The sequence below is a fragment of the Hypanus sabinus genome, unplaced genomic scaffold (assembly GCF_030144855.1).
Source record: "Hypanus sabinus isolate sHypSab1 unplaced genomic scaffold, sHypSab1.hap1 scaffold_313, whole genome shotgun sequence".
In the NCBI taxonomy this organism is placed as follows: Eukaryota; Metazoa; Chordata; class Chondrichthyes; order Myliobatiformes; family Dasyatidae; genus Hypanus; species Hypanus sabinus.
Window position 1 is genome coordinate 292509 of NW_026781225.1, and position 240081 is coordinate 532589.

At 44.2% G+C, this 240081-nt stretch overlaps 1 protein-coding gene across 1 annotated transcript; it reads right to left on the reverse strand.

Moving 5' to 3' along the window:
* Positions 1-18489: 18489 nt before the first annotated feature.
* LOC132388387 (calcium-binding protein 2-like) lies at positions 18490-218792 on the reverse strand (the record flags this gene model as incomplete). The annotated part of the gene is made up of 4 exons (XM_059960732.1): positions 18490-18707; positions 18842-18989; positions 213162-213271; positions 218658-218792. Coding segments are annotated over 4 exons (419 nt in total), but the record flags the coding sequence as incomplete, so codon positions are not given.
* Between the last annotated feature and the right edge of the window lie 21289 nt (positions 218793-240081).

Here is a 240081-nt window from a genome sequence, read left to right on the forward strand (position 1 = left end):
CCTATGACGGGGCGACCAGAGCCCAGGGCTGGGAACGGTGCAATCGCACTGATGGGATTGGACTACAGACCCACAAATAGTCCCAGGGACTGTGCGGAGCAGATATTTAATGCGATTCAGGGAATATCGGGTTGTAGTCATGAGGAGTTTCACCCACCCGATTCTAAACTGGGACATTCTTAGCACAGGGGCTTTCGATGGGGCTGAATTTGTTAAGTGGGTGCTGGACAGTTTATTGAATCAATATGTGGGCGGTCCAACGAGAGAAGGGGCCGTGCTGGACCTGGTGCTGGGTAGCGAGCCTGGTCACGTGACTGGCCTCTCAGTCGGGGAGCAGTTAGGGAACAGTGATCGCATCTCACTAACTTTCTGACTAGTTGTAGATAAGGACTGGTTGTGTCCTTGCGGGGGAGCTTTAAATTGGAGCGGGACAAATCGGGCGTGAACTAAGAAGAGTTCTTTGGGAAGACCGTTTCTCGGGCACCTCCACCTCAGACAAGTCGGGGATCCTGGCGTTGAAATGGGCGGTGGTGGATAAGCTGGGCGACTGCCCCTGTGGGGCCAAGTTTTGGGGGTGCGGACGGACAACAACCCGCTCGCTTACATCCTGACCGCGGCGACACTGGGTGCCGCAGGCCAGCGGCGGTTGGCGGCCTGGTCGGTATATGATTTCAGGCTGAAGTACCGGCCGGGGAGCCGGAACGTCGACGCAGACGCTTTTTTCCTGCGGGAGCACGAGGGACTGGGCAGGGACGAGGAGTGGGAGAGCGTTCCTGCCCCTGGGGTGAAGTCTATGTGTCAGTTTGACCTCACCGTGAAGGCCGAGGGAAAGGAGAGGCCGGATCGAGCAGTGGATCAATAGGGGGGGCTTCTGATGACGTCTTACCCCCACCCCAGTTTACTGTGACCTGACTGCTCTGAAGAGCAATCAGCTGCCGAAGGTAACTCCTGGGGAAGCGGCAGCTGCCTCGGGGAGACGACCCGGGCCTTGGCACGGTTTGGTTCACGGTGGAAACGGGGGGGGGGGGGTGGGGGGGGGAGACAAGACACGTCCCGGTTCCTCCGTTGCTGAGGGAACGGCCTCGCATGAAGCTGAAGAGCCGGATTTTAAAACCGGGTGACGCCACCCCCCGGCGTTGGCGGCCGGTCCCGCCGGAGAAGCATCGGGAGACGGCGTTGCAGCCCCTGCACGGTGATTCCGGACATTTGGGGGGGGCTCTGCTGGCCCCCGGATGAGACACACGGCGGAAGACGCTGCCTACGCGAGTGCCCTTGTCCCACTCGCACCCTGAACCCGCTGAGTGTGGATTTCCTGGCCATGGAACCCGACGCCAGCAACACGGCGAATGTCTTAAGACATCGCGGACCACCACGCCAGATAAACTCAGACCTTCCCTACCAAGGGCCAGAGGGCGACTACGGTGGCAGAAGTGTGATGGGAGAAGTATTTCGTTCGTCATGGCCTTCCCGGGCGGGTACATGGTGACCCGGGGCAGGACTCCGAGAGCAGACTCATCCGTGAGTTACTGCGCATGCCTGGAGTCCAGGACCAGCCCCCTGTCACCCCCAGGGCGATCCCCAGCCCGAGAGGTTGAATCGGACCCTGCTAGACATGGACGGGACCCTGTGGACCAGCAAGCAGAGCAGGTGGAGTCAACGTCTTGGGCTTCCGGTTCACGGTCACAACTGTACGCGAAGTGAAGCTGCTGGGCACTCGCCATATTGCCTGATGCTTGGGTTTGAGGCGCGGTTGCCCACTGACGTTCGTTTCGGGGCAAACCGCGCGGGTGACTCACCAGCGAAGCCCTACCTGAAGTATCTGTCTGATATGAGGGACTGGCTGGAAAGCACAAGTTGGCCGGCCGCCGGGAGGGCCGCACCCGATATGGTTGGGGGGCGGGGGTTAGGGTCAGGTGGCGAACCTGCCGGTTATCCGGGTGAAACCAGAGGAGGGGAACGGGGCCTGTCCGGTAGACCCAGAGCCCGGCCTGGAACCAACGCTTAGTCAGAGGGCTCTGCGGAAACGCGGGGCGACCGCGGGGCCCACGGCGGGAGAGGCTGGGCCGGGCCCCCGCCCCTGAGAGGGATACTGATTCGGAGGAGGACATGTGGTACAAGCTTCCTCTCGCTAGCCTTACGCTGACTCCCCATTGATCGAGGAAGAGACTCCTGGCCCTCCTCCCACTTGAGTCGGGTGAAGTGCGGGAGGGCTCTCTGTGGGCACCCTGGGTTACAGCAGGACCCTGAAGGAGAGGAAGCGAGGCCTGGACACGGGACAGAGGGCTCCGACTTGCGGTGGGGGGCATGAGTGACAGATGGAGCAAGAACTCGCCAAGTGGACCCGAAGTGTCCCCAATAGCGTCTGTTGGGTTCTCAGATTATGTTAACTGCTAACTGCATATATAAGATGGCTTCTGTGCAGAGTGAGAATGAAATGGCTTCGGTGTGGGTCACTGATGAGGGAATGCTGGAATGTTTGGGCTATGATTATTGATAACGGAGCAACGAACCGATGGCAGCGACGTTGTTCGATCGGTCCGTGTGGGAACCTGGAGTGAGAGCGCGGGTTTTTCGGGGAGGAGAACCGGAGGGGAAGGAGGACGTGCGGGATTGCGCTTTGCTCGACCACCGAGGTTGGTCCCAGGCGGCGGGTCGAGCAGGTCGGAGAAGGTCGAATACTGGACCGATAATTGAGCTCCAACGGACGGGCACGAATTGGTTGAACTCTGATAAATCTTGGCGCCTCTTCTATTCTTTTTTTTATATATATCATGCCGCTGTTAATTACCGAGTTCCGGTAAGATTTATAAAGTGTACTCTGTCAACGTTCACGGTGTGCGGTCCGATATTGCGTGTGCGAGCTGGTACCAGCGGTCACTTCACAGCATCCACGCAGACGGGAGACACGGGATTTCCCCCTGGACGTGACTTCAGCCGATAGCGTGAGCGTTACGCGTCTGAGCCTGAAGATCTGGGTGAGGAGGTACGGAGGTCTCAGAGAACTAGGAGACTGCCGGTTAGGTTGATCTGTGCAGCGCCTGGGGAACGGGGCGTGATCTCTCCCGCATTGGGGGAGCTGTGGTCACCGACTTTTCTGCCCGCATGGGGCTTTGTGTTTGGCAGGAAGGGTTGGCGAATTATCTCGATGTCCTGAGGTCATGACTAAATTTGGTGGGGGGCAGAGTGCAGCACGCTGTAAGGATTCACCGCCAATGTCATGAATTCGATTCCATCGTCCGCAAGGTTGTTCTGGGTCCCTGTCTTACGCAAGAAGTCTGGCAGCCGCCTGCTGCCCACCGATGGGATGATTAAACACTCTCTCTTCGGGCGTCGATACAGGAGCATCCGGGATTCATTCATTCATTCACTCTCTCACTCTCTCTCTCTCTCTCTCTCTCTCTCTCTCTCTCTCTCGTCTCCCCCCTCTCTCCCTCCCTCCCTCTCTCTCCCCCCTCTCTCCCTCCCTCTCCCTCTCTCTCTCTCTCCCTCTCTCTCTCTCCCCCCTCTCTCCCTCTCTCTCTCTCTCCCCCCTCTCTCTCCCCCCTCTCTCCCTCTCCCTCTCTCTCCCCCCTCTCTCCCACCTCTCTGTCTCCCCCCTCTCTCCCTCCCTCTCCCTCTCTCTCTCTCCCCCTCTCTCTCTCCCCCCTCTCTCCCTCCCTCTCCCTCTCTCCCTCTCTCTCTCTCCCCCCTCTCTCCCTCTCCCTCTCTCTCTCCCCCCTCTCTCTCTCTCCCCCCTCTCTCCCTCTCCCTCTCTCTCTCTCTCTCCCCCCTCTCTCCCTCTCCCTCTCTCTCTCCCCCCCTCTCTCTCTCTCTCTATCTATCTCTCTCTCTCTCTCTCTCTCTCGCTCTCTCTCTCGCTCTCCTCCCCCTCTTTCCGCTGCCCCCCCCCCCCCGCTCCGGAGCTTTCCCGGGGACGGGGTCACCGCTTTGGAAACCTGCGCGGCCTCGGTCCCGACACTAGGTGGCACTGCGTGACCATCCCCACCTACCCCCACGCCACTCGTCAAAGCGAGTAGGCAGCAGACAGGTAGCGGCACCCCCTCCCACCCCGACTGCCGGAATTCAGCCGCTCCTCGCTGGCGGGTACAGACTTGCCCGCCTCCTGCAAGCTGCTGATGGCGCCTACAGACCGCGGCAGATCAGATCTGCTGTGGGTTGGGACGCACTTCAAAGGTGGCCAGCGAGGAGATTTCGGCGATTCAAATAGACCTAAAGATGGACTGCAGAAACAGCATTAACTGGGAAAACTGAACGGAGCTCGGCGGGCAAACACTGCTAAATCTTGACGAACAGGGTTCGCCGACCGCAGACCAGAACGACCCAAAAAAAGAGGGGTTGTCATGCAGCACCCCCCCCCCCTCCACCAAAAGAAAACACTCCCTGGAGCAAATAGGAATTCCGGACTTTGACGATACCGCGCTGATTAAATGAAACCAAATTGAATAAACGGGTTAACAATCGCCAGCGGCCCCAGGTGAGACACCTGCCAAAAAAAAAAGGTGATGAGAAACGACTGGACACAGAAGGTAAACGGGCTCCGCATATCCGCCAACTGACATTGGGCAAGCACGGACCAAAGGGCTGCTGGCAAGCTTCTCCTTTAAACAAAAAAATCACCCCTGGTCGTGACATCCTTTTCCGCTGCAGGCAGAGAGCCGACAACCGCTCCTCGCAAGGTGATTGTTTTTCTGTTTTCATTCCTAGAATACCGGAGCAGTGGCGTGATGCTGAGGGTCGATAAGGCGCTGGCGGGGGCTCAGCTTGCGTCTTGGGCCCCGCACCTGAGAAAAGATGCGCTGGCATTGGAGAGGGCCCAGACCGGAGGGGGGGGGGGTCGCAAGGGTGATTCCAGGAATGAAAGGGTTCACACGAGGAACGTTTGATAGCTCTGGGTCTGTATTCACTGGAGTTTAGAAGGGCGGGGGTCTCATTGAAACACTTCGAATGTCGAAGACGTGGAGAGGATGTTCCCCATGGTGCGGGGAGTCTCGGACAGGAGGGCGCAGCCTCAGGGTAGAGGGGCGTCCATTCAAAACGGAGGATGCGGCGAAATTTCTTTAGCCAAAGGGGGCGGCGAACTTGTCGACCTTGTTGCAGCTGCGCAGGTCAGGTCGTCGGGTGTACGGACGGCAGAGATTGATGGGTTCCTGATTGGACAGGGCATCAAAGATTACCGGGGGGAGGGGGGAGGAGGGCCGGGAACTGGGGTCGAGGAGGGGATTTTTTTTTTAAAGTGTCAGCCATGATAGAATGGCGGAGCAGACTCATATAGGCAATAGACAGTAGGTGCAGGAGTAGGCCATTCGGCCCTTCGAGCCAGCAACGCCATTCACTGTGATCATGGCTGATCATACACAATCAGTACCCCGTTCCTGCCCTCTCCCCATATCCCTTGACTCCGCTATCTACAAGAGCTCTATCTAACTCTCTCTTGAATGCGTCCAGAGACTTGGCCTCCACTGCCTTCTGGGGCAGAGCATTCCACATACCCACCACTCTCTGGGTGAAAAAGTTTTTCCTCAACTCCGTTCTGAATGGCCTATCCCTTATTCTTAAACTGTGGCCTCTGGTTCTGGACTCACCCATCAGCGGGAACATGTCTCCTGCCTCCAGCGTGTCCAATTACTTAATAATCTTATAAGTTTCAATCAGATCCCCTCTCATCCTTCTAAATTCCAGTGAATACAAGCACAGTCGCTCCAATCTTTCAACATATGACAGTCCCGCCATCCCGGGAATTAACCTCGTGAACCTACGCTGCACTGCCCCAATAGCAAGAATGTCCTTCCTCAAATTTGGAGACCAAAACTGCACACAATACTCCAGGTGGGGTCTCACCAGGGCCCTGTACAGCTGCAGAAGTACCTCTTTACTCCTATACTCAATTCCTCTTGTTATAAAAGCCAGCATGACATTAGCTTTCTTCACTGCCTGCTGTACCTGCCTGCTTGCTTTCATTGACTGATGAACAAGGACACGTAGATCTCGTTGTACTTCCCCTTTTCCTAACTTGACACCATTCAGATAGTAATCTGCCTTCCTGTTCTTGCCACCAAAGTGGATAACCTCACATTTATCCACATTAAACTGCATCTGCCATACATTCGCCCACTCACCCAACCTGTCCAAGTCACCCTGCATTCTCATAACATCCTCCTGACATTTCACACTGCCACCCAGCTTTGTGTCATCGGCAAATTTGCTAATGTTACTTTTAATCCCTTCATCTAAATCATTAATGTATATTGTAAACAGCTGTGGTCCCAGCACCAAACCGTGCGGTACCCCACTGGTCACAGCCTGCCATGCCGAAAGGGACCCGTTAATCGCTACTCTTTGTTTCCTGTTCAGACAGCCAATTTTCAACCCATGTCAGTACTCTGCCCCCAATACCATGTGCCCTAATTTTGCCCACTAATCTCTTATGTGGGACTTTATCAAAAGCTTTCTGGAAGTCCAGCTACAATACATCCACTGGCTCTCCCTTGTCCATTTTTATAGTTACATCCTCAAAAAACTCCAGAAGATTAGTCAAGCATGATTTTCCCTTCATAAATCCATGCTGACTTGGACTGATCCTTCCACTGCTATCCAAATGTGTCGTAATTTCCTCTTTTATAATTGACTCCAGCATCTTTCCCACCACTGACGTCAGGCTAACCGGTCTATAATTCCCTGTTTTCTCTCACCCTCCTTTCTTGAAAAGTGGGACAACATTAGCCACCCTCCAATCAGCAGCATCTGTTCCTGAATCTATAGAACATTGGAAAATGATTACCAATGCGTCCACAATTTCTAGAGCTACCTCTTTTAAGTACACTGCGATGCAGACCATCAGGTCCCTGGGACTTATCAGCCTTCAGACTCAACAGTCTATCCAACACCGTTTCTTGCCTAATATAAATTTCCTTCAGTTCATCCTTTACCCTAGTTCCTTTGGCGACTATTACATCTGGGAGATTGTTTGTGTCTTCCCTAGTGAAGACAGATCCAAAGTACCTGCTCGACTCATCTGCCATTTCCTTGTTCCCCATAATAAATACACCCGTTTCTGTCTTCAATTTTGGTCTTAACTATTTTTTTGCTATTCACATACCTAAAGAAGCTTTTACTATCCTCCTTTATATTCTTGGCTAGTTTACCTTCGTACCTCATTTTTTCTTAGCGTATTGCCTTTTTTTAATATCTTTTGTTGATCTTTAAACCAGTCCTCCGGTTTCCCGCTCATCTTTGCTATGTTATATTTCTTCTCTTTTATTTTTATACTGCCCTTTACTTCCCTCGTCAGCCACAGCCGCCCCATACTCCCCTTAGGATCTTTCTTCCTTTTTGGAATGAACCGATCCTGCACCTTCTGCATTATTCCCAGAAATACTTGCCAGTGTTGTTCCACTGTCTTCCCTGCTCGGGTATTGTTCCATTGAACTTTGGCCAGCTCCTCCCTCATAGCTCCATAGTTCTCTTTGTTCAACTGTAATACTGACACATCCGATTTTCCCTTCTCCTTCTCAAATTGTAGGTTAAAACATATCATATTATGGTCACTACCTCCTAATGGCTCCTTTACCTCGAGTTCCCTTATCAAATCCGGTTCATTACACAACACTGGATCCTGAATTGCCTTCTCCCTGGTAGGCTCCAGTACAAGCTGTTCTAAGAATCCATCTCGGAGGCACTACACAAACTCCCTTTCTTGGGGTCCAGTATCATTCTGATTCTCCCAGTCTACCTACATGTTGAAATCCCCCATGACAACTGTATCAATACCTTTGCGACATGCCAATTTTAACTCTTCATTCAACTTACACCCTACATCCAGACTGCTGTTTGGGGGCCTGTAGATAACTCCCATTAGGGTCTTTCTACCCTTAGAATTCCTCAGTTCTATCCATACTGACTCTACATCCCCTGATTCTATGTCCCCCCTCGCAAGGGACTGAATATCATTCCTCACCCCACCCCCTCTGCCAGTCAGTCTGTCCTTACGATAAGATGTATATCCTTGAATATTCATTTCTCAGGCCCTGTCCGCTTGAAGCCATGCCTCAGTTATTCCCACAACATCGTACCTGCCAATTTCCAGCTGAGCCTCAAGCTCATCTACTTTATTCCTTATACTTCGTGCATTCATATATAATACTTTTAATTCGGTACTCCCCTCTCCTTTCATATCAATTCCTATTTCACTTGGCCATACTGTATGATCTCCTCTTGAGCTTTCTACTCCATTGATTCTGTTGTGCTTTTTAACTTTTCTTATTTTCACTTCCCCTTTAACTCCATCCTTATATTTCCAGTTCATTCCCTACCCCCCCCCCCCAACTACTTAGTTTAAACACATCCGTGTTGCAGTGGCAAACCTGTCTGCCAGAATGCTGGTCCCCCGCTTATTAAGGTGCAACCCGTCCCTTTTGTACAATTCATCCCTACCCCCAAAACAGATCCCAGTGGTCCAAGAATGTAAATCCTTGCTTCCTGCTCCAGTTCCTCAGCTGCACGTTCAGATCCATTATCTCCCCGTTCCTGCCCTCTCCAGCACGGGGAACTGGAAGCAAACCGGAGATAACCACCCTCGGATGGGCCAAATGGCCTAATTCCGCTACTTTGTCTTATGCTCTTATTATTAAGTATCATTCCTGTGAACCTCCCCCCCCCCCCTCGGATCACTCTCCATTGCGAGCACATCTCTCCATCGGTCATTGCTGACAACACTCCAACTGCATTCCGGCCCCTCCCTGACAAAGCCTCGGCATTTCATCCTTGCTCTTTGTACTCCAGCCCTCTGGAAATGGATGTCACCCAACCTATTACCCCCCCCCCCCCACCCCCAACCCACTGCAAGCGAACCTTCAGGGCGTTCTGAACGAGGACAGCCAGGTCCCAGCCGCGCCTTTGGATTGTGAACGCTCACCCCGTTTTAGACAAGAATCGACTTTATTCTTTCCACCTCAGTGAACTTCGACGCGCTGCATCCCATCTGCCACTTGTTTTGCCGGCGCGCCAGTCCGTCTGCGCCCTGCCTCCTTCAGCTCTACCTGCCTCTCCAGCTGTCTTCACCTCGTCGGCGAACCTGCCCACGGATGCGCTCAATGCCTTCATCCAACCGATTGACACTTAACACGACCAGTAGCGGTCCAGGCACCAGCCCCTCCGGCACGCCAGGAGTCGTGGGCAGCCAACCAGAAAAGGCCCTCTTCACTTCCGCTGCCTGCCTCCTGCCAGCCAGCCAATCCCCTGTCCAGGATAATTCATTCCCGAGGGCCCTTGCGCGGCCGCATTCAGACGTTAAGGAAGAGGATGTGCCGGGACTTTGGTTACGTGGCGGGCGCCGGATGAGATGTGGCCCAGGCTGCCGTGAGGAGCGAGGGAGGAGGTTGCTGAGCCTCTGGCGATGATCTTGACATCATCAATGAGGACGGGAGATGTACCAGATGAGTGGAAGGTGGCAAATGTTGTTCCTTTGTTCAAAAGAGGGAGTAGAGATAATCCGGGAAATTATAGAGCAGTGGGTCTTACTTCAGTGGTGGGCAAGTTGTTGGAGAAGATCCTGAGAGGCAGGATTTATGAAGATCTGGAGAGGCATGATCTGATTAGGGATAGTCAGCATGGCTTTGTCGAGGGCAGGCCGTGCCTTACGAGCCCGATTTAATTCTTTGAGGATGTGACAAAACACATTGATGAAGGTAGAGCAGTGGATGTAGTGTATATGGATTTCAGTAAGGCATTTGACAATAGACAATAGGTTCAGAAGTAGACCATTCGGCCCCTCGAGTCTCCACCGCCATTCTGAGATCATGGCTGATCATTCACTATCATACCCAGTCCCTGCCTTGTCCCCATATCCCTTGATTCCCCTATCCATCAGATATCTATCTAGCTCCTTCTTGAAAGCATCCAGAGAATTGGCCTCCACCGTCTTCCGAGGCAGTGCATTCCACACCTCCACAACTCTCTGGGAGAAGATGCTTTTCCTCAACTCTGTTTTAAATAACTGACCTCTTACTCTCAATCCTTGCCCTCTGGTACTGGACTCTCCCAACATCTGGAACATATTTCCTGCCACAATCCTATCAAATCCTTTAATTATCTTAAACGTTTCAATCAGATCCCCTCTCAATCTCCTCAATTCCAGCGTGTACAAGCCCAATCTCTCCAATCTCTCTGCGTAAGACAGCCCTGTCATCCCAGGAATCAACCTAGTGAATCTACGCTGCACTTCCTCAATTGCCAGAATGTCCTTCCTTAAACCTGGAGACCAAAACTGTACACAATATTCCAGGTGTGGTCTCACCAGGGCCCTGTACAAATGCAAAAGGACATCCTTGTTCTTGTATTCAATTCCCCTTGTAACAAAGGCCAACATTCCATTTGCCCTCTTCACTGCCTGTTGCACTTGCTCATTCACCTTCATTGACTGGTGAACCAGGACTCCTAGGTCTCTTTGCATTTCTCCCTTACCTAACTCTACACCGTTCAGACAATACTCTGCCCTCTTGTTCCTGCTTCCAAAGTGGATAACTTCACATTTATTCACATTGAATGACATCTGCCAAGGTTCCCATGTGAAGCTCATTCAGAAAGTAAGGGGACATTGCTTCTTGGATGCAGAATTGCCCACAGAAGGCAAGAGGATGATTGCAGATGGTTCATTTTCTGCATAGGGGTCGGTGACCAGTGGAGTTCCTCAGAGACCTGTTCTGGGACCCCTCCTCTTCGTGATTTTTATAAACGACCTGGATGAGGAAGTGGAGGGATGGGTTAGTAAATTTTGCTGATGACACAAAGGTTGGGAGTGTTGTGGATAGTGTGGAGTGCTGTCAGAGGTCACAGCAGGACATTGGTAGGATGCAGAACTAGGTTGAGAAGTGGCAGATGGAGTTCAACCCAGATAAGTGTGAGGTGGTTCCTTTCCGATGGTCAAATTTCAGGACAGAATATAATGTGAATGGTAAGACTCATGGCAGCGTCAACTAAAACACACATACACACACACACACTATATATATGTGTGTGTGTGTGTGTGTGTGTGGGAGGGAGGGGGGAGAGAGAGAGAGAGAGAAAGAGAGAACGAACAAGTGGTTAAGGTGTTCATCTGGTGATCTGAAGGTCGCTAGTTCGAGCCTTGGCTGAAGCTGCGTGTGTGTCCTTGAGCAAGGCACTTAACCACACATTGCTCTGCGACGACACCGGTGCCAAACTGTATGGGTCCTAATGCCATTCCCTTGGGCAACATCGGTGGCGTGGAGAGGGGAGACTTGCAGCCTGGGGCAACTGCCGGTCTTCCATTTCAATGAAACCTCGCCCAGGCTTGCGCCCTGGAAACTACCACGCTATTTGCAGTTTCGGATTAAAATACTGTTGGTTGACATGACGCGTCCGGTGCAGTGCGTCGCGCTCCCACCGCTGGCCAGCAGTCTCACGGAAGGGGGAGCTGAGCGTGCGAGTCTCTCCAACAGCAACCCTCACGCAAGGCCCCCGCACTGGCGGCACACGAGGAACCGAACACCACCCGGACTCGGGCTGCACCCCAGAGGACGGGGAGGAGGAGGTCCGGAACCCGCGCAGCGTAGCGCGCAGGCCCACCCGCCGTTCCGGGCGCGCCCCGCATCCGATGAGCCAGATTTCCCGGCTCCGGGTGCATAACCCCCACGGTCTTGTGAACAGTATCGGGAGGGAAGAGGCTACGGGAGTTAAACCCGGGCAGCAGATCCGAAGCGGAGCCGCTAAGGCGGCTGGACACTATTGATTATCGTTCCGGCAGCTCCAGCAGCCAAGCCGGTACTTCATTAGCTTTCCTTTGGACTACACCGGTGAGGCCGGGAGGGGGATCTTGACGGCTGGGCACCTCAGGATCTCCACACCTGCCCCAATGACCATCACCCAATGTCCTCCGAGACAGACAACCACAGACAAAGAACATTGCAAACACGGAGACAGCCCCCCTCAGCCCGTCTAATGGTGCCGAACTATTAATCCCGTCGACCTGCGCCCAAACCCCCATTCCCATCCCATCCCCGTACCGAGCCACGTTCCTCTCAAATGTTAAAACTGATACCGCCGCCACCACTTGGGCTGGCAGCCCGTCCCCGCTGCGTGGAGAGGATCCCCCTCGCGTTCCCCTCGAACGATTCACCTTTCACCCTTAACCTTCCGACCTCCAGCTCGAGCCTCACCCAGCCTCCGCGGGGTGGGGGGGGAGGGGGGAGCCTGCTTCCATTCGCCCTGCCTGTGACACTCGCCTCCTTCTGTCAAATCTCGCCTGCGCTCCAGGGAATAACGTTCCCTCCTATCCGGCCTTTCCGCTTGGCTCGGATCCTCGTGACCTGCCGGCATCCTTGCACATCCTCTCTGCGCTCGTTCAGTTTTACTGGTAACATTTTCTCTCTCTCTCTCTCTCTCTCTCTCTCTCTCTAGAACGACCGAGCAGAAGCGCACGCAACACTCCCAGTCAGTCCCCCGCGAAATCGCCTGCAACTTCGCCAAAAGATCTCTTCCCCGCCCTATGATCTGGATGATGGGGTGGTAAATTGGATTAGTAAGCGTGCAGATGATACTAAGATAGGTGGCGTTGTGGATAATGAAGTAGATTTTCAAAGCTTGCAGAGAGATTTCGGCCAGTTAGAAGAGTGGGCTGATCGATGGCAGATGGAGTTTAATGCTGATAAGTGTGAGGTGCTACATTTTGGTCGGAATGATCCAAATAGGACATACACGGTGAATGGCAGGGCATTGTGGAATGCAGTAGAACAGAGAGATCTAGGAATAATGGTGCATAGTTCCCTGAAGGTGGAATCTCAAGTGGATAGGGTGGTGAAGAAAGCTTTTGGTATGCTGGCCTTTATAAATCAGAGTATTGAGTATAGGAGTTGGGATATAATGTTAAAATTGTACAAGGCATTGGTGAGGCCAAATTTGGAGTATTGTGTACAGTTTTGGTCACCGAATTATAGGAAAGATGTCAACAAAATAGAGAGAGTACAGAGGAGATTTACTAGGATGTTACCTGGGTTTCAGCACCTAAGTTTCAGAGAAAGGTTGAACAAGTTAGGTCTTTATTCTTTGTAGAGAGGGGATTTACTAGAATGTTACCTGGGTTTCAGCACCTGAGTTACAGAGAAAGGTTGAACAAGTTATGTCTTTATTCTTTGGACAGAGGAGATTTACTAGAATGTTACCTGGGTTTCAGCACCTGAGTTACAGGGAAAGGTTGAACAAGTTATGTCTTTATTCTTTGTACAGAGGAGATTTACTAGAATGTTACCTGGGTTTCAGCACCTAAGTTAACAGGGAAAGGTTGAACAAGTTAGGGCTTTATTCTTTGTACAGAGGAGATTTACTAGAATGTTACCTGGGTTTCAGCACCCAAGTTACAGGCAAAGGTTGAACAAGTTAGGTCTTTATTCTTTGGAGCGTAGAAGGTTGAGGGGGGGACTTGATAGAGGTGTTTAAAATTATGAGGGGGATAGATAGAGTTGACGTGAATAGGCTGTTTCCATTGAGAGTAGGGGAGATTCAAACGAGGACATGAGTTGAGAGTTACGGGGCAAAAGTTTAAGGGTAACACGAGGGGGAATTTCTTTACTCAGAGAGTGGTAGCTGTGTGGAACGAGCTTCCAGTAGAAGTGGTAGAGGCGGGTTCAGTATTGTCACTTAAAGTAAAATTGGATAAGAATATGGACGGGAAAGGAGTGGAGGGTTATGGGCTGAGTGCGGGTCAGTGGGACTAGGTGAGAGTAAGCATTCAGCACGGACTAGAAGGGCAGAGATGGCCTGTTTCCGTGCTGTAATTGTTTTATGGTTACCTACCTGCGGCGTCACTTGCAAGGAATTATGGACCTGTACTCCCACACTCCCACGTCCCTCCGTCCCTCCGCACTCCGCCGTGCCCTACCGCTCGCCGTGTAAGACCTGCCCCGGCTGGCCCTCCCAAAGTGCACTTGTCTGCATTGGGGTCAATCTGCCATTTTCAGCTCCCTCTATCTTTCTGAGCTCCATCCAGGAGTCTCTTAAAGGACCCTGTCGTATCCGCTTGCACCACTATCGCCGACAGTGTATTCCACACACACACACACACACACACACACACACACACACACACACACACACACACTCACACACACACACACCACACCCTGTGGAAAAAAAGACTTACCCCTGACATCCCCTCGGTACCTGTTTCCAAGCACTTTAAAACTATGCCCTCTCATGCTAGCCATTTCAGCCCTGGGGGAAAAGCCTCTGACTATCCACACGATGGTGCCTCTCACCACCTTGTACACCTCCATCAACCTCCGTCGCCCCAAGGAGACGTCAGGGCTCTCAAGCAGGGACCCAATCACAGACCCAGTACTCTGCCCACTGTGATATTTTACTGGGCAGCAAATCCGGAGGGGCAACAGAGTCGGCGTCGAAGTTCAGGCACAGATCAACCTCATCGAGAGAAATCCAAAATCCGGAATCGGGGAAACAGGCAGAGTCGATATTCGGACGGGCCGAGGACAGATACGAGTGCTGGAGAGGCTCGGGAAAACTCAACTGGCACCGTCCGGCCACAAACAGGTGAAAACACGGGACTGGAATACACCGAGCAATATACAGCGAGGCAGATGATAGGTGGAGCACATTGAGACACCGGGTGGCAGAAAAACGGGTAATAATGAGAAACGGGTGAGAGGCGGGGTACTTAGTAATACAGGAGCGCATGGCAATACAATAACACAGCCTGACGGCTGGGCTGGGGGGGGGGGGGGACACACAAAAAGATATTCAACTGGAGGTACTGACTGGAGAAATGGACAAGTTCACTCAACCCGCGGCTAAGACAACTGAAACCCGGCCGCCCCTGCCCCTCCTGCGGCCAGGCCTCGCGAGTGGCTGCTGCGTCATAATCCGACGTTGCTGGTCCGAGCCCTGGGCTCGTCCGCCTCGTCGACTCCGGGACCTCGCACTGGGACAGAAACACGGCACAGGGCTCGTCCCTTCCCGATTCCCGGCTGATAAGAATGCAGGCTGGTCAGCATCTTTTTTTTTTCCCCACAGCCAACGGCCCTGTCAGCTCGGGCGGAACGGTTCCCATCTCCACCCTCCCCCACTCCCCATACAACTAAGCTGTCCCGGGAGGTGATCCAGCTGACCAGTGTGCTCGAGGCTCTGGCCAACGAGACGGCAGTGGCACTGCAACACCCGGAGGATGCCCTCACTCGAACGGCGGTAGAACTGACAGTTGTCAGGATGGTCGCCCTGCAGAACCGAATGACCCTGGACTACCGACTCGCTGCTGATGGTGGAACGTGTGCGGTGGTTGGTGAGGAATGTTGTTCCTGATGAGTCCAACAACATCGCCCACTTGGCTGCTCACATTCGGGACTCGGTGGCTAAAATTCAAAAATCAAGGGGCCAGCTCCTCCAGCACAACACCTCATGGGGCAATTGGTGGGCGACTGTCATTCACTGGTCCATCGCACCCATTGTACCCATAGCCATTTCTATATCTATACGATGTTGCGCATGCCAGCTGATTAAGAGTGTCTCTGCATTTACTTGGCTGATCAAAATTGGTTATTTCTGGTATACGCGATTTTGTTTCACCCCCTTATGTGTGTTGGCTATGTGGTGTGTCTTCCGAGGGGTGGGGTGTATCCAGAGATACCGGCCACGTAACTGAAGCACTGCCACCTGGCTGCTCGGAGGACACACCACACGCCAATCAACACTTGGTCCCTGCCAACTAATCAATGCACACCTAAATTATCGGTCACCTTAATTGGATTATCTCGCCCAGCCCCATGCTATGAAAGGTGAGACTTGTGCCTGGCTCGGTCTCTCTTACAGACCATCTCATTGTAGGTAAGTGCACTGATTTATGTTTGGGAAGGTCTATCGTTCGTCCTGGTAAGGGAGCTGCAGCTATCCAAGGTCAAGGGGGATAGCTGTTGTAGTGCTTTTCCCTTGTTCTTTTGTTTGTGTAACCGTACCCTGTCCCCACACCGCTTCCTGTGTATTGCAGTTGCTTGTGTTGACCCGACCTCCCCTTGTAAATAAATTCCTTATTATTAAAACTGTGTGTGTCCAGGCCTCTACTGTTGAGACCCAATTTAACCAACCATGGTTCAAGCCGTTTTGGTCACTCCTTGACTCCCCTTCGCCCACTTTACCCACCCCGTCAGCAATTTTAAGCTGGGGGTGGGTGGGGAACAGCCGGCTGCCATTTCAAACCATTGCGCCGCTCCCTGCTTGGCATTCCCACCAGAAGCTGTCACTCCCTCCCCGGCAGACATTTTAGCCGCAGAGGAGGCCATTGTGAGCCCGTCCGCGAATGTCTCCCTCCCCGGCACGCCGGTTAAGCAAGGCGTTGCTCCCTTCCAGTCAGCTGCTTTCCAGCGGGTCACGGCCCAGCGTAAATCACGGTGCCGCTTCCTCCCTGGTGCCCAGAGCAAACAAGGCCTCAGCCCCTGTCGGCCCCGTCCCGCCTTCCTCCCTACTTCAGCCGGGGCGACGGCGGCCGCGAGCGTTATAACCTGGAACATGACTCTCTTCCCCCTCGTCAGTCCCGACCCAGGCATCGCTCCCAGCCCGCTGCCCACTTGAATGGGGGCACCCGCCATTTTAAGTCGGTGGGGCTTGACCCCCTTTCTTTAAACCACGCTGATTAACACTTCAAACCAGCCCGTCAATCGCTCTCCCGTTCGTCAGCGCACCACTCACTCCGAGTTGGCTATCTTAAGTCATTCCCGCCCGCCAGTCATTGTGACAGGGGCCATCTCAAATCAGGGCACCACTCTCAGCCCATTTGCCACCCCCGCCCCTCAGCCCTCCCCACCCCCACCCCTCCCCCCCCCCACACACACACACTCAAACACCGGTGACCGTTCACAATCCGTGAGCCGCTCTCTTGATGCAAATCATTTTAAATCACCCCGTCCGTGACCCGCGCATCACTACCGCCCTGTGAAAGGGCTCAATTAGTTGTCCTTCGAAAAACGGGCTGCCTCCCGCCCCCAACACACACACAGACAGACACACTGTGGTGAACTACACGTCCCTGTCTGGACAGGCCCCCTGCTGACTGCTCCTGTGGCTCCTCCCACAGACCCCGGTATAAAGGCGATCGAGGCCTGAGCCCAGCCTTTCAGTCTCCAGGATGTAGTATGGTGGTCACTCACTGCTTGTTCCTTCTTCCAGTCAATAAAAGCCGATATCCCGCCTTACGTCTCAGAGTGTCTCTCTCTCTCTCTCATATCACGCCGTGCTCCTCCCGGTGTTGGATAACGGAGACCGGGAACGGTGCGCGGCAAAGCTCCCGACGCCGGAGTCGGACCCCGGGAGTCGTGCACGGCATAACTCAGGTGACGGAGAGCGGGAGCTATGCACTGTAGGACTCCCGGTGTTGGGTGGCTGGACCGCAAACTGCGCGCGGTAGAATTCCCGGGTGTGCGCTACGGAGCCACCAATGCGGGATACGGAGACCGGGGTCCACAACGGGAATTGAATCCGGAAGAACTGGTGTCGAATGCGAAGATCTGGGATCTGGAGAGTGGGGACCAGGCGCGGTATAGCTTTCGGTGCAGGGTTACGGGAACGGTGCGCACTGAAGCTTCCAGTGTGGGAAGCGGAGACCCGGAACGGTGTGCGGTAAAGCTGCTGGGAATAAAGAGACAGATGGATTCTTTAAACGCAAACAGTTTTAATTCTTAGTGTCGGTCGAAAGAGGACAAAAATCAATGAGATAATTCAGAGACAGAAACAGCCTCTCCTCCAACAGGGATCCCCGACTGAGAGACAACATGGAAATTAGGGGATGAACGGTGAAATATCTCCGTCCGTGTACAGGTGTCCATATGTAATCAGATACTCTCCGAACCGGGTCCCAAATGGTACCGCACCGTCTCCGAACCGGTACCGCACCGTCTCAGAACCGGTACCGCACCCTCTCCGAACCGGGTGCCGGATGGTACCGCACCATCTCCGAACCGGGTCCTGGATGGTACCGCACCCTCCCCGAACCGGGTGCCGGATGGTACCGCACCCTCTCCGAACCGGGTCCTGGATGGTCGGGCACCCTCCCCGAACCGGGTGCCGGATGGTACCGCACCCTCTCCGAACCGGGTCCTGGATGGTCGGGCACCCTCCCCGAACCGGTACCGCACCCTCTCCGAACCGGGTCCCAAATGGTACCGCACCGTCTCCGAACCGGGTCCCCGATGGTACCGCACCGTCTCCGAACCGGGTCCCAAATGGTACCGCACCCTCTCCGAACCGGGTCCCGGATGGTACCGCACCCTCTCCGAACCGGGTCCCAGATGGTACCGCACCGTCTCCGAACCGGGTCCCAGATGGTACCGCACCGTCTCCGAACCGGGTCCCAGATGGTACCACACCCTCCCCGAACCGGTACCACACCCTCCCCGAACCGGTACCACACCCTCTCCGAACCGGGTCCCCGATGGTACCGCACCGTCTCCGAACCGGGTCCCGGATGGTAACTCACCTTCTCTGAGTGGGGTGGAGGGAATGGAGAGAGAGGCTATATATCGAGTGAGAGACAGAGTGAGAGAGAAATGGAGGGAGACCACTCTCTTCAAAGAGCGCTTCCCACGAAGGATGATTTCCCTCGTTCCTCCTGCCATTACGCGGGCTCCGATCCACTCTGACCGACTGGCCCAACCGCGCCAGCAAGCGGGTCTAGTTGGACATCATTTGGATGAACTCTGGAGAGGAATTAAAAGATCGCGTCGGCACTCGTTTCCAACTCCGTCCTTGCCACCGACCCCCTCCTCCCCGCACTGAAGGAGCGACCCTCCCCACCGTCCGCCGGGCGCTCCCGCCCCGCTTCGCCGCTCACCTTCGAAGTCCACCAGGCCGTCCCGGTTGAGGTCGACCTCCCGCAGCATCTCCTCCAGCTCCTTGGAGTGGGGCTGCTCCTCCATCAGCGTCCGGACTGCGTCCCGTAGCTCGGCGCGGCTGATGCGTCCGTCCCGGTCCGCGTCGAACTGCGGGAGGGAGGCGGAGGGGAAGAACGGCAAGGTGGTGTAGGTGCGCCTGCGTCCCGGCCCCTCCCTCAGCCTATCCCTCCTATCCACCCCTCCCCGGCCCCTCCCTCAGCCTATCCCTCACTCCCTCCCTCCCTCCCTCCTAACCACCCCTCCCCGGCCCCTCCCTCAGTCTATCCCTCACTCCCTCCCTCCCTCCTAACCACCCCTCCCCGGCCCCTCCCTCAGTCTATCCCTCACTCCCTCCCTCCCTCCTAACCACCCCTCCCCGGCCCCTCCCTCAGTCTATCCCTCACTCCCTCCTCCCTCCCCCCTATCCACCCCTCCCCGGCCACTCCCACAGTCTATCCCTCACTCCCTCCTCCCTCCCCCCTATCCACCCCTCCCCGGCCCCTCCCGCAGTCTATCCCCCACTCCCTCCTCCCTCCCCCCTATCCACCCCTCCCCGGCCACTCCCACAGTCTATCCCTCACTCCCTCCTCCCTCCCCCCTATCCACCCCTCCCCGGCCCCTCCCTCAGTCTATCCCTCACTCCCTCCTCCCTCCCCCCTATCCACCCCTCCCCGGCCCCTCCCTCAGCCTATCCCTCCTATCCACCCCTCCCCGGCCCCTCCCTCAGTCTATCCCTCACTCCCTCCCTCCCTCCTAACCACACCTCCCCGGCCCCTCCCGCAGTCTATCCCTCACTCCCTCCTCCCTCCCCCCTATCCACCCCTCCCCGGCCCCTCCCGCAGTCTATCCCTCACTCCCTCCCTCCCTCCTAACCACCCCTCCCCGGCCCCTCCCGCAGTCTATCCCTCACTCCCTCCTCCCTCCCCCCTATCCACCCCTCCCCGGCCACTCCCACAGTCTATCCCTCACTCCCTCCTCCCTCCCCCCTATCCACCCCTCCCCGGCCCCTCCCTCAGCCTATCCCTCCTATCCACCCCTCCCCGGCCCCTCCCTCAGTCTATCCCTCACTCCCTCCCTCCCTCCTAACCACCCCTCCCCGGCCCCTCCCGCAGTCTATCCCTCACTCCCTCCTCCCTCCCCCCTATCCACCCCTCCCCGGCCCCTCCCGCAGTCTATCCCTCACTCCCTCCTCACTCCCTCCTATCCACCCCTCCCCGGCACCCCCCCCCTCAGTCTATCCCTCACTCCCTCCTATCCACCCGTCCCCGGCCCCTCCCTCAGTCTATCCCTCCCATATCTACGTCCTCTGCTCCCTCCTCCCACCCTCCTATCCACCCCTCCCCGGCCCCTCCCTCAGTCTATCCCTCACTCCCTCCCTCCTATCCACCCCTCCCCTGCCCCTCCCTCAGTCTATCCCTCACTCCTCCCTCCCTCCTATCCACCCCTCCCCTGCCCCTCCCTCAGTCTATCCCTCACTCCCTCCTCCCTCCCCCCTATCCACCCCTCCCCGGCCCCTCCCTCAGTCTATCCCACACTCCCTCCTATCCACCACTCCCCGGCCCCTCCCTCAGTCTATCCCTCACTCCCTCCTCCCTCCCCCCTATCCACCCCTCCCCGGCCCCTCCCTCAGTCAATCCCTCCTATCCACCCCTCCCCGGCCCTTCCCTCAGTCTATCCCTCACTCCCTCCTCACTCCCTCCTATCCACCCCTCCCCGGCCCCCCCCCTCAGTCTATCCCTCACTTCCTCCTCCCTCCCTCCTATCCACCCCTCCCTCAGTCTATCCCTCACTCCCTCCTCCCTCCCTCCTATCCACCCCTCCCCGGCCCCTCCCTCAGTCTATCCCTCACTCCCTCCTCACTCCCTCCTATCCACCCCTCCCCGGCCCCCCCCCTCAGTCTATCCCTCACTTCCTCCTCCCTCCCTCCTATCCACCCCTCCCTCAGTCTATCCCTCACTCCCTCCTCCCTCCCTCCTATCCACCCCTCCCCGGCCCCTCCCTCAGTCTATCCCTCACTCCCTCCTCGCTCCCTCCTATCCACCCCTCCCCGGCCCCTCCCTCAGTCTATCCCTCACTCCCTCCTATCCACCCCTCCCCGGCCACACACTCAGTCTATCCCTCACTCCCTCCTATCCGCCCCTCCCCGGCTCCTCCCTGTCTATCCCTCACTCCCTCCTCCCTCCCCCCTATCCACCCCTCCCCGGCCCCTCGCTCAGTCTATCCCTCACTCCCTCCTATCCACCCCTCCCCGGCCCCCACCTCAGTCTATCCCTCACTCCCTCCTATCCACCCCTCCCCGGCCCCTCACTCAGTCTATCCCTCACTCCCTCCTCCCTCCCTCCTATCCACCCCTCCCCGGCCCCTCCCTCAGTCTATCCCTCACTCCCTCCTATCCGCCCCTCCCCGGCCCCTCCCTCAGTCTATCCCTCACTCCCCCCTATCCACCCCTCCCCGGCCCCTCGCTCAGTCTATCCCTCACTCCTATCCACCCCTCCCCGGCCCCTCCCTCAGTCTATCCCTCACTCCCTCCTATCCACCCCTCCCCGGCCCCTCGCAGTCTATCCCTCACTCCCTCCTCCCTCCCTCCTATCCACCCCACCCTGGCCCCTCCCTCAGTCTATCCCTCCCTCCCTCCTCCCTCCCTCCTATCCACCCCTCCCCGGCCCCTCCCTCAGTCTATCCCTCACTCCCTCCTCCCTCCCTCCTATCCACCCCACCCTGGCCCCTCCCTCAGTCTATCCCTCCCTCCCTCCTCCCTCCCTCCTATCCACCCCTCCCCGACCCCCCCCCTCAGTATATCCCTCACTCCCTCCCTCCTATCCACCCCTCCCCGGCCCCTCCCTCAGTCTATCCCTCACTCACTCCCTCCTATCCACCCCTCCCCGGCCCCCCCCCTCAGTCTATCCCTCACTTCCTCCTCACTCCCTCCTATCCACCCCTCCCCGGCCCCTCCCTCAGTCTATCCCTCACTCCCTCCTCCCTCCTATCCACCCCTCCCCGGCCCCTCCCTCAGTCTATCCACACTCCCTCCTCCCTCCTATCCACCCCTCCCCGGCCCCTCCCTCAGTCTATCCCTCACTCCCTCCTATCCACCCCTCCCCGGCCCCCCCCTCAGTCTATCCCTCACTCCCTCCTCACTCCCTCCTATCCACCCCTCCCCGGCCCCCCCCTCAGTCTATCCCTCACTTCCTCCTCACTCCCTCCTATCCACCCCTCCCCGGCCCCTCCCTCAGTCTATCCCTCACTCCCTCCTCCCTCCTATCCACCCCTCCCCGGCCCCTCCCTCAGTCTATCCCTCACTCCCTCCTATCCACCCCTCCCCGGCCCCCCCCCTCAGTCTATCCCTCACTCACTCCCTCCTATCCACCCCTCCCCGGCCCCCCCCCTCAGTCTATCCCTCACTTCCTCCTCACTCCCTCCTATCCACCCCTCCCCACCCCTCCCTCAGTCTATCCCTCACTCCCTCCTCACTCCCTCCTATCCACCCCTCCCCGGCCCCTCACTCAGTCTATCCCTCACTCCCTCCTCCCTCCCTCCTATCCACCCCTCCCCGGCCCCTCCCTCAGTCTATCCCTCACTCCCTCCTATCCGCCCCTCCCCGGCCCCTCCCTCAGTCTATCCCTCACTCCCCCCTATCCACCCCTCCCCGGCCCCTCGCTCAGTCTATCCCTCACTCCTATCCACCCCTCCCCGGCCCCTCCCTCAGTCTATCCCTCCCTCCTATCCGCCCCTCCCCGACCCCTCCCTCAGTCTATCCCTCACTCCCCCCTATCCACCCCTCCCCGGCCCCTCGCTCAGTCTATCCCTCACTCCCTCCTATCCACCCCTCCCCGGCCCCTCGCAGTCTATCCCTCACTCCCTCCTCCCTCCCTCCTATCCACCCCTCCCCGGCCCCTGCCTCAGTCTATCCCTCACTCCCTCCTATCCACCCCTCCCCGGCCCCTCGCAGTCTATCCCTCACTCCCTCCTCCCTCCCTCCTATCCACCCCTCCCCGGCCCCTCCCTCAGTCTATCCCTCACTCCCTCCTCCCTCCCTCCTATCCACCCCTCCCCGGCCCCTCCCTCAGTCTATCGCTCACTCCTCCCTCCCTCCTATCCACCCCACCCTGTCCCCTCCCTCAGTCTATCCCTCCCTCCCTCCTCCCTCCCTCCTATCCACCCCTCCCCGGCCCCTCCCTCAGTCTATCCCTCACTCCTCCCTCCCTCCTATCCACCCCACCCTGGCCCCTCCCTCAGTCTATCCCTCCCTCCTCCCTCCCTCCTATCCACCCCTCCCCGGCCCCTCGCAGTCTATCCCTCACTCCCTCCTCCCTCCCTCCTATCCACCCCTCCCCGGCCCCTCCCTCAGTCTATCCCTCACTCCCTCCTCCCTCCCTCCTATCCACCCCTCCCCGGCCCCTCCCTCAGTCTATCGCTCACTCCTCCCTCCCTCCTATCCACCCCACCCTGGCCCCTCCCTCAGTCTATCCCTCCCTCCCTCCTCCCTCCCTCCTATCCACCCCTCCCCGGCCCCTCCCTCAGTCTATCCCTCACTCCTCCCTCCCTCCTATCCACCCCACCCTGGCCCCTCCCTCAGTCTATCCCTCCCTCCTCCCTCCCTCCTATCCACCCCTCCCCGGCCCCTCCCTCAGTCTATCCCTCACTCCCTCCTCCCTCCCTCCTATCCACCCCACCCTGGCCCCTCCCTCAGTCTATCCCTCCCTCCCTCCTCCCTCTCTCCTATCCACCCCTCCCCGACCCCCCCCCTCAGTATATCCCTCACTCCCTCCCTCCTATCCACCCCTCCCCGGCCCCTCCCTCAGTCTATCCCTCACTCACTCCCTCCTATCCACCCCTCCCCGGCCCCCCCTCAGTCTATCCCTCACTTCCTCCTCACTCCCTCCTATCCACCCCTCCCCGGCCCCTCCCTCAGTCTATCCCTCACTCCCTCCTCCCTCCCTCCTATCCACCCCTCCCCAGCCCCTGCCTCAGTCTATCCCTCACTCCCTCCCTCCTATCCACCCCTCCCCGGCCCCTCCCTCAGTCTATCCCTCACTCCCTCCTATCCACCCCTCCCCGGCCCCCCCCCTCAGTCTATCCCTCACTCCCTCCTCACTCCCTCCTATCCACCCCTCCCCGGCCCCTCACAGTCTATCCCTCACTCCCTCCTCCCTCCCTCCTATCCACCCCTCCCCGGCCCCCCCCTCAGTCTATCCCTCACTTCCTCCTCCCTCCCTCCTATCCACCCCTCCCCGGCCCCTCCCTCAGTCTATCCCTCACTCCCTCCTCCCTCCCTCCTATCCACCCCTCCCCGTCCCCTCCCTCAGTCTATCCCTCACTCCCTCCTATCCACCCCTCCCCGGCCCCTCGGTCTATCCCTCACTCCCTCCTCCCTCCCTCCTATCCACCCCTCCCCGGCCCCTCCCTCAGTCTATCCCTCACTCCCTCCTCCCTCCCTCCTATCCACCCCTCCCCGGCCCCTCCCTCAGTCTATCCCTCACTCCCTCCCTCCCTCCTATCCACCCCACCCTGGCCCCTCCCTCAGTCTATCCCTCCCTCCCTCCTCCCTCCCTCCTATCCACCCCTCCCCGGCCCCTCCCTCAGTCTATCCCTCACTCCCTACTCCATCCCTCCTATCTACCCCTCCCTGGCCCCTCCCTCAATCCCTCCCATATCTACGTCCTCTGCTCCCTCCTCCCTCCCTCCTATCCACCCCTCCCGGCCCCTCCCTCAGTCTATCCCTCACTCCTCCCTCCCTCCTAACCACCCCTCCCCTGCCCCTCCCTCAGTCTATCCCTCATTCCCTCCTCCCTCCTATCCACCCCTCCCCTGCCATCCGAAGCAGCTTCCTTTTATCCCTCCATCCATCACCCCCCTTTCTTCCACCTGACTCCGCCGTACCCCTCCCTTCCTCTACCCATCCTCACTCTTTCCCCTCCTTCCCTCTCCCTCCCATCCGTAGCTCCTTCTTCCCCCATCCTCCCGTCTAACCCCACCCTTTTCTCACTCCTTTCATCCCATCCCTCTATCCCTCCCTACCAACATCCCTCCATCCTCACTCCCCCACCGTCGGCTTTCCTCCCCTCCTATGTCCCTAACGTCCCTCCCCCTCCCCATCACTCCCTCCTTCCATCTGCACCTCTGCCCTCTCTCCATGTGACTCTCCCTCCATCCCTTCCTCCCTCCTCTTCCTCTTCGCCCTCTCCCCCCTCCCTCCCCAGCCTCCCTCCTTTCTGCCCTCCCTCCCAGCTCTCTCGGCCATCCTCCCTCACTCTCCCCTATCTGCCCCTTCCTTTGCCCCCCCACTCCCTCTCCCCTCCTTCCTCCCTCTCAATACTGCTCTTCATATCCCACCCCCCTCACCCTGCCACCAAACTACCCCCCCCCGGCATCACTCACCGCCCCATCACCCTCCTGCCTCCCCCCACGGATACTATTTCCTCCTCTCACTTCCCTGGCAGAGCAAACCATGTCAAAAACTCCTCCCTCCCCACCGCACTGAAGGCGCAAAGACCAGGAACCGCGGGCCGCCAGGCTCCTACCCCGCTGGAACTGCTCGCTGGCGCGGTACAGCGCAGTCTGCCTCGCTGAGGCTTTCCATCTCGCCCGCCCACGCCGCACTCTCTCCCTCACTCTCGGTAGCTGCTACAATCTGTTCTGCATCCCGTTACTGTGTTCTACCTTGGCGCACAGCGGAATGATCTGGCCTCTGTGCCTGGGACAATGACAAAGCACCTTAAGAGTCCCCCAACCTCTTTCACCACGCCTCCAGGAAAGTGTGTTAACAGACCGGTGGAGAGCCGACAACCTGACTCTGAATGTCAACAAGTCAAATGAAATTGTTGTTGACTTCAGGCAGGCACGGAGCGACCACTCACCACTGACCAGTGACGGGTCCTCGGTAGAGATCGTAAAGAGCACCAAATTTCCTCGCATTCACCTGGCGGAGAAACTCACCTGGTCCCTCAACACCAGCTCCATAGCAAAGAAAGCCCAGCAGCGTCTCTACTTTCTGCGAAGGCTGAGGAAAGTCCATCTCCCACCCCTCACCCTCATCACATTCTACAGGGGTTGTACTGAGAGCATCCTGAGCAGCTGCATCACTGCCCGGTTCGGAAATTGCAGCGGACAGTGAGGTCAGCTGAGAAGATCATCGGGGTCTCTCTTCCCGCCATCACGGACATTTACACGACACGCTGCATCCGCAAAGCAAACAGCATTATGAAGGACCCCACGCACCCCTCATACAAACTCTTCTCCCCCCGCCATCTGGTAAAAGGCCCCGAAGCAATCGGGCTCTCACGACCAGACTGTGTAGCAGTTTCTTCCCCCAAGCTATCAGACTCCTCAATACCCAGACCCTGGTATGACATCGACATCATTTATTATTACATTTTAATTTCTCCTCTACTGTGCCTATTGTCTTGTTTAATAGTTACAGCACTCTGTTGTGCACTTCATGTAGTCCTGTGCAGGTCTGTAGTCTAGTGTAGTTTTTATGTTGTTTTACGTAGTCAGTGTAGCCTTGTGCTGTCTCACACAGTCTAGTGTAGTTTTTATATTGTATGACATAGTCAGTGTAGCCTTGTGCTGTCTCACACAGTCTCGTGTAGTTTTTATGTTGTTTTACGTAGTCAGTGTAGGCTTGTGCAGTCTCACACAGTCTTGTGTAGTTTTTATGTTGTATTACATAGTCAGTGTAGCCTTGTGCAGTCTCACACAGTCTAGAGTAGTTTTTATGTTGTTTTACGTAGTCAGTGTAGCCTTGTACTGTCTCATACAGACTACTGTAGTTTTTATGTTGATTTATGTAGTCTTTGCAGCCGAGTGCTGTCTCACACAGTCTAGTATAGTTTTTCTGTTCTATTACATAGTCAGTGTAGCCTTGTTCTGTCTCACACAGTCTAGGGTAGTTTTTATGTTCTTTGACGTAGTCAGTGTAGCCTTGTGCTGTCTCACACAGTCTAGTGTAGTTTTTATTTTGTATTACGTAGTCAGTGTACCTGGTGCTGTCTCACACAGTCTAGAGCAGTTTTTATGTTGTTCTACGTAGTCAGTGTACCTGGTGCTGTCTCACACAGTCTAGAGCAGTTTTTATGTTGTTCTACGTAGTCAGTGTAGCCTTGTGCTGTCTCACACAGTCTCGTGTAGTTTTTATGTTGTTTTACGTAGTCAGTGTAGGCTTGTGCTGTCTCACACAGTCTAGTGTAGTTTTTATGTTGTTTTACATAGTCAATGTAGCCTTGTGCTGTCTTACACAGTCTAGTGTAGTTTTTATGTTGTTTTACGTAGTCAGTGTGGCCTTGTGCTGTCTCACACAGTCTAGTGTAGTTTTTATGTTGTTTTACGTAGTCAGTGTGGCCTTGTGCTGTCTCACACAGTCTAGTGTAGTTTTTATGTTGATTTACGTAGTCAGTGTAGCCTTGTGCTGTCTCAAACAGTCTAGTATAGTTTTTATGTTGTTTTACGTAGTCAGTGTAGCCTAGTGCTATCTCACACAGCCCAGAGTAGTTTTTATGTTGTTTTACCTAGTCAGTGTAGCCTTGTGCTGTCTCACACAGTCCAGTGTAGTTTTTATGTTGATTTACGTAGTCAGTGTAGCCTTGTGCTGTCTAACACAGACTACTGTAGTTTTTATGTTGATTTATGTAGTCTTTGCAGCCGAGTGCTGTCTCACACTGTCAAGTGTAGTTTTTATGTTGTTCTACGTAGTCAGTGTAGCCTTGTGCTGTCTCACACAGTCTAGTGTAGTTTTTATTTTGTATTACGTAGTCAGTGTAGACAGGTGCTGTCTCACACAGTCTAGAGCAGTTTTTATGTTGTTTTACGTAGTCAGTGTAGCCTTGTGCTGTCTTACACAGTCTAGTGTAGTTTTTATGTTGTTTTACGTAGTCAGTGTAGCCTTGTGCTGTCTCACACAGTCTAGTGTAGTTTTTATGTTGATTTACGTAGTCAGTGTAGCCTTGTGCTGTCTAACACAGACTACTGTAGTTTTTATGTTGATTTATGTAGTCTTTGCAGCCGACTGCTGTCTCACACAGTCTAGTATAGTTTTTATGTTCTATTACATAATCAGTGTAGCCTTGTTCTGTCTCACACAGTCTAGTGTAGTTTTTATGTTCTTTGACGTAGTCAGTCTAGCCTTCTGCTGTCTCACACTGTCAAGTGTAGTTTTTATGTTCTCCTACGAAGTCAGTGTAGCCTTGTGCTGTCTCACACAGTCTAGAGCAGTTTTTATGTTGTTTTACGTAGTCAGTGTAGCCTTGTACTGTCTCACACAGACTACTGTAGTTTTTATGTTGATTTATGTAGTCTTTGCAGCCGAGTGCTGTCTCACACAGTCTAGTATAGTTTTTATGTTCTATTACATAGTCAGTGTAGCCTTGTTCTGTCTCACACAGTCTAGGGTAGTTTTTATGTTCTTTGACGTAGTCAGTGTAGCCTTGTGCTGTCTCACACAGTCTAGTGTAGTTTTTATTTTGTATTAAGTAGTCAGTGTACCTGGTGCTGTCTCACACAGTCTAGAGCAGTTTTTATGTTGTTCTACGTAGTCAGTGTACCTGGTGCTGTCTCACACAGTCTAGAGCAGTTTTTATGTTGTTCTACGTAGTCAGTGTAGCCTTGTGCTGTCTCACACAGTCTCGTGTAGTTTTTATGTTGTTTTACGTAGTCAGTGTAGGCTTGTGCTGTCTCACACAGTCCAGTGTAGTTTTTATGTTGTTTTACATAGTCAATGTAGACTTGTGCTGTCTTACACAGTCTCGTGTAGTTTTTATGTTGTTTTACGTAGTCAGTGTAGGCTTGTGCTGTCTCACACAGTCCAGTGTAGTTTTTATGTTGTTTTACATAGTCAATGTAGACTTGTGCTGTCTCACACAGTCTAGTGTAGTTTTTATGTTGTTTTACGTAGTCAGTGTGGCCTTGTGCTGTCTCACACAGTCTAGTGTAGTTTTTATGTTGATTTACGTAGTCAGTGTAGCCTTGTGCTGTCTCAAACAGTCTAGTATAGTTTTTATGTTGTTTTACGTAGTCAGTGTAGCCTAGTGCTATCTCACACAGCCCAGAGTAGTTTTTATGTTGTTTTACCTAGTCAGTGTAGCCTTGTGCTGTGTCACACAGTCTAGTGTAGTTTTTATATAGTATGACATAGTCAGTGTAGCCTTGTGCTGTCTCACACAGTCTCGTGTAGTTTTTATGTTGTTTTACGTAGTCAGTGTAGGCTTGTGCAGTCTCACACAGTCTTGTGTAGTTTTTATGTTGTATTACATAGTCAGTGTAGCCTTGTGCAGTCTCACACAGTCTAGAGTAGTTTTTATGTTGTTTTACGTAGTCAGTGTAGCCTTGTACTGTCTCATACAGACTACTGTAGTTTTTATGTTGATTTATGTAGTCTTTGCAGCCGAGTGCTGTCTCACACAGTCTAGTATAGTTTTTCTGTTCTATTACATAGTCAGTGTAGCCTTGTTCTGTCTCACACAGTCTAGGGTAGTTTTTATGTTCTTTGACGTAGTCAGTGTAGCCTTGTGCTGTCTCACACAGTCTAGTGTAGTTTTTATTTTGTATTACGTAGTCAGTGTACCTGGTGCTGTCTCACACAGTCTAGAGCAGTTTTTATGTTGTTCTACGTAGTCAGTGTACCTGGTGCTGTCTCACACAGTCTAGAGCAGTTTTTATGTTGTTCTACGTAGTCAGTGTAGCCTTGTGCTGTCTCACACAGTCTCGTGTAGTTTTTATGTTGTTTTACGTAGTCAGTGTAGGCTTGTGCTGTCTCACACAGTCTAGTGTAGTTTTTATGTTGTTTTACATAGTCAATGTAGCCTTGTGCTGTCTTACACAGTCTAGTGTAGTTTTTATGTTGTTTTACGTAGTCAGTGTGGCCTTGTGCTGTCTCACACAGTCAAGTGTAGTTTTAATGTTGTTTTACGTAGTCAGTGTAGCCTTGTGCTGTCTCACACAGTCTAGTGTAGTTTTTAAGTTGATTTACGTAGTCAGTGTAGCCTTGTGCTGTCTCAAACAGTCTAGTATAGTTTTTATGTTGTTTTACGTAGTCAGTGTAGCCTAGTGCTATCTCACACAGCCCAGAGTAGTTTTTATGTTGTTTTACCTAGTCAGTGTAGCCTTGTTCTGTCTCACACAGTCCAGTGTAGTTTTTATGTTGATTTACGTAGTCAGTGTAGCCTTGTGCTGTCTAACACAGACTACTGTAGTTTTTATGTTGATTTATGTAGTCTTTGCAGCCGAGTGCTGTCTCACACTGTCAAGTGTAGTTTTTATGTTGTTCTACGTAGTCAGTGTAGCCTTGTGCTGTCTCACACAGTCTAGTGTAGTTTTTATTTTGTATTACGTAGTCAGTGTAGACAGGTGCTGTCTCACACAGTCTAGAGCAGTTTTTATGTTGTTTTACGTAGTCAGTGTAGCCTTGTGCTGTCTTACACAGTCTAGTGTAGTTTTTATGTTGTTTTACGTAGTCAGTGTAGCCTTGTGCTGTCTCACACAGTCTAGTGTAGTTTTTATGTTGATTTACGTAGTCAGTGTAGCCTTGTGCTGTCTAACACAGACTACTGTAGTTTTTATGTTGATTTATGTAGTCTTTGCAGCCGACTGCTGTCTCACACAGTCTAGTATAGTTTTTATGTTCTATTACATAATCAGTGTAGCCTTGTTCTGTCTCACACAGTCTAGTGTAGTTTTTATGTTCTTTGACGTAGTCAGTCTAGCCTTCTGCTGTCTCACACTGTCAAGTGTAGTTTTTATGTTCTCCTACGAAGTCAGTGTAGCCTTGTGCTGTCTCACACAGTCTAGAGCAGTTTTTATGTTGTTTTACGTAGTCAGTGTAGCCTTGTACTGTCTCACACAGACTACTGTAGTTTTTATGTTGATTTATGTAGTCTTTGCAGCCGAGTGCTGTCTCACACAGTCTAGTATAGTTTTTATGTTCTATTACATAGTCAGTGTAGCCTTGTTCTGTCTCACACAGTCTAGGGTAGTTTTTATGTTCTTTGACGTAGTCAGTGTAGCCTTGTGCTGTCTCACACAGTCTAGTGTAGTTTTTATTTTGTATTACGTAGTCAGTGTACCTGGTGCTGTCTCACACAGTCTAGAGCAGTTTTTATGTTGTTCTACGTAGTCAGTGTACCTGGTGCTGTCTCACACAGTCTAGAGCAGTTTTTATGTTGTTCTACGTAGTCAGTGTAGCCTTGTGCTGTCTCACACAGTCTCGTGTAGTTTTTATGTTGTTTTACGTAGTCAGTGTAGGCTTGTGCTGTCTCACACAGTCCAGTGTAGTTTTTATGTTGTTTTACATAGTCAATGTAGACTTGTGCTGTCTTACACAGTCTCGTGTAGTTTTTATGTTGTTTTACGTAGTCAGTGTAGGCTTGTGCTGTCTCACACAGTCCAGTGTAGTTTTTATGTTGTTTTACATAGTCAATGTAGACTTGTGCTGTCTCACACAGTCTAGTGTAGTTTTTATGTTGTTTTACGTAGTCAGTGTGGCCTTGTGCTGTCTCACACAGTCTAGTGTAGTTTTTATGTTGATTTACGTAGTCAGTGTAGCCTTGTGCTGTCTCAAACAGTCTAGTATAGTTTTTATGTTGTTTTACGTAGTCAGTGTAGCCTAGTGCTATCTCACACAGCCCAGAGTAGTTTTTATGTTGTTTTACCTAGTCAGTGTAGCCTTGTGCTGTCTCACACAGTCCAGTGTAGTTTTTATGTTGATTTACGTAGTCAGTGTAGCCTTGTGCTGTCTAACACAGACTACTGTAGTTTTTATGTTGATTTATGTAGTCTTTGCAGCCGAGTGCTGTCTCACACTGTCAAGTGTAGTTTTTATGTTGTTCTACGTAGTCAGTGTAGCCTTGTGCTGTCTCACACAGTCTAGTGTAGTTTTTATTTTGTATTACGTAGTCAGTGTAGACAGGTGCTGTCTCACACAGTCTAGAGCAGTTTTTATGTTGTTTTACGTAGTCAGTGTAGGCTTGTGCAGTCTCACACAGTCTTGTGTAGTTTTAATGTTGTATTACATAGTCACTGTAGCCTTGTGCTGTCTTACACAGTCTAGTGTAGTTTTTATGTTGTTTTACGTAGTCAGTGTAGCCTTGTGCTGTCTCACACAGTCTAGTGTAGTTTTTATGTTGATTTACGTAGTCAGTGTAGCCTTGTGCTGTCTAACACAGACTACTGTAGTTTTTATGTTGATTTATGTAGTCTTTGCAGCCGACTGCTGTCTCACACAGTCTAGTATAGTTTTTATGTTCTATTACATAATCAGTGTAGCCTTGTTCTGTCTCACACAGTCTAGTGTAGTTTTTATGTTCTTTGACGTAGTCAGTCTAGCCTTCTGCTGTCTCACACTGTCAAGTGTAGTTTTTATGTTGTTCTACGAAGTCAGTGTAGCCTTGTGCTGTCTCACACAGTCTAGAGCAGTTTTTATGTTGTTTTACGTAGTCAGTGTAGCCTTGTACTGTCTCACACAGACTACTGTAGTTTTTATGTTGATTTATGTAGTCTTTGCAGCCGAGTGCTGTCTCACACAGTCTAGTATAGTTTTTATGTTCTATTACATTGTCAGTGTAGCCTTGTTCTGTCTCACACAGTCTAGTGTAGTTTTTATGTTCTTTGACATAGTCAGTGTAGCCTTGTGCTGTCTCACACTGTCAAGTGTAGTTTTTATGTTGTTCTACGTAGTCAGTGTGGCCTTGTGCTGTCTCACACAGTCTAGTGTAGTTTTTATGTTGTTTTACGTACTCAGTGTGGGCTTCTGCTGTCTCACAGAGCCTAGTGTAGTTTTTACTTTGTATTACGTAGTCAGTGTAGCTTTGTGCTGTCTCACACAGTCTAGTGTAGTTTTTATATTGTATCACATAGTCAGTGTAGCCTTGTGCTGTCTCACACAGTCTCGTGTAGTTTTTATGTTGTTTTACGTAGTCAGTGTAGGCTTGTGCAGTCTCACACAGTCTTGTGTAGTTTTTATGTTGTATTACATAGTCAGTGTAGCCTTGTGCAGTCTCACACAGCCTAGAGTAGTTTTTATGTTGTTTTACGTAGTCAGTGTAGCCTTGTACTGTCTCACACAGACTACTGTAGTTTTTATGTTGATTTATGTAGTCTTTGCAGCCTAGTGCTGTCTCACACAGTCTAGTATAGTTTTTATGTTCTATTACGTAGTCAGTGTGGCCTTGTGCTGTCTCATACAGTCTAGAGTAGTTTTTCTTTTGTATTACGTAGTCAGCGTAGCCTGGTGCTGTCTCACACTGTCAACTGTAGTTTTTATATTGTTCTACGTAGTCAGTGTAGCCTTGTGCTGTCTCACACAGTCTAGTGTAGTTTTTATGTTGATTTACGTAGTCAGTGTAGCCTTGTGCTGTCTAACACAGTCTAGTGTAGTTTTTATGTTGGATTACATAGTCTAGTGTAGTTTTTATGTTGTTTTACGTAGTCAGTGTAGTCTTGTGCCGTCTCACACAGTCCAGAGTAGTTTTTATGTTGTTTTACGTAGTCAGTGTAGCCTTGTGCTGTCTCACACAGAATAGTGTAGTTTTTATGTTGTATTCCATACTCAGTGTAGTCTTGTGCTATCTCACACAGTCTACTGTAGTTTTTATGTTGTTTTCCATAGTCAGTGTAGCCTTGTGCTTTCTCACACAGTCTCGTGTAGTTTTTATGTTGTTTTACGTAGTCAGTGTAGGCTTGTGCAGTCTCACACAGTCTTGTGTAGTTTTTATGTTGTATTACATAGTCAGTGTAGCCTTGTGCAGTCTCACACAGCCTAGAGTAGTTTTTATGTTGTTTAACGTAGTCAGTGTAGCCTTGTACTGTCTCACACAGACTACTGTAGTTTTTATGTTGATTTATGTAGTCTTTGCAGCCTAGTGCTGTCTCACACAGTCTAGTATAGTTTTTATGTTCTATTACGTAGTCAGTGTGGCCTTGTGCGGTCTCACACAGTCTAGAGTAGTTTTTCTTTTGTATTACGTAGTCAGCGTAGCCTGGTGCTGTCTCACACTGTCAACTGTAGTTTTTATATTGTTCTACGTAGTCAGTGTAGCCTTGTGCTGTCTCACACAGTCTAGTGTAGTTTTTATGTTGATTTACGTAGTCAGTGTAGCCTTGTGCTGTCTAACACAGTCTAGTGTAGTTTTTATGTTGGATTACATAGTCTAGTGTAGTTTTTATGTTGTTTTACGTAGTCAGTGTAGTCTTGTGCTGTCTCACACAGTCCAGAGTAGTTTTTATGTTGTTTTACGTAGTCAGTGTAGGCTTGTGCAGTCTCACACAGTCTTGTGTAGTTTTTATGTTGTATTACATAGTCAGTGTAGCCTTGTGCAGTCTCACACAGCCTAGAGTAGTTTTTATGTTGTTTTACGTAGTCAGTGTAGCCTTGTACTGTCTCACACAGACTACTGTAGTTTTTATGTTGATTTATGTAGTCTTTGCAGCCTAGTGCTGTCTCACACAGTCTAGTATAGTTTTTATGTTCTATTACGTAGTCAGTGTGGCCTTGTGCTGTCTCACACAGTCTAGAGTAGTTTTTCTTTTGTATTACGTAGTCAGCGTAGCCTGGTGCTGTCTCACACAGTCTGGAGCAGTTTTTATGTTGTTTTACGTAGTCAGTGTAGCCTTGTGTTGTCTCACACTGTCAACTGTAGTTTTTATATTGTTCTACGTAGTCAGTGTAGCCTTGTGCTGTCTCACACAGTCTAGTGTAGTTTTTATGTTGATTTACGTAGTCAGTGTAGCCTTGTGCTGTCTAACACAGTCTAGTGTAGTTTTTATGTTGGATTACATAGTCTAGTGTAGTTTTTATGTTGTTTTACGTAGTCAGTGTAGTCTTGTGCCGTCTCACACAGTCCAGAGTAGTTTTTATGTTGTTTTACGTAGTCAGTGTAGCCTTGTGCTGTCTCACACAGTCTAGTGTAGTTTTTATGTTGTATTCCATACTCAGTGTAGCCTTGTGCTGTCTCACACAGTCTAGTGTAGTTTTTATTTTGTATTACGTAGTCAGTGTAGCCTGGTGCTGTCTCACACAGTCTAGTGTAGTTTTTATGTTGTTTTACGTAGTCAGTGTAGCTTTGGCTGTCTCACACAGTCTAGAGCAGTTTTTATGTTGTTTTACGTAGTCAGTGTAGCCTTGTGCTGTCTCACACCGTCAAGTGTAGTTTTTAAGTAGTTTTACGTACTCCGTGTGGCCTTGTGCTGTCTCACACAGTCTAGAGTAGTTTTTATTTTGTATTACGTAGTCAGCGTAGCCTGGTGCTGTCTCACACAGTCTGGAGCAGTTTTTATGTTGTTTTGCGTAGTCAGTGTAGCCTTGTGCTGTCTCACACTGTCAAGTGTAGTTTTTATATTGTTCTACGTAGTCAGTGTAGCCTTGTGCTGTCTCACACAGTCTAGTGTAGTTTTTATGTTGATTTACGTAGTCAGTGTAGCCTTGTGCTGTCTAACACAGTCTAGTGTAGTTTTTATGTTGTATTACATAGTCTAGTGTAGTTTTTATGTTGTTTTACGTAGTCAGTGTAGTCTTGTGCCGTCTCACACAGTCCAGAGTAGTTTTTATGTTGTTTTACGTAGTCAGTGTAGCCATGTGCTCTCTCACACAGACTAGTGTAGTTTTTATGTTGTATTACATACTCAGTGTAGTCTTGTGCTGTCTCACACAGTCTAGTGTAGTTTTTATGTTGTTTTACGTAGTCAGTGTAGCCTTGTGCAGTCTCACACAGCCTAGAGTAGTTTTTATGTTGTTTTACGTAGTCAGTGTAACCTTGTGCTGTCTCACGCAGCCTAGTGTAGTTTTGATGTTGTTTTACGTACTCAGTGTGGCCTACTTCTGTCTCACACAGTCTAGTGTAGTTTTTATGCACTTTTACGTAGTCAGTGTAGCCTTCTGCTGTCTCACACAGTCTAGTATAGTTTTTATGTTGTTTTCTGTAGTCACTGTAGCCTTGTGCTGTCTTACACAGTCTAGTGTAGATTTTATGTTGTTTTACATAGTCAGTGTAGCCTTGTGCTGTCTCACACAGTCTAGTATAGTTTTTATGTTGTTTTATGTATTCAGTGTAGCCTTGTGCAATCACACAGCCTAGAGTAGTTTTTATGTTGTTTTACGGTCAGTGTAGCCTTGTACAGTCTCACACAAACTAGTGTAGTTTTTGTTTTGATTTACGTAGTCAGTGTAGCCTTGTGCTGTCTCACACAGCCTCGTGTAGTTTTTATGTTGTTTTACGTAGTCAGTGTAACCTTGTGCTGAATCACACAGCCTAGTGTAGTTTTGAAGTAGTTTTACCTAGTCAGTGTAGCCTTGTGCTGTCTCACACAGTCTCGTGTAGTTTTTATGTTGTTTTACGTAGTCTGTGTAGCCTTGTGCTGTCTCACACTGTCGAGTGTAGTTTTTATGTTGTTTTACGTAGTCAGTGCAGCCTTGTACATTCTCACACAATCTAGTGTAGTTTTTATGTTGTTTTACGTACTCAGTGTAGCCTTGTGCTGTCTCACACAGTCCAGTGTAGTTTTTATGTTGTTTTATGTAGTCAGTGTAGCCTTGTGCTGACTCACACAGTCTAGTGTAGTTTTTATATTGTATGACATAGTCAGTCTAGCCTTGTGCTGTCTCATACAGTCTAGTGTGGTTTTTATGTTGTTTTACGTAGTCAGTGTAGGCTTGTGCAGTCTCACACAGTCTTGTGTAGTTTTAATGTTGTATTACATAGTCACTGTAGCCTTGTGCAGTCTCACACAGCCTAGAGTGGTTTTTATGTTGTTTTACGTAGTCAGTGTAGCCTTGTACTGTCTCACACAGACTACTGTAGTTTTTATGTTGATTTATGTAGTCTTTGCAGCCGAGTGCTGTCTCACACAGTCTAGTATAGTTTTTATGTTCTATTACATAGTCAGTGTAGCCTTGTTCTGTCTCACACAGTCTAGTGTAGTTTTTATGTTCTTTGACGTAGTCAGTGTAGCCTTGTGCTGTCTCACACAGTCTAGTGTAGTTTGTATTTTGTATTACGTAGTCAGTGTAGCCTGGTGCTGTCTCACACAGTCTAGAGCAGTTTTAATGTTGTTTTACGTAGTCAGTGTAGCCTTGTGCAGTCTCACACAGTCTTGTGTAGTTTTAATGTTGTATTACATAGTCACTGTAGCCTTGTGCAGTCTCACACAGCCTAGAGTGGTTTTTATGTTGTTTTACATAGTCAGTGTAGCCTTGTACTGTCTCACACAGACTACTGTAGTTTTTATGTTGATTTATGTAGTCTTTGCAGCCTAGTGCTGTCTCACACAGTCTAGTATAGTTTTTATGTTCTATTACATAGTCAGTGTAGCCTTGTTCTGTCTCACACAGTCTAGTGTAGTTTTTATGTTCTTTGACGTAGTCAGTGTAGCCTTGTGCTGTCTCACACAGTCTAGTGTAGTTTTTATTTTGTATTACGTAGTCAGTGTAGCCTGGTGCTGTCTCACACAGTCTAGAGCAGTTTTTATGTTGTCCTACGTAGTCAGTGTAGCCTTGTGCTGTCTCACACAGTCTAGTGTAGTTTTTATTTTGTATTACGTAGTCAGTGTAGCCTGGTGCTGTCTCACACAGTCTAGTGTAGTTTTTATGTTGTTTTACGTAGTCAGTGTAGCTTTGGCTGTCTCACACAGTCTAGAGCAGTTTTTATGTTGTTTTACGTAGTCAGTGTGGCCTTGTGCTGTCTCACACAGTCTAGAGTAGTTTTTATTTTGTATTACGTAGTCAGCGTAGCCTGGTGCGGTCTCACACAGTCTAGTGTAGTTTTTATATTGTTTTACGAAGTCAGTGTAGCCTTGTGCTGTCTCACACTGTCAAGTGTAGTTTTTATATTGTTTTACGTAGTCAGTGTAGCCTTGTACTGTCTCACACAGACTACTGTAGTTTTTATGTTGATTTTTGTAGTCTTTGCAGCCGAGTGCTGTCTCACACAGTCTAGTATAGTTTTTATGTTCTATTACATAGTCAGTGTAGCCTTGTTCTGTCTCACACAGTCTAGTGTAGTTTTTATGTTCTTTGACGTAGTCAGTGTAGCCTTGTGCTGTCTCACACAGTCTAGTGTAGTTTTTATTTTGTATTACGTAGTCAGTGTAGCCTGGTGCTGTCTCACACAGTCTAGAGCAGTTTTTATGTTGTTTTACGTAGTCAGTGTAGCCTTGTGCTGTCTCACACAGTCTAGTATAGTTTTTATGTTCTATTACATAGTCAGTGTAGCCTTGTGCTGTCTCACACAGTCTAGTGTAGTTTTTATTTTGTATTACGTAGTCAGTGTAGCCTTGTGCTGTCTCACACTGTCAAGTGTAGTTTTTATGTTGTTCTACGTAGTCAGTGTAGCCTTGTGCCGTCTCACACAGTCTAGTGTAGTTTTTATGTTGTTTTACGTAGTCAGTGTGGCCTTGTGCTGTCTCACACAGTCTAGAGTAGTTTTTCTTTTGTATTACGTAGTCAGCGTAGCCTGGTGCTGTCTCACACTGTCAAGTGTAGTTTTTATGTTGTTCTACGTAGTCAGTGTAGCCTTGTGCTGTCTCACACAGTCTAGTGTAGTTTTTATTTTGTATTACGTAGTCAGTGTAGACAGGTGCTGTCTCACACAGTCTAGAGCAGTTTTTATGTTGTTTTACGTAGTCAGTGTAGGCTTGTGCAGTCTCACACAGTCTTGTGTAGTTTTAATGTTGTATTACGTAGTCAGTGTAGCCTTGTGCTGTCTTACACAGTCTAGTGTAGTTTTTATGTTGTTTTACGTAGTCAGTGTAGCCTTGTGCTGTCTCACACAGTCTACTGTAGTTTTTATGTTGATTTACGTAGTCAGTGTAGCCTTGTGCTGTCTAACACAGACTACTGTAGTTTTTATGTTGATTTATGTAGTCTTTGCAGCCGACTGCTGTCTCACACAGTCTAGTATAGTTTTTATGTTCTATTACATAGTCAGTGTAGCCTTGTTCTGTCTCACACAGTCTAGTGTAGTTTTTATGTTCTTTGACGTAGTCAGTCTAGCCTTCTGCTGTCTCACACTGTCAAGTGTAGTTTTTATGTTGTTCTACGAAGTCAGTGTAGCCTTGTGCTGTCTCACACAGTCTAGAGCAGTTTTTATGTTGTTTTACGTAGTCAGTGTAGCCTTGTACTGTCTCACACAGACTACTGTAGTTTTTATGTTGATTTATGTAGTCTTTGCAGCCGAGTGCTGTCTCACACAGTCTAGTAAAGTTTTTATGTTCTATTACATTGTCAGTGTAGCCTTGTTCTGTCTCACACAGTCTAGTGTAGTTTTTATGTTCTTTGACATAGTCAGTGTAGCCTTGTGCTGTCTCACACTGTCAAGTGTAGTTTTTATGTTGTTCTACGTAGTCAGTGTAGCCTTGTGCTGTCTCACACAGTCTAGTGTAGTTTTTATGTTGTTTTACGTACTCAGTCTGGGCTTGTGCTGTCTCACACAGTCTTGTGTAGTTTTTACTTTGTATTACGTAGTCAGTGTAGCTTTGTGCTGTCTCACACAGTCTACTGTAGTTTTTATATTGTATCACATAGTCAGTGTAGCCTTGTGCTGTCTCACACAGTCTCGTGTAGTTTTTATGTTGTTTTACGTAGTCATTGTAGGCTTGTGCAGTCTCACACAGTCTTGTGTAGTTTTTATGTTGTATTACATAGTCAGTGTAGCCTTGTGCAGTCTCACACAGTCTAGAGTAGTTTTTATTTTGTATTACGTAGTCAGCGTAGCCTGGTGCGGTCTCACACAGTCTAGTGTAGTTTTTATATTGTTTTACGAAGTCAGTGTAGCCTTGTGCTGTCTCACACTGTCAAGTGTAGTTTTTATATTGTTTTACGTAGTCAGTGTAGCCTTGTACTGTCTCACACAGACTACTGTAGTTTTTATGTTGATTTTTGTAGTCTTTGCAGCCGAGTGCTGTCTCACACAGTCTAGTATAGTTTTTATGTTCTATTACATAGTCAGTGTAGCCTTGTTCTGTCTCACACAGTCTAGTGTAGTTTTTATGTTCTTTGACGTAGTCAGTGTAGCCTTGTGCTGTCTCACACAGTCTAGTGTAGTTTTTATTTTGTATTACGTAGTCAGTGTAGCCTGGTGCTGTCTCACACAGTCTAGAGCAGTTTTTATGTTGTTTTACGTAGTCAGTGTAGCCTTGTGCTGTCTCACACAGTCTAGTATAGTTTTTATGTTCTATTACATAGTCAGTGTAGCCTTGTGCTGTCTCACACAGTCTAGTGTAGTTTTTATTTTGTATTACGTAGTCAGTGTAGCCTTGTGCTGTCTCACACTGTCAAGTGTAGTTTTTATGTTGTTCTACGTAGTCAGTGTAGCCTTGTGCCGTCTCACACAGTCTAGTGTAGTTTTTATGTTGTTTTACGTAGTCAGTGTGGCCTTGTGCTGTCTCACACAGTCTAGAGTAGTTTTTCTTTTGTATTACGTAGTCAGCGTAGCCTGGTGCTGTCTCACACTGTCAAGTGTAGTTTTTATGTTGTTCTACGTAGTCAGTGTAGCCTTGTGCTGTCTCACACAGTCTAGTGTAGTTTTTATTTTGTATTACGTAGTCAGTGTAGACAGGTGCTGTCTCACACAGTCTAGAGCAGTTTTTATGTTGTTTTACGTAGTCAGTGTAGGCTTGTGCAGTCTCACACAGTCTTGTGTAGTTTTAATGTTGTATTACGTAGTCAGTGTAGCCTTGTGCTGTCTTACACAGTCTAGTGTAGTTTTTATGTTGTTTTACGTAGTCAGTGTAGCCTTGTGCTGTCTCACACAGTCTAGTGTAGTTTTTATGTTGATTTACGTAGTCAGTGTAGCCTTGTGCTGTCTAACACAGACTACTGTAGTTTTTATGTTGATTTATGTAGTCTTTGCAGCCGACTGCTGTCTCACACAGTCTAGTATAGTTTTTATGTTCTATTACATAGTCAGTGTAGCCTTGTTCTGTCTCACACAGTCTAGTGTAGTTTTTATGTTCTTTGACGTAGTCAGTCTAGCCTTCTGCTGTCTCACACTGTCAAGTGTAGTTTTTATGTTGTTCTACGAAGTCAGTGTAGCCTTGTGCTGTCTCACACAGTCTAGAGCAGTTTTTATGTTGTTTTACGTAGTCAGTGTAGCCTTGTACTGTCTCACACAGACTACTGTAGTTTTTATGTTGATTTATGTAGTCTTTGCAGCCGAGTGCTGTCTCACACAGTCTAGTAAAGTTTTTATGTTCTATTACATTGTCAGTGTAGCCTTGTTCTGTCTCACACAGTCTAGTGTAGTTTTTATGTTCTTTGACATAGTCAGTGTAGCCTTGTGCTGTCTCACACTGTCAAGTGTAGTTTTTATGTTGTTCTACGTAGTCAGTGTGGCCTTGTGCTGTCTCACACAGTCTAGTGTAGTTTTTATGTTGTTTTACGTACTCAGTGTGGGCTTGTGCTGTCTCACAGAGCCTAGTGTAGTTTTTACTTTGTATTACGTAGTCAGTGTAGCTTTGTGCTGTCTCACACAGTCTACTGTAGTTTTTATATTGTATCACATAGTCAGTGTAGCCTTGTGCTGTCTCACACAGTCTCGTGTAGTTTTTATGTTGTTTTACGTAGTCATTGTAGGCTTGTGCAGTCTCACACAGTCTTGTGTAGTTTTTATGTTGTATTACATAGTCAGTGTAGCCTTGTGCAGTCTCACACAGCCGAGAGTAGTTTTTATGTTGTTTTACGTAGTCAGTGTAGCCTTGTACTGTCTCACACAGACTACTGTAGTTTTTATGTTGATTTATGTAGTCTTTGCAGCCTAGTGCTGTCTCACACAGTCTAGTATAGTTTTTATGTTCTATTACATAGTCAGTGTAGCCTTGTTCTGTCTCACACAGTCTAGTGTAGTTTTTATGTTCTTTGACGTAGTCAGTGTAGCCTTGTGCTGTCTCACACTGTCAAGTGTAGTTTTTATGTTGTTCTACGTAGTCAGTGTAGCCTTGTGCCGTCTCACACAGTCTAGTGTAGTTTTTATGTTGTTTTACGTAGTCAGTGTGGCCTTGTGCTGTCTCACACAGTCTACAGTAGTTTTTCTTTTGTATTACGTAGTCAGCGTAGCCTGGTGCTGTCTCACACAGTCTGGAGCAGTTTTTATGTTGTTTTACGTAGTCAGTGTAGCCTTGTGCTGTCTCACACTGTCAACTGTAGTTTTTATATTGTTCTAAGTAGTCAGTGTAGCCTTGTGCTGTCTCACACACTCTAGTGTAGTTTTTATGTTGATTTACGTAGTCAGTGTAGTCTTGTGCCGTCTCACACAGTCCAGAGTAGTTTTTATGTTGTTTTACGTAGTCAGTGTAGCCTTGTGCTGTCTAACACAGTCTAGTGTAGTTTTTATGTTGTATTACATAGTCTAGTGTAGTTTTTATGTTGTTTTACGTAGTCAGTGTAGCCTTGTGCTGTCTCACACAGTCTAGTGTAGTTTTTATGTTGTTTTACGTACTCAGTGTAGCCTTGTGCAGTCTCACGCAGCCTAGTGTAGTTTTGATGTTGTTTTACGTACTCAGTGTAGCCTTGTGCTGTCTAACACAGTCTAGTGTAGTTTTTATGTTGTATTACATAGTCTAGTGTAGTTTTTATGTTGTTTTACGTAGTCAGTATAGTCTTGTGCCGTCTCACACAGTCCAGAGTAGTTTTTATGTTGTTTTACGTAGTCAGTGTAGCCTTGTGCTGTCTCACACAGACTAGTGTAGTTTTTATGTTGTATTCCATACTCAGTGTAGTCTTGTGCTGTCTCACACAGTCTACTGTAGTTTTTATGTTGTTTTCCATAGTCAGTGTAGCCTTGTGCTGTCTCACACAGTCTAGTGTAGTTTTTATGTTGATTTACGTAGTCAGTGTAGCCTTGTGCTGTCTAACACAGACTACTGTAGTTTTTATGTTGATTTATGTAGTCTTTGCAGCCGACTGCTGTCTCACACAGTCTAGTATAGTTTTTATGTTCTATTACATAGTCAGTGTAGCCTTGTTCTGTCTCACACAGTCTAGTGTAGTTTTTATGTTCTTTGACGTAGTCAGTCTAGCCTTCTGCTGTCTCACACTGTCAAGTGTAGTTTTTATGTTGTTCTACGAAGTCAGTGTAGCCTTGTGCTGTCTCACACAGTCTAGAGCAGTTTTTATGTTGTTTTACGTAGTCAGTGTAGCCTTGTACTGTCTCACACAGACTACTGTAGTTTTTATGTTGATTTATGTAGTCTTTGCAGCCGAGTGCTGTCTCACACAGTCTAGTAAAGTTTTTATGTTCTATTACATTGTCAGTGTAGCCTTGTTCTGTCTCACACAGTCTAGTGTAGTTTTTATGTTCTTTGACATAGTCAGTGTAGCCTTGTGCTGTCTCACACTGTCAAGTGTAGTTTTTATGTTGTTCTACGTAGTAAGTGTGGCCTTGTGCTGTCTCACACAGTCTAGTGTAGTTTTTATGTTGTTTTACGTACTCAGTGTGGGCTTGTGCTGTCTCACAGAGCCTAGTGTAGTTTTTACTTTGTATTACGTAGTCAGTGTAGCTTTGTGCTGTCTCACACAGTCTACTGTAGTTTTTATATTGTATCACATAGTCAGTGTAGCCTTGTGCTGTCTCACACAGTCTCGTGTAGTTTTTATGTTGTTTTACGTAGTCATTGTAGGCTTGTGCAGTCTCACACAGTCTTGTGTAGTTTTTATGTTGTATTACATAGTCAGTGTAGCCTTGTGCAGTCTCACACAGCCTAGAGTAGTTTTTATGTTGTTTTACGTAGTCAGTGTAGCCTTGTACTGTCTCACACAGACTACTGTAGTTTTTATGTTGATTTATGTAGTCTTTGCAGCCTAGTGCTGTCTCACACAGTCTAGTATAGTTTTTATGTTCTATTACATAGTCAGTGTAGCCTTGTTCTGTCTCACACAGTCTAGTGTAGTTTTTATGTTCTTTGACGTAGTCAGTGTAGCCTTGTGCTGTCTCACACTGTCAAGTGTAGTTTTTATGTTGTTCTACGTAGTCAGTGTAGCCTTGTGCCGTCTCACACAGTCTAGTGTAGTTTTTATGTTGTTTTACGTAGTCAGTGTGGCCTTGTGCTGTCTCACACAGTCTAGAGTAGTTTTTCTTTTGTATTACGTAGTCAGCGTAGCCTGGTGCTGTCTCACACCGTCAGGAGCAGTTTTTATGTTGTTTTACGTAGTCAGTGTAGCCTTGTGCTGTCTCACACTGTCAACTGTAGTTTTTATATTGTTCTACGTAGTCAGTGTAGCCTTGTGCTGTCTCACACAGTCTAGTGTAGTTTTTATGTTGATTTACGTAGTCAGTGTAGCCTTGTGCTGTCTAACACAGTCTAGTGTAGTTTTTATGTTGTATTACATTGTCTAGTGTAGTTTTTATGTTGTTTTACGTAGTCAGTGTAGTCTTGTGCCATCTCACACAGTCCAGAGTAGTTTTTATGTTGTTTTACGTAGTCAGTGTAGCCTTGTGCTGTCTCACACTGACTAGTGTAGTTTTTATGTTGCATTCCATACTCAGTGTAGTCTTGTGCTGTCTCACACAGTCTACTGTAGTTTTTATGTTGTTTTCCATAGTCAGTGTAGCCTTGTGCTGTCTCACACAGTCTAGTGTAGTTTTTATGTTGTTTTACGTACTCAGTGTAGCCTTGTGCAGTCTCACGCAGCCTAGTGTAGTTTTGATGTTGTTTTACGTACTCAGTGTAGCCTTGTGCTGTCTAACACAGTCTAGTGTAGTTTTTATGTTGTATTACATAGTCTAGTGTAGTTTTTATGTTGTTTTACGTAGTCAGTATAGTCTTGTGCCGTCTCACACAGTCCAGAGTAGTTTTTATGTTGTTTTACGTAGTCAGTGTAGCCTTGTGCTGTCTCACACAGACTAGTGTAGTTTTTATGTTGTATTCCATACTCAGTGTAGTCTTGTGCTGTCTCACACAGTCTACTGTAGTTTTTATGTTGTTTTCCATAGTCAGTGTAGCCTTGTGCTGTCTCACACAGTCTAGTGTAGTTTTTATGTTGATTTACGTAGTCAGTGTAGCCTTGTGCTGTCTAACACAGACTACTGTAGTTTTTATGTTGATTTATGTAGTCTTTGCAGCCGACTGCTGTCTCACACAGTCTAGTATAGTTTTTATGTTCTATTACATAGTCAGTGTAGCCTTGTTCTGTCTCACACAGTCTAGTGTAGTTTTTATGTTCTTTGACGTAGTCAGTCTAGCCTTCTGCTGTCTCACACTGTCAAGTGTAGTTTTTATGTTGTTCTACGAAGTCAGTGTAGCCTTGTGCTGTCTCACACAGTCTAGAGCAGTTTTTATGTTGTTTTACGTAGTCAGTGTAGCCTTGTACTGTCTCACACAGACTACTGTAGTTTTTATGTTGATTTATGTAGTCTTTGCAGCCGAGTGCTGTCTCACACAGTCTAGTAAAGTTTTTATGTTCTGTTACATTGTCAGTGTAGCCTTGTTCTGTCTCACACAGTCTAGTGTAGTTTTTATGTTCTTTGACATAGTCAGTGTAGCCTTGTGCTGTCTCACACTGTCAAGTGTAGTTTTTATGTTGTTCTACGTAGTCAGTGTGGCCTTGTGCTGTCTCACACAGTCTAGTGTAGTTTTTATGTTGTTTTACGTACTCAGTGTGGGCTTGTGCTGTCTCACAGAGCCTAGTGTAGTTTTTACTTTGTATTACGTAGTCAGTGTAGCTTTGTGCTGTCTCACACAGTCTACTGTAGTTTTTATATTGTATCACATAGTCAGTGTAGCCTTGTGCTGTCTCACACAGTCTCGTGTAGTTTTTATGTTGTTTTACGTAGTCATTGTAGGCTTGTGCAGTCTCACACAGTCTTGTGTAGTTTTTATGTTGTATTACATAGTCAGTGTAGCCTTGTGCAGTCTCACACAGCCTAGAGTAGTTTTTATGTTGTTTTACGTAGTCAGTGTAGCCTTGTACTGTCTCACACAGACTACTGTAGTTTTTATGTTGATTTATGTAGTCTTTGCAGCCTAGTGCTGTCTCACACAGTCTAGTATAGTTTTTATGTTCTATTACATAGTCAGTGTAGCCTTGTTCTGTCTCACACAGTCTAGTGTAGTTTTTATGTTCTTTGACGTAGTCAGTGTAGCCTTGTGCTGTCTCACACTGTCAAGTGTAGTTTTTATGTTGTTCTACGTAGTCAGTGTAGCCTTGTGCCGTCTCACACAGTCTAGTGTAGTTTTTATGTTGTTTTACGTAGTCAGTGTGGCCTTGTGCTGTCTCACACAGTCTAGAGTAGTTTTTATTTTGTATTACGTAGTCAGCGTAGCCTGGTGCTGTCTCACACAGTCTGGAGCAGTTTTTATGTTGTTTTACGTAGTCAGTGTAGCCTTGTGCTGTCTCACACTGTCAACTGTAGTTTTTATATTGTTCTACGTAGTCAGTGTAGCCTTGTGCTGTCTCACACAGTCTAGTGTAGTTTTTATGTTGATTTACGTAGTCAGTGTAGCCTTGTGCTGTCTAACACAGTCTAGTGTAGTTTTTATGTTGTATTACATAGTCTAGTGTAGTTTTTATGTTGTTTTACGTAGTCAGTGTAGTCTTGTGCCGTCTCACACAGTCCAGAGTAGTTTTTATGTTGTTTTACGTAGTCAGTGTAGCCTTGTGCTGTCTCACACAGACTAGTGTAGTTTTTATGTTGTATTCCATACTCAGTGTAGTCTTGTGCTGTCTCACACAGTCTACTGTAGTTTTTATGTTGTTTTCCATAGTCAGTGTAGCCTTGTGCTGTCTCACACAGTCTAGTGTAGTTTTTATGTTGTTTTACGTACTCAGTGTAGCCTTGTGCAGTCTCACGCAGCCTAGTGTAGTTTTGATGTTGTTTTACGTACTCAGTGTAGCCTTGTGCTGTCTAACACAGTCTAGTGTAGTTTTTATGTTGTATTACATAGTCTAGTGTAGTTTTTATGTTGTTTTACGTAGTCAGTATAGTCTTGTGCCGTCTCACACAGTCCAGAGTAGTTTTTATGTTGTTTTACGTAGTCAGTGTAGCCTTGTGCTGTCTCACACAGACTAGTGTAGTTTTTATGTTGTATTCCATACTCAGTGTAGTCTTGTGCTGTCTCACACAGTCTACTGTAGTTTTTATGTTGTTTTCCATAGTCAGTGTAGCCTTGTGCTGTCTCACACAGTCTAGTGTAGTTTTTATGTTGTTTTCCATAGTCAGTGTAGCCTTGTGCTGTCTCACACAGACTAGTGTAGTTTTTATGTTGTTTTACGTAGTCAGTGTAACCTTGTGCAGTCTCACACAGTCTAGTGTAGTTTTTATGTTCTTTGACGTAGTCAGTGTCGCCTTCTGCTGTCTCACACAGTCTAGTGTAGTTTTTATGCACTTTTACGTAGTCAGTGTCGCCTTCTGCTGTCTCACACAGTCTAGTATAGTTTTTATGTTGTTTTCTGTAGTCACTGTAGCCTTGAGCTGTCTTACACAGTCTAGTGTAGTTTTTATTTTGTATTAAGTAGTCAGTGTAGCCTGGTGCTGTCTCACACAGTCTAGTGTAGTTTTTATGTTGTTTTACGTAGTCAGTGTAGCTTTGGCTGTCTCACACAGTCTCGAGCAGTTTTTATGTTGTTTTACGTAGTCAGTGTAGCCTTGTGCTGTCTCACACCGTCAAGTGTAGTTTTTAAGTAGTTTTACGTACTCTGTGTGGCCTTGTGCTGTCTCACACAGTCTAGAGTAGTTTTTATTTTGTATTACGTAGTCAGCGTAGCCTGGTGCTGTCTCACACAGTCTGGAGCAGTTTTTATGTTGTTTTACGAAGTCAGTGTAGCCTTGTGCTGTCTCACACTGTCAAGTGTAGTTTTTATATTGTTTTACGTAGTCAGTGTAGCCTTGTACTATCTCACACAGACTACTGTAGTTTTTATGTTGATTTATGTAGTCTTTGCAGCCGAGTGCTGTCTCACACAGTCGAGTATAGTTTTTATGTTCTATTACATAGTCAGTGTAGCCTTGTTCTGTCTCACACAGTCTAGTGTAGTTTTTATGTTCTTTGACGTAGTCAGTGTAGACTTGTGCTGTCTCACACAGTCTAGTGTAGTTTTTATTTTGTATTACGTAGTCAGTGTAGCCTGGTGCTGTCTCACACAGTCTAGAGCAGTTTTTATGTTGTTTTACGTAGTCAGTGTAGCCTTGTGCTGTCTAACACTGTCAAGTGTAGTTTTTATGTAGTTTTACGTACTCAGTGTGGCCTTGTGCTGTCTCACACAGTCTAGTGTAGTTTTTATTTTGTATTACGTAGTCAGTGTAGCCTGGTGCTGTCTCACACAGTCTAGAGCAGTTTTTATGTTGTTTTACGTAGTCAGTGTAGCCTTGTGCTGTCTCACACAGTCTAGAGCAGTTTTTATGTTGTTTTACGTAGTCAGTGCAGCCTTGTACTGTCTCACACAGACTACTGTAGTTTTTATGTTGATTTATGTAGTCTTTGCAGCCGAGTGCTGTCTAACACAGTCTAGAATAGTTTTTATGTTCTATTACATTGTCAGTGTAGCCTTGTTCTGTCTCACACAGTCTCGTGTAGTGTTTATGTTGTTTTACGTAGTCAGTGTAGGCTTGTGCAGTCTCACACAGTCTTCTGTAGTTTTTCTGTTGTATTACATAGTCAGTGTAGCCTTGTTCTGTCTCACACAGTCTAGTGTAGTTTTTATGTTGTTTTCCATAGTCAGTGTAGCCTTGTGCTGTCTCACACAGTCTAGTGTAGTTTTTATGTTGTTTTACGTAGTCAGTGTAGCCTTGTGCTGTCTCACACAGTCTACTGTAGTTTTTATGTTGTTTTACGTAGTCAGTGTAGCCTTGTGCAGTCTCACACAGCCTAGAGTAGTTTTTATGTTGTTTTACGTAGTCAGTGTAACCTTGTGCTGTCTCACGCAGCCTAGTGTAGTTTTGATGTTGTTTTACGTACTCAGTGTGGCCTTCTTCTTTCTCACACAGTCTAGTGTAGTTTTTATGTTGTTTTACATAGTCAGTGTAGCCTTGTGCTGTCTCACACAGTCTAGTGTAGTTTTTATATTGTATGACATAGTCAGTGTAGCCTTGTGCTGTCTCACACAGTCTAGTGTAGTTTTTATTTTGTATTACGTAGTCAGTGTAGCCTTGTGCTGTCTCACACCGTCAAGTGTAGTTTTTAAGTAGTTTTACGTACTCAGTGTGGCCTTGTGCTGTCTCACACAGTCTAGAGTAGTTTTTATTTTGTATTACGTAGTCAGCGTAGCCTGGTGCTGTCTCACACAGTCTGGAGCAATTTTTATGTTGTTTTACGTAGTCAGTGTAGCCTTGTGCTGTCTCACACAGTCTAGTGTAGTTTTTATGTTGATTTACGTAGTCAGTGTAGCCTTGTGCTGTCTCACACAGTCTAGTGTAGTTTTTATGTTGTTTTACGTAGTCAGTGTAGTCTTGTGCCGTCTCACACAGTCCAGAGTAGTTTTTATGTTGTTTTACGTAGTCAGTGTAGCCTTGTGCTGTCTCACACAGACTAGTGTAGTTTTTATGTTGTATTACATACTCAGTGTAGTCTTGTGCTGTCTCACACAGTCTACTGTAGTTTTTATGTTGTTTTCCATAGTCAGTGTAGCCTTGTGCTGTCTCACACAGACTAGTGTAGTTTTTATGTTGTTTTACGTAGTCAGTGTAGCCTTGTGCAGTCTCACACAGCCTAGAGTAGTTTTTATGTTGTTTTACGTAGTCAGTGTAACCTTGTGCGGTCTCACGCAGCCTAGTGTAGTTTTGATGTTGTTTTACGTACTCAGTGTAGCCTTCTGCTGTCTCACACAGTCTAGTATAGTTTTTACGTTGTTTTCTGTAGTCACTGTAGCCTTGTGCTGTCTTACACAGTCTAGTGTAGTTTTTATGTTGTTTTACATAGTCAGTGTAGCCTAGTGCTGTCTCACACAGTCTAGTATAGTTTTTATGTTGTTTTATGTATTCAGTGTAGCCTTGTGCACTCACACAGCCTAGAGTAGTTTTTATGTTGTTTTACGGTCAGTGTAGCCTTGTACAGTCTCACACAAACTAGTGTAGTTTTTGTTTTGATTTACGTAGTCAGTGTAGCCTTGTGCTGTCTCACACAGCCTCGTTTAGTTTTTATGTTGTTTTACGTAGTCAGTGTAACCTTGTGCTGAATCACACAGCCTAGTGTAGTTTTGAAGTAGTTTTACCTAGTCAGTGTAGCCTTGTGCTGTCTCACACAGTCTCGTGTAGTTTTTATGTTGTTTTACGTAGTCAGTGTAGCCTTGTGCTGTCTCACACTGTCGAGTGTAGTTTTTATGTTGTTTTACGTAGTCAGTGCAGCCTTGTACATTCTCACACAATCTAGTGTAGTTTTTATTTTGGTTTACGCACTCAGTGTGGCCTTGTCCTGTCTCACACAGTCTAGTGTAGTTTTTATGTTGTTTTACGTACTCAGTGTAGCCTTGTTCTGTCTCACAGAGTCTAGGGTAGTTTTTATGTTCTTTGACGTAGTCAGTGTAGCCTTGTGCTGTCTCACACAGTCTAGTGTAGTTTTTATGTTGTTTTACGTAGTCAGTGTAGGCTTGTGCAGTCTCACACAGTCTTGTGTAGTTTTAATGTTGTATTACATAGTCACTGTAGCCTTGTGCAGTCTCACACAGCCTAGAGTTGTTTTTATGTTGTTTTACGTAGTCAGTGTAGCCTTGTACTGTCTCACACAGACTACTGTAGTTTTTATGTTGATTTATGTAGTCTTTGCAGCCGAGTGCTGTCTCACACAGTCTAGTATAGTTTTTATGTTCTATTACATAGTCAGTGTAACCTTGTTCTGTCTCACACAGTCTAGTGTAGTTTTTATGTTCTTTGACGTAGTCAGTGTAGCCTTGTGCTGTCTCGCACAGTCTAGTGTAGTTTTTATTTTGTATTACGTAGTCAGTGTAGCCTGGTGCTGTCTCACACAGTCTAGAGCAGTTTTTATGTTGTTTTACGTAGTCAGTGTAGCCTTGTGCTGTCTGACACTGTCAAGTGTAGTTTTTATGTAGTTTTACGTACTCAGTGTGGCCTTGTGCTGTCTCACACAGTCTAGTGTAGTTTTTATTTTGTATTACGTAGTCAGTGTAGCCTGGTGCTGTCTCACACAGTCTAGAGCAGTTTTTATGTTGTTCTACGTAGTCAGTGTAGCCTTGTGCTGTCTCACACAGTCTAGAGCAGTTTTTATGTTGTTTTACGTAGTCAGTGTAGCCTTGTACTGTCTCACACAGACTACTGTAGTTTTTATGTTGATTTATGTAGTCTTTGCAGCCGAGTGCTGTCTAACACAGTCTAGTATAGTTTTTATGTTCTATTACATTGTCAGTGTAGCCTTGTTCTGTCTCACACAGTCTCGTGTAGTTTTTATGTTGTTTTACGTAGTCAGTGTAGGCTTGTGCAGTCTCACACAGTCTTCTGTAGTTTTTCTGTTGTATTACATAGTCAGTGTAGCCTTGTGCAGTCTCACACCGCCTAGAGTAGTTTTTATGTTGTTTTACGTAGTCAGTGTAGCGTTGTACTGTCTCATACAGACTACTGTAGTTTTTATGTTGATTTATGTAGTCTTTGCAGCCGAGTGCTGTCTCACACAGTCTAGTATAGTTTTTCTGTTCTATTACATAGTCAGTGTAGTCTTGTTCCGTCTCACACAGTCTAGGGTAGTTTTTATGTTCTTTGACGTAGTCAGTGTAGCCTTGTGCTGTCTCACACAGTCTAGTGTAGTTTTTATGTTGTTTTACGTAGTCAGTGTAGGCTTGTGCAGTCTCACACAGTCTTGTGTAGTTTTAATGTTGTATTACATACTCACTGTAGCCTTGTGCAGTCTCACACAGCCTGGAGTGGTTTTTATGTTGTTTTACGTAGTCAGTGTAGCCTTGTACTGTCTCACACAGACTACTGTAGTTTTTATGTTGATTTATGTAGTCTTTGCAGCCGAGTGCTGTCTCACACAGTCTAGTATAGTTTTTATGTTCTATTACATAGTCAGTGTAGCCTTGTTCTGTCTCACACAGTCTAGTGTAGTTTTTATGATCTTTGACGTAGTCAGTGTAGCCTTGTGCTGTCTCACACAGTCTAGAGTAGTTTTTATTTTGTATTAAGTAGTCAGTGTAGCCTGGTGCTGTCTCACACAGTCTAGTGTAGTTTTTATGTTGTATTACGTAGTCAGTGTAACCTTGTGCTGTCTCACACAGTCTAGGGTAGTTTTTATGTTCTTTGTCGTAGTCACTGTAGCCTTGTGCTGTCTCACACAGTCTTGTGTAGTTTTTATGTTGTTTTACGTAGTCAGTGTAGGCTTGTGCAGTCTCACACAGTCTTGTGTAGTTTTAATGTTGTATTACATAGTCAGTGTAGCCTTGTACTGTCTCACACAGACTACTGTAGTTTTTATGTTGATTTATGTAGTCTTTGCAGCCGAGTGCTGTCTCACACAGTCTAGTATAGTTTTTATGTTCTATTACATAGTCAGTGTAGCCTTGTTCTGTCTCACACAGTCTAGTGTAGTTTTTATGATCTTTGACGTAGTCAGTGTAGCCTTGTGCTGTCTCACACAGTCTAGAGTACTTTTTATTTTGTATTAAGTAGTCAGTGTAGCCTGGTGCTGTCTCACACAGTCTAGAGCAGTTTTTATGTTGTTTTACGTAGTCAGTGTAGCCTTGTGCTGTCTCACACTGTCAAGTGTAGTTTTTATGTAGTTTTACGTACTCAGTGTGGCCTTGTGCTGTCTCACACAGTCTAGTGTAGTTTTTATTTTGTATTACGTAGTCAGTGTAGCCTGGTGCTGTCTCACACAGTCTAGAGCAGTTTTTATGTTGTTCTACGTAGTCAGTGTAGCCTTGTGCTGTCTCACACAGTCTAGAGCAGTTTTTATGTTGTTTTACGTAGTCAGTGTAGCCTTGTACTGTCTCACACAGACTACTGTAGTTTTTATGTTGATTTATGTAGTCTTTGCAGCCGAGTGCTGTCTAACACAGTCTAGTATAGTTTTTATGTTCTACTACATTGTCAGTGTAGCCTTGTTCTGTCTCACACAGTCTCGTGTAGTTTTTATGTTGTTTTACGTAGTCAGTGTAGGCTTGTGCAGTCTCACACAGTCTTCTGTAGTTTTTCTGTTGTATTACATAGTCAGTGTAGCCTTGTGCAGTCTCACACCGCCTAGAGTAGTTTTTATGTTGTTTTACGTAGTCAGTGTAGCCTTGTACTGTCTCATACAGACTACTGTAGTTTTTATGTTGATTTATGTAGTCTTTGCAGCCGAGTGCTGTCTCACACAGTCTAGTATAGTTTTTCTGTTCTATTACATAGTCAGTGTAGCCTTGTTCTGTCTCACACAGTCTAGGGTAGTTTTTATGTTCTTTGACGTAGTCAGTGTAGCCTTGTGCTGTCTCACACAGTCTAGTGTAGTTTTTATGTTGTTTTACGTAGTCAGTGTAGGCTTGTGCAGTCTCACACAGTCTTGTGTAGTTTTAATGTTGTATTACATAGTCACTGTAGCCTTGTGCAGTCTCACACAGCCTAGAGTGGTTTTTATGTTGTTTTACGTAGTCAGTGTAGCCTTGTACTGTCTCACACAGACTACTGTAGTTTTTATGTTGATTTATGTAGTCTTTGCAGCCGAGTGCTGTCTCACACAGTCTAGTATAGTTTTTATGTTCTATTACATAGTCAGTGTAGCCTTGTTCTGTCTCACACAGTCTAGTGTAGTTTTTATGATCTTTGACGTAGTCAGTGTAGCCTTGTGCTGTCTCACACAGTCTAGAGTAGTTTTTATTTTGTATTACGTAGTCAGTGTAGCCTGGTGCTGTCTCACACAGTCTAGAGTAGTTTTTATGTTGTTTTACGTAGTCAGTGTAGCCTTGTACTGTCTCATACAGACTACTGTAGTGTTTATGTTGATTTATGTAGTCTTTGCAGCCGAGTGCTGTCTCACACAGTCTAGTATAGTTTTTCTGTTCTATTACATAGTCAGTGTAGCCTTGTTCTGTCTCACACAGTCTAGGGTAGTTTTTATGTTCTTTGACGTAGTCAGTGTAGCCTTGTGCTGTCTCACACAGTCTAGTGTAGTTTTTATGTTGTTTTACGTAGTCAGTGTAGGCTTGTGCAGTCTCACACAGTCTTGTGTAGTTTTAATGTTGTATTACATAGTCACTGTAGCCTTGTGCAGTCTCACACAGCCTAGAGTGGTTTTTATGTTGTTTTACGTAGTCAGTGTAGCCTTGTACTGTCTCACACAGACTACTGTAGTTTTTATGTTGATTTATGTAGTCTTTGCAGCCGAGTGCTGTCTCACACAGTCTAGTATAGTTTTTATGTTCTATTACATAGTCAGTGTAGCCTTGTACTGTCTCACACAGTCTAGTGTAGTTTTTATGATCTTTGACGTAGTCAGTGTAGCCTCGTGCTGTCTCACACAGTCTAGAGTAGTTTTTATTTTGTATTACGTAGTCAGTGTAGCCTGGTGCTGTCTCACACAGTCTAGAGCAGTTTTTATGTTGTTTTACGTAGTCAGTGTAGCCTTGTGCTGTCTCACACTGTCAAGTGTAGTTTTTATGTAGTTTTACATACTCAGTGTGGCCTTGTGCTGTCTCACACAGTCTAGTGTAGTTTTTATTTTGTATTACGTAGTCAGTGTAGCCTGGTGCTGTCTCACACAGTCTAGAGCAGTTTTTATGTTGTTCTACGTAGTCAGTGTAGCCTTGTGCTGTCTCACACAGTCTAGAGTAGTTTTTATGTTGTTTTACGTAGTCAGTGTAGCCTTGTACTGTCTCACACAGACTACTGTAGTTTTTATGATGATTTATGTAGTCTTTGCAGCCGAGTGCTGTCTAACACAGTCTAGTATAGTTTTTATGTTCGATTACATTGTCAGTGTAGCCTTGTTCTGTCTCACACAGTCTCGTGTAGTTTTTATGTTGTTTTACGTAGTCAGTGTAGGCTTGTGCAGTCTCACACAGTCTTCTGTAGTTTTTCTGTTGTATTACATAGTCAGTGTAGCCTTGTGCAGTCTCACACAGCCTAGAGTAGTTTTTATGTTGTTTTACGTAGTCAGTGTAGCCTTGTACTGTCTCACACAGACTACTGTAGTTTCTATGTTGATTTATGTAGTCTTTGCAGCCGAGTGCTGTCTAACACAGTCTAGTATAGTTTTTATGTTCGATTACATTGTCAGTGTAGCCTTGTTCTGTCTCACACAGTCTCGTGTAGTTTTTATGTTGTTTTACGTAGTCAGTGTAGGCTTGTGCAGTCTCACACAGTCTTCTGTAGTTTTTCTGTTGTATTACATAGTCAGTGTAGGCTTGTGCAGTCTCACACAGCCTAGAGTAGTTTTTATGTTGTTTTACGTAGTCAGTGTAGCCTTGTACTGTCTCATACAGACTACTGTAGTTTTTATGTTGATTTACGTATTCAGTGCAGCCTTGTGCTGTCTAACACAGTCTAGTGTAGTTTTTATGTTGTATTACGTAGTCAGTGTAACCTTGTGCTGTCTCACACAGTCTAGGGTAGTTTTTATGTTCTTTGTCGTAGTCAGTGTAGCCTTGTGCTGTCTCACACAGTCTAGTGTAGTTTTTATGTTGTTTTACGTAGTCAGTGTAGGCTTGTGCAGTCTCACACAGTCTTGTGTAGTTTTAATGTTGTATTACATAGTCAGTGTAGCCTTGTACTGTCTCACACAGACTACTGTAGTTTTTATGTTGATTTATGTAGTCTTTGCAGCCGAGTGCTGTCTCACACAGTCTAGTATAGTTTTTATGTTCTATTACATAGTCAGTGTAGCCTTGTTCTGTCTCACACAGTCTAGTGTAGTTTTTATGATCTTTGACGTAGTCAGTGTAGCCTTGTGCTGTCTCACACAGTCTAGAGTACTTTTTATTTTGTATTAAGTAGTCAGTGTAGCCTGGTGCTGTCTCACACAGTCTAGAGCAGTTTTTATGTTGTTTTACGTAGTCAGTGTAGCCTTGTGCTGTCTCACACTGTCAAGTGTAGTTTTTATGTAGTTTTACGTACTCAGTGTGGCCTTGTGCTGTCTCACACAGTCTAGTGTAGTTTTTATTTTGTATTACGTAGTCAGTGTAGCCTGGTGCTGTCTCACACAGTCTAGAGCAGTTTTTATGTTGTTCTACGTAGTCAGTGTAGCCTTGTGCTGTCTCACACAGTCTAGAGCAGTTTTTATGTTGTTTTACGTAGTCAGTGTAGCCTTGTACTGTCTCACACAGACTACTGTAGTTTTTATGTTGATTTATGTAGTCTTTGCAGCCGAGTGCTGTCTAACACAGTCTAGTATAGTTTTTATGTTCTACTACATTGTCAGTGTAGCCTTGTTCTGTCTCACACAGTCTCGTGTAGTTTTTATGTTGTTTTACGTAGTCAGTGTAGGCTTGTGCAGTCTCACACAGTCTTCTGTAGTTTTTCTGTTGTATTACATAGTCAGTGTAGCCTTGTGCAGTCTCACACCGCCTAGAGTAGTTTTTATGTTGTTTTACGTAGTCAGTGTAGCCTTGTACTGTCTCATACAGACTACTGTAGTTTTTATGTTGATTTATGTAGTCTTTGCAGCCGAGTGCTGTCTCACACAGTCTAGTATAGTTTTTATGTTCTATTACATAGTCAGTGTAGCCTTGTTCTGTCTCACACAGTCTAGTGTAGTTTTTATGATCTTTGACGTAGTCAGTGTAGCCTTGTGCTGTCTCACACAGTCTAGAGTAGTTTTTATTTTGTATTACGTAGTCAGTGTAGCCTGGTGCTGTCTCACACAGTCTAGAGTAGTTTTTATGTTGTTTTACGTAGTCAGTGTAGCCTTGTACTGTCTCATACAGACTACTGTAGTGTTTATGTTGATTTATGTAGTCTTTGCAGCCGAGTGCTGTCTCACACAGTCTAGTATAGTTTTTCTGTTCTATTACATAGTCAGTGTAGCCTTGTTCTGTCTCACACAGTCTAGGGTAGTTTTTATGTTCTTTGACGTAGTCAGTGTAGCCTTGTGCTGTCTCACACAGTCTAGTGTAGTTTTTATGTTGTTTTACGTAGTCAGTGTAGGCTTGTGCAGTCTCACACAGTCTTGTGTAGTTTTAATGTTGTATTACATAGTCACTGTAGCCTTGTGCAGTCTCACACAGCCTAGAGTGGTTTTTATGTTGTTTTACGTAGTCAGTGTAGCCTTGTACTGTCTCACACAGACTACTGTAGTTTTTATGTTGATTTATGTAGTCTTTGCAGCCGAGTGCTGTCTCACACAGTCTAGTATAGTTTTTATGTTCTATTACATAGTCAGTGTAGCCTTGTACTGTCTCACACAGTCTAGTGTAGTTTTTATGATCTTTGACGTAGTCAGTGTAGCCTTGTGCTGTCTCACACAGTCTAGAGTAGTTTTTATTTTGTATTACGTAGTCAGTGTAGCCTGGTGCTGTCTCACACAGTCTAGAGCAGTTTTTATGTTGTTTTACGTAGTCAGTGTAGCCTTGTGCTGTCTCACACTGTCAAGTGTAGTTTTTATGTAGTTTTACATACTCAGTGTGGCCTTGTGCTGTCTCACACAGTCTAGTGTAGTTTTTATTTTGTATTACGTAGTCAGTGTAGCCTGGTGCTGTCTCACACAGTCTAGAGCAGTTTTTATGTTGTTCTACGTAGTCAGTGTAGCCTTGTGCTGTCTCACACAGTCTAGAGTAGTTTTTATGTTGTTTTACGTAGTCAGTGTAGCCTTGTACTGTCTCACACAGACTACTGTAGTTTTTATGATGATTTATGTAGTCTTTGCAGCCGAGTGCTGTCTAACACAGTCTAGTATAGTTTTTATGTTCGATTACATTGTCAGTGTAGCCTTGTTCTGTCTCACACAGTCTCGTGTAGTTTTTATGTTGTTTTACGTAGTCAGTGTAGGCTTGTGCAGTCTCACACAGTCTTCTGTAGTTTTTCTGTTGTATTACATAGTCAGTGTAGCCTTGTGCAGTCTCACACAGCCTAGAGTAGTTTTTATGTTGTTTTACGTAGTCAGTGTAGCCTTGTACTGTCTCACACAGACTACTGTAGTTTCTATGTTGATTTATGTAGTCTTTGCAGCCGAGTGCTGTCTAACACAGTCTAGTATAGTTTTTATGTTCGATTACATTGTCAGTGTAGCCTTGTTCTGTCTCACACAGTCTCGTGTAGTTTTTATGTTGTTTTACGTAGTCAGTGTAGGCTTGTGCAGTCTCACACAGTCTTCTGTAGTTTTTCTGTTGTATTACATAGTCAGTGTAGGCTTGTGCAGTCTCACACAGCCTAGAGTAGTTTTTATGTTGTTTTACGTAGTCAGTGTAGCCTTGTACTGTCTCATACAGACTACTGTAGTTTTTATGTTGATTTACGTATTCAGTGCAGCCTTGTGCTGTCTAACACAGTCTAGTGTAGTTTTTATGTTGTATTACGTAGTCAGTGTAACCTTGTGCTGTCTCACACAGTCTAGGGTAGTTTTTATGTTCTTTGTCGTAGTCAGTGTAGCCTTGTGCTGTCTCACACAGTCTAGTGTAGTTTTTATGTTGTTTTACGTAGTCAGTGTAGGCTTGTGCAGTCTCACACAGTCTTGTGTAGTTTTAATGTTGTATTACATAGTCAGTGTAGCCTTGTACTGTCTCACACAGACTACTGTAGTTTTTATGTTGATTTATGTAGTCTTTGCAGCCGAGTGCTGTCTCACACAGTCTAGTATAGTTTTTATGTTCTATTACATAGTCGGTGTAGCCTTGTTCTGTCTCACACAGTCTAGTGTAGTTTTTATGTTCTTTGACGTAGTCAGTGTAGCCTTGTGCTGTCTCACACAGTCTAGTGTAGTTTTTATTTTGTATTACGTAGTCAGTGTAGCCTGGTGCTGTCTCACACAGTCTAGAGCAGTTTTTATGTTGTTTTACGTAGTCAGTGTAGCCTTGTGCTGTCTGACACTGTCAAGTGTAGTTTTTATGTAGTTTTACGTACTCAGTGTGGCCTTGTGCTGTCTCACACAGTCTAGTGTAGTTTTTATTTTGTATTACGTAATCAGTGTAGCCTGGTGCTGTCTCACACAGTCTCGTGTAGTTTTTATGTTGTTTTACGTAGTCAGTGTAGGCTTGTGCAGTCTCACACAGTCTTCTGTAGTTTTTATGTTGTTTTACGTAGTCAGTGTAGCCTTGTACTGTCTCATACAGACTACTGTAGTTTTTGTGTTGATTTATGTAGTCTTTGCAGCCGAGTGCTGTCTCACACAGTCTAGTATAGTTTTTCTGTTCTATTACATAGTCAGTGTAGCCTTGTTCTGTCTCACACAGTCTAGGGTAGTTTTTATGTTCTTTGACGTAGTCAGTGTAGCCTTGTGCTGTCTCACACAGTCTAGTGTAGTTTTTATGTTGTTTTACGTAGTCAGTGTAGGCTTGTGCAGTCTCACACAGTCTTGTGTAGTTTTAATGTTGTATTACATAGTCACTGTAGCCTTGTGCAGTCTCACACAGCCTAGAGTGGTTTTTATGTTGTTTTACGTAGTCAGTGTAGCCTTGTACTGTCTCACACAGACTACTGTAGTTTTTATGTTGATTTATGTAGTCTTTGCAGCCGAGTGCTGTCTCACACAGTCTAGTATAGTTTTTATGTTCTATTACATAGTCAGTGTAGCCTTGTTCTGTCTCACACAGTCTAGTGTAGTTTTTATGATCTTTGACGTAGTCAGTGTAGCCTTGTGCTGTCTCACACAGTCCAGAGTAGTTTTTATTTTGTATTACGTAGTCAGTGTAGCCTGGTGCTGTCTCACACAGTCTAGAGCAGTTTTTATGTTGTTTTACGTAGTCAGTGTAGCCTTGTGCTGTCTCACACTGTCAAGTGTAGTTTTTATGTAGTTTTACGTACTCAGTGTGGCCCTGTGCTGTCTCACACAGTCTAGTGTAGTTTTTATTTTGTATTACGTAGTCAGTGTAGCCTGGTGCTGTCTCACACAGTCTAGAGCAGTTTTTATGTTGTTCTACGTAGTCAGTGTAGCCTTGTGCTGTCTCACACAGTCTAGAGCAGTTTTTATGTTGTTTTACGTAGTCAGTGTAGCCTTGTACTGTCTCACACAGACTACTGTAGTTTTTATGTTGATTTACGTATTCAGTGCAGCCTTGTGCTGTCTAACACAGTCTAGTGTAGTTTTTATGTTGTATTACGTAGTCAGTGTAACCTTGTGCTGTCTCACACAGTCTAGGGTAGTTTTTATGTTCTTTGTCGTAGTCAGTGTAGCCTTGTGCTGTCTCACACAGTCTAGTGTAGTTTTTATGTTGTTTTACGTAGTCAGTGTAGGCTTGTGCAGTCTCACACAGTCTTGTGTAGTTTTAATGTTGTATTACATAGTCACTGTAGCCTTGTGCAGTCTCACACAGCCTAGAGTGGTTTTTATGTTGTTTTACGTAGTCAGTGTAGCCTTGTACTGTCTCACACAGACTACTGTAGTTTTTATGTTGATTTATGTAGTCTTTGCAGCCGAGTGCTGTCTCACACAGTCTAGTATAGTTTTTATGTTCTATTACATAGTCAGGGTAGCCTTGTTCTGTCTCACACAGTCTAGTGTAGTTTTTATGTTCTTTGACGTAGTCAGTGTAGCCTTGTGCTGTCTCACACAGTCTAGTGTAGTTTTTATTTTGTATTACGTAGTCAGTGTAGCCTGGTGCTGTCTCACACAGTCTAGAGCAGTTTTTATGTTGTTTTACGTAGTCAGTGTAGCCTTGTGCTGTCTCACACTGTCAAGTGTAGTTTTTATGTAGTTTTACGTACTCAGTGTGGCCTTGTGCTGTCTCACACAGTCTAGTGTAGTTTTTATTTTGTATTACGTAGTCAGTGTAGCCTGGTGCTGTCTCACACAGTCTAGAGCAGTTTTTATGTTGTTCTACGTAGTCAGTGTAGCCTTGTGCTGTCTCACACCGCCTAGAGTAGTTTTTATGTTGTTTTACGTAGTCAGTGTAGCCTTGTACTGTCTCATACAGACTACTGTAGTTTTTATGTTGATTTATGTAGTCTTTGCAGCCGAGTGCTGTCTCACACAGTCTAGTATAGTTTTTCTGTTCTATTACATAGTCAGTGTAGCCTTGTTCTGTCTCACACAGTCTAGGGTAGTTTTTATGTTCTTTGACGTAGTCAGTGTAGCCTTGTGCTGTCTCACACAGTCTAGTGTAGTTTTTATGTTGTTTTACGTAGTCAGTGTAGGCTTGTGCAGTCTCACACAGTCTTCTGTAGTTTTTCTGTTGTATTACATAGCCAGTGTAGCCTTGTGCAGTCTCACACCGCCTAGAGTAGTTTTTATGTTGTTTTACGTAGTCAGTGTAGCCTTGTACTGTCTCACACAGACTACTGTAGTTTTTATGTTGATTTATGTAGTCTTTGCAGCCGAGTGCTGTCTCACACTGTCTAGTATAGTTTTTATGTTCTATTACATAGTCAGTGTAGCCTTGTTCTGTCTCACACAGTCTAGTGTAGTTTTTATGTTCTTTGACGTAGTCAGTGTAGCCTTGTGCTGTCTCACACAGTGTAGTGTAGTTTTTATTTTGTATTACGTAGTCAGTGTAGCCTGGTGCTGTCTCACACAGTCTAGAGCAGTTTTTATGTTGTTTTACGTAGTCAGTGTAGCCTTGTGCTGTCTCACACTGTCAAGTGTAGTTTTTATGTAGTTTTACGTACTCAGTGTGGCCTTGTGCTGTCTCACACAGTCTAGTGTAGTTTTTATTTTGTATTACGTAGTCAGTGTAGCCTGGTGCTGTCTCACACAGTCTAGAGCAGATTTTATGTTGTTCTACGTAGTCAGTGTAGCCTTGTGCTGTCTCACACAGTCTAGTGCAGTTTTTATGTTGTTTTACGTAGTCAGTGTAGCCTTGTACAGTCTCACACAGACTACTGTAGTTTTTATGTTGATTTATGTAGTCTTTGCAGCCGAGTGCTGTCTAACACAGTCTAGTATAGTTTTTATGTTCGATTACATTGTCAGTGTAGCCTTGTTCTGTCTCACACAGTCTCGTGTAGTTTTTATGTTGTTTTACGTAGTCAGTGTAGGCTTGTGCAGTCTCACACAGTCTTCTGTAGTTTTTCTGTTGTATTACATAGTCAGTGTAGCCTTGTGCAGTCTCACACCGCCTAGAGTAGTTTTTATGTTGTTTTACGTAGTCAGTGTAGCCTTGTACTGTCTCACACAGACTACTGTAGTTTTTATGTTGATTTATGTAGTCTTTGCAGCCGAGTGCTGTCTCACACTGTCTAGTATAGTTTTTATGTTCTATTACATAGTCAGTGTAGCCTTGTTCTGTCTCACACAGTCTAGTGTAGTTTTTATGTTCTTTGACGTAGTCAGTGTAGCCTTGTGCTGTCTCACACAGTGTAGTGTAGTTTTTATTTTGTATTACGTAGTCAGTGTAGCCTGGTGCTGTCTCACACAGTCTAGAGCAGTTTTTATGTTGTTTTACGTAGTCAGTGTAGCCTTGTGCTGTCTCACACTGTCAAGTGTAGTTTTTATGTAGTTTTACGTACTCAGTGTGGCCTTGTGCTGTCTCACACAGTCTAGTGTAGTTTTTATTTTGTATTACGTAGTCAGTGTAGCCTGGTGCTGTCTCACACAGTCTAGAGCAGATTTTATGTTGTTCTACGTAGTCAGTGTAGCCTTGTGCTGTCTCACACAGTCTAGTGCAGTTTTTATGTTGTTTTACGTAGTCAGTGTAGCCTTGTACAGTCTCACACAGACTACTGTAGTTTTTATGTTGATTTATGTAGTCTTTGCAGCCGAGTGCTGTCTCACACAGTCTAGTATAGTTTTTATGTTCGATTACATTGTCAGTGTAGCCTTGTTCTGTCTCACACAGTCTCGTGTAGTTTTTATGTTGTTTTACGTAGTCAGTGTAGGCTTGTGCAGTCTCACACAGTCTTCTGTAGTTTTTCTGTTGTATTACATAGTCAGTGTAGCCTTGTGCAGTCTCACACCGCCTAGAGTAGTTTTTATGTTGTTTTACGTAGTCAGTGTAGCCTTGTACTGTCTCATACAGACTACTGTAGTTTTTATGTTGATTTACGTATTCAGTGCAGCCTTGTGCTGTCTAACACAGTCTAGTGTAGTTTTTATGTTGTATTACGTAGTCAGTGTAACCTTGTGCTGTCTCACACAGTCTAGGGTAGTTTTTATGTTCTTTGTCGTAGTCAGTGTAGCCTTGTGCTGTCTCACACAGTCTAGTGTAGTTTTTATGTTGTTTTACGTAGTCAGTGTAGGCTTGTGCAGTCTCACACAGTCTTGTGTAGTTTTAATGTTGTATTACATAGTCACTGTAGCCTTGTGCAGTCTCACACAGCCTAGAGTGGTTTTTATGTTGTTTTACGTAGTCAGTGTAGCCTTGTACTGTCTCACACAGACTACTGTAGTTTTTATGTTGATTTATGTAGTCTTTGCAGCCGAGTGCTGTCTCACACAGTCTAGTATAGTTTTTATGTTCTATTACATAGTCAGTGTAGCCTTGTTCTGTCTCACACAGTCCAGTGTAGTTTTTATGTTCTTTGACGTAGTCAGTGTAGCCTTGTGCTGTCTCACACAGTCTAGTGTAGTTTTTATTTTGTATTACGTAGTCAGTGTAGCCTGGTGCTGTCTCACACAGTCTAGAGCAGTTTTTATGTTATCCTGTGTAGTCAGTGTAGCCTTGTGCTGTCTCACACAGTCTAGTGTAGTTTTTATTTTGTATTACGTAGTCAGTGTAGCCTGGTGCAGTCTCACACAGTCTAGTGTAGTTTTTATGTTGTTTAACGTAGTCAGTGTAGCTTTGGCTGTCTCACACAGTCTAGAGCAGTTTTTCTGTTGTTTTACGTAGTCAGTGTAGCCTTGTGCTGTCTCACACAGTCTAGTGCAGTTTTTATGTTGTTTTACGTAGTCAGTGTAGCCTTGTACAGTCTCACACAGACTACTGTAGTTTTTATGTTGATTTATGTAGTCTTTGCAGCCGAGTGCTGTCTAACACAGTCTAGTATAGTTTTTATGTTCGATTACATTCTCAGTGTAGCCTTGTTCTGTCTCACACAGTCTCGTGTAGTTTTTATGTTGTTTTACGTAGTCAGTGTAGGCTTGTGCAGTCCCACACAGTCTTCTGTAGTTTTTCTGTTGTATTACATAGTCAGTGTAGCCTTGTGCAGTCTCACACCGCCTAGAGTAGTTTTTATGTTGTTTTACGTAGTCAGTGTAGCCTTGTACTGTCTCATACAGACTACTGTAGTTTTTATGTTGATTTACGTATTCAGTGCAGCCTTGTGCTGTCTAACACAGTCTAGTGTAGTTTTTATGTTGTATTACGTAGTCAGTGTAGCCTTGTGCTGTCTCACACAGTCTAGGGTAGTTTTTATGTTCTTTGTCGTAGTCAGTGTAGCCTTGTGCTGTCTCACACAGTCTAGTGTAGTTTTTATGTTGTTTTACGTAGTTAGTGTAGGCTTGTGCAGTCTCACACAGTCTAGTGTAGTTTTTATGTTCTTTGACGTAGTCAGTGTAGCCTTGTGCTGTCTCACACAGTCTAGTGTAGTTTTTATTTTGTATTACGTAGTCAGTGTAGCCTGGTGCTGTCTCACACAGTCTAGAGCAGTTTTTATGTTGTTTTACGTAGTCAGTGTAGCCTTGTGCTGTCTCACACTGTCAAGTGTAGTTTTTATGTAGTTTTACGTACTCAGTGTGGCCTTGTGCTGTCTCACACAGTCTAGTGTAGTTTTTATTTTGTATTACGTAGTCAGTGTAGCCTGGTGCTGTCTCACACAGTCTAGAGCAGTTTTTATGTTGTTCTACGTAGTCAGTGTAGCCTTGTGCTGTCTCACACAGTCTAGAGCAGTTTTTATGTTGTTTTACGTAGTCAGTGTAGCCTTGTACTGTCTCACACAGACTACTGTAGTTTTTATGTTGATTTATGTAGTCTTTGCAGCCGAGTGCTGTCTAACACAGTCTAGTATAGTTTTTATGTTCTATTACATTGTCAGTGTAGCCTTGTTCTGTCTCACACAGTCTTGTGTAGTTTTTATGTTGTTTTACGTAGTCAGTGTAGGCTTGTGCAGTCTCACACAGTCTTCTGTAGTTTTTCTGTTGTATTACATAGTCAGTGTAGCCTTGTTCTGTCTCACACAGTCTAGTGTAGTTTTTATGTTCTTTGACGTAGTCAGTGTAGCCTTGTGCTGTCTCACACAGTCTAGTGTAGTTTTTATTTTGTATTACGTAGTCAGTGTAGCCTGGTGCTGTCTCACACAGTCTAGAGCAGTTTTTATGTTGTTTTACGTAGTCAGTGTAGCCTTGTGCTGTCTCACACTGTCAAGTGTAGTTTTTATGTTGTATTACATAGTCTAGTGTAGTTTTTATGTTGTTTTACGTATTCAGTGTAGTCTTGTGCCGTCTCACACAGTCCATAGTGTTTATGTTGTTTTACGTAGTCAGTGTAGCCTTGTGCTGTCTCACACAGACTAGTGTAGTTTTTATGTTGTATTACATACTCAGTGTAGTCTTGTGCTGTCTCACACAGTCTAGTGTAGTTTTTATGTTGTTTTACGTAGTCAGTGTAGCCTTGTGCTGTCTCACACAGTCTAGTGTAGTTTTTATGTTGTTTTACGTAGTCAGTGTAGCCTTGTGCTGTCTCACACAGCCTAGAGTAGTTTTTATGTTGTTTTACGTAGTCTGTGTAGCCTTGTGCTGTCTCACACAGTCTAGTGTAGTTTTTATGTTGTTTTACGTACTCAGTGTGGCCTTCTTCTGTCTCACACAGTCTAGTGTAGTTTTTATGCACTTTTACGTAGTCAGTGTAGCCTTCTGCTGTCTCGCACAGTCTAGTATAGTTTTTATGTTGTTTTCTGTAGTCACTGTAGCCTTGTGCTGTCTTACACAGTCTAGTGTAGTTTTTATGTTGTTTTACATAGTCAGTGTGGCCTTGTGCTGTCTCACACAGTCTAGTGTAGTTTTTATTTTGTATTACGTAGTCAGTGTAGCCTGGTGCTGTCTCACACAGTCAAGTGTAGTTTTTATGTTGTTTTACGTAGTCAGTGTAGCTTTGGCTGTCTCACACAGTCTAGAGCAGTTTTTATGTTGTTTTACGTAGTCAGTGTAGCCTTGTGCTGTCTCACACCGTCAAGTGTAGTATTTAAGTAGTTTTATGTACTCAGTGTGGCCTTGTGCTGTCTCACACAGTCTAGTGTAGTTTTTATGTTGTTTTACGTAGTCAGTGTAGCTTTGTGCTGTCTCACACAGTCTAGTGTAGTTTTTATGTTGATTTACGTAGTCAGTGTAGCCTTGTGCTGTCTAACACAGACTACTGTAGTTTTTATGTTGATTTATGTAGTCTTTGCAGCCGACTGCTGTCTCACACAGTCTAGTATAGTTTTTATGTTCTATTACATAGTCAGTGTAGCCTTGTTCTGTCTCACACAGTCTAGTGTAGTTTTTATGTTCTTTGACGTAGTCAGTGTAGCCTTCTGCTGTCTCACACTGTCAAGTGTAGTTTTTATGTTGTTCTACGTAGTCAGTGTAGCCTTGTGCTGTCTCACACAGTCTAGTATAGTTTTTATGTTCTATTACATTGTCAGTGTAGCCTTGTTCTGTCTCACACAGTCTAGTGTAGTTTTTATGTTCTTTGACGTAGTCAGTGTAGCCTTGTGCTGTCTCACACTGTCAAGTGTAGTTTTTATGTTGTTCTACGTAGGCAGTGTGGCCTTGTGCAGTCTCACACAGTCTCGTGTAGTTTTTATATTGTATTACGTAGTCAGTGTAGCCTTGTGCTATCTCACACAGTCTAGTGTAATTTTTATATTGTATGACATAGTCAGTGTAGCCTTGTGCTGTCTCACACAGTCTCGTGTAGTTTTTATGTTGTTTTACGTAGTCAGTGTAGGCTTGTGCAGTCTCACACAGTCTTCTGTAGTTTTTATGTTGTATTACATAGTCAGTGTAGCCTTGTGCAGTCTCACACAGCCTAGAGTAGTTTTTATGTTGTTTTACGTAGTCAGTGTAGCCTTGTACTGTCTCACACAGACTACTGTAGTTTTTATGTTGATTCATGTAGTCTTTGCAGCCTAGTGCTGTCTCACACAGTCTAGTGTAGTTTTTATGTTGTTTTACGTAGTCAGTGTGGCCTTGTGCTGTCTCACACAGTCTAGTGTAGTTTTTATGTTGTTTTACGTAGTCAGTGTGGCCTTGTGCTGTCTCACACAGTCTGGAGTAGTTTTTATTTTGTATTACGTAGTCAGCGTAGCCTGGTGCTGTCTCACACAGTCTGGAGCAGTTTTTATGTTGTTTTACGTAGTCAGTGTAGCCTTGTGCTGTCTCACACAGTCTAGTGTAGTTTTTATGTTGTTTTACGTAGACAGTGTAGGCTTGTGCAGTCTCACACAGTGTTGTGTAGTTTTAATGTTGTTTTATATAGTCACTGTAGCCTTGTGCAGTCTCACACAGCCTAGAGTGGTTTTTATGTTGTTTTACGTAGTCAGTGTAGCCTTGTACTGTCTCACACAGACTACTGTAGTTTTTATGTTGATTTATGTAGTCTTTGCAGCCTAGTGCTGTCTCACACAGTCTAGTATAGTTTTTATGTTCTATTACATAGTCAGTGTAGCCTTGTTCTGTCTCACACAGTCTAGTGTAGTTTTTATGTTCTTTGACGTAGTCAGTGTAGCCTTGTGCTGTCTCACACTGTCAAGTGTAGTTTTTATGTTGTTCTACGTATTCAGTGTAGCCTTGTGCCGTCTCACACAATCTAGTGTAGTTTTTATTTTGGTTTACGTACTCAGTGTGGTCTTGTGCTGTCTCACACAGTCTAGAGTAGTTTTTATGTTGTTTTACGTACTCAGTGTAGCCTTGTGCTGTCTCACACAGTCCAGTGTAGTTTTTATGTTGTTTTACGTAGTCAGTGTAGCCTTGTGCTGTCTCACACAGTCTAGTGTAGTTTTTATATTGTATGACATAGTCAGTGTAGCCTTGTGCTGTCTCACACAGTCTAGTGTAGTTTTTATGTTGTTTTCCGTAGACAGTGTAGGCTTGTGCAGTCTCACACAGTCTTGTGTAGTTTTAATGTTCTATTACATAGTCACTGTAGCCTTGTGCAGTCTCACACAGCCTAGAGTGGTTTTTATGTTCTTTTACGTAGTCAGTGTAGCCTTGTACTGTCTCACACAGACTACTGTAGTTTTTATGTTGATTTATGTAGTCTTTGCAGCCGAGTGCTGTCTCACACAGTCTAGTATAGTTTTTATGTTCTTTGACGTAGTCAGTGTAGCCTTTTTCTGTCTCACACAGTCTAGTGTAGTTTTTATGTTCTTTGACGTAGTCAGTGTAGCCTTGTGCTGTCTCACACAGTCTAGTGTATTTTTTATTTTGTATTACGTAGTCAGTGTAGCCTGGTGCTGTCTCACACAGTCTAGAGCAGTTTTTATGTTGTTTTACGTAGTCAGTGTAGCCTTGTGCTGTCTCACACTGTCAAGTGTAGTTTTTATGTAGTTTTACGTACTCAGTGTGGCCTTGTGCTGTCTCACACAGTCTAGTGTAGTTTTTATTTTGTATTACGTAGTCAGTGTAGCCTGGTGCGGTCTCACACAGTCTAGAGCAGTTTTTATGTTGTTCTACGTAGTCAGTGTAGCCTTGTGCTGTCTCACACAGTCTAGAGCAGTTTTTATGTTGTTTTACGTAGTCAGTGTAGCCTTCTACTGTCTCACACAGACTACTGTAGTTTTTATGATGATTTATGTAGTCTTTGCAGCCGAGTGCTGTCTAACACAGTCTAGTATAGTTTTTATGTTCTATTACATTGTCAGTGTTGCCTTGTTCTGTCTCACACAGTCTCGTGTAGTTTTTATGTTGTTTTACGTAGTCAGTGTAGGCTTGTGCAGTCTCACACAGTCTTCTGTAATTTTTATGTTGTATTACATAGTCAGTGTAGCCTTGTTCTGTCTCACACAGTCTAGTGTAGTTTTTATGTTCTTTGACGTAGTCATTGTAGCCTTGTGCTGTCTCACACTGTCAAGTGTAGTTTTTATGTTGTTCTACGTAGTCAGTGTAGCCTTGTGCTATCTCACACAGTCTAGTGTAGTTTTTATGTTGTTTTACGTAGTCAGTGTGGCCTTGAGCTGTCTCACACAGTCTAGTGTAGTTTTTATGTTGTTTTACGTAGTCAGTGTGGCCTTGAGCTGTCTCACACAGTCTAGTGTAGTTTTTATTTTGTATTACGTAGTCAGTGTAGCCTGGTGCTGTCTCACACAGTCTGGAGCAGTTTTTATGTTGTTTTACATAGTCAGTGTAGCCTTGTGCTGTCTCACACTGTCAAGTGTAGTTTTTATATTGTTTTACGTAGTCAGTGTAGCTTTGTGCTGTCTCACACAGTCTAGTGTAGTTTTTATGTTGATTTACGTAGTCAGTGTAGCCTTGTGCTGTCTAACACAGTCTAGTGTAGTTTTTATGTTGTATTACATAGTCTAGTGTAGTTTTTATGTTGTTTTACGTAGTCAGTGTAGTCTTGTGCGGTCTCACACAGTCCAGAGTAGTTTTTATGTTGTTTTACGTAGTCAGTATAGCCTTGTGCTGTCTCACACAGACTAGTGTAGTTTTTATGTTGTATTACATAGTCAGTGTAGTCTTGTGCTGTCTCACACAGTCTACTGTAGTTTTTATGTTGTTTTCCATAGTCAGTGTAGCCTTGTGCTGTCTCACACAGTCTAGTGTAGTTTTTATGTTGTTTTACATAGTCAGTGTAGCCTTGTACAGTCTCACACAAACTAGTGTAGTTTTTATTTTGACTTACGTAGTCAGTGTAGCCTTGTGCTGTCTCACACAGCCTAGTGTAGTTTTTATGTTGTTTTACGTAGTCAGTGTAGCCTTGTGCCTTCTCACACAGTCTAGTATAGTTTTTATGTTGTTTTCTGTAGTCACTGTAGCCTTGTGCTGTCTCACACAGACTAGTGTAGTTTTTATGTTGTTTTACATAGTCAGTGTAGCCTTGTGCTGTCTCACACAGACTAGTGTAGTTTTTATGCTGTTTTACGTAGTCAGTGTAGCCTTGTGCTGTCTCACACAGTCTAGTGTAGTTTTTATGTTGTTTTACATAGTCAGTGTAGCCTTGTGCTGTCTCACACAGTCTAGTATAGTTTTTATGTTGTTTTATGTATTCAGTGTAGCCTTGTGCACTCACACAGCCTAGAGTAGTTTTTATGTTGTTTTACGGTCAGTGTAGCCTTGTACAGTCTCACACAAACTAGTGTAGTTTTTATTTTGATTTACGTAGTCAGTGTAGCCTTTTGCTGTCTCACACAGCCTCGTGTAGTTTTTATGTTGTTTTACGTAGTCAGTGTAACCTTGTGCTGTCTCACACAGCCTAGTGTAGTTTTTATTTTGTTTTACGTAGTCACTGTAGTCTTGTGCCGTCTCACACAGTCCAGAGTAGTTTTTATGTTGTTTTACGTAGTCAGTGTAGCCTTGTGCTGTCTCACACAGCCTAGTGTAGTTTTTATTTTGTTTTACGTAGTCAGTGTAGCCTTGTGCTGTCTCACACAGTCTGGAGCAGTTTTTATGATGTTTTACGTAGTCAGTGTAGCCTTGTGCTGTCTCACACTGTCAAGTGTAGTTTTTATATTGTTCTACGTAGTCAGTGTAGCCTTGTGCTGTCTCACACTGTCAAGTGTAGTTTTTATGATGTTTTACGTAGTCAGTGTAGGCTTGTGCTGTCGAACACAGTCTAGTGTAGTTTTTATGTTGTATTACATAGTCTAGTGTAGTTTTTATGTTGTTTTACGTAGTCAGTGTAGTCTTGTGCCGTCTCACAAAGTCCAGAGTAGTTTTTATGTTGTTTTACGTAGTCAGTGTAGCCTTGTGCTGTCTCACACAGACTAGTGTAGTTTTTATGTTTTATTACATAGTCAGTGTAGTCTTGTGCTATCTCACACAGTCTACTGTAGTTTTTATGTTGTTTTCCATAGTCAGTGTAGCCTTTTGCAGTCTCACACAGCCTAGAGTAGTTTTTATGTTGTTTTACGGTCAGTGTAGCCTTGTACAGTCTCACACAAACTAGTGTAGTTTTTATGTTGTTTTACGTAGTCAGTGTAGCCTTGTGCTCTCTCACACAGTATAGTGTAGTTTTTATATTGTATGACATAGTCAGTGTAGCCTTGTGCTGTCTCACACAGTCTAGTGTAGTTTTTATTTTGTATTACGTAGTCAGTGTAGCCTGGTGCTGTCTCACACAGTCTAGAGCAGTTTTTATGTTGTTTTACGTAGTCAGTGTAGGCTTGTGCAGTCTCACACAGTCTTGTGTAGTTTTAATGTTGTATTACATAGTCACTGTGGCCTTGTGCAGTCTCACACAGCCTAGAGTAGTTTTTATGTTGTTTTACGTAGTCAGTGTAGCCTTGTACTGTCTCACACAGTCAAGCCTAGTTTTTATATTTTACATCGTCAGTGCAGCCATGTGCTGTCTCACACAGTCTAGTGTAGTTTCTATGTTGATTTAAGTAGTCAGTGTAGCCTTGTGCTGTCTCACACAGTCTAGTATAGTTTTTCTGTTCTATTACATAGTCAGTGTAGCCTTGTTCTGTCTCACACAGTCTAGGGTAGTTTTTATGTTCTTTGACGTAGTCAGTGTAGCCTTGTGCTGTCTCACACAGTCTAGTGTAGTTTTTATTTTGTATTACGTAGTCAGTGTAGCCTGGTGCTGTCTCACACAGTCTAGAGCAGTTTTTATGTTGTTTTACGTAGTCAGTGTAGCCTTGTGCTGTCTCACACTGTCAAGTGTAGCTTTTAGGTAGTTTTACGTACTCAGTGTGGCCTTGTGCTGTCTCACACAGTCTAGTGTAGTTTTTATTTTGTATTACGTAGTCAGTGTAGCCTGGTGCTGTCTCACACAGTCTAGAGCAGTGTTTATGTTGTTTTACGTAGTCAGTGTAGCCTTGTGCTGTCTCACACAGTCAAGCCTAGTTTTTATATTTTACATAGTCAGTGCAGCCATGTGCTGTCTCACACAGTCTAGTGTAGTTTCTATGTTGATTTAAGTAGTCAGTGTAGCCTTGTGCTGTCTCACACAGTCTAGTGTAGTTTTTATGTTGTTTTACATAGTCAATGTAGACTTGTGCTGTCTTACACTGTCTAGTGCAGTTTTTATGTTGTTTTACGTAGTCAGTGTGGCCTTGTGCTGTCTCACACAGTCTAGTGTAGTTTTTATATTGATTTACGTAGTCAGTGTAGCCTTGTGCTGTCTCAAACAGTCTAGTATAGTTTTTATGTTGTTTTACGTAGTCAGTGTAGCCTAGTGCTATCTCACACAGCCTAGTGTAGTTTTTATGTTGTTTTACGTACTCAGTGTAGCCTTGTGCTGTCTCACACAGACCAGTGTAGTTTTTATGTTCTTTTACGTAGTCAGTGTAGCCTTGTGCTCTCTCACACAGTCTAGTGTAGTTTTTATATTGTATGACATAGTCAGTGTAGCCTTGTGCTGTCTCACACAGTCTAGTGTAGTTTTTATTTTGTATTACGTAGTCAGTGTAGCCTGGTGCTGTCTCACACAGTCTAGAGCAGTTTTTATGTTGTTTTACGTAGTCAGTGTAGGCTTGTGCAGTCTCACACAGTCTTGTGTAGTTTTAATGTTGTATTACATAGTCACTGTGGCCTTGTGCAGTCTCACACAGCCTAGAGTAGTTTTTATGTTGTTTTACGTAGTCAGTGTAGCCTTGTACTGTCTCACACAGTCAAGCCTAGTTTTTATATTTTACATAGTCAGTGCAGCCATGTGCTGTCTCACACAGTCTAGTGTAGTTTCTATGTTGATTTAATTAGTCAGTGTAGCCTTGTGCTGTCTCACACAGTCTAGTATAGTTTTTCTGTTCTATTACATAGTCAGTGTAGCCTTGTTCTGTCTCACACAGTCTAGGGTAGTTTTTATGTTCTTTGACGTAGTCAGTGTAGCCTTGTGCTGTCTCACACAGTCTAGTGTAGTTTTTATTTTGTATTACGTAGTCAGTGTAGCCTGGTGCTGTCTCACACAGTCTAGAGCAGTTTTTATGTTGTTTTACGTAGTCAGTGTAGCCTTGTGCTGTCTCACACTGTCAAGTGTAGCTTTTAGGTAGTTTTACGTACTCAGTGTGGCCTTGTGCTGTCTCACACAGTCTAGTGTAGTTTTTATTTTGTATTACGTAGTCAGTGTAGCCTGGTGCTGTCTCACACAGTCTAGAGCAGTGTTTATGTTGTTTTACGTAGTCAGTGTAGCCTTGTGCTGTCTCACACAGTCAAGCCTAGTTTTTATATTTTACATAGTCAGTGCAGCCATGTGCTGTCTCACACAGTCTAGTGTAGTTTCTATGTTGATTTAAGTAGTCAGTGTAGCCTTGTGCTGTCTCACACAGTCTAGTGTAGTTTTTATGTTGTTTTACATAGTCAATGTAGACTTGTGCTGTCTTACACTGTCTAGTGCAGTTTTTATGTTGTTTTACGTAGTCAGTGTGGCCTTGTGCTGTCTCACGTCTAGTGTAGTTTTTATATTGATTTACGTAGTCAGTGTAGCCTTGTGCTGTCTCAAACAGTCTAGTATAGTTTTTATGTTGTTTTACGTAGTCAGTGTAGCCTAGTGCTATCTCACACAGCCTAGAGTAGTTTTTATGTTGATTTACCTAGTCAGTGTAGCCTTGTGCTGTCTCACACAGTCTAGTGTAGTTTTTATGTTCTTTTACGTAGTCAGTGTAGCCTTGTGCTGTCTCACACTGTCGAGTGTAGTTTTTATGTTGTTTTACGTTGTCAGTGTAGCCTTGTACATTCTCACACAATCTAGTGTAGTTTTTATTTTGGTTTACGTACCCAGTGTGGCCTTGTGCTGTCTCACACAGTCTAGTGTAGTTTTTATTTTGTATTACGTAGTCAGTGTAGCCTGGTGCTGTCTCACACAGTCTAGAGCAGTTTTTATGTTGTTTTACGTAGTCAGTGTAGGCTTGTGCAGTCTCACACAGTCTTGTGTAGTTTTAATGTTGTATTACATAGTCACTGTGGCCTTGTGCAGTCTCACACAGCCTAGAGTAGTTTTTATGTTGTTTTACGTAGTCAGTGTAGCCTTGTACTGTCTCACACAGTCAAGCCTAGTTTTTATATTTTACATAGTCAGTGCAGCCATGTGCTGTCTCACACAGTCTAGTGTAGTTTCTATGTTGATTTAAGTAGTCAGTGTAGCCTTGTGCTGTCTCACACAGTCTAGTATAGTTTTTCTGTTCTATTACATAGTCAGTGTAGCCTTGTTCTGTCTCACACAGTCTAGGGTAGTTTTTATGTTCTTTGACGTAGTCAGTGTAGCCTTGTGCTGTCTCACACAGTCTAGTGTAGTTTTTATTTTGTATTACGTAGTCAGTGTAGCCTGGTGCTGTCTCACACAGTCTAGAGCAGTTTTTATGTTGTTTTACGTAGTCAGTGTAGCCTTGTGCTGTCTCACACAGCCGAGTGCAGTTTTTATGTTGTTTTACGTACTCAGTGTGGCCTTGTGCTGTCTCACACAGTCTAGTGTAGTTTTTATTTTGTATTACGTAGTCAGTGTAGCCTGGTGCTGTCTCACACAGTCTAGAGCAGTGTTTATGTTGTTTTACGTAGTCAGTGTAGCCTTGTGCTGTCTCACACAGTCAAGCCTAGTTTTTATATTTTACATAGTCAGTGCAGCCATGTGCTGTCTCACACAGTCTAGTGTAGTTTCTATGTTGATTTAAGTAGTCAGTGTAGCCTTGTGCTGTCTCACACAGTCTAGTGTAGTTTTTATGTTGTTTTACATAGTCAATGTAGACTTGTGCTGTCTTACACTGTCTAGTGCAGTTTTTATGTTGTTTTACGTAGTCAGTGTGGCCTTGTGCTGTCTCACGTCTAGTGTAGTTTTTATATTGATTTACGTAGTCAGTGTAGCCTTGTGCTGTCTCAAACAGTCTAGTATAGTTTTTATGTTGTTTTACGTAGTCAGTGTAGCCTAGTGCTATCTCACACAGCCTAGAGTAGTTTTTATGTTGATTTACCTAGTCAGTGTAGCCTTGTGCTGTCTCACACAGTCTAGTGTAGTTTTTATGTTCTTTTACGTAGTCAGTGTAGCCTTGTGCTGTCTCACACTGTCGAGTGTAGTTTTTATGTTGTTTTACGTTGTCAGTGTAGCCTTGTACATTCTCACACAATCTAGTGTAGTTTTTATTTTGGTTTACGTACCCAGTGTGGCCTTGTGCTGTCTCACACAGTCTAGTGTAGTTTTTATGTTGTTTTACGTACTCAGTGTAGCCTTGTGCTGTCTCACACAGACCAGTGTAGTTTTTATGTTGTTTTACGTAGTCAGTGTAGCCTTGTGCTCTCTCACACAGTCTAGTGTAGTTTTTATATTGTATGACATAGTCAGTGTAGCCTTGTGCTGTCTCACACAGTCTAGTGTAGTTTTTATGTTGTTTTACGTAGTCAGTGTAGGCTTGTGCAGTCTCACACAGTCTTGTGTAGTTTTAATGTTGTATTACATAGTCACTGTAGCCTTGGGCAGTCTCACACAGCCTAGAGTAGTTTTTAAGATGTTTTACGTCGTCAGTATAGCCTTGTACTGTCTCACACAGACTACTGTAGTTTTTATGTTGATTTATGTAGTCTTTGCAGCCGAGTGCTGTCTCACACAGTCTAGTATAGTTTTTATGTTCTATTACATAGTCAGTGTAGCCTTGTTCTGTCTCACACAGTCTAGGGTAGTTTTTATGTTGTTCTACGTAGTCAGTGTAGCCTTGTGCTGTCTCATACAGTCTAGAGTAGTTTTTATTTTGTATTACGTAGTCAGTGTAGCCTTGTGCTGTCTCACACAGTCGAGAGCAGTTTTTATGTTGTTTTACGTAGTCAGTGTAGCCTTGTGCTGTCTCACACTGTCAAGTGTAGTTTTTATGTAGTTTTACGTACTCAGTGTGGCCTTGTGCTGTCTCACACAGTCTAGTGTAGTTTTTATTTTGTATTACGTAGTCAGTGTAGCCTGGTGCTGTCTCACACAGTCTAGAGCAGTTTTTATGTTATCCTGTGTAGTCAGTGTAGCCTTGTGCTGTCTCACACAGTCTAGTGTAGTTTTTATTTTTTATTACGTAGTCAGTGTAGCCTGGTGCTGTCTCACACAGTCTAGTGTAGTTTTTATGTTGTTTTACGTAGTCAGTGTAGCTTTGTGCTGTCTCACACAGTCTAGTGTAGTTTTTATGTTGATTTACGTAGTCAGTGTAGCCTTGTGCTGTCTAACACAGACGACTGTAGTTTTTATGTTGATTTATGTAGTCTTTGCAGCCGACTGCTGTCTCACACAGTCTAGTATAGTTTTTATGTTCTATTACATAGTCAGTGTAGCCTTGTTCTGTCTCACACAGTCTAGTGTAGTTTTTATGTTCTTTGACGTAGTCAGTGTAGCCTTGTGCTGTCTCACACTGTCAAGTGTAGTTTTTATGTTTTATTACATAGTCAGTGTAGTCTTGTGCTGTCTCACACAGTCTACTGTAGTTTTTATGTTGTTTTCCATAGTCAGTGTAGCCTTTTGCAGTCTCACACAGCCTAGAGTAGTTTTTATGTTGTTTTACGGTCAGTGTAGCCTTGTACAGTCTCACACAGCCTCGTGTAGTTTTTATGTTGTTTTACGTAGTCAGTGTACCCTTGTGCCTTCTCACACAGTCTATTATAGTTTTTATGTTGTGTTCTGTAGTCACTGTAGCCTTGTGCTGTCTCATAGTCTAGTGTAGTTTTTATGTTGTTTTACATAGTCAGTGTAGCCTTGTGCTGTCTCACACAGTCTAGTATAGTTTTTATGTTGTTTTATGTATTCAGTGTAGCCTTGTGCTGTCTCACACAGTCTAGTATAGTTTTTATGTTGTTTTATGTATTCAGTGTAGCCTTGTGCTGTCTCACACAGTCTAGTATAGTTTTTATGTTGTTTTATGTATTCAGTGTAGCCTTGTGCACTCACACAGCCTAGAGTAGTTTTTATGTTGTTTTACGGTCAGTGTAGCCTTGTACAGTCTCACACAAACTAGTGTAGTTTTTATTTTGATTTACGTAGTCAGTAACCTTGTGCTGTCTCACACAGCCTATGTAGTTTTGATGTAGTTTTACCTAGTCAGTGTAGCCTTGTACTGTCTCACACAGTCAAGCCTAGTTTTTATATTTTACATAGTCAGTGCAGCCATGTACTGTCTCATACAGACTACTGTAGTTTTTATGTTGATTTATGTAGTCTTTGCAGCCGAGTGCTGTCTCACACAGTCTAGTATAATTTTTCTGTTCTATTACATAGTCAGTGTAGCCTTGTTCTGTCTCACACAGTCTAGTGTAGTTTTTATGTTCTTTGACGTAGTCAGTGTAGCCTTGTGCTGTCTCACACAGTCTAGTGTAGTTTTTATTTTGTATTACGTAGTCAGTGTAGCCTGGTGCTGTCTCACACAGTCTAGAGCAGTTTTTATGTTGTTTTACGTAGTCAGTGTAGGCTTGTGCAGTCTCACACAGTCTTGTGTAGTTTTAATGTTGTATTACATAGTCACTGTGGCCCTGTGCAGTCTCACACAGCCTAGAGTAGTTTTTATGTTGTTTTACGTAGTCAGTGTAGCCTTGTACTGTCTCACACAGTCAAGCCTAGTTTTTATATTTTACATAGTCAGTGCAGCCATGTGCTGTCTCACACAGTCTAGTGTAGTTTCTATGTTGATTTAAGTAGTCAGTGTAGCCTTGTGCTGTCTCACACAGTCTAGTGTAGTTTTTATTTTGTTTTACGTAGTCAGTGTAGCCTTGTGCTGTCTCACACTGTTGAGTGTAGTTTTTATGTTGTTTTACGTACTCAGTGTAGCCTTGTGATGTCTCACACAGAACAGTGTAGTTTTTATGTTGTTTTACGCAGTCAGTGTAGCCTTGTGCTGTGTCACACAGTCTAGTGTAGTTTTTATATAGTATGACATAGTCAGTGTAGCCTTGTGCTGTCTCACACACTCTAGTGTAGTTTTTATGTTGTTTTACGTAGTCAGTGTAGGCTTGTGCAGTCTCACACAGTCTTGTGTAGTTTTAATGTTGTATTACATAGTCACTGTAGCCTTGTGCAGTCTCACACAGCCTAGAGTAGTTTTTATGTTGTTTTACGTAGTCAGTGTAGCCTTGTGCTGTCTAACACAGACGACTGTAGTTTTTATGTTGATTTATGTAGTCTTTGCAGCCGACTGCTGTCTCACACAGTCTAGTATAGTTTTTCTGTTCTATTACATAGTCAGTGTAGCCTTGTTCTGTCTCACACAGTCTAGGGTAGTTTTTATGTTCTTTGACGTAGTCAGTGTAGCCTTGTGCTGTCTCACACTGTCAAGTGTAGTTTTTATGTTTTATTACATAGTCAGTGTAGTCTTGTGCTGTCTCACACAGTCTACTGTAGTTTTTATGTTGTTTTCCATAGTCAGTGTAGCCTTTTGCAGTCTCACACAGCCTAGAGTAGTTTTTATGTTGTTTTTACGGTTAGTGTAGCCTTGTACAGTCTCACACAGCCTCGTGTAGTTTTTATGTTGTTTTACGTAGTCAGTGTACCCTTGTGCCTTCTCACACAGTCTATTATAGTTTTTATGTTGTGTTCTGTAGTCACTGTAGCCTTGTGCTGTCTCACACAGACCAGTGTAGTTTTTATGTTCTTTTACGTAGTCAGTGTAGCCTTGTGCTCTCTCACACAGTCTAGTGTAGTTTTTATATTGTATGACATAGTCAGTGTAGCCTTGTGCTGTCTCACACAGTCTAGTGTAGTTTTTATTTTGTATTACGTAGTCAGTGTAGCCTGGTGCTGTCTCACACAGTCTAGAGCAGTTTTTATGTTGTTTTACGTAGTCAGTGTAGGCTTGTGCAGTCTCACACAGTCTTGTGTAGTTTTAATGTTGTATTACATAGTCACTGTGGCCTTGTGCAGTCTCACACAGCCTAGAGTAGTTTTTATGTTGTTTTACGTAGTCAGTGTAGCCTTGTACTGTCTCACACAGTCAAGCCTAGTTTTTATTTTTTATTACGTAGTCAGTGTAGCCTTGTGCTGTCTCACACAGTCTAGTGTAGTTTTTATTTTGTATTACGTAGTCAGTGTAGCCTGGTGCGGTCTCACACAGTCTAGAGCAGTTTTTATGTTGTTCTACGTAGTCAGTGTAGCCTTGTGCTGTCTCACACAGTCTAGAGCAGTTTTTATGTTGTTTTACGTAGTCAGTGTAGCCTTCTACTGTCTCACACAGACTACTGTAGTTTTTATGATGATTTATGTAGTCTTTGCAGCCGAGTGCTGTCTAACACAGTCTAGTATAGTTTTTATGTTCTATTACATTGTCAGTGTTGCCTTGTTCTGTCTCACACAGTCTCGTGTAGTTTTTATGTTGTTTTACGTAGTCAGTGTAGGCTTGTGCAGTCTCACACAGTCTTCTGTAGTTTTTATGTTGTATTACATAGTCAGTGTAGCCTTGTTCTGTCTCACACAGTCTAGTGTAGTTTTTATGTTCTTTGACGTAGTCATTGTAGCCTTGTGCTGTCTCACACTGTCAAGTGTAGTTTTTATGTTGTTCTACGTAGTCAGTGTAGCCTTGTGCTATCTCACACAGTCTAGTGTAGTTTTTATGTTGTTTTACGTAGTCAGTGTGGCCTTGAGCTGTCTCACACAGTCTAGTGTAGTTTTTATTTTGTATTATGTAGTCAGTGTAGCCTGGTGCTGTCTCACACAGTCTGGAGCAGTTTTTATGTTGTTTTACGTAGTCAGTGTAGCCTTGTGCTGTCTCACACTGTCAAGTGTAGTTTTTATATTGTTCTACGTAGTCAGTGTAGCCTTGTGCTGTCTCACACTGTCAAGTGTAGTTTTTATGTTGTTTTACGTAGTCAGTGTAGCTTTGTGCTGTCTCACACAGTCTAGTGTAGTTTTTATGTTGATTTACGTAGTCAGTGTAGCCTTGTGCTGTCTAACACAGTCTAGTGTAGTTTTTATGTTGTATTACATAGTCTAGTGTAGTTTTTATGTTGTTTTACGTAGTCAGTGTAGTCTTGTGCCGTCTCACACAGTCCAGAGTAGTTTTTATGTTGTTTTACGTAGTCAGTATAGCCTTGTGCTGTCTCACACAGACTAGTGTAGTTTTTATGTTGTATTACATAGTCAGTGTAGTCTTGTGCTGTCTCACACAGTCTACTGTAGTTTTTATGTTGTTTTCCATAGTCAGTGTAGCCTTGTGCTGTCTCACACAGTCTAGTGTAGTTTTTATGTTGTTTTACGTAGTCAGTGTAGCCTTGTACAGTCTCACACAAACTAGTGTAGTTTTTATTTTGATTTACGTAGTCAGTGTAGCCTTGTGCACTCACACAGCCTAGAGTAGTTTTTATGTTGTTTTACGGTCAGTGTAGCCTTGTACAGTCTCACACAAACTAGTGTAGTTTTTATTTTGATTTACGTAGTCAGTGTAGCCTTTTGCTGTCTCACACAGCCTCGTGTAGTTTTTATGTTGTTTTACGTAGTCAGTGTAACCTTGTGCTGTCTCACACAGCCTAGTGTAGTTTTTATTTTGTTTTACGTAGTCACTGTAGTCTTGTGCCGTCTCACACAGTCCAGAGTAGTTTTTATGTTGTTTTACGTAGTCAGTATAGCCTTGTGCTGTCCAACACAGTCTGGAGCAGTTTTTATGATGTTTTACGTAGTCAGTGTAGCCTTGTGCTATCTCACACTGTCAAGTGTAGTTTTTATATTGTTCTACGTAGTCAGTGTAGCCTTGTGCTGTCTCACACTGTCAAGTGTAGTTTTTATGATGTTTTACGTAGTCAGTGTAGGCTTGTGCAGTCTCACACAGTCTTCTGTAGTTTTTATGTTGTATTACATAGTCAGTGTAGCCTTGTTCTGTCTCACACAGTCTAGTGTAGTTTTTATGTTCTTTGACGTAGTCAGTGTAGCCTTGTGCTGTCTCACACTGTCAAGTGTAGTTTTTATGTTGTTCTACGTAGTCAGTGTAGCCTTGTGCTATCTCACACAGTCTAGTGTAGTTTTTATGTTGTTTTACGTAGTCAGTGTGGCCTTGAGCTGTCTCACACAGTCTAGTGTAGTTTTTATTTTGTATTACGTAGTCAGTGTAGCCTGGTGCTGTCTCACACAGTCTGGAGCAGTTTTTATGTTGTTTTACATAGTCAGTGTAGCCTTGTGCTGTCTCACACTGTCAAGTGTAGTTTTTATATTGTTTTACGTAGTCAGTGTAGCTTTGTGCTGTCTCACACAGTCTAGTGTAGTTTTTATGTTGATTTACGTAGTCAGTGTAGCCTTGTGCTGTCTAACACAGTCTAGTGTAGTTTTTATGTTGTATTACATAGTCTAGTGTAGTTTTTATGTTGTTTTACGTAGTCAGTGTAGTCTTGTGCCGTCTCACACAGTCCAGAGTAGTTTTTATGTTGTTTTACGTAGTCAGTATAGCCTTGTGCTGTCTCACACAGACTAGTGTAGTTTTTATGTTGTATTACATAGTCAGTGTAGTCTTGTGCTGTCTCACACAGTCTACTGTAGTTTTTATGTTGTTTTCCATAGTCAGTGTAGCCTTGTGCTGTCTCACACAGTCTAGTGTAGTTTTTATGTTGTTTTACATAGTCAGTGTAGCCTTGTACAGTCTCACACAAACTAGTGTAGTTTTTATTTTGACTTACGTAGTCAGTGTAGCCTTGTGCTGTCTCACACAGCCTAGTGTAGTTTTTATGTTGTTTTACGTAGTCAGTGTAGCCTTGTGCCTTCTCACACAGTCTAGTATAGTTTTTATGTTGTTTTCTGTAGTCACTGTAGCCTTGTGCTGTCTTACACAGTCTAGTGTAGTTTTTATGTTGTTTTACATAGTCAGTGTAGCCTTGTGCTGTCTCACACAGTCTAGTGTAGTTTTTATGTTGTTTTATGTATTCAGTGTAGCCTTGTGCACTCACACAGCCTAGTGTAGTTTTTATGTTGTATTACATAGTCAGTGTAGCCTTGTACAGTCTCACACAAACTAGTGTAGTTTTTATTTTGATTTACGTAGTCAGTGTAGCCTTTTGCAGTCTCACACAGCCTAGAGTAGTTTTTATGTTGTTTTACGTAGTCAGTGTACCCTTGTGCCTTCTCACACAGTCTATTATAGTTTTTATGTTGTGTTCTGTAGTCACTGTAGCCTTGTGCTGTCTCATAGTCTAGTGTAGTTTTTATGTTGTTTTACATAGTCAGTGTAGCCTTGTGCTGTCTCACACAGTCTAGTATAGTTTTTATGTTGTTTTATGTATTCAGTGTAGCCTTGTGCACTCACACAGTCTAGTGTAGTTTTTATGTTGTTTTACGGTCAGTGTAGCCTTGTACAGTCTCACACAAACTAGTGTAGTTTTTATTTTGATTTAAGTAGTCAGTGTAACCTTGTGCTGTCTCACACAGCCTATGTAGTTTTGATGTAGTTTTACCTAGTCAGTGTAGCCTTGTACTGTCTCACACAGTCAAGCCTAGTTTTTATATTTTACATAGTCAGTGCAGCCATGTACTGTCTCATACAGACTACTGTAGTTTTTATGTTGATTTATGTAGTCTTTGCAGCCGAGTGCTGTCTCACACAGTCTAGTATAATTTTTCTGTTCTATTACATAGTCAGTGTAGCCTTGTTCTGTCTCACACAGTCTAGTGTAGTTTTTATGTTGTTTTACGTAGTCAGTGTAGCCTTGTGCTGTCTCACACTGTTGAGTGTAGTTTTTATGTTGTTTTACCTACTCAGTGTAGCCTTGTGATGTCTCACACAGAACAGTGTAGTTTTTATGTTGTTTTACGCAGTCAGTGTAGCCTTGTGCTGTGTCACACAGTCTAGTGTAGTTTTTATATAGTATGACATAGTCAGTGTAGCCTTGTGCTGTCTCACACACTCTAGTGTAGTTTTTATGTTGTTTTACGTAGTCAGTGTAGGCTTGTGCAGTCTCACACAGTCTTGTGTAGTTTTAATGTTGTATTACATAGTCACTGTAGCCTTGTGCAGTCTCACACAGCCTAGAGTAGTTTTTATGTTGTTTTACGTAGTCAGTGTAGCCTTGTACTGTCTCATACAGACTACTGTAGTTTTTATGTTGATTTATGTAGTCTTTGCAACCGAGTGCTGTCTCACACAGTCTAGTATAGTTTTTCTGTTCTATTACATAGTCAGTGTAGCCTTGTTCTGTCTCACACAGTCTAGGGTAGTTTTTATGTTCTTTGACGTAGTCAGTGTAGCCTTGTGCTGTCTCACACAGTCTAGTGTAGTTTTTATTTTGTATTACGTAGTCAGTGTAGCCTGGTGCTGTCTCACACAGTCTAGAGCAGTTTTTATGTTGTTTTACGTAGTCAGTGTAGCCTTGTACAGTCTCATACTGTCAAGTGTAGCTTTTAGGTAGTTTTACGTACTCAGTGTGGCCTTGTGCTGTCTCACACAGTCTAGTGTAGTTTTTATTTTGTATTACGTAGTCAGTGTAGCCTGGTGCTGTCTCACACAGTCTAGAGCAGTGTTTATGTTGTTTTACGTAGTCAGTGTAGCCTTGTGCTGTCTCACACAGTCAAGCCTAGTTTTTATATTTTACATAGTCAGTGCAGCCATGTGCTGTCTCACACAGTCTAGTGTAGTTTCTATGTTGATTTAAGTAGTCAGTGTAGCCTTGTGCTGACTCACACAGTCTAGTGTAGTTTTTATGTTGTTTTACATAGTCAATGTAGACTTGTGCTGTCTTACACTGTCTAGTGCAGTTTTTATGTTGTTTTACGTAGTCAGTGTGGCCTTGTGCTGTCTCACACAGTCTAGTGTAGTTTTTATGTTGATTTACGTAGTCAGTGTAGCCTTGTGCTGTCTCAAACAGTCTAGTATAGTTTTTATGTTGTTTTACGTAGTCAGTGTGGCCTTGTGCTGTCTCACACAGTCTAGTGTAGTTTTTATGTTGTTTTACGTACTCAGTGTAGCCTTGTGCTGTCTCACACAGACCAGTGTAGTTTTTATGTTGTTTTACGTAGTCAGTGTAGCCTTGTGCTCTCTCACACAGTCTAGTGTAGTTTTTATATTGTATGACATAGTCAGTGTAGCCTTGTGCTGTCTCACACAGTCTAGTGTAGTTTTTATTTTGTATTACGTAGTCAGTGTAGCCTGGTGCTGTCTCACACAGTCTAGAGCAGTTTTTATGTTGTTTTACGTAGTCAGTGTAGGCTTGTGCAGTCTCACACAGTCTTGTGTAGTTTTAATGTTGTATTACATAGTCACTGTGGCCTTGTGCAGTCTCACACAGCCTAGAGTAGTTTTTATGTTGTTTTACGTAGTCAGTGTAGCCTTGTACTGTCTCACACAGTCAAGCCTAGTTTTTATATTTTACATCGTCAGTGCAGCCATGTGCTGTCTCACACAGTCTAGTGTAGTTTCTATGTTGATTTAAGTAGTCAGTGTAGCCTTGTGCTGTCTCACACAGTCTAGTATAGTTTTTCTGTTCTATTACATAGTCAGTGTAGCCTTGTTCTGTCTCACACAGTCTAGGGTAGTTTTTATGTTCTTTGACGTAGTCAGTGTAGCCTTGTGCTGTCTCACACAGTCTAGAGCAGTTTTTATGTTGTTTTACGTAGTCAGTGTAGCCTTGTGCTGTCTCACACTGTCAAGTGTAGCTTTTAGGTAGTTTTACGTACTCAGTGTGGCCTTGTGCTGTCTCACACAGTCTAGTGTAGTTTTTATTTTGTATTACGTAGTCAGTGTAGCCTGGTGCTGTCTCACACAGTCTAGAGCAGTGTTTATGTTGTTTTACGTAGTCAGTGTAGCCTTGTGCTGTCTCACACAGTCAAGCCTAGTTTTTATATTTTACATAGTCAGTGCAGCCATGTGCTGTCTCACACAGTCTAGTGTAGTTTCTATGTTGATTTAAGTAGTCAGTGTAGCCTTGTGCTGTCTCACACAGTCTAGTGTAGTTTTTATGTTGTTTTACATAGTCAATGTAGACTTGTGCTGTCTTACACTGTCTAGTGCAGTTTTTATGTTGTTTTACGTAGTCAGTGTGGCCTTGTGCTGTCTCACACAGTCTAGTGTAGTTTTTATATTGATTTACGTAGTCAGTGTAGCCTTGTGCTGTCTCAAACAGTCTAGTATAGTTTTTATGTTGTTTTACGTAGTCAGTGTAGCCTAGTGCTATCTCACACAGCCTAGTGTAGTTTTTATGTTGTTTTACGTACTCAGTGTAGCCTTGTGCTGTCTCACACAGACCAGTGTAGTTTTTATGTTCTTTTACGTAGTCAGTGTAGCCTTGTGCTCTCTCACACAGTCTAGTGTAGTTTTTATATTGTATGACATAGTCAGTGTAGCCTTGTGCTGTCTCACACAGTCTAGTGTAGTTTTTATTTTGTATTACGTAGTCAGTGTAGCCTGGTGCTGTCTCACACAGTCTAGAGCAGTTTTTATGTTGTTTTACGTAGTCAGTGTAGGCTTGTGCAGTCTCACACAGTCTTGTGTAGTTTTAATGTTGTATTACATAGTCACTGTGGCCTTGTGCAGTCTCACACAGCCTCGAGTAGTTTTTATGTTGTTTTACGTAGTCAGTGTAGCCTTGTACTGTCTCACACAGTCAAGCCTAGTTTTTATATTTTACATAGTCAGTGCAGCCATGTGCTGTCTCACACAGTCTAGTGTAGTTTCTATGTTGATTTAAGTAGTCAGTGTAGCCTTGTGCTGTCTCACACAGTCTAGTATAGTTTTTCTGTTCTATTACATAGTCAGTGTAGCCTTGTTCTGTCTCACACAGTCTAGGGTAGTTTTTATGTTCTTTGACGTAGTCAGTGTAGCCTTGTGCTGTCTCACACAGTCTAGTGTAGTTTTTATTTTGTATTACGTAGTCAGTGTAGCCTGGTGCTGTCTCACACAGTCTAGAGCAGTTTTTATGTTGTTTTACGTAGTCAGTGTAGCCTTGTGCTGTCTCACACTGTCAAGTGTAGCTTTTAGGTAGTTTTACGTACTCAGTGTGGCCTTGTGCTGTCTCACACAGTCTAGTGTAGTTTTTATTTTGTATTACGTAGTCAGTGTAGCCTGGTGCTGTCTCACACAGTCTAGAGCAGTGTTTATGTTGTTTTACGTAGTCAGTGTAGCCTTGTGCTGTCTCACACAGTCAAGCCTAGTTTTTATATTTTACATAGTCAGTGCAGCCATGTGCTGTCTCACACAGTCTAGTGTAGTTTCTATGTTGATTTAAGTAGTCAGTGTAGCCTTGTGCTGTCTCACACAGTCTAGTGTAGTTTTTATGTTGTTTTACATAGTCAATGTAGACTTGTGCTGTCTTACACTGTCTAGTGCAGTTTTTATGTTGTTTTACGTAGTCAATGTGGCCTTGTGCTGTCTCACGTCTAGTGTAGTTTTTATATTGATTTACGTAGTCAGTGTAGCCTTGTGCTGTCTCAAACAGTCTAGTATAGTTTTTATGTTGTTTTACGTAGTCAGTGTAGCCTAGTGCTATCTCACACAGCCTAGAGTAGTTTTTATGTTGATTTACCTAGTCAGTGTAGCCTTGTGCTGTCTCACACAGTCTAGTGTAGTTTTTATGTTCTTTTACGTAGTCAGTGTAGCCTTGTGCTGTCTCACACTGTCGAGTGTAGTTTTTATGTTGTTTTACGTTGTCAGTGTAGCCTTGTACATTCTCACACAATCTAGTGTAGTTTTTATTTTGGTTTACGTACCCAGTGTGGCCTTGTGCTGTCTCACACAGTCTAGTGTAGTTTTTATGTTGTTTTACGTACTCAGTGTAGCCTTGTGCTGTCTCACACAGACCAGTGTAGTTTTTATGTTGTTTTACGTAGTCAGTGTAGCCTTGTGCTCTCTCACACAGTCTAGTGTAGTTTTTATATTGTATGACATAGTCAGTGTAGCCTTGTGCTGTCTCACACAGTCTAGTGTAGTTTTTATGTTGTTTTACGTAGTCAGTGTAGGCTTGTGCAGTCTCACACAGTCTTGTGTAGTTTTAATGTTGTATTACATAGTCACTGTAGCCTTGGGCAGTCTCACACAGCCTAGAGTAGTTTTTAAGATGTTTTACGTAGTCAGTATAGCCTTGTACTGTCTCACACAGACTACTGTAGTTTTTATGTTGATTTATGTAGTCTTTGCAGCCGAGTGCTGTCTCACACAGTCTAGTATAGTTTTTATGTTCTATTACATAGTCAGTGTAGCCTTGTTCTGTCTCACACAGTCTAGGGTAGTTTTTATGTTGTTCTACGTAGTCAGTGTAGCCTTGTGCTGTCTCATACAGTCTAGTGTAGTTTTTATTTTGTATTACGTAGTCAGTGTAGCCTTGTGCTGTCTCACACAGTCGAGAGCAGTTTTTATGTTGTTTTACGTAGTCAGTGTAGCCTTGTGCTGTCTCACACTGTCAAGTGTAGTTTTTATGTAGTTTTACGTACTCAGTGTGGCCTTGTGCTGTCTCACACAGTCTAGTGTAGTTTTTATTTTGTATTACGTAGTCAGTGTAGCCTGGTGCTGTCTCACACAGTCTAGAGCAGTTTTTATGTTATCCTGTGTAGTCAGTGTAGCCTTGTGCTGTCTCACACAGTCTAGTGTAGTTTTTATTTTTTATTACGTAGTCAGTGTAGCCTGGTGCTGTCTCACACAGTCTAGTGTAGTTTTTATGTTGTTTTACGTAGTCAGTGTAGCTTTGTGCTGTCTCACACAGTCTAGTGTAGTTTTTATGTTGATTTACGTAGTCAGTGTAGCCTTGTGCTGTCTAACACAGACGACTGTAGTTTTTATGTTGATTTATGTAGTCTTTGCAGCCGACTGCTGTCTCACACAGTCTAGTATAGTTTTTATGTTCTATTACATAGTCAGTGTAGCCTTGTTCTGTCTCACACAGTCTAGTGTAGTTTTTATGTTCTTTGACGTAGTCAGTGTAGCCTTGTGCTGTCTCACACTGTCAAGTGTAGTTTTTATGTTTTATTACATAGTCAGTGTAGTCTTGTGCTGTCTCACACAGTCTACTGTAGTTTTTATGTTGTTTTCCATAGTCAGTGTAGCCTTTTGCAGTCTCACACAGCCTAGAGTAGTTTTTATGCTGTTTTACGGTCAGTGTAGCCTTGTACAGTCCTAGGATTCAGACCAATATTTATCACCAACTGAAAATTACTAACCATATGTGATCTGGTTATTATTGCATTATGGTTTGTGGGAGCTAACTGTGTTTAAGTAAGCTACAGTCCCCTTCTAACAAAACTTTCCTGAACTTCATTGGCTGTGAAGCCTCGTGTAGTTTTTATGTTGTTTTACGTAGTCAGTGTACCCTTGTGCCTTCTCACACAGTCTAGTGTAGTTTTTATGTTGTGTTCTGTAGTCACTGTAGCCTTGTGCTGTCTCATAGTCTAGTGTAGTTTTTATGTTGTTTTACATAGTCAGTGTAGCCTTGTGCTGTCTCACACAGTCTAGTATAGTTTTTATGTTGTTTTATGTATTCAGTGTAGCCTTGTGCTGTCTCACACAGCCTAGTGTAGTTTTTATGTTGTTTTACGGTCAGTGTAGCCTTGTACAGTCTCACACAAACTAGTGTAGTTTTTATTTTGATTTACGTAGTCAGTGTAACCTTGTGCTGTCTCACACAGCCTATGTAGTTTTGATGTAGTTTTACCTAGTCAGTGTAGCCTTGTACTGTCTCACACAGTCAAGCCTAGTTTTTATATTTTACATAGTCAGTGCAGCCATGTACTGTCTCATACAGACTACTGTAGTTTTTATGTTGATTTATGTAGTCTTTGCAGCCGAGTGCTGTCTCACACAGTCTAGTATAATTTTTCTGTTCTATTACATAGTCAGTGTAGCCTTGTTCTGTCTCACACAGTCTAGTGTAGTTTTTATGTTCTTTGACGTAGTCAGTGTAGCCTTGTGCTGTCTCACACAGTCTAGTATAGTTTTTATTTTGTATTACGTAGTCAGTGTAGCCTGGTGCTGTCTCACACAGTCTAGAGCAGTTTTTATGTTGTTTTACGTAGTCAGTGTAGGCTTGTGCAGTCTCACACAGTCTTGTGTAGTTTTAATGTTGTATTACATAGTCACTGTGGCCTTGTGCAGTCTCACACAGCCTAGAGTAGTTTTTATGTTGTTTTACGTAGTCAGTGTAGCCTTCTACTGTCTCACACAGTCAAGCCTAGTTTTTATATTTTACATAGTCAGTGCAGCCATGTGCTGTCTCACACAGTCTAGTGTAGTTTCTATGTTGATTTAAGTAGTCAGTGTAGCCTTGTGCTGTCTCACACAGTCTAGTGTAGTTTTTATGTTGTTTTACGTAGTCAGTGTAGCCTTGTGCTGTCTCACACTGTTGAGTGTAGTTTTTATGTTGTTTTACGTACTCAGTGTAGCCTTGTGATGTCTCACACAGAACAGTGTAGTTTTTATGTTGTTTTACGCAGTCAGTGTAGCCTTGTGCTGTGTCACACAGTCTAGTGTAGTTTTTATATAGTATGACATAGTCAGTGTAGCCTTGTGCTGTCTCACACACTCTAGTGTAGTTTTTATGTTGTTTTACGTAGTCAGTGTAGGCTTGTGCACTCTCACACAGTCTTGTGTAGTTTTAATGTTGTATTACATAGTCACTGTAGCCTTGTGCAGTCTCACACAGCCTAGAGTAGTTTTTATGTTGTTTTACGTAGTCAGTGTAGCCTTGTGCTGTCTAACACAGACGACTGTAGTTTTTATGTTGATTTATGTAGTCTTTGCAGCCGACTGCTGTCTCACACAGTCTAGTATAGTTTTTCTGTTCTATTACATAGTCAGTGTAGCCTTGTTCTGTCTCACACAGTCTAGGGTAGTTTTTATGTTCTTTGACGTAGTCAGTGTAGCCTTGTGCTGTCTCACACTGTCAAGTGTAGTTTTTATGTTTTATTACATAGTCAGTGTAGTCTTGTGCTGTCTCACACAGTCTACTGTAGTTTTTATGTTGTTTTCCATAGTCACTGTAGCCTTGTACAGTCTCACACAGCCTCGTGTAGTTTTTATGTTGTTTTACGTAGTCAGTGTACCCTTGTGCCTTCTCACACAGTCTATTATAGTTTTTATGTTGTGTTCTGTAGTCACTGTAGCCTTGTGCTGTCTCATAGTCTAGTGTAGTTTTTATGTTGTTTTACATAGTCAGTGTAGCCTTGTGCTGTCTCACACAGTCTAGTATAGTTTTTAAGTTGTTTTATGTATTCAGTGTAGCCTTGTGCACTCACACAGCCTAGAGTAGTTTTTATGTTGTTTAACGGTCAGTGTAGCCTTGTACAGTCTCACACAAACTAGTGTAGTTTTTATTTTGATTTACGTAGTCAGTGTAACCTTGTGCTGTCTCACACAGCCTATGTAGTTTTGATGTAGTTTTACCTAGTCAGTGTAGCCTTGTACTGTCTCACACAGTCAAGCCTAGTTTTTATATTTTACATAGTCAGTGCAGCCATGTACTGTCTCATACAGACTACTGTAGTTTTTATGTTGATTTATGTAGTCTTTGCAGCCGAGTGCTGTCTCACACAGTCTAGTATAATTTTTCTGTTCTATTACATAGTCAGTGTAGCCTTGTTCTGTCTCACACAGTCTAGTGTAGTTTTTATGTTCTTTGACGTAGTCAGTGTAGCCTTGTGCTGTCTCACACAGTCTAGTGTAGTTTTTATTTTGTATTACGTAGTCAGTGTAGCCTGGTGCTGTCTCACACAGTCTAGAGCAGTTTTTCTGTTGTTTTACGTAGTCAGTGTAGGCTTGTGCAGTCTCACACAGTCTTGTGTAGTTTTAATGTTGTATTACATAGTCACTGTGGCCTTGTGCAGTCTCACACAGCCTAGAGTAGTTTTTATGTTGTTTTACGTAGTCAGTGTAGCCTTGTACTGTCTCACACAGACTACTGTAGTTTTTATGTTGATTTATGTAGTCTTTGCAGCCGAGTGCTGTCTCACACAGTCTAGTATAGTTTTTATGTTCTTTGACGTAGTCAGTGTAGCCTTGTGCTGTCTCACACAGTCTAGTGTAGTTTTTATGTTGTTTTACGTAGTCAGTGTAGCCTTGTGCTGTCTCACACTGTTGAGTGTAGTTTTTATGTTGTTTTACGTACTCAGTGTAGCCTTGTGATGTCTCACACAGAACAGTGTAGTTTTTATGTTGTTTTACGCAGTCAGTGTAGCCTTGTGCTGTGTCACACAGTCTAGTGTAGTTTTTATATAGTATGACATAGTCAGTGTAGCCTTGTGCTGTCTCACACACTCTAGTGTAGTTTTTATGTTGTTTTACGTAGTCAGTGTAGGCTTGTGCAGTCTCACACAGTCTTGTGTAGTTTTAATGTTGTATTACATAGTCACTGTAGCCTTGTGCAGTCTCACACAGCCTAGAGTAGTTTTTATGTTGTTTTACGTAGTCAGTGTAGCCTTGTACTGTCTCATACAGACTACTGTAGTTTTTATGTTGATTTATGTAGTCTTTGCAGACGAGTGCTGTCTCACACAGTCTAGTATAGTTTTTCTGTTCTATTACATAGTCAGTGTAGCCTTGTTCTGTCTCACACAGTCTAGGGTAGTTTTTATGTTCTTTGACGTAGTCAGTGTAGCCTTGTCCAGTCTCACACAGTCTAGTGTAGTTTTTATTTTGTATTACGTAGTCAGTGTAGCCTGGTGCTGTCTCACACAGTCTAGAGCAGTTTTTATGTTGTTTTACGTAGTCAGTGTAGCCTTGTGCTGTCTCACACTGTCAAGTGTAGCTTTTAGGTAGTTTTACGTACTCAGTGTGGCCTTGTGCTGTCTCACACAGTCTAGTGTAGTTTCTATTTTGTATTACGTAGTCAGTGTAGCCTGGTGCTGTCTCACACAGTCTAGAGCAGTGTTTATGTTGTTTTACGTAGTCAGTGTAGCCTTGTGCTGTCTCACACAGTCAAGCCTAGTTTTTATATTTTACATAGTCAGCGCAGCCATGTGCTGTCTCACACAGTCTAGTGTAGTTTCTATGTTGATTTAAGTAGTCAGTGTAGCCTGGTGCTGTCTCACACAGTCTAGTGTCGTTTTTATGTTGTTTTACATAGTCAATGTAGCCTTGTGCTGTCTCACACAGTCTAGTGTAGTTTCTATGTTGATTTACGTAGTCAGTGTAGCCTTGTGCTGTCTCACACAGTCTAGTGTAGTTTTTATGTTGTATTACATAGTCAGTGTAGCCTTGTGCTGTCTCACACAGTCTAGTGCAGTTTTTATGTTGTTTTACGTAGTCAGTGTGGCCTTGTGCTGTCTCACACAGTCTAGTGTAGTTTTTATGTTGATTTACGTAGTCAGTGTAGCCTTGTGCTGTCTCAAACAGTCTAGTATAGTTTTTATGTAGTTTTACGTAGTCAGTGTAGCCTAGTGCTATCTCACACAGCCTAGAGTAGTTTTTATGTTGATGTACCTAGTCAGTGTAGCCTTGTGCTGTCTCACACAGTCTAGTGTAGTTTTTATGTTCTTTTACGTAGTCAGTGTAGCCTTGTGCTGTCTCACACTGTCGAGTGTAGTTTTTATGTTGTTTTACGTAGTCAGTGTAGCCTTGTACATTCTCACACAATCTAGTGTAGTTTTTATTTTGGTTTACGTACCCAGTGTGGCCTTGTGCTGTCTCACACAGTCTAGTGTAGTTTTTATGTTGTTTTACGTACTCAGTGTAGCCTTGTGCTGTCTCACACAGACCAGTGTAGTTTTTATGTTGTTTTACGTAGTCAGTGCAGCCTTGTGCTCTCTCACACAGTCTAGTGTAGTTTTTATATTGTATGACATAGTCAGTGTAGCCTTGTGCTGTCTCACACAGTCTAGTGTAGTTTTTATGTTGTTTTACGTAGTCAGTGTAGGCTTGTGCAGTCTCACACAGTCTTGTGTAGTTTTAATGTTGTATTACATAGTCACTGTAGCCTTGGGCAGTCTCACACAGCCTAGAGTAGTTTTTAAGATGTTTTACGTAGTCAGTATAGCCTTGTACTGTCTCACACAGACTACTGTAGTTTTTATGTTGATTTATGTAGTCTTTGAAGCCGAGTGCTGTCTCACACAGTCTAGTATAGTTTTTATGTTCTATTACATAGTCAGTGTAGCCTTGTTCTGTCTCACACAGTCTAGGGTAGTTTTTATGTTGTTCTACGTAGTCAGTGCAGCCTTGTGCTGTCTCACACAGTCGAGAGCAGTTTTTATGTTGTTTTACGTAGTCAGTGTAGCCTTGTGCTGTCTCACACTGTCAAGTGTAGTTTTTATGTAGTTTTACGTACTCAGTGTGGCCTTGTGCTGTCTCACACAGTCTAGTGTAGTTTTTATTTTGTATTACGTAGTCAGTGTAGCCTGGTGCTGTCTCACACAGTCTAGAGCAGTTTTTATGTTATCCTGTGTAGTCAGTGTAGCCTTGTGCTGTCTCACACAGTCTAGTGTAGTTTTTATTTTTTATTACGTAGTCAGTGTAGCCTGGTGCTGTCTCACACAGTCTAGTGTACTTTTTATGTTGTTTTACGTAGTCAGTGTAGCTTTGTGCTGTCTCACACAGTCTAGTGTAGTTTTTATGTTGATTTACGTAGTCAGTGTAGCCTTGTGCTGTCTAACACAGACGACTGTAGTTTTTATGTTGATTTATGTAGTCTTTGCAGCCGACTGCTGTCTCACACAGTCTAGTATAGTTTTTATGTTCTATTACATAGTCAGTGTAGCCTTGTGCTGTCTCACACAGTCTAGTGTAGTTTTTATGTTCTTTGACGTAGTCAGTGTAGCCTTGTGCTGTCTCACACTGTCAAGTGTAGTTTTTATGTTGTTCTACGAAGTCAGTGTAGCCTTGTGCTGTCTCACACAGTCTAGAGCAGTTTTTATGTTGTTCTACGTACCCAGTGTGGCCTTGTGCTGTCTCACACAGTCTAGTGTAGTTTTTATGTTGTTTTACGTACTCAGTGTAGCCTTGTGCTGTCTCACACAGACCAGTGTAGTTTTTATGTTGTTTTACGTAGTCAGTGTAGCCTTGTGCTCTCTCACACAGTCTAGTGTAGTTTTTATATTGTATGACATAGTCAGTGTAGCCTTGTGCTGTCTCACACAGTCTCGTGTAGTTTTTATGTTGCTTTACGTAGTCAGTGTAGGCTTGTGCAGTCTCACACAGTCTTGTGTAGTTTTTATGTTGTATTACATAGTCAGTGTAGCCTTGTGCAGTCTCACACAGCCTAGAGTAGTTTTTATGTTGTTTTACGTAGTCAGTGTAGCCTTGTGCTGTCTCACACAGTCTAGAGTAGTTTTTATTTTGTATTACGTAGTCAGCGTAGCCTGGTGCTGTCTCACACAGTCTGGAGCAGTTTTTCTGTTGTTTTACGTAGTCAGTGTAGCCTTGTGCTGTCTCACACTGTCAAGTGTAGTTTTTATATTGTTCTACCTAGTCAGTGTAGCCTTGTGCTGTCTCACACAGTCCAGTGTAGTTTTTATGTTGATTTACGTAGTCAGTGTAGCCTTGTGCTGTCTAACACAGTCTAGTGTAGTTTTTATGTTGTATTACATAGTCTAGTGTAGTTTTTATGTTGTTTTACGTAGTCAGTGTAGTCTTGTGCCGTCTCACACAGTCCAGAGTAGTTTTTATGTTGTTTTACGTAGTCAGTGTAGCCTTGTGCTGTCTCACACAGACTAGTATAGTTTTTATGTTGTATTCCATACTCAGTGTAGTCTTGTGCTGTCTCACACAGTCTACTGTAGTTTTTATGTTGTTTTCCAAAGTCAGTGTAGCCTTGTGCTGTCTCACACAGTCTAGTGTAGTTTTTATGTTGTTTTACGTAGTCAGTGTAGGCTTGTGCAGTCTCACACAGTCTTGTGTAGTTTTAATGTTGTATTACATAGTCACTGTAGCCTTGGGCAGTCTCACACAGCCTAGAGTAGTTTTTAAGATGTTTTACGTAGTCAGTATAGCCTTGTACTGTCTCACACAGACTACTGTAGTTTTTATGTTGATTTATGTAGTCTTTGAAGCCGAGTGCTGTCTCACACAGTCTAGTATAGTTTTTATGTTCTATTACATAGTCAGTGTAGCCTTGTTCTGTCTCACACAGTCTAGGGTAGTTTTTATGTTGTTCTACGTAGTCAGTGTAGCCTTGTGCTGTCTCATACAGTCTAGTGTAGTTTTTATTTTGTATTACGTAGTCAGTGTAGCCTTGTGCTGTCTCACACAGTCTAGAGCAGTTTTTATGTTTCACGTAGTCAGTGTAGCCTTGTGCTGTCTCACACTGTCAAGTGTAGTTTTTATGTAGTTTTACGTACTCAGTGTGGCCTTGTGCTGTCTCACACAGTCTAGTGTAGTTTTTATTTTGTATTACGTAGTCAGTGTAGCCTGGTGCTGTCTCACACAGTCTAGAGCAGTTTTTATGTTATCCTGTGTAGTCAGTGTAGCCTTGTGCTGTCTCACACAGTCTAGTGTAGTTTTTATTTTTTATTACGTAGTCAGTGTAGCCTGGTGCTGTCTCACACAGTCTAGTGTAGTTTTTATGTTGTTTTACGTAGTCAGTGTAGCTTTGTGCTGTCTCACACAGTCTAGTGTAGTTTTTATGTTGATTTACGTAGTCAGTGTAGCCTTGTGCTGTCTAACACAGACGACTGTAGTTTTTATGTTGATTTATGTAGTCTTTGCAGCCGACTGCTGTCTCACACAGTCTAGTATAGTTTTTATGTTCTATTACATAGTCAGTGTAGCCTTGTTCTGTCTCACACAGTCTAGTGTAGTTTTTATGTTCTTTGACGTAGTCAGTGTAGCCTTGTGCTGTCTCACACTGTCAAGTGTAGTTTTTATGTTGTTCTACGAAGTCAGTGTAGCCTTGTGCTGTCTCACACAGTCTAGAGCAGTTTTTATGTTGTTCTACGTAGTCAGTGTGGCCTTGTGCTGTCTCACACAGTCTAGAGTAGTTTTTATGTTGTTTTACGTAGTCAGTGTAGCCTTGTGCTGTCTCACACAGTCTAGTGTAGTTTTTATGTTGTTTTACCTACTCAGTGTAGCCTTGTGCTGTCTCACACAGACCAGTGTAGTTTTTATGTTGTTTTACGTAGTCAGTGTAGCCTTGTGCTCTCTCACACAGTCTAGTGTAGTTTTTATATTGTATGACATAGTCAGTGTAGCCTTGTGCTGTCTCACACAGTCTCGTGTAGTTTTTATGTTGCTTTACGTAGTCAGCGCAGCCATGTGCTGTCTCACACAGTCTAGTGTAGTTTCTATGTTGATTTAAGTAGTCAGTGTAGCCTTGTGCTGTCTCACACAGTCTAGTGTAGTTTTTATGTTGTTTTACATAGTCAATGTAGACTTGTGCTGTCTTACACTGTCTAGTGCAGTTTTTATGTTGTTTTACGTAGTCAGTGTGGCCTTGTGCTGTCTCACACAGTCTAGTGCAGTTTTTATGTTGATTTACGTAGTCAGTGTAGCCTTGTGCTGTCTCAAACAGTCTAGTATAGTTTTTATGTAGTTTTTCGTAGTCAGTGTAGCCTAGTGCTATCTCACACAGCCTAGAGTAGTTTTTATGTTGATGTACCTAGTCAGTGTAGCCTTGTGCTGTCTCACACAGTCTAGTGTAGTTTTTATGTTCTTTTACGTAGTCAGTGTAGCCTTGTGCTGTCTCACACTGTCGAGTGTAGTTTTTATGTTGTTTTACGTAGTCAGTGTAGCCTTGTACATTCTCACACAATCTAGTGTAGTTTTTATTTTGGTTTACGTACCCAGTGTGGCCTTGTGCTGTCTCACACAGTCTAGTGTAGTTTTTATGTTGTTTTACGTACTCAGTGTAGCCTTGTGCTGTCTCACACAGACCAGTGTAGTTTTTATGTTGTTTTACGTAGTCAGTGTAGCCTTGTGCTCTCTCACACAGTCTAGTGTAGTTTTTATATTGTATGACATAGTCAGTGTAGCCTTGTGCTGTCTCACACAGTCTAGTGTAGTTTTTATGTTGTTTTACGTAGTCAGTGTAGGCTTGTGCAGTCTCATACAGTCTTGTGTAGTTTTAATGTTGTATTACATAGTCACTGTAGCCTTGGGCAGTCTCACACAGCCTAGAGTAGTTTTTAAGATGTTTTACGTAGTCAGTATAGCCTTGTACTGTCTCACACAGACTACTGTAGTTTTTATGTTGATTTATGTAGTCTTTGAAGCCGAGTGCTGTCTCACACAGTCTAGTATAGTTTTTATGTTCTATTACATAGTCAGTGTAGCCTTGTTCTGTCTCACACAGTCTAGGGTAGTTTTTATGTTGTTCTACGTAGTCAGTGTAGCCTTGTGCTGTCTCACACAGTCGAGAGCAGTTTTTATGTTGTTTTACGTAGTCAGTGTAGCCTTGTGCTGTCTCACACTGTCAAGTGTAGTTTTTATGTAGTTTTACGTACTCAGTGTGGCCTTGTGCTGTCTCACACAGTCTAGTGTAGTTTTTATTTTGTATTACGTAGTCAGTGTAGCCTGGTGCTGTCTCACACAGTCTAGAGCAGTTTTTATGTTATCCTGTGTAGTCAGTGTAGCCTTGTGCTGTCTCACACAGTCTAGTGTAGTTTTTATTTTTTATTACGTAGTCAGTGTAGCCTGGTGCTGTCTCACACAGTCTAGTGTAGTTTTTATGTTGTTTTACGTAGTCAGTGTAGCTTTGTGCTGTCTCACACAGTCTAGTGTAGTTTTTATGTTGATTTACGTAGTCAGTGTAGCCTTGTGCTGTCTAACACAGACGACTGTAGTTTTTATGTTGATTTATGTAGTCTTTGCAGCCGACTGCTGTCTCACACAGTCTAGTATAGTTTTTATGTTCTATTACATAGTCAGTGTAGCCTTGTTCTGTCTCACACAGTCTAGTGTAGTTTTTATGTTCTTTGACGTAGTCAGTGTAGCCTTGTGCTGTCTCACACTGTCAAGTGTAGTTTTTATGTTGTTCTACGAAGTCAGTGTAGCCTTGTGCTGTCTCACACAGTCTAGAGCAGTTTTTATGTTGTTCTACGTAGTCAGTGTGGCCTTGTGCTGTCTCACACAGTCTAGAGTAGTTTTTATGTTGTTTTACGTAGTCAGTGTAGCCTTGTACATTCTCACACAATCTAGTGTAGTTTTTATTTTGGTTTACGTACCCAGTGTGGCCTTGTGCTGTCTCACACAGTCTAGTGTAGTTTTTATGTTGTTTTACGTACTCAGTGTAGCCTTGTGCTGTCTCACACAGACCAGTGTAGTTTTTATGTTGTTTTACGTAGTCAGTGTAGCCTTGTGCTCTCTCACACAGTCTAGTGTAGTTTTTATATTGTATGACATAGTCAGTGTAGACTTGTGCTGTCTCACACAGTCTCGTGTAGTTTTTATGTTGCTTTACGTAGTCAGTGTAGGCTTGTGCAGTCTCACACAGTCTTGTGTAGTTTTTATGTTGTATTACATAGTCAGTGTAGCCTTGTGCAGTCTCACACAGCCTAGAGTAGTTTTTATGTTGTTTTACGTAGTCAGTGTAGCCTTGTGCTGTCTCACACAGTCTAGAGTAGTTTTTATTTTGTATTACGTAGTCAGCGTAGCCTGGTGCTGTCTCACACAGTCTGGAGCAGTTTTTCTGTTGTTTTACGTAGTCAGTGTAGCCTTGTGCTGTCTCACACTGTCAAGTGTAGTTTTTATATTGTTCTACCTAGTCAGTGTAGCCTTGTGCTGTCTCACACAGTCCAGTGTAGTTTTTATGTTGATTTACGTAGTCAGTGTAGCCTTGTGCTGTCTAACACAGTCTAGTGTAGTTTTTATGTTGTATTACATAGTCTAGTGTAGTTTTTATGTTGTTTTACGTAGTCAGTGTAGTCTTGTGCCGTCTCACACAGTCCAGAGTAGTTTTTATGTTGTTTTACGTAGTCAGTGTAGCCTTGTGCTGTCTCACACAGACTAGTATAGTTTTTATGTTGTATTCCATACTCAGTGTAGTCTTGTGCTGTCTCACACAGTCTACTGTAGTTTTTATGTTGTTTTCCAAAGTCAGTGTAGCCTTGTGCTGTCTCACACAGTCTAGTGTAGTTTTTATGTTGTTTTACGTAGTCAGTGTAGCCATGTGCTGTCTCACACAGTCTAGTGTAGTTTTTATGTTGTTTTACGTAGTCAGTGTAGCCTTGTGCAGTCTCACACAGCCTAGAGAAGTTTTTATGTTGTTTTACGTAGTCAGTGTAACCTTGTGCTGTCTCACGCAGCCTAGTGTAGTTTTGATGTTGTTTTACGTACTCAGTGTGGCCTTCTTCTGTCTCACACAGTCTAGTGTAGTTTTTATGCACTTTTACGTAGTCAGTGTCGCCTTCTGCTTTCTCACACAGTCTAGTATAGTTTTTATGTTGTTTTCTGTAGTCACTGTAGCCTTGTGCTGTCTCACACAGTCTAGTGTAGTTTTTATGTTGTTTTACATAGTCAGTGTAGCCTTGTGCTCTCTCACACAGTCTAGTGTAGTTATTATTTTGTATTACGTAGTCAGTGTAGCCTGGTGCTGTTTCACACAGTCTAGTGTAGTTTTTATGTTGTTTTACATAGTCAGTGTAGCTTTGTGCTGTCTCACACAGTCTAGAGCAGTTCTTATGTTGTTTTACGTAGTCAGTGTAGCCTTGTGCTGTCTCACACAGTCTCGTGTAGTTTTTATGTTGTTTTACATAGTCAGTGTGGCCTTGTGCTGTCTCACAGAGTCTTGTGTAGTTTTTACGTTGTATTACGTAGTCAGTGTAGCCTTGTGCTGTCTCACACAGTCTCGTGTAGTTTTTATGTTGATTTACGTAGTCAGTGTGGCCTTGTGCTGTCTCACACAGTCCAGTGTAGTTTTTATGTTGATTTACGTGGTCAGTGTAGCCATGTGCTGTCTAACACAGTCTAGTGTAGTTTTTATGTTGTATTACATAGTCTAGTGTAGTTTTTATGTTGTTTTACGTAGTCAGTGTAGTCTTGTGCCGTCTCACACAGTCCAGAGTAGTTTTTATGTTGTTTTACGTAGTCAGTGTAGCCTTGTGCTGTCTCACACAGTCTAGTGTAGTTTTTATGTTGTTTTAGGTAGTCAGTGTAGCCTTGTGCTGTCTCACACAGTCTAGTGTAGTTTTTATTTTGTATTATGTAGTCAGTGTAGCCTGGTGCTGTTTCACACAGTCTAGTGTAGTTTTTATGTTGTTTTACGTAGTCAGTGTAGCTTTGGCTGTCTCACACAGACTAGAGCAGTTTTTATGTTGTTTTACGTAGTCAGTGTAGCCTTGTGCTGTCTCACACCGTCAAGTGTAGTTTTTAAGTAGTTTTACGTACTCAGTGTGGCGTTGTGCTGTCTCACACAGTCTAGTGTAGTTTTTATGTTGTTTTACATAGTCAGTGTAGCTTTGTACTGTCTGACACAGTCTAGAGCAGTTTTTATGTTGTTTTACGTAGTCAGTGTAGCCTTGTACTGTCTCACACAGACTACTGTAGTTTTTATGTTGATTTACGTAGTCTTTGCAGCCGAGTGCTGTCTCACACAGTCTAGTATAGTTTTTATGTTCTATTACATTGTCAGTGTAGCCTTGTTCTTTCTCACACAGTCTAGTGTAGTTTTTATGTTGTTTTACGTAGTCAGTGTGGCCTTGTGCAGTCTGACACAGTCTAGTGTAGTTTTTATGTTGTTTTACGTACTCAGTGTGGCCTTGTGCTGTCTCACACAGTCTAGTGTAGTTTTTACGTTGTATTACGTAGTCAGTGTAGCCTTGTGCTGTCTCACACAGTCTAGTGTAGTTTTTATATTGTATGACATAGTCAGTGTAGCCTTGTGCAGTCTCACACAGCCTAGAGTAGTTTTTATGTTGTTTTACGTAGTCAGTGTAGGCTTGTGCAGTCTCACACAGTCTTCTGTAGTTTTTATGTTGTATTACATAGTCAGTGTAGCCTTGTTCTGTCTCACACAGTCTAGTGTAGTTTTTATGTTGATTTATGTAGTCTTTGCAGCCTAGTGCTGTCTCACACAGTCTAGTATAGTTTTTATGTTCTATTACATAGTCAGTGTAGCCTTGTTCTGTCTCACACAGTCTAGTGTAGTTTTTATGTTCTTTGACGTAGTCAGTGTAGCCTTGTGCTGTCTCACACTGTCAAGTGTAGTTTTTATGTTGTTCTACGTAGTCAGTGTGGCCTTGTGCTGTCTCGCACAGTCTAGAGTAGTTTTTATTTTGTATTACGTAGTCAGCGTAGCCTGTTGCTGTCTCACACAGTCTGGAGCAGTTTTTATGTTGTTCTACGAAGTCAGTGTAGCCTTGTGCTGTCTCACACAGTCTAGAGCAGTTTTTATGTTGTTCTACGTAGTCAGTGTGGCCTTGTGCTGTCTCACACAGTCTAGAGTAGTTTTTATGTTGTTTTACGTAGTCAGTGTAGCCTTGTACATTCTCACACAATCTAGTGTAGTTTTTATTTTGGTTTACGTACCCAGTGTGGCCTTGTGCTGTCTCACACAGTCTAGTGTAGTTTTTATGTTGTTTTACGTACTCAGTGTAGCCTTGTGCTGTCTCACACAGACCAGTGTAGTTTTTATGTTGTTTTACGTAGTCAGTGTAGCCTTGTGCTCTCTCACACAGTCTAGTGTAGTTTTTATATTGTATGACATAGTCAGTGTAGCCTTGTGCTGTCTCACACAGTCTCGTGTAGTTTTTATGTTGCTTTACGTAGTCAGTGTAGGCTTGTGCAGTCTCACACAGTCTTGTGTAGTTTTTATGTTGTATTACATAGTCAGTGTAGCCTTGTGCAGTCTCACACAGCCTAGAGTAGTTTTTATGTTGTTTTACGTAGTCAGTGTAGCCTTGTGCTGTCTCACACAGTCTAGAGTAGTTTTTATTTTGTATTACGTAGTCAGCGTAGCCTGGTGCTGTCTCACACAGTCTGGAGCAGTTTTTCTGTTGTTTTACGTAGTCAGTGTAGCCTTGTGCTGTCTCACACTGTCAAGTGTAGTTTTTATATTGTTCTACCTAGTCAGTGTAGCCTTGTGCTGTCTCACACAGTCCAGTGTAGTTTTTATGTTGATTTACGTAGTCAGTGTAGCCTTGTGCTGTCTAACACAGTCTAGTGTAGTTTTTATGTTGTATTACATAGTCTAGTGTAGTTTTTATGTTGTTTTACGTAGTCAGTGTAGTCTTGTGCCGTCTCACACAGTCCAGAGTAGTTTTTATGTTGTTTTACGTAGTCAGTGTAGCCTTGTGCTGTCTCACACAGACTAGTATAGTTTTTATGTTGTATTCCATACTCAGTGTAGTCTTGTGCTGTCTCACACAGTCTACTGTAGTTTTTATGTTGTTTTCCAAAGTCAGTGTAGCCTTGTGCTGTCTCACACAGTCTAGTGTAGTTTTTATGTTGTTTTACGTAGTCAGTGTAGCCTTGTGCTGTCTCACACAGTCTAGTGTAGTTTTTATGTTGTTTTACGTAGTCAGTGTAGCCTTGTGCAGTCTCACACAGCCTAGAGAAGTTTTTATGTTGTTTTACGTAGTCAGTGTAACCTTGTGCTGTCTCACGCAGCCTAGTGTAGTTTTGATGTTGTTTTACGTACTCAGTGTGGCCTTCTTCTGTCTCACACAGTCTAGTGTAGTTTTTATGCACTTTTACGTAGTCAGTGTCGCCTTCTGCTTTCTCACACAGTCTAGTATAGTTTTTATGTTGTTTTCTGTAGTCACTGTAGCCTTGTGCTGTCTCACTCAGTCTAGTGTAGTTTTTATGTTGTTTTACATAGTCAGTGTAGCCTTGTGCTCTCTCACACAGTCTAGTGTAGTTATTATTTTGTATTACGTAGTCAGTGTAGCCTGGTGCTGTTTCACACAGTCTAGTGTAGTTTTTATGTTGTTTTACATAGTCAGTGTAGCTTTGTGCTGTCTCACACAGTCTAGAGCAGTTCTTATGTTGTTTTACGTAGTCAGTGTAGCCTTGTACTGTCTCACACAGACTAATGTAGTTTTTATGTTGATTTATGTAGTCTTTGCAGCCGAGTGCTGTCTCACACAGTCTAGTATAGTTTTTATGTTCTATTACATTGTCAGTGTAGCCTTGTTCTTTCTCACACAGTCTAGTGTAGTTTTTATGTTCTTTGACGTAGTCAGTGTAGCCTTGTGCTGTCTCACACTGTCAAGTGTAGTTTTTATGTTGTTCTACGTAGTCAGTGTGGCCTTGTGCTGTCTCACACAGTCTAGTGTAGTTTTTATGTTGTTTTACGTACTCAGTGTAGGCTTGTGCTGTCTCACAGAGTCTAGTGTAGTTTTTACGTTGTATTACGTAGTCAGTGTAGCCTTGTGCTGTCTCACACAGTCTCGTGTAGTTTTTATGTTGCTTTACGTAGTCAGTGTAGGCTTGTGCAGTCTCACACAGTCTTGTGTAGTTTTTATGTTGTATTACCTAGTCAGTGTAGCCTTGTGCAGTCTCACACAGCCTAGAGTAGTTTTTATGTTGTTTTACGTAGTCAGTGTAGCCTTGTACTGTCTCACACAGACTACTGTAGTTTTTATGTTGATTTATGTAGTCTTTGCAGCCTAGTGCTGTCTCACACAGTCTAGTATAGTTTTTATGTTCTATTACATAGTCAGTGTAGCCTTGTTCTGTCTCACACAGTCTAGGGTAGTTTTTATGTTCTTTGACGTAGTCAGTGTAGCCTTGTGCTGTCTCACACTGTCAAGTGTAGTTTTTATGTTGTTCTACGTAGTCAGTGTAGCCTTGTGCCGTCTCACACAGTCTAGTGTAGTTTTTATGTTGTTTTACGTAGTCAGTGGGGCCTTGTGCTGTCTCACACAGTCTAGAGTAGTTTTTATTTTGTATTACGTAGTCAGCGTAGCCTGGTGCTGTCTCACACAGTCTGGAGCAGTTTTTATGTTGTATTACATAGTCTAGAGTAGTTTTTATGTTGTTTTACGTAGTCAGTGTAGCCTTGTGCTGTCTCACACAGACTAGTGTAGTTTTTATGTTGTATTACATAGTCAGTGTAGCCTTGTGCTGTCTCACACAGTCTAGTGTAGTTTTTATGTTGTTTTACGTAGTCAGTGTAGCCTTGTGCTGTCTCACACAGTCTAGTGTAGTTTTTATGTTCTTTGACGTAGTCAGTGTAGCCTTGTGCTGTCTCACACTGTCAAGTGTAGTTTTTATGTTGTTTTACGTAGTCAGTGTGGCCTTGTGCTGTCTCACACAGTCTAATGTAGTTTTTATGTTGTTTTACGTAGTCAGTGTGGCCTTGTGCTGTCTCACAGAGTCTTGTGTAGTTTTTACGTTGTATTACGTAGTCAGTGTAGCCTTGTGCTGTCTCACACAGTCTAGTGTAGTTTTTATATTGTATGACATAGTCAGTGTAGCCTTGTGCTGTCTCACACAGTCTCGTGTAGTTTTTATGTTGTTTTACGTAGTCAGTGTACGCTTGTGCAGTCTCACACAGTCTTCTGTAGTTTTTATGTTGTATTACATAGTCAGTGTAGCCTTGTGCAGTCTCACACAGTCCAGGGTAGTTTTTATGTTCTTTGACATTGTCAGTGTAGCCTTGTGCTGTCTCACACTGTCAAGTGTAGTTTTTATGTTGTTCTACGTAGTCAGTGTAGCCTTGTGCCGTCTCACACAGTCTAGTGTAGTTTTTATGTTGTTTTACGTAGTCAGTGTGGCCTTGTGCTGTCTCACACAGTCCAGTGTAGTTTTTATGTTGATTTACGTGGTCAGTGTAGCCATGTGCTGTCTAACACAGTCTAGTGTAGTTTTTATGTTGTATTACATAGTCTAGTGTAGTTTTTATGTTGTTTTACGTAGTCAGTGTAGTCTTGTGCCGTCTCACATAGTCCAGAGTAGTTTTTATGTTGTTTTACGTAGTCAGTGTAGCCTTGTGCTGTCTCACACAGACTAGTGTAGTTTTTATGTTGTATTCCATACTCAGTGTAGCCTTGTGCTGTCTCACACAGTCTAGTGTAGTTTTTATGTTGTTTTACGTAGTCAGTGTAGCCTTGTGCTGTCTCACACAGTCTAGTGTAGTTTTTATTTTGTATTATGTAGTCAGTGTAGCCTGGTGCTGTTTCACACAGTCTAGTGTAGTTTTTATGTTGTTTTACGTAGTCAGTGTAGCCTTGTGCTGTCTCACACAGTCTAGTGTAGTTTTTATTTTGTATTATGTAGTCAGTGTAGCCTGGTGCTGTTTCACACAGTCTAGTGTAGTTTTTATGTTGTTTTACGTACTCAGTGTGGCGTTGTGCTGTCTCACACAGTCTAGTGTAGTTTTTATGTTGTTTTACATAGTCAGTGTAGCTTTGTACTGTCTGACACAGTCTAGAGCAGTTTTTATGTTGTTTTACGTAGTCAGTGTAGCCTTGTACTGTCTCACACAGACTACTGTAGTTTTTATGTTGATTTACGTAGTCTTTGCAGCCGAGTGCTGTCTCACACAGTCTAGTATAGTTTTTATGTTCTATTACATTGTCAGTGTAGCCTTGTTCTTTCTCACACAGTCTAGTGTAGTTTTTATGTTCTTTGACGTAGTCAGTGTAGCCTTGTGCTGTCTCACACTGTCAAGTGTAGTTTTTATGTTGTTCTACGTAGTCAGTGTGGCCTTGTGCAGTCTCACACAGTCTAATGTAGTTTTTATGTTGTTTTACGTACTCACTGTGGCCTTGTGCTGTCTCACAGAGTCTTGTGTAGTTTTTACGTTGTATTACGTAGTCAGTGTAGCCTTGTGCTGTCTCACACAGTCTAGTGTAGTTTTTATATTGTATGACATAGTCAGTGTAGCCTTGTGCTGTCTCACACAGTCTCGTGTAGTTTTTATGTTGTTTTACGTAGTCAGTGTAGGCTTGTGCAGTCTCACAGTCTTCTGTAGTTTTTATGTTATATTACATAGTCAGTGTAGCCTTGTTCTGTCTCACACAGTCTAGTGTAGTTTTTATGTTCTTTGACGTAGTCAGTGTAGCCTTGTGCTGTCTCACACTGTCAAGTGTAGTTTTTATGTTGTTCTACGTAGTCAGTGTGGCCTTGTGCTGTCTCGCACAGTCTAGAGTAGTTTTTATTTTGTATTACGTAGTCAGCGTAGCCTGTTGCTGTCTCACACAGTCTGGAGCAGTTTTTATGTTGTTTTACCTAGTCAGTGTAGCCTTGTACTGTCTCACACAGACTACTGTAGTTTTTATGTTGATTTATGTAGTCTTTGCAGCCTAGTGCTGTCTCACACAGTCTAGTGTAGTTTTTATGTTGTTTTACGTAGTCAGTGTGGCCTTGTGCTGTCTCACACAGTCTAGTGTAGTTTTTATGTTGTTTTACGTAGTCAGTGTGGCCTTGTGCTGTCTCACACAGTCTAGAGTAGTTTTTATTTTGTATTACGTAGTCAGCGTAGCCTGGTGCTGTCTCACACAGTCTGGAGCAGTTTTTATGTTGTTTTACGTAGTCAGTGTAGCCTTGTGCTGTCTCACACTGTCAAGTGTAGTTTTTATATTGTTCTACGTAGTCAGTGTAGCCTTGTGCTGTCTCACACAGTCTAGTGTATTTTTTATGTTGATTTACGTAGTCAGTGTAGCCTTGTGCTGTCTAACACAGTCTAGTGTAGTTTTTATGTTGTATTACATAGTCTAGTGTAGTTTTTATGTTGTTTTACGTAGTCAGTGTAGTCTTGTGCCGTCTCACACAGTCCAGAGTAGTTTTTATGTTGTTTTACGTAGTCAGTGTAGCCTTGTGCTGTCTCACACAGACTAGTGTAGTTTTTATGTTGTATTACATACTCAGTGTAGTCTTGTGCTGTCTCACACAGTCTACTGTAGTTTTTATGTTGTTTTCCATAGTCAGTGTAGCCTTGTGCTGTCTCACACAGTCTAGTGTAGTTTTTATGTTGTTTTACGTAGTCAGTGTAGCCTTGTACATTCTCACACAATCTAGTGTAGTTTTATGCACTTTTACGTAGTCAGTGTAGCCTTGTGCTGTCTCACACTGTCGAGTGTAGTTTTTATGTTGTTTTCTGTAGTCAGTGTAGCCTTGTACATTCTCACACAATCTAGTGTAGTTTTTATTTTGGTTTACGTACTCAGTGTGGCCTTGTGCTGTCTCACACAGTCTAGAGTAGTTTTTATGTTGTTTTACGTACTCAGTGTAGCCTTGGCTGTCTCACACAGTCCAGTGTAGTTTTTATGTTGTTTTACGTAGTCAGTGTAGCCTTGTGCTGTCTCACATAGTCTAGTGTAGATTTTTATGTTGTTTTACGTAGTCAGTGTAGGCTTGTGCAGTCTCACACAGTCTTGTGTAGTTTTAATTTTGTATTACATAGTCACTGTAGCCTTGTGCAGTCTCACACAGCCTAGAGTGGTTTTTATGTTGTTTTACGTAGTCAGTGTAGCCTTGTACTGTCTCACACAGACTACTGTAGTTTTTATGTTGATTTATGTAGTCTTTGCAGCCGAGTGCTGTCTCACACAGTCTAGTATAGTTTTTATGTTCTATTACATAGTCAGTGTAGCCTTGTTCTGTCTCACACAGTCTAGTGTAGTTTTTATGTTCTTTGACGTAGTCAGTGTAGCCTTGTGCTGTCTCACACAGTATAGTGTAGTTTTTATTTTGTATTACGTAGTCAGTGTAGCCTGGTGCTGTCTCACACAGTCTAGAGCAGTTTTTATGTTGTTTTACGTAGTCAGTGTAGCCTTGTGCTGTCTCACACAGTCTAGTGTAGTTTTTATGTTGTTTTACGTAGTCAGTGTAGCCTTGTGCTATCTCACACAGTCTAGTGTAGTTTTTATGTTGTTTTACATAGTCAGTGTAGCCTTGTGCAGTCTCACACAGCCTAGAGTAGTTTTTATGTTCTTTTACGGTCAGTGTAGCCTTGTTCAGTCTCACACAAACTAGTGTAGTTTTTATTTTGATTTACGTAGTCAGTGTAGCCTTGTGCTGTCTCACACAGTCTAGTGTAGTTTTTATGTTGTTTTCTGTAGTCACTGTAGACTTGTGCTGTCTCACACAGTCTAGTGTAGTTTTTATGTTGTGTTTCATAGTCAGTGTAGCCTTGTGCTGTCTCACACAGTCTAGTGTAGTTTTTATGTTCTTTTCTGTAGTCACTGTAGACTTGTGCTGTCTCACACAGTCTAGTGTAGTTTTTATGTTGTGTTTCATAGTCAGTGTAGCCTTGTGCTGTCTCACACAGACTAGTGTAGTTTTTATGTTGTTTTACATAGTCAGTGTAGCCTTGTGCTGTCTCACACTGTCTAGTATAGTTTTTATGTTGTTTTATGTATTCAGTGTCGCCTTGTGCACTCACACAGCCTAGAGTAGTTTTTATGTTGTTTTACGGTCAGTGTAGCCTTGTACACTCACACACAAACTAGTGTAGTTTTTATTTTGATTTACGTAGTCAGTGTAGCCTTGTGCTGTCTCACACAGCCTAGTGTAGTTTTGATGTAGTTTTACCTAGTCAGTGTAGCCTTGTGCTGTCTCACACAGTCTAGTGTAGTTTTTATGTTCTTTTTACGTAGTCAGTGTAGCCTTGTGCTGTCTCACACTGTCAAGTGTAGTTTTTATGTTGTTCTACGTAGTCAGTGTGGCCTTGTGCTGTCTCACACAGTCTAGAGTAGTTTTTATGTTGTTTTACGTACTCAGTGTGGCCTTGTGCTGTCTCACAGAGTCTAGTGTAGTTTTTATGTTGTATTACGTAGACAGTGTAGCCTTGTGCTGTCTCACACAGTCTAGTGTAGTTTTTATATTGTATGACATAGTCAGTGTAGCCTTGTGCTGTCTCACACAGTCTAGTGTACTTTTTATGTTGTTTTACGTAGTCAGTGTAGCCTTGTGCTGTCTCACACAGCCTAGTGTAGTTTTTATGTTGTATTACATAGTCAGTGTAGCCTTGTGCTGTCTCACACAGTCTACTGTAGTTTTTATGTTCTAATACATAGTCAGTGTAGCCTTCTGCTGTCTCACACAGCCAAGTGCAGTTTTTATGTTGTTTTACGTAGTCAGTGTAGCCTTGTGCCGTCTCACACAGTCTAGTGTAGTTTTTATGTTGATTTACGTAGTCAGTGTAGCCTTGTGCTGTCTAACACAGTCTAGTGTAGTTTTTATGTTGTATTACATAGTCTAGTGTAGTTTTTATGTTGTTTTACGTAGTCAGTGTCGCCTTGTGCACTCACACAGCCTAGAGTAGTTTTTATGTTGTTTTACGGTCAGTGTAGCCTTGTACACTCACACACAAACTAGTGTAGTTTTTATTTTGATTTACGTAGTCAGTGTAGCCTTGTGCTGTCTCACACAGCCTAGTGTAGTTTTGATGTAGTTTTACCTAGTCAGTGTAGCCTTGTGCTGTCTCACACAGTCTAGTGTAGTTTTTATGTTCTTTTTACGTAGTCAGTGTAGCCTTGTGCTGTCTCACACTGTCAAGTGTAGTTTTTATGTTGTTCTACGTAGGCAGTGTGGCCTTGTGCTGTCTCACACAGTCTAGTGTAGTTTTTATGTTGATTTACGTAGTCAGTGTGGCCTTGTGCTGTCTCACAGAGTCTAGTGTAGTTTTTATGTTGTATTACGTAGTCAGTGTAGCCTTGTGCTGTCTCACACAGTCTAGTGTAGTTTTTATATTGTATGACATAGTCAGTGTAGCCTTGTGCTGTCTCACACAGTCTAGTGTAGTTTTTATGTTGTTTTACGTAGTCAGTGTAGCCTTGTGCTGTCTCACACAGCCTAGTGTAGTTTTTATGTTGTGTTACATAGTCAGTGTAGCCTTGTGCTGTCTCACACAGTCTACTGTAGTTTTTATGTTCTAATACATAGTCAGTGTAGCCTTCTGCTGTCTCACACAGCCAAGTGCAGTTTTTATGTTGTTTTACGTAGTCAGTGTAGCCTTGTGCCGTCTCACACAGTCTAGTGTAGTTTTTATGTTGATTTACGTAGTCAGTGTAGCCTTGTGCTGTCTAACACAGTCTAGTGTAGTTTTTATGTTGTATTACATAGTCTAGTGTAGTTTTTATGTTGTTTTACGTAGTCAGTGTAGTCTTGTGCCTTCTCACACAGTCCAGAGTAGTTTTTATGTTGTTTTACGTAGTCAGTGTAGCCTTGTTCTGTCTCACACAGTCTAGTGTAGTTTTTATGTTCTTTGACGTAGTCAGTGTAGCCTTGTGCTGTCTCACACTGTCAAGTGTAGTTTTTATGTTGTTCTACGTAGTCAGTGTGGCCTTGTGCTGTCTCACACAGTCTGGAGCAGTTTTTATGTTGTATTACATAGTCAGTGTAGCCTTGTGCTGTCTCACACAGTCTACTGTAGTTTTTATGTTCTAATACATAGTCAGTGTAGCCTTCTGCTGTCTCACACAGCCAAGTGCAGTTTTTATGTTGTTTTACGTAGTCAGTGTAGCCTTGTGCCGTCTCACACAGTCTAGTGTAGTTTTTATGTTGATTTACGTAGTCAGTGTAGCCTTGTGCTGTCTAACACAGTCTAGTGTAGTTTTTATGTTGTATTACATAGTCTAGTGTAGTTTTTATGTTGTTTTACGTAGTCAGTGTCGCCTTGTGCACTCACACAGCCTAGAGTAGTTTTTATGTTGTTTTACGGTCAGTGTAGCCTTGTACACTCACACACAAACTAGTGTAGTTTTTATTTTGATTTACGTAGTCAGTGTAGCCTTGTGCTGTCTCACACAGCCTAGTGTAGTTTTGATGTAGTTTTACCTAGTCAGTGTAGCCTTGTGCTGTCTCACACAGTCTAGTGTAGTTTTTATGTTCTTTTTACGTAGTCAGTGTAGCCTTGTGCTGTCTCACACTGTCAAGTGTAGTTTTTATGTTGTTCTACGTAGGCAGTGTGGCCTTGTGCTGTCTCACACAGTCTAGTGTAGTTTTTATGTTGATTTACGTAGTCAGTGTGGCCTTGTGCTGTCTCACAGAGTCTAGTGTAGTTTTTATGTTGTATTACGTAGTCAGTGTAGCCTTGTGCTGTCTCACACAGTCTAGTGTAGTTTTTATATTGTATGACATAGTCAGTGTAGCCTTGTGCTGTCTCACACAGTCTAGTGTAGTTTTTATGTTGTTTTACGTAGTCAGTGTAGCCTTGTGCTGTCTCACACAGCCTAGTGTAGTTTTTATGTTGTGTTACATAGTCAGTGTAGCCTTGTGCTGTCTCACACAGTCTACTGTAGTTTTTATGTTCTAATACATAGTCAGTGTAGCCTTCTGCTGTCTCACACAGCCAAGTGCAGTTTTTATGTTGTTTTACGTAGTCAGTGTAGCCTTGTGCCGTCTCACACAGTCTAGTGTAGTTTTTATGTTGATTTACGTAGTCAGTGTAGCCTTGTGCTGTCTAACACAGTCTAGTGTAGTTTTTATGTTGTATTACATAGTCTAGTGTAGTTTTTATGTTGTTTTACGTAGTCAGTGTAGTCTTGTGCCTTCTCACACAGTCCAGAGTAGTTTTTATGTTGTTTTACGTAGTCAGTGTAGCCTTGTTCTGTCTCACACAGTCTAGTGTAGTTTTTATGTTCTTTGACGTAGTCAGTGTAGCCTTGTGCTGTCTCACACTGTCAAGTGTAGTTTTTATGTTGTTCTACGTAGTCAGTGTGGCCTTGTGCTGTCTCGCACAGTCTAGAGTAGTTTTTATTTTGTATTACGTAGTCAGCGTAGCCTGTTGCTGTCTCACACAGTCTGGAGCAGTTTTTATGTTGTTTTACCTAGTCAGTGTAGCCTTGTACTGTCTCACACAGACTACTGTAGTTTTTATGTTGATTTATGTAGTCTTTGCAGCCTAGTGCTGTCTCACACAGTCTAGTGTAGTTTTTATGTTGTTTTACGTAGTCAGTGTGGCCTTGTGCTGTCTCACACAGTCTAGTGTAGTTTTTATGTTGTTTTACGTAGTCAGTGTGGCCTTGTGCTGTCTCACACAGTCTAGAGTAGTTTTTATTTTGTATTACGTAGTCAGCGTAGCCTGGTGCTGTCTCACACAGTCTGGAGCAGTTTTTATGTTGTTTTACGTAGTCAGTGTAGCCTTGTGCTGTCTCACACTGTCAAGTGTAGTTTTTATATTGTTCTACGTAGTCAGTGTAGCCTTGTGCTGTCTCACACAGTCTAGTGTATTTTTTATGTTGATTTACGTAGTCAGTGTAGCCTTGTGCTGTCTAACACAGTCTAGTGTAGTTTTTATGTTGTATTACATAGTCTAGTGTAGTTTTTATGTTGTTTTACGTAGTCAGTGTAGTCTTGTGCCGTCTCACACAGTCCAGAGTAGTTTTTATGTTGTTTTACGTAGTCAGTGTAGCCTTGTGCTGTCTCACACAGACTAGTGTAGTTTTTATGTTGTATTACATACTCAGTGTAGTCTTGTGCTGTCTCACACAGTCTACTGTAGTTTTTATGTTGTTTTCCATAGTCAGTGTAGCCTTGTGCTGTCTCACACAGTCTAGTGTAGTTTTTATGTTGTTTTACGTAGTCAGTGTAGCCTTGTGCAGTCTCACACAGTCTAGTGTAGTTTTATGCACTTTTACGTAGTCAGTGTAGCCTTGTGCTGTCTCACACTGTCGAGTGTAGTTTTTATGTTGTTTTCTGTAGTCAGTGTAGCCTTGTACATTCTCACACAATCTAGTGTAGTTTTTATTTTGGTTTACGTACTCAGTGTGGCCTTGTGCTGTCTCACACAGTCTAGAGTAGTTTTTATGTTGTTTTACGTACTCAGTGTAGCCTTGGCTGTCTCACACAGTCCAGTGTAGTTTTTGTGTTGTTTTACGTAGTCAGTGTAGCCTTGTGCTGTCTCACATAGTCTAGTGTAGATTTTTATGTTGTTTTACGTAGTCAGTGTAGGCTTGTGCAGTCTCACACAGTCTTGTGTAGTTTTAATTTTGTATTACATAGTCACTGTAGCCTTGTGCAGTCTCACACAGCCTAGAGTGGTTTTTATGTTGTTTTACGTAGTCAGTGTAGCCTTGTACTGTCTCACACAGACTACTGTAGTTTTTATGTTGATTTATGTAGTCTTTGCAGCCGAGTGCTGTCTCACACAGTCTAGTATAGTTTTTATGTTCTATTACATAGTCAGTGTAGCCTTGTTCTGTCTCACACAGTCTAGTGTAGTTTTTATGTTCTTTGACGTAGTCAGTGTAGCCTTGTGCTGTCTCACACAGTATAGTGTAGTTTTTATTTTGTATTACGTAGTCAGTGTAGCCTGGTGCTGTCTCACACAGTCTAGAGCAGTTTTTATGTTGTTTTACGTAGTCAGTGTAGCCTTGTGCTGTCTCACACAGTCTAGTGTAGTTTTTATGTTGTTTTACGTAGTCAGTGTAGCCTTGTGCTATCTCACACAGTCTAGTGTAGTTTTTATGTTGTTTTACATAGTCAGTGTAGCCTTGTGCAGTCTCACACAGCCTAGAGTAGTTTTTATGTTCTTTTACGGTCAGTGTAGCCTTGTTCAGTCTCACACAAACTAGTGTAGTTTTTATTTTGATTTACGTAGTCAGTGTAGCCTTGTGCTGTCTCACACAGCCTAGTGTAGTTTTGATGTTGTTTTACGTACTCAGTGTGGCCTTCTTCTGTCTCACACAGTCTAGTGTAGTTTTTATGTTGTGTTTCATAGTCAGTGTAGCCTTGTGCTGTCTCACACAGTCTAGTGTAGTTTTTATGTTGTTTTCTGTAGTCACTGTAGACTTGTGCTGTCTCACACAGTCTAGTGTAGTTTTTATGTTGTGTTTCATAGTCAGTGTAGCCTTGTGCTGTCTCACACAGTCTAGTGTAGTTTTTATGTTGTTTTCTGTAGTCACTGTAGACTTGTGCTGTCTCACACAGTCTAGTGTAGTTTTTATGTTGTGTTTCATAGTCAGTGTAGCCTTGTGCTGTCTCACACAGACTAGTGTAGTTTTTATGTTGTTTTACATAGTCAGTGTAGCCTTGTGCTGTCTCACACTGTCTAGTATAGTTTTTATGTTGTTTTATGTATTCAGTGTCGCCTTGTGCACTCACACAGCCTAGAGTAGTTTTTATGTTGTTTTACGGTCAGTGTAGCCTTGTACACTCACACACAAACTAGTGTAGTTTTTATTTTGATTTACGTAGTCAGTGTAGCCTTGTGCTGTCTCACACAGCCTAGTGTAGTTTTGATGTAGTTTTACCTAGTCAGTGTAGCCTTGTGCTGTCTCACACAGTCTAGTGTAGTTTTTATGTTCTTTTTACGTAGTCAGTGTAGCCTTGTGCTGTCTCACACTGTCAAGTGTAGTTTTTATGTTGTTCTACGTAGTCAGTGTGGCCTTGTGCTGTCTCACACAGTCTAGAGTAGTTTTTATGTTGTTTTACGTACTCAGTGTGGCCTTGTGCTGTCTCACAGAGTCTAGTGTAGTTTTTATGTTGTATTACGTAGACAGTGTAGCCTTGTGCTGTCTCACACAGTCTAGTGTAGTTTTTATATTGTATGACATAGTCAGTGTAGCCTTGTGCTGTCTCACACAGTCTAGTGTACTTTTTATGTTGTTTTACGTAGTCAGTGTAGCCTTGTGCTGTCTCACACAGTCTAGTGTACTTTTTATGTTGTTTTACGTAGTCAGTGTAGCCTTGTGCTGCCTCACACAGTCTAGTGTACTTTTTATGTTGTTTTACGTAGTCAGTGTAGCCTTGTGCTGTCTCACACAGCCTAGTGTAGTTTTTATGTTGTATTACATAGTCAGTGTAGCCTTGTGCTGTCTCACACAGTCTACTGTAGTTTTTATGTTCTAATACATAGTCAGTGTAGCCTTCTGCTGTCTCACACAGCCAAGTGCAGTTTTTATGTTGTTTTACGTAGTCAGTGTAGCCTTGTGCCGTCTCACACAGTCTAGTGTAGTTTTTATGTTGATTTACGTAGTCAGTGTAGCCTTGTGCTGTCTAACACAGTCTAGTGTAGTTTTTATGTTGTATTACATAGTCTAGTGTAGTTTTTATGTTGTTTTACGTAGTCAGTGTCGCCTTGTGCACTCACACAGCCTAGAGTAGTTTTTATGTTGTTTTACGGTCAGTGTAGCCTTGTACACTCACACACAAACTAGTGTAGTTTTTATTTTGATTTACGTAGTCAGTGTAGCCTTGTGCTGTCTCACACAGCCTAGTGTAGTTTTGATATAGTTTTACCTAGTCAGTGTAGCCTTGTGCTGTCTCACACAGTCTAGTGTAGTTTTTATGTTCTTTTTACGTAGTCAGTGTAGCCTTGTGCTGTCTCACACTGTCAAGTGTAGTTTTTATGTTGTTCTACGTAGGCAGTGTGGCCTTGTGCTGTCTCACACAGTCTAGTGTAGTTTTTATGTTGATTTACGTAGTCAGTGTGGCCTTGTGCTGTCTCACAGAGTCTAGTGTAGTTTTTATGTTGTATTACGTAGTCAGTGTAGCCTTGTGCTGTCTCACACAGTCTAGTGTAGTTTTTATATTGTATGACATAGTCAGTGTAGCCTTGTGCTGTCTCACACAGTCTAGTGTAGTTTTTATGTTGTTTTACGTAGTCAGTGTAGCCTTGTGCTGTCTCACACAGCCTAGTGTAGTTTTTCTGTTGTGTTACATAGTCAGTGTAGCCTTGTGCTGTCTCACACAGTCTACTGTAGTTTTTATGTTCTAATACATAGTCAGTGTAGCCTTCTGCTGTCTCACACAGCCAAGTGCAGTTTTTATGTTGTTTTACGTAGTCAGTGTAGCCTTGTGCCGTCTCACACAGTCTAGTGTAGTTTTTATGTTGATTTACGTAGTCAGTGTAGCCTTGTGCTGTCTAACACAGTCTAGTGTAGTTTTTATGTTGTATTACATAGTCTAGTGTAGTTTTTATGTTGTTTTACGTAGTCAGTGTAGTCTTGTGCCTTCTCACACAGTCCAGAGTAGTTTTTATGTTGTTTTACGTAGTCAGTGTAGCCTTGTGCTGTCTCACACAGACTAGTGTAGTTTTTATGTTTTATTACATACTCAGTGTAGTCTTGTGCTGTCTCACACAGTCTACTGTAGTTTTTATGTTGTTTTCCATAGTCACTGTAGCCTTGTGCTGTCTCACACAGTCTAGTGTAGTTTTTATGTTGTTTTACGTAGTCAGTGTAGCCTTGTGCAGTCTCACACAGCCTAGAGTAGTTTTTATGTTGTTTTACGTAGTCAGTGTAGCCTTGTGCTGTCTCACACAGTCTAGTGTAGTTCTTATGTTGTTTTACATAGTCAATGCTGCCTTGTGCTGTCTCTCATAGTCTAGTGTAGTTTTTATGTTGTTTTACGTAGTCAGTGTAACCTTGTGCTGTCTCACGCAGCCTAGTGTAGTTTTGATGTTGTTTTACGTACTCAGTGTGGCCTTCTTCTGTCTCACACAGTCTAGTGTAGTTTTTATGCACTTTTACGTAGTCAGTGTAGCCTTGTGCTGTCTCACACTGTCGAGTGTAGTTTTTATGTTGTTTTACGTAGTCAGTGCAGCCTTCTACATTCTCACACAATCTGGTGTAGTTTTTATTTTGGTTTACGTACTCAGTGTGGCCTTGTGCTGTCTCACACAGTCTAGAGTAGTTTTTATGTTGTTTTACGTACTCAGTGTAGCCTTGTGCTGTCTCACACACTCCAGTGTAGTTTTTCTGTTGTTTTACGTAGTCAGTGTAGCCTTGTGCTGTCTCACATAGTCTAGTGTAGTTTTTATGTTGTTTTACGTAGTCAGTGTAGGCTTGTGCAGTCTCACACAGTCTTGTGTAGTTTTAATGTTGTATTACATAGTCACAGTAGCCTTGTGCAGTCTCACACAGCCTAGAGTGGTTTTTATGTTGTTTTACGTAGTCAGTGTAGCCTTGTACTGTCTCACACAGACTACTGTAGTTTTTATGTTGATTTATGTAGTCTTTGCAGCCGAGTGCTGTCTCACACAGTCTAGTATAGTTTTTATGTTCTCTTACATAGTCAGTGTAGCCTTGTTCTGTCTCACACAGTCTAGTGTAGTTTTCATGTTCTTTGACGTAGTCAGTGTAGCCTTGTGCTGTCTCACACAGTCTAGTGTAGTTTTTATTTTGTATTACGTAGTCAGTGTAGCCTGGTGCTGTCTCACACAGTCTAGAGCAGTTTTTATGTTGTTTTACGTAGTCAGTGTAGCCTTGTGCTGTCTCACACTGTCAAGTGTAGTTTTTATTTTGTATTACGTAGTCAGTGTAGCCTGGTGCTGTCTCACACAGTCTAGAGCAGTTTTTATGTTGTTTTACGTACTCAGTGTAGCCTTGTACTGTCTCACACAGACTACTGTAGTTTTTATGTTGATTTATGTAGTCTTTGCAGCCGAGTGCTGTCTCACACAGTCTAGTGTAGTTTTTATGTTCTATTACATTGTCAGTGTAGCCTTGTTCTGTCTCACACAGTCTAGTGTAGTTTTTATGTTCTTTGACGTAGTCAGTGTAGCCTTGTGCTGTCTCACACTGTCAAATGTAGTTTTTATGTTGTTCTACGTAGTCAGTGTAGCCTTGTGCTATCTCACACAGTCTAGTGTAGTTTTTATGTTGTTTTACGTAGTCAGTGTGGCCTTGAGCTGTCTCACACAGTCTAGTGTAGTTTTTATTTTGTATTACGTAGTCAGTGTAGCCTGGTGCTGTCTCACACAGTCTGGAGCAGTTTTTATGTTGTTTTACGTAGTCAGTGTAGCCTTGTACAGTCTCACACAAACTAGTGTAGTTTTTATTTTGATTTACGTAGTCAGTGTAGCCTTGTGCTGTCTCACACAGTCTAGTATAGTTTTTATGTTGTTTTACGTAGTCAGTGTAGGCTTGTGCTGTCTCACACAGCCGAGTGTAGTTTTTATGTTGTATTACATAGTCAGTGTAGCCTTGTGCAGTCTCACACAGCCTAGAGTAGTTTTTATGTTGTTTTACGTAGTCAGTGTAGCCTTGTACAGTCTCACACAAACTAGTGTGGTTTTTATTTTGATTTACGTAGTCAGTGTAGCCTTGTGCTGTCTCAAACAGCCTCATGTAGTTTTTATGTTGTTTTACGTAGTCAGTGTAACCTTGTGCTGTCTCACACAGCCTAGTGTAGTTTTGATGTTGTTTTACGTACTCAGTGTGGCCTTCTTCTGTCTCACACAGTCTAGTGTAGTTTTTATGTTGTATTACATAGTCAGTGTAGCCTTGTGCAGTCTCACACAGTCTACTGTAGTTTTTATGTTGTTTTACGTAGTCAGTGTAGCCTTGTGCAGTCTCACACAGTCTAGTGTAGTTTTTATGTTGTATTACATAGTCAGTGTAGCCTTCTGCTGTCTCACACAGTCAAGTGTAGTTTTAATGTTGTTTTACGTAGTCAGTGTGGCCTTGTGCTGTCTCACACAGTCTAGTGTAGTTTTAATGTTGTATTACGTAGTCAGTGTAGCCTTCTGCTGTCTCACACAGTCAAGTGTAGTTTTAATGTTGTTTTACGTAGTCAGTGTAAGTCAGTGTAGCCTTGTGCTGTCTCACACAGCGTAGTGTAGTTTTTATGTTGTATTACATAGTCAGTGTAGCCTTGTGCAGTCTCACACAGCCTAGAGTAGTTTTTATGTTGTGTTACGTAGTCAGTGTAGCCTTGTACAGTCTCACACAAACTAGTGTAGTTTTTATTTTGATTTACGTAGTCAGTGTAGCCTTGTGCTGTCTCACACAGCCTCGTCTAGTTTTTATGTTGTTTTACGTACTCAGTGTGGCCTTGTGCTGTCTCACACAGTCTAGTGTTTTTTTTATGTTGTTTTACGTAGTCAGTGTAGTCTTGTGCTGTCTCACACAGTCTAGTGTAGTTTTAATGTTGTTTCACGTAGTCAGTGTAGCCTTGTTCTATCTCACACAGTCTAGTGTAGTTTTAATGTTGTTTTACGTAGTCAGTGTAGCCTTGTGCTCTCTCACACAGCCAAGTGTAGTTTTTATGTTGTTTTACATAGTCAGTGTAGCCTTGTGCAGTCTCACACAGTCTAGTGTAGTTTTTATGTTGATTTACATAGTCAGTGTAGCCTAGCACTGTCTCACACAGCCTCGTATAGTTTTTATGTTGTTTTACGTAGTCAGTGTGACCTTGTGCTGTCTCACACAGCCTCGTATAGTTTTTATGTTGTTTTACGTAGTCAGTGTAGCCTTCTTCTGTCTCACACAGTCTAGTGTAGTTTTTATGTTGTATTACATAGTCAGTGTAGCCTTGTGCAGTCTCACACAGTCTACTGTAGTTTTTATGTTGTTTTACGTAGTCCGTGTAGCCTTGTGCAGTCTCTCACAGTCTAGTGTAGTTTTTTTGTCATATTACATAGTCAGTGTAGCCTTGGGCAGTCTCACACAGCCTAGAGTAGTTTTTATGTTGTTTTACGTAGTCAGTGTAGCCTTGTACTGACTCACACAGACTTCTGTAGTTTTTATGTTGATTTATGTAGTCTTTGCAGCCTAGTGCTGTCTCACACAGTCTTGTATAGTTTTGATGTTGTTTTACGTACTCAGTGTAGCCTTCTTCTGTCTCGCACAGTCTAGTGTAGTTTTTATGTTGTATTACATAGTCAGTGTAGCCTTGTGCAGTCTCACACAGTCTAGTGTAGTTTTTATGTTGTATTACGTAGTCAGTGTAGCCTTGTGCAGTCTCACACAGTCTAGTGTAGTTTTTATGTTGTATTACGTAGTCAGTGTAGCCTTGTGCAGTCTCACACAGTCTACTGTAGTTTTTATGTTGTTTTACGTAGTCAGTGTAGCCTTCTGCAGTCTCACACAGTCTAGTGTAGTTTTTATGTTGTTTTACGTGGTCAGTGTAGCCTTGTGCAGTCTCACACAGTCTAGTGTAGTTTTTATGTTGTATTACATAGTCAGTGTAGCCTTGTGCAGTCTCACACAGTCTAGTGTAGTTTTTATGTTGTTTTACGTGGTCAGTGTAGCCTTGTGCAGTCTCACACAGTCTAGTGTAGTTTTTATGTTGTATTACATAGTCAGTGTAGCCTCGTGCAGTCTCACACAGTCTACTGTAGATTTTATGTTGTTTTACGTAGTCAGTGTAGCCTTGTGCAGTCTCACACAGTCTAGTGTAGTTTTTATGTTGTATTACATAGTCAGTGTAGCCTTGTGCAGTCTCACACAGTCTAGTGTAGTTTTTATGTTGTTTTACGTAGTCAGTGTAGCCTTGTGCAGTCTCACACAGTCTACTGTAGATTTTATGTTGTTTTACGTAGTCAGTGTAGCCTTGTGCAGTCTCACACAGTCTAGTGTAGTTTTTATGTTGTATTACATAGTCAGTGTAGCCTCGTGCAGTCTCACACAGTCTACTGTAGATTTTATGTTGTTTTACGTAGTCAGTGTAGCCTTGTGCAGTCTCACACAGTCTAGTGTAGTTTTTATGTTGTATTACATAGTCAGTGTAGCCTTGTGCAGTCTCACACAGTCTAGTGTAGTTTTTATGTTGTTTTACGTAGTCAGTGTAGCCTTGTGCTGTCTCACACAGTCTAGTGTAGTTTTTATGTTGTTTTACGTGGTCAGTGTAGCCTTGTGCAGTCTCACACAGTCTAGTGTAGTTTTTATGTTGTATTACATAGTCAGTGTAGCCTCGTGCAGTCTCACACAGTTTACTGTAGTTTTTATGTTGTTTTACGTAGTCAGTGTAGCCTTGTGCAGTCTCACACAGTCTAGTGTAGTTTTTATGTTGTATTACATAGTCAGTGTAGCCTTGTGCCGTCTCACACAGTCTAGTGTATTTTTTATGTTGTTTTACGTAGTCAGTGTAGTCTTGTGCTGTCTCACACAGTCAAGTGCAGTTTTAATGTTGTTTTACGTAGTCAGTGTAGCCTTGTGCTGTCTCACACAGTCTAGTGTAGTTTTTATGTTGTATTACATAGTCAGTGTAGCCTTGTGCTGTCTCACACAGTCTAGTGTAGTTTTTATGTTGTATTACGTAGTCAGTGTAACCTTGTGCTGTCTCACACAGTCTAGTGTAGTTATTATGTTGTATTACATACTCAGAGTAGCCTTGTGCTGTCTCACACAGTCTAGTGTATTTTTTATGTTGTTTTACGTAGTCAGTGTAGCCTTGTGCAGTCTCACACAGTCTACTGTTGTTTTTATGTTGTTTTACGTAGTCCGTGTAGCCTTGTGCAGTCTCTCACAGTCTAGTGTAGTTTTTATGTCATATTACATAGTCAGTGTAGCCTTGGGCAGTCTCACACAGCCTAGAGTAGTTTTTATGTTGTTTTACGTAGTCAGTGTAGCCTTGTACTGACTCACACAGACTTCTGTAGTTTTTATGTTGATTTATGTAGTCTTTGCAGCCTAGTGCTGTCTCACACAGTCTTGTATAGTTTTGATGTTGTTTTACGTACTCAGTGTAGCCTTCTTCTGTCTCACACAGTCTAGTGTAGTTTTTATGTTGTATTACATAGTCAGTGTAGCCTTGTGCAGTCTCACACAGTCTAGTGTAGTTTTTATGTTGTATTACGTAGTCAGTGTAGCCTTGTGCAGTCTCACACAGTCTACTGTAGTTTTTATGTTGTTTTACGTAGTCAGTGTAGCCTTCTGCAGTCTCACACAGTCTAGTGTAGTTTTTATGTTGTTTTACGTGGTCAGTGTAGCCTTGTGCAGTCTCACCAGTCTAGTGTAGTTTTTATGTTGTTTTACGTAGTCAGTGTAGCCTTGTGCTGTCTCACACAGTCTAGTGTAGTTTTTATGTCGTATTACATAGTCAGTGTAGACTTGGGCAGTCTCACACAGCCTAGAGTAGTTTTTATGTTGTTTTACGTAGTCAGTGTAGCCTTGTACAGTCTCACACAGTCTAGTGTAGTTTTTATGTTATTTTACGTAGTCAGTGTAGCCTTGTGCTGTCCCACACAGTCTAGTGTAGTTTTTATGCTGTTTTACATAGTCAGTGTAGGCTTGTGCAGTCTCACACAGTCTTGTGTAGTTTTTATGTTGTATTACATAGTCAGTGTAGCCTTGTGCAGTCTCACACAGCCTAGAGTAGTTTTTATGTTGTTTTACGTAGTCAGTGTAGCCTTGTACTGACTCACACAGACTTCTGTAGTTTTTATGTTGATTTATGTAGTCTTTGCAGCCTAGTGCTGTCTCACACAGTCTTGTATAGTTTTGATGTTGTTTTACGTACTCAGTGTAGCCTTCTTCTGTCTCGCACAGTCTAGTGTAGTTTTTATGTTGTATTACATAGTCAGTGTAGCCTTGTGCAGTCTCACACAGTCTAGTGTAGTTTTTATGTTGTATTACGTAGTCAGTGTAGCCTTGTGCAGTCTCACACAGTCTAGTGTAGTTTTTATGTTGTATTACGTAGTCAGTGTAGCCTTGTGCAGTCTCACACAGTCTACTGTAGTTTTTATGTTGTTTTACGTAGTCAGTGTAGCCTTCTGCAGTCTCACACAGTCTAGTGTAGTTTTTATGTTGTTTTACGTGGTCAGTGTAGCCTTGTGCAGTCTCACACAGTCTAGTGTAGTTTTTATGTTGTATTACATAGTCAGTGTAGCCTTGTGCAGTCTCACACAGTCTAGTGTAGTTTTTATGTTGTTTTACGTGGTCAGTGTAGCCTTGTGCAGTCTCACACAGTCTAGTGTAGTTTTTATGTTGTATTACATAGTCAGTGTAGCCTCGTGCAGTCTCACACAGTCTACTGTAGATTTTATGTTGTTTTACGTAGTCAGTGTAGCCTTGTGCAGTCTCACACAGTCTAGTGTAGTTTTTATGTTGTATTACATAGTCAGTGTAGCCTTGTGCAGTCTCACACAGTCTAGTGTAGTTTTTATGTTGTTTTACGTGGTCAGTGTAGCCTTGTGCAGTCTCACACAGTCTAGTGTAGTTTTTATGTTGTATTACATAGTCAGTGTAGCCTCGTGCAGTCTCACACAGTCTACTGTAGTTTTTATGTTGTTTTACGTAGTCAGTGTAGCCTTGTGCAGTCTCACACAGTTTACTGTAGTTTTTATGTTGTTTTACGTAGTCAGTGTAGCCTTGTGCAGTCTCACACAGTCTAGTGTAGTTTTTATGTTGTATTACATAGTCAGTGTAGCCTTGTGTAGTCTCACACAGCCTAGAGTAGTTTTTATGTTGTTTTACGTAGTCAGTGTAGCCTTGTACAGTCTCACACAAACTAGTGTAGTTTTTATTTTGATTTACGAAGTCAGTGTAGCCTTGTGCTGTCTCACACAGTCTCGTGTAGTTTTTATGTTGTATTACGTAGTCAGTGTAACCTTGTGCTGTCTCACACAGTCTAGTGTAGTTATTATGTTGTATTACATACTCAGAGTAGCCTTGTGCTGTCTCACACAGTCTAGTGTATTTTTTATGTTGTTTTACGTAGTCAGTGTAGTCTTGTGCTGTCTCACACAGTCAAGTGCAGTTTTAATGTTGTTTTACGTAGTCAGTGTAGCCTTGTGCTGTCTCACACAGTCTAGTGTAGTTTTTATGTTGTATTACATAGTCAGTGTAGCCTTGTGCTGTCTCACACAGTCTAGTGTAGTTTTTATGTTGTATTACGTAGTCAGTGTAACCTTGTGCTGTCTCACACAGTCTAGTGTAGTTATTATGTTGTATTACATACTCAGAGTAGCCTTGTGCTGTCTCACACAGTCTAGTGTATTTTTTATGTTGTTTTACGTAGTCAGTGTAGTCTTGTGCTGTCTCACACAGTCAAGTGCAGTTTTAATGTTGTTTTACGTAGTCAGTGTAGCCTTGTGCTGTCTCACACAGTCTAGTGTAGTTTTTATGTTGTATTACATAGTCAGTGTATCCTTGTGCTGTCTCACACAGTCTAGTGTAGTTTTTATGTTGTTATACGTAGTCAGTGTAGACTTGTGCTGTCTAACACAGTCTAGTGTAGTTTTTATGTTGATTTACGTATTCAGTGCAGCCTTGTGCTGTCTAACACAGTCTAGTGTAGTTTTTATGTTGTATTACATAGTCTAGTGTAGGTTTTATGTTGTTTTACGTAGTCAGTGTAGCCTTCTGCTGTCTCACACAGCCTAGTGTAGTTTTGATGTTGTTTTACGTAGTCAGTGTAGTCTTGTACTGTCTCACACAGACTACTGTAGCTTTTATGTTGATTTCTATAGTCAGTGCAGCCTAGTGCTGTCTCACACAGTCTAGTATAGTTTTTATGTTGTTTTATGTATTCACTGTCGCCTTGTGCTGTCTTCCACAGTCGAGTATAGTTTTATGTTATTGTATGTATTCAGAGTGGGCTTGTGCTGTCTCACACAGCCTAGTGTAGTTTTTATGTTGTTTTACGTAGTCAGTGTAGCCTTGTGCTGTCTCACACAGCCGAGTGCAGTTTTTATGTTGTTTTACGTACTCAGTGTGGCCTTGTGCTGTCTCACACAGTCTAGTGTAGTTTTTATGTTGTATTACATAGTCAGTGTAGGCTTGTGCAGTCTCACACAGTCTAGTGTAGTTTTTATGTTGTATTACATAGTCAGTGTAGCCTTGTGCAGTCTCACACAGCCTAGAGTAGTTTTTATGTTGTTTTACGTAGTCAGTGTAGCCTTGTACAGTCTCACACAAACTAGTGTGGTTTTTATTTTGATTTACGTAGTCAGTGTAGCCTTGTGCTGTCTCAAACAGCCTCGTGTAGTTTTTATGTTGTTTTACGTAGTCAGTGTAACCTTGTGCTGTCTCACACAGCCTAGTGTAGTTTTGATGTTGTTTTACGTACTCAGTGTGGCCTTGTGCTGTCTCACACAGTCTAGTGTAGTTTTTATGTTGTTTTACGTAGTCAGTGCAGCCTAGTGCTGTCTCACACAGTCTAGTGTAGTTTTGATGTTGTTTTACGTACTCAGTGTGGCCTTGTGCAGTCTCACACAGTCTAGTGTAGTTTTTATGTTGTATTACATAGTCAGTGTAGCCTCGTGCAGTCTCACACAGTTTACTGTAGTTTTTATGTTGTTTTACGTAGTCAGTGTAGCCTTGTGCAGTCTCACACAGTCTAGTGTAGTTTTTATGTTGTATTACATAGTCAGTGTAGCCTTGTGTAGTCTCACACAGCCTAGAGTAGTTTTTATGTTGTTTTACGTAGTCAGTGTAGCCTTGTACAGTCTCACACAAACTAGTGTAGTTTTTATTTTGATTTACGAAGTCAGTGTAGCCTTGTGCTATATCACACAGCCTCGTGTAGTTTTTATGTTGTTTTACGTACTCAGTGTAGCCTTGTGCTGTCTCACACAGTCTAGTGTAGTTTTTATGTTGTTTTATGTATTCAGTGTGGCCTTGTGCTGTCTCACACAGTCTAGTGCAGTTTTTATGTTGTATTACGTAGTCAGTGTAACCTTGTGCTGTCTCACACAGTCTAGTGTAGTTATTATGTTGTATTACATACTCAGAGTAGCCTTGTGCTGTCTCACACAGTCTAGTGTATTTTTTATGTTGTTTTACGTAGTCAGTGTAGTCTTGTGCTGTCTCACACAGTCAAGTGCAGTTTTAATGTTGTTTTACGTAGTCAGTGTAGCCTTGTGCTGTCTCACACAGTCTAGTGTAGTTTTTATGTTGTATTACATAGTCAGTGTAGCCTTGTGCTGTCTCACACAGTCTAGTGTAGTTTTTATGTTGTATTACGTAGTCAGTGTAACCTTGTGCTGTCTCACACAGTCTAGTGTAGTTATTATGTTGTATTACATACTCAGAGTAGCCTTGTGCTGTCTCACACAGTCTAGTGTATTTTTTATGTTGTTTTACGTAGTCAGTGTAGTCTTGTGCTGTCTCACACAGTCAAGTGCAGTTTTAATGTTGTTTTACGTAGTCAGTGTAGCCTTGTGCTGTCTCACACAGTCTAGTGTAGTTTTTATGTTGTTATACGTAGTCAGTGCAGCCTTGTGCTGTCTCACACAGTCTAGTGTAGTTTTTATGTTGATTTACGTATTCAGTGCAGCCTTGTGCTGTCTAACACAGTCTAGTGTAGTTTTTATGTTGTATTACACAGTCTAGTGTAGTTTTTATGTTGTATTACATAGTCAGTGTAGGCTTGTGCAGTCTCACACAGTCTAGTGTAGTTTTTATGTTGTATTACATAGTCAGTGTAGCCTTGTGCAGTCTCACACAGCCTAGAGTAGTTTTTATGTTGTTTTACGTAGTCAGTGTAGCCTTGTACAGTCTCACACAAACTAGTGTGGTTTTTATTTTGATTTACGTAGTCAGTGTAGCCTTGTGCTGTCTCAAACAGCCTCGTGTAGTTTTTATGTTGTTTTACGTAGTCAGTGTAACCTTGTGCTGTCTCACACAGCCTAGTGTAGTTTTGATGTTGTTTTACGTACTCAGTGTGGCCTTGTGCTGTCTCACACAGTCTAGTGTAGTTTTTATGTTGTTTTACGTAGTCAGTGCAGCCTAGTGCTGTCTCACACAGTCTAGTGTAGTTTTGATGTTGTTTTACGTAGTCAGTGTAGCCTTGTTCTGTCTCACACAGTCTAGTATAGTTTTTATGTTGTTTTATGTACTCAGTGTGGCCTTATTCTGTCTCACACAGTCTAGTGTAGTTTTTATGTTGTATTACATAGTCAGTGTAGCCTTGTGCTGTCTCACACAGTCTAGTGTAGTTTTTATGTTGTATTACATAGTCAGTGTAGCCTTGTGCAGTCTCACACATTCTAGTGTAGTTTTTATGTTGTTTTACGTGGTCAGTGTAGCCTTGTGCAGTCTCACACAGTCTAGTGTAGTTTTTATGTTGTATTACATAGTCAGTGTAGCCTCGTGCAGTCTCACACAGTCTACTGTAGATTTTATGTTGTTTTACGTAGTCAGTGTAGCCTTGTGCAGTCTCACACAGTCTAGTGTAGTTTTTATGTTGTATTACATAGTCAGTGTAGCCTCGTGCAGTCTCACACAGTTTACTGTAGTTTTTATGTTGTATTACATAGTCAGTGTAGCCTTGTGTAGTCTCACACAGCCTAGAGTAGTTTTTATGTTGTTTTACGTAGTCAGTGTAGCCTTGTACAGTCTCACACAAACTAGTGTAGTTTTTATTTTGATTTACGAAGTCAGTGTAGCCTTGTGCTGTCTCACACAGCCTCGTGTAGTTTTTATGTTGTTTTACGTAGTCAGTGTAGCCTTGTGCTGTCTCACACAGTCTAGTGTAGTTTTTATGTTGTATTACGTAGTCAGTGTAACCTTGTGCTGTCTCACACAGTCTAGTGTAGTTATTATGTTGTATTACATACTCAGAGTAGCCTTGTGCTGTCTCACACAGTCTAGTGTATTTTTTATGTTGTTTTACGTAGTCAGTGTAGTCTTGTGCTGTCTCACACAGTCAAGTGCAGTTTTAATGTTGTTTTACGTAGTCAGTGTAGCCTTGTGCTGTCTCACACAGTCTAGTGTAGTTTTTATGTTGTATTACATAGTCAGTGTAGCCTTGTGCTGTCTCACACAGTCTAGTGTAGTTTTTATGTTGTATTACGTAGTCAGTGTAACCTTGTGCTGTCTCACACAGTCTAGTGTAGTTTTTATGTTGTATTACATAGTCAGTGTAGCCGTGTGCTGTCTCACACAGTCTAGTGTAGTTTTTATGTTGTTATACGTAGTCAGTGCAGCCTTGTGCTGTCTCACACAGACTACTGTAGCTTTTATGTTGATTTCTGTAGTCAGTGCAGCCTAGTGCTGTCTCACACAGTCTAGTATAGTTTTTATGTTGTTTTATGTATTCACTGTCGCCTTGTGCTGTCTTCCACAGTCGAGTATAGTTTTATGTTATTGTATGTATTCAGAGTGGCCTTGTGCTGTCTCACGCAGCCTAGTGTAGTTTTTATGTTGTTTTACGTAGTCAGTGTAGCCTTGTGCTGTCTCACACAGTCTAGTGTAGTTTTTATGTTGTATTACATAGTCAGTGTAGGCTTGTGCAGTCTCACACAGTCTAGTGTAGTTTTTATGTTGTATTACATAGTCAGTGTAGCCTTGTGCAGTCTCACACAGCCTAGAGTAGTTTTTATGTTGTTTTACGTAGTCAGTGTAGCCTTGTACAGTCTCACACAAACTAGTGTAGTTTTTATTTTGATTTACGTAGTCAGTGTAGCCTTGTTCTGTCTCAAACAGCCTCGTGTAGTTTTTATGTTGTTTTACGTAGTCAGTGTAACCTTGTGCTGTCTCACACAGCCTAGTGTAGTTTTGATGTTGTTTTACGTACTCAGTGTGGCCTTGTGCTGTCTCACACAGTCTAGTGTAGTTTTTATGTTGTTTTACGTAGTCAGTGTTGCCTTGTGCAGTCTCACACAGCCTAGAGTAGTTTTTATGTTGTGTTACGTAGTCAGTGTAGCCTTGTACTGACTCACACAGATTTCTGTAGTTTTTATGTTGATTTATGTAGTCTTTGCAGCCTAGTGCTGTCTCACACAGTCCTGTATAGTTTTGATGTTGTTTTACGTACTCAGTGTAGCCTTCTTCTGTCTCACACAGTCTAGTGTAGTTTTTATGTTGTATTACATAGTCAGTGTAGCCTTGTGCAGTCTCACACAGTCTAGTGTAGTTTTTATGTTGTATTACGTAGTCAGTGTAGCCTTGTGCAGTCTCACACAGTCTACTGTAGTTTTTATGTTGTTTTACGTAGTCAGTGTAGCCTTTTGCAGTCTCACACAGTCTAGTGTAGTTTTTATGTTGTTTTACGTGGTCAGTGTAGCCTTGTGCAGTCTCACACAGTCTAGTGTAGTTTTTATGTTGTATTACATAGTCAGTGTAGCCTTGTGCAGTCTCACACAGTCTAGTGTAGTTTTTATGTTGTTTTACGTGGTCAGTGTAGCCTTGTGCAGTCTCACACAGTCTAGTGTAGTTTTTATGTTGTATTACATAGTCAGTGTAGCCTTGTGCAGTCTCACACATTCTAGTGTAGTTTTTATGTTGTTTTACGTAGTCAGTGTAGCCTTGTGCAGTCTCACACAGTCTAGTGTAGTTTTTATGTTGTATTACATAGTCAGTGTAGCCTTGTGCAGTCTCACACAGTCTACTGTAGTTTTTATGTTGTTTTACGTAGTCAGTGTAGCCTTGTGCAGTCTCACACAGTCTAGTGTAGTTTTTATGTTGTATTACATAGTCAGTGTAGCCTTGTGCAGTCTCACACAGTCTAGTGTAGTTTTTATGTTGTTTTACATGGTCAGTGTAGCCTTGTGCAGTCTCACACAGTCTAGTGTAGTTTTTTTGTTGTATTACATAGTCAGTGTAGCCTCGTGCAGTCTCACACAGTCTACTGTAGTTTTTATGTTGTTTTACGTAGTCAGTGTTGCCTTGTGCAGTCTCACACAGTCTACTGTAGTTTTTATGTTGTATTACATAGTCAGTGTAGCCTTGTGCAGTCTCACACAGCCTAGAATAGTTTTTATGTTGTTTTTCGTAGTCAGTGTAGCCTTGTGCTATATCACACAGCCTCGTGTAGTTTTTATGTTGGTTTACCTACTCAGTGTGGCCTTGTGCTGTCTCACACAGTCTAGTGTAGTTTTTATGTTGTATTACGTAGTCAGTGTAGCCTTGTGCTGTCTCACACACTCTTGTGTAGTTTTTATGTTGTATTACATAGTCAGTGTAGCCTTGTGCAGTCTCACACAGCCTAGAGTAGTTTTTATGTTGTTTTACGTAGTCAGTGTAGCCTTGTGCTGTCTCACACAGTCTACTGTAGTTTTTATGTTCTAATACATAGTCAGTGTAGCCTTCTGCTGTCTCACACAGCCAAGTGTAGTTTTTATGTTGTTTTAAGTAGTCAATGTAGCCTTGTGCCGTCTCACACAGTCTAGTGTAGTTTTTATGTTGATTTACGTAGTCAGTGTAGCCTTGTGCTGTCTAACACAGTCTAGTGTAGTTTTTATGTTGATTTATTTAGTCACTGTAGCCTTGTGCTGTCTCACACAGTCTAGTGTAGTTTTTATGTTCTATTACATAGTCAGTGTAGCCTTGTGCAGTCTCACACAGCCTCGTGTAATTTTTATGTTGTTTTACATAGTCAGTGTAGGCTTGTGCCGTCTCACACAGTCTAGTGTAGTTTTTATTTTGTATTACATAGTCAGTGTAGCCTTGTGCAGTCTCACACAGCCTAGAGTAGTTTTTATGTTGTGTTACGTAGTCAGTGTAGCCTTGTACTGACTCACACAGACTTCTGTAGTTTTTATGTTGATTTATGTAGTCTTTGCAGCCTAGTGCTGTCTCACACAGTCCTGTATAGTTTTGATGTTGTTTTACGTACTCAGTGTGGCCTTGTGCTGTCTCACACAGTCTAGTGTAGTTTTTATGTTGTATTACATAGTCAGTGTAGCCTTGTGCAGTCTCACACAGTCTAGTGTAGTTTTTATGTTGTATTACGTAGTCAGTGTAGCCTTGTGCAGTCTCACACACTCTACTGTAGTTTTTATGTTGTTTTACGTAGTCAGTGTAGCCTTCTGCAGTCTCACACAGTCTAGTGTAGTTTTTATGTTGTTTTACGTGGTCAGTGTAGCCTTGTGCAGTCTCACACAGTCTAGTGTAGTTTTTATGTTGTATTACATAGTCAGTGTAGCCTTGTGCAGTCTCACACAGTCTAGTGTAGTTTTTATGTTGTTTTACGTGGTCAGTGTAGCCTTGTGCAGTCTCACACAGCCTAAAGTAGTTTTTATGTTGTTTTACGTAGTCAGTGTAGCCTTGCACAGTCTCACACAAACTAGTGTAGTTTTTATTTTGATTTACGAAGTCAGTGTAGCCTTGTGCTATATCACACAGCCTAGTGTAGTTTTTATGTTGTTTTACGTAGTCAGTGTAACCTTGTGCTGTCTCACACAGACTAGTGTAGTTTTTATGTTGTATTACATACTCAGAGTAGCCTTGTGCTGTCTCACACAGTCTAGTGTATTTTTTATGTTGTTTTACGTAGTCAGTGTAGTCTTGAGCTGTCTCACACAGTCAAGTGTAGTTTTAATGTTTTACGTAGTCAGTGCAGCCTTGTGCTGTCTCACACAGTCTAGTTTGGATTTTATGTTGATTTACGTATTCAGTGCAGCCTTGTGCTGTCTAACACAGTCTAGTGTAGTTTTTATGTTGTATTACATAGTCTAGTGTAGGTTTTATGTTGATTTACGTATTCAGTGTAGCCTTGTGCTGTCTCACACAGCCTAGTGTAGTTTTGATGTTGTTTTACGTAGTCAGTGTAGTCTTGTACTGTCTCACACAGACTACTGTAGCTTTTATGTTGATTTCTGTAGTCAGTGCAGCCTAGTGCTGTCTCACACAGTCTAGTATAGTTTTTATGTTGTTTAATGTATTCACTGTCGCCTTGTGCTGTCTTACACAGTCGAGTATAGTTTTATGTTATTGTATGTATTCAGAGTGGCCTTGTGCTGTCTCACACAGCCTAGTGTAGTTTTGATGTTGTTTTACGTACTCAGTGTGGCCTTGTGCTGTCTCACACAGTCTAGTGTAGTTTTTATGTTATTTTACGTAGTCAGTGTAACCTTGTGCTGTCTCACACAGCCTAGTGTAGTTTTGATGTTGTTTTACGTAGTCACTGTAGCCTTGTGCAGTCTCACACAGTCTAGTGTAGTTTTTATGTTGTATTACATAGTCAGTGTAGCCTTGTGCAGTCTCACACAGTCTAGTGTAGTTTTTATGTTGTTTTACGTACTCAGTGTGGCCTTGTGCTGTCTCACACAGTCTAGTGTAGTTTTTATGTTGTATTACATAGTCAGTGTAGGCTTGTGCAGTCTCACACAGTCTAGTGTAGTTTTTATGTTGTATTACATAGTCAGTGTAGCCTTGTGCAGTCTCACACAGCCTAGAGTAGTTTTTATGTTGTTTTACGTAGTCAGTGTAGCCTTGTACAGTCTCACACAAACTAGTGTGGTTTTTATTTTGATTTACGTAGTCAGTGTAACCTTGTGCTGTCTCACACAGCCTAGTGTAGTTTTGATGTTGTTTTACGTACTCAGTGTGGCCTTGTGCTGTCTCACACAGTCTAGTGTAGTTTTTATGTTATTTTACGTAGTCAGTGTAACCTTGTGCTGTCTCACACAGCCTAGTGTAGTTTTGATGTTGTTTTACGTAGTCACTGTAGCCTTGTGCAGTCTCACACAGTCTAGTGTAGTTTTTATGTTGTATTACATAGTCAGTGTAGCCTTGTGCAGTCTCACACAGTCTACTGTAGTTTTTATGTTGTTTTACGTAGTCAGTGTAGCCTTGTGCAGTCTGACACAGTCTAGTGTAGTTTTTATGTTGTATTACATAGTCAGTGTAGCCTTGTGCAGTCTCAGACAGCCTAGAATAGTTTTTATGTTGTTTTACGTAGTCAGTGTAGCCTTGTGCTGTCTCACACAGCCTAGTGTAGTTTTTATGTTGTATTACATAGTCAGTGTAGCCTTGTGCTGTCTCACACAGTCTACTGTAGTTTTTATGTTCTAATACATAGTCAGGGTAGCCTTCTGCTGTCTCACACAGCCAAGTGTAGTTTTTATGTTGTTTTACGTAGTCAATGTAGCCTTGTGCCGTCTCACACAGTCTAGTGTAGTTTTTATGTTGATTTACGTAGTCAGTGTAGCCTTGTGCTGTCTAACACAGTCTAGTGTAGTTTTTATGTTGATTTATATAGTCACTGTAGCCTTGTGCTGTCTCACACAGACTAGTGTAGTTTTTATGTTCTATTACATAGTCAGTGTAGCCTTGTGCAGACTCACACAGCCTCGTGTAGTTTTTATGTTGTATTACATAGTCAGTGTAGCCTTGTGCTGTCTCACACAGTCTACTGTAGTTTTTATGTTCTAATACATAGTCAGTGTAGCCTTCTGCTGTCTCACACAGCCTCGTGTAATTTTTATGTTGTTTTACATAGTCAGTGTAGGCTTGTGCCGTCTCACACAGTCTAGTGTAGTTTTTATTTTGTATTACATAGTCAGTGTAGCCTTGTGCAGTCTCACACAGCCTAGAGTAGTTTTTATGTTGTGTTACGTAGTCAGTGTAGCCTTGTACTGACTCACACAGACTTCTGTAGTTTTTATGTTCATTTATGTAGTCTTTGCAGCCTTGTGCTGTCTCACACAGTCTAGTGTAGTTTTTATGTTGTATTACATAGTCAGTGTAGCCTTGTGCAGTCTCACACAGTCTAGTGTAGTTTTTATGTTGTATTACGTAGTCAGTGTAGCCTTGTGCAGTCTCACACACTCTACTGTAGTTTTTATGTTGTTTTACGTAGTCAGTGTAGCCTTCTGCAGTCTCACACAGTCTAGTGTAGTTTTTATGTTGTTTTACGTGGTCAGTGTAGCCTTGTGCAGTCTCACACAGTCTAGTGTAGTTTTTATGTTGTATTACATAGTCAGTGTAGCCTTGTGCAGTCTCACACAGTCTAGTGTAGTTTTTATGTTGTTTTACGTGGTCAGTGTAGCCTTGTGCAGTCTCACACAGCCTAAAGTAGTTTTTATGTTGTTTTACGTAGTCAGTGTAGCCTTGCACAGTCTCACACAAACTAGTGTAGTTTTTATTTTGATTTACGAAGTCAGTGTAGCCTTGTGCTATATCACACAGCCTAGTGTAGTTTGTCTGTTGTTTTACGTACTCAGTGTGGCCTTGTGCTGTCTCACACAGTCTAGTGTAGTTTTTATGTTGTATTACGTAGTCAGTGTAACCTTGTGCTGTCTCACACAGACTAGTGTAGTTTTTATGTTGTATTACATACTCAGAGTAGCCTTGTGCTGTCTCACACAGTCTAGTGTAGTTTTAATGTTTTACGTAGTCAGTGCAGCCTTGTGCTGTCTCACACAGTCTAGTTTGGATTTTATGTTGATTTACGTATTCAGTGCAGCCTTGTGCTGTCTCACACAGTCTAGTTTGGATTTTATGTTGATTTACGTATTCAGTGTAGCCTTGTGCTGTCTCACACAGCCTAGTGTAGTTTTGATGTTGTTTTACGTAGTCAGTGTAGTCTTGTACTGTCTCACACAGACTACTGTAGCTTTTATGTTGATTTCTGTAGTCAGTGCAGCCTAGTGCTGTCTCACACAGTCTAGTATAGTTTTTATGTTGTTTAATGTATTCACTGTCGCCTTGTGCTGTCTTCCACAGTCGAGTATAGTTTTATGTTATTGTATGTATTCAGAGTGGCCTTGTGCTGTCTCACACAGCCTAGTGTAGTTTTTATGTTGTTTTACGTACTCAGTGTGGCCTTGTGCTGTCTCACACAGTCTAGTGTAGTTTTTATGTTGTATTACATAGTCAGTGTAGGCTTGTGCAGTCTCACACAGTCTAGTGTAGTTTTTATGTTGTATTACATAGTCAGTGTAGCCTTGTGCAGTCTCACACAGCCTAGAGTAGTTTTTATGTTGTTTTACGTAGTCAGTGTAGCCTTGTACAGTCTCACACAAACTAGTGTGGTTTTTATTTTGATTTACGTAGTCAGTGTAGCCTTGTGCTGTCTCAAACAGCCTCGTGTAGTTTTTATGTTGTTTTACGTAGTCAGTGTAACCTTGTGCTGTCTCACACAGCCTAGTGTAGTTTTGATGTTGTTTTACGTACTCAGTGTGGCCTTGTGCTGTCTCACACAGTCTAGTGTAGTTTTTATGTTATTTTACGTAGTCAGTGTAACCTTGTGCTGTCTCACACAGCCTAGTGTAGTTTTGATGTTGTTTTACGTAGTCACTGTAGCCTTGTGCAGTCTCACACAGTCTAGTGTAGTTTTTATGTTGTATTACATAGTCAGTGTAGCCTTGTGCAGTCTCACACAGTCTACTGTAGTTTTTATGTTGTTTTACGTAGTCAGTGTAGCCTTCTGCAGTCTCACACAGTCTAGTGTAGTTCTTATGTTGTATTACATAGTTAGTGTAGCCTCGTGCAGTCTCACACAGTCTACTGTAGTTTTTATGTTGTTTTACGTAGTCAGTGTAGCCTTGTGCAGTCTCACACAGTCTAGTGTAGTTTTTATGTTGTATTACATAGTCAGTGTAGCCTTGTGTAGTCTCACACAGCCTCGTGTAGTTTTTATGTTGTTTTACGTACTCAGTGTGGCCTTGTGCTGTCTCACACAGCCTAATGTAGTTTTTATGTTGTATTACGTAGTCTGTGTAACCTTGTGCTGTCTCACACAGTCTAGTGTAGTTATTATGTTGTATTACATGCTCAGAGTAGCCTTGTGCTGTCTCACACAGTCTAGTGTATTTTTTATGTTGTTTTACGTAGTCACTGTAGCCTTGTGCAGTCTCACACAGTCTAGTGTAGTTATTATGTTGTATTACATGCTCAGAGTAGCCTTGTGCTGTCTCACACAGTCTAGTGTAGTTTTTATGTTGTATTACATAGTCAGTGTAGCCTTGTGCAGTCTCACACAGTCTACTGTAGTTTTTATGTTGTTTTACGTAGTCAGTGTAGCCTTGTGCAGTCTGACACAGTCTAGTGTAGTTTTTATGTTGTATTACATAGTCAGTGTAGCCTTGTGCAGTCTCAGACAGCCTAGAATAGTTTTTATGTTGTATTACGTAGTCAGTGTAGCCTTGTGCTGTCTCACACAGTCAAGTGTAGTTTTAATGTTGTTTTACGTAGTCAGTGTAGCCTTGTGCTGTCTCACACAGCCTAGTGTAGTTTTTATGTTGTATTACATAGTCAGTGTAGCCTTGTGCTGTCTCACACAGTCTAGTGTAGTTTTTATGTTCTAATACATAGTCAGTGTAGCCTTCTGCTGTCTCCCACAGCCAAGTGTAGTTTTTATGTTGTTTTACGTAGTCAATGTAGCCTTGTGCCGTCTCACACAGTCTAGTGTAGTTTTTATGTTGATTTACGTAGTCAGTGTAGCCTTGTCCTGTCTAACACAGTCTAGTGTAGTTTTTATGTTGATTTATATAGTCACTGTAGCCTTGTGCTGTCTCACACAGTCTAGTGTAGTTTTTATGTTCTATTACATAGTCAGTGTAGCCTTGTGCAGTCTCACACAGCCTCGTGTAGTTTTTATGTTGTATTACATAGTCAGTGTAGCCTTGTGCTGTCTCACACAGTCTACTGTAGTTTTTATGTTCTAATACATAGTCAGTGTAGCCTTCTGCTGTCTCACATAGCCAAGTGTAGTTTTTATGTTGTTTTACGTAGTCAATGTAGCCTTGTGCCGTCTCACACAGTCTAGTGTAGTTTTTATGTTGTTTTACATAGTCAGTGTAGGCTTGTGCCGTCTCACACAGTCTAGTGTAGTTTTTATGTTGTATTACATAGTCAGTGTAGCCTTGTGCAGTCTCACACAGCCTAGAGTAGTTTTTATGTTGTGTTACGTAGTCAGTGTAGCCTTGTACTGACTCACACAGACTTCTGTAGTTTTTATGTTGATTTATGTAGTCTTTGCAGCCTAGTGCTGTCTCACACAGTCCTGTATAGTTTTGATGTTGTTTTACGTACTCTGTGTAGCCTTCTTCTGTCTCACACAGTCTAGTGTAGCTTTTACGTTGTATTACATAGTCAGTGTAGCCTTGTGCAGTCTCACACAGTCTAGTGTAGTTTTTATGTTGTATTACGTAGTCAGTGTAGCCTTGTGTAGTCTCACACAGTCTACTGTAGTTTTTATGTTGTTTTACGTAGTCAGTGTAGCCTTCTGCAGTCTCACACAGTCTAGTGTAGTTTTTATGTTGTATTACATAGTCAGTGTAGCCTCGTGCAGTCTCACACAGTCTAGTGTAGTTTTTATGTTGTTTTACGTGGTCAGTGTAGCCTTGTGCAGTCTCACACAGTCTAGTGTAGTTTTTATGTTGTATTACATACTCAGAGTAGCCTTGTGCTGTCTCACACAGTCTAGTGTATTTTTTATGTTGTTTTACGTAGTCAGTGTAGTCTTGTGCTGTCTCACACAGTCAAGTGCAGTTTTAATGTTGTTTTACGTAGTCAGTGTAGCCTTGTGCTGTCTCACACAGTCTAGTGTAGTTTTTATGTTGTATTACATAGTCAGTGTAGCCTCGTGCAGTCTCACACAGTCTACTGTAGTTTTTATGTTGTTTTACGGAGTCAGTGTAGCCTTGTGCAGTCTCACACAGTCTAGTGTAGTTTTTATGTTGTATTACATAGTCAGTGTAGCCTTGTGTAGTCTCACACAGCCTAGAGTAGTTTTTATGTTGTTTTACGTAGTCAGTGTAGCCTTGTACAGTCTCACACAAACTGGTGTAGTTTTTATTTTGATTTACGACGTCAGTGTAGCCTTCTGCAGTCTCACACAGCCTCGTGTAGTTTTTATGTTGTTTTACGTACTCAGTGTGGCCTTGTGCTGTCTTACACAGTCTAGTGTAGTTTTTATGTTGTATTACGTAGTCACTGTAGCCTTGTGCTGTCTCACACAGTCTAGTGTAGTTATTATGTTGTATTACATACTCAGAGTAGCCTTGTGCTGTCTCACACTGTCTAGTGTATTTTTTATGTTGTTTTACGTAGTCAGTGTAGTCTTGTGCTGTCTCACACAGTCAAGTGCAGTTTTAATGTTGTTTTACGTAGTCAGTGTAGCCTTATGCTGTCTCACACAGACTACTGTAGTTTTTATGTTGTTATACGTAGTCAGTGCAGCCTTGTGCTGTCTCACACAGTCTAGTGTAGTTTTTATGTTGTTATACGTAGTCAGTGTAGCCTTGTGCTGTCTCACACAGTCTAGTGTAGTTTTGATGTTGTTTTACGTAGTCAGTGTAGTCTTGTACTGTTTCACACAGACTACTGTAGCTTTTATGTTGATTTCTGTAGTCAGTGCAGCCTAGTGCTGTCTCACACAGTCTAGTATAGTTTTTATGTTGTTTTATGTATTCACTGTCGCCTTGTGCTGTCTTCCACAGTCGAGTATAGTTTTATGTTATTGTATGTATTCAGAGTGGCCTTGTGCTGTCTCACACAGCCTAGTGTAGTTTTTATGTTGTTTTACGTAGTCAGTGTAGCCTTGTGCAGTCTCACACAGTCTAGTGTAGTTTTTATGTTGTATTACATAGTCAGTATAGCCTTGTGCAGTCTCACACAGTCTAGTGTAGTTTTTATGTTGTATTACATAGTCAGTGTAGCCTTGTGCAGTCTCACACATTCTAGTGTAGTTTTTATGTTGTTTTACGTAGTCAGTGTAGCCTTCTGCAGTCTCACACAGTCTAGTGTAGTTTTTATGTTGTATTACATAGTCAGTGTAGCCTTGTGCAGTCTCACACAGTCTACTGTAGTTTTTATGTTGTTTTACGTAGTCAGTGTTGCCTTGTGCAGTCTCACACAGTCTAGTGTAGTTTTTATGTTGTATTACATAGTCAGTGTAGCCTTGTGCAGTCTCACACAGCCTAGAATAGTTTTTATGTTGTTTTACGTAGTCAGTGTAGCCTTGTGCTATATCACACAGCCTCGTGTAGTTTTTATGTTGGTTTACGTACTCAGTGTGGCCTTGTGCTGTCTCACACAGTCTAGTGTAGTTTTTATGTTGTATTACGTAGTCAGTGTAGCCTTGTGCTGTCTCACACAGTCTTGTGTAGTTTTTATGTTGTATTACATAGTCAGTGTAGCCTTGTGCAGTCTCACACAGCCAAGTGTAGTTTTTATGTTGTTTTACGTAGTCAATGTAGCCTTGTGCCGTCTCACACAGTCTAGTGTAGTTTTTATGTTGATTTACGTAGTCAGTGTAGCCTTGTGCTGTCTAACACAGTCTAGTGTAGTTTTTATGTTGATTTATTTAGTCACTGTAGCCTTGTGCTGTCTCACACAGTCTAGTGTAGCTTTTATGTTCTATTACATAGTCAGTGTAGCCTTGTGCAGTCTCACACAACCTCGTGTAATTTTTATGTTGTTTTACATAGTCAGTGTAGGCTTGTGCCGTCTCACACAGTCTAGTGTAGTTTTTATGTTGTATTACATAGTCAGTGTAGCCTTGTGCAGTCTCACACAGCCTAGAGTAGTTTTTATGTTGTGTTACGTAGTCAGTGTAGCCTTGTACTGACTCACACAGACTTCTGTAGTTTTTATGTTGATTTATGTAGTCTTTGCAGCCTAGTGCTGTCTCACACAGTCCTGTATAGTTTTGATGTTGTTTTACGTACTCAGTGTGGCCTTGTGCAGTCTCACACAGTCTACTGTAGTTTTTATGTTGTATTACGTAGTCAGTGTAGACTTGTGCAGTCTCACACAGTCTACTGTAGTTTTTATGTTGTTTTACGTAGTCAGTGTAGCCTTCTGCAGTCTCACACAGTCTAGTGTAGTTTTTATGTTGTTTTACGTGGTCAGTGTAGCCTTGTGCAGTCTCACACAGTCTAGTGTAGTTTTTATGTTGTATTACATAGTCAGTGTAGCCTTGTGCAGTCTCACACAGTCTAGTGTAGTTTTTATGTTGTTTTACGTGGTCAGTGTAGCCTTGTGCAGTCTCACACAGTCTAGTGTAGTTTTAATGTTGTATTACATAGTCAGTGTAGCCTCGTGCAGTCTCACACAGTCTACTGTAGTTTTTATGTTGTTTTACGTAGTCAGTGTAGCCTTGTGCAGTCTCACACAGTCTAGTGTAGTTTTTATGTTGTATTACATAGTCAGTGTAGCCTTGTGCAGTCTCACACAGCCTAGAGTAGTTTTTATGTTGTTTTACGTAGTCATTGTAGCCTTGTACAGTCTCACACAAACTAGTGTGGTTTTTATTTTGATTTACGTAGTCAGTGTAGACTTGTGCTGTCTCACACAGCCTAGTGTAGTTTTGATGTTGTTTTACGTAGTCAGTGTAGCCTTCTGCTGTCTCACACAGTCTAGTGTAGTTTTTATGTTGTTTTACGTAGTCAGTGCAGCCTAGTGCTGTCTCACACAGTCTAGTGTAGTTTTTATGTTGTATTACATAGTCAGTGTAGCCTTGTACAGTCTCACACAGTCTAGTGTAGTTTTTATGTTGTATTACGTAGTCAGTGTAGACTTGTGCAGTCTCACACAGTCTACTGTAGTTTTTATGTTGTTTTACGTAGTCAGTGTAGCCTTCTGCAGTCTCACACAGTCTAGTGTAGTTTTTATGTTGTTTTACGTGGTCAGTGTAGCCTTGTGCAGTCTCACACAGTCTAGTGTAGTTTTTATGTTGTATTACATAGTCAGTGTAGCCTTGTGCAGTCTCACACAGTCTAGTGTAGTTTTTATGTTGTTTTACGTGGTCAGTGTAGCCTTGTGCAGTCTCACACAGTCTAGTGTAGTTTTAATGTTGTATTACATAGTCAGTGTAGCCTCGTGCAGTCTCACACAGTCTACTGTAGTTTTTATGTTGTTTTACGTAGTCAGTGTAGCCTTGTGCAGTCTCACACAGTCTAGTGTAGTTTTTATGTTGTATTACATAGTCAGTGTAGCCTTGTGCAGTCTCACACAGCCTAGAGTAGTTTTTATGTTGTTTTACGTAGTCATTGTAGCCTTGTACAGTCTCACACAAACTAGTGTGGTTTTTATTTTGATTTACGTAGTCAGTGTAGACTTGTGCTGTCTCACACAGCCTAGTGTAGTTTTGATGTTGTTTTACGTAGTCAGTGTAGCCTTGTGCTGTCTCACACAGTCTAGTGTAGTTTTTATGTTGTTTTACGTAGTCAGTGCAGCCTAGTGCTGTCTCACACAGTCTAGTGTAGTTTTTATGTTGTATTACATAGTCAGTGTAGCCTTGTACAGTCTCACACAGTCTAGTGTAGTTTTTATGTTGTTTTACGTAGTCACTGTAGCCTTGTGCAGTCTCACACAGTCTAGTGTAGTTTTTATGTTGTATTACATTGTCAGTGTAGCCTTGTGCAGTCTCACACAGTCTACTGTAGTTTTTATGTTGTTTTACGTAGTCAGTGTAGCCTTGTGCAGTCTGACACAGTCTAGTGTAGTTTTTATGTTGTATTACATAGTCAGTGTAGCCTTGTGCAGTCTCAGACAGCCTAGAATAGTTTTTATGTTGTTTTACGTAGTCAGTGTAGCCTTGTGCTATATCACACAGCCTCGTGTAGTTTTTATGTAGTTTTACGTACTCAGTGTAGCCTTGTGCTGTCTCACACAGTCTAGTGTAGTTTTTATGTTGTATTACGTAGTCAGTGTAGCCTTGTGCTGTCTCACACAGTCAAGTGTAGTTTTAATGTTGTTTTACGTAGTCAGTGTAGCCTTGTGCAGTCTCACACAGTCTAGTGTAGTTTTTATGTTGTATTACATAGTCAGTGTAGCCTTGTGCAGTCTCACACAGTCTAGTGTAGTTTTTATGTTGTTTTACGTCGTCAGTGTAGCCTTGTGCAGTCTCACACAGTCTAGTGTAGTTTTTATGTTGTATTACATAGTCAGTGTAGCCTCGTGCAGACTCACACAGTCTACTGTAGTTTTTATGTTGTTTTACGTAGTCAGTGTAGCCTTGTGCAGTCTCACACAGTCTAGTGTAGTTTTTATGTTGTATTACATAGTCAGTGTAGCCTTGTGCAGTCTCACACAGTCTAGTGTAGTTTTTATGTTGTTTTACGTCGTCAGTGTAGCCTTGTGCAGTCTCACACAGTCTAGTGTAGTTTTTATGTTGTATTACATAGTCAGTGTAGCCTTGTGCTGTCTCATCAGTCTAGTGTAGTTTTTATGTTGTTTTACGTAGTCAGTGTAGCCTTGTGTTGTCTCACACAGTCTAGTGTAGTTTTAATGTTGTTATACGTAGTCAGTGCAGCCTTGTGCTGTCTCACACAGTCTAGTGTAGTTTTTATGTTGATTTACGTATTCAGTGCAGCCTTGTGCTGTCTAACACAGTCTAGTGTAGTTTTTATGTTGTATTACATAGTCTAGTGTAGTTTTGATGTTGTTTTACGTTTTCAGTGTAGTCTTGTACTGTCTCACACAGACTACTGTAGCTTTTATGTTGATTTCTGTAGTCAGTGCAGCCTAGTGCTGTCTCACACAGTCTAGTATAGTTTTTATGTTGTTTTATGTATTCACTGTAGCCTTGTGCTGTCTTACACAGTCGAGTATAGTTTTATGTTATTGTATGTATTCAGAGTGGCCTTGTGCTGTCTCACACAGCCTAGTGTAGTTTTGATGTTGTTTTACGTACTCAGTGTGGCCTTGTGCTGTCTCACACAGTCTAGTGTAGTTTTTATGTTGTATTACATAGTCAGTGTAGGCTTGTGCAGTCTCACACAGTCTAGTGTAGTTTTTATGTTGTATTACATAGTCAGTGTAGCCTTGTGCAGTCTCACACAGCCTAGAGTAGTTTTTATGTTGTTTTACGTAGTCAGTGTAGCCTTGTACAGTCTCACACAAACTAGTATGGTTTTTATTTTGATTTACGTAGTCAGTGTAACCTTGTACTGTCTCAAACAGCCTCGTGTAGTTTTTATGTTGTTTTACGTAGTCAGTGTAACCTTGTGCTGTCTCACACAGCCTAGTGTAGTTTTAATGTTGTTTTACGTAGTCAGTGTAGCCTTGTGCTGTCTCACACAGCCTAGTGTAGTTTTTATGTTGTATTACATAGTCAGTGTAGCCTTGTGCTGTCTCACACAGTCTACTGTAGTTTTTATGTTCTAATACATAGTCAGTGTAGCCTTCTGCTGTCTCACACAGCCAAGTGTAGTTTTTATGTTGTTTTACGTAGTCAATGTAGCCTTGTGCCGTCTCACACAGTCTAGTGTAGTTTTTATGTTGATTTACGTAGTCAGTGTAGCCTTGTGCTGTCTAACACAGTCTAGTGTAGTTTTTATGTTGATTTATATAGTCAGTGTAGCCTTGTGTAGTCTCACACAGCCTAGAGTAGTTTTTATGTTGTTTTACGTAGTCAGTGTAGCCTTGCACAGTCTCACACAAACTAGTGTAGTTTTTATTTTGATTTACGAAGTCAGTGTAGCCTTGTGCTGTCTCATACAGTCTTGTGTAGTTTTTATGTTGTATTACATAGTCAGTGTAGGCTTGTGCAGTCTCACACAGTCTAGTGTAGTTTTTATGTTGTTTTACGTACTCAGTGTGGCCTTGTGCTGTCTCACACAGTCTAGTGTAGTTTTTATGTTGTATTACATAGTCAGTGTAGGCTTGTGCAGTCTCACACAGTCTAGTGTAGTTTTTATGTTGTATTACGTAGTCAGTGTGGCCTTGTGCAGTCTCACACAGCCTAGAGTAGTTTTTATGTTGTTTTACGTAGTCAGTGTAGCCTTGTACAGTCTCACACAAACTAGTGTGGTTTTTATTTTGATTTACGTAGTCAGTGTAGCCTTGTGCTGTCTCACACAGCCTAGTGTAGTTTTGATGTTGTTTTACGTACTCAGTGTGGCCTTGTGCTGTCTCACACAGTCTAGTGTAGTTTTTATGTTGTTTTACGTAGTCAGTGCAGCCTAGTGCTGTCTCACACAGTCTAGTGTAGTTTTTATGTTGTATTACATAGTCAGTGTAGCCTTGTACAGTCTCACACAGTCTAGTGTAGTTTTTATGTTGTTTTACGTAGTCAGTGTAGCCTTGTGCAGTCTCACACAGTCTACTGTAGTTTTTATGTTGTTTTACGTAGTCAGTGTAGCCTTGTGCAGTCTGACACAGTCTAGTGTAGTTTTTATGTTGTATTACATAGTCAGTGTAGCCTTGTGCAGTCTCAGACAGCCTAGAATAGTTTTTATGTTGTTTTACGTAGTCAGTGTAGCCTTGTGCTCTCTCACACAGTCTAGTGTAGTTTTTATGTTGTATTACGTAGTCAGTGTAGCCTTGTGCTGTCTCACACAGTCAAGTGTAGTTTTAATGTTGTTTTACGTAGTCAGTGTAGCCTTGTGCTGTCTCACACAGCCTAGTGTAGTTTTTATGTTGTATTACATACTCAGTGTAGCCTTGTGCTGTCTCACACAGTCTAGTGTAGTTTTCATGTTCTAATACATAGTCAGTGTAGCCTTCTGCTGTCTCACACAGCCAAGTGTAGTTTTTATGTTGTTTTACGTAGTCAATGTAGCCTTGTGCCGTCTCACACAGTCTAGTGTAGTTTTTATGTTGATTTACGTAGTCAGTGTAGCCTTGTGCTGTCTAACACAGTCTAGTGTAGTTTTTATGTTGTTTTACATAGTCAGTGTAGGCTTGTGCCGTCTCACACAGTCTAGTGTAGTTTTTATGTTGTATTACATAGTCAGTGTAGCCTTGTGCAGTCTCACACAGCCTAGAGTAGTTTTTATGTTGTGTTACGTAGTCAGTGTAGCCTTGTACTGACTCACACAGACTTCTGTAGTTTTTATGTTGATTTATGTAGTCTTTGCAGCCTAGTGCTGTCTCACACAGTCCTGTGTAGTTTTGATGTTGTTTTACGTACTCTGTGTAGCCTTCTTCTGTCTCACACAGTCTAGTGTAGCTTTTATGTTGTATTACATAGTCAGTGTAGCCTTGTGCAGTCTCACACAGTCTAGTGTAGTTTTTATGTTGTATTACGTAGTCAGTGTAGCCTTGTGCAGTCTCACACAGTCTACTGTAGTTTTTATGTTGTTTTACGTAGTCAGTGTAGCCTTCTGCAGTCTCACACAGTCTAGTGTAGTTTTTATGTTGTTTTACGTGGTCAGTGTAGCCTTGTGCAGTCTCACACAGTCTAGTGTAGTTTTTATGTTGTATTACATAGTCAGTGTAGCCTTGTGCAGTCTCACACAGACTAGTGTAGTTTTTATGTTGTTTTACGTGGTCAGTGTAGCCTTGTGCAGTCTCACACAGTCTAGTGTAGTTTTTATGTTGTATTACATAGTCAGTGTAGCCTCGTGCAGTCTCACACAGTCTACTGTAGTTTTTATGTTGTTTTACGTAGTCAGTGTAGCCTTGTGCAGTCTCACACAGTCTAGTGTAGTTTTTATGTTGTATTACATAGTCAGTGTAGCCTCGTGCAGTCTCACACAGTCTAGTGTAGTTTTTATGTTGTTTTACGTGGTCATTGTAGCCTTGTGCAGTCTCACACAGTCTAGTGTAGTTTTTATGTTGTATTACATAGTCAGTGTAGCCTCGTGCAGTCTCACACAGTCTACTGTAGTTTTTATGTTGTTTTACGTAGTCAGTGTAGCCTTGTGCAGTCTCACACAGTCTAGTGTAGTTTTTATGTTGTATTACATAGTCAGTGTAGCTTGTGTAGTCTCACACAGCCTAGAGTAGTTTTTATGTTGTTTTACGTAGTCAGTGTAGCCTTGTACAGTCTCACACAAACTAGTGTAGTTTTTATTTTGATTTACGAAGTCAGTGTAGCCTTGTGCTATATCACACAGCCTCTTGTAGTTTTTATGTTGTTTTACGTAGTCAGTGTAACCTTGTGCTGTCTCACACAGTCTAGTGTAGTTTTTATGTTGTATTACATACTCAGAGTAGCCTTGTGCTGTCTCACACAGTCTAGTGTATTTTTTATGTTGTTTTACGTAGTCAGTGTAGTCTTGTGCTGTCTCACACAGTCAAGTGTAGTTTTAATGTTGTTTTACGTAGTCAGTGTAGCCTTGTGCTGTCTCACACAGTCTAGTGTAGTTTTTAAGTTGTATTACATAGTCAGTGTAGCCTTGTGCTGTCTCATCAGTCTAGTGTAGTTTTTATGTTGTTTTACGTAGTCAGTGTAGCCTTGTGCTGTCTCACACAGTCTAGTGTAGTTTTCATGTTGTTATACGTAGTCAGTGCAGCCTTGTGCTGTCTCACACAGTCTAGTGTAGTTTTAATGTTGTTATACGTAGTCAATGTAGCCTTGTGCCGTCTCACACAGTCTAGTGTAGTTTTTATGTTGTTTTACATAGTCAGTGTAGGCTTGTGCCGTCTCACACAGTCTAGTGTAGTTTTTATGTTGTATTACATAGTCAGTGTAGCCTTGTGCAGTCTCACACAGCCTAGAGTAGTTTTTATGTTGTGTTACGTAGTCAGTGAGGCCTTGTACTGACTCACACAGACTTCTGTAGTTTTTATGTTGATTTATGTAGTCTTTGCAGCCTAGTGCTGTCTCACACAGTCCTTTATAGTTTTGATGTTGTTTTACGTACTCAGTGTAGCCTTCTTCTGTCTCACACAGTCTAGTGTAGTTTTTATGTTGTATTACATAGTCAGTGTAGCCTTGTGCAGTCTCACACAGTCTAGTGTAGTTTTTATGTTGTATTACGTAGTCAGTGTAGCCTTGTGCAGTCTCACACAGTCTACTGTAGTTTTTATGTTGTTTTACGTAGTCAGTGTAGCCTTCTGCAGTCTCATACAGTCTAGTGTAGTTTTTATGTTGTTTTACGTGGTCAGTGTAGCCTTCTGCAGTCTCACACAGTCTAGTGTAGTTTTTATGTTGTATTACATAGTCAGTGTAGCCTTGTGCAGTCTCACACAGTCTAGTGTAGTTTTTATGTTGTTTTACGTGGTCAGTGTAGCCTTGTGCAGTCTCACACAGTCTAGTGTAGGTTTTTATGTTGTATTACATAGTCAGTGTAGCCTCGTGCAGTCTCACACAGTCTACTGTAGTTTTTATGTTGTTTTACGTAGTCAGTGTAGCCTTGTGCAGTCTCACACAGTCTAGTGTAGTTTTTATGTTGTATTACATAGTCTGTGTAGCCTTGTGCAGTCTCACACAGTCTACTGTAGTTTTTATGTTGTTTTACGTAGTCAGTGTAGCCTTGTGCAGTCTCACACAGTCTAGTGTAGTTTTAATGTTGTATTACATAGTCAGTGTAACCTTGTGCAGTCTCACACAGTCTAGTGTAGTTTTTATGTTGTTTTACGTCGTCAGTGTAGCCTTGTGCAGTCTCACACAGTCTAGTGTAGTTTTTATGTTGTATTACATAGTCAGTGTAGCCTTGTGCTGTCTCATCTGTCTAGTGTAGTTTTTATGTTGTTTTACGTAGTCAGTGTAGCCTTGTGTTGTCTCACACAGTCTAGTGTAGTTTTAATGTTGTTATACTTAGTCAGTGCAGCCTTGTGCAGTCTCACACAGTCTACTGTAGTTTTTATGTTGTTTTACGTAGTCAGTGTAGCCTTCTGCAGTCTCACACAGTCTAGTGTAGTTTTTATGTTGTTTTACGTGGTCAGTGTAGCCTTCTGCAGTCTCACACAGTCTAGTGTAGTTTTTATGTTGTATTACATAGTCAGTGTAGCCTTGTGCAGTCTCACACAGTCTAGTGTAGTTTTTATGTTGTTTTACGTGGTCAGTGTAGCCTTGTGCAGTCTCACACAGTCAAGTGTAGTTTTTATGTTGTATTACATAGTCAGTGTAGCCTCGTGCAGTCTCACACAGTCTACTGTAGTTTTTATGTTGTTTTACGTAGTCAGTGTAGCCTTGTGCAGTCTCACACAGTCTAGTGTAGTTTTTATGTTGTTTTACGTCGTCAGTGTAGCCTTGTGCAGTCTCACACAGTCTAGTGTAGTTTTTATGTTGTATTACATAGTCAGTGTAGCCTCGTGCAGTCTCACACAGTCTACTGTAGTTTTTATGTTGTTTTACGTAGTCAGTGTAGCCTTGTGCAGTCTCACACAGTCTAGTGTAGTTTTTATGTTGTATTACATAGTCAGTGTAGCCTTGTGCAGTCTCACACAGTCTAGTGTAGTTTTTATGTTGTTTTACGTCGTCAGTGTAGCCTTGTGCAGTCTCACACAGTCTAGTGTAGTTTTTATGTTGTATTACATAGTCAGTGTAGCCTTGTGCTGTCTCATCAGTCTAGTGTAGTTTTTATGTTGTTTTACGTAGTCAGTGTAGCCTTGTGTTGTCTCACACAGTCTAGTGTAGTTTTAATGTTGTTATACGTAGTCAGTGCAGCCTTGTGCTGTCTCACACAGTCTAGTGTAGTTTTTATGTTGATTTACGTATTCAGTGCAGCCTTGTGCTGTCTCACACTGTTGAGTGTAGTTTTTATGTTGTTTTACGTACTCAGTGTAGCCTTGTGCTGTCTAACACAGTCTAGTGTAGTTTTTATGTTGTATTACATAGTCTAGTGTAGTTTTGATGTTGTTTTACGTTTTCAGTGTAGTCTTGTACTGTCTCACACAGACTACTGTAGCTTTTATGTTGATTTCTGTAGTCAGTGCAGCCTAGTGCTGTCTCACACAGTCTAGTATAGTTTTTATGTTGTTTTATGTATTCACTGTAGCCTTGTGCTGTCTTACACAGTCGAGTATAGTTTTATGTTATTGTATGTATTCAGAGTGGCCTTGTGCTGTCTCACACAGCCTAGTGTAGTTTTGATGTTGTTTTACGTAGTCAGTGTAGCCTTGGGCTGTCTCACACAGCCGAGTGCAGTTTTTATGTTGTTTTACGTAGTCAGTGTAACCTTGTGCTGTCTCACACAGCCTAGTGTAGTTTTAATGTTGTTTTACGTAGTCAGTGTAGCCTTGTGCTGTCTCACACAGCCTAGTGTAGTTTTTATGTTGTATTACATAGTCAGTGTAGCCTTGTGCTGTCTCACACAGTCTACTGTAGTTTTTATGTTCTAATACATAGTCAGTGTAGCCTTCTGCTGTCTCACACAGCCAAGTGTAGTTTTTATGTTGTTTTACGTAGTCAATGTAGCCTTGTGCCGTCTCACACAGTCTAGTGTAGTTTTTATGTTGATTTACGTAGTCAGTGTAGCCTTGTGCTGTCTAACACAGTCTAGTGTAGTTTTTATGTTGATTTATATAGTCACTGTAGCCTTGTGCTGTCTCACACAGTCTAGTGTAGCTTTTATGTTCTATTACATAGTCAGTGTAGCCTTGTGCAGTCTCACACAGCCTCGTGTAATTTTTATGTTGTTTTACATAGTCAGTGTAGGCTTGTGCCGTCTCACACAGTCTAGTGTAGTTTTTATGTTGTATTACATAGTCAGTGTAGCCTTGTGCAGTCTCACACAGCCTAGAGTAGTTTTTATGTTGTTTTACGTAGTCAGTGTAGCCTTGTACAGTCTCACACAAACTAGTGTGGTTTTTATTTTGATTTACGTAGTCAGTGTAGCCTTGTGCTGTCTCACACAGCCTAGTGTAGTTTTGATGTTGTTTTACGTACTCAGTGTGGCCTTGTGCTGTCTCACACAGTCTAGTGTAGTTTTTATGTTGTTTTACGTAGTCAGTGCAGCCTAGTGCTGTCTCACACAGTCTAGCGTTGTTTTGATGTTGTTTTACGTACTCAGTGTGGCCTTCTTCTGTCTCACAAAGTCTAGTGTAGTTTTTATGTTGTTTTACGTAGTCAGTGTAGCCTTGTGCTGTCTCACACAGTCTAGTGTAGTTTTTATGTTGTATTACATAGTCAGTGTAGCCTTGTACAGTCTCACACAGTCTAGTGTAGTTTTTATGTTGTTTTACGTAGTCACTGTAGCCTTGTGCAGTCTCACACAGTCTAGTGTAGTTTTTATGTTGTATTACATAGTCAGTGTAGCCTTGTGCAGTCTCAGACAGCCTAGAATAGTTTTTATGTTGTTTTACGTAGTCAGTGTAGCCTTGTGCTATATCACACAGCCTAGTGTAGTTTTTATGTTGTATTACATAGTCAGTGTAGCCTTGCGCTGTCTCACACAGTCTACTGTAGTTTTTATGTTCTAATACATAGTCAGTGTAGCCTTCTGCTGTCTCACACAGCCAAGTGTAGTTTTTATGTTGTTTTACGTAGTCAATGTAGCCTTGTGCCGTCTCACACAGTCTAGTGTAGTTTTTATGTTGATTTACGTAGTCAGTGTAGCCTTGTGCTGTCTAACACAGTCTAGTGTAGTTTTTATGTTGATTTATATAGTCACTGTAGCCTTGTGCTGTCTCACACAGTCTAGTGTAGCTTTTATGTTCTATTACATAGTCAGTGTAGCCTTGTGCTGTCTCACACAGTCTAGTGTAGCTTTTATGTTCTATTACATAGTCAGTGCAGCCTTGTGCTGTCTCACACAGTCTAGTGTAGTTTTAATGTTGTTATACGTAGTCAATGTAGCCTTGTGCCGTCTCACACAGTCTAGTGTAGTTTTTATGTTGTTTTACATAGTCAGTGTAGGCTTGTGCCGTCTCACACAGTCTAGTGTAGTTTTTATGTTGTATTACATAGTCAGTGTAGCCTTGTGCAGTCTCACACAGCCTAGAGTAGTTTTTATGTTGTGTTACGTAGTCAGTGAGGCCTTGTACTGACTCACACAGACTTCTGTAGTTTTTATGTTGATTTATGTAGTCTTTGCAGCCTAGTGCTGTCTCACACAGTCCTGTATAGTTTTGATGTTGTTTTACGTACTCAGTGTAGCCTTCTTCTGTCTCACACAGTCTAGTGTAGTTTTTATGTTGTATTACATAGTCAGTGTAGCCTTGTGCAGTCTCACACAGTCTAGTGTAGTTTTTATGTTGTATTACGTAGTCAGTGTAGCCTTGTGCAGTCTCACACAGTCTACTGTAGTTTTTATGTTGTTTTACGTAGTCAGTGTAGCCTTCTGCAGTCTCACACAGTCTAGTGTAGTTTTTATGTTGTTTTACGTGGTCAGTGTAGCCTTCTGCAGTCTCACACAGTCTAAAGTAGTTTTTATGTTGTATTACATAGTCAGTGTAGCCTTGTGCAGTCTCACACAGTCTAGTGTAGTTTTTATGTTGTTTTACGTGGTCAGTGTAGCCTTGTGCACTCTCACACAGTCTAGTGTAGTTTTTATGTTGTATTACATAGTCAGTGTAGCCTCGTGCAGTCTCACACAGTCTACTGTAGTTTTTATGTTGTTTTACGTAGTCAGTGTAGCCTTGTGCAGTCTCACACAGTCTAGTGTAGTTTTTATGTTGTATTACATAGTCAGTGTAGCCTTGTGCAGTCTCACACAGTCTAGTGTAGTTTTTATGTTGTTTTACGTCGTCAGTGAAGCCTTGTGCAGTCTCACACAGTCTAGTGTAGTTTTTATGTTGTATTACATAGTCAGTGTAGCCTCGTGCAGTCTCACACAGTCTACTGTAGTTTTTATGTTGTTTTACGTAGTCAGTGTAGCCTTGTGTAGTCTCACACAGTCTAGTGTAGTTTTTATGTTGTATTACATAGTCAGTGTAGCCTTGTGTAGTCTCACACAGCCTAGAGTAGTTTTTATGTTGTTTTACGTAGTCAGTGTAGCCTTGTACAGTCTCACACAAACTAGTGTAGTTTTTATTTTGATTTACGAAGTCAGTGTAGCCTTGTGCTATATCACACAGTCTAGTGTATTTTTTATGTTGTTTCACGTAGTCAGTGTAGTCTTGTGCTGTCTCACACAGTCAAGTGTAGTTTTAATGTTGTTTTACGTAGTCAGTGTAGCCTTGTGCTGTCTCACACAGTCTAGTGTAGTTTTTATGTTGTATTACATAGTCAGTGTAGCCTTGTGCTGTCTCATCAGTCTAGTGTAGTTTTTATGTTGTTTTACGTAGTCAGTGTAGCCTTGTGCTGTCTCACACAGTCTAGTGTAGTTTTAATGTTGTTATACGTAGTCAGTGCAGCCTTGTGCTGTCTCACACAGTCTAGTGTAGTTTTTATGTTGATTTACGTATTCAGTGCAGCCTTGTGCTGTCTAACACAGTCTAGTGTAGTTTTTATGTTGTATTACATAGTCTAGTGTAGTTTTGATGTTGTTTTACGTTTTCAGTGTAGTCTTGTACTGTCGCACACAGACTACTGTAGCTTTTATGTTGATTTCTGTAGTCAGTGCAGCCTAGTGCTGTCTCACACAGTCTAGTATAGTTTTTATGTTGTTTTATGTATTCACTGTAGCCTTGTGCTGTCTTACACAGTCGAGTATAGTTTTATGTTATTGTATGTATTCAGAGTGGCCTTGTGCTGTCTCACACAGCCTAGTGTAGTTTTGATGTTGTTTTACGTACTCAGTGTGGCCTTGTGCTGTCTCACACAGCCTAGTGTAGTTTTTATGTTGTATTACATAGTCAGTGTAGGCTTGTGCAGTCTCACACAGTCTAGTGTAGTTTTTATGTTGTATTACATAGTCAGTGTAGCCTTGTGCAGTCTCACACAGCCTAGAGTAGTTTTTATTTTGTTTTACGTAGTCAGTGTAGCCTTGTACAGTCTCACACAAACTAGTATGGTTTTTATTTTGATTTACGTAGTCAGTGTAGCCTTGTGCAGTCTCACACAGTCTAGTGTAGTTTTTATGTTGTATTACATAGTCAGTGTAGCCTGGTGCAGTCTCACACAGTCTACTGTAGTTTTTATGTTGTTTTACGTAGTCAGTGTAGCCTTGTGTAGTCTCACACAGTCTAGTGTAGTTTTTATGTTGTATTACATAGTCAGTGTAGCCTTGTGTAGTCTCACACAGCCTAGAGTAGTTTTTATGTTGTTTTACGTAGTCAGTGTAGCCTTGTACAGTCTCACACAAACTAGTGTAGTTTTCATTTTGATTTACGAAGTCAGTGTAGCCTTGTGCTATATCACACAGTCTAGTGTATTTTTTATGTTGTTTTACGTAGTCAGTGTAGTCTTGTGCTGTCTCACACAGTCAAGTGTAGTTTTAATGTTGTTTTACGTAGTCAGTGTAGCCTTGTGCTGTCTCACACAGTCTAGTGTAGTTTTTATGTTGTATTACATAGTCAGTGTAGCCTTGTGCTGTCTCATCAGTCTAGTGTAGTTTTTATGTTGTTTTACGTAGTCAGTGTAGCCTTGTGCTGTCTCACACAGTCTAGTGTAGTTTTAATGTTGTTATACGTAGTCAGTGCAGCCTTGTGCTGTCTCACACAGTCTAGTGTAGTTTTTATGTTGATTTACGTATTCAGTGCAGCCTTGTGCTGTCTAACACAGTCTAGTGTAGTTTTTATGTTGTATTACATAGTCTAGTGTAGTTTTGATGTTGTTTTACGTTTTCAGTGTAGTCTTGTACTGTCTCACACAGACTACTGTAGCTTTTATGTTGATTTCTGTAGTCAGGGCAGCCTAGTGCTGTCTCACACAGTCTAGTATAGTTTTTATGTTGTTTTATGTATTCACTGTAGCCTTGTGCTGTCTTACACAGTCGAGTATAGTTTTATGTTATTGTATGTATTCAGAGTGGCCTTGTGCTGTCTCACACAGCCTAGTGTAGTTTTGATGTTGTTTTACGTAGTCAGTGTGGCCTTGTGCTGTCTCACACAGTCTAGTGTAGTTTTTACGTTGTATTACATAGTCAGTGTAGGCTTGTGCTGTCTCACACAGTCTAGTGTAGTTTTTATGTTGTATTACATAGTCAGTGTAGCCTTGTGCTGTCTCACACAGTCTAGTGTAGTTTTTATGTTGTATTACATAGTCAGTGTAGCCTTGTGCAGTCTCACACAGCCTAGAGTAGTTTTTATTTTGTTTTACGTAGTCAGTGTAGCCTTGTACAGTCTCACACAAACTAGTATGGTTTTTATTTTGATTTACGTAGTCAGTGTAGCCTTGTGCTGTCTCAAACAGCCTCGTGTAGTTTTTATGTTGTTTTACGTAGTCAGTGTAACCTTGTGCTGTCTCACACAGCCTAGTGTAGTTTTAATGTTGTTTTACGTAGTCAGTGTAACCTTGTGCAGTCTCACACAGTCTAGTGTAGTTTTTATGTTGTATTACATAGTCAGTGTAGCCTTGTGCTGTCTCACACAGTCTACTGTAGTTTTTATGTTCTAATACATAGTCAGTGTAGCCTTCTGCTGTCTCACACAGCCAAGTGTAGTTTTTATGTTGTTTTATGTAGTCAATGTAGCCTTCTGCCGTCTCACACAGTCTAGTGTAGTTTTTATGTTGATTTACGTAGTCAGTGTAGCCTTGTGCTGTCTAACACAGTCTAGTGTAGTTTTTATGTTGATTTATATAGTCACTGTAGCCTTGTGCTGTCTCACACAGTCTAGTGTAGCTTTTATGTTCTATTACATAGTCAGTGTAGCCTTGTGCAGTCTCACACAGCCTCGTGTAATTTTTATGTTGTTTTACATAGTCAGTGTAGGCTTGTGCCGTCTCACACAGTCTAGTGTAGTTTTTATGTTGTATTACATAGTCAGTGTAGCCTTGTGCAGTCTCACACAGCCTAGAGTAGTTTTTATGTTGTGTTACGTAGTCAGTGTAGCCTTGTACAGTCTCACACAAACTAGTGTAGTTTTTATTTTGATTTACGTATTCAGTGTGGCCTTGTGCTGTCTCACACAGCCTAGTGTAGTTTTTATGTTGTGTTACGTAGTCAGTGTAGCCTTGTACAGTCTCACACAAACTAGTGTAGTTTTTATTTTGATTTACGTAGTCAGTGTAGCCTTGTGCAGTCTCACACAGCCTAGAGTAGTTTTTATGTTGTTTTACGTAGTCAGTGTAGCCTTGTACAGTCTCACACAAACTAGTGTGGTTTTTATTTTGATTTACGTAGTCAGTGTAGCCTTGTGCTGTCTCACACAGCCTAGTGTTGTTTTGATGTTGTTTTACGTACTCAGTGTGGCCTTGTGCTGTCTCACACAGTCTAGTGTAGTTTTTATGTTGTATTACGTAGTCAGTGTAGCCTTGGCTGTCTCACACAGTCAAGTGTAGTTTTAATGTTGTTTTACGTAGTCAGTGTAGCCTTGTGCTGTCTCACACAGCCTAGTGTAGTTTTTATGTTGTATTACATAGTCAGTGTAGCCTTGTGCTGTCTCATACAGTCTACTGTAGTTTTTATGTTCTAATACATAGTCAGTGTAGCCTTCTGCTGTCTCACACAGCCAAGTGTAGTTTTTATGTTGTTTTACGTAGTCAATGTAGCCTTGTGCCGTCTCACACAGTCTAGTGTAGTTTTTATGTTGATTTATGTAGTCAGTGTAGCCTTGTGCTGTCTAACACAGTCTAGTGTAGTTTTTATGTTGATTTATATAGTCACTGTAGCCTTGTGCTGTCTCACACAGTCTAGTGTAGCTTTTATGTTCTATTACATAGTCAGTGTAGCCTTGTGCTGTCTGACACAGTCTAGTGTAGTTTTTATGTTGTATTAAATAGTCAGTGTAGCCTTGTGCAGTCTCACACAGCCTCGTGTAGTTTTTATGTTGTATTACATAGTCAGTGTAGCCTTGTGCTGTCTCACACAGTCTACTGTAGTTTTTATGTTCTAATACATAGTCAGTGTAGCCTTCTGCTGTCTCACATAGCCAAGTGTAGTTTTTATGTTGTTTTACGTAGTCAATGTTGCCTTGTGCCGTCTCACACAGTCTAGTGTAGTTTTTATGTTGTTTTACATAGTCAGTGTAGGCTTGTGCCGTCTCACACAGTCCAGTGTAGTTTTTATGTTGTATTACATAGTCAGTGTAGCCTTGTGCAGTCTCACACAGCCTAGAGTAGTTTTTATGTTGTGTTACGTAGTCAGTGTAGCCTTGTACTGACTCACACAGACTTCTGTAGTTTTTATGTTGATTTATGTAGTCTTTGCTGCCTAGTGCTGTCTCACACAGTCCTGTATAGTTTTGATGTTGTTTTACGTACTCTGTGTAGCCTTCTTCTGTCTCACACAGTCTAGTGTAGCTTTTATGTTGTATTACATAGTCAGTGTAGCCTTGTGCAGTCTCACACAGTCTAGTGTAGTTTTTATGTTGTATTACGTAGTCAGTGTAGCCTTGTGCAGTCTCACACAGTCTACTGTAGTTTTTATGTTGTTTTACGTAGTCAGTGTAGCCTTCTGCAGTCTCACACAGTCTAGTGTAGTTTTTATGTTGTTTTACGTGGTCAGTGTAGCCTTGTGCAGTCTCACACAGTCTAGTGTAGTTTTTATGTTGTATTACATAGTCAGTGTAGCCTTGTGCAGTCTCACACAGACTAGTGTAGTTTTTATGTTGTTTTACGTGGTCAGTGTAGCCTTGTGCAGTCTCACACAGTCTAGTGTAGTTTTTATGTTGTATTACATAGTCAGTGTAGCCTCGTGCAGTCTCACACAGTCTACTGTAGTTTTTATGTTGTTTTACGTAGTCAGTGTAGCCTTGTGCAGTCTCACACAGTCTAGTGTAGTTTTTATGTTGTATTACATAGTCAGTGTAGCTTGTGTAGTCTCACACAGCCTAGAGTAGTTTTTATGTTGTTTTACGTAGTCAGTGTAGCCTTGTACAGTCTCACACAAACTAGTGTAGTTTTTATTTTGATTTACGAAGTCAGTGTAGCCTTGTGCTGTCCCACACAGTCTAGTGTAGTTTTTATGTTGTATTACATACTCAGAGTAGCCTTGTGCTGTCTCACACAGTCTAGTGTATTTTTTATGTTGTTTTACGTAGTCAGTGTAGCCTTGTGCAGTCTCACACAGTCTAGTGTAGTTTTTATGTTGTTTTACGTAGTCAGTGTAGCCTTGTGCAGTCTCACACAGTCTACTGTAGTTTTTATGTTGTTTTACGTAGTCAGTGTAGCCTTCTGCAGTCTCACACAGTCTAGTGTAGTTTTTATGTTGTTTTACGTGGTCAGTGTAGCCTTGTGCAGTCTCACACAGTCTAGTGTAGTTTTTATGTTGTATTACATAGTCAGTGTAGCCTTGTGCAGTCTCACACAGACTAGTGTAGTTTTTATGTTGTTTTACGTGGTCAGTGTAGCCTTGTGCAGTCTCACACAGTCTAGTGTAGTTTTTATGTTGTATTACATAGTCAGTGTAGCCTCGTGCAGTCTCACACAGTCTACTGTAGTTTTTATGTTGTTTTACGTAGTCAGTGTAGCCTTGTGCAGTCTCACACAGTCTAGTGTAGTTTTTATGTTGTATTACATAGTCAGTGTAGCCTTGTGCAGTCTCACACAGTCTAGTGTAGTTTTTATGTTGTTTTACGTAGTCAGTGTAGCCTTGTGCAGTCTCACACAGTCTAGTGTAGTTTTTATGTTGTTTTACGTAGTCAGTGTAGCCTTGTGCAGTCTCACACAGTCTAGTGTAGTTTTTATGTTGTATTACATAGTCAGTGTAGCCTCGTGCAGTCTCACACAGTCTACTGTAGTTTTTATGTTGTTTTACGTAGTCAGTGTAGCCTTGTGCAGTCTCACACAGTCTAGTGTAGTTTTTATGTTGTATTACATAGTCAGTGTAGCCTTGTACAGTCTCACACAGCCTAGAGTAGTTTTTATGTTGTTTTACGTAGTCAGTGTAGCCTTGTACAGTCTCACACAAACTAGTGTAGTTTTTATTTTGATTTACGAAGTCAGTGTAGCCTTGTGCTATATCACACAGCCTCGTGTAGTTTTTATGTTGTTTTACGTACTCAGTGTGGCCTTGTGCTGTCTCACACAGTCTAGTGTAGTTTTTATGTTGTATTACGTAGTCAGTGTAACCTTGTGCTGTCTCACACAGTCTAGTGTAGTTTTTATGTTGTATTACATACTCAGAGTAGCCTTGTGCTGTCTCACACAGTCTAGTGTATTTTTTATGTTGTTTTACGTAGTCAGTGTAGTCTTGTGCTGTCTCACACAGTCAAGTGTAGTTTTAATGTTGTTTTACGTAGTCAGTGTAGCCTTGTGCTGTCTCACACAGTCTAGTGTAGTTTTTATGTTGTATTACATAGTCAGTGTGGCCTTGTGCTGTCTCATCAGTCTAGTGTAGTTTTTATGTTGTTTTACGTAGTCAGTGTAGCCTTGTGCTGTCTCACACAGTCTAGTGTAGTTTTAATGTTGTTATACGTAGTCAGTGCAGCCTTGTGCTGTCTCACACAGTCTAGTGTAGTTTTAATGTTGTTATACGTAGTCAATGTAGCCTTGTGCCGTCTCACACAGTCTAGTGTAGTTTTTATGTTGTTTTACATAGTCAGTGTAGGCTTGTGCCGTCTCACACAGTCTAGTGTAGTTTTTATGTTGTATTACATAGTCAGTGTAGCCTTGTACAGTCTCACACAGCCTAGAGTAGTTTTTATGTTGTGTTACGTAGTCAGTGAGGCCTTGTACTGACTCACACAGACTTCTGTAGTTTTTATGTTGATTTATGTAGTCTTTGCAGCCTAGTGCTGTCTCACACAGTCCTGTATAGTTTTGATGTTGTTTTACGTACTCAGTGTAGCCTTCTTCTGTCTCACACAGTCTAGTGTAGTTTTTATGTTGTATTACATAGTCAGTGTAGCCTTGTGCAGTCTCACACAGTCTAGTGTAGTTTTTATGTTGTATTACGTAGTCAGTGTAGCCTTGTGCAGTCTCACACAGTCTACTGTAGTTTTTATGTTGTTTTACGTAGTCAGTGTAGCCTTCTGCAGTCTCACACAGTCTAGTGTAGTTTTTATGTTGTTTTACATAGTCAGTGTAGCCTTGTGCAGTCTCACACAGTCTAGTGTAGTTTTTATGTTGTTTTACGTGGTCAGTGTAGCCTTGTGCAGTCTCACACAGTCTAGTGTAGTTTTTATGTTGTATTACATAGTCAGTGTAGCCTCGTGCAGTCTCACACAGTCTACTGTAGTTTTTATGTTGTATTACATAGTCAGTGTAGCCTTGTGCAGTCTCACACAGTCTAAAGTAGTTTTTATGTTGTATTACATAGTCAGTGTAGCCTTGTGCAGTCTCACACAGTCTAGTGTAGTTTTTATGTTGTTTTACGTGGTCAGTGTAGCCTTGTGCAGTCTCACACAGTCTAGTGTAGTTTTTATGTTGTATTACATAGTCAGTGTAGCCTCGTGCAGTCTCACACAGTCTACTGTAGTTTTTATGTTGTTTTACGTAGTCAGTGTAGCCTTGTGCAGTCTCACACAGTCTAGTGTAGTTTTTATGTTGTATTACATAGTCAGTGTAGCCTTGTGCAGTCTCACACAGTCTAGTGTAGTTTTTATGTTGTTTTACGTCGTCAGTGTAGCCTTGTGCAGTCTCACACAGTCTAGTGTAGTTTTTATGTTGTATTACATAGTCAGTGTAGCCTCGTGCAGTCTCACACAGTCTACTGTAGTTTTTATGTTGTTTTACGTAGTCAGTGTAGCCTTGTGCAGTCTCACACAGTCTAGTGTAGTTTTTATGTTGTATTACATAGTCAGTGTAGCCTTGTGTAGTCTCACACAGCCTAGAGTAGTTTTTATGTTGTTTTACGTAGTCAGTGTAGCCTTGTACAGTCTCACACAAACTAGTGTAGTTTTTATTTTGATTTACGAAGTCAGTGTAGCCTTGTGCTATATCACACAGTCTAGTGTATTTTTTATGTTGTTTTACGTAGTCAGTGCAGCCTTGTGCTGTCTAACACAGTCTAGTGTAGTTTTTATGTTGTATTACATAGTCTAGTGTAGTTTTGATGTTGTTTTACGTTTTCAGTGTAGTCTTGTACTGTCTCACACAGACTACTGTAGCTTTTATGTTGATTTCTGTAGTCAGTGCAGCCTAGTGCTGTCTCACACAGTCTAGTATAGTTTTTATGTTGTTTTATGTATTCACTGTAGCCTTGTGCTGTCGTACACAGTCGAGTATAGTTTTATGTTATTGTATGTATTCAGAGTGGCCTTGTGCTGTCTCACACAGCCTAGTGTAGTTTTTATGTTGTTTTACGTAGTCAGTGTAGCCTTGTGCTGTCTCACACAGCCGAGTGCAGTTTTTATGTTGTTTTACGTACTCAGTGTGGCCTTGTGCTGTCTCACACAGTCTAGTGTAGTTTTTATGTTGTATTACATAGTCAGTGTAGCCTTGTGCAGTCTCACACAGCCTAGAGTAGTTTTTATGTTGTTTTACGTAGTCAGTGTAGCCTTGTACAGTCTCACACAAACTAGTGTGGTTTTTATTTTGATTTACATAGTCAGTGTAGCCTTGTGCTGTCTCAAACAGCCTCGTGTAGTTTTTATGTTGTTTTACGTAGTCAGTGTAGCCTTGTGCTGTCTCACACAGTCTAGTGTAGTTTTTATGTTGATTTACGTAGTCAGTGTAGCCTTGTGCTGTCTAACACAGTCTAGTGTAGTTTTTATGTTGATTTATATAGTCACTGTAGCCTTGTGCTGTCTCACACAGTCTAGTGTAGCTTTTATGTTCTATTACATAGTCAGTGTAGCCTTGTGCAGTCTCACACAGCCTCGTGTAATTTTTATGTTGTTTTACATAGTCAGTGTACGCTTGTGCCGTCTCACACAGTCTAGTGTAGTTTTTATGTTGTATTACATAGTCAGTGTAGCCTTGTGCAGTCTCACACAGCCTAGAGTAGTTTTTATGTTGTGTTACGTAGTCAGTGTAGCCTTGTACAGTCTCACACAAACTAGTGTAGTTTTTATTTTGATTTACGTAGTCAGTGTAGCCTTGTGCTGTCTCACACAGTCTAGTGTAGTTTTAATGTTGTTTTACGTACTCAGTGTAGCCTTGTGCTGTCTCACACAGTCTAGTGTTTTTTTTATTTTGTTTTACGTAGTCAGTGTAGTCTTGTGCTGTCTCACACAGTCTAGTGTAGTTTTAATGTTGTTTTACGTAGTCAGTGTAGCCTTGTTCTGTCTCACACAGTCTAGTGTAGTTTTAATGTTGTTTTACATAGTCAGTGTAGCCTTGTGCTGTCTCACACAGTCTAGTGTAGTTTTTATGTTGTTTTACGTAGTCAGTGTAACCTTGTGCTGTCTCACACAGCCTCGTATAGTTTTTATGTTGTTTTACGTAGTCAGAGTAGCCTTGTGCTGTCTCACACAGTCTAGTGTATTTTTTATGTTGTTTTAAGTAGTCAGTGTAGTCTTGTGCTGTCTCACACAGTCAAGTGTAGTTTTAATGTTGTTTTACGTAGTCAGTGTAGCCTTGTGCTGTCTCACACAGTCTAGTGTAGTTTTTATGTTGTATTACATAGTCAGTGTAGCCTTGTGCTGTCTCACACAGTCTAGTGTAGTTTTTATGTTGTTTTACGTAGTCAGTGTAGCCTTGTGCAGTCTCACACAGTCTAGTGTAGTTTTTATGTCGATTTACGTAGTCAGTGTAGCCTTGCGCTGTCTCACACAGACTCGTATAGTTTTTATGTTGTTTTACGTAGTCAGTGTAACCTTGTGCTGTCTCACACAGCCTCGTATAGTTTTTATGTTGTTTTACGTAGTCAGTGTAGCCTTCTTCTGTCTCACACAGTCTAGTGTAGTTTTTATGTTGTATTACATAGTCAGTGTAGCCTTGTGCAGTCTCACACAGTCTACTGTAGTTTTTATGTTGTTTTACGTAGTCCGTGTAGCCTTGTGCAGTCTCTCACAGTCTAGTGTAGTTTTTATGTTGTATTACATAGTCAGTGTAGACTTGGGCAGTCTCACACAGCCTAGAGTAGTTTTTATGTTGTTTTACGTAGTCAGTGTAGCCTTGTACAGTCTCACACAGTCTAGTGTAGTTTTTATGTTATTTTACGTAGTCAGTGTATCCTTGTGCTGTCCCACACAGTCTAGTGTAGTTTTTATGCTGTTTTACATATTCAGTGTAGGCTTGTGCAGTCTCTCACAGTCTAGTATAGTTTTTATGTTGTTTTACGTAGTCAGTGTAGCCTTGTGCTGTCTCACACAGTCTTGTGTAGTTTTTATGTTGTATTACATAGTCAGTGTAGCCTTGTGCAGTCTCACACAGCCTAGAGTAGTTTTTATGCTGTTTTACGTAGTCAGTGTAGCCTTGTACTGACTCACACAGACTTCTGTAGTTTTTATGTTGATTTATGTAGTCTTTGCAGCCTAGTGCTGTCTCACACAGTCTAGTGTAGTTTTTATGTTGTATTACGTAGTCAGTGTAACCTTGTGCTGTCTCACACAGTCTAGTGTAGTTTTTATGTTGTATTACATACTCAGAGTAGCCTTGTGCTGTCTCACACAGTCTAGTGTATTTTTTATGTTGTTTTAAGTAGTCAGTGTAGTCTTGTGCTGTCTCACACAGTCAAGTGTAGTTTTAATGTTGTTTTACGTAGTCAGTGTAGCCTTGTGCTGTCTCACAGAGTCTAGTGTAGTTTTTATGTTGTTTTACGTAGTCAGTGTAGCCTTGTGCTGTCTCACACAGTCTAGTGTAGTTTTTATGTTGTTTTACGTAGTCAGTGTCGCCTTGTGCTGTCTCACACAGTCTAGTGTAGTTTTAATGTTGTTATACGTAGTCAGTGCAGCCTTGTGCTGTCTCACACAGTCTAGTGTAGTTTTTATGTTGATTTACGTATTCAGTGCAGCCTTGTGCTGTCTAACACAGTCTAGTGTAGTTTTTATGTTGTTTTACGTAGTCAGTGCAGCCTTGTGCTGTCTAACACAGTCTAGTGTAGTTTTTATGTTGTATTACACAGTCTAGTGTAGTTTTTATGTTGTTTTACTTACTCAGTGTAGCCTTGTGCTGTCTCACACAGCCTAGTGTAGTTTTGATGTTGTTTTACGTAGTCAGTGTAGTCTTGTACTGTCTCACACAGACTACTGTAGCTTTTATGTTGATTTCTGTAGTCAGTGCAGCCTAGTGCTGTCTCACACAGTCTAGTATAGTTTTTATGTTGTTTTATGTATTCACTGTAGCCTTGTGCTGTCTTACACAGTCGAGTATAGTTTTATGTTATTGTATGTATTCAGAGTGGCCTTGTGCTGTCTCACACAGCTTAGTGTAGTTTTTATGTTATTTTACGGAGTCAGTGTAGCCTTGTGCTGTCTCACACAGCCGAGTGCAGTTTTTATGTTGTTTTACGTATTCAGTGCAGCCTTGTGCTGTCTCACACAGTCTAGTGTAGTTTTTATGTTGTATTACATAGTCAGTGTAGGCTTGTGCAGTCTCACACAGTCTAGTGTAGTTTTTATGTTGTATTACATAGTCAGTGTAGCCTTGTGCAGTCTCACACAGCCTAGAGTAGTTTTTATGTTGTTTTACGTAGTCAGTGTAGCCTTGTACAGTCTCACACAAACTAGTGTGGTTTTTATTTTGATTTACGTAGTCAGTGTAGCCTTGTGCTGTCTCAAACAGCCTCGTGTAGTTTTTATGTTGTTTTACATAGTCAGTGTAACCTTGTGCTGTCTCACACAGCCTAGTGTAGTTTTGATGTTGTTTTACGTACTCAGTGTGGCCTTCTTCTGTCTCACACAGTCTAGTGTAGTTTTTATGTTGTATTACATTGTCAGTGTAGCCTTGTGCAGTCTCACACAGTCTAGTGTAGTTTTTATGTTGTTTTACGTAGTCAGTGTAGCCTTGTGCAGTCTCACACAGTCGAGTGTAGTTTTTATGTTGTATTACATAGTCAGTGTAGCCTTGTGCAGTCTCACACAGTCTACTGTAGTTTTTATGTTGTTTTACGTAGTCAGTGTAGCCTTGTGCAGTCTCACACAGTCTAGTGTAGTTTTTATGTTGTACTACATAGTCAGTGTAGCCTTGTGCAGTCTCACACAGCCTAGAGTAGTTTTTATGTTGTTTTACGTAGTCAGTGTAGCCTTGTACTGACTCACACAGACTTCTGTAGTTTTTATGTTGATTTATGTACTCTTTGCAGCCTAGTGCTGTCTCACACAGTCTAGTGTAGTTTTTATGTTGTATTACGTAGTCAGTGTAACCTTGTGCTGTCTCACACAGTCTAGTGTAGTTTTTATGTTGTATTACATACTCAGGGTAGCCTTGTGCTGTCTCACACAGCCTAGTGTAGTTTTGATGTTGTTTTACGTAGTCAGTGTAGTCTTGTACTGTCTCACACAGAGTACTGTAGCTTTTATGTTGATTTCTGTAGTCAGTGCAGCCTTGTGCTGTCTCAAACAGCCTCGTGTAGTTTTTATGTTGTTTTACGTAGTCAGTGTAACCTTGTGCTGTCTCACACAGCCTAGTGTAGTTTTGATGTTGTTTTACGTACTCAGTGTGGCCTTCTTCTGTCTCACAAAGTCTAGTGTAGTTTTTAAGTTGTTTTACGTAGTCAGTGTAGCCTTGTACAGTCTCACACAAACTAGTGTAGTTTTTATTTTGATTTACGAAGTCAGTGTAGCCTTGTGCTATATCACACAGTCTAGTGTATTTTTTATGTTGTTTTACGTAGTCAGTGTAGTCTTGTGCTGTCTCACACAGTCAAGTGTAGTTTTAATGTTGTTTTACGTAGTCAGTGTAGCCTTGTGCCGTCTCACACAGTCTAGTGTAGTTTTTGTGTTGTATTACATAGTCAGAGTAGCCTTGTGCTGTCTCATCAGTCTAGTGTAGTTTTTATGTTGTTTTACGTAGTCAGTGTAGCCTTGTGCTGTCTCACACAGTCTAGTGTAGTTTTAATGTTGTTATACGTAGTCAGTGCAGCCTTGTGCTGTCTCACACAGTCTAGTGTAGTTTTTATGTTGATTTACGTATTCAGTGCAGCCTTGTGCTGTCTAACACAGTCTAGTGTAGTTTTTATGTTGTATTACATAGTCTAGTGTAGTTTTGATGTTGTTTTACGTTTTCAGTGTAGTCTTGTACTGTCTCACACAGACTACTGTAGCTTTTATGTTGATTTCTGTAGTCAGTGCAGCCTAGTGCTGTCTCACACAGTCTAGTATAGTTTTTATGTTGTTTTATGTATTCACTGTAGCCTTGTGCTGTCGTACACAGTCGAGTATAGTTTTATGTTATTGTATGTATTCAGAGTGGCCTTGTGCTGTCTCACACAGCCTAGTGTAGTTTTTATGTTGTTTTACGTAGTCAGTGTAGCCTTGTGCTGTCTCACACAGTCTAGTGTAGTTTTTATGTTGATTTACGTAGTCAGTGTAGCCTTGTGCTGTCTAACACAGTCTAGTGTAGTTTTTATGTTGATTTATATAGTCACTGTAGCCTTGTGCTGTCTCACACAGTCTAGTGTAGCTTTTATGTTCTATTACATAGTCAGTGTAGCCTTGTGCAGTCTCACACAGCCTCGTGTAATTTTTATGTTGTTTTACATAGTCAGTGTACGCTTGTGCCGTCTCACACAGTCTAGTGTAGTTTTTATGTTGTATTACATAGTCAGTGTAGCCTTGTGCAGTCTCACACAGCCTAGAGTAGTTTTTATGTTGTGTTACGTAGTCAGTGTAGCCTTGTACAGTCTCACACAAACTAGTGTAGTTTTTATTTTGATTTACGTAGTCAGTGTAGCCTTGTGCTGTCTCACACAGTCTAGTGTAGTTTTAATGTTGTTTTACGTACTCAGTGTAGCCTTGTGCTGTCTCACACAGTCTAGTGTTTTTTTTATTTTGTTTTACGTAGTCAGTGTAGTCTTGTGCTGTCTCACACAGTCTAGTGTAGTTTTAATGTTGTTTTACGTAGTCAGTGTAGCCTTGTTCTGTCTCACACAGTCTAGTGTAGTTTTAATGTTGTTTTACATAGTCAGTGTAGCCTTGTGCTGTCTCACACAGCCAAGTGTAGTTTTTATGTTGTTTTACATAGTCAGTGTAGCCTTGTGCAGTCTCACACAGTCTAGTGTAGTTTTTATGTTGTTTTACGTAGTCAGTGTAGCCTTGTGCTGTCTCACACAGTCTAGTGTAGTTTTTATGTTGTTTTACGTAGTCAGTGTAGCCTTGTGCTGTCTCACACAGTCTAGTGTAGTTTTTATGTTGTTTTAAGTAGTCAGTGTAGTCTTGTGCTGTCTCACACAGTCAAGTGTAGTTTTAATGTTGTTTTACGTAGTCAGTGTAGCCTTGTGCTGTCTCACACAGTCTAGTGTAGTTTTTATGTTGTATTACATAGTCAGTGTAGCCTTGTGCTGTCTCACACAGTCTAGTGTAGTTTTTATGTTGTTTTACGTAGTCAGTGTAGCCTTGTGCAGTCTCACACAGTCTAGTGTAGTTTTTATGTTGTATTACATAGTCAGTGTAGCCTTGTGCAGTCTCACACAGTCTAGTGTAGTTTTTATGTCGATTTACGTAGTCAGTGTAGCCTTGCGCTGTCTCACACAGACTCGTATAGTTTTTATGTTGTTTTACGTAGTCAGTGTAACCTTGTGCTGTCTCACACAGCCTCGTATAGTTTTTATGTTGTTTTACGTAGTCAGTGTAGCCTTCTTCTGTCTCACACAGTCTAGTGTAGTTTTTATGTTGTATTACATAGTCAGTGTAGCCTTGTGCAGTCTCACACAGTCTACTGTAGTTTTTATGTTGTTTTACGTAGTCCGTGTAGCCTTGTGCAGTCTCTCACAGTCTAGTGTAGTTTTTATGTTGTATTACATAGTCAGTGTAGACTTGGGCAGTCTCACACAGCCTAGAGTAGTTTTTATGTTGTTTTACGTAGTCAGTGTAGCCTTGTACAGTCTCACACAGTCTAGTGTAGTTTTTATGTTATTTTACGTAGTCAGTGTATCCTTGTGCTGTCCCACACAGTCTAGTGTAGTTTTTATGCTGTTTTACATATTCAGTGTAGGCTTGTGCAGTCTCTCACAGTCTAGTATAGTTTTTATGTTGTTTTACGTAGTCAGTGTAGCCTTGTGCTGTCTCACACAGTCTTGTGTAGTTTTTATGTTGTATTACATAGTCAGTGTAGCCTTGTGCAGTCTCACACAGCCTAGAGTAGTTTTTATGCTGTTTTACGTAGTCAGTGTAGCCTTGTACTGACTCACACAGACTTCTGTAGTTTTTATGTTGATTTATGTAGTCTTTGCAGCCTAGTGCTGTCTCACACAGTCTAGTGTAGTTTTTATGTTGTATTACGTAGTCAGTGTAACCTTGTGCTGTCTCACACAGTCTAGTGTAGTTTTTATGTTGTATTACATACTCAGAGTAGCCTTGTGCTGTCTCACACAGTCTAGTGTATTTTTTATGTTGTTTTAAGTAGTCAGTGTAGTCTTGTGCTGTCTCACACAGTCAAGTGTAGTTTTAATGTTGTTTTACGTAGTCAGTGTAGCCTTGTGCTGTCTCACAGAGTCTAGTGTAGTTTTTATGTTGTTTTACGTAGTCAGTGTAGCCTTGTGCTGTCTCACACAGTCTAGTGTAGTTTTTATGTTGTTTTACGTAGTCAGTGTCGCCTTGTGCTGTCTCACACAGTCTAGTGTAGTTTTAATGTTGTTATACGTAGTCAGTGCAGCCTTGTGCTGTCTCACACAGTCTAGTGTAGTTTTTATGTTGATTTACGTATTCAGTGCAGCCTTGTGCTGTCTAACACAGTCTAGTGTAGTTTTTATGTTGTTTTACGTAGTCAGTGCAGCCTTGTGCTGTCTAACACAGTCTAGTGTAGTTTTTATGTTGTATTACACAGTCTAGTGTAGTTTTTATGTTGTTTTACTTACTCAGTGTAGCCTTGTGCTGTCTCACACAGCCTAGTGTAGTTTTGATGTTGTTTTACGTAGTCAGTGTAGTCTTGTACTGTCTCACACAGACTACTGTAGCTTTTATGTTGATTTCTGTAGTCAGTGCAGCCTAGTGCTGTCTCACACAGTCTAGTATAGTTTTTATGTTGTTTTATGTATTCACTGTAGCCTTGTGCTGTCTTACACAGTCGAGTATAGTTTTATGTTATTGTATGTATTCAGAGTGGCCTTGTGCTGTCTCACACAGCTTAGTTTAGTTTTTATGTTATTTTACGGAGTCAGTGTAGCCTTGTGCTGTCTCACACAGCCGAGTGCAGTTTTTATGTTGTTTTACGTATTCAGTGCAGCCTTGTGCTGTCTCACACAGTCTAGTGTAGTTTTTATGTTGTATTACATAGTCAGTGTAGGCTTGTGCAGTCTCACACAGTCTAGTGTAGTTTTTATGTTGTATTACATAGTCAGTGTAGCCTTGTGCAGTCTCACACAGCCTAGAGTAGTTTTTATGTTGTTTTACGTAGTCAGTGTAGCCTTGTACAGTCTCACACAAACTAGTGTGGTTTTTATTTTGATTTACGTAGTCAGTGTAGCCTTGTGCTGTCTCAAACAGCCTCGTGTAGTTTTTATGTTGTTTTACATAGTCAGTGTAACCTTGTGCTGTCTCACACAGCCTAGTGTAGTTTTGATGTTGTTTTACGTACTCAGTGTGGCCTTCTTCTGTCTCACACAGTCTAGTGTAGTTTTTATGTTGTATTACATAGTCAGTGTAGCCTTGTGCAGTCTCACACAGTCTAGTGTAGTTTTTATGTTGTTTTACGTAGTCAGTGTAGCCTTGTGCAGTCTCACACAGTCGAGTGTAGTTTTTATGTTGTATTACATAGTCAGTGTAGCCTTGTGCAGTCTCACACAGTCTACTGTAGTTTTTATGTTGTTTTACGTAGTCAGTGTAGCCTTGTGCAGTCTCACACAGTCTAGTGTAGTTTTTATGTTGTACTACATAGTCAGTGTAGCCTTGTGCAGTCTCACACAGCCTAGAGTAGTTTTTATGTTGTTTTACGTAGTCAGTGTAGCCTTGTGCTGTCTCACACAGTCTAGTGTAGTTTTAATGTTGTTATACGTAGTCAGTGCAGCCTTGTGCTGTCTCACACAGTCTAGTGTAGTTTTTATGTTGATTTACGTATTCAGTGCAGCCTTGTGCTGTCTAACACAGTCTAGTGTAGTTTTTATGTTGTATTACGTAGTCAGTGTAACCTTGTGCTGTCTCACACAGTCTAGTGTAGTTTTTATGTTGTATTACATACTCAGAGTAGCCTTGTGCTGTCTCACACAGTCTAGTGTATTTTTTATGTTGTTTTACGTAGTCAGTGTAGTCTTGTGCCGTCTCACACAGTCAAGTGTAGTTTTAATGTTGTTTTACGTAGTCAGTGTAGCCTTGTGCTGTCTCACACAGTCTAGTGTAGTTTTTATGTTGTATTACATAGTCAGTGTAGCCTTGTGCTGTCTCACACAGTCTAGTGTAGTTTTTATGTTGTTTTACGTAGTCAGTGTAGCCTTGTGCTGTCTCACACAGTCTAGTGTAGTTTTAATGTTGTTATACGTAGTCAGTGCAGCCTTGTGCTGTCTCACACAGTCTAGTGTAGTTTTTATGTTGATTTACGTATTCAGTGCAGCCTTGTGCTGTCTCACACAGTCTAGTGTATTTTTTATGTTGTTTTACGTAGTCAGTGTAGTCTTGTGCTGTCTCACACAGTCAAGTGTAGTTTTAATGTTGTTTTACGTAGTCAGTGTAGCCTTGTGCTGTCTCACACAGTCTAGTGTAGTTTTTATGTTGTATTACATAGTCAGTGTAGCCTTGTGCTGTCTCACACAGTCTAGTGTAGTTTTTATGTTGTTTTACGTAGTCAGTGTAGCCTTGTGCTGTCTCACACAGTCTAGTGTAGTTTTAATCTTGTTATACGTAGTCAGTGCAGCCTTGTGCTGTCTCACACAGTCTAGTGTAGTTTTTATGTTGATTTACGTATTCAGTGCAGCCTTGTGCTGTCTAACACAGTCTAGTGTAGTTTTTATGTTGTATTACATAGTCTAGTGTAGTTTTGATGTTGTTTTACGTAGTCAGTGTAGTCTTGTACTGTCTCACACAGACTACTGTAGCTTTTATGTTGATTTCTGTAGTCAGTGCAGCCTAGTGCTGTCTCACACAGTCTAGTATAGTTTTTATGTTGTTTTATGTATTCACTGTAGCCTTGTGCTGTCTTACACAGTCGAGTATAGTTTTATGTTATTGTATGTATTCAGAGTGGCCTTGTGCTGTCTCACACAGCCTAGTGTAGTTTTTATGTTATTTTACGTAGTCAGTGTAGCCTTGTGCTGTCTCACACAGCCGAGTGCAGTTTTTATGTTGTTTTACGTACTCAGTGTGGCCTTGTGCTGTCTCACACAGTCTAGTGTTTTTTTTATGTTGTTTTACGTAGTCAGTGTAGTCTTGTGCTGTCTCACACAGTCTAGTGTAGTTTTAATGTTGTTTTACGTAGTCAGTGTAGCCTTGTTCTGTCTCACACAGTCTAGTGTAGTTTTAATGTTGTTTTCCATAGTCAGTGTAGCCTTGTGCTCTCTCACACAGCCAAGTGTAGTTTTTATGTTGTTTTACATAGTCACTGTAGCCTTGTGCAGTCTCACACAGTCTGGTGTAGTTTTTATGTTGATTTACGTAGTCAGTGTAGTCTTGTGCTGTCTCACACAGTCAAGTGTAGTTTTAATGTTGTTTTACGTAGTCAGTGTAGCCTTGTGCTGTCTCACACAGTCTAGTGTAGTTTTTATGTTGTATTACATAGTCAGTGTAGCCTTGTGCTGTCTCACACAGTCTAGTGTAGTTTTAATCTTGTTATACGTAGTCAGTGCAGCCTTGTGCTGTCTCACACAGTCTAGTGTAGTTTTTATGTTGATTTACGTATTCAGTGCAGCCTTGTGCTGTCTAACACAGTCTAGTGTAGTTTTTATGTTGTTTTATGTATTCACTGTAGCCTTGTGCTGTCTTACACAGTCGAGTATAGTTTTATGTTATTGTATGTATTCAGAGTGGCCTTGTGCTGTCTCACACAGCCTAGTGTAGTTTTTATGTTGTTTTACGTAGTCAGTGTAGCCTTGTGCTGTCTCACACAGTCTAGTGTAGTTTTTATGTTGTATTACATAGTCAGTGTAGGCTTGTGCAGTCTCACACAGTCTAGTGTATTTTTTTGTTGTATTACATAGTCAGTGTAGCCTTGTGTAGTCTCACACAGACTAGAGTAGTTTTTATGTTGTTTTATGTAGTCAGTGTAGCCTTGTACAGTCTCACACAAACTAGTGTGGTTTTTATTTTGATTTACGTAGTCAGTGTAGCCTTGTGCTGTCTCAAACAGCCTCGTGTAGTTTTTATGTTGTTTTACGTAGTCAGTGTAACCTTGTGCTGTCTCACACAGTCTAGTGTAGTTTTGATGTTGTTTTACGTACTCAGTGTGGCCTTCTTCTGTCTCACACAGTCTAGTGTAGTTTTTATGTTGTATTACATAGTCAGTGTAGCCTTGTGCAGTCTCACACAGCCTAGAATAGTTTTTATGTTGTTTTACGTAGTCAGTGTAGCCATGTACAGTCTCACACAAACTAGTGTAGCTTTTATTTTGATTTACGTAGTCAGTGTGGCCTTGTGCAGTCTCACACTAGTCTAGTGTAGTTTTTATGTTGTATTACGTAGTCAGTGTAGCCTTGTGCTGTCTCACACAGTCAAGTGTAGTTTTAATGTTGTTTTACGTAGTCAGTGTAGCCTTGTGCTGTCTCACACAGCCTAGTGTAGTTTTTATGTTGTATTACATAGTCAGTGTAGCCTTGTGCTGTCTCACACAGTCTACTGTAGTTTTTATGTTCTAATACATAGTCAGTGTAGCCATCTGCTGTCTCACACAGCCAAGTGTAGTTTTTATGTTGTTTTACGTAGTCAATGTAGCCTTGTGCCGTCTCACACAGTCTAGTGTAGTTTTTATGTTGATTTACGTAGTCAGTGTAGCCTTGTGCTGTCTAACACAGTCTAGTGTAGTTTTTATGTTGATTTATATAGTCACTGTAGCCTTGTGCTGTCTCACACAGTCTAGTGTAGCTTTTATGTTCTATTACATAGTCAGTGTAGCCTTGTGCAGTCTCACACAGCCTCGTGTAATTTTTATGTTGTTTTACATAGTCAGTGTAGGCTTGTGCCGTCTCACACAGTCTAGTGTAGTTTTTATGTTGTATTACATAGTCAGTGTAGCCTTGTGCAGTCTCACACAGCCTAGAGTAGTTTTTATGTTGTGTTACGTAGTCAGTGTAGCCTTGTACAGTCTCACACAAACTAGTGTAGTTTTTATTTTCATTTACGTAGTCAGTGTAGCCTTGTGCTGTCTCACACAGTCTAGTGTTTTTTTTATGTTGTTTTACGTAGTCAGTGTAGTCTTGTGCTGTCTCACACAGTCTAGTGTAGTTTTAATGTTGTTTTACGTAGTCAGTGTAGCCTTGTTCTGTCTCACACAGTCTAGTGTAGTTTTAATGTTGTTTTACATAGTCAGTGTAGCCTTGTGCTCTCTCACACAGCCAAGTGTAGTTTTTATGTTGTTTTACATAGTCACTGTAGCCTTGTGCTGTCTCACACAGTCTGGTGTAGTTTTTATGTTGTTTTACGTAGTCAGTGTAACCTTCTGCTGTCTCACACAGTCTAGTGTAGTTTTTATGTTGTATTACATAGTCAGTGTAGCCTTGTACAGTCTCACACAGTCTAGTGTAGTTTTTATGTTGTTTTACGTAGTCCGTGTAGCCTTGTGCAGTCTCTCACAGTCTAGTGTAGTTTTTATGTTGTATTACATAGTCAGTGTAGCCTTGGGCAGTCTCACACAGCCTAGAGTAGTTTTTATGTTGTTTTACGTAGTCAGTGTAGCCTTGTACAGTCTCACACAGTCTAGTGTAGTTTTTATGTTATTTTACGTAGTCAGTGTAGCCTTGTGCTGTCCCACACAGTCTAGTGTAGTTTTTATGCTGTTTTACATAGTCAGTGTAGGCTTGTGCAGTCTCACACAGTCTTGTGTAGTTTTTATGTTGTATTACATAGTCAGTGTAGCCTTGTGCAGTCTCACACAGCCTAGAGTAGATTTTATGTTGTTTTACGTAGTCAGTGTAGCCTTGTACTGACTCACACAGACTTCTGTAGTTTTTATGTTGATTTATGTAGTCAGTGTAGCCTTCTTCTGTCTCACACAGTCTAGTGTAGTTTTTATGTTGTATTACATAGTCAGTGTAGCCTTGTGCAGTCTCACACAGTCTACTGTAGTTTTTATGTTCTTTTACGTAGTCAGTGTAGCCTTGTGCAGTCTCACACAGCCTAGAGTAGTTTTTATGTTGTTTTACGTAGTCAGTGTAGCCTTGTACAGTCTCACACAAACTAGTGTAGTTTTTATTTTGATTTACGTAGTCAGTGTAGCCTTCTGCTGTCTCAAACAGCCTCGTGTAGTTTTTATGTTGTTTTACGTAGTCAGTGTGGCCTTGTGCTGTCTCACACAGTCTAGTGTAGTTTTTATGTTGTTTTACGTAGTCAGTGTAGCCTTGTGCTATATCACACAGCCTAGTGTAGTTTTGATGTTGTTTTACGTACTCAGTGTGGCCTTCTTCTGTCTCACACAGTCTAGTGTAGTTTTTATGTTGTATTACGTGGTCAGTGTAGCCTTGTGCAGTCTCACACAGTCTAGTGTAGTTTTTATGTTGTTTTACGTGGTCAGTGTAGCCTTGTGCAGTCTCACACAGTCTAGTGTAGTTTTTATGTTGTTTTACGTGGTCAGTGTAGCCTTGTGCAGTCTCACACAGTCTAGTGTAGTTTTTATGTTGTATTACGTAGTCAGTGTAGCCTTGTGCAGTCTCACACAGTCTAGTGTAGTTTTTATGTTGTTTTACGTGGTCAGTGTAGCCTTGTGCTGTCTCACACAGTCTAGTGTAGTTTTTATGTTGTTTTACATAGTCAGTGTAGCCTTGTGCAGTCTCACACAGTCTAGTGTAGTTTTTATGTTGTTTTACGTGGTCAGTGTAGCCTTGTGCAGTCTCACACAGTCTAGTGTAGTTTTTATGTTGTATTACATAGTCAGTGCAGCTTTGTGCTGTCTCACACAGTCTAGTGTAGTTTTTATGTTGTATTACATAGTCAGTGCAGCTTTGTGCTGTCTCACACAGTCTAGTGTAGTTTTTATGTTGTATTACATAGTCAGTGCAGCTTTGTGCTGTCTCACACAGTCTAGTGTAGTTTTTATGTTGTATTACATAGTCAGTGTAGCCTCGTGCAGTCTCACACAGTCTACTGTAGTTTTTATGTTGTTTTACGTAGTCAGTGTAGCCTTGTGCAGTCTCACACAGTCTAGTGTAGTTTTTATGTTCTATTACATAGTCAGTGTAGCCTTGTGTAGTCTCACACAGCCAAGAGTAGTTTTTATGTTGTTTTACGTAGTCAGTGTAGCCTTGTACAGTCTCACACAAACTAGTGTAGTTTTTATTTTGATTTACGTAGTCAGTGTAGCCTTGTGCTATATCACACAGCCTCGTGTAGTTTTTATGTTGTTTTACGTAGTCAGTGTGGCCTTGTGCTGTCTCACACAGTCTAGTGTAGTTTTTATGTTGTATTACATAGTCAGTGTAACCTTGTGCTGTCTCACACAGTCTAGTGTAATTTTTATGTTGTATTACATACTCAGAGTAGCCTTGTGCTGTCTCACACAGTCTGGTGTATTTTTTATGTTGTTTTACGTAGTCAGTGTAGTCTTGTGCTGTCTCACACAGTCTAGTGTAGTTTTAATGTTGTTTTAAGTAGTCAGTGTAGCCTTGTGCTGTCTCACATAGTCTAGTGTAGTTTTTATGTTGTATTACATAGTCAGTGTAGCCTTGTGCTGTCTCACACAGTCTAGTGTAGTTTTTATGTTGTTTTACGTAGTCAGTGTAGCCTTGTGCTGTCTCACACAGTCTAGTATATTTTTTATGTTGATTTACGTATTCAGTGCAGCCTTGTGCTGTCTAACACAGTCTAGTGTAGTTTTGATGTTGTTTTACGTAGTCAGTGTAGTCTTGTACTGTCTCACACAGACTACTGTAGCTTTTATGTTGATTTCTGTAGTCAGTGCAGCCTAGTGCTGTCGCACACAGTCTAGTATAGTTTTTATGTTGTTTTATGTATTCACTGTAGCCTTGTGCTGTCTCACACAGTCTACTGTAGTTTTTATGTTCTAATACATAGTCAGTGTAGCCTTCTGCTGTCTCACACAGCCAAGTGCAGTTTTTATGTTGTTTTACGTAGTCAGTGTAGCCTTGTGCGGTCTCACACAGTCTAGTGTAGTTTTTATGTTGATTTACGTAGTCAGTGTAGCCTTGTGCTGTCTAACACAGTCTATTGTAGTTTTTATGTTGATTTACATAGTCACTGTAGCCTTGTGCTGTCTCACACAGTCTACTGTAGCTTTTATGTTCTATTACATATTCAGTGTTGCCTTGTGCTGTCTCACACAGTCTAGTGTAGTTTTTATGTTCTCTTACCTAGTCAGTGTAGCCTTGTGCAGTCTCACACAGCCTCGAGTAATTTTTATGTTGTTTTACATAGTCAGTGTAGGCTTGTGCTGTCTCACACAGCCTAGTGTAGTTTTGATCTTGTTTTACGTAGTCAGTATAGTCTTCTACTGTCTCACACAGACTACTGTAGCTTTTATGTTGATTTATGTAGTCAGTGCAGCCTAGTGCTGTCTCACACAGTCGAGTATAGTTTTATGTTGTTTTATGTATTCAGTGTGGCCTTGTGCTGTCTCGCACAGCCTAGTGTAGTTTTTATGTTGTTTTACGTAGTCAGTGTAGGCTTGTGCAGTCTCACACAGTCTGGTGTAGTTTTTATGTTGTACTACATAGTCAGTGTAGCCTTGTGCAGTCTCACACAGCCTATAGTAGTTTTTATGTTGTTTTACGTAGTCAGTGTAGCCTTGTACTGAATCACACAGACTTCTGTAGTTTTTATGTTGATTTATGTAGTCTTTGCAGCCGAGTGCTGTCTCACACAGTCTAGTATAGTTTTTATGTTCTTTTACATAGTCAGTGTAGCCTTGTTCTGTCTCACACAGTCTAGAGCAGTTTTTATGTTGTTTTACATAGTCAGTGTAGCCTTGTACTGTCTCACACTGTCGAGTGTAGTTTTTATGTTGTTTTACATGGTCAGTGTAGCCTTGTGCTGTCTCACACAGTCTAGTGTAGTTTTTATGTTCTATTACATGGTCAGTGTAGCCTTGTGCTGTCTCACACAGTCTAGTGTAGTTTTAATGTTATTTTACGTAGTCAGTGTAGCCTTGTGCTGTCCCACACAGTCTGGTGTAGTTTTTATGCTGTTTTACGTAGTCAGTTTTGGCTTGTGCAGTCTCACACAGTCTTGTGTAGTTTTTATGTTGTATTACATAGTCAGTGTAGCCTTGTGCAGTCTCACACAGCCAAGAGTAGTTTTTATGTTGTTTTACGTAGGCAGTGTAGCCTTGTACTGACTCACACAGACTTCTGTAGTTTTTATATTGATTTATGTAGTCTTGGCAGCCGAGTGCTGTCTCACACAGTCTAGTATATTTTTTATGTTCTATTACATAGTCAGTGTAGCCTTGTGCTCTGTCACACAGTCCAGTGTAGTTTTTATGTTGTTTTACATAGTCAGTGTAGCCTTGTGCTGTCTCACACAGCCTAGTGCAGTTTTGATGTTGTTTTACGTAATCAGTGCAGCCTAGTGCTGTCTCACACAGTCTAGTGTAGTTTTTATGTTGTTTTACGTAGTCAGTGCAGCCTAGTGCTGTCTCACACAGTCTAGTATAGTTTTTATGTTGTTTTATGTATTCACTGTAGCCTTGTGCTGTCTTACACAGTCGAGTATAGTTTTTATGTTGTTTTATGTATTCAGTGTGGCCTTGTGCTGTCTCACACAGCCTAGTGTAGTTTTTATGTTGTTTTACGTAGTCAGTGTAGCCTTGTGCTGTCTCACACAGTCTAGTGTAGTTTTTATGTTGTATTACATAGTCAGTGTAGCCTTGTGCTGTCTCACACAGTCTAGTGTAATTTTTATGTTGTTTTACATAGTCAGTGTAGCCTTGTACACTCTCACACAAACTAGTGTAGTTTTCCTTTTGATTTACGTAGTCAGTGTAGCCTTGTGCTGTCTTACACAGCCTCGTGTAGTTTTTATGTTGTTTTACGTAGTCAGTGTAACCTTGTGCTGTCTCACACAGCCTAGTGTAGTTTTGATGTTGTTTTACGTACTCAGTGTGGCCTTCTTCTGTCTCACACAGTCTAGTGTAGTTTTTACGTTGTATTTCATAGTCAGTGTAGCCTTGTGCAGTCTCACACAGTCTAGTGTAGTTTTTATGTTGTTTTACGTACTCAGTGTGGCCTTGTGCTGTCTCACACAGTCTAGTGTTTTTTTTATGTTGTTTTACGTAGTCAGTGTAGTCTTGTGCTGTCTCACACAGTCTAGTGTAGTTTTTATGTTGTTTTACATAGTCAGTGTAGCCTTGTGCTGTCTCACAGAGTCTAGTGTAGTTTTAATGTTGTTATACGTAGTCAGTGTAGCCTTGTGCTGTCTCACACAGTCTAGTGTAGTTTTTATGTTGATTTACGTAGTCAGTGTAGCCATCTGCTGTCTAACACAGTCTAGAGTAGTTTTTATGTTATATTACATAGTCTAGTGTAGTTTTTATGTTGTTTTACATAGTCAGTGTAGCCTTGTGCTGTCCAACACAGTCTAGTGTAGTTTTTATGTTGTTTTACGTAGTCAGTGTAGCCTTGTGCTGTCTCACACAGCCTAGTGTAGTTTTTATGTTGTATTACATAGTCAGTGTAGCCTTGTGCTGTCTCACACAGTCTACTGTAGTTTTTATGTTCTAATACATAGTCAGTGTAGCCTTGTGCCGTCTCACACAGTCTAGTGTAGTTTTTATGTTGATTTACGTAGTCAGTGTAGCCTTGTGCTGTCCAACACAGTCTAGTGTAGTTTTTATGTTGTTTTACGTAGTCAGTGTAGCCTTGTGCTGTCTCACACAGTCTAGTGTAGTTTTTATGTTGTTTTACGTAGTCAGTGTAGCCTTGTGCTGTCTCACACAGTCTAGTGTAGTTTTTATGTTGTTTTACGTACTCAGTGTGGGCTTGTGCTGTCTCACAGAGTCTAGTGTAGTTTTTATGTTCTATTACATGGTCAGTGTAGCCTTGTGCTGTCTCACACAGTCTAGTGTAGTTTTTATGTTAGTTTACGTAGTCAGTGTAGCCTTGTGCTGTCCCACACAGTCTGGTGTAGTTTTTATGCTGTTTTACGTAGTCAGTGTTGGCTTGTGCAGTCTCACACAGTCTTGTGTAGTTTTTATGTTGTATTCCATAGTCAGTGTAGCCTTGTGCAGTCTCACACAGCCAAGAGTAGTTTTTATGTTGTTTTACGTAGGCAGTGTAGCCTTGTACTGACTCACACAGACTTCTGTAGTTTTTATATTGATTTATGTAGTCTTTGCAGCCGAGTGCTGTCTCACACAGTCTAGTATATTTTTTATGTTCTATTACATAGTCAGTGTAGCCTTGTGCTCTCTCACACAGTCCAGTGTAGTTTTTATGTTGTTTTACATAGTCAGTGTAGCCTTGTGCTGTCTCACACAGCCTAGTGCAGTTTTGATGTTGTTTTACGTAATCAGTGCAGCCTAGTGCTGTCTCACACAGTCTAGTATAGTTTTTATGTTGTTTTATGTATTCACTGTAGCCTTGTGCTGTCTTACACAGTCGAGTATAGTTTTTATGTTGTTTTATGTATTCAGTGTGGCCTTGTGCTGTCTCACACAGCCTAGTGTAGTTTTTATGTTGTTTTACGTAGTCAGTGTAGGCTTGTGCAGTCTCACACAGTCTGGTGTAGTTTTTATGTTGTACTACATAGTCAGTGTAGCCTTGTGCAGTCTCACACAGCCTACAGTAGTTTTTATGTTGTTTTACGTAGTCACTGTAGCCTTGTACTGACTCACACAGACTTCTGTAGTTTTTATGTTGATTTATGTAGTCTTTGCAGCAGAGTGCTGTCTCACACAGTCTAGTATAGTTTTTATGTTCTATTACATAGTCAGTGTAGCCTTGTTCTGTCTCACACAGTCTAGAGCAGTTTTTATGTTGTTTTACATAGTCAGTGTAGCCTTGTGCTGCCTCACACTGTCGAGTGTAGTTTTTATGTTGTTTTACGTAGTCAGTGTGGCCTTGTGCTGCCTCACACTGTCGAGTGTAGTTTTTATGTTGTTTTACGTAGTCAGTGTGGCCTTGTGGCTGTCTCAAACAGTCTAGTGTAGTTTTTATGTTCTATTACATGGTCAGTGTAGCCTTGTGCTGTCTCACACAGTCTAGTGTAGTTTTTATGTTATTTTACGTAGTCAGTGTAGCCTTGTGCTGTCCCACACAGTCTAGTGTAGTTTTTATGTTGTTTTACGTAGTCAGTGTAGGCTTGTGCAGTCTCACACAGTCTTGTGTAGTTTTTATGTTGTATTACATAGTCAGTGTAGCCTTGTGCAGTCTCACACTGCCAAGAGTAGTTTTTATGTTCTTTTACGTAGGCAGTGTAGCCTTGTACTGACTCACACAGACTTCTGTAGTTTTTATATTGATTTATGTAGTCTTTGCAGCCTAGTGCTGTCTCACTCAGTCTAGTATAGTTTTTATGTTCTATTACATAGTCAGTGTAGCCTTGTGCTCTCTCACACAGTCTAGTGTAGTTTTTATGTTGTTTTACATAGTCAGTGTAGCCTTGTGCTGTCTCACACAGCCTAGTGCAGTTTTGATGTTGTTTTACGTAATCAGTGCAGCCTAGTGCTGTCTCACACAGTCTAGTATAGTTTTTATGTTGTTTTATGTATTCACTGTAGCCTTGTGCTGTCTTACACAGTCGAGTATAGTTTTTATGTTGTTTTATGTATTCAGTGTGGCCTTGTGCTGTCTCACACAGCCTAGTGTAGTTTTTATGTTGTATTACATAGTCAGTGTAGCCTTGTGCTGTCTCACACAGTCTAGTGTAATTTTTATGTTGTTTTACATAGTCAGTGTAGCCTTGTACAGTCTCACACAAACTAGTGTAGTTTTCCTTTTGATTTACGTAGTCAGTGTAGCCTTGTGCTGTCTTACACAGCCTCGTGTAGTTTTTATGTTGTTTTACGTAGTCAGTGTAACCTTGTGCTGTCTCACACAGCCTAGTGTAGTTTTGATGTTGTTTTACGTACTCAGTGTGGCCTTCTTCTGTCTCACACAGTCTAGTGTAGTTTTTACGTTGTATTTCATAGTCAGTGTAGCCTTGTGCAGTCTCACACAGTCTAGTGTAGTTTTTATGTTGTTTTACGTACTCAGTGTGGCCTTGTACTGTCTCACACAGTCTAGTGTAGTTTTCATGTTGTTTTACGTAGTCAGTGTAGCCTTGTGCTGTCTCACACAGTCTAGTGTTTTTTTTATGTTGTTTTACGTAGTCAGTGTAGTCTTGTGCTGTCTCACACAGTCTACTGTAGTTTTTATGTTGTTTTACGTAGTCAGTGTAGCCTTGTGCTGTCTCACAGAGTCTTGTGTAGTTTTAATGTTGTTATACGTAGTCAGTGTAGCCTTGTGCTGTCTCACACAGTCTAGTGTAGTTTTTATGTTGATTTACGTAGTCAGTGTAGCCATCTGCTGTCTAACACAGTCTAGTGTAGTTTTTATGTTATATTACATAGTCTAGTGTAGTTTTTATGTTGTTTTACGTAGTCAGTGTAGCCTTGTGCTGTCTCACACAGCCTAGTGTAGTTTTTATGTTGTATTACATAGTCAGTGTAGCCTTGTACAGTCTCACACAGTCTAGTGTAGTTTTTATGTTATTTTACGTAGTCAGTGTATCCTTGTGCTGTCCCACACAGTCTAGTGTAGTTTTTATGCTGTTTTACATAGTCAGTGTAGGCTTGTGCAGTCTCTCACAGTCTTGTGTAGTTTTTATGTTGTATTACATAGTCAGTGTAGCCTTGTGCAGTCTCACACAGCCTAGAGTAGTTTTTATGTTGTTTTACGTAGTCAGTGTAGCCTTGTACTGACTCACACAGACTTCTGTAGTTTTTATGTTGATTTATGTAGTCTTTGCAGCCTAGTGCTGTCTCACACAGTCTTGTATAGTTTTGATGTTGTATTACATAGTCACTGTAGCCTTGTGTAGTCTCACACAGCCTAGAGTAGTTTTTATGTTGTTTTACGTAGTCAGTGTAGCCTTGTACAGTCTCACACAAACTAGTGTAGTTTTTATTTTGATTTACGAAGTCAGTGTAGCCTTGTGCTATATCACACAGTCTAGTGCATTTTTTATGTTGTTTTACGTAGTCAGTGTAGTCTTGTGCTGTCTCACACAGTCAAGTGTAGTTTTAATGTTGTTTTACGTAGTCAGTGTAGCCTTGTGCTGTTTCACACAGTCTAGTGTAGTTTTTATGTTGTATTACATAGTCAGTGTAGCCTTGTGCTGTCTCATCTGTCTAGTGTAGTTTTTATGTTGTTTTACGTAGTCAGTGTAGCCTTGTGCTGTCTCACACAGTCTAGTGTAGTTTTAATGTTGTTATACGTAGTCAGTGCAGCCTTGTGCTGTCTCACACAGTCTAGTGTAGTTTTTATGTTGATTTACGTATTCAGTGCAGCCTTGTGCTGTCTAACACAGTCTAGTGTAGTTTTTATGTTGTTTTACGTAGTCAGTGTAGTCTTGTACTGTCTCACACAGACTACTGTAGCTTTTATGTTGATTTCTGTAGTCAGTGCAGCCTAGTGCTGTCTCACACAGTCTAGTATAGTTTTTATGTTGTTTTATGTATTCACTGTAGCCTTGTGCTGTCTTACACAGTCGAGTATAGTTTTATGTTATTGTATGTATTCAGAGTGGCCTTGTGCTGTCTCACACAGCCTAGTGTAGTTTTTATGTTATTTTACGTAGTCAGTGTAGCCTTGTGCTGTCTCACACAGCCGAGTGCAGTTTTTATGTTGTTTTACGTACTCAGTGTGGCCTTGTGCTGTCTCACACAGTCTAGTGTAGTTTTTATGTTGTATTACATAGTCAGTGTAGGCTTGTGCAGTCTCACACAGTCTAGTGTAGGTTTTATGTTGTATTACATAGTCAGTGTAGCCTTGTGCAGTCTCACACAGCCTAGAGTAGTTTTTATGTTGTTTTACGTAGTCATTGTAGCCTTGTACAGTCTCACACAAACTAGTGTGGTTTTTATTTTGATTTACGTAGTCAGTGTAGCCTTGTGCTGTCTCAAACAGCCTCGTGTAGTTTTTATGTTGTTTTACGTAGTCAGTGTAACCTTGTGCTGTCTCACACAGCCTAGTGTAGTTTTGATGTTGTTTTACGTACTCAGTGTGGCCTTCTTCTGTCTCACACAGTCTAGTGTAGTTTTTATGTTGTATTACATAGTCAGTGTAGCCTTGTGCAGTCTCACACAGTCTAGTGTAGTTTTTATGTTGTTTTACGTAGTCAGTGTAGCCTTGTGCAGTCTCACACAGTCGAGTGTAGTTTTTATGTTGTATTACATAGTCAGTGTAACCTTGTGCAGTCTCACACAGTCTACTGTAGTTTTTATGTTGTTTTACGTAGTCAGTGTAGCCTTGTGCAGTCTCACACAGTCTAGTGTAGTTTTTATGTTGTACTACATAGTCAGTGTAGCCTTGTGCAGTCTCACACAGCCTAGAGTAGTTTTTATGTTGTTTTACGTAGTCAGTGTAGCCATGTACAGTCTCACACAAACTAGTGTAGCTTTTATTTTGATTTACGTAGTCAGTGTAGCCTTGTGCTGTCTCACACAGCCTCGTGTAGTTTTTATGTTGTTTTACGTACTCAGTGTGGCCTTGTGCTGTCTCACACAGTCTAGTGTAGTTTTTATGTTGTATTACGTAGTCAGTGTAGCCTTGTGCTGTCTCACACAGTCAAGTGTAGTTTTAATGTTGTTTTACGTAGTCAGTGTAGCCTTGTGCTGTCTCACACAGTCTAGTGTAGTTTCTATGTTGTATTACATAGTCAGTGTAGCCTTGTGCAGTCTCACACAGTCTAGTGTAGTTTTTATGTTGTATTACATAGTCAGTGTAGCCTTGTGTAGTCTCACACAGCCTAGAGTAGTTTTTATGTTGTTTTACGTAGTCAGTGTAGCCTTGTACAGTCTCACACAAACTAGTGTAGTTTTTATTTTGATTTACGAAGTCAGTGTAGCCTTGTGCTATATCACACAGTCTAGTGTATTTTTTATGTTGTTTTACGTAGTCAGTGTAGTCTTGTGCTGTCTCACACAGTCAAGTGTAGTTTTAATGTTGTTTTACGTAGTCAGTGTAGCCTTGTGCTGTCTCACACAGTCTAGTGTAGTTTTTATGTTGTATTACATAGTCAGTGTAGCCTTGTGCTGTCTCATCAGTCTAGTGTAGTTTTTATGTTGTTTTACGTAGTCAGAGTAGCCTTGTGCTGTCTCACACAGTCTAGTGTAGTTTTAATGTTATACGTAGTCAGTGCAGCCTTGTGCTGTCTCACACAGTCTAGTGTAGTTTTTATGTTGATTTACGTATTCAGTGCAGCCTTGTGCTGTCTAACACAGTCTAGTGTAGTTTTTATGTTGTATTACATAGTCTAGTGTAGTTTTGATGTTGTTTTACGTTTTCAGTGTAGTCTTGTACTGTCTCACACAGACTACTGTAGCTTTTATGTTGATTTCTGTAGTCAGTGCAGCCTAATGCTGTCTCACACAGTCTAGTATAGTTTTTATGTTGTTTTATGTATTCACTGTAGCCTTGTGCTGTCTTACACAGTCGAGTATAGTTTTACGTTATTGTATGTATTCAGAGTGGCCTTGTGCTGTCTCACACAGCCTAGTGTAGTTTTTATGTTGTTTTACGTAGTCAGTGTAGCCTTGTGCTGTCTCACACAGCCGAGTGCAGTTTTTATGTTGTTTTACGTACTCAGTGTGGCCTTGTGCTGTCTCACACAGTCTAGTGTAGTTTTTATGTTGTATTACATAGTCAGTGTAGGCTTGTGCAGTCTCACACAGTCTAGTGTAGTTTTTATGTTGTATTACATAGTCAGTGTAGCCTTGTGCAGTCTCACACAGCCTAGAGTAGTTTTTATGTTGTTTTACGTAGTCAGTGTAGCCTTGTACAGTCTCACACAAACTAGTGTGGTTTTTATTTTGATTTACGTAGTCAGTGTAGCCTTGTGCTGTCTCAAACAGCCTCGTGTAGTTTTTATGTTGTTTTACGTAGTCAGTGTAACCTTGTGCTGTCTCACACAGCCTAGTGTAGTTTTAATGTTGTTTTACGTAGTCAGTGTAGCCTTGTGCTGTCTCACACAGCCTAGTGTAGTTTTTATGTTGTATTACATAGTCAGTGTAGCCTGGTGCTGTCTCACACAGTCTACTGTAGTTTTTATGTTCTAATACATAGTCAGTGTAGCCTTCTGCTGTCTCACACAGCCAAGTGTAGTTTTTATGTTGTTTTATGTAGTCAATGTAGCCTTGTGCCGTCTCACACAGTCTAGTGTAGTTTTTATGTTGATTTACGTAGTCAGTGTAGCCTTGTGCTGTCTAACACAGTCTAGTGTAGTTTTTATGTTGATTTATATAATCACTGTAGCCTTGTGCTGTCTCACACAGTCTAGTGTAGCTTTTATGTTCTATTACATAGTCAGTGTAGCCTTGTGCTGTCTCACACAGCCTCGTGTAATTTTTATGTTGTTTTACATAGTCAGTGTAGGCTTGTGCCGTCTCACACAGTCTAGTGTAGTTTTTATGTTGTATTACATAGTCAGTGTAGCCTTGTGCAGTCTCACACAGCCTAGAGTAGTTTTTATGTTGTGTTACGTAGTCAGTGTAGCCTTGTACAGTCTCACACAAACTAGTGTAGTTTTTATTTTGATTTACGTAGTCAGTGTAGCCTTGTGCTGTCTCACACAGCCTAGTGTAGTTTTTATGTTGTTTTACGTACTCAGTGTGGCCTTGTGCTGTCTCACACAGTCTAGTGTTTTTTTTATTTTGTTTTACGTAGTCAGTGTAGTCTTGTGCTGTCTCACACAGTCTAGTGTAGTTTTAATGTTGTTTTACGTAGTCAGTGTAGCCTTGTTCTGTCTCACACAGTCTAGTGTAGTTTTAATGTTGTTTTACATAGTCAGTGTAGCCTTGTGCTGTCTCACACAGCCAAGTGTAGTTTTTATGTTGTTTTACATAGTCAGTGTAGCCTTGTGCAGTCTCACACAGTCTAGTGTAGTTTTTATGTTGATTTACGTAGTCAGTGTAGCCTTGCGCTGTCTCACACAGCCTCGTATACTTGTTATGTTGTTTTACGTAGTCAGTGTAACCTTGTGCTGTCTCACACAGCCTCGTATAGTTTTTATGTTGTTTTACGTAGTCAGTGTAGCCTTCTTCTGTCTCACACAGTCTAGTGTAGTTTTTATGTTGTATTACATAGTCAGTGTAGCCTTGTGCAGTCTCACACAGTCTACTGTAGTTTTTATGTTGTTTTACGTAGTCCGTGTAGCCTTGTGCAGTCTCTCACAGTCTAGTGTAGTTTTTATGTTGTATTACATAGTCAGTGTAGACTTGGGCAGTCTCACACAGCCTAGAGTAGTTTTTATGTTGTTTTACGTAGTCAGTGTAGCCTTGTACAGTCTCACACAGTCTAGTGTAGTTTTTATGTTATTTTACGTAGTCAGTGTATCCTTGTGCTGTCCCACACAGTCTAGTGTAGTTTTTATGCAGTTTTACATAGTCAGTGTAGGCTTGTGCAGTCTCACACAGTCTTGTGTAGTTTTTATGTTGTATTACATAGTCAGTGTAGCCTTATGCTGTCTCACACAGTCTAGAGCAGTTTTTATGTTGTTTTACGTAGTCAGTGTAGGCTTGTACTGACTCACACAGACTTCTGTAGTTTTTATGTTGATTTATGTAGTCTTTGCAGCCTAGTGCTGTCTCACACAGTCTTGTATAGTTTTGATGTTGTTTTACGTACTCAGTGTAGCCTTCTTCTGTCTCACACAGTCTAGTGTAGTTTTTATGTTGTATTGCGTAGTCAGTGTAACCTTGTGCTGTCTCACACAGTCTAGTGTGGTTTTTATGTTGTATTACATACTCAGAGTAGCCTTGTGCTGTCTCACACAGTCTAGTGTATTTTTTATGTTGTTTTACGTAGTCAGTGTAGTCTTGTGCTGTCTCACACAGTCAAGTGTAGTTTTAATGTTGTTTTACGTAGTCAGTGTAGCCTTGTGCTGTCTCACACCGTCTAGTGTAGTTTTTATGTTGTATTACATAGTCAGTGTAGCCTTGTGCTGTCTCACACAGTCTAGTGTAGTTTTTATGTTGTTTTACGTAGTCAGTGTAGCCTTGTGCTGTCTCACACAGTCTAGTGTAGTTTTAATGTTGTTATACGTAGTCAGTGCAGCCTTGTGCTGTCTCACACAGTCTAGTGTAGTTTTTATGTTGATTTACGTATTCAGTGCAGCCTTGTGCTGTCTCACACAGCCTAGTGTAGTTTTGATGTTGTTTTACGTAGTCAGTGTAGTCTTGTACTGTCTCACACAGACTACTGTAGCTTTTATGTTGATTTCTGTAGTCAGTGCAGCCTAGTGCTGTCTCACACAGTCTAGTATAGTTTTTATGTTGTTTTATGTATTCACTGTAGCCTTGTGCTGTCTTACACAGTCGAGTATAGTTTTATGTTATTGTATGTATTCAGAGTGGCCTTGTGCTGTCTCACACAAACTAGTGTGGTTTTTATTTTGATTTACGTAGTCAGTGTAGCCTTGTGCTGTCTCACACAGCCTCGTGTAGTTTTTATGTTGTTTTACGTACTCAGTGTGGCCTTGTGCTGTCTCACACAGTCTAGTGTTTTTTTTATGTTGTTTTACGTAGTCAGTGTAGTCTTGTGCTGTCTCACACAGTCTAGTGTAGTTTTAATGTTGTTTTACGTAGTCAGTGTAGCCTTGTTCTGTCTCACACAGTCTAGTGTAGTTTTAATGTTGTTTTACATAGTCAGTGTAGCCTTGTGCTCTCTCACACAGCCAAGTGTAGTTTTTATGTTGTTTTACATAGTCCGTGTAGCCTTGTGCCGTCTCACACAGTCTAGTGTAGTTTTTATGTTGATTTACGTAGTCCGTGTAGCCTTGTGCAGTCTCTCACAGTCTAGTGTAGTTTTTATGTTGTATTACATAGTCAGTGTAGCCTTGGGCAGTCTCACACAGCCTAGAGTAGTTTTTATGTTGTTTTACGTAGTCAGTGTAGCCTTGTACAGTCTCACACAGTCTAGTGTAGTTTTTATGTTATTTTACGTAGTCAGTGTATCCTTGTGCTGTCCCACACAGTCTAGTGTAGTTTTTATGCTGTTTTACATAGTCAGTGTAGGCTTGTGCAGTCTCACACAGTCTTGTGTAGTTTTTATGTTGTATTACATAGTCAGTGTAGCCTTGTGCAGTCTCACACAGCCTAGAGTAGTTTTTATGTTGTTTTACGTAGTCAGTGTAGCCTTGTACTGACTCACACAGACTTCTGTAGTTTTTATGTTGATTTATGTAGTCTTTGCAGCCTAGTGCTGCCTCACACAGTCTTGTATAGTTTTGATGTTGTTTTACGTACTCAGTGTAGCCTTCTTCTGTCTCACACAGTCTAGTGTAGTTTTTATGTTGTATTACGTAGTCAGTGTAACCTTGTGCTGTCTCACACAGTCTAGTGTATTTTTTATGTTGTTTTACGTAGTCAGTGTAGTCTTGTGCTGTCTCACACAGTCAAGTGTAGTTTTAATGTTGTTTTACGTAGTCAGTGTAGCCTTGTGCTGTCTCACACAGTCTAGTGTAGTTTTTATGTTGTATTACATAGTCAGTGTAGCCTTGTGCTGTCTCACACAGCCTAGTGTAGTTTTTATGTTGTTTTACGTAGTCAGTGTAGCCTTGTGCTGTCTCACACAGTCTAGTGTAGTTTTAATCTTGTTATACGTAGTCAGTGCAGCCTTGTGCTGTCTCACACAGTCTAGTGTAGTTTTTATGTTGATTTACGTATTCAGTGCAGCCTTGTGCTGTCTAACACAGTCTAGTGTAGTTTTTATGTTGTATTACATAGTCTAGTGTAGTTTTGATGTTGTTTTACGTAGTCAGTGTAGTCTTGTACTGTCTCACACAGACTACTGTAGCTTTTATGTTGATTTCTGTAGTCAGTGCAGCCTAGTGCTGTCTCACACAGTCTAGTATAGTTTTTATGTTGTTTTATGTATTCACTGTAGCCTTGTGCTGTCTTACACAGTCGAGTATAGTTTTATGTTATTGTATGTATTCAGAGTGGCCTTGTGCTGTCTCACACAGCCTAGTGTAGTTTTTATGTTATTTTACGTAGTCAGTGTAGCCTTGTGCTGTCTCACACAGACGAGTGCAGTTTTTATGTTGTTTTACGTAGTCAGTGTAGCCTTGTGCTGTCTCACACAGCCTAGTGTAGTTTTTATGTTGTATTACATAGTCAGTGTAGGCTTGTGCAGTCTCACACAGTCTAGTGTAGTTTTTATGTTGTATTACATAGTCAGTGTAGCCTTGTGTAGTCTCACACAGCCTAGAGTAGTTTTTATGTTGTTTTATGTAGTCAGTGTAGCCTTGTACAGTCTCACACAAACTAGTGTGGTTTTTATTTTGATTTACGTAGTCAGTGTAGCCTTGTGCTGTCTCAAACAGCCTCGTGTAGTTTTTATGTTGTTTTACGTAGTCAGTGTAACCTTGTGCTGTCTCACACAGCCTAGTGTAGTTTTGATGTTGTTTTACGTACTCAGTGTGGCCTTCTTCTGTCTCACACAGTCTAGTGTAGTTTTTATGTTGTATTACATAGTCAGTGTAGCCTTGTGCAGTCTCACACAGTCTAGTGTAGTTTTTATGTTGTTTTACGTAGTCAGTGTAGCCTTGTGCAGTCTCACACAGTCGAGTGTAGTTTTTATGTTGTATTACATAGTCAGTGTAGCCTTGTGCAGTCTCACACATTCTACTGTAGTTTTTATGTTGTTTTACGTAGTCAGTGTAGCCTTGTGCAGTCTCACACATTCTAGTGTAGTTTTTATGTTGTATTACATAGTCAGTGTAGCCTTGTGCAGTCTCACACAGCCTAGAATAGTTTTTATGTTGTTTTACGTAGTCAGTGTAGCCTTGTGCTGTCTCACACAGCCTAGTGTAGTTTTTATGTTGTATTACATAGTCAGTGTAGCCTTGTGCTGTCTCACACAGTCAAGTGTAGTTTTAATGTTGTTTTACGTAGTCAGTGTAGCCTTGTGCTGTCTCACACAGCCTAGTGTAGTTTTTATGTTGTATTACATAGTCAGTGTAGCCTTGTGCTGTCTCACACAGTCTACTGTAGTTTTTATGTTCTAATACATAGTCAGTGTAGCCTTCTGCTGTCTCACACAGCCAAGTGTAGGTTTTATGTTGTTTTACGTAGTCAATGTAGCCTTGTGCCGTCTCACACAGTCTAGTGTAGTTTTTATGTTGTATTACATAGTCAGTGTAGCCTTGTGCAGTCTCACACAGCCTAGAGTAGTTTTTATGTTGTGTTACGTAGTCAGTGTAGCCTTGTACTGACTCACACAGACTTCTGTAGTTTTTATGTTGATTTATGTAGTCTTTGCAGCCTAGTGCTGTCTCACACAGTCCTGTATAGTTTTGATGTTGTTTTACGTACTCAGTGTAGCCTTCTTCTGTCTCACACAGTCTAGTGTAGTTTTTATGTTGTATTACATAGTCAGTGTAGCCTTGTGCAGTCTCACACAGTCTAGTGTAGTTTTTATGTTGTATTACGTAGTCAGTGTAGCCTTGTGCAGTCTCACACAGTCTACTGTAGTTTTTATGTTGTTTTACGTAGTCAGTGTAGCCTTCTGCAGTCTCACACAGTCTAGTGTAGTTTTTATGTTGTTTTACGTGGTCAGTGTAGCCTTCTGCAGTCTCACACAGTCTAGTGTAGTTTTTATGTTGTATTACATAGTCAGTGTAGCCTTGTGCAGTCTCACACAGTCTAGTGTAGTTTTTATGTTGTTTTACGTGGTCAGTGTAGCCTTGTGCAGTCTCACACAGTCTAGTGTAGTTTTTATGTTGTATTACATAGTCAGTGTAGCCTCGTGCAGTCTCACACAGTCTAGTGTAGTTTTTATGTTGTTTTACGTAGTCAGTGTAGCCTTGTGTAGTCTCACACAGCCTAGAGTAGTTTTTATGTTGTTTTACGTAGTCAGTGTAGCCTTGTACAGTCTCACACAAACTAGTGTAGTTTTTATTTTGATTTACGAAGTCAGTGTAGCCTTGTGCTATATCACACAGTCTAGTGTATTTTTTATGTTGTTTTACGTAGTCAGTGTAGTCTTGTGCTGTCTCACACAGTCAAGTGTAGTTTTAATGTTGTTTTACGTAGTCAGTGTAGCCTTGTGCTGTCTCACACAGTCTAGTGTAGTTTTTATGTTGTATTACATAGTCAGTGTAGCCTTGTGCTGTCTCATCAGTCTAGTGTAGTTTTTATGTTGTTTTACGTAGTCAGTGTAGCCTTGTGCTGTCTCACACAGTCTAGTGTAGTTTTAATGTTGTTATACGTAGTCAGTGCAGCCTTGTGCTGTCTCACACAGTCTAGTGTAGTTTTTATGTTGATTTACGTATTCAGTGCAGCCTTGTGCTGTCTAACACAGTCTAGTGTAGTTTTTATGTTGTATTACATAGTCTAGTGTAGTTTTGATGTTGTTTTACGTTTTCAGTGTAGTCTTGTACTGTCTCACACAGACTACTGTAGCTTTTATGTTGATTTCTGTAGTCAGTGCAGCCTAGTGCTGTCTCACACAGTCTAGTATAGTTTTTATGTTGTTTTACGTAGTCAGTGTAGCCTTGTGCTGTCTCACACAGTCTAGTGTAGTTTTTATGTTGTATTACATAGTCAGTGTAGCCTTGTGCTGTCTCATCAGTCTAGTGTAGTTTTTATGTTGTTTTACGTAGTCAGTGTAGCCTTGTGCTGTCTCACACAGTCTAGTGTAGTTTTAATGTTGTTATACGTAGTCAGTGCAGCCTTGTGCCGTCTCACACAGTCTAGTGTAGTTTTTATGTTGTTTTACATAGTCAGTGTAGGCTTGTGCCGTCTCACACAGTCTAGTGTAGTTTTTATGTTGTATTACATAGTCAGTGTAGCCTTGTGCAGTCTCACACAGCCTAGAGTAGTTTTTATGTTGTGTTACGTAGTCAGTGTAGCCTTGTACTGACTCACACAGACTTCTGTAGTTTTTATATTGATTTATGTAGTCTTTGCAGCCTCGTGCTGTCTCACACAGTCCTGTATAGTTTTGATGTTGTTTTACGTACTCAGTGTAGCCTTCTTCTGTCTCACACAGTCTAGTGTAGTTTTTATGTTGTATTACATAGTCAGTGTAGCCTTGTGCAGTCTCACACAGTCTAGTGTAGTTTTTATGTTGTATTACGTAGTCAGTGTAGCCTTGTGCAGTCTCACACAGTCTAGTGTAGTTTTTATGTTGTATTACATAGTCAGTGTAGCCTTGTGCAGTCTCACACAGCCTAGAGTAGTTTTTATGTTGTTTTACGTAGTCAGTGTAGCCTTGTACAGTCTCACACAAACTAGTGTGGTTTTTATTTTGATTTACGTAGTCAGTGTAGCCTTGTGCTGTCTCAAACAGCCTCGTGTAGTTTTTATGTTGTTTTACGTAGTCAGTGTAGCCTTGTGCTGTCTCACACAGCCTAGTGTAGTTTTTATGTTGTATTACATAGTCAGTGTAGCCTTGTGCTGTCTCACACAGTCTACTGTAGTTTTTATGTTCTAATACATAGTCAGTATAGCCTTCTGCTGTCTCACACAGCCAAGTGTAGTTTTTATGTTGTTTTACGTAGTCAATGTAGCCTTGTGCCGTCTCACACAGTCTAGTGTAGTTTTTATGTTGATTTACGTAGTCAGTGTAGCCTTGTGCTGTCTAACACAGTCTAGTGTAGTTTTTATGTTGATTTATATAGTCACTGTAGCCTTGTGCTGTCTCACACAGTCTAGTGTAGCTTTTATGTTCTATTACATAGTCAGTGTAGCCTTGTGCAGTCTCACACAGCCTCGTGTAATTTTTATGTTGTTTTACATAGTCAGTGTAGGCTTGTGCCGTCTCACACAGTCTAGTGTAGTTTTTATGTTGTATTACATAGTCAGTGTAGCCTTGTGCAGTCTCACACAGCCTAGAGTAGTTTTTATGTTGTGTTACGTAGTCAGTGTAGCCTTGTACAGTCTCACACAAACTAGTGTAGTTTTTATTTTGATTTACGTAGTCAGTGTAGCCTTGTGCAGTCTCACACAGCCTCGTGTAGTTTTTATGTTGTTTTACGTACTCAGTGTGGCCTTGTGCTGTCTCACACAGTCTAGTGTTTTTTTTATTTTGTTTTACGTAGTCAGTGTAGTCTTGTGCTGTCTCACACAGTCTAGTGTAGTTTTAATGTTGTTTTACGTAGTCAGTGTAGCCTTGTTCTGTCTCACACAGTCTAGTGTAGTTTTAATGTTGTTTTACATAGTCAGTGTAGCCTTGTGCTGTCTCACACAGCCAAGTGTAGTTTTTATGTTGTTTTACATAGTCAGTGTAGCCTTGTGCAGTCTCACACAGTCTAGTGTAGTTTTTATGTTGATTTACGTAGTCAGTGTAGCCTTGCGCTGTCTCACACAGACTCGTATAGTTTTTATGTTGTTTTACGTAGTCAGTGTAACCTTGTGCTGTCTCACACAGCCTCGTATAGTTTTTATGTTGTTTTACGTAGTCAGTGTAGCCTTCTTCTGTCTCACACAGTCTAGTGTAGTTTTTATGTTGTATTACATAGTCAGTGTAGCCTTGTGCAGTCTCACACAGTCTAGTGTAGTTTTTATGTTATTTTACGTAGTCAGTGTATCCTTGTGCTGTCCCACACAGTCTAGTGTAGTTTTTATGCTGTTTTACATAGTCAGTGTAGGCTTGTGCAGTCTCTCACAGTCTTGTGTAGTTTTTATGTTGTATTACATAGTCAGTGTAGCCTTGTGCAGTCTCACACAGCCTAGAGTAGTTTTTATGTTGTTTTACGTAGTCAGTGTAGCCTTGTACTGACTCACACAGACTTCTGTAGTTTTTATGTTGATTTATGTAGTCTTTGCAGCCTAGTGCTGTCTCACACAGTCTTTATAGTTTTGATGTTGTTTTACGTACTCAGTGTAGCCTTCTTCTGTCTCACACAGTCTAGTGTAGTTTTTATGTTGTATTACGTAGTCAGTGTAACCTTGTGCTGTCTCACACAGTCTAGTGTAGTTTTTATGTTGTATTACATACTCAGAGTAGCCTTGTGCTGTCTCACACAGTCTAGTGTATTTTTTATGTTGTTTTACATAGTCAGTGTAGTCTTGTGCTGTCTCACACAGTCAAGTGTAGTTTTAATGTTGTTTTACGTAGTCAGTGTAGCCTTGTGCTGTCTCACACAGTCTAGTGTAGTTTTTATGTTGTATTACATAGTCAGTGTAGCCTTGTGCTGTCTCACACAGTCTAGTGTAGTTTTTATGTTGTTTTACGTAGTCAGTGTAGCCTTGTGCTGTCTCACACAGTCTGGTGTAGTTTTAATGTTGTTATACGTAGTCAGTGCAGCCTTGTGCTGTCTCACACAGTCTAGTGTAGTTTTTATGTTGATTTACGTATTCAGTGCAGCCTTGTGCTGTCTAACACAGTCTAGTGTAGTTTTTATATTGTATTACATAGTCTAGTGTAGTTTTTATGTTGTTTTACGTAGTCAGTGTAGCCTTGTGCTGTCTCACACAGCCTAGTGTAGTTTTTATATTGTATTACATAGTCTAGTGTAGTTTTGATGTTGTTTTACGTAGTCAGTGTAGTCTTGTACTGTCTCACACAGACTACTGTAGCTTTTATGTTGATTTCTGTAGTCAGTGCAGCCTAGTGCTGTCTCACACAGTCTAGTATAGTTTTTATGTTGTTTTATGTATTCACTGTAGCCTTGTGCTGTCTTACACAGTCGAGTATAGTTTTATGTTATTGTATGTATTCAGAGTGGCCTTGTGCTGTCTCACACAGCCTAGTGTAGTTTTTATGTTATTTTACGGAGTCAGTGTAGCCTTGTGCTGTCTCACACAGCCGAGTGCAGTTTTTATGTTGTTTTACGTACTCAGTGTGGCCTTGTGCTGTCTCACACAGTCTAGTGTAGTTTTTATGTTGTATTACATAGTCAGTGTAGGCTTGTGCAGTCTCACACAGTCTAGTGTAGTTTTTATGTTGTATTACGTAGACAGTGTAGCCTTGTGCAGTCTCACACAGCCTAGAGTAGTTTTTATGTTGTTTTACGTAGTCAGTGTAGCCTTGTACAGTCTCACACAAACTAGTGTGGTTTTTATTTTGATTTACGTAGTCAGTGTAGCCTTGTGCTGTCTCAAACAGCCTCGTGTAGTTTTGATGTTGTTTTACGTACTCAGTGTGGCCTTCTTCTGTCTCACACAGTCTAGTGTAGTTTTTATGTTGTATTACATAGTCAGTGTAGCCTTGTGCAGTCTCACACAGTCTAGTGTAGTTTTTATGTTGTTTTACGTAGTCAGTGTAGCCTTGTGCAGTCTCACACAGTCGAGTGTAGTTTTTATGTTGTATTACATAGTCAGTGTAGCCTTGTGCAGTCTCACACAGTCTACTGTAGTTTTTATGTTGTTTTACGTAGTCAGTGTAGCCTTGTGCAGTCTCACACAGTCTAGTGTAGTTTTTATGTTGTATTACATAGTCAGTGTAGCCTTGTGCAGTCTCACACAGCCTAGAATAGTTTTTATGTTGTTTTACGTAGTCAGTGTAGCCATGTACGGTCTCACACAGCCTAGTGTATTTTTTATGTTGTATTACATAGTCAGTGTAGCCTTGTGCTGTCTCACACAGTCTACTGTAGTTTTTATGTTCTAATACATAGTCAGTGTAGCCTTCTGCTGTCTCACACAGCCAAGTGTAGGTTTTATGTTGTTTTACGTAGTCAATGTAGCCTTGTGCCGTCTCACACAGTCTAGTGTAGTTTTTATGTTGTATTACATAGTCAGTGTAGCCTTGTGCAGTCTCACACAGCCTAGAGTAGTTTTTATGTTGTGTTACGTAGTCAGTGTAGCCTTGTACTGACTCACACAGACTTCTGTAGTTTTTATGTTGATTTATGTAGTCTTTGCAGCCTAGTGCTGTCTCACACAGTCCTGTATAGTTTTGATGTTGTTTTACGTACTCAGTGTAGCCTTCTTCTGTCTCACACAGTCTAGTGTAGTTTTTATGTTGTATTACATAGTCAGTGTAGCCTTGTGCAGTCTCACACAGTCTAGTGTAGTTTTTATGTTGTATTACGTAGTCAGTGTAGCCTTGTGCAGTCTCACACAGTCTACTGTAGTTTTTATGTTGTTTTACGTAGTCAGTGTAGCCTTCTGCAGTCTCACACAGTCTAGTGTAGTTTTTATGTTGTTTTACGTGGTCAGTGTAGCCTTCTGCAGTCTCACACAGTCTAGTGTAGTTTTTATGTTGTATTACATAGTCAGTGTAGCCTTGTGCAGTCTCACACAGTCTAGTGTAGTTTTTATGTTGTTTTACGTGGTCAGTGTAGCCTTGTGCAGTCTCACACAGTCTAGTGTAGTTTTTATGTTGTATTACATAGTCAGTGTACCTCGTGCAGTCTCACACAGTCTAGTGTAGTTTTTATGTTGTTTTACGTAGTCAGTGTAGCCTTGTGTAGTCTCACACAGCCTAGAGTAGTTTTTATGTTGTTTTACGTAGTCAGTGTAGCCTTGTACAGTCTCACACAAACTAGTGTAGTTTTTATTTTGATTTACGAAGTCAGTGTAGCCTTGTGCTATATCACACAGTCTAGTGTATTTTTTATGTTGTTTCACGTAGTCAGTGTAGCCTTGTGCTGTCTCACACAGTCAAGTGTAGTTTTAATGTTGTTTTACGTAGTCAGTGTAGCCTTGTGCTGTCTCACACAGTCTAGTGTAGTTTTTATGTTGTATTACATAGTCAGTGTAGCCTTGTGCTGTCTCATCAGTCTAGTGTAGTTTTTATGTTGTTTTACGTAGTCAGTGTAGCCTTGTGCTGTCTCACACAGTCTAGTGTAGTTTTAATGTTGTTATACGTAGTCAGTGCAGCCTTGTGCTGTCTCACACAGTCTAGTGTAGTTTTTATGTTGATTTACGTATTCAGTGCAGCCTTGTGCTGTCTCACACAGTCTAGTGTAGTTTTTATGTTGTATTACATAGTCTAGTGTAGTTTTGATGTTGTTTTACGTTTTCAGTGTAGTCTTGTACTGTCTCACACAGACTACTGTAGCTTTTATGTTGATTTCTGTAGTCAGTGTAGCCTTGTGCTATATCACACAGCCTCGTGTAGTTTTTATGTTGTTTTACGTACTCAGTGTGGCCTTGTGCTGTCTCACACAGTCTAGTGTAGTTTTAATGTTGTTTTACGTAGTCAGTGTAGCCTTGTGCTGTCTCAAACAGCCTCGTGTAGTTTTTATGTTGTTTTACGTATTCAGTGCAGCCTTGTGCTGTCTAACACAGTCTAGTGTAGTTTTTATGTTGTATTACATAGTCTAGTGTAGTTTTGATGTTGTTTTAGGTTTTCAGTGTAGTCTTGTACTGTCTCACACAGACTACTGTAGCTTTTATGTTGATTTCTGTAGTCAGTGCAGCCTAGTGCTGTCTCACACAGTCTAGTATAGTTTTTATGTTGTTTTACGTAGTCAGTGTAGCCTTGTGCTGTCTCACACAGTCTAGTGTAGTTTTTATGTTGTATTACATAGTCAGTGTAGCCTTGTGCTGTCTCATCAGTCTAGTGTAGTTTTTATGTTGTTTTACGTAGTCAGTGTAGCCTTGTGCTGTCTCACACAGTCTAGTGTAGTTATAATGTTGTTATACGTAGTCAGTGCAGCCTTGTGCTGTCTCACACAGTCTAGTGTAGTTTTAATGTTGTTATACGTAGTCAATGTAGCCTTGTGCCGTCTCACACAGTCTAGTGTAGTTTTTATGTTGTTTTACATAGTCAGTGTAGGCTTGTGCCGTCTCACACAGTCTAGTGTAGTTTTTATGTTGTATTACATAGTCAGTGTAGCCTTGTGCAGTCTCACACAGCCTAGAGTAGTTTTTATGTTGTGTTACGTAGTCAGTGTAGCCTTGTACTGACTCACACAGACTTCTGTAGTTTTTATGTTGATTTATGTAGTCTTTGCAGCCTAGTGCTGTCTCACACAGTCCTGTATAGTTTTGATGTTGTTTTACGTTCTCAGTGTAGCCTTCTTCTGTCTCACACAGTCTAGTGTAGTTTTTATGTTGTATTACATAGTCAGTGTAGCCTTGTGCAGTCTCACACAGTCTAGTGTAGTTTTTATGTTGTATTACGTAGTCAGTGTAGCCTTGTGCAGTCTCACACAGTCTACTGTAGTTTTTATGTTGTTTTACGTAGTCAGTGTAGCCTTCTGCAGTCTCACACAGTCTAGTGTAGTTTTTATGTTTTTTTACGTGGTCAGTGTAGCCTTCTGCAGTCTCACACAGTCTAGTGTAGTTTTTATGTTGTATTACATAGTCAGTGTAGCCTCGTGCAGTCTCACACAGTCTACTGTAGTTTTTATGTTGTTTTACGTAGTCAGTGTAGCCTTGTGCAGTCTCACACAGTCTAGTGTAGTTTTTATGTTGTATTACATAGTCAGTGTAGCCTTGTGTAGTCTCACACAGCCTAGAGTAGTTTTTATGTTGTTTTACGTAGTCAGTGTAGCCTTGTACAGTCTCACACAAACTAGTGTAGTTTTTATTTTGATTTACGAAGTCAGTGTAGCCTTGTGCTATATCACACAGTCTAGTGTATTTTTTATGTTGTTTTACGTAGTCAGTGTAGTCTTGTGCTGTCTAACACAGTCTAGTGTAGTTTTTATGTTGTATTACATAGTCTAGTGTAGTTTTGATGTTGTTTTAGGTTTTCAGTGTAGTCTTGTACTGTCTCACACAGACTACTGTAGCTTTTATGTTGATTTCTGTAGTCAGTGCAGCCTAGTGCTGTCTCACACAGTCTAGTATAGTTTTTATGTTGTTTTACGTAGTCAGTGTAGCCTTGTGCTGTCTCACACAGTCTAGTGTAGTTTTTATGTTGTATTACATAGTCAGTGTAGCCTTGTGCTGTCTCATCAGTCTAGTGTAGTTTTTATGCTGTTTTACGTAGTCAGTGTAGCCTTGTGCTGTCTCACACAGTCTAGTGTAGTTATAATGTTGTTATACGTAGTCAGTGCAGCCTTGTGCTGTCTCACACAGTCTAGTGTAGTTTTAATGTTGTTATACGTAGTCAATGTAGCCTTGTGCCGTCTCACACAGTCTAGTGTAGTTTTTATGTTGTTTTACATAGTCAGTGTAGGCTTGTGCCGTCTCACACAGTCTAGTGTAGTTTTTATGTTGTATTACATAGTCAGTGTAGCCTTGTGCAGTCTCACACAGCCTAGAGTAGTTTTTATGTTGTGTTACGTAGTCAGTGTAGCCTTGTACTGACTCACACAGACTTCTGTAGTTTTTATGTTGATTTATGTAGTCTTTGCAGCCTAGTGCTGTCTCACACAGTCCTGTATAGTTTTGATGTTGTTTTACGTTCTCAGTGTAGCCTTCTTCTGTCTCACACAGTCTAGTGTAGTTTTTATGTTGTATTACATAGTCAGTGTAGCCTTGTGCAGTCTCACACAGTCTAGTGTAGTTTTTATGTTGTATTACGTAGTCAGTGTAGCCTTGTGCAGTCTCACACAGTCTACTGTAGTTTTTATGTTGTTTTACGTAGTCAGTGTAGCCTTCTGCAGTCTCACACAGTCTAGTGTAGTTTTTATGTTGTTTTACGTGGTCAGTGTAGCCTTCTGCAGTCTCACACAGTCTAGTGTAGTTTTTATGTTGTATTACATAGTCAGTGTAGCCTCGTGCAGTCTCACACAGTCTACTGTAGTTTTTATGTTGTTTTACGTAGTCAGTGTAGCCTTGTGCAGTCTCACACAGTCTAGTGTAGTTTTTATGTTGTATTACATAGTCAGTGTAGCCTTGTGTAGTCTCACACAGCCTAGAGTAGTTTTTATGTTGTTTTACGTAGTCAGTGTAGCCTTGTACAGTCTCACACAAACTAGTGTAGTTTTTATTTTGATTTACGAAGTCAGTGTAGCCTTGTGCTATATCACACAGTCTAGTGTATTTTTTATGTTGTTTTACGTAGTCAGTGTAGTCTTGTGCTGTCTCACACAGTCAAGTGTAGTTTTAATGTTGTTTTACGTAGTCAGTGTAGCCTTGTGCTGTCTCACACAGTCTAGTGTAGTTTTTGTGTTGTATTACATAGTCAGTGTAGCCTTGTGCTGTCTCATCTGTCTAGTGTAGTTTTTATGTTGTTTTACGTAGTCAGTGTAGCCTTGTGCTGTCTCACACAGTCTAGTGTAGTTTTAATGTTGTTATACGTAGTCAGTGTAGTCTTGTACTGTCTCACACAGACTACTGTAGCTTTTATGTTGATTTCTGTAGTCAGTGCAGCCTAGTGCTGTCTCACACAGTCTAGTATAGTTTTTATGTTGTTTTATGTATTCACTGTAGCCTTGTGCTGTCTTACACAGTCGAGTATAGTTTTACGTTATTGTATGTATTCAGAGTGGCCTTGTGCTGTCTCACACAGTCTAGTGTAGTTTTTATGTTGTTTTACGTACTCAGTGTGGCCTTGTGCTGTCTCACACAGTCTAGTGTTTTTTTTTATGTTGTTTTACGTAGTCAGTGTAGTCTTGTGCTGTCTCACACAGTCTAGTGTAGTTTTTATGTTGTTTTACGTAGTCAGTGTAGCCTTGTGCTGTCTCACAGAGTCTAGTGTAGTTTTAATGTTGTTATACGTAGTCAGTGTGGCCTTGTGCTGTCTCACACAGTCTACTGTAGTTTTTATGTTCTAATACATAGTCAGTGTAGCCTTCTGCTGTCTCACACAGCCAAGTGCAGTTTTTATGTTGTTTTACGTAGTCAGTGTAGCCTTGTGCCGTCTCACACAGTCTAGTGTAGTTTTTATGTTGATTTATGTAGTCAGTGTAGCCTTGTGCTGTCTAACACAGTCTAGTGTAGTTTTTATGTTGATTTACATAGTCACTGTAGCCTTGTGCTGTCTTACACAGTCGAGTATAGTTTTATGTTGTTTTATGTATTCAGTGTGGCCTTGTGCTGTCTCGCACAGCCTAGTGTAGTTTTTATGTTGTTTTACGTAGTCAGTGTAGGCTTGTGCAGTCTCACACAGTCTGGTGTAGTTTTTATGTTGTACTACATAGTCAGTGTAGCCTTGTGCAGTCTCACACAGCCTATAGTAGTTTTTATGTTGTTTTACGTAGTCAGTGTAGCCTTCTGCTGTCTCACACAGCCAAGTGCAGTTTTTATGTTGTTTTACGTAGTCAGTGTAGCCTTGTGCCGTCTCACACAGTCTAGTGTAGTTTTTATGTTGATTTATGTAGTCAGTGTAGCCTTGTGCTGTCTAACACAGTCTAGTGTAGTTTTTATGTTGATTTACATAGTCACTGTAGCCTTGTGCTGTCTTACACAGTCGAGTATAGTTTTATGTTGTTTTATGTATTCAGTGTGGCCTTGTGCTGTCTCGCACAGCCTAGTGTAGTTTTTATGTTGTTTTACGTAGTCAGTGTAGGCTTGTGCAGTCTCACACAGTCTGGTGTAGTTTTTATGTTGTACTACATAGTCAGTGTAGCCTTGTGCAGTCTCACACAGCCTATAGTAGTTTTTATGTTGTTTTACGTAGTCAGTGTAGCCTTGTACTGAATCACACAGACTTCTGTAGTTTTTATGTTGATTTATGTAGTCTTTGCAGCCGAGTGCTGTCTCACACAGTCTAGTATAGTTTTTATGTTCTATTACATAGTCAGTGTAGCCTTGTTCTGTCTCACACAGTCTAGTGTAGTTTTTATTTTGTATTACGTAGTCAGTGTAGCCTGGTGCTGTCTCACACAGTCTAGAGCAGTTTTTATGTTATCCTGTGTAGTCAGTGTAGCCTTGTGCTGTCTCACACAGTCTAGTGTAGTTTTTATTTTTTATTACGTAGTCAGTGTAGCCTTGTGCTGTCTCACACAGCCTCGTGTAGTTTTTATGTTGTTTTACGTACTCAGTGTGGCCTTGTGGCTGTCTCAAACAGTCTAGTGTAGTTTTTATTTTGTATTACGTAGTCACTGTAGCCTGGTGCTGTCTCAAACAGTCTAGTGTATTTTTTATGTTCTATTACATGGTCAGTGTAGCCTTGTGCTGTCTCACACAGTCTAGTGTAGTTTTTATGTTATTTTACGTAGTCAGTGTAGCCTTGTGCTGTCCCACACAGTCTGGTGTAGTTTTTATGCTGTTTTACGTAGGCAGTGTAGCCTTGTACTGACTCACACAGACTTCTGTAGTTTTTATATTGATTTATGTAGTCTTTGCAGCCGAGTGCTGTCTCACACAGTCTAGTATAGTTTTTATGTTCGATTACATTGTCAGTGTAGCCTTGTTCTGTCTCACACAGTCTCGTGTAGTTTTTATGTTGTTTTACGTAGTCAGTGTAGGCTTGTGCAGTCTCACACAGTCTTCTGTAGTTTTTCTGTTGTATTACATAGTCAGTGTAGCCTTGTGCAGTCTCACACCGCCTAGAGTAGTTTTTATGTTGTTTTACATAGTCAGTGTAGCCTTCTGCTGTCTCACACAGCCAAGTGCAGTTTTTATGTTGTTTTACGTAGTCAGTGTAGCCTTGTGCCGTCTCACACAGTCTAGTGTAGTTTTTATGTTGATTTATGTAGTCAGTGTAGCCTTGTGCTGTCTAACACAGTCTAGTGTAGTTTTTATGTTGATTTACATAGTCACTGTAGCCTTGTGCTGTCTTACACAGTCGAGTATAGTTTTATGTTGTTTTATGTATTCAGTGTGGCCTTGTGCTGTCTCGCACAGCCTAGTGTAGTTTTTATGTTGTTTTACGTAGTCAGTGTAGGCTTGTGCAGTCTCACACAGTCTGGTGTAGTTTTTATGTTGTACTACATAGTCAGTGTAGCCTTGTGCAGTCTCACACAGCCTATAGTAGTTTTTATGTTGTTTTACGTAGTCAGTGTAGCCTTGTACTGAATCACACAGACTTCTGTAGTTTTTATGTTGATTTATGTAGTCTTTGCAGCCGAGTGCTGTCTCACACAGTCTAGTATAGTTTTTATGTTCTATTACATAGTCAGTGTAGCCTTGTTCTGTCTCACACAGTCTAGTGTAGTTTTTATTTTGTATTACGTAGTCAGTGTAGCCTGGTGCTGTCTCACACAGTCTAGAGCAGTTTTTATGTTATCCTGTGTAGTCAGTGTAGCCTTGTGCTGTCTCACACAGTCTAGTGTAGTTTTTATTTTTTATTACGTAGTCAGTGTAGCCTTGTACTGTCTCACACAGACTAGTGTAGTTTTTATGTTGTTTTACGTACTCAGTGTGGCCTTGTGGCTGTCTCAAACAGTCTAGTGTAGTTTTTATTTTGTATTACGTAGTCACTGTAGCCTGGTGCTGTCTCAAACAGTCTAGTGTATTTTTTATGTTCTATTACATGGTCAGTGTAGCCTTGTGCTGTCTCACACAGTCTAGTGTAGTTTTTATGTTATTTTACGTAGTCAGTGTAGCCTTGTGCTGTCCCACACAGTCTGGTGTAGTTTTTATGCTGTTTTACGTAGGCAGTGTAGCCTTGTACTGACTCACACAGACTTCTGTAGTTTTTATATTGATTTATGTAGTCTTTGCAGCCGTGTGCTGTCTCACACAGTCTAGTATAGTTTTTATGTTCGATTACATTGTCAGTGTAGCCTTGTTCTGTCTCACACAGTCTCGTGTAGTTTTTATGTTGTTTTACGTAGTCAGTGTAGGCTTGTGCAGTCTCACACAGTCTTCTGTAGTTTTTCTGTTGTATTACATAGTCAGTGTAGCCTTGTGCAGTCTCACACCGCCTAGAGTAGTTTTTATGTTGTTTTACATAGTCAGTGTAGCCTTGTACTGTCTCACACTGTCGAGTGTAGTTTTTATGTTGTTTTACATAGTCAGTGTAGCCTTGTGCTGTCTCACACAGCCTAGTGCAGTTTTGATGTTGTTTTACGTAATCAGTGCAGCCTAGTGCTGTCTCACACAGTCTAGTGTAGTTTTTATGTTGTTTTACGTAGTCAGTGCAGCCTAGTGCTGTCTCACACAGTCTAGTATAGTTTTTATGTTGTTTTATGTATTCACTGTAGCCTTGTGCTGTCTTACACAGTCGAGTATAGTTTTTATGTTGTTTTATGTATTGTGTGGCCTTGTGCTGTCTCACACAGCCCAGTGTAGTTTTTATGTTGTTTTACGTAGTCAGTGTAGCCTTGTGCTGTCTCACACAGTCTAGTGTAGTTTTTATGTTGTATTACATAGTCAGTGTAGCCTTGTGCTGTCTCACACAGTCTAGTGTAATTTTTATGTTGTTTTACATAGTCAGTGTAGCCTTGTACACTCTCACACAAACTAGTGTAGTTTTCCTTTTGATTTACGTAGTCAGTGTAGCCTTGTGCTGTCTTACACAGCCTCGTGTAGTTTTTATGTTGTTTTACGTAGTCAGTGTAACCTTGTGCTGTCTCACACAGCCTAGTGTAGTTTTGATGTTGTTTTACGTACTCAGTGTGGCCTTCTTCTGTCTCACACAGTCTAGTGTAGTTTTTACGTTGTATTTCATAGTCAGTGTAGCCTTGTGCAGTCTCACAGAGTCTAGTGTAGTTTTTATGTTGTTTTACGTAGTCAGTGTAGTCTTGTGCTGTCTCACACAGTCTAGTGTAGTTTTTATGTTGTTTTACATAGTCAGTGTAGCCTTGTGCTGTCTCACAGAGTCTAGTGTAGTTTTAATGTTGTTATACGTAGTCAGTGTAGCCTTGTGCTGTCTCACACAGTCTAGTGTAGTTTTTATGTTGATTTACGTAGTCAGTGTAGCCATCTGCTGTCTAACACAGTCTAGTGTAGTTTTTATGTTGATTTACGTTTTCAGTGTAGCCTTGTGCTGTCCAACACAGTCTAGTGTAGTTTTTATGTTGTTTTACGTAGTCAGTGTAGCCTTGTGCTGTCTCACACAGCATAGTGTAGTTTTTATGTTGTATTACATAGTCAGTGTAGCCTTGTGCTGTCTCACACAGTCTACTGTAGTTTTTATGTTCTAATACATAGTCAGTGTAGCCTTGTGCCGTCTCACACAGTCTAGTGTAGTTTTTATGTTGATTTACGTAGTCAGTGTAGCCTTGTGCTGTCTAACACAGTCTAGTGTAGTTTTTATGTTGATTTACATAGTCACTGTAGCCTTGTGCTGTCTCACACAGTCTACTGTAGCTTTTATGTTGTATTACATAGTCAGTGTAGCCTTGTGCTGTCTCACACAGTCTAGTGTAGTTTTTATGTTCTATTACATAGTCAGTGTAGCCTTGTGCAGTCTCACACAGCCTCGAGTAATTTTTATGTTGTTTTACATAGTCAGTGTAGCCTTGTTCTGTCTCACACAGTCTAGAGCAGTTTTTATGTTGTTTTACATAGTCAGTGTAGCCTTGTACTGTCTCACACTGTCGAGTGTAGTTTTTATGTTGTTTTACATAGTCAGTGTAGCCTTGTGCTGTCTCACACAGCCTAGTGCAGTTTTGATGTTGTTTTACGTAATCAGTGCAACCTAGTGATGTCTCACACAGTCTAGTAGAGTTTTTATGTTGTTTCATGTATTCACTGTAGCCTTGTGCTGTCTTACACAGTCGAGTATAGTTTTTATGTTGTTTTATGTATTCAGTGTGGCCTTGTGCTGTCTCACACAGCCTAGTGTAGTTTTTATGTTGTTTTACGTAGTCAGTGTAGCCTTGTGCTGTCTCACACAGTCTAGTGTAGTTTTTATGTTGTATTACATAGTCAGTGTAGCCTTGTGCTGTCTCACACAGTCTAGTGTAATTTTTATGTTGTTTTACATAGTCAGTGTAGCCTTGTACAGTCTCACACAAACTAGTGTAGTTTTCCTTTTGATTTACGTAGTCAGTGTAGCCTTGTGCTGTCTTACACAGCCTCGTGTAGTTTTTATGTTGTTTTACGTAGTCAGTGTAACCTTGTGCTGTCTCACACAGCCTAGTGTAGTTTTGATGTTGTTTTACGTACTCAGTGTGGCCTTCTTCTGTCTCACACAGTCTAGTGTAGTTTTTACGTTGTATTTCATAGTCAGTGTAGCCTTGTGCAGTCTCACAGAGTCTAGTGTAGTTTTTATGTTGTTTTACGTAGTCAGTGTAGCCTTGTGCAGTCTCACACAGTCTAGTGTAGTTTTTATGTTGTTTTACGTAGTCAGTGTAGCCTTGTGCTGTCTCACACAGTCTAGTGTTTTTTTTTATGTTGTTTTACGTAGTCAGTGTAGTCTTGTGCTGTCTCACACAGTCTAGTGTAGTTTTTATGTTGTTTTACGTAGTCAGTGTAGCCTTGTGCTGTCTCACAGAGTCTAGTGTAGTTTTAATGTTGTTATACGTAGTCAGTGTAGCCTTGTGCTGTCTCACACAGTCTAGTGTAGTTTTTATGTTGATTTACGTAGTCAGTGTAGTCTTGTGCTGTCTCACACAGTCTAGTGTAGTTTTTATGTTGTTTTACGTAGTCAGTGTAGCCTTGTGCTGTCTCACAGAGTCTAGTGTAGTTTTAATGTTGTTTTACGTACTCAGTGTAGCCTTGTGCAGTCTCACACAGTCTAGTGTAGTTTTTATGTTGTATTACGTAGTCAGTGTAGCCTTGTGCAGTCTCACACAGTCTAGTGTAGTTTTTATGTTGTTTTACGTAGTCAGTGTAGCCTTGTGCTGTCTCACACAGTCTAGTGTAGTTTTAATGTTGTTTTACGTACTCAGTGTAGCCTTGTGCAGTCTCACACAGTCTAGTGTAGTTTTTATGTTGTATTACGTAGTCAGTGTAGCCTTGTGCTGTCTCACACAGTCTACTGTAGTTTTTATGTTCTAATACATAGTCAGTGTAGCCTTCTGCTGTCTCACACAGTCTAGTGTAGTTTTTATGTTGTTTTACGTAGTCAGTGTAGCCTTGTGCCGTCTCACACAGTCTAGTGTAGTTTTTATGTTGATTTACGTAGTCAGTGTAGCCTTGTGCTGTCTAACACAGTCTAGTGTAGTTTTTATGTTGATTTACATAGTCACTGTAGCCTTGTGCTGTCTCACACAGTCTACTGTAGCTTTTATGTTCTATTACATAGTCAGTGTAGCCTTGTGCTGTCTCACACAGTCTAGTGTAGTTTTTATGTTCTATTACATAGTCAGTGTAGCCTTGTGCAGTCTCACACAGCCTCGAGTAATTTTTATGTTGTTTTACATAGTCAGTGTAGGCTTGTGCAGTCTCACACAGCCTAGTGTAGTTTTGATCTTGTTTTACGTAGTCAGTGTAGTCTTCTACTGTCTCACACAGACTACTGTAGCTTTTATGTTGATTTATGTAGTCAGTGCAGCCTAGTGCTGTCTCACACAGTCTAGTATAGTTTTTATGTTGTTTTATCTATTCACTGTAGCCTTGTGCTGTCTTACACAGTCGAGTATAGTTTTATGTTGTTTTATGTATTCAGTGTGGCCTTGTGCTGTCTCGCACAGCCTAGTATAGTTTTTATGTTGTTTTATCTATTCACTGTAGCCTTGTGCTGTCTCACACAGTCTAGTATAGTTTTTATGTTGTTTTATCTATTCACTGTAGCCTTGTGCTGTCTTACACAGTCGAGTATAGTTTTATGTTGTTTTATGTATTCAGTGCGGCCTTGTGCTGTCTCGCACAGCCTAGTGTAGTTTTTATGTTGTTTTACGTAGTCAGTGTAGCCTTGTGCTGTCTCACACAGTCTAGTGTAGTTTTTATGTTGTTTTACGTAGTCAGTGTAGGCTTGTGCAGTCTCACACAGTCTGGTGTAGTTTTTATGTTGTACTACATAGTCAGTGTAGCCTTGTGCAGTCTCACAGAGCCTATAGTAGTTTTTATGTTGTTTTACGTAGTCACTGTAGCCTTGTACTGACTCACACAGACTTCTGTAGTTTTTATGTTGATTTATGTAGTCTTTGCAGCCGAGTGCTGTCTCACACAGTCTAGTATAGTTTTTATGTTCTATTACATAGTCAGTGTAGCCTTGTGCTGTCTCACACAGTCTAGTGTAATTTTTATGTTGTTTTACATAGTCAGTGTAGCCTTGTACGGTCTCACACAAACTAGTGTAGTTTTCCTTTTGATTTACGTAGTCAGTGTAGCCTTGTGCTGTCTTACACAGCCTCGTGTAGTTTTTATGTTGTTTTACGTAGTCAGTGTAACCTTGTGCTGTCTCACACAGCCTAGTGTAGTTTTGATGTTGTTTTACGTACTCAGTGTGGCGTTCTTCTGTCTCACACAGTCTAGTGTAGTTTTTACGTTGTATTTCATAGTCAGTGTAGCCTTGTGCAGTCTCACACAGTCTAGTGTAGTTTTTATGTTGTTTTACGTACTCAGTGTGGCCTTGTGCTGTCTCACACAGTCTACTGTAGTTTTTATGTTGTTTTACGTAGTCAGTGTAGCCTTGTGCTGCCTCACACAGTCTAGTGTAGTTTTTATGTTGATTTACGTAGTCAGTGTAGCCTTGTGCTGTCTCACAGAGTCTAGTGTAGTTTTAATGTTGTTATACGTAGTCAGTGTAGCCTTGTGCTGTCTCACACAGTCTAGTGTAGTTTTTATGTTGATTTACGTAGTCAGTGTAGCCTTGTGCTGTCTCACACAGTCTAGTGTAGTTTTGATGTTCTTTGACGTAGTCAGTGTAGCCATCTGCTGTCTCACACAGACTAGTGTAGTTTTTATTTTGTATTACATAGTCAGTGTAGCCTTGTGCAGTCTCACACTGCCAAGAGTAGTTTTTATGTTCTTTTACGTAGGCAGTGTAGCCTTGTACTGACTCACACAGACTTCTGTAGTTTTTATATTGATTTATGTAGTCTTTGCAGCCTAGTGCTGTCTCACTCAGTCTAGTATAGTGTTTATGTTCTATTACATAGTCAGTGTAGCCTTGTGCTCTCTCACACAGTCTAGTGTAGTTTTTATGTTGTTTTACATAGTCAGTGTAGCCTTGTGCTGTCTCACACAGTCTAGTATAGTTTTTATGTTGTTTTATGTATTCACTGTAGCCTTGTGCTGTCTTACACAGTCGAGTATAGTTTTTATGTTGTTTTATGTATTCAGTGTGGCCTTGTGCTGTCTCACACAGCCTAGTGCAGTTTTTATGTTGTATTACATAGTCAGTGTAGCCTTGTGCTGTCTCACACAGTCTAGTGTAATTTTTATGTTGTTTTACATAGTCAGTGTAGCCTTGTACGGTCTCACACAAACTAGTGTAGTTTTCCTTTTGATTTACGTAGTCAGTGTAGCCTTGTGCTGTCTTACACAGCCTCGTGTAGTTTTTATGTTGTTTTACGTAGTCAGTGTAACCTTGTGCTGTCTCACACAGCCTAGTGTAGTTTTGATGTTGTTTTACGTACTCAGTGTGGCGTTCTTCTGTCTCACACAGTCTAGTGTAGTTTTTACGTTGTATTTCATAGTCAGTGTAGCCTTGTGCAGTCTCACACAGTCTAGTGTAGTTTTTATGTTGTTTTACGTAGTCAGTGTAGCCTTGTGCTGTCTCACAGAGTCTAGTGTAGTTTTAATGTTGTTATACGTAGTCAGTGTAGCCTTGTGCTGTCTCACACAGTCTAGTGTAGTTTTTATGTTGTATTACATAGTCAGTGTAGCCTTGTGCTGTCTCACACAGTCTACTGTAGTTTTTATGTTCTAATACATAGTCAGTGTAGCCTTCTGCTGTCTCACACAGCCAAGTGCAGTTTTTATGTTGTTTTACGTAGTCAGTGTAGCCTTGTGCCGTCTCACACAATCTAGTGTAGTTTTTATGTTGATTTATGTAGTCAGTGTAGCCTTGTGCTGTCTAACACAGTCTAGTGTAGTTTTTATGTTATTTTACGTAGTCAGTGTAGCCTTGTGCTGTCCCACACAGTCTAGTGTAGATTTTATGCTGTTTTACGTAGTCAGTGTAGGCTTGTGCAGTCTTACACAGTCTTGTGTAGTTTTTATGTTGTATTACATAGTCAGTGTAGCCTTGTGCAGTCTCACACTGCCAAGAGTAGTTTTTATTTTCTTTTACGTAGGCAGTGTAGCCTTGTACTGACTCACACAGACTTCTGTAGTTTTTATATTGATTTATGTAGTCTTTGCAGCCTAGTGCTGTCTCACTCAGTCTAGTATAGTTTTTATGTTCTATTACATAGTCAGTGTAGCCTTGTGCTCTCTCACACAGCCTAGTGCAGTTTTGATGTTGTTTTACATAGTCAGTGTAGGCTTGTGCAGTCTCACACAGTCTAGTGTAGTTTTTATGTTGTGTTACGTAGTCAGTGTAGCCTTGTACAGTCTCACACAAACTAGTGTAGTTTTCCTTTTGATTTACGTAGTCAGTGTAGCCTTGTGCTGTCTTACACAGCCTCGTGTAGTTTTTATGTTGTTTTACGTAGTCAGTGTAACCTTGTGCTGTCTCACACAGCCTAGTGTAGTTTTGATGTTGTTTTACGTACTCAGTGTGGCCTTCTTCTGTCTCACACAGTCTAGTGTAGTTTTTACGTTGTATTTCATAGTCAGTGTAGCCTTGTGCAGTCTCACAGAGTCTAGTGTAGTTTTTATGTTGTTTTACGTAGTCAGTGTAGCCTTGTGCAGTCTCACACAGTCTAGTGTAGTTTTTATGTTGTTTTACGTAGTCAGTGTAGCCTTGTGCAGTCTCACACAGTCTAGTGTAGTTTTTATGTTGTTTTACGTGGTCAGTGTAGCCTTGTGCAGTCTCACACAGTCTAGTGTAGTTTTTATGTTGTATTACGTAGTCAGTGTAGCCTTGTGCAGTCTCACACAGTCTACTGTAGTTTTTATGTTGTTTTACGTAGTCAGTGTAGCCTTCTGCAGTCTCACACAGTCTAGTGTAGTTTTGATGTTGTTTTACGTACTCAGTGTGGCCTTGTGCTGTCTCACACAGCCTAGTGTAGTTTTGATGTTGTTTTACGTACTCAGTGTGGCCTTGTGCTGTCTAACACAGTCTAGTGTAGTTTTTATGTTGATTTACATAGTCACTGTAGCCTTGTGCTGTCTCACACAGTCTAGTGTAGCTTTTATGTTCTATTACATAGTCAGTGTAGCCTTGTGCTGTCTCACACAGTCTAGTGTAGTTTTTATGTTCTATTACATAGTCAGTGTTGCCTTGTGCAGTCTCACACAGCCTCGAGTAATTTTTATGTTGTTTTACATAGTCAGTGTAGGCTTGTGCAGTCTCACACAGTCTAGTCTAGTTTTTATGTTGTATTACATAGTCAGTTTAGCCTTGTGCAGTCTCACACAGCCTAGAGTAGTTTGTATGTTGTTTTACGTAGTCAGTGTAGCCTTGTACAGTCTCACACAAACTAGTGTAGTTTTTAATTTGATTTACGTAGTCAGTGTAACCTTGTGCTGTCTCACACAGCCTCGTGTAGTTTTTATGTTGATTTACGTACTCAGTGTGGCCTTGTGCTGTCTCACACAGTCTAGTGTTTTTTTTATGTTGTTTTACGTAGTCAGTGTAGTCTTGTGCTGTCTCACACAGTCTAGTGTAGTTTTAATGTTGTTTTACGTAGTCAGTGTAGCCTTGTTCTGTCTCACACAGTCTAGTGTAGTTTTTTTGTTGTATTACATAGACAGTGTAGCCTTGTGCTGTCTCACACATTCTAGTGTAGTTTTTATGTTGTTTTACGTAGTCAGTGTAGCCTTGTGCTGTCTCACAGAGTCTAGTGTAGTTTTAATGTTGTTATACGTAGTCAGTGTAGCCTTGTGCTGTCTCACACAGTCTAGTGTAGTTTTTATGTTGATTTACGTAGTCAGTGTAGCCATCTGCTGTCTAACACAGTCTAGTGTAGTTTTTATGTTCTATTACATAGTCAGTGTAGCCTTGTGCTGTCTCACACAGCCTAGTGTAGTTTTTATGTTGTATTACATAGTCAGTGTAGCCTTGTGCTGTCTCACACAGTCTACTGTAGTTTTTATGTTCTAATACATAGTCAGTGTAGCCTTCTGCTGTCTCACACAGCCAAGTGCAGTTTTTATGTTGTTTTACGTAGTCAGTGTAGCCTTGTGCCGTCTCACACAGTCTAGTGTAGTTTTTATGTTGATTTATGTAGTCAGTGTAGCCTTGTGCTGTCTAACACAGTCTAGTGTAGTTTTTATGTTGATTTACATAGTCACTGTAGCCTTGTGCTGTCTTACACAGTCGAGTATAGTTTTATGTTGTTTTATGTATTCAGTGTGGCCTTGTGCTGTCTCGCACAGCCTAGTGTAGTTTTTATGTTGTTTTACGTAGTCAGTGTAGGCTTGTGCAGTCTCACACAGTCTGGTGTAGTTTTTATGTTGTACTACATAGTCAGTGTAGCCTTGTGCAGTCTCACACAGCCTATAGTAGTTTTTATGTTGTTTTACGTAGTCACTGTAGCCTTGTACTAACTCACACAGACTTCTGTAGTTTTTATGTTGATTTATGTAGTCTTTGCAGCCGAGTGCTGTCTCACACAGTCTAGTATAGTTTTTATGTTCTATTACATAGTCAGTGTAGCCTTGTTCTGTCTCACACAGTCTAGAGCAGTTTTTATGTTGTTTTACATAGTCAGTGTAGCCTTGTGCTGTCTCACACTGTCGAGTGTAGTTTTTATGTTGTTTTACGTAGTCAGTGTAGCCTTGTGCTGTCCCACACAGTCTAGTGTAGTTTTTATGCTGTTTTACGTAGTCAGTGTAGGCTTGTGCAGTCTCACACAGTCTTGTGTAGTTTTTATGTTGCATTACATAGTCAGTGTAGCCTTGTGCAGTCTCACACAGCTAAGAGTAGTTTTTATGTTGTTTTACGTAGGCAGTGTAGCCTTGTACTGACTCACACAGACTTCTGTAGTTTTTATATTGATTTATGTAGTCTTTGCAGCCTAGTGCTGTCTCACACAGTCTAGTATAGTTTTTATGTTCTATTACATAGTCAGTGTAGCCTTGTGCTCTCTCACACAGTCTAGTGTAGTTTTTATGTTGTTTTACATAGTCAGTGTAGCCTTGTGCTGTCTCACACAGCCTAGTGCAGTTTTGATGTTGTTTTACGTAATCAGTGCAGCCTAGTGCTGTCTCACACAGTCTAGTATAGTTTTTAAGTTGTTTTATGTATTCACTGTAGCCTTGTGCTGTCTTACACTGTCGAGTATAGTTTTTATGTTATTTTATGTATTCAGTGTGGCCTTGTGCTGTCTCACACAGCCTAGTGTAGTTTTTATGTTGTTTTACGTAGTCAGTGTAGCCTTGTGCTGTCTCACACAGTCTAGTGTAGTTTTTATGTTGTTTTACATAGTCAGTGTAGCCTTGTGCTGTCTCACACAGCCTAGTGCAGTTTTGATGTTGTTTTACGTAATCAGTGCAGCCTAGTGCTGTCTCACACAGTCTAGTATAGTTTTTATGTTGTTTTATGTATTCACTGTAGCCTTGTGCTGTCTTACACAGTCGAGTATAGTTTTTATGTTGTTTTATGTATTCAGTGTGGCCTTGTGCTGTCTCACACAGCCTAGTGTAGTTTTTATGTTTTTTTACGTAGTCAGTGTACCCTTGTGCTGTCTCACACAGTCTAGTGTAGTTTTTATGTTGTATTACATAGTCAGTGTAGCCTTGTGCTGTCTCACACAGTCTAGTGTAATTTTTATGTTGTTTTACACAGTCAGTGTAGCCTTGTACAGTCTCACACAAACTAGTGTAGTTTTCCTTTTGATTTACGTAGTCAGTGTAGCCTTGTGCTGTCTTACACAGCCTCGTGTAGTTTTTATGTTGTTTGACGTAGTCAGTGTAACCTTGTGCTGTCTCACACAGCCTAGTGTAGTTTTGATGTTGTTTTACGTACTCAGTGTGGCCTTCTTCTGTCTCACACAGTCTAGTGTAGTTTTTACGTTGTATTTCATAGTCAGTGTAGCCTTGTGCAGTCTCACAGAGTCTAGTGTAGTTTTTATGTTGTTTTACGTAGTCAGTGTAGCCTTGTGCAGTCTCACACAGTCTAGTGTAGTTTTTATGTTGTTTTACGTAGTCAGTGTAGCCTTGTGCTGTCTCACACAGTCTAGTGTAGTTTTTATGTTGTTTTACGTAGTCAGTGTAGCCTTGTACAGTCTCACACAGTCTAGAGCAGTTTTTATGTTGTATTACATAGTCAGTGTAGCCTTGTGCAGTCTCACACAGTCTAGTGTAGTTTTTATTTTGTTTTACGTAGTCAGTGTAGCCTTGTACAGCCTCACACAAACTAGTGTAGTTTTTATTTTGATTTACGTAGTCAGTGTAGCCTTCTGCTGTCTCACACAGTCTGGTGTAGTTTTTATGTTGTACTACATAGTCAGTGTAGCCTTGTGCAGTCTCACACAGCCTAGAGTAGTTTTTATGTTGTTTTACGTAGTCAGTGTAGCCTTGTACTGACTCACACAGACTTCTGTAGTTTTTATGTTGATTTATGTAGTCTTTGCAGCCTAGTGCTGTCTCACACAGTCTAGTATAGTTTTTATGTTCTATTACATAGTCAGTGTAGCCTTGTTCTGTCTCACACAGTCTAGAGCAGTTTTTATGTTGTTTTACATAGTCAGTGTAGCCTTGTGCTGTCTCACACTGTCGAGTGTAGTTTTTATGTTGTTCTACGTAGTCAGTGTAGCCTTGTGCTGTCTCACACAGTCTAGTGTAGTTTTTATGTTGATTTACGTAGTCAGTGTAGCCTTGTGCTGTCTAACACAGTCTAGTGTAGTTTTTATGTTGTATTGCATAGTCCAGTGTAGTTTTTATGTTGTTTTATGTACTCAGTGTGGCCTTGTGCTGTCTCACACAGTCTAGTGTAGTTTTTATGTTGTATTACATAGTCAGTGTAGCCTTGTGCTGTCTCACACAGTCTAGTGTAGATTATATGTTGTTTTACGTAGTCAGTGTAGCCTTGTTCTGTCTCACACAGTCTAGTGTATATTTTATGTTGTTTTACGTAGTCAGTGTAGCCTTGTGCAGTCTCACACAGTCTCGTGTAGTTTTTATGTTGTTTTACGTACTCAGTGTGGCCTTGTGCAGTCTCACACAGCCTAGTGTAGTTTTTATGTTGTATTACGTAGGCAGTGCAGCCTTGTGCTGTCTCACACAGTCTAGTGTAGTTTTTATGTTGATTTACGTAGGCAGTGCAGCCTTGTGCTGTCTCACACAGTCTCGTGTAGTTTTTATGTTCTATTACATAGTCAGTGTAGCCTTGTGCTGTCTCACACAGCCTAGTGTAGTTTTTATTTTCTTTTACGTAGTCACTGTAGCCTTGTGCTGTCTCAAACAGCCAAATGTAGTTCTTATGTTGTTTTATGAATTCACTGTAGCCTTGTGCTGTCTCATACAGTCTAGTATAGTTTTTATGTTGTTTTATGTATTCAGTGTAGCCGAGTGCTGTCTCACACAGTCTAGTGTAGTTTTTATGTTGTTTTACATAGTCAGTGTAGCCTTGTGCTGTCTCACACAGCCTAGTGTAGTTTTTATGTTGTTTTACGTAGTCAGTGTAGCCTTGTGCTGTCTCACACAGTCTAGTGTAGTTTTTATGTTGATTTACGTAGTCAGTGTAGCCTTGTGCTGTCTCACACAGTCTGGTCTAGTTTTGTGTGGTTTCACGTAGCACCAGGGTCCTGGAGGAACGTTGCTTCATTTTTACTGTGCACTTTTAATCACAATAAACTTGACAAGTTAACTTAAATCTCCTTAACTGGGCTCTAGCTTCCTCTATCCTCTTCCCTGCGCCCACCTCCCTCACCTCCAGGAAAGCATGCTGCATCTCCTTCATGCCGATCATATCTGCCGTCTCCTCCAGCAGCTTCGGCCCCATCAGTTCCACAAAGTCCTCAAAATCCACACGTCCTCCGGCTGAGGGGGGGAGAGAGAGAGAGGTGGGGGGTGCGAGGGAGGGAGGGATGGACGGAGGGAGTTAGAGTAAGAGAGAAAGTGCGGGTGGGGAATGAGAGGCCGAAGAGGGAGAAGAGATAGACGGTGTCGAGGCAGAGGAGGTTGAGGGAAAGATTTTGGGAGGAGGGTGGAGGACACTGGGGAGGTGGGGAGAGATGGGAGGGGTGGGTGCGGAGGATACAGAAATGGGGGACAAGACACAGAGAAGGGTAGGGAGAGGGGAGAGGGATAAAGGGTAGGAGGGAGAGGCATTTTATTGTGAGCGGGGGAGGACAGTTCGGTTAGAGAAAGGAGGGGAAAGGGGGATGGGAGAGAAAGAAAGGATAAAGGGGAGGGGAGAAGAAGCAGGGGGAGATCGGACGATGGACAAATGAGTGGGAAAGAGACCGATAAAGGGTAAGTAAGAGTGGGTGAGAGTGACAGATGCAGAGGGCGAGAAAATGATGGTAAGGGAGGTGTAGGAACAGGAGCGCAGAGGAAGACGAGAGAGAAGGGGTAAAAGAAAGCAGGTTAATCAGGGGCAGAGAGGGAAGTTCGGGGCCGGAGAAGAGGTAAGCAGGAAGAAGGGGCATGAGGAACAACGCAGGCACAGGAGTGATATGGTGAGAGAGGATAGGGGAGGCGGGGGTGAAAGAGATGGAGCAGAGGGAGTCACAGAGGATGGGTAATTTGACAGGAGAGCAGAAAGGGAAAGAGGAAGAGAGCAGAGTTCAAAGAGAGGAAGGGGGTGAAAGAGGAGAGAGAGAGAGAGCAAGAGCAGACAGAGGGGTACAGAGACAGAGGGTAAAACCGTGGGAGAGCGAGGGTTGAGTAGGGAATGGAGAAAGGAAAAGACGGTGAGACAGAGAAGGAAAAAACGGTGGGGGGGGGACACCGTGCGGGGGATGCAGAGGGAGCTCCACACCGTGTCTGACCCGTGTCCCGGGAGTGCTCGGTGTCCACACTGGGGATAAAGTGGGGGGACACACTGTGGGGGTGATGTAGAGGGAGCTCCACACCGTGTCTGACCCGTGTCCCGGGAGCGCTCGGTGCCCACACTGGGGATAAAGTGGGGGGAAACACTGTGGGGGTGATGTAGAGGGAGCTCCACACCGTGTCTGACCCGTGTCCCAGGAGCGCTCTGTGTCCACACTGGGGATAAAGTGGGGGGACACACTGTGGGGGTGATGTAGAGGGAGCTCCACACCGTGTCTGACCCGTGTCCCGGGAGCGCTCGGTGCCCACACTGGGGATAAAGTGGGGGGACACACTGTGGGGGTGATGTAGAGGGAGCTCCACACCGTGTCTGACCCGTGTCCCGGGAGCACTCGGTGTCCACACTGGGGATAAAGTGGGGGGACACACTGTGGGGGTGATGTAGAGGGAGCTCCACACCATGTCTGACCCGTGTCCCAGGAGCGCTCGGTGCATACACTGTGGATAAAGTGGGGGGACACACTATGGGGGTGATGCAGAGGGAGCTCCACACCGTGTCTGACCCGTGTCCCGGGAGCACTCGGTGCCCAAACTGGGGATAAAGTGGGGGGACACACTGTGGGGGTGATGTAGAGGGAGCTCCACACCGTGTCTGACCCGTGTCCCGGGAGCACTCGGTGTCCACACTGGGGATAAAGTGGGGGGACACACTGTGGGGGTGATGTAGAGGGAGCTCCACACCGTGTCTGACCCGTGTCCCGGGAGCGCTCGGTGTCCACACTGGGGATAAAGTGGGGGGACACACTGTGGGGGTGATGTAGAGGGAGCTCCACACCGTGTCTGACCCGTGTCCCGGGAGCGCTCGGTGCCCACACTGGGGATAAAGTGGGGGGACACACTGTGGGGGTGATGTAGAGGGAGCTCCACACCGTGTCTGACCCGTGTCCCGGGAGCGCTCGGTGCCCACACTGGGGATAAAGTGGGGGGACACACTGTGGGGATGATGTAGAGGGAACTCCACACCGTGTCTGACCCGTGTCCCGGGAGCACTCGGTGCCCACACTGGGGACAAAGTGGGGGGACACACTGTGGGGGTGATGTAGAGGGAGCTCCACACCGTGTCTGACCCGTGTCCCGGGAGCGCTCGGTGTCCACACTGGGGATAAAGTGGGGGGACACACTGTGGGGGTGATGTAGAGGGAGCTCCACACCGTGTCTGACCCGTGTCCCGGGAGCGCTCGGTGTCCACACTGGGGATAAAGTGGGGGGACACACTGTGGGGGTGATGTAGAGTGAGCTCCACACCGTGTCTGACCCGTGTCCCGGGAGCGCTCGGTGCCCACACTGGGGATAAAGTGGGGGGGGGGGACACACTGTGGGGGTGATGTAGAGGGAGCTCCACACCGTGTCTGACCCGTGTCCCGGGAGCGCTCGGTGCCCACACTGGGGATAAAGTGGGGGGGGGACACACTGTGGGGGTGATGTAGAGGGAGCTCCACACCGTGTCTGACCCGTGTCCCGGGAGCGCTCGGTGCCCACACTGGGGATAAAGTGGGGGGGGGGACACACTGTGGGGGTGATGTAGAGGGAGCTCCACACGGTGTCTGACCCGTGTCCCGGGAGCGCTCGGTGCCCACACTGGGAATAAAGTGGGGGGACACACTGTGGGGGTGATGTAGAGGGAGCTCCACACCGTGTCTGACCCGTGTCCCGGGAGCACTCGGTGCCCACACTGGGGACAAAGTGGGGGGACACACTGTGGGGGTGATGTAGAGGGAGCTCCACACCGTGTCTGACCCGTGTCCCGGGAGCGCTCGGTGTCCACACTGGGGATAAAGTGGGGGGACACACTGTGGGGGTGATGTAGAGGGAGCTCCACACCGTGTCTGACCCGTGTCCCGGGAGTGCTCGGTGTCCACACTGGGGATAAAGTGGGGGGACACACTGTGGGGGTGATGTAGATGGAGCTCCACACCGTGTCTGACCCGTGACCCGGGAGCGCTCGGTGCCCACACTGGGGATAAAGTGGGGGGACACACTGTGGGGGTGATGTAGAGTGAGCTCCACACCGTGTCTGACCCGTGTCCCGGGAGCGCTCGGTGCCCACACTGGGGATAAAGTGGGGGGGGGGACACACTGTGGGGGTGATGTAGAGGGAGCTCCACACCGTGTCTGACCCGTGTCCCGGGAGCGCTCGGTGCCCACACTGGGGATAAAGTGGGGGGACACACTGTGGGGGTGATGTAGAGGGAGCTCCACACCGTGTCTGACCCGTGTCCCGGGAGCGCTCGGTGCCCACACTGGGGATAAAGTGGGGGGACACACTGTGGGGGTGATGTAGAGGGAGCTCCACACCGTGTCTGACCCGTGTTCCGGGAGCGCTCGGTGCCCACACTGGGGATAAAGTGGGGGGACACACTGTGGGGGTGATGTAGAGGGAGCTCCACACCATGTCAACCCGTGTCCCGGGAGCGCTCGGTGCCCACACTGGGGATAAAATGGGGGACACAATGTGGGGGTGATGTAAAGGGAGATCCACACCGTGTCTGACCCGTGTCCCAGGAGCGCTCGGTGTCCACACTGGGGATAAAGTGGGGGTACACACTGTGGGGGTGATGTAGAGGGAGCTCCACACCGTGTCTGAACCGTGTCCCGGGAGCGCTCGGTGTCCACACTGGGGATAAAGTGGGGGGGGACACACTGTGGGGGTGATGTAGAGGGAGCTCCACACCGTGTCTGACCCGTGTCCCGGGAGCGCTCAGTGTCCACACTGGGGATAAAGTGGGGGGACACAATGTGATGGTAATGTAGAGGGAGATCCACACAGTGTCTGACCCGTGTCCTGGCAGCGATCGGTGTCCACACTGCGGATAAAGTGGGGTGACACACTGTGGGGGTGATGTAGAGGGAGCTCCACACCGTGTCTGACCCGTGTCCCGGGAGCGCTCGGTGTCCACACTGGGGATAAAGTGGGGGGGGACACACTGTGGGGGTGATGTAGAGGGAGCTCCACACCGTGTCTGACCCGTGTCCCGGGAGCGTTCGGTGTCCACACTGGGGATAAAGTGGGGGGACACACTGTGGGGGTGATGTAGAGGGAGCTCCACACCGTGTCTGACCCGTGTCCCGGGAGCGCTCAGTGTCCACACTGGGGATAAAGTGGGGGGACACAATGTGATGGTAATGTAGAGGGAGACCCACACAGTGTCTGACCCGTGTCCTGGCAGCGATCGGTGTCCACACTGCGGATAAAGTGGGGGACACACTGTGGGGATGATGTAGAGGGAGCTCCACACCGTGTCTGACCCGTGTCCCGGGACCGCTCGGTGTCCACACTGGGGATAAAGTGGGGAACCCACTGTGGGGGTGATGTAGAGGGAGCTCCACACCGTGTCTGACCCGTGTCCCGGGAACGCTCGGTGTCCAAACTGGGGATAAAGTAGGGTGGACACACTATGGGGTTGATGTAGACGGAGCTCCACACCGTGTCTGACCCGTGTCCCGGGAGCGCTCGGTGCCCACACTGGGGATAAAATGGGGGACACAATGTGGGGGTGATGTAAAGGGAGATCCACACCGTGTCTGAACCGTGTCCCGGAAGCGCTCGGTGTCCACACTGGGGATAAAGTGGGGGGGGACACACTGTGGGGGTGATGTAGAGGGAGCTCCACACCATGTCTGACCCGTGTCCCGGGAGTGCTCGGTGCCCACACTGGGGATAAAGTGGGGGGACGCACTGTGGGGGTGATGTAGAGGGAGCTCCACACCGTGTCTGACCCGTGTCCCGGGAGCGCTCGGTGTCCACACTGGGGATAAAGTGGGGGGACACACTGTGGGGGTGATGTAGAGGGAGCTCCACACCGTGTCTGACCCGTGTCCCGGGAGCGCTCGGTGTCCACACTGGAGATAAAGTGGGGGGACACACTGTGGGGTTGATGTAGAGGGAGCTCCACACCGTGTCTGACCCGTGTCCCGGGAGCGCTCGGTGTCCACACTGGAGATAAAGTGGGGGGACACACTGTGGGGTTGATGTAGAGTGAGCTCCACACCTTGTCTGACCCGTGTCCCGGGAGCGCTCAGTGTCCACACTGGGGATAAAGTGGGGGGAGACACTGTGGGGTGATGTAGAGGGAGCTCCACACCGTGTCTGACCCATGTCCCGGGAGCGCTCGGTGCCCACACTGGGGATAAAGTGGGGGACGCACTGTGGGGGTGATGTAGAGGGAGCTCCACACCGTGTCTGGCCCATGTCCCGGGAGCACTCGGTGCCCACACTGGGGATAAAGTGGGGTGGACACACTGTGGGGGTGATGTAGTGGGAGCTCCACACCATGTCTGACCCGTGTCCCAGGAGCGCTCGGTGCCCACACTGGGGATAAAGTGGGGGGACACTGTGGGGGTGATGTAGAGGGGGAATTTGACAGTTACTCACAAATAACTTGAGAGAGTTCGATCAGTTCCATTTCGGTAGGCATGTAGCCCATGGTCCGCATGCAGTCTCCAAGGTCCTTGTAATTAACATACCCATCACGGTTCCTGTCAAATTCTGTAAACACTGCCCTGAGCTCTGGCAAACAAAACATACCCATCAATGAACGGTGAATGAACGGGAAGGGGTGGGGTCTATTGGTAGTGAGGACGGTGGGGGTGAAAGGGAAGGGGTGTGGTCTATTGGGAGTGCGGACGGTGGGGGTGAACGGGAAGGGGTGGGGTCTATTGGGAGTGGGGATGGGGGGTGTGAACGGGAAGGGGTGGGGTCTATTGGGAGTGCGGACGGGGGGTGAACGGGTTGGGGTCTATTGGGAGTGCGGACGGTGGGGGTGAACTGGAAGGGGTGGGGTCTATTGGGAGTGCGGACGGTGGGGGTGAACGGGAGCGGGTGGGGTCTATTGGGAGTGCGGATGGTGGGGGTGAACGGGAGGGGGTGGGGTCTATTGGGAGTGCGGACGGCGGGGGTGAACGGAATGGGGTGGGGTCTATTGGGAGTGCGGACGGTGGGGGTGAACGGGAAGGGGTGGGGTCTATTGGGAGTGCGGACGATGGGGTGAACGGGAAGGGGTGGGGTCTATTGGGAGTGCGGACGGTGGGGGTGAACGGGAAGGGGTGGGGTCTATTGGGAGTGCGGACGGTGCGGTGTGAACGGGAAGGGGTGGGGTCTATTGGGAGTGCGGACGGTGGGGGTGAACGGGAAGGGGTGGGGTCTATTGGAGTGCGGACGGTGGGAGTGAACGGGAAGGGGTGGGGTCTATTGGGAGTGCGGACGGTGTGGGTGAACGGGAAGGGGTGGGGTCTATTGGGAGGGCGGACGGTGGGGGTGAACGGGAAGGGGTGGGGTCTATTGGGAGAGCGGACGGTGGGGGTGAACGGGAAGGGGTGGGGTCTATTGGGGGTGCGGACGGTGGGGGTGAACGGGAAGGGGTGGTGTCTATAGGGAATGCGGACGGTGGGGGTGAACGAGAAGGGGTGGGGTCTATTGGGAGTGTGGACGGTGGGGGTGAACGGGAAGGGGTGGGGTCTATTGGGGGTGCGGACGGTGGGGGTGAACGGGAAGGGGTGGGGTCTATTGGGAGTGCGGACGATGGGAGAGAACGGGAAGGGGTGGGGTCTATTGGGAATGCGGACGGTGAGGGTGAACGGGAAGGGGTGGGGTCTATTGGGAGTGCGGACGGTTGGGGTGAACGGGAAGGGTTGGGGTCTATTGGGAGTGGGGACGGTGGGGGTGAACAGGAGGGGGTGGGGTCTATAGGGAGTGCGGACGGTGGGAGTGAACGGGAAGGGGTGGGGTCTATTGGGAGTGCGGACGGTGGGGGTGAACGGGAGGGGGTGGGGTCCCAGTGGGAGTGCGGACGATGGGGGTGAACGGGAGGGGGTGGGGTCTATTGGGAGTGCGGACGGTGTGGGTGAACGGGAAGGGGTGGGGTCCCATTGGGAGTGAGGACGGTGGGGGTGAACGGGAAGGGGCGGGGTCTATTGGGAGTGCGGACGGTGGGGGTGAACGGGAAGGGGTGGGGTCTATTGGGAGTGCGGACGGTGTGGGTGAACGGGAAGGGGTGGGGTCTATTGGGAGTGCGGAGTTTGGGGGTGAACTGGAAGGGGTGGGGTCTATTGGGAGTGCGGACGGTGGGGGTGAACTGGAAGGGGTGGGGTCTATTGGGAGTGCGGACGGTGGGGGTGAACTGGAAGGGGTGGGGTCTATTGGGAGTGCGGACGGTGGGGGTGAACGGGAAGGGGTGGGGTCTATTGGGAGTGCGGATGGTGGGTGTGAACGGGAAGGGGTGGGGTCTATTGGTAGTGAGGACGGTGGGGGTGAAAGGGAAGGGGTGTGGTCTATTGGGAGTGCGGACGGTGGGGGTAAACGGGAAGGGGTGGGGTCTATTGGGAGTGCGGACGGTGGGGGTGAACTGGAAGGGGTGGGGTCTATTGGGAGTGCGGACGGTGGGGGTGAACTGGAAGGGGTGGGGTCTATTGGGAGTGCGGACGGTGGGGGTGAACTGGAAGGGGTGGGGTCTATTGTGAGTGCGGACGGTGTGGGTGAACGGGAAGGGGTGGGGTCTATTTGGCGTGCGGACGGTGGTGGTGAACGGGAAGGGTTGGGGTCTATTGGGAGTGCGGACGGTGGGGGTGAACGGGAAGGGGTGGGGTCTATTGGGAGTGCGGATGGTGGGTGTGAACGGGAAGGGGTGGGGTCTATTGGGAGTGCGGACGGTGCGGGTGAATGGGAAGGGTTGGGGTGTATTGGGAGTGGGGACGGTGGGGGTGAACTGGAAGGGGTGGGGTCTATTGGGAGTGCGGACGGTGGGGGTGAACGGGAAGGGGTGGGGTCTATTTGGAGTGCGGACGGTGCGGGTGAACGGGAAGGGGTGGGGTCTATTGGGAGTGCGGACGGTGGGGGTGAACGGGAAGGGGTGGGGTCTATTGGAGTGCGGACGGTGGGAGTGAACGGGAAGGGGTGGGGTCTATTGGGAGTGCGGACGGTGTGGGTGAACGGGAAGGGGTGGGGTCTATTGGGAGGGCGGACGGTGGGGGTGAACGGGAAGGGGTGGGGTCTATTGGGGGTGCGGACGGTGGGGGTGAACGGGAAGGGGTGGGGTCTATTGGGAGTGGGGACGATGGGAGAGAACGGGAAGGGGTGGGGTCTATTGGGAGTGCGGACGGTTGGGGTGAACGGGAAGGGTTGGGGTCTATTGGGAGTGGGGACGGTGGGGGTGAACAGGAGGGGGTGGGGTCTATAGGGAGTGCGGACGGTGGGAGTGAACGGGAAGGGGTGGGGTCTATTGGGAGTGCGGACGGTGGGGGTGAACGGGAGGGGGTGGGGTCCCAGTGGGAGTGCGGACGATGGGGGTGAACGGGAGGGGGTGGGGTCTATTGGGAGTGCGGACGGTGTGGGTGAACGGGAAGGGGTGGGGTCCCATTGGGAGTGAGGACGGTGGGGGTGAACGGGATGGGGCGGGGTCTATTGGGAGTGCGGACGGTGGGGGTGAACGGGAAGGGGTGGGGTCTATTGGGAGTGCGGACGGTGTGGGTGAACGGGAAGGGGTGGGGTCTATTGGGAGTGCGGAGTTTGGGGGTGAACTGGAAGGGGTGGGGTCTATTGGGAGTGCGGACGGTGGGGGTGAACTGGAAGGGGTGGGGTCTATTGGGAGTGCGGACGGTGGGGGTGAACTGGAAGGGGTGGGGTCTATTGGGAGTGCGGACGGTGGGGGTGAACGGGAAGGGGTGGGGTCTATTGGGAGTGCGGATGGTGGGTGTGAACGGGAAGGGGTGGGGTCTATTGGTAGTGAGGACGGTGGGGGTGAAAGGGAAGGGGTGTGGTCTATTGGGAGTGCGGACGGTGGGGGTGAACGGGAAGGGGTGGGGTCTATTGGGAGTGCGGACGGTGGGGGTGAACTGGAAGGGGTGGGGTCTATTGGGAGTGCGGACGGTGGGGGTGAACTGGAAGGGGTGGGGTCTATTGGGAGTGCGGACGGTGGGGGTGAACTGGAAGGGGTGGGGTCTATTGGGAGTGCGGACGGTGGGGGTGAACTGGAAGGGGTGGGGTCTATTGGGAGTGCGGACGGTGGGGGTGAACTGGAAGGGGTGGGGTCTATTGGGAGTGCGGACGGTGGGGGTGAACTGGAAGGGGTGGGGTCTATTGTGAGTGCGGACGGTGGTGGTGAACGGGAAGGGTTGGGGTCTATTGGGAGTGCGGACGGTGGGGGTGAACGGGAAGGGGTGGGGTCTATTGGGAGTGCGGATGGTGGGTGTGAACGGGAAGGGGTGGGGTCTATTGGGAGTGCGGACGGTGCGGGTGAATGGGAAGGGTTGGGGTGTATTGGGAGTGGGGACGGTGGGGGTGAACTGGAAGGGGTGGGGTCTATTGGGAGTGCGGACGGTGGGGGTGAACTGGAAGGGGCGGGGTCTATTGGGAGTGCGGACGATGGGAGTGAACGGGAAGGGGTGGGGTCTATTGGGAATGCGGACGGTGCGGGTGAATGGGAAGGGTTGGGGTGTATTGGGAGTGGGGACGGTGGGGGTGAACTGGAAGGGGTGGGGTCTATTGGGAGTGCGGACGGTGGGGGTGAACGGGAAGGGGTGGGGTCTATTGGGAGTGCGGATGGTGGGTGTGAACGGGAAGGGGTGGGGTCTATTGGGAGTGTGGACGGTGCGGGTGAATGGGAAGGGTTGGGGTGTATTGGGAGTGGGGACGGTGGGGGTGAACTGGAAGGGGTGGGGTCTATTGGGAGTGCGGACGGTGGGGGTGAACTGGAAGGGGTGGGGTCTATTGGGAGTGCGGACGGTGGGGGTGAACTGGAAGGGGTGGGGTCTATTGGGAGTGCGGACGGTGGGGGTGAACTGGAAGGGGTGGGGACTATTGGGAGTGCGGACGGTGGGGGTGAACTGGAAGGGGTGGGGTCTATTGGGAGTGCGGACGGTGGGGGTGAACTGGAAGGGGTGGGGTCTATTGTGAGTGCGGACGGTGGGGGTGAACGGGAAGGGGTGGGGTCTATTTGGCGTGCGGACGGTGGTGGTGAACGGGAAGGGTTGGGGTCTATTGGGAGTGCGGACGGTGGGGGTGAACGGGAAGGGGTGGGGTCTATTGGGAGTGCGGATGGTGGGTGTGAACGGGAAGGGGTGGGGCCTATTGGGAGCGCGGACGGTGCGGGTGAATGGGAAGGGTTGGGGTGTATTGGGAGTGGGGACGGTGTGGGTGAACGGGAAGGGGTGGGGGTGAACGGGACGGGGTGGGTCTATTGGGAGTGCGGACGGTGGGGGTGAACTGGAAGGGGTGGGGTCTATTGGGAGTGCGGACGGTGGGGGTGAACTGGAAGGGTGGGGTCTATTGGGAGTGCGGACGGTGGGGGTGAACTGGAAGGGGTGGGGTCTATTGGGAGTGCGTACGGTGGGGGTGAACTGGAAGGGGTGGGGTCTATTGGGAGTGCGGACGGTGGGGGTGAACTGGAAGGGGTGGGGTCTATTGTGAGTGCGGACGGTCTGGGTGAACGGGAAGGGGTGGGGTCTATTTGGCGTGCGGACGGTGGTGGTGAACGGGAAGGGTTGGGGTCTATTGGGAGTGCGGACGGTGGGGGTGAACGGGAAGGGGTGGGGTCTATTGGGAGTGCGGATGGTGGGTGTGAACGGGAAGGGGTGGGGTCTATTGGGAGTGCGGACGGTGCGGGTGAATGGGAAGGGTTGGGGTGTATTGGGAGTGGGGACGGTGGGGGTGAACTGGAAGGGGTGGGGTCTATTGGGAGTGCGGACGGTGGGGGTGAACTGGAAGGGGTGGGGTCTATTGGGAGTGCGGACGGTGGGGGTGAACTGGAAGGGGCGGGGTCTATTGGGAGTGCGGACGATGGGAGTGAACGGGAAGGGGTGGGGTCTATTGGGAATGCGGACGGTGAGGGTGAACGGGAAGGGGTGGGGTCTATTGGGAGTGCGGACGGTGGGGGTGAACGGGAAGGGGTGGGGTCTATTGGGAGTGCGGACGGTGGGGGTGAACGGGAAGGGGTGGGGTGTATTAGGAGTGCGGACGGTGGGTGTGAACGGGAAGGGGTGGGGTCTATTGGGGGTGGGGACGATAGGATTGAATGGGAGGGGGTGGGGTCTATTCGGGGTGCGGATGGTGGGGGTGAATGGGAAGGGGTGGGGTCTATTGGGAGTGCGTACGGTGGGGGTGAACGGGAAGGGGTGGGGTGTATTGGGAGTCGGGACGGTGGGGGTGAATGGGAAGGGGTGGGGGTGAACGGGATGGGGTGGGGTCTATTGGGAGTGCGGACGGTGGGAGTGAACAGGAAGGGGTGGGGTCTATTGGGACTGTGGACGGTGGGGGTGAACGGGAAGGGGTGGGGTGTATTGGGAGTGCGGACGGTGGGGGTGAACGGGAAGGGGTGGGGTCTATTGGGGGTGGGGACGATAGGATTGAACGGGAGTGGGTGGGGTCTATTGGGAGTGAGGACGGTGGGGGTGAACGGGAAGGGGCGGGGTCTATTGGGAGTGCGGACGGTGGGGGTGAACGGGAAGGGGTGGGGTCTATTGGGAGTGCGGACAGTGGGGGTGAACGGGAAGGGGTGGGGTGTATTGGGAATCGGGACGGTGGGGGTGAATGGGAAGGGGTGGGGTGTATTGGGAGTGGGGACGGTGGGGGTGAACGGGAAGGGGTGGGGTCTATTGGAGTGCGGACGGTGGGAGTGAACGGGAAGGGGTGGGGTCTATTGGGAATGCGGACGGTGAGGGTGAACGGGAAGGGGTGGGGTCTATTGGGAGTGCGGACGGTGGGGGTGAACGGGAAGGGGTGGGGTCTATTGGGAGTGCGGACGGTGGGGGTGAACGGGAAGGGGTGGGGTGTATTAGGAGTGCGGACGGTGGGTGTGAACGGGAAGGGGTGGGGTCTATTGGGGGTGGGGACGATAGGATTGAATGGGAGGGGGTGGGGTCTATTCGGGGTGCGGATGGTGGGGGTGAATGGGAAGGGGTGGGGTCTATTGGGAGTGCGTACGGTGGGGGTGAACGGGAAGGGGTGGGGTGTATTGGGAGTCGGGACGGTGGGGGTGAATGGGAAGGGGTGGGGGTGAACGGGATGGGGTGGGGTCTATTGGGAGTGCGGACGGTGGGAGTGAACAGGAAGGGGTGGGGTCTATTGGGACTGCGGACGGTGGGGGTGAACGGGAAGGGGTGGGGTGTATTGGGAGTGCGGACGGTGGGGGTGAACGGGAAGGGGTGGGGTCTATTGGGGGTGGGGACGATAGGATTGAACGGGAGTGGGTGGGGTCTATTGGGAGTGAGGACGGTGGGGGTGAACGGGAAGGGGCGGGGTCTATTGGGAGTGCGGACGGTGGGGGTGAACGGGAAGGGGTGGGGTCTATTGGGAGTGCGGACAGTGGGGGTGAACGGGAAGGGGTGGGGTGTATTGGGAATCGGGACGGTGGGGGTGAATGGGAAGGGGTGGGGTGTATTGGGAGTGGGGACGGTGGGGTTGAATGGGAAGGGGTGGGGGTGAACGGGAGGGGGTGGGGTCTATTGGGAGTGCGGATGGTGGGGGTGAAAAGGAAGGGGTGGGGTCTATTGGGAGTGCGGACGGTGGGGGTGAACGGGAAGGGGTGGGGTCTATTGGGGGTGCGGACGGTGGGGGTGAACGGGAAGGGGTGGGGTCTATTGGGGGTGCGGACGGTGGGGGTGAACGGGAAGGGGTGGGGTCTATTGGGAGTGCGGACGGTGGGGGTGAACGGGAAGGGGTGGGGTCTATTGGGAGTGCGGACGATGGGGGTGAACGGGAAGGGGCGGGGTCTATAGGGAGTGCAGACGGTGGGGGTGAACGGGAAGAGGTGGGGTCTATTGGGAGTGCGGATGTTGGGGGTGAACGGGAAGGGGTGGGGTCTATTGGGGGTGGGGACGATAGGATTGAACGGGAGGGGGTGGGGTCTATAGGGAGTGCAGACGGTGGGGGTGAACGGGAAGGGGCGGGGTCTATTCGGAGTGCGGACGATGGGAGTGAACGGGAAGGGGTGGGGTCTATTGGGAATGCGGACGGTGAGGGTGAACGGGAAGGGGTGGGGTCTATTGGGAGTGCGGACGGTGGGGGTGAACGGGAAGAGGTGGGGTCTATTGGGAGTGCGGACGGTGGGGGTGAACGGGAAGGGGCGGGGTCTATAGGGAGTGCGGACGGTGGGGGTGAACGGGAAGGGGTGGGGTGTATTAGGAGTACGGACGGTGGGGGTGAACGGGAAGGGGTGGGGTCTATTGGGGGTGGGGACGATAGGATTGAATGGGAGGGGGTGGGGTCTATTCGGGGTGCGGATGGTGGGGGTGAATGGGAAGGGGTGGGGTCTATTGGGAGTGCGTACGGTGGGGGTGAACGGGAAGGGGTGGGGTGTATTGGGAGTCGGGACGGTGGGGGTGAATGGGAAGCGGTGGGGGTGAACGGGATGGGGTGTGGTCTATGGGAGTGCGGACGGTGGGAGTGAACAGGAAGGGGTGGGGTCTATTGGGACTGCGGACGGTGGGGGTGAACGGGAAAGGGTGGGGTGTATTGGGAGTGCGGACGGTGGGGGTGAACGGGAAGGGGTGGGGTCTATTGGGGGTGGGGACGATAGGATTGAACGGGAGTGGGTAGGGTCTATTGGGAGTGCGGTGGGGGTGAATGGGAAGGGGTGGGGTGTATTGGGAGTGGGGACGGTGGGGGTGAATGGGAAGGGGTGGGGGTGAACGGGAGGGGGTGGGGTCTATTGGGAGTGCGGACGGTGGGAGTGAACAGGAAGGGGTTGGGTCTATTGGGAGTGCGGTGGGGGTGAATGGGAAGGGGTGGGGTGTATTGGGAGTGGGGACGGTGGGGGTGAATGGGAAGGGGTGGGGGTGAACGGGAGGGGGTGGGGTCTATTGGGAGTGCGAATGGTGGGGGTGAAAAGGAAGGGGTGGGGTCTATTGGGAGTGCGGACAGTGGGAGTGAACAGGAATGGGTGGGGTCTATTGGGAGTGCGGACGGTGCGGGTGAACGGGAAGGGCTGGGGTCTATTGGGAGTGCGGACGGTGGGGGTGAACGGGAAGGGGTGGGGTCTATTGGGAGTGCGGACGGTGGGAGTGAACAGGAAGGGGTTGGGTCTATTGGGAGTGCGGTGGGGGTGAATGGGAAGGGGTGGGGTGTATTGGGAGTGGGGACGGTGGGGGTGAACGGGAGGGGGTGGGGTCTATTGGGAGTGCGGATGGTGGGGGTGAAAAGGAAGGGGTGGGGTCTATTGGAGTGCAGACGGTGGGAGTGAACGGGAAGCGGTGGGGTCTATTGGGAGTGCGGACGGTGTGGGTGAACAGGAAGGGGTGGGGTCTATTGGGCGTGCGGACGGTGGGGGTGAACGGGAAGGGGTGGGGTCTATTGGGAGTGCGGATGGTGGGGGTGAAAAGGAAGGGGTGGGGTCTATTGGGAGTGCGGACAGTGGGAGTGAACAGGAATGGGTGGGGTCTATTGGGAGTGCGGACGGTGCGGGTGAACGGGAAGGGCTGGGGTCTATTGGGAGTGCGGACGCTGGGGGTGAACGGGAAGGGGTGGGGTCTATTGGGAGTGCGGACGGTGGGAGTGAACAGGAAGGGGTTGGGTCTATTGGGAGTGCGGTGGGGGTGAATGGGAAGGGGTGGGGTGTATTGGGAGTGGGGACGGTGGGGGTGAACGGGAGGGGGTGGGGTCTATTGGGAGTGCGGATGGTGGGGGTGAAAAGGAAGGGCTGGGGTCTATTGGGAGTGCGGACGGTGGGGGTGAACGGGAAGGGGTGGGGTCTATTGGAGTGCGGACGGTGGGGGTGAACGGGAAGGGGTGGGGTCTATTGGAGTGCGGACGGTGGGAGTGAACGGGAAGGGGTGGGGTCTATTGGAGTGCAGACGGTGGGAGTGAACGGGAAGCGGTGGGGTCTATTGGGAGTGCGGACGGTGTGGGTGAACAGGAAGGGGTGGGGTCTATTGGGAGTGCGGACGGTGGGGGTGAACGGGAAGGGGTGGGGTCTATTGGGAGAGCGGACGGTGGGGGTGAACGGGAAGGGGTGGGGTCTATAGGGAATGCGGACGGTGGGGGTGAACGAGAAGGGGTGGGGTCTATTGGGAGTGCGGACGGTGGGGGTGAATGAGAAGGGGTGGGGTCTATTGGGGGTGCGGACGGTGGGGGTGAACGGGAAGCGGTGGGGTCTATTGGGAGTGCGGACGGTGTGGGTGAACGGGAAGGGGTGGGGTCTATTGGGAGTGCGGACGGTGGGGGTGAACGGGAAGGGGTGGGGTCTATTGGGAGAGCGGACGGTGGGGGTGAACGGGAAGGGGTGGGGTCTATAGGGAATGCGGACGGTGGGGGTGAACGAGAAGGGGTGGGGTCTATTGGGAGTGCGGACGGTGGGGGTGAATGGGAAGGGGTGGGGTCTATTGGGGGTGCGGACGGTGGGGGTGAACGGGAAGGGGTGGGGTCTATTGGGGGTGCGGACGGTGGGGGTGAACGGGAAGGGGTGGGGTCTATTGGGAGTGCGGACGGTGGGGGTGAACGGGAAGGGGTGGGGTCTATTGGGAGTGCGGACGATGGGGGTGAACGGGAAGGGGAGGGGTCTATAGGGAGTGCAGACGGTGGGGGTGAACGGGAAGAGGTGGGGTCTATTGGGAGTGCGGATGTTGGGGGTGAACGGGAAGGGGTGGGGTCTATTGGGGGTGGGGACGATAGGATTGAACGGGAGGGGGTGGGGTCTATAGGGAGTGCAGACGGTGGGGGTGAACGGGAAGGGGCAGGGTCTATTCGGAGTGCGGACGATGGGAGTGAACGGGAAGGGTTGGGGTCTATTGGGAATGCGGACGGTGAGGGTGAACGGGAAGGGGTGGGGTCTATTGGGAGTGCGGACGGTGGGGGTGAACGGGAAGAGGTGGGGTCTATTGGGAGTGCGGACGGTGGGGGTGAACGGGAAGGGGCGGGGTCTATAGGGAGTGCGGACGGTGGGGGTGAACGGGAAGGGGTGGGGTGTATTAGGAGTACGGACGGTGGGGGTGAACAGGAAGGGGTGGGGTCTATTGGGGGTGGGGACGATAGGATTGAATGGGAGGGGGTGGGGTCTATTCGGGGTGCGGATGGTGGGGGTGAATGGGAAGGGGTGGGGTCTATTGGGAGTGCGTACGGTGGGGGTGAACGGGAAGGGGTGGGGTGTATTGGGAGTCGGGACGGTGGGGGTGAATGGGAAGCGGTGGGGGTGAACGGGATGGGGTGTGGTCTATGGGAGTGCGGACGGTGGGAGTGAACAGGAAGGGGTGGGGTCTATTGGGACTGCGGACGGTGGGGGTGAACGGGAAAGGGTGGGGTGTATTGGGAGTGCGGACGGTGGGGGTGAACGGGAAGGGGTGGGGTCTATTGGGGGTGGGGACGATAGGATTGAACGGGAGTGGGTGGGGTCTATTGGGAGTGAGGACGGTGGGGGGTGAACGGGAAGGGGCGGGGTCTATTGGGAGTGCGGACGGTGGGGGTGAACGGGAAGGGGTGGGGTCTATTGGGAGTGCGGACAGTGTGGGTGAACTGGAAGGGGTGGGGTCTATTGGGAGTGCGGACGGTGGGAGTGAACAGGAAGGGGTTGGGTCTATTGGGAGTGCGGTGGGGGTGAATGGGAAGGGGTGGGGTGTATTGGGAGTGGGGACGGTGGGGGTGAATGGGAAGGGGTGGGGGTGAACGGGAAGGGGTGGGGTCTATTGGGAGTGCGGATGGTGGGGGTGAAAAGGAAGGGGTGGGGTCTATTGGGAGTGCGGACAGTGGGAGTGAACAGGAATGGGTGGGGTCTATTGGGAGTGCGGACGGTGCGGGTGAACGGGAAGGGCTGGGGTCTATTGGGAGTGCGGACGGTGGGGGTGAACGGGAAGGGGTGGGGTCTATTGGGAGTGCGGACGGTGGGAGTGAACAGGAAGGGGTTGGGTCTATTGGGAGTGCGGTGGGGGTGAATGGGAAGGGGTGGGGTGTATTGGGAGTGGGGACGGTGGGGGGTGAACGGGAGGGGGTGGGGTCTATTGGGAGTGCGGATGGTGGGGGTGAAAAGGAAGGGGTGGGGTCTATTGGGAGTGCGGACACTGGGAGTGAACAGGAATGGGTGGGGTCTATTGGGAGTGCGGACGGTGCGGGTGAACGGGAAGGGCTGGGGTCTATTGGGAGTGCGGACGGTGGGGGTGAACGGGAAGGGGTGGGGTCTATTGGAGTGCAGACGGTGGGAGTGAACGGGAAGCGGTGGGGTCTATTGGGAGTGCGGACGGTGTGGGTGAACAGGAAGGGGTAGGGTCTATTGGGAGTGCGGACGGTGGGGGTGAACGGGAAGGGGTGGGGTCTATTGGGAGTGCGGACGGTGGGGGTGAAAAGGAAGGGGTGGGGTATATTGGGAGTGCGGACAGTGGGAGTGAACAGGAATGGGTGGGGTCTATTGGGAGTGCGGACGGTGCGGGTGAACGGGAAGGGCTGGGGTCTATTGGGAGTACGGACGGTGGGGGTGAACGGGAAGGGGTGGGGTCTATTGGGAGTGCGGACGATGGGAGTGAACGGGAAGGGGTGGGGTCTATTGGGAGTGCGGACGATGGGAGTGAACGGGAAGGGGTGGGGTCTATTGGGAATGCGGACGGTGAGGGTGAACGGGAAGGGGTGGGGTCTATTGGGAGTGCGGACGGTGGGGGGTGAACGGGAAGGGGTGGGGTCTATTGGGAGTGCGGACGGTGGGGGTGAAACGGGAAGGGGTGGGGTGTATTAGGAGTGCGGACGGTGGGTGTGAACGGGAAGGGGTGGGGTCTATTGGGGGTGGGGACGATAGGATTGAATGGGAGGGGGTGGGGTCTATTCGGGGTGCGGATGGTGGGGGTGAATGGGAAGGGGTGGGGGTCTATTGGGAGTGCGTACGGTGGGGGTGAACGGGAAGGGGTGGGTGTATTGGGAGTCGGGACGGGTGGGGTGAATGGGAAGGGGTGGGGTGTATTGGGAGTGCGGACGGTGGGGGTGAACGGGAAGGGGTGGGGTCTATTGGGGGTGGGGACGATAGGATTGAACGGGAGTGGGTGGGGTCTATTGGGAGTGAGGACGGTGGGGTGTGAACGGGAAGGGGCGGGGTCTATTGGGAGTGCGGATGGTGGGGGTGAACGGGAAGGGGTGGGGTCTATTTGGGAGTGCGGGACAGTGGGGGTGAACGGGAAGGGGTGGGGTGTATTGGGAATCGGGACGGTGGGGTGAATGGGAAGGGGTGGGGTGTATTGGGAGTGGGGACGGTGGGTTGAATGGGAAGGGGTGGGGGTGAACGGGAGGGGGTGGGGTCTATTGGGAGTGCGGATGGTGGGGGTGAAAAGGAAGGGGTGGGGTCCTATTGGGAGTGCGGACAGTGGGAGTGAACAGGAATGGGTGGGGTCTATTGGGAGTGCGGACGGTGCGGTGAACGGGAAGGGCTGGGGTCTATTGGGAGTGCGGACGGTGGGGGTGAACGGGAAGGGGGTGGGGTCTATTGGAGTGCAGACGGTGAGGGTGAACGGGAAGGGGTGGGGTCTATTGCGGAGTGCGGACGGTGGGGGTGAACGGGAAGAGGTGGGGTCTATTGGGAGTGCGGACGGTGGGGGTGAACGGGAAGGGGCGGGGTCTATAGGGAGTGCGGACGGTGGGGGTGAACGGGAAGGGGTGGGGTGTATTAGGAGTACGGACGGTGGGGGGTGAACGGGAAGGGTGGGGTCTATTGGGGGTGGGGACGATAGGATTGAATGGGAGGGGGTGGGGTCTATTCGGGGTGCGGATGGTGGGGGTGAATGGGAAGGGGTGGGGTCTATTGGGAGTGCGTACGGTGGGGGGTGAACGGGAAGGGGTGGGGTGTATTGGGAGTCGGGACGGTGGGGGTGAATGGGAAGCGGTGGGGTGAACGGGATGGGGTTGTGGTCTATGGGAGTGCGGACGGTGGGGGTGAACAGGAAGGGGTGGGTCTATTGGGACTGCGGACGGTGGGGGTGAACGGGAAAGGGTGGGGTGTATTGGGAGTGCGGACGGTGGGGGTGAACGGGAAGGGGTGGGGTCTATTGGGGGTGGGGACGATAGGATTGAACGGGAGTGGGTGGGGTCTATTGGGAGTGCGGTGGGGGTGAATGGGAAGGGGTGGGGTGTATTGGGAGTGGGGACGGTGGGGGTGAATGGGAAGGGGTGGGGGTGAACGGGAGGGGGTGGGGTCTCTTGGGAGTGCGGATGGTGGGGGTGAAAAGGAAGGGGTGGGGTCTATTGGGAGTGCGGACAGTGGGAGTGAACAGGAATGGGTGGGGTCTATTGGGAGTGCGGACGGTGCGGGTGAACGGGAAGGGCTGGGGTCTATTGGGAGTGCGGACGGTGGGGGTGAACGGGAAGGGGTGGGGTCTATTGGAGTGCAGACGGTGGGAGTGAACGGGAAGGGGTGGGGTCTATTGGAGTGCGGACGGTGGGAGTGAACGGGAAGCGGTGGGGTCTATTGGGAGTGCGGACGGTGTGGGTGAACAGGAAGGGGTGGGGTCTATTGGGAGTGCGGACTGTGGGGGTGAACTGGAAGGTGTGGGGTCTATTGTGAGTGCGGACGGTGGGTGTGAACGGGAAGGGGTGGGGTCTATTGGGGGTGGGGACGATAGGATTGAATGGGAGGGGGTGGGGTCTATTCGGGGTGCGGATGGTGGGGGTGAATGGGAAGGGGTGGGGTCTATTGGGAGTGCGTACGGTGGGGGTGAACGGGAAGGGGTGGGGTGTATTGGGAGTCGGGACGGTGGGGGTGAATGGGAAGGGGTGGGGTGTATTGGGAGTGCGGACGGTGGGGGTGAACGGGAAGGGGTGGGGTCTATTGGGGGTGGGGACGATAGGATTGAACGGGAGTGGGTGGGGTCTATTGGGAGTGAGGACGGTGGGGGTGAACGGGAAGGGGCGGGGTCTATTGGGAGTGCGGATGGTGGGGGTGAACGGGAAGGGGTGGGGTCTATTGGGAGTGCGGACAGTGGGGGTGAACGGGAAGGGGTGGGGTGTATTGGGAATCGGGACGGTGGGGGTGAATGGGAAGGGGTGGGGTGTATTGGGAGTGGGGACGGTGGGGTTGAATGGGAAGGGGTGGGGGTGAACGGGAGGGGGTGGGGTCTATTGGGAGTGCGGATGGTGGGGGTGAAAAGGAAGGGGTGGGGTCTATTGGGAGTGCGGACAGTGGGAGTGAACAGGAATGGGTGGGGTCTATTGGGAGTGCGGACGGTGCGGGTGAACGGGAAGGGCTGGGGTCTATTGGGAGTGCGGACGGTGGGGGTGAACGGGAAGGGGTGGGGTCTATTGGAGTGCAGACGGTGAGGGTGAACGGGAAGGGGTGGGGTCTATTGGGAGTGCGGACGGTGGGGGTGAACGGGAAGAGGTGGGGTCTATTGGGAGTGCGGACGGTGGGGGTGAACGGGAAGGGGCGGGGTCTATAGGGAGTGCGGACGGTGGGGGTGAACGGGAAGGGGTGGGGTGTAGTAGGAGTACGGACGGTGGGGGTGAACGGGAAGGGGTGGGGTCTATTGGGGGTGGGGACGATAGGATTGAATGGGAGGGGGTGGGGTCTATTCGGGGTGCGGATGGTGGGGGTGAATGGGAAGGGGTGGGGTCTATTGGGAGTGCGTACGGTGGGGGTGAACGGGAAGGGGTGGGGTGTATTGGGAGTCGGGACGGTGGGGGTGAATGGGAAGCGGTGGGGGTGAACGGGATGGGGTGTGGTCTATGGGAGTGCGGACGGTGGGGGTGAACAGGAAGGGGTGGGGTCTATTGGGACTGCGGACGGTGGGGGTGAACGGGAAAGGGTGGGGTGTATTGGGAGTGCGGACGGTGGGGGTGAACGGGAAGGGGTGGGGTCTATTGGGGGTGGGGACGATAGGATTGAACGGGAGTGGGTGGGGTCTATTGGGAGTGCGGTGGGGGTGAATGGGAAGGGGTGGGGTGTATTGGGAGTGGGGACGGTGGGGGTGAATGGGAAGGGGTGGGGGTGAACGGGAGGGGGTGGGGTCTATTGGGAGTGCGGATGGTGGGGGTGAAAAGGAAGGGGTGGGGTCTATTGGGAGTGCGGACAGTGGGAGTGAACAGGAATGGGTGGGGTCTATTGGGAGTGCGGACGGTGCGGGTGAACGGGAAGGGCTGGGGTCTATTGGGAGTGCGGACGGTGGGGGTGAACGGGAAGGGGTGGGGTCTATTGGAGTGCAGACGGTGGGAGTGAACGGGAAGGGGTGGGGTCTATTGGAGTGCGGACGGTGGGAGTGAACGGGAAGCGGTGGGGTCTATTGGGAGTGCGGACGGTGTGGGTGAACAGGACGGGGTGGGGTCTATTGGGAGTGCGGACTGTGGGGGTGAACTGGAAGGTGTGGGGTCTATTGTGAGTGCGGACGGTGGGGGTGAACGGGAAGTGGTGGGGTCTATTTGGAGTGCAAACGGTGGTGGTGAACGGGAAGGGTTGGGGTGTATTGGGAGTCGGGACGGTGGGGGTGAATGGGAAGGGGTGGGGTGTATTGGGAGTGCGGACGGTGGGGGTGAACGGGAAGGGGTGGGGTCTATTGGGGGTGGGGACGATAGGATTGAACGGGAGTGGGTGGGGTCTATTGGGAGTGAGGACGGTGGGGGTGAACGGGAAGGGGCGGGGTCTATTGGGAGTGCGGACGGTGGGGGTGAACGGGAAGGGGTGGGGTCTATTGGGAGTGCGGACAGTGGGGGTGAACGGGAAGGGGTGGGGTGTATTGGGAATCGGGACGGTGGGGGTGAATGGGAAGGGGTGGGGTGTATTGGGAGTGGGGACGGTGGGGTTGAATGGGAAGGGGTGGGGGTGAACGGGAGGGGGTGGGGTCTATTGGGAGTGCGGATGGTGGGGGTGAAAAGGAAGGGGTGGGGTCTATTGGGAGTGCGGACAGTGGGAGTGAACAGGAATGGGTGGGGTCTATTGGGAGTGCGGACGGTGCGGGTGAACGGGAAGGGCTGGGGTCTATTGGGAGTGCGGACGGTGGGGGTGAACGGGAAGGGGTGGGGTCTATTGGAGTGCAGACGGTGAGGGTGAACGGGAAGGGGTGGGGTCTATTGGGAGTGCGGACGGTGGGGGTGAACGGGAAGAGGTGGGGTCTATTGGGAGTGCGGACGGTGGGGGTGAACGGGAAGGGGCGGGGTCTATAGGGAGTGCGGACGGTGGGGGTGAACGGGAAGGGGTGGGGTGTATTAGGAGTACGGACGGTGGGGGTGAACGGGAAGGGGTGGGGTCTATTGGGGGTGGGGACGATAGGATTGAATGGGAGGGGGTGGGGTCTATTCGGGGTGCGGATGGTGGGGGTGAATGGGAAGGGGTGGGGTCTATTGGGAGTGCGTACGGTGGGGGTGAACGGGAAGGGGTGGGGTGTATTGGGAGTCGGGACGGTGGGGGTGAATGGGAAGCGGTGGGGGTGAACGGGATGGGGTGTGGTCTATGGGAGTGCGGACGGTGGGGGTGAACAGGAAGGGGTGGGGTCTATTGGGACTGCGGACGGTGGGGGTGAACGGGAAAGGGTGGGGTGTATTGGGAGTGCGGACGGTGGGGGTGAACGGGAAGGGGTGGGGTCTATTGGGGGTGGGGACGATAGGATTGAACGGGAGTGGGTGGGGTCTATTGGGAGTGCGGTGGGGGTGAATGGGAAGGGGTGGGGTGTATTGGGAGTGGGGACGGTGGGGGTGAATGGGAAGGGGTGGGGGTGAACGGGAGGGGGTGGGGTCTATTGGGAGTGCGGATGGTGGGGGTGAAAAGGAAGGGGTGGGGTCTATTGGGAGTGCGGACGATGGGAGTGAACGGGAAGGGGTGGGGTCTATTGGGAGTGCGGACGATGGGAGTGAACGGGAAGGGGTGGGGTCTATTGGGAATGCGGACGGTGAGGGTGAACGGGAAGGGGTGGGGTCTATTGGGAGTGCGGACGGTGGGGGTGAACGGGAAGGGGTGGGGTCTATTGGGAGTGCGGACGGTGGGGGTGAACGGGAAGGGGTGGGGTGTATTAGGAGTGCGGACGGTGGGTGTGAACGGGAAGGGGTGGGGTCTATTGGGGGTGGGGACGATAGGATTGAATGGGAGGGGGTGGGGTCTATTCGGGGTGCGGATGGTGGGGGTGAATGGGAAGGGGTGGGGTCTATTGGGAGTGCGTACGGTGGGGGTGAACGGGAAGGGGTGGGGTGTATTGGGAGTCGGGACGGTGGGGGTGAATGGGAAGGGGTGGGGGTGAACGGGATGGGGTGGGGTCTATTGGGAGTGCGGACGGTGGGAGTGAACAGGAAGGGGTGGGGTCTATTGGGACTGCGGACGGTGGGGGTGAACGGGAAGGGGTGGGGTGTATTGGGAGTGCGGACGGTGGGGGTGAACGGGAAGGGGTGGGGTCTATTGGGGGTGGGGACGATAGGATTGAACGGGAGTGGGTGGGGTCTATTGGGAGTGAGGACGGTGGGGGTGAACGGGAAGGGGCGGGGTCTATTGGGAGTGCGGACGGTGGGGGTGAACGGGAAGGGGTGGGGTCTATTAGGAGTGCTGACAGTGGGGGTGAACGGGAAGGGGTGGGGTGTATTGGGAATCGGGACGGTGGGGGTGAATGGGAAGGGGTGGGGTGTATTGGGAGTGGGGACGGTGGGGTTGAATGGGAAGGGGTGGGGGTGAACGGGAGGGGGTGGGGTCTATTGGGAGTGCGGATGGTGGGGGTGAAAAGGAAGGGGTGGGGTCTATTGGGAGTGCGGACAGTGGGAGTGAACAGGAATGGGTGGGGTCTATTGGGAGTGCGGACGGTGCGGGTGAACGGGAAGGGGTGGGGTCTATTGGAGTGCAGACGGTGAGGGTGAACGGGAAGGGGTGGGGTCTATTGGGAGTGCGGACGGTGGGGGTGAACGGGAAGAGGTGGGGTCTATTGGGAGTGCGGACGGTGGGGGTGAACGGGAAGGGGCGGGGTCTATAGGGAGTGCGGACGGTGGGGGGTGAACGGGAAGGGGTGGGGTGTATTAGGAGTACGGACGGTGGGGGTGAACGGGAAGGGGTGGGGTCTATTGGGGGTGGGGACGATAGGATTGAATGGGAGGGGGTGGGGTCTATTCGGGGTGCGGATGTTGGGGGTGAATGGGAAGGGGTGGGGTCTATTGGGAGTGCGTACGGTGGGGGTGAACGGGAAGGGGTGGGGTGTATTGGGAGTCGGGACGGTGGGGGGTGAATGGGAAGGGGTGGGGGTGAACGGGATGGGGTGGGGTCTATTGGGAGTGCGGACGGTGGGAGTGAACAGGAAGGGGTGGGGTCTATTGGGACTGCGGACGGTGGGGGTGAACGGGAAGGGGTGGGGTGTATTGGGAGTGCGGACGGTGGGGGTGAACGGGAAGGGGTGGGGTCTATTGGGGGTGGGGACGATAGGATTGAACGGGAGTGGGTGGGGTCTATTGGGAGTGAGGACGGTGGGGGGTGAACGGGAAGGGGCGGGGTCTATTGGGAGTGCGGACGGTGGGGGGTGAACGGGAAGGGGTGGGGTGTATTAGGAGTACGGACGGTGGGGGGTGAACGGGAAGGGGTGGGGTCTATTGGGGGTGGGGACGATAGGATTGAATGGGTGGGGGTGGGGTCTATTCGGGGTGCGGATGGTGGGGGTGAATGGGAAGGGGTGGGGTCTATTGGGAGTGCGTACGGTGGGGGTGAACGGGAAGGGGTGGGGTGTATTGGGAGTCGGGACGGTGGGGGTGAATGGGAAGCGGTGGGGGTGAACGGGATGGGGTGTGGTCTATGGGAGTGCGGACGGTGGGGGTGAACAGGAAGGGGTGGGGTCTATTGGGACTGCGGACGGTGGGGGTGAACGGGAAAGGGTGGGGTGTATTGGGAGTGCGGACGGTGGGGGTGAACGGGAAGGGGTGGGGTCTATTGGGGGTGGGGACGATAGGATTGAACGGGAGTGGGTGGGGTCTATTGGGAGTGCGGTGGGGGTGAATGGGAAGGGGTGGGGTGTATTGGGAGTGGGGACGGTGGGGGTGAATGGGAAGGGGTGGGGGGTGAACGGGAGGGGGTGGGGTCTATTGGGAGTGCGGATGGTGGGGGTGAAAAGGAAGGGGTGGGGTCTATTGGGAGTGCGGACAGTGGGAGTGAACAGGAATGGGTGGGGTCTATTGGGAGTGCGGACGGTGCGGGTGAACGGGAAGGGCTGGGGTCTATTGGGAGTGCGGACGGTGGGGGTGAACGGGAAGGGGTGGGGTCTATTGGAGTGCAGACGGTGGGAGTGAACGGGAAGGGGTGGGGTCTATTGGAGTGCGGACGGTGGGAGTGAACGGGAAGCGGTGGGGTCTATTGGGAGTGCGGACGGTGTGGGTGAACAGGAAGGGGTGGGGTCTATTGGGAGTGCGGACTGTGGGGGTGAACTGGAAGGTGTGGGGTCTATTGTGAGTGCGGACGGTGGGGGTGAACGGGAAGGGGTGGGGTCTATTTGGAGTGCAAACGGTGGTGGTGAACGGGAAGGGTTGGGGTCTATTGGGAGTGCGGATGCTGGGTGTGAACGGGAAGGGGTGGGGTCTATTGGGAGTGCGGACGGTGGGGGTGAACTGGAAGGGGTGGGTTCTATTGTGAGTGCGGACGGTGGGGGTGAATGGGAAGGGGAGGGGTCTATTTGGAGTGCGGACGGTGGTGGTGAACGGGAAGGGTTGGGGTCTATTGGGAGTGCGGATGGTGGGTGTGAACGGGAAGGGGTGGGGTCTATTGGGAATGCGGACGGTGAGGGTGAACGGGAAGGGGTGGGGTCTATTGGGAGTGAGGACGATGGGAGTGAACGGGAAGGGGTGGGGTCTATTGGGAATGCGGACGGTGAGGGTGAACGGGAAGGGGTGGGGTCTATTGGGAGTGCGGACGGTTGGGGTGAACGGGAAGGGTTGGGGTCTTTTGGGAGGGGACGGTGGGGGGTGAACGGGTGGGGGTGGGGTCTATAGGGAGTGCGGACGGTGGGAGTGAATGGGAAGGGGTGGGGTCTATTGGGAGTGCGGACGGTGGGGGTGAACGGGAGGGGGTGGTGTCTAAAGGGAGTGCGGACGGTGGGGGTGAACGGGAGGGGGTGGGGTCTATAGGGAGAGCGGACGGTGGGAGTGAACGGGAAGGGGTGGGGTCTATAGGGTGTGGGGACGGTGCTGGTGAACGGGAAGGTGTGTGGTCTATTGGGAGTGCGGACGGTGAGGGTGAACTGGAAGGGGTGGGGTCTATTGGAGTGCGGACGGTGGGGGTGAACGGGAAGGGGTGGGGTCTATTGGGAGTGCGGACGGTGGGGGTGAACGGGAAGGGGTGGGGTCTATTGGGAGAGCGGACGGTGGGGGTGAACGGGAAGGGGTGGGGTCTATAGGGAATGCGGACGGTGGGGGTGAACGAGAAGGGGTGGGGTCTATAGGGAGTGCAGACGGTGGGGGTGAATGGGAAGGGGTGGGGTCTATTGGGGGTGCGGACGGTGGGGGTGAACGGGAAGGGGTGGGGTCTATTGGGGGTGCGGACGGTGGGGGTGAACGGGAAGGGGTGGGGTCTATTGGGAGTGCGGACGGTGGGGGTGAACGGGAAGGGGTGGGGTCTATTGGGAGTGCGGACGGTGGGGGTGAACGGGAAGGGGCGGGGTCTATAGGGAGTGCGGACGGTGGGGGTGAACGGGAAGGGGTGGGGTGTATTAGGAGTGCGGACGGTGGGGGTGAACGGGAAGGGGTGGGGTCTATTGGGGGTGGGGACGATAGGATTGAATGGGAGGGGGTGGGGTCTATTCGGGGTGCGGATTGTGGGGGTGAATGGGAAGGGGTGGGGTCTATTGGGAGTGCGTACGGTGGGGGTGAACGGGAAGGGGTGGGGTCTATTGGGAGTGCGGACGGTGGGGGTGAATGGGAAGGGGTGGGGTCTATTGGGGTGAGGACGGTGGGGGTGAACGAGAAGGGGTGG